This window comes from Balearica regulorum, chromosome 2, assembly GCF_011004875.1.
Source record: "Balearica regulorum gibbericeps isolate bBalReg1 chromosome 2, bBalReg1.pri, whole genome shotgun sequence".
Taxonomy (NCBI): Eukaryota; Metazoa; Chordata; class Aves; order Gruiformes; family Gruidae; genus Balearica; species Balearica regulorum.
Window position 1 is genome coordinate 9,308,894 of NC_046185.1, and position 241,786 is coordinate 9,550,679.

General features: G+C 41.9%; 1 protein-coding gene across 4 annotated transcripts; it reads left to right on the forward strand.

The window, feature by feature from the left end:
• The first annotated feature begins 16,951 nt into the window (after positions 1-16,951).
• KCNQ3 (potassium voltage-gated channel subfamily Q member 3) lies at positions 16,952-230,422 on the forward strand. 4 transcript variants are annotated; one of them, XM_075743292.1, is made up of 16 exons: positions 16,952-17,633; positions 190,448-190,538; positions 192,292-192,418; positions 194,206-194,378; positions 196,062-196,217; positions 197,597-197,707; positions 198,952-199,047; positions 201,602-201,696; positions 203,048-203,074; positions 206,795-206,851; positions 214,368-214,555; positions 215,659-215,761; positions 218,343-218,474; positions 221,064-221,162; positions 223,097-223,181; positions 224,143-230,422. In XM_075743292.1, exons 1-16 carry the CDS (start codon positions 17,284-17,286, stop codon positions 224,878-224,880), a joined length of 2,628 nt encoding a protein of 875 aa, XP_075599407.1. In that variant the 5' UTR covers positions 16,952-17,283; the 3' UTR covers positions 224,881-230,422. The 4 variants fall into 4 exon arrangements, with proteins under 4 accessions (XP_075599407.1, XP_075599408.1, XP_075599411.1 ...); XM_075743293.1 differs by lacking the exon at positions 206,795-206,851; XM_075743296.1 differs by lacking the exon at positions 197,597-197,707.
• Positions 230,423-241,786: the final 11,364 nt, after the last annotated feature.

A 241,786-nucleotide genomic window follows, 5' to 3' on the forward strand; every position in this document is an offset into this window, starting at 1 on the left:
ATCCACTGTAGCATTCCAGTTGTCTGAGCTATCCCACCACAGCTCTGTGATCCCAATGAGACTGACAGGTTTTCTACTAAAAATAGAGTATTTTTATTGCATTAAAGTTAAATGCTCAAGATTAGCAGCCCTGTTCATATCAAAGCTTAATGAAAAACCCTTAAAAAAAAATCACCTTAAAAGAGGAGCTATATTGATGAAACAGAGCAACACGGGAAAGATGAAGACAGCAGCTCAGAAAGCTAATATTCTTCAATAAAATATTAATAGAGTGGGAAAGACTGTGGTCTAGTGAAATTTAGACCTCATTCAAGCCAGAGGGATATCACATGCCTTTTCACAGCAGAATCAGGAGTGTAGTAGGAAACAAGGGCAGAGGAAGATTGTTGGCACCTGAGGAAACAGTCCCCATGTTAGGGCTCGGGAAACAAAAGTCTTTGTCCGTTGTGGTGTTCACCAGCAGATGCAGGGGTTTTGTCTTGCTAGGAGAGCTACTTCTGCACCAGGGACTGGCTTGTAAAAGCTATGCCAAATAGAGCTATGCGGCTATTGCTATTTTTTTCATGTTCTTGGTCAATGTAGCCAACTGGTGAAACTTCTGCCTAGATAAAGTTGTTTCTCTGGTATGATGCTTGTCTGCAGGCCTTGCAACAATAATTTAATTTCTTTTGCCAGTACTGAGGCACTGGAAAGTAGCTCACATGCCATGATGTTCTGCAGTTGTCTCATGTTGTCTTTCTGCTTTATGGACATGCATCTGTTCTTGTACAAATTGTAATGCACCTCCTTTTCCTTTCTCCTTCTCTCCATATTTTCTTTTTTTTTTTTTTTTTCTTTTTCAAAGCAGTGGTAATTATTTGAGGTCTGTTTTAATCATGTTTGTGTCAGTTTGCACCCAGAAACCATGTATGCAGGCAAAGCAGTTCCTTTGCTAAAAATCTTCAGCAGAAGAGATCTCCAAGGTAGAGAGAGTATATGACATATTAGACGATGAGGTGACCACACATGGTATATTGACCTTCCCTCTGCTTTCCATTTCTCTGCAAAATCATGTCCCAAGTCTAGGCATGCAGTTCAGAGAAGATTAGCTAATAAGAGAAGGTGAGACTTTGAAGAAAAGGAGTGAAGGATACAGAGAAAGTGCTAAAAATGCAAGAGCAGAAAGCAAAGAGTGAAGCTGAGGTGAAGGAAAGGGGAAGGTTGAAGTGAGTCATAGTGAGAAGAAAGCAGTGTCAGACCAGAGCTTTACAAGGAGACAGACATCTCCACTTTGGATGCTCTGGGAAGTTCTCCTATCATCAGGTGGGCCTCCCCAGGCCTGCATGACAAGGGTTTAAGATGTAGCTATTTTCTTCTCTGGGATGAAGAAGTATGTGGTGTTCCCCTGACTTGGAGATGAAGAAATATCCTGTTAATAAACCTGTAGTTTTCTTGTCCATCGGCCTGGAGATGAGAATCCAGTGTGCTGCCATGACCTCTGTTTTTATTAAAGGTCTCTGGATATTTGTCAGTTCTGGTTTTTGCATTTCTCCCCAACCTGGACACAACGCTCAGTGCTATTAGGAGGACAGAGAGTCAACATGATGCAATGTGCAGGCCTGCTTCCACTTTGTACATATAGTTTCCTCTCACATTAAGCACTTCTTGGAAGTATTTATCGTCTTTAGGAATCCTTCATAAAGGTTTGGTACATGATGAAGCATAATTAGATCATTTTTTTTTAAGGCAAGACCCAGAATCATGTCACTGATTCAACAGCTACAAGACAGAACAATCTAGTGTGGAGTTAAACACCACTTGCCTTTACATGCAAGCTGTTTCTCCTGGAGCATTTTTTTCATTATCTCTGATTATTTAAGGAATAAGGACAAAAATCCTGTCTTATTGATAAGCCTTTAAATTTGTACAGAGCTTGCAATGTCGATATTAATAAAGGGTTGCGACAGTTCAGCTATTAATACATTTTCTCTGGCAGAGCTTAGTAGAATATGATGAATTCTGAGTATGTTATGCTAATTAGCATAAATATAGGAAAGACCTTTTCCCTTCTGAATATAAGAATACTCAAAATGAATACTGTAGTTAACATATGCACACAGGAACACAAGATTATACGTATCACTGGCAACATCATCTTATTAGCTACGAATTTATGTTTTGTACAAGGAGAGGCTCTGTTAAAGGAAGGGCAGAATACTGGCAGACGAAGTGAAGAGAACCAGCAAGAGATGAAGCTCTTTGGATACAATTCGTAGAGACAACCTAGGAGACTTCTTAGACCAAAACCTGACTGTTTCTATACAGTATATAGAACAGTGTCTTCTCTTCAGGGTCTTTTGGGGAAGAAACCTGTAAATGACCTAGCCCCCCAACCCGATCACATTTAGATCAGTTAATTCATTTGGACTGGGTTTTTTTCCCCTCCTAATGAGAGCTATCCTGCAAAGAAAAAGGGGAAAAACCAAACCACCAAAAGATATCTTTCCCCCCAATATTCCAAGTATTCACTTCTGTGGAAGTGAACTGCATTGTCTGAAGTGTTTCCCTATATAATTCCCAAGAATACAATAACTCCGTAGGAATAAATGGTTGTGATGTTTGTTTGTGGTTTTTTTGGTTGGGTTTTTTTTTCTTCTTTTCCTTTAAATATTGTCTTGAAATAAGAAATGGAGAAACTTCCAAAGCTTTTGTAACCAATTGACAGAATTGGATACTGTGTATGAAATACTTCTTTTAGAAAGATAACAAGGACCATGTCACAGCGGGAGCTACAGTAGGATAATGAAGCAAAATCCTTCTAATTACAAGACCAAAACAAAATGCTAATACTTCTCAAATCACATGTAGTGCACAGACATAGTAGATGTTGTTAAAGTGGAGGCTTTTATATCTTTCTTCTTGCTTTTAGTGTCCCTTTAAGCCAACAAGAAGTTCTCAGCTATTGTGGTTGTTCACATAAACCAGAGTTTGGCTCATGTTTATTGATGGCACTGATATGAAGTGATTTAACCACCTGAACAAAAAGTAGGGATTTAATGATCAGTGGGAGGCATGTGGGGCATTAGGTTGGGGCAAGGGTATCTTACGGAAGTCCAAGAGTCTCCACCACGCACTGCTAAAATTTGCTCCTATTTGATACTGCACCAAGTTTACTGCTGGTTTCAGTGAAACTTTTGTCAGGCATCTGATGGAAAAGTCCATTAGGAATGGTGGAATTATTAGTTGGCCTTTGGGTGAGGCCTAATGAAGAGATCTTTCTAGTTACTTGAGGTTGAATTGTGGTTTCTCTGTGAATGCTTATGAGCAATTTTATGTAGGGAGCAGCAAGAGGAAGTAGAAACAAATGGGCGGCAGAAGTTCCTTTCATTTTTCATTCAGAAACTGTCAGAAAAGTCTGCTTTCTTCCTCTCAAGACTAGAAAATGACATCAGATGCCATATTTGAAGGACTCTGAACAAATAAGAATATGAGCAAGCTGAACTAACAAAGTTCCCCACTGACTTCCTAGAGATTTACATGGGTTTTTTGGAGACTGATTGTGTCTATTTGACCTGTATTGTGGTGCTGCATCATAAAAAATTAAGATGATACACAATATCTTCTATTATTCAGTATTACTCTGAAGATGCATCAAATGGAGTATGTTTTCCAAACACAGGACGGTCCGTCTGCCATTACTTATGTTGCAGTAAATTCTCTAAGGGATACATTATATGACTCAGAATCAGTTTGAAATAACACAGTCCCACTTGGTTCCTGGTAATCACATTGGAGATGCACTTTGCACCATGCTATGCACAGAACGTGTTGTCTTGTTCAGATCCATCTTTTAAGCCTCTGCTTTCTTTCAAGTACACAAAACACAGAGGTAGGTCAACAAAAGTTCAGGTTTTGGTGAGACAGCATTTGTGATTATGGTTCTAGCCTGTGTATTTGTTTATAGTAAAAGGAATGTATGTGTATATAGCTACACGGTAAGTCTAACTGCTCCCGATTTATCCTTTCTTTTCCAGGTTGAAGGAGGAAGAAAAGGGGAGGCAGAACTGAACCCAGCCATTCAGATACAAAATGCTAGAACTTCTATTTTTGCATTAAATCGTAGATATCTTTATTTACAAAATGCCTCTATCACTTATTCTTGATTCAATCACTACAGACATTTGCATCTCATACAATATAATGTGATAAAGGCACAAATAATCTTCAAATTGTTATGTGTATTAAATATCTGCTTATTAACAGAAGTGCAATACCAGTAATTTGCAAAAGCCTTGGGGTATTAAAACAGAAACCTCAGAGAACAAGTATTTCTCATTCTGTCGCAGCAATAATGTATTGAAAGTCTCTATTTAGAAACATAGATTGTGAATGTCTTGAAGAGGGACACAGAAGTACAGCTGTTCCAAACATATTCTGTATAATTGTGATTAACAGGATCCAACTGGTCCATAGGACCTGCAGTGCATGGATGCACTTCTTTGAGCTTCAAGGTGGATGCCTGTAGTCCTGAAATTAAGTGGTCTAAGCTGCCTGACAGTTCTTTTGAATTTAATTGCTCAGAAGCACGAGTTTGGTTTGGTTTTTTTTTTTTTTTTTTTTTAACATGTTATAGAGATGTTCTGAATATTGTGCTTATTCTTCCTTTACATTTGTTCTCTGTCAACCAGATAAAGTTAAGATTTCCTGTATCTCACTGGAGCACTGTAAACATTGCTTAAGTGAAGAGCTGGAAGTATTTAATTATTGTCATAATATGAGGCCATTACATCCCATTGATTGTAGGTAGCTGGCTCTAGGGAATGCACTGTGTAAGCATCTGAAGTGCTTTCCAGATACTAATTATTGCCACAAGAATCTTATTCCCATTTGAAGGTAGGGAAAGTAAGGCATGGATCAATAAGCATTGGGTCTTTCAAATACGGCAACTTCCAGTCTGGATAATGAAATCCATGCTGAAAATTTCCAACTAATAGCAGTGTTTTGCTCATTCCAAGCTTGCTGGAAATCTCTCGGGGAAATACAGAGGTATTCAAAAGATCTGAATGAGGCCTTTTGGTTTGGCTAAGTCATCCTTGCCCTTAGCTTTCGATCAATTCTGTTAGTACTGAATTTCTGGTGGTTAATGCAGCTTGTGCCTAGGTGATTTAAGGGTAAATGTTGGAAACTGTGGGCCAAGCGGCTTCCTCCCTGATGTACCATAAGCTGCTGGGGTGACATCTGGGAATTCCAGATTCAACGCCCCAGATTTTCCTCCCTTCCAGCTTTCAGTCTCCAGCAGCAGCAAGTCACGCTTCTGGTCCACCAGAGCTACGCTGCAGATGGAAATGCCAAAAGGCACCTGAGGTAGTGAGGAGGAACGTGGGCTTCTCTCCAATGTGCACAAATATGTAACGTCTTGCTACGTGTTCAAATTAATGGTCTTGTAGTTTCCTGGTAAGAACAAAAATATCTTGTGGTGCAGTTTCCCTTTTAGTGAACAGTGATGCCTCCAAAGAACGAGGTCTTGACAGTCTGAAAGAATTCTCTTTTCAAGCAGAAAGGTCAGCTACAGGCAAAGGAGCTGCAATGAGAATACTTTCAAACTGCTCTGTCATTTACCTCCATGATGAATTGCTGGGAGCTCTTTCTCCAAGGCTAGATATATTTAGACTTTCTTTGATAGATCATTCTTTTAAGGGCAGATTGATTGGGCCAAGGTATGAGTAGACCAGCTGTAATTTGGCCTGAAAGTACGTAATGATCTAGCAAACTGGATCCTCATCTGCACCTCTTCCCTTTAGCTCTTTTTCCTGTAGTAAATCAGTAATTGGCCTCTGTGCTGAACTCTGCTACATTCAAAAGTGCCACCAGGAACAAGGAACAAGAAAACGTCCAGAAAGACATTTAAACAAATTTAAATCTCTTAAAGTGGTAGGATTGAAACATAGACTGCATGAGTCTGCTGAACTGGAGAGTGCAGCATGCTCCTCTGCAAGCAACAGCAAAGTCTTGGGATGGGCTCTGGCCCTTGCACTGTCTGTCCCCTCTGTCCTGCAAGGGACTGTACTTTTCAAGACCTCATATTGTGACATTAAGAAAAAGTGGTCCTTTCCAAAGCAACCTGAAAGCATATTCCCCAAAATGGATCAAACCTAGTATTTTTCTAAATCTGCTTTTTTTCCCCATGAAATTGGAAAAGTGGCTTTGCAGTGCTCTTCTGAAACTACAGAGAGGTGCCTGACCCTTGCTCCAGGGAAGTGTCCCCACTGGGATCACAAATATGGAACGGTAAATCCCCATGGCAGAAAAGAGAAACCGTCAGATCTCCCAGGCTCTTAACTTGTCTTGCATGTTTTGCAACCAAAAAAAGAAGAACATCTTTTTACCTTAATAGAGCCATGAATGACCAGCTTCGTTATCCAAAAGCTATGGCTGTAGCAGAGTCAGAAGTTATTTCCCTGTAGGCAGAATTTAGCTTGCTTGTCCACTAGGGAGGAACCCTGAACTCCAGCTGCTCCAGCAATAACTCACAGTCATCAGCAGCCTGGGGTGGGCGGGATTTTGAGGATTGGAGGCTGTTAAGATGGTACAACCACACTGATGGATGTCATTGCAAACATGGGGAGAAAGAGATGCCACATTGGAAAGGAACAAACACTGGGTTCTTGCTACTGTCAAGTTGATGAATGCAGAGCAATGCCATAAAAAAAAGCCTCATGCAAATTCAACTCTCTAAAAAAAAAAAAAAAAAGAACTTCATGCAACTTCAACAGTACTGCAAGCAATCTGAAGGCTTGGAAAGGACAGTGGGAGCAATTTGTTTCTGTCTGTTCAAAATGCCGCATTTTGCCTTTGGCCAAATTTCTAATTTTATTACTACTGATTTGAACTTCTAAAAGAGAACTGTGAAATTATAAAACAAACACTTCAAACAAACCTTAAAATTAGAAATTTTGACTCTAAACTTCTGCAAAATAGGTAAAAAACCCTCCCTCCACACAATTTCACCCATATAATTGTTTTCCTGTTAACATGTTTGACCAAAAAAACCAGAAGTTCCCCTCACTTCAGCTTGAAGCCTCATCATAATTTCAAGACACACAAGCTTTTGTTCCTATAGCTTTGTAGAAACCTCTACTGAAGACTTAGTGTGAAGGTTCATAATGAACCTGAATATCACAAATGATCTTCTGCCTAACACAGAGGATCAAGGTGGAATTGTTTGAGTGCTCTTCAGTTTGGTTTCAGCCTCCTACAAACCACCGTCAAAGTCCAAGCATCTGCTGCTGTGACAATGAGATGGGATAGCTAGAGGAACAGACAAGCATGCAAGAAAGAAAAATTTTGATTTTCATCAAAACGCCAGAGAACAAAACTGATGTTTAGCTTGGGAGCCAGGAGGTTATGACATCCTCTTTAAAAGGTGAAACTTTACAACACTGTATGTTTTTTTCAGCCTGTCTGAAGATTCAGGCAGACGTGGGGATATGTGGCCTTGCTACTGAACCTCAGTTAAAAATGTATCAAATCCTTCCAGTTTTGAGTGTCCACAGATCAGCAAACAGACATTTGACTGACTGGGAACAGCCCGTTCGGTCCCTGCTGCTCAGAGATGCTGCCCTGGCCGGCCGTGCATGTCCTCAGTGTCCACCCCAAGGAGAAAGCAGTGCCCTGGTTTAAACCTCCCTGAAACTCTGAGCATGAGGAGCTGCTCAGACATTGAAACTTTGAATTATTGTTTGCTCAGCCTTTTAACAACTTCTTACCAAACTTTTCCATTTTGTTGTTTTTATTTTGTTAAACTGAAAAAGAATCAGTTTTCAAACTATTTTTAGTGAACAAAAAGTGATTTATCTTCTCTCCTAAAACTTGTTTCCAAGAAAGAATAATAATAAAAAGAGCTTAATTTATCACATATTGATAAAAAATTTGTTTTCTCATTTTTAATCAGTTCATACAATTCAAAAGAAAGCTGTGTCTTTAACTTATCGCTGAAGATTTTCCACAGATTTATGTTCCTAGCAAAGTTTTGAGGTGTCAGACCACTATTCTCATATCTGGGATGTGTCCACTCTTCAGCAATCCCTGAACTAAATTAGTGATGAAATAAATGACAGCACCTTCAGGCGCTGAAAGGAACCATCTGGTGGAGATGAGACTAACAGATGTGCTTTCACTGTTGGTACCTCAATCCACATACTTAAGACCTGCACTGCTCTATACCTCCTTGTTCACCTGCTTATTAATAACGTAGCATTTCTGTTCTTGCAGCGCTGAGGGATCTCATTCATCATGCCAGGTCCTGGATGGTGCCAGACGTTGTAGTCTCAAAGCACTAAAGCCCTAATGCTCCAGTGAACTTTTTGCACTGGCCTTAGGACAAAATGAAGTGCAAAAGTCCTAAGGAACAAGACAACAGCTGCTCACTGGTTGGGATACAGAGTGATATTGATCATAGTCACACCGGGAATAAGTAATAGTAGGAAGAGAAAGCAAGATCTTTTCAGTGCTTACACCTACGGATTAATTGCCAAATCAACTCTCCTCCTGAACAGATGAGAGCGAATCTTACTCCTTTCTGCTGTGTCCTCTAGACACACTGTCTCTGATCATGGTTTCTTTGGATATTCCACTCGGAAATCAAGCTAAGTAATAATGTGATTTAAGGAGCACACCCCTCTCGTCACCGGACGGGTACCCTGGACTCACCCAGACCCACATTTGCAACGTTCCAGCAAGTGCGACTTGCTGGGCAGGCAGAGAGCTGCTCCAAAGCAGAGCCCGGCGACCTTGTTCTTATGGCTACTTCCTGATCAGCTCTTTTTAAGAACAGCAAAGCTATTGGTAGTAGAAACAGGGTGCTCTGACGGTGAAGGGTCTCACATCATTCAAGATGAGAGGTATGCACATGTGCTGTCCAGGAAGTAAATATTCATCAGATTCCTGGTGCATCCCTTGCTCGTTAAGCTACCAGCATTATGCTATAGCTGGGAGCTGGAACAAGAGTATAGCCATGCCATACTTTCTTGCTTGAAGTTGACTTTGGTACTGTGCAGGTTGATCAATATTTATCTTTGTTCAATAAAGTATAGTTTTCTACAATCAATGATAATCCATTTCTGCTACTGAAAACTAGCCCACAGAAGGTGCAAATTATGAAATATGCAACATTTGAGAACAACAGGAGCCACAGATTTGGGAGCCTCACTCCAAGGGGATGTGTGTATTAGGGCAGGTCTGTTCAGCTGCAAACCAGGTAGAAAAAAAATTGTGAGCTCCTGGCATTGTGCAGCTCACTGTTGTTTTCAGCGTGAAGAGGCCACACGGGCCAGAGATCTGTGTGTGCCTGTGCAGAAGAATGTCTGCACTGAGAGAAGCCACATGAAAACTGAGGTATGTACGGGGTGTGGACCTGAACATTTTTGCTGGTCCTTCAGAGCTGCAGTGTTCAGAAAGCCCTTAAGGAGCTGCTTATCAGAGATTGCTTCTGATGAGAGGAGGGAGTTGGTGATCTTTTTTGTGTCATTTTAGAGACAACTGGGCAAGGAAACGGAGGCTGGAAATAGATTTTCATTTTTACATTTGTGAAGACAGAAACTATCCTAACACAGGGCAATTTCTTCCTGTGCTTGGGGAAGGTGATAAGTGACATCCTTGGAAAACTGGAGTGCAATCTTGCTGCTACCAAAGACAGTAGACAGAAACTTTGCCCATGGAATCATTGCCAGCCCACAGACTCTTACAAAGGATGTTCTCCTCTCAAGGACTGAATGTGAAATGGGGATAGCTTTGCAAACCAGAGTTGGGTTCCATATGTGAAGCTGATAGCTGTAAATGATAGTGCACTTCTGGGTTAAGTTCCTTGAAATTAAAATATATGTCAGGTACTTCAATCAATCCTTTGTGTAGCTGGGTGGTCAGAAGTCAGAAATGAGATAACAGATAATTGTGGAGTCTCCAGCCTTGGATATATTCAAAAGCCATTTGGACACGGTCCTGGGCAGCTGGCTCTAGGTGGTCCTGCTGGAGCAGGGGAGTTGTACCAGATGACCTCCAGAGGTCCTATCCAATGTCAACCAATCTCTGATTCTGTGATCCTGTGAATATCTGAAGACTACTTCCTATCCATCAGAGAGACCTCCAATTAAGGTTATTAGGACTCTACTGGAATAGGACTATTGACTATTGTAAAGCAGACTGTACCATGATGACTTGATAGCCAACATCACCATTTCAGTTTGTGTGATGCTTTGTACAACCAGTTATGGTTCTACTCAGAGCTGGTGGTGGTGTTGTATCTGTATTCAATCATCATATTTTAGCAACAGTGATGGAGCCCATGTCATGGAGAAACATGATTCTGGCACTCAAGACATCCAAAGCAATGGCCTCTCTCAGTCTATCTCCTCTAGAAGGGACTGGACTGAGGAATTTGCAATGGGTCAGTTTATAGCAAATATAAACTGATATTCAAAGTTTCTCCCATACGTGGTCACCCTTCCCCCCACTTCTACTTCAAATCTTGCCCTGCAACCATTCCTATTCAGCATAAATTTAGAAGCATTGGATAAGTATTTCCAGAAAACACTCAAGAGATATACTCGTTTGCTAAACCAGGCTGCTTCCTTGTTTAAAAGTAGACCGTAAATGAAACCAGTGGGTAGTTCCCTGAGACACATCCTTGCAAACATGACTTCTTCAGGTCTGAAGGTAAAGAAGGAATTTGGTGGGAGCCCTTTGTAAAAGCAGTTACAGGCTGCACCTCCTAGTAACTCTAGAGTGACTCAGTTGTTGAATCCATAGCACGATCAGATTTCCAGTACTGACATTTCAATTCATTATTCTGATGTTAAGGGGAAATATCCAATTGATAGACTCACCTTAACACAGAGACACTATATTATATTAGGCACAATCTGGAAACTTAAACATTATCCGAAAAGAAATGGAAAAATCATTTAAGTAATGATTCCACTACGTATTCCTCAGAGTTGCCAGCTGTAGTGATGAGAGTTCAAATGTCAAGATTTCAGGCTGATACTGTGATGTCCCAACACCTGAAAGTGAGACTCTCACCTTACTTTCACTCACTTACAGTCAGGAGGGGAAGTGAGAAATTCCAAGCAGCTCAGAAAAAGTTGTAATACATGAGATTAGATGAAGAAAAGTGAAAGACCCATGAAGACCCATCTTTATGTACTTGTTTTCCTTCCCTGAAGAACAGTGCTATTTTTTCAGGCAGCCCTTTGACTTCCAGTGTTACAGTGCTGCTGTGCCTCCTGTGCTATGGGGACATGCCTGGAAATGAGTCATAGTAAGGCAGATCCAAAAGCCTGAAAAGTTTAGGACAACTATTTTTATTTTATTTTTTTTTTAAGAATGTCAAGGACTAGGATGGTCCTTGAGGGAGGAAGGACCCAGGAATCCAAGGTTTGGAACTACTGCGGGACACGGACCATACAATGCATGAACCTTGCTGGCTGAAATCCCTGCTCCTTTCTTAAAGACAAGGACTGTGCAAAATGATGGGACAAGATTATGGATGCACACATGCTTTCTGCACTGTGCCATGGATTCAGTAAGGTGAGCATGAGTGAGTTATGGATGTTCTTTTGATTGGTTTGCAATGATCTTTTAATGGCATTGAGATGGTGTGAAGTTACAGTGTATTGATTTTCTTTTGTCCATGCAGTAATTTGTAGCGGTGGAGATTTATTTTCCTCTTTATGTTTTCCATGAAGCTAGTTGGCAGCGAGGCCAATGGCAACTGACAGTTGGTCTCCCGTTTCTGTGGATGGCACAGGCGGCCACTTCTTGTGCTCCGAGGATCATTGGGTGCCAGGGGACTAGCGTAGGGAGAGCGGAGCTGGCATGGGTGATTTCTGTGGACTCATTTCCACTGCTGACAGACATTGATACTCTCTGCTAGGTCGAAGCTCCTGCAGCAGCAATTCAGGGAACATTTGATCTGCCATCTTTCAGACCAGGGGACCTGCCCTGGTGAGTCTATCCTTCAAGTGAGCTCCATTTCTATGAAGGTGTTTTACAGTTGGTTTTTTAGGAGGTTGTTTTGTTGGTGGTGTTTTTTTTCTTTTAATGAGTTTTGCCCAGTTTGGGACCAGCAGCACCAGCTCCACCATTGTTCCAACCCTGAACAGGAGTTAATATAGTCTCTGGTTTCCAGCTGTACCTTGTCACTGCAGAGAAAAGGAAAACAGCTTGAGACAGCAGCTACTTTTCATCAGGCTCATCTGCAATCTAGGGAAGGAAGAACTGGCTGTCATAACTGTCTTTTGTATTTCTGCACAGCTTTGAGATTTCATGGACATCTCCACCCCTCTTCCACCAGCAGATTCGAGGAGCAGACACTGATTTCACTCTCCCCAACAAGACTTTTGTGTGCCTTTCTGCCTGGCCTGGTTTCATGGAGTTCACACAAAGATCTGGAAGCCAGAAGGTGACATTTTGATCACCTTGACCATCTGCAGATCACAGACCATAACTTCGAGTTAAACTAGGCCATAGCTTTTAAAAATAAAGATCAAACCTGCAACTCTGACTTAAGACCAAGTTTGAGAGTGTTTCATGCTTGACTAGGCTGTTCCACCGATTGACTGTTAGACTTCATCTTGTCAGTTTAGCAGGCAGGAGCAAAAGCCACAGCTTAGATTCCCTCAATGCTGGACCCTAGGAAACAAGCCCTAAAAAAGAGATCTTGATGTGTAAGTATAAGGAAGAAGGAGGACATAGATGCAAAAAGAGGAGAGAGCAAATCTATGCTGCTGAACGCTGAATTCACAGTACATGAGCTAGGCTGGGTGTTTGAACAGCGTAGCTGCAGCAGCACAGTGCTGTGTCTGTGACAGCAACCCCCTAAATCAGCCCCCACGGGGCTTTAGGTCTCTTTTATGGGTAGACTACTCATTCTGCCTGAGTTAGGTGGGGTATCAGTGCTGCACTCTGTACGTATACTGTCTCATTTGGCGTTCGCCAAGTAGGTGCTTCCAGACCATGCGCGGGTGCGTTGGTAGATTTTGTGGGCATCCCAGTAGTGAGTTTTAACAAAATGGTTGAAAGGCATCATGAGGTAGGTTTGTGTGTGGATGGAGTCCTCCTCAAAGCCTTTGGAGCTTCGGAGGAGAGAGCATGAGGGTGCTTGATGAAGCATCTAGCAAAGGTTGAGTGGAGGTTGGTGTTAGAGACCAGCTAAAAATGAGATTAGATCTTGTCACCCTAAATGAGAAACGAGAAGCCTTGAAGCACTGCAAAAATTCTGCTTGATAAGATAGAGGAACCAGCAGAAGGATAGAAAGAGGCAACAAAATTCAAGACCACTTGTGTGCTTACACTGAAACTGAGATCCCACTGATTTCTATGCTTATATAGCTTCACTCTCCATGTGGTGGGTCTTGTTATATCTAAGACTGCTAGGTCAAGAGGTACTCAAGCTTCAAATCTTTCATGTCAGGAAATGATCCCTGTGGTTCTGCTCTTCAGCACCTTTCTGAAAGCATGTCCTACTAAAATAGGACATGGCATTTTAATGACAGTTTCACTCACACTATAGACAGTGTTGCTTTCTGTTCCTGATTCCTAGATAGCCCCCTGCCCATTTTTTCAAGTACCAAATCTCTTTTCCTCTGTCACTGAAGCTCATGAGCAGCTGTTTGTCTGTTCTGCTCCTGAAATATTTTGCAGAGTAACTGGTTTTCTGTTTGCAGTTTTCCTTCTTGTAAACATCATCCAGACGTTCCACTTGAATGTGCGTGTGGCTCTACTAAAACACTCTATGTGTTCGTGTGTGGTTTACCAAGCAGTCCTGTGCTTTGTCATTCACAAGAATCCAACTGATCTATGAACAGGCCAAGATAAAGCCATATTATTTTGACCAATAGATATAATCCTTTCCTATTTTCCTCCAATTTTAGACTATAACCTCTCTGATTGAACCAGTTTTCTGTTTGACAAGGGCCAGCAAAACCTACTGGGAGATGCTTATCACAGGTCCCTCTGCAGACTCCCAAAACAGCCTGTTACATCCTCCTGGCTGCAAACTCCAGCTCGGCAGAAGCACTTGCTTTTGATTACAGACGTCTCCAGTGTCAGCCAAGGAGGTGGATATCAAACCTGTGCACGTTGGGTGCTGCCAGCAACACATCATAAATAATAGTAATGGAGCGTAATTGCTCATCAAGCCAAATCATAGCCCGGAGTGCTCCATCTGGCCAAACTCCCTTTGACGTCAGCGGGAGCTTTGCCAGCAGGTACGCAATAGGATTAGGGTCCCAAGCAGTGGTACCTCCAACAAGGTACTAGGGTCTGATTCAGATCCCCTTAAAACTGCTGGGTGTCTTTGCGCTGATTTAAAAGGTTTTAGCTGACTCCCTCTGCATTACACCGCTTCCCAGCTAGTACGGCTACATCTGCGCAATAGTTATCCCAGATGGAGCATGGAGGAGGAGAATTCTTGACACTGAGCGATGGGATATTAAATTTGAAGAGGAGATGGAAAGTCTTTCCTGTTGGGTCTTAAAGGTGGTTCGTATGGGGTGATTTGAAAATGTCTGAGAGCCCGTCTTTTGGAGGATGCAACTGAAAAAACCCAACATGTTGATGGTGAAAAGTGTTGTGTCCCTGGTGTAAGGACTATAAAAGCCAAACAAGCTGGTGTGCCTGCCTATCAATTACCTATCACCAGTTGACATTGGTACAATCCTTTGCAAGGGAAAATAATTTACTGACCCCCCCGCCCTCTGAAAATTATTTACCATCCCCATTTCGGTTTGAACATTTACTGTTGTGGTTCAAAACTGTGATGAATTGGTTAGCTATAAATTTTCTTCCCTTCCCCCCTTATCCTCCCACCTCCTCCTGCATAATGCTGGGATGAAGGTTAAGGCATAGGGTGTTATCTGGAGTAAGTACTCTATTCTCAGTGCCCCATACATCCTCGCTAATGCTTATAGCTCCCCTGTGGTATTGGGAAGTATCATCGCTATTGTACTGAGGTAGAACAGGAGCTGGAGAGAGATAAATGGCCTAGTTATCAAAACTTCCTAGCCTCCCACAGCCCTCCTTGGGAATACAGCTATAAATGACATTCAAATGATGCTGACAGATGTTAGCTGAGCGGAGAACAGAACCGGTGCTGCACTCGGGCCAGCCAGTTCTTGCTGATAGTGTCACGGAGATCTCAGCTAACCTGACACTGGCTGCTGACGCGATAGCCGTGTGGGTGAGATACGGCGCTGCCTGCTCGCATCTGCCTGTGGACAAATCCCTTGGGGTTGCAAAGGTTCAAAATCAGATGGTGACTGAGACAATATTAATGCTGAAACTTGCAGAGCTGAAGGCAGAGGTGTTAGCTACAAACTGGCAGGAGAACGGTAGCAGAGGGGAGCTCCAGGCTGAGCGCGCCATTTTTTCTTCTCTGGCACTGAATCTGCTCGGTTTGGACTTTCAGAAGGTGCAAATACCACAGGGGAAATGGCCCTTCTTCCACCCAGCAATGCAATGGCAGAAGCGTCATTTTTGAGTGACCTGGGACATCTCCAGTAGTGCCCTATAGTCTGGTCCAAAGTAGTATGGCCTCTGCAGCCCTGTGGTGGGTCCAAAAATCACCTCCAGGAGCTCCTTTTCCATCTCTTGTCCTTCTTGGTGTGTGAAACAGGAGAAGGACTGCTCAGATCATAAATCCCTTGGGGAATGGAGCAGGAGCAGCTAGAGTAGGTGGCAAATCTGCTTCTGAGTCTGGAAGGGCTCTTGGGTGTCTTGGCATCTTTTCAGGAGATACCAGGAAAACTCCCCCATCTGGAGGAGGAGGATCTCTCATGAAAACAACCAGCAATCTGTAAGGCTTTGTCTTTTTTTATTTTTTTTTATTATTTTCTGGCAAGAAAGAAAGGCTCGATTAGACCCTTTGTATCCTCCCAAGGTGTAGCTATGTGAACGCTCCGCCCTGCATGCAGGGTTTTACTCAAGAGAGCTCTAAGAGGACAGGGGATGTTGCTGGTGTGTTGTGGCAGAAATCTCAGGGCACCAAGGTTGCAAGGCACACAAAATCTGTCTCTTCCCATCTTTCCTGCAGCCAAAATCACATCCCTTTAGGATTTAGGTCCAGGACTGGACGGGATGCTGGCACACATGCTAAAGCGGGGGAGAAGCTCTCAGGTCCGGGGGGCTCAGGGCAGACACCCCCCCCCCCCCCGCCCGGGGCTGCAGCTGGGCTTGGGCCCCGGCGCTGCTCCTTCGAGGGAGCCACCGGGGCTGGGCACCGCAGTCCGGGCTTGGCCAGAAGCAGCATCTCCCGCAAGAGATCCGTGCAAAAAGCTGCTCCCGGCGGGGCTGGGGGCTGCCCGGGAGTGCTGCCCCCCCATCCCCCCCACCCCCCCCCCCAAACCCCCTTCCGCGGGCGGAGGCTCCGGCTGGGCTCGGCACAGATCGAGCCGCATCGGCAGGCAGCGCCTCCAGCCGCCCACCCGCCGCCTCTCCCGGCATCCTTCATCCCCATCCTCCGCTCCTTCCTGCTCCGGCGGTGAAAGCAACCCCCCCCGCCGGGGGGGCCGGGGATGCCCTCCCCCTCCCCTCCCTCCCCTCCAGCCGCAGCGGAGGAGGGGGGCTGTGATGCTGAAGGGGGATCCCCGGGTGTCGAGCGGGGTCTCCCCTTCCGCCGGCTGCCGGGATCTCCCCCGCTCGGCGCAGGCGGCCCCAGCGGCGGCTGCTGGGGGCTGGCAACCGGGGGGAGGGGGCGGGTGGGGGGCAGCCCCGTGGCGGAGGGCCGGCGCCTGTGCCCCACGCACCGTGGATGACTAGACACCCGGGGCTGGGGGAGCGGGGGGGCGGGCGCCCGGCTATTTGCTGGCTGCATACAATGGGCCACTCCCTAACGTGAGGGCTTGGGGGGGAGGCAGGAGCTGGGAGGAGGAGGAAGAGGAGGCGGGGGGGGTGGGGGGGGTGGGGGGAGGAAGGGGCTCGGGCATCGGGCTGGTAAATAAACTCCGCGATGATTTCCCTCCCTTCGTCGGCCCAGGTGCCCGCCGCGCTCCTGCCTCCCCGGTGCCCGCCGGCGAGGATGACCTGACGGGGATGTGACTGCCTCCCCCCACCCCAGCTTTTTTTTTTTTTTTTACCCCCTCCCTCCATATATATATATATATACACACACACATACACATGTATATATATATAAATATATAAAGAAATAATTTTTTGGGGGGGAGGGGCGGGGAGTTCGGATCATGGCCTTGGGGCTCCCGGGGCTGCCGCCGCCGATCTGCAGCTCGCCTCCGGGGCCCGGCGGCGACGATGGGGCTGAAGGCACGGCGCGGCGCGGCGGGCGGTAGCGCGGCCGGTGGGGCGGCGGCGGCGGCGGCGGCGGCGGCGGGGCGGCGGGCGGCGGCGGGCGGCGTTGGCGACCCCGAGCAGGGCTCGCTGGCCCTGGGCGCCGGTACCGACCGCGACGGGACGCTGCTGCTGGAGGGCGGCGGGAAGGAGGAGGGCGGCAAGCGGAGCCCTCCGGGGCTGGGGCTGCTGGCGAAGACCCCCCTGAGCCGCCCGGTGAAGCGGAACCACGCCAAGTACCGCCGCATCCAAACTTTGATCTACGACGCCCTGGAGCGACCCCGCGGCTGGGCGCTGCTCTATCACGCCTTCGTGTGAGTACGCGGGCGCGGTGTCCCCGCGGAGCGCGGAGCGGGAGCGCGGAGCGGGGCTCCCCCGGGGGCGCGTCCCGGGGCGGCGGGGGGCTGCCCCGAGGAGCTGCGCCCGGGGCCGCCGGTTTGCTTTATCATTCTCGGCGTAAAGGGCTCCGGGGGGCTCGCTCCAGCACCGGGGGTGTGTGTGTGGGGAGATGGCAAGGGTCTTCTTATGGGGTGTGCTGCTAAATGCTTTTATTTATTTTTTTTTTCCCCGTCGTCGGCTTTTCCCAAATGAGCAGCTTCTTTTCAGTCTGTGTCTCTCTCCTGTACGTACAACCCGCGTTGCCTTGGAGCGGCATGCCCGAGCCTGTGTGTCTTAGACCCTGGAAAAGGGATGCCAGAAAGACCAAGATCTGAGCAGCTTTAAGGCTCAAAGTGCTTAAGGGGACGCTGCCGGCTTCGGTTCAGCCTAGAGCGTTGCGTGTGGTTAAACTAGCTGTTATAAACCCCGAGTGAACCGACTCTTTCACTAGTTGAAAGTGTCGAATGAAAACCATCGGGTTATGGTCCAGTAAGCGTCACCCTGTGGTGCACGAAACCCGAGCATTGCAGCACTGTCAACCAGAAACTTAAACTGGCCACAAGAGAATTGAGACGAAACAAACTCGTTTTGTGGCCCAAAGGTGACGAATCAAGCTAACGACCACTGTTTTGCATTCCTAAAAATTCTGTTCCCTTAAGTTTTCATAAGTAATATAGAAAAAAATAAATCTCTTTGCAGCACAGAATGGCGTTGGCAGAGCCGTATTAAAATAAATGTGGGTTTTGGTGGTGTGAATGTGTTTGGAAACCCAAGGGATTATCAGTGATCATGGTGTTACTGTTTTCCTTTAATGCTATAACGTGTACAGAGCTCTACGTGATGGAGGATTTAAGCAGTGATTTCTGAAATTGATTTATTTGCAAAAGACAAACAAAGTGCTCTAGGCTGCATGGGCTGGGAGCCTGGAGCTGGATCTTGGGAAGTCCTGATCATCCGTGTCGTCCTTGCACTTGCAAATAAACACCCTGAGTGTAGGGCTGTGATTTTACCTTCAGGCGAATTTCTCGTGGATGTTTGCAGGGATTTAGCCCTGGGCGAGGAGTAAAAGGCAGCATTCGCTATTGAAGCGCTGCTGTGTGTACCGCTCACTGCTGTTCCCCTCTTTTCAGTGGTTTCATAAAGTGCATCTTGGGACACACGTTCCTGCTTTCCAGCTTAATGGCTACGAAAACGTGGACACTGGATGGTGTGACACTTTTTCAGTTCTTTCGCCCCTTTTTGCCGTAGGAAAACTTCTGCTAGCAGGCAGGGACCGACAGCATTTGGGGTCTGTTATGCTGGGAAGACTCTTTGGTCCAGAGCTGGCTGTTTGATCGTGCTCAGTATTGCATAACGCTGCTTCTCGTTGGGGAGAGCCACGTCTGGATGGAGGGGCACCCCGTTCATCTTGCCTCGGTCAGCCTCTACACACTGCATAAGTGAGGTTTTAGCACACGCCAGAACATTAGGAGCACTTGGCATCTCTCTGTGGACAGCTGTGGCAGCTGGGTGAAATCCATCCATGCTCGGGCTCGTGTCCTGATACAACCAATAGGCCAGTGGATGAGTCTAGAGAGGCTCATGTGAGCTGAGAGATTCACATTTTTTTTTGCAATTGTATAAGAATTTCCAAGTTATGAGATTAATTTTAGATCACTCTCTAGATGTGTGGTTAACATTAAGATCCTGGTGCAATATGGATCATAGAATAGGAAAAATATCAACATGTTTGTAAGGTTTGATCCTTCTCAGGAGTAGACCTGATGCTCTATTTGGCCCGTTTCTCTTTGGTGACTACTCAGTCCTGCAAAACCGAAATGTGAATCTGACTTGCTCTCACAGAATTCAATAGCAGTCTTCTTAAGACAATCAGTGCCAAATTCAACATTAATGAAAAAAAACCCCACTTTTAGGAGTCCTTATCCTTAAAGGAAGTAAAATACCCAAGTCCTGGTCTGTCAGCCCAGCACAGACATCCCGTCCCTTCCCAGGACACCCCCGGGGGCTCAGCAGTCCCAGGCTGCCGTTGGCCATGCTGTGTTTCTGTTCAGTCTCAGCTCCTTTTGAAGTCAGTAGAAGTTGTGGGCTCCTACCTCGCTGGAGGATCAAACCCTACAAAAGAAAACTGCCAAAAGTGATGGAAGAGTGTGCTGAGATCTTGCTGACAGGCTTCAGAGCTTGTTCCTGCCACTGGAGAATGATGACCTGCTCGAGAGCAGGAGCAGTGTGGTGGGGAAGAAGTACCTAGGTTAATATCCAGAGTCTTTGTTCTTGCTTTCAAATGAATTGTCTTTTAACCTTCCTCCTTCTGAAAAGGAGTCTTTCTCATGTTGGAGGTGCTGCTGTGACACTGCGTAGTGCCATCCCAGCAGTTCCCCAGTGCTTCTTTTCACACTAGAACAGTTTACACGTTCTCTTGGGTTGGTGAGAGATTGCCAGCCTTTCCATAAAATCTACAAATTTGATGCTGTTTTAATTTTGAAGAAAAGTCCCATTTATTCTAATGACATGTTACACTGTCTCGGTCTTCTAAGTAACTTTGCAATAGATACCATGCAACCAAGTTAAGAGTAAGAAGGTCGCTCTCATATACAAAAATCCCCAGAGAATAAACAGCTGAGGGCCAAAAGGGATTGCAGTATGGGTGGATGTGATGAATTCCTTACAGATCCAAGGATTCAGAGGTACTTAACAAAGAACTGATGCAAAAGACTCTGGAATTTCAGGATTTAGGAGGTGGGAAGCTGGTGATGGAAGAGGGTTGTCAACTTTCGGGACACGCCAAGGATGTGGGGGCAGGAAGGGGCTTTGCAAAGGTCTTTGCAAAATCTTTGGATGTCAGAACTGTTAAAAGGGTGGTACAGATGGGATGTCGTTAAACCATATAGTGAAGCCCATATGGCTGCAAAAGGGTCGTGATCCTTTGTGTATCTCACTGTTGTAATGTGCACATAAATAAGGTTTGGCGCAGTCCCTGTTGTAAACGCTCACTTTAGTTTAGATGGGGTTAGTTCTACGGAAATGATTCAATCTATTGAAATAATTCAATGAGAATGCGTAAAAGTGATCAGGCCCTGCCAAGCCCTAGGGACAAAGATGCAGGGGAGAAATTCCTCATGGCAATTTTAGTGTTCAGCTTTCACTGGCACTGATTTACGGAAAGTGACATGAGAGATTTTTCTTGTGATTCTTCCTCCTTCCTTGTTCTGCACAAGTGAGTTTGTCCAAGCCTGTCCTTATAGCAAAGAGAAAGATGATTTCATCCTAAAGAAGCTGACTCCGTTTCCTTCACCATCTGAAAACATTTATTCTCTGGCAGCTCTGCGAGAAAGAAGATTTACCTAACACCCGTGAAGTCCCCCTCTGCTAGGGCACCAGGGTTCACAGACTTCTTGGCAATATGGCAATATCTTAATGGCATAGTTGGTAAAAGAATTGATTTTCCCATGAAAAATTCTAGCTCTGTAAAGCTAAACTCCCACTGAACATTTTCAGTAAAAAAAAAAAAAATAAAAATGAAATTAAAATCTGGTTGAAGCTTTGAGGTTTTAATTTGGAAATGTCTCTTAGGGGTCGCAGGTCAGGCTACAATCTATCCCTGGTCTTTTCTGAGCTAGTCTCCCTGTAGGTGTAACTGCTGTTCCCGTGATGTACTGTATTTTCCTTTGTCTTGAGCAGCACAATATATTGCAGGAACCCCCTGCGGTTGTGCCTCGTGGGATGTGTACTTTGGCCAGGGAGACTGACTCGAGACCTGTTCACCTCCACGCACCATCCAAATGCTTTATTTATACACAGAAGCATAAATGAATCAAATAAAAAATTGAAAACAAGTAAGATTTTGATTTGCCAGTTTATTTTTAATTGTAAGCACAAAATATTTAATGGATAATGGACAGAGTCCAGAAAGGTAACAAAAGACGGAGCAAGTTTGCAATTGCAATTTATGGAAAATTTTCAACCTGACTTAAAGAAGAGAGAGGTTGAAGGAGAGGTAGCTAGGAGATATTCTTATTTTCACACCATCCTCCGAGACAACTGTAGCCTTTACTTTCATGGAAAAATAAGACTAGGAAAAGGCTTGGGATTAGATTTTCTTTTTTGGGAAAGTGTGCAGTATTGTCTGCACTCTGCTGATGTAGATCACCATGGCTTACCTGCTGATGAGAGAGGGAAACCATGGGGAACACTTACAAACCTTTCCTACTTGCCATGCAATCTTATTTCTATACCACTTAATACCTGGAATAAATAAAGCAGGCAGGGTCATGCCATCCATCAAATCATCAGTATTTCTGGGAAGCACCTGCAAGCACCTCATGCATGACTGATCGTGGGTGGATTGTTTGCAGAAAAAAGTGTTGAGAGACTCAGGGAACATGTCGAAGGTCTGGGGACTTTCCATTGTTTTCCTCTTTGCCCTTTGGGAGATGCTCCGTAAGATGCGCTGATGCACCAGCCTGTGTCAGCCATCTGAGGTGAGATGGGAACAGGCTCGGGGTAAAAAGGAGGATAAGTATGAATCCTTCCTTGGCCTGTTTGGCATGGACTTGTCTCTAAGTGAGTCCCCAGAGCAACAGAGCAAGCCTGGTCCATTAGCAAGTGCCCTTTGCTTGTATGTTCACCAATATGAGTTCTGTTTTAATTATTTATGCTAATTCATCGTAATGCATGGATAAATATTCTGCAGTATACTTTGTAAAAAATAATGAAGTCTTAGTCATTAGAGACCTCACCGCACACCTCTGCTATTGCATCTCCATTGAGGCTTGTGGAGTCCGCCCTGGGTTTGCGTGCGGTTTAGTGAGATGCGACCGTATCATCTCAGCTGCTGGGATCAGCCGGCATCGCAGGCCCTGGCCACTGGCTGCCGAAAGCTGGGGTGTGCTGGTGGGAAGAAGAAGGGGCAGCCGAGCCGGGGGAAGCCACAGGCTGTACAATGAGCACCTTGCGATCCCCAGCTGTAGCTTCGGAGTCATCTCAGCAGCTCGTAGGTGCCCAAACTACCTCTGAAATTACAGACCTGGCCCTTTGGTGGGAATAGATATGTTTTCACCTACAGCCTCATGTCTCCTTGCTAGGACATCGTGCTGACAGCGAGACCCACTCCCGGAGCAGGTACTCATGGGTCGGGTCGGTCAGCCCGTGAGCTCGGCGTTGCCATGGCTACGCTGCTAACTTGCCGAGATTTGGTGCAGCCTCATGCCTTCTCGATGGGCTTGCGGGAGCTGCAGGCGGACGGCTGCCTGTAGCACAGGCGTGCACCTCAGTGTCCCCAAACTCCCTGGGGACGCAGGTCCCTGAGTGCCCTTCTGCAAGTGCAAACCCCCGCTCACACCACGCGATGGGGCCGTGCGGCCTCATCCAGATGGGTGGTGAGATCCTCCGCAGCTGACAGTGCACGAGGGAGGGTGCGTTGTGCGGGAGACCGTCAGCGCCGCCAGCGACAGCAAACACTCAGCAGTCAGTTTTTTGATGCCATCAGCTCACCCCAGGAATAAGCCCCTAAGTAAGTAGTCAGAGCCCCTGGCATAATTTCTTGAAAACTGAACAGTCCCAAATGTCGTCGTTTTGGTGAGAGGTGATACAGCAAAGCCCTTCCAGCAGCTAGCAAGGTGGTTTTTTCTTCTGAGAAACTTGGTAGTGAAGAGTAGCACTGTCTCAGTGCTGACCTGACAGTCTTGGAGGCACCATCAGCATTTCTAAGGCATCAACGCTTATAAATATCTAAAGGGCAGATGTCTAGAGAAAGGGACCAGACTCTTCTCTATGGTGCCCAGTGACAGGACAAGGGACAATGGGCACAAACTGGAACACAGGAAGTTCCATCTGAACATGAGGAAAAACTTCTTCACTCTGAGGGTGACCGAGCACTGGGACAGGCTGCCCAGAGAGGTTGTGGAGTCTCCTTCTCCAGGGAAATTCAAAACCCGCCTGGATGTGATCCTGTGCAACCTGCTCTAGGTGATCCTGCTCTGGCAGAGGGGTTGGACTAGATGACCTCCAGAGGTCCCTTCCAACCCCTGCCAATCTGTGAATTTGTGTGAATCAGCGCTAAAACACAGGACTAGACTTATTACACTGTCTCCGGCGCAGCAGCTGGGGTTCTGGTTGGAGGTACCACTTGACTCATAAAAGCCATCTCAGTCTCTTCTTGTGCCTCTCTTGCTCCTCGCAGCAAACATCAGATCCTCATGGGGCACAGCAGGGTTTGGGGACCTCCGGGTCAGCTACCTGGCAGAGAGGCCACGTGGGTTTTACTCTTGTTTTGATCTGAGATGGAGATTAGGGAGACATTTCAAAACTTTAACAGGGAGAGACTTTCCATGCTCATTTTGCTCATTTTGGTGCATAATGTAGAAACATTCAAAGCAAATCTAATAGAAAAAAATAGTAACTAAAGACTATGCATATTAACAGCAGGACTGAAAAAATCTTCACATACATATAATGCCAGTTACATACCTTTGTGTGCTTGAGTGTAAGTGAACACGCAGGTGCCCCAGCAGTACTAAAAGCTACTCACCCAGCATCTTTCTGTTCTTTCTTTGGGGCTCCCTGTCTTCAAACATCACTTGATTAAATCCTCATTATTCATAGATTAGCCAATGTACAAACCTGTGCATGTATGTAGAGCACAATTCTGTACTTTTTGGTCAGTAAAAAGTGCTTTCCAGCATTGAGATGTATGTGCAAGGTCAGGTGATGGAATGCATATTCAAGAACAAGGTCTAGACTTAAGTAATTTGGATCTAATTTAACAGCAGTAAGAAGCTTTCCCAAGAAAATCAGTTGAGTGAGTGTTAAGATCATTTATATCTTGTTTAGAGACATAATAGATCAGTGACCTTAGTTATAGGTAGGCAGCTGGGTGGTTGGATACTACCATGATCAGCCTTGCATGGTATAAATAAATAATAATGTTTATTCTTGTATTTAATAATGCTATATTCCCTTCTTGTGCATGGAACTTTACAGAAGGAACGGAGCCACGGAGACATGGCATCTGCTATTGCTTCTGGCAGATACTGTATTAAATGGGATAACTTAAATATTAATAACTTTACAAGGAATATGGTCCACAAGAGCCGTTTAGTATATGCTGCCTTCTGTTTTAGGCTGATAGCTGGGAAGCACAGCATTTTCTGTGTAGAGAGGGACATGCCCAGGGATATTTAGGTTCATGCCTTTGGAAAAAGGCACTTTGGGAGAACTTTCAGGCTGGAAATCTGTAAATTGCCTTCCCCAACCTTAAGCGAGCAAACTACTTAAGAACATGTTTAACTTGGAGCAAGTGAAAGGTCTTGCTGATGTCAGGAGGAACCTATCCAAGGTGACATTGAGGTCGTCCAAAGCAGAAGCGTGTGACTGAGATTCGGTGGAAAGCATCTTCCTCTGCACAACCAATTTGCGGCTCTACTTGGGCTGTGTGAGATCCTCCTAAGCTACAGTTCTCCACAGGATCCGTCACAGACCTTCATTCCTCTCACATCTTAATAGCCACCTCTGGTCATAGTCACCAAGATAACACTTTACCTTCCTTGGAGGTGCTGCCTTTTGCTCATTTGTGTGGGTTTTAAAAGCCATGCTGAAGTGGAGTTGCGTATCTCCAACACAGCTAAATCTCAGTTTGGAGGGATGCTGAGGCCCTGGCATGAGAAGCAGCCGACATCTCTTGACGTGGCATGTGCTCTCACTCCGTTCTCCTACGTGCATTAATCTTACCAAAGTCTTTCCTACTTTACTTTTTCTAGGTTGCTGCTACATGGTGGTGGAGCATTACAGGTCCAATGTATAGCAGTGACAGTGGAGGAATACTAATCCTGTTTGGGCTGGCTGTTGTCATTTACTTCCTCTGACTTTACAGACTTTAGTTCATTTTATGGATACTTGAATCTTTCCTGTCCTCCCCATTTTCAGAGTTGTTGCTGAGAGCTGTATGGATGTCTTTTGCATTCCTTTGCCAAGCTGTATTGGCTTGTGATTGTCATGTTGACTCTCCAGTGGTGTTTTCTAATTCCAGATGCTTTTCATATATACTTTCTTCTGTCCTCACTGGTGTTTTAATCACCTTCCAGATTAGTACCTCATAATTTTGTTAACATTTAATTTAATCCTTTTTATAGATCATTAAGGAAGCAGTTAATAAGACCAGAACTAAGAAAATCCATTCAGCGTTTCACTAAACAGCAACTTCCCCCCTTCCTGGTTAATACAATATCATTTCTTATGGCTTTATTTATAGCTCTGAAGCCAGTTTTTAATTTCACGTAGTGTCTTCTGGTCATCTGAATTAATACTAGAACTAAGATTTTATGAGACATGGCACCTATGTCAAAACAGCAAATATTTCCTTATTTCTTTTTGTTCAAACCTGATTGGTGGGCTGTGTTTATTGGTTTAGTTCAGTGATATGCATTTAATTGTTATCTTCCCATCTCAGATTTTTCATGCTTTTGACATGGTAAGAGTGTAAGTTGTATAACAAAATAATTCAATGTTCTTAGTGCCTTCCACCACTAGAGTAGAGCTAAAGCAATGCTGAAAGCTTAAATGCCCCAATCTATCCAAGTCCTAGTTCTTATATATTTTATAGGAGCCGTTAGGTTTTGGTTATGCCTAACTTCAGGTGAAGGATGGAGGTGTTAATCCTAAACCAGAAGACTCTTTACAGGGCATTCCCCGCTGACTGTAAATACAGAGAGTCTAAAATTTTCTGTTTTCAGTGGGGATGGAGGAGAAGCAAGTACAGCTGTTGAGGGACTGATAGTGAAATCCCCAAAGCGCACGGTGGGGAGCTGCCCACCAGGCTCTCAGTGGTGCAGCATCAGCTCTGCTTATCTTTGTTCCCCTCATGCCTCTCCATGCACCATTCAGAGTGCTTATGAGGAGGGATTACACCCTGAGGAGGGAATGTCAAGAGCAGCTGATTGAAATTGCAGGGGAATTAATTTAGGAAGGTAATTACACAAACTGGAATTTGCTCTTCTACCTTTGCTAACACTGCTGCTCTTGTGAGACATGCTGGAAGAATTTCAATGCACACAACTGGCCGAGGGTCCCTGATCAGACCTCAGACACCATCTGTGCAGTGGCACCAGATGCACAGGACCACGGCTCAGGACCATCCTTGCACTGCAGATATGGCAGCGGCTTTTCTCATGCCTAGAGTAGTCATTAACTATGTCTAGACTAACTGGCAAAGCCATGCTGGGGATGTTCCCGAGCAGTGGCACACATTGGCCAATAACACAACATTGCTGAATGACCCATGCCATGGTTTTAGTGTGAGACAACTAAATGACTGGGCACAGATCAAGTGTTGCTGCAGACCTGGGACCACTCCCAGTAAGAGTCTGTGTGTGGCTCCTGCTTTGGAGGCAAGTGAGGGCAGTGATATGGACACTGGTCACACCAGCCGGCCTCATGGACAGAGAGCATGGGTTGATAGAATAGACATAATCATTATATGTGAGGTCTTATCACTCTGAGGATATCCTCCTGGGTCTATGCAAAAAAGCCACTTTGCTTTGGGATAAGACCCTTCACTTAGCTAAAGACCCAAAAAATCCTACCCCACTGAAAGAATATAGGTTTCACTGTATTTGTGTGTCCAATAACACATTTTATTTTCTATATCCTGTGCCTTTTCTGTTTCAACATTCCTTGTGCTGATCAAACTCCCATGGAGGTTCAAATACTTCACCCCCACATCTTGGCATACTAACAAAATAATTTTTTGTGGTACTAATCCAGGAGGAAGAGCCATGCATTACCAAACCTTTTACAATTTGTGTAAAACACAGAAGAAGATACTGCTAGTTGTGTTGCTGCTGATACTTGGACATTTCTCTTGATTTTGTCTCACTCATTATTGTAGATGTTGCTCCATTACCTTCCCAGGTCCTGGGTGCAATGACACTAAGCAGATGGGGTCTGACAGCTGCACGCTCATGGTAGGTTCTGCTCTCGGAATACGACATTATCACATAGTGCATTCTCAAATATGCTACTCTCTTCATTATTAAATTACTTAAAACAACAGAATTTCCCTGCTTTTCCTCAGGGCTTGAGAGGCTGTCTCTCAACATTCGCATTGGGACACATCCATCTAGTGCCTTATCTGAGGTAGCTGTCTGGACTCCTTTTATAGCTGCTGAAGAAAACCAGGAAACAGAAATTTCTAGAGTGCAATTAATCTCATCCTAAAGACGATTCTAAAATATGTGAGATTAATCACCTCTTGCAGTGCCTGAAACTTTTCACTGACTACAAAGGAGACCTTGGGTGACTAACTTGAATTTAGGTATCGACACTGAAAACACCTGAGGGATGGAAACTCTTTGCCTGACCTGAGAGGCAGGACTCAAGCCACGTTAAGATAACTAAAATTAGCGATGTTCATGTACGGTTCTGTGCGTGCAATAGGTATTTAAGTTCCCTTTATAGTCAGTGGAGATCTAGTCAATACAATCAATAGATTTTATGGTGCAATTCATCCAACCAGATGTAGGAGTCTGCTTTACATGGAGATAAATCACAGCTTCAACTCAATTGAACAACTGTCCATTGTCTATAGTAGGAGCTGAGGTGACTTGATCTCTGGGAAATGTCGGCAGTAAAAGCTACTTTCAGACAGACAAGTCCTACCTCTAAAGGTAAGAGGAATATGACTCTTATTATTACATAGGCTTTTATTAATATTAGGCTCAACATAAAATTCTAATTCCTTTTCCTCAAGAGCTGTGCATATGTGCCTGCTTGTTATCCCACGCCGTGACAGGCCTACAGCCATCCCTGACATTATGCCAAAGAAAAATATTATGATGTAGTTGATGTCCTCAGTTTCATCACCCTACTTATGCCACTGATTTCAGTAGCTTTAAGATATTTCCCTAGTTGGGAGCCTTGAGTTTGCCTTTCCACCTTCCCTTTGTTCTGTTGTTTGCTATGGGGTCTATCTCCCTGAGCCCTCCCATAAATTTGCTCTTGATTTATAATCGTAGTTGGAGTTGATCTTGAGGTCATACTCAAACCCAGACTTAACTACCTCTTGTATTGATCCAAGGACTGTGATTGACTCTGTTTTCCCTCCATCTTCTTGTGGCCATTCAGGATTTACCTGGGCACAGCAGTTGCCATGGTGGGAGTTTGCCAGTCCTGCTTCTTCCTGTTCCTGCATTTGTGTCCCTTTTTGCATTGCTCCTCTTGTCTCCACCACTCAAAATTAGCTTCCCAAATCAATGAACAGACAACACTGCTTTCTAGAAGGTGTCTTTTACGGACCAAACACCACTTTGTGAGTGGTTTGGACATTGTCCTTATGAAGCCTGTTACAAATGTAGAAGGTCAATTTGAATGGCCTGGCCTCAATGAGAATGATTGTGATGGTCATTCATAGGCTTAGACTGGTTTTTATGTGCTATATTTTTCTCTGTAAAGCTGGAGATGTTGTAGATAAGTAAGCACGATTCAGTATTTTAGAGGGAATACTCACTTCCATACACTAGCTGAATCAGTAAACTAGCATAATTGAATCTAATGCTGAAATCATCGGAGAACTATACAAAATTTGAATGCATGAAAATTCCCTGACATAAGGAAGCATTTCTGGGTGGTGGTGTATTTCTTTAACAGCTGCTAGTTTGTGTTTTGCTTATTTTTGCAGAAATACTGAGCCAGCAACCTCTTTTAGTCGTGTCAGTGCAAATGTAGAGTAAATCCATTAAAGTTAGAAGAACAATTGGATTTAGCTGCTGTACTGCAAGCTTGTTCTGGATCCACTACAAATTTTTTCTCTTTTTTTACTGATACTCTGCTAGTGCCAGAGGCTAAGGTCAAGGTCCTGCACCTCTGGTGAGGTACTTCCCTGCCACAACAAACTTGCCCTCCCAGTAAGGTAAGAGAGCTTGAGGAATGGGGTAAAAAGGAGAGATGGAGATCCTCTGGCAAGATAACAAGTGATCACCAACCTGTCCCAGAGCTGCCGGTACTCACGCCATGGTGTTCACAACTTGTTTCCTTCACGTTGGAAGATGGCTTATATAAGCATGGAGTCTTTCCTTCCCTCCCCATTCCCCAAAGTGGAGAGAGGATGCAATTATTTAGTTACAAATACAGTTATTTAATTAACAAATACAGTGCAGATAAGCTGGGGAAGTGAGCAAGGAAAGCACCATCTTTCTGCACATGGAAACACCATCTACACATTTCTTGGTGTAGGTCATGTCTGATGTTGGCGCTGCGAGAGGGAGTTGACAATTGCAACCATAAACCTATTTAGTTTGGAAGGGATTAGAGGTCTCCAGTCCAATCTGCAGAGCAGGGCGAACTTCAAAGTCAAATCAGGTTGCACAGGGCTGCGTCCAGTTAAGTTTTTTGCATCTCCAAGATTCAAACTACTTTATTTTGTAAGCAGTGATAGATTTGGTTGCACTTCACAGAATATGTTGTTCTATGCATTTCTCATAATGGGCAGGCTTCTAGGCCCTGGGTCATGGAGAGTCTTCTTTCCTCCCCCTCCATTCAATCCTGAATATGCATGGACAGAAGTGAGATGTAACATCTGGGCAGAGATGCTGGGCAGGTTAGCACACTGTGGAGGAAACAACTCTCCTATTAACCACAAAGAAAGCTGTTTGCCGTCAGGCTAACTAGCACCAATGTTGTCTATGTTTGACACTGGGAAATACTAGGGATAATCTTTAGTGTAATCAATACAGTTCATTGAAAATAGGAAACCTTTCCCAATGACCTCAATTTTTTTTACTGACATTGTTTTAATTTGACATTTCCACCAATTTTTAATCATTCAGAAGAATCGTTCAGTCTTCAGTCATTTGTCCCTACTCAAGGACTTTCCCATCTCTTTCTCCTTTCCCCTTCCTCACTCAGTCCCACCTTCTTTCCTTCCTTTTGTGGCATTCATCACCTCACTACTGAAGGCACCAATCACTGAATCATCCAGCTGTGCTTTTTGTGCGACCCCTCATCCTTTCGTACTTTATGTCACTACGGCAGTAGAGTTCATTCTGACTGGCCTAAGTACTGATAGCAGGTTGATGGAGATGATGTGACAATTTTTCTCTTACCCAGACATAGCTGCATTTACTTTTTGCGGTTTTTTGTACGTTTTGTAACTTACTGGACTTTGACATTGAGTTCACCTATATCAGTATTAAGGTTGTGCCTCTAATTCCCTCAGAGTAGAGACTCAGTAGCAATTACTTTGTCCATGTGGTGCAAGGTAGTTTAGGTGCAGGAATTATCTCTGAATCACCTTGTGTTTCATCATCATTAGTGTTTCTGTTTTGGTTGCACAGCTCCTTGATGTTGAATTCGGCATCCAGTGGTGAGTACTCCCGCTGGACCAGCCTGTGACTTTGGGCATAGCCCGAAGTTAGAGTCCCTATGCAAACAGCACCACTGTAGGAGAAGCTCTTAGAGTTGTTGTGATTCAGACCCACACACTTCTGAGTCACTGCTCCTGATCACTCTTTGCTTTAGGGGTTATGGTGGTGTTAGGGAAAGAGTGATTTATTGATGACCTGTGTCATCCTGTGATTTCTTGGCAGTGACTCAGCTGTTCTCTCTAGAAAGAGGGAACATGAAGTGGAGGTGGACACCCATCTCTTTTCCCAGAAAGGGTACAAACTGAGTTTTTTGAGTTTTTCCACGTTCCTGGTCTCAGTGGTAGGAGGAAGGGGTTTAGGACCACCACTTACAGGCTAACCCAAGATCTGCATCCTAATTCATACACAGCCTGAACCACACCTGCAGCTGTTGCTCCCAGAGTGAGATGATAATACAAGGTCCTGGTTTGCAGCTCCATTTGCTGCCAGTGTTGATAACTAAGAAAAATAAAGGATGGGAGCTCCTGATATAACAATAAATGGGCAGCAACTTTCTCTCGTGAGTGAGCATACAGGCAGGACTGAATGCTGTGTCTTACTGCCTGCATCACCACATTCCCCAGCAAGTGGGATGAGAACACAACATTGCTCCCGAAGACCAAAGCAGGAAATTATCACCTCCAAAGCAACATTTTGCTGGAAACCATAGAAAATCTCTTCTGATACAGAGTAATGTCTTAGAGTGTTCTGGAAACAGTAACTCCAAAGAAAACATTAGGATGAGTGAAGAAAAGAGATTTTGGGCAGATGGAAAAGTGGCAATGCTCACCTTCATTGGCGGTGCTTGTTTTCACTTATTCTATCATGAGCTAATTTCCAAGCAACTTGAAGAAGATAATGTGTTTACAAGCATTAATCTGAGTGCTCCATCAATGTTTGTTCCAGGCTATGAAGACTGGGAGTTTCTGTTATAGCAGAGGGATTTTTAATTGCATAAATGATGATATAGCAACAGTTAGAAGATGATGCAAGATAAATTCAGGCTATAGATAAGGTCTAATGGGGAGCAGAAATCTGCTGGAAGAATTCACGCAAGAAATTATCAATTTTCCACTTGTCATTTTTAAACAAACTTGGAGAATTTTCCAAAAGACAGCTGTAGGCTGTAGCTTAGCTGCAAAATATGGGCTTAAATAAATCTGCATACTCTTGACTAGTGATTAAGCAGGACTTTGAGTTATAGTGAGGAATTTGATGGGTTTGGTTTTTGTTTTAATTTAGCAACAGATAAGCAAACAATTGATGAAGTAACTCAGGAAAAAGAGATTCACTTGTTTCTTAACTGGATTGTTAACATCATAATGTGACATAGCATAAATAGTTGCAGTAAAAGTAATTGGGCTCAGATTCTTAGGAATAATATAGGTGTCATAGAATCATAGAATCATAGAATGGTTGGGGTTGGAAGGGTCCTCAAAGATCATCTAATTCCAACCCCCCTGCCATGGGCAGGGACACCCTCCACTAGACCAGGTTGCCCAAAGCCCCATCCAACCTGGTCTTAAACACTTCCAGGGAGGGGGTAGCCACAACCTCCCTGGGCAACCTGTTCCAGTGCCTCACCACTCTAACAGTAAAGAATTTCTTTCTAACATCTAATCTAAATCTACCCTCCTTCAGCTTAACCCATTACCCCTTGTCCTGTCACTACACTCCCTGATAAACAGTCCCTCACCATCTTTCCTGTAGGCCCCGTCAGGTACTGGTAAGCCACAATTAGATCTCCCTGGAGCCTTCTCTTCTCCAGGCTGAACAACCCCAACTCTCTCAGCCTGTCCTCATAGGAGAGGTGCTCCAGCCCTCTGATCAGCTTCGTGGCCTCCTCTGGACTCGCTCCAACAGCTCCATGTCTCTCCTGTACTGGGGCCCCCAGAGCTGGATGCAGTACTTCAGGTGGGGTCTCACAAGAGTGGAGTAGAGGGGCAGGATCACCTCCCTCGACCTGCTGGTCACACCTCTTTTGATGCAGCCCAGGACATGGTTGGCTTTCTGGGCTGCAAGCGCACACTGCCGGCTCATGTTGAGCTTCTCATCAATCAATACCCCCAAGTCCTTCTCCTCAGGGCTGCTTTCAATCCATTCTCCACCCAGCCTATAGTTGTGCTTGGGATTGCGCCGACCCATGTGCAGGACCTTGCACTTGGCCTTGTTGAAATTCATGCGGTTCGCACGGGCCCACGTCTCCAGCCTGTCAAGTTCCCTCTGGACGGCATCCCTGCCCTCCAGCGTGTCGACTGCACCACACAGCTTAGTGTCGTCGGCAAACTTGCTGAGGATGCACTCGATCCCATTGTCCATGTTGCCGACAAAGATGTTGAACAGTGCCGGTCCCAGTACCGACCCCTGAGGGACACCACTCATCACCGTTCTCCACTTGGACATTGAGCCGCTGACCACAACTCTTTGAGTGCGACCATCCAGCCAATTCCTTATCCACTGAGTCATCCATCCATTGAATCCATGTCTCTCCAATTTAGACACAAGGATGTCGTGAGGGACAGTGTCAAATGTCTTGCACAAGTCCAGGTAGATGACGTCAGTTGCCCTTCCCTTATCCACCAATGCTGTAACCCCATCACAGAAGGCCGCCAAGTTTGTCAGGCATGATTTGCCCTTAGTGAAGCCGTGTTGGCTGTCACCAACCACCTCCTTGTTTTCCATGTGCCTGAGCGTAGTCTCCAGGAGGGTCTGCTCCATGATCTTGCCAGGCACGGAGGTGAGACTGACCGGCCTGTAGTTCCCTGGGTCTTCCTTTTTACCCTTCTTAAAAATGGGGGTTATGTTCCCCCTCTTCCAGTCGGCGGGAACTTCGCCGGACTACCATGACTTCTCAAATATGATGGAGAGTGGCTCAGCAACTTCATCTGCCAGTTCCCTCAGGACCCGCAGATGCAACTCATTAGGTCCCATGGACTTGTGCACCTTCAGGTTCCTTAGATATTCTGGAACCTGATCTTCTCCTACAGTGGGAGGTTCTGCATTCTCCCAGTCCCTGCCTTCTGTGACCTGGGCAGTGTGGCTCAAGCATTTGCCAGTGAAGACTGAGGCAAAGAAGTCATTGAGTACCTCAGCCTTCTCCATATCCTGGGTAACCAGTTCACCTGTTTCATTCCGGAGGGGACCCACATTTTCCCTCATCCTCCTTTTATCACTGACATACCTATAGAAACTTTTCTTGTTGTCCTTGACAGCCCTGGCGAGACTAATTTCTATTAGGGCTTTGGCTTTCCTAACTTGCTCCCTGGCTGCTCAGACAGTTTCTCTGTATTCCTTCCAGGCTACCTGCCCTTGCTTCCACCCTCTGTAGGCTTCCTTTTTTTGTTTGACTTTGCCCAGGAGCTCCTTGTTCATCCACGGGGGCCTCTTGGTGTTTTTGCTTGACTTGCTCTTTGTTGGGATGCATCGCTCCTGAGCTTGGAGGAGGTGACCCTTGACTATTAGCCAGCTGTCTTCCCTATAAATGTCTAAATGTGGCTGAGTCATTTCAATCTCCTTGGTTGCCAGTATAGACCTCTGTTATAGGAGAATTGGTGATTGTTCAACTCATTCCGAAGTAAATGATGACACTGATAAATCACATCCTGATCACCAGAAATGACACTGAATAAATAGATCTCCATTGACTATAAGGGGAGCTTCAACACATGGCTCAGAGGTAGGCACCTACATTATAAAGGCTAACTTTAAGTGAGATGAATCTCATCCTAATCACATTGTTGAAGACCTTGCAGGGATAGTAACTTTACAAAGTACTCTGGACAAGAGGTTTAAACAGAGCCATCCTTTTTGGCCTTGAGATGACTGCCCCCAAAATTAAAATCTCATACAGTCTGGAACACCTTTCTCAGAGCAGGTAGATAAATGAGCAAAGATCACCAAATTTCTGCAGCATTGGATCCTGAATCAGTTTTGTAGGTAAATCTTGTTATTGTGTCTCTTAGGGTCACCTCATGTTCCTATGGGATTCTGCTGACATCCCCCAGGCTCCTCGTGCATGCAGAAATCAAAGCTCGTGTAGCATAGCTTTGCAGCACTGGGGTCAGAAATTGTTGCTTATCCCTCTGGGCAATGTAGTCCATACATTGATATCCAAATAACACTTGCCAAAATGGGGGGGATTTTTTTGTCTGGAAAGGGCCCCAGGTCAACGTTGTCCTGTCCAGAGCACAAATATCTATCTGTATCTCTGATTTATTAAAAAAGTAATTACAATATGGTCATTCCTTCAGAGCTGTCAGCTCTTTTGAAGAGTAAGATGTAATTTTTGGGCATCCAATTTTTGCCACTGATCCTGCAAGGAGAACAGATGGACCTGTCTGGTTTCTGCCTTGTCCAGAGGGAAAAAAAGAATGGTTTTCAGTCCACTTGTTAAAAAAAAAAACAACAAAAAAACAAAAAAAAAAAAAGAGGGGGGAGGGTAAGCAATAAAGTCAATGTTTTTTTAGAGTGAGGTAAGAGCAGCAATGGCACAGGGAAGGTGGCAGCTGTGAACGCAGTTCCAGTGATGATGACAAAACAACAGTAGAGCTGGAGAAGGAGGCAAAGGCAATGTTGGAAGTAAAGCTGCAAATGGAGAACAAAGAGGAGTAACCGCGCTGTGAGAGGTAAAACAGAAGGCGAGGGGGAATTAAGGCTACTCTGGTAGGTGAGCATGTTAGGAGCTACTTAATGAAGGTGCCGCTTGTATAGAGAAAACAACTGAATTGTCCTCCTGGTGCTTTGGTGCCTATTTCAGGCAAGTTGCCTGTTTTCCTCTAATTGCAAAGTGTCTTCAGTCTAAAACCTGTTGTTGCTGTTGGCCTACATGGGAGACCCCTTGTGCTCTGGGTGGACTGAAGACAAGCCCAAGACCTGGTCAGCAGTGAGGTGTCTTGGCCAGGTAGTGGTGGAAAGCAACTGTTTGCTTCCTTAGCTATTCCTGCTCTGCGGGCAGCCAGGAGATCTTGATTTCTGAAGTGCATCCACCTTCTTCGTACATGTCACTGTTGTCATCTTCACTTGGCAGCGCAGAGCTATGAGTTACACGCTGGCACCTGAGCAGCAGGAGGGGAGAGTTAAACTTCATTTGTTATTTTAGTGCAGAGCAAAGCCCTCAGAGCTGAAATCTAAGGACGGTGTGCTTTGTGGTGATTTGGGGCTGATCCTCCCTCTTGCCCCTACACGCTCATGGTTTAGCTGCACATCCTGAAGGTCTAAAGAATAAATAGGGAGACTAAAGGAGAAACATACTCAAGGCATATTAAATGTAACTTCATGGGGGAAAAAAGAGGAATATCTCTGTCTGCTCTTGAGCTATAAAAAGGGATGCCAATGAGACACAAGGCAGGTTACACTTCTGCTTAAACCCTCTTAGGAGCAGTATCCATGTTACCTTAAATAACAACCACGCAGGAATATTTATAAAGAGAAAGCAAGCTCAGAGCTTCTACCCCTTGATCCAGCAGTATGCCAATGATGCTATCGCAGCTAGTCCTCACTGTGCAGCAGTGCGATGGTTTCAAAAAAGGTTAACAAGCAAATGTTTTGCCTCCTTTCTCCCTGATGTTAGAGCCCTGGGCTTAAGTTGCGTAGCCCTAGAAAGACAGTGTCTGCCACCATTCCTGCATGGAAACCAGCCTCATGTCAAATCAGGCCTGAAAATGTGTCTGCTTAGACATTGCTGGTCGAAATTACTAGATTTGAGGGAGGTTTCTTTACCAATTGGGTTGTAGTTCTTCAGGCTGCTCCCTAGTCAGGTTTTCCAGATTTTTCTTTGTAACAATGAAACAAAAATTCCACTTTTCTCTTTCCTTTCCTTTCCTTTCCTTTCCTTTCCTTTCCTTTCCTTTCCTTTCCTTTCCTTTCCTTTCCTTTCCTTTCCTTTCCTTTCCTTTCCTTTCCTTTCCTTTCCTTTCCTTTCCTTTCCTTTCCTTTCCTTTCCTTTCCTTTCCTTTCCTTTCCTTTCCTTTCCTTTCCTTTCCTTTCCTTTCCTTTCCTTTCCTTTCCTTTCCTTTCCTTTCCTTTCCTTTCCTTTCCTTTCCTTTCCCTCTTTTCTTCTCTTTTCTTCTCTTTTCTTCTCTTTTCTTTTCCTTTTCCTCTTCTCTTCTCTTCTCTTCTCATGGAACCTGTGTCTGCCATGACCTATCCTGGCTCCACAAGCTGGGAATTAAGAGAAACAACAATAAACCTCAGAGTTTGCAGCACTGTTACAGGCACGTCGGTGGGGTGATGATTTTAGCCATTCTCTCTGTTCTCATGGTCTGACAGCGCCTCTCTTCAATGACTTTCTTTACTTCTGTCACTCATGTAATGCCTTACCCTGCAGCATGGTATCAAGGTGCAACACCTTTTGTAAGTCTTTCTTCATGGATTTATGTCATCTACAGGAAGTTCCCTGCAGGTTGGTGGTTTGTGGGATTTTTTTAAGATTAGGCAGAAAAGTCACTGGCCTTGTTCTGAGTCAGCAAACCTAGCATAAAATGAGGCTTTTAGCTGGATATTAATCTTCATGTCATGGCACGCTTTTTCAGCCCCCGACTCAGTTTTGGTGGAGATAAGGAAATTATTAGCAGTGTGCAGTCATGTGATAAGCTGAAATGAATGGGAGGTGAATGTGACGGCAAAGGTTATGGCTGACATACCTGTGAATGTGTGTCTGAAATAGCATAGGACCACACAGTCACTGCAGTTTGAATTCCTATTCGGATGCAGTAAGTGCCTTTTTGTTTACCCAGAAAATATTATTTGCAATGTATTTATACACACTATAGAAGGACCTTCAGGGACAAGCAGAAATGAAAGCTCTTTGTGCTATGCATCCTTGTACCTCACAGAGTACCCCAGGCTCCTTCCAGCACTTTTAATTCCCATCACATTGCTTTCGTAAACCCTCCAACCTTTTCCTGAGAAGCTGGTGAGACTCAGACACACCTGACCTCCTCAGCGAGATGCTGTCCACCCTGCCCAGCTGTGTCTCTTGTGTGCTGCCCATACATAGCAAAGAAGATCCTTGTCCCAAGATGTGTCCAAGTTTGTACATAACAAGACTTGAAAAATAACTACAATTACCAGCTGGGGCAGGTATAATTCAAGAAGAAAACAGTTATGATTACTGTAATAATCAGTAGTCTCAGTGCTCCAGTATTATTAGTGTTTTGCATGCGTGGCAGAGAGACAAGCCTCTTGCAAGGGAAGACTGGAAGGAGAATAGCGCTGGATTTGCTGATTCTCACAGACTGCTCCTTCATTGCCCAGGAGACAGACAGTGAAAAGGAGAGTGTGAAAAAAGTGGACCAGTAAGTAGGGGAAGTTGGTGTCACTGGTGGAAAAGAGTGGTGTCACTCCAGGGGTGGCAATGGTTCAATATTAGTAAATGTTCTCTGAGAACTGGGGTTTCAGCCCTTCACGGTCAGTTTTGGGAAGACAGTGGGAATTAAAGGTCAGGGACCACTGGAGATACTGGTCCCTCTAACTGGCCTTGAAATGATATGCAAAAGCTATCCCCAAAACTGACATCCTCACTGGCAGTGTCTTTGATTATGCCACATATGAAATGACTTTCTTGGGGTACTCTGTCACTGTTCCCGAGAGAGGGGACTCCAAGCCCAGGTGGGGCTCATTGGTAGCGAAAGGTGTGGACACACAAACTTGTTGCTCATGCTGTTTTCACTCCCAGGGGAAGAAGGCAAACTGACCAAAGGCTGTCATGTTTCAGGGCTGCTAATTCAGCTTCTTTTATCCCAATTCAACTCACCAGGGAGGATTTCTGGATTTGGGGGCTACACTGCTCATAGTGTTGGAGACAGTGGGGTAAAAAAGTGATGGCATTCATCCAAGAACATATATTACTTTATGGCTGGTGTCTCATACATGGTCATGCCACCGGCTTCACCTGTACAGCCGGCTGTTTATTCACAACGTGTTCTGTGGAGTATTTGCATCTAGTACAACTGCTTGCTGGGACCAGTTGGGTTTGTGTTTCTGACCAGTCTGGAGGTCCCATCCATCTGCATTCTCAAACCATGCTTTTCAGCCACATCTCACTCAGATTTGTATGCAAGCTCCAGGTGGATTAGGCAGATTTATTTAATTCACTTACCCGAACTCTGCTGCTCCCTCATGTTTCCCTGAGCTTATCGACACTGTGGGACTGACACTGAAATGCAGCCCATGTGCATCCTCTGCTCCTACCTGTGATCTGTCTCATCTCTGCCCTTTCTGGATTGCAGTGGCCCATCTTTGATGGAAATGCAGAGGATTTAGGGAAGCGATTGAGAATAGAGATTTGTGCAACACTGAAGTTTTCATCCTTTTCTGGGCCACCATGAGCTGGTGAGCAATAGCATTTCATGGGAGCTGCTGCTGCATTTTGGGAGACGTATGGGCTGAATCCTATGCACAAATCTCAAGGTGGGTTGTGATCCTTCTGATGGCAAGTGCTCAGCTCATGTATGTTGTTTATGCTGTTGATTTATGCAGATAGGCTGCGATTGGCTTTGTTTCTGGCAACTCTGGAAAGCAAAGCCTGTTTTCCGATGTCTGGATGCCATATGTGGTGCTGCTGTACGCGGGCAATGTGGGCGGTATTTACACAGGTGCTGGATTACACCTGCCTGTCTGGGTCTGGCAGGAAGCAGTCTGCATCTTCGCAACAAATGGATCTTGTTGTGAGGGGTCTGTTTGAGCTGGGGAGGAAAGCTACGGTGCAGAGAGATGGCCCAGAAGGGCTGGCAAGGGAAGGCAGTGGATTGATTTTGTAATTTCAATGGCCAAAACTTGTTACGGTGGGATGACACTGATAACTGGGATATGGAGGGTCAATGGCTGAACTTTGCTAATTTTTCAGTAATTAGGGCAGGGAGAGCAAGCAAGGAAAATGGAAGGCCAGTTCATCAGAAGTAGGACTTTAATTAAATGTTTGTGTTGCAGCAGCAACAAGAACCTAGTTACAGTCTGTGATCTCACTGGACTAAAAGCTGTTCAGAATAACAAACTGATCTTTGCCCCAAAGACCTTACAATTTCAGTGTAAGAGAGGAATTAACAAGTCAGTTCAGAGGAAGAGGGCTGAAACAAGAACCACTGGCAGTACTCCCAGTTTGATCTCAGTATAAACTGTTAATAGTGTTGTATGTGCCACAGGAAGGCACAATTTGAAGAAAGCCCATTAGAAAAGTCAGTGAGGTAGCCTCATGCATCTTTGCATCTTTCAGTTGATGCCAGTGCAACTAATGCATTTTGGGTGTGTGCAATAAAGATGTGACACGTGATCAATAAGGGCTGGCACAGATCTGGGAGAAACTGCTGTTCCCAGCAAGAGGCAAGAGAAAGCACAGGAGGAGACGTGACTCAGAGGTATGTTTCTCAGTCAGGATGGTCTCCTAGCATTTGGGCTGTGCTCTGGCATCAGCACTGAAGCCCAGCCCTTGATGGTAAAGCTTTCCTAAGGACAGCGTGCTGTGCTTTGCAAGACATAGTGGAGTACTTCTGGTGGGGCACCTTTGCTCAGTGTCTGCTCCTTAGTCTTAGCTGTGAAATATGAGGAGATTCTGGATGAACCTTGCAGGGCTCTAAAGAGCTAGCTTCAGTAGGGTACAAATTAGCACTTTCTGCTGTAAGATGTTTGTTGTGTCTCAGGAAGAAAACTATGAGCCCTACTACCTCTCTTGATACAGCTGCAGATGGTTTTTCCAGAAGGATCCTTGTCTAGTCTGTAAACGCATTGGAGGTTATCACTGACACCATGAATGGAAGGAGGAATGAGTTAGCAGCTCTGAATAGCACGTTGAAGGGCTCTCAGAAGAAGCAGTGGCATTTCCATGCATCTTAAGCTCAGCTGGAAGTTGGCTGGATCTTGTGGTGAAGATGAAGTGAGCTAAGAAGTAAAGTTGCTGTGGAGAGGCCTGTAGTCCATAAATGCCGAAGCCATGTTTTTGGCGAGGCCGTTGGATGCCTATCAGCATCTTTCAGTGTTGTGCCCTTTGGCTTTGTAGTCTGACTGCCACAGGGAGGAGCAGAGGTTGGAAACCAGAATTATCAGCGTGCAACTAATTTTAGAGACGCTGATATGGCACACCACTGCTCGCTGGTTTATTTAAATCTCTGGCTAGAAAATTGCTGGTTGTGGAGGAATGAATAAAGAGAGCTTATTCTGGAGACAACAGTTGAAAAACATTACAAATGAGCTGGATAAAATGTCTTTTGGATTTCTGTCATTTCTTGTAGTAGTCAGCTATTAAAAAAAACCAAACAACTCCCTCCAAAAAAACCAAACCCAAAAGACTTCCAAGGTACAGAAAGCTTTTATGCCACACTTCTGACTTGGCAAACTGGAGGTACCAGGAGAAGCTGCTCAGTGTATCTACATGCAGCTTTAACTTGGAAGTGTATCCATTTTAAATGTCACAAATTAATGATTTCACAAATGACTCTGTTGGTGTTGAGCAATGCGGCTGGATAACACACATATCATAGACAAGAAATATCTGGAGTTTTTTTCTCCATGTTGATGTGTGAAGGCAATGCCAATAAAACAGCCATTATCCTCCACTACTAAACAGGATGTAGGTAAAAGTTTGCAGGACTATAGTACAACGCTAATATCTCACCACGGATAGTATCTATCAAACATTTCCTGGTGTATAATGTACTTGCAGAGGCACCGACGGAAACAGAGAGACTCCTGCACAGACCTGCAAGGCACCAACTCAGCCCCTTACATGTCGGAAGGGAGAGGTGTTTCTAGGTTGTCATCTCCCCTTACGCACTTCTTTTAATCACCTCTAGCTATTCATGTGACTGTATTACGGTCACCTCTTGGGCCCCTTTCTGGCTGTGTTGGGTGCAGGAGATACGATGGCTGAGCCAAAGCAGGGCCATGGTCCCTCTGAGTAGTGCCATGTCCATGGAGCACCTCGCTGCGGCTCCTGTGCCTGCAACCCTACCTGCCCACCACAGGCCTCTGATGCAACCCAGGGTAATGCTTCCTTATAAGCTTCTTCTGTGTGACAGGATGGTTAATTTAATGACATCGTTGCCATGGCATGAAGAGCTGAATGGGTGGTTATGTGAATGGTGAGGATTTGTTAGCTGTTTCCACCGTAGGTGATGTAAACCTCCAATACAAAGAATATTTTACCCAGATTTTTATTTTCTGCTTAAACTTGTCATCGCTTTTTCAAGCATAATATTTTCTATAAATCGATTTTTTCTAGATATGATGTTTTCTTGGACATGAGGTATTTTGTTTGGGAGGGATCTTTCCTTCTTGTTTTAGACGCCATAAATCTTTTGATATATGAGCATCTAAATTCAATGTAAAGTAGAACATTGTTAGCAAAAGAGGTTGATAATCCAAATTTGCTAGGCTACCTGGGGAAAAGTATCGAGTAAAAAATGTGGTTACAGAGAGAGGGAGAGGAGAGCATGTAATGGAGCACATATCTTTCACTGTTGTGTACTGAGTGATTACTAGCCAGGTGGAGGCTGGAAACAATTGTCTATAATTGGTCTGTTGGGATTTTAATAAAACCTTTAAAGCAATTAAAATGCTTTTATTGAAAACAGATTTGGGCATCTTTTCTAAGGAGGTCTTAACTGTAACTGCTGTTTTAAATGCTAATTATGGTTTTGTGAAAGATCTCTTTGCAGCAAGCGAAATCGGTGTGGCGTGCTCTGCAGTCAGGACTGGATCCCACGGCAGTGAGGAGATGTGGTGTAGTCAGCCCTGTGAGATCACTGCCCTGTGGAGCACATGGTTCCTCCATGGTTTCTTCTTGTCCGTGTCCATATCCGCGCCCACACCCGTGTTCTTCTAGAAATTCAGACAGCTCAGGGACGATTTGTAAACCCCTCCTGCAGACTCGTTGGGGTACCTACCGTGTGTAGAGATGCAGGCGATCTGTGGGGATGCTGTGTCATGTGTGGCAGCGCTATTTATAGCCAGGAAAGCTGAAAAGGAAGGCATTGAAAATAAGCAGATTATATGACGATCAGTCAAATATTCCAGTTTTCCTCTAGGTTATAAAACAGCCTTTGTTAAAATAGAAAGGCGCAGTCTTTAACACATAGCTATGTTTTGCTAGCATTGCCTGTATCTTAGTGTTTGGAGAAAGCACAGGGATCCTTCTACAAAAATTAGTTTCATAGTTGTTTTTTGTAGCACCTATTTATGAGTTAAAAATTGCAAAGCCATTTCCAAACAAATGTTTCTTTTGTATGTGCTCCTAATTAGAAAAACAAACAAAAAACAAAAATCCCTTTAGATCTATAGTGCCTCTATTTTATCACTATTAGGCAAACACACTTTAAAATAAATCTCAACACATTTGTTTATTGAATTTTGAATAACAGATGACCTGGCTATCTTTTAAAAAAATGTCTCTTGGTGATGTTGGCTCCCAGGTTCAGTACAAGTCCCAAGAGACTTGCGGTGTTTTTTGCAGTCCTAACCATAAGAGCCCTTTTGTGATGATTATAGCAGTTTTTTACATATATGCTAATCTTCTTTATTTATTCTTTTTGTCTTTGGAAGGTTTACATTTCCAAGCAGTCGCAGAGACTTATGTATAGGCTTTCCAAGATACAAAAGTGGGAAATGAATATTTCCAGCTCTCTCAAATATGCCTTTAAAAAAAAAAAAAAAAAAGAAAGAAAAGAAAAAAAACAACTTTGATAAAAAAGAAATCATAATCCTCTCATTTCTCCTAGGGACTCAGCTCTGACTTTGCCTGTGAAGGTCTGCTGCTATTGTATCTTTCCAGAAGAGCAAAAACACAGAAGTATTTTGAAACATAACAGGTTCATAGCCTAAAAAAAATGGTGTGGGGGAGATGATGAGGGCAGAAGGAGAAATAGCTGATGTAGTTAGGTGGAAAAAGTGACGAGTCTGTTCAGTAGGTATTGTGTGAGACAATATCCCCTTTACTTCTGTGATATTAAAGGAGCACCTGGCAAGTGTCGTGAATGAGCACGGCATTGGGCTGCGTGTTGTACAGCCACGGGGTAAAATTGGATCCTTCGCTGATGTGCTCAGAAAGCTCTGCCTTCATTTGGACATCAGGAGAGACTTTATAGCTCTCAGACTCCCTTGGCAAGCTAATGACTGAAATATTGGGATGAAGGAGATTTTAATTTGTTTCTCTGAAAAGAAGCAGCCAGCAATGTAAGAATCCAGGACAGGAAGGAAATCTTTGCAGGGACTGAGTTCTGTCCTCTCCTATCCGAGGCAGGCACATAATGTGATCTTTTCCTTAAATGAATAAAGTCTTTGTGAAAGCTAATTAGAGGCTGTCCGTACCGGACTCAGAACAGGACTGCAGTGCAGTACTGGACTCGCACTAGTTTTGAATGATGAGCTCAGGTATCAGTAGCAGCTGAGAATGGAGCTCTACAGGGGCCATGAAGGAGGCTGAGAAGGAAGCAAAAAGGCTGAAATACTTAGCAAATTAACCTGAACTGAGGTCCGTGCTTCTGTAACCAGGCAGTTCCCAAGAGCGAACAGTGTACAGAGAGCCTGGGCACATCTGCACATCACTGCCGGGTACATGGATCCTGCTGGTTTGCTCCCACAGCTGCTATTTGAAGGCTGTTCAAGGCTTTTGCTATTTTAGTGGCTCAAAACCTTTCAATTCCATATCTATATTTATGCACAGCCTGTGTATATTCATTTCTGTCTTTTGCCAATGCTGGTTTTTAGTTCAAACAGATCTTCTGCTTCCCCCATTCCTCACTTTCCCAGCATAATTAAAGGGAACAGTCATCTTCTGTCTTAACAGCTTACTGAACAGATAACGTTTGTGGATCTAAGAGGATAAGACTGAAAAAACAACCTTGTGACTTTTTTTTTGGACCTCTTCATAATTTTTGCTGCCCTGTTCAATCACATATGAACCAAAAGTTAACTCAGACTCTTACTGTCTTGTGATTTATTGACATCAGTGTTTTTAAGTCCTCAATGAAGACCAGGCTTCTAATTTTCCTAGGCACTGCATAAGCACACCGCAGAAGGATTCTCCTTCCACCTGCCCAGTTTATGATTATAACAAATGAGAGAGACAGCAGAAATACGGTGCATGAGAAACCTTGTGAATGGATGTACTTGCTCCTCTTAAAGATTTCTTAATAGTTAGCTAAATTTAAACTTGGGTTCTTTTAGTTCCCTTATGATTTATTATAGGAAAAGTAATATAGGCACAAGAGTGCCTAAATATATAGAGATTGCTTTTTTTTTTTTACTTTGTACCTTAGAATATTGGAAACGTCAAAGCTAATCTTTGCTCCTCTGGTGGAGGGTCTGGTATACGTTGGAGCCCAGCTGCGGGAAACTCCTGAGATCTCCATCCAGCTCTGTCACTCGAGTGCTGGGAAGCAGAGCCAGGGGCACTGAAGAGTCCCCCAGGGACGGGTGTCTCACTGACACCTCACCTGCATCTCCAGTAAAGCCTACAGGTCTTGGTTCACCTGTTTTACAAAAGCAGGCTACAGCATCTGTTACCAACCAGTCCCTTGAGGTGGTGTCAGTGAGTTTGCCTCTCTGATTAGCAGTTCCCTACGAACTCCTTATGAATTCCCATAATTTCCCTTATGAATGCCTCCAAACTATTTCCAGGTATAATTCTGGTGATGTTTTGCTCTTTCCTTCATAAATTTCTTTTAACATCTCCTTTTTAGATACCTCTACCCTTGATTTCCAGTTTTCCATATTACTTAGAACAGACGAGTATTTCCTCTAAGCGATAGCCTTAGTGGGAGACACTCACTCTTTTTTTTTTTTTTTTTTAATTGAACTTCACATATGAAGGATTCAATGTATGGGGTTGTTCAGTGAAGCTAAGCCCCAGCTTTAGGAAGGGATCAATCAATCAGATTATCTTTGTACAGATGTCAGACTTTTAGTCTTCCTTTTCCATTAACTGCAGAATTAATCCCAGACATGGGCTAAGGTGTGACTGAGATTCACTGATGAGTCATGGTCAGAGCCATCCGTGTTTGTAACTGCTGCTCTGTCCGTAGAGACGAAGTTGCTGTATGTTTGTGACAAGGCTGGGCACTGATTTTACAGCATTAATTTCAGACAGTGGAAATGCATTAATTACAGCCTCCTCCTTGATTTCTTCTTGTTCTTGTCACAAGGTAGTTGCAGAGGTGGCGAAATGCATAAATTATTTTACAGGAGTGCTGAAGACTCCCATCAAAGATTTAACAAGAGAAGTGCGACAGGTGATGAGAGCAATGCACAAAGGGGAAGCATCTGACACTGCCACATACAGATTTTGTTTTTAAACCTGTGCAGATAAATGATGACAAAGAGATCAGATAAAAATGACTGTGATTGACTAGCCCCTTTGTGTTAAGTTTGGGGCAAATGATTTGATGGAGAAGGAGGAGGAAGAAACCCCAAGTAACTAATAGGCATCCAGGATATTTTAATCTTTTTTTTTAATAGCTCCTAAAATTTCATTAGAATCTAGTGGATGATTATCCTGTGTTATTAACACGCTTCGCTAGATGTCATATGGATTTTAGGAATATTAAAAAAACACTGTAGTGATGTAGGGCTGAGAAAACCGTATGAAAAGTAACCTTTTCTCTCCTCTGGAGTCTGGTTTTATTAAACCAGCTTGGAGGGTAATTTTTCCACTTTGCAAGGAAATGGACTTTGGGAGGAACACTTTGTGAACCCCCTCAGTATTTTACCTTTTTTATAGCACTTTCTTGAACTCCTTGTATTCTTTTCATGTTCTTCTGAACACCAGGAGTAGATATATTCTAGAGAATACAGACAGTATCTCCTATACTCAGTATAACCTCAAAATGTAAGATTGGGTGGCACCTTAACTGGTCATCTAGTCTGCCCTAAACCAGAAACCAAAGCCATCGATATATCTGTGTCATTTGTGAAAGCTATTGGTTCAGCCTCTTCTTAAAAATTTGAAATCATATTGAGTGAATAATGCCTTAGAAGATCTACCTCCATTTCACGTCCTGTTGGACAGTTTTCCTCCATGTCTATTTAAAACCCATTTCTTCTAACTTTTGTCTTTCTATACAATCACTTTTGTTTGACACCCCTCTTCTAAATCACACCGCCTCTGCTCCTTTTTATTATTGCAGCAAGAGTTCATATTGTGACCATAATCCATGAAGAATTTCCATCTGAATCACCTTATCTGGGCTCATGGTCAGTTTTGTAGCTGTGGCAGTTGATGTATTTTGTAGTAGTGACTCATTCTCGTTACTTTCTATCTACTGATCCTTGTACCACCGCAGACTCTACTGGTAAAGGCAGTCTATCAGTGACCATAGTCATACGAATAAAAACAGTGCTAGACCAAGAACCAGTTCTTGGGACCTTCTTCTAAAAATATCTCCCATTAACATCTACCTTTTGAGATCTGTCAGTAAGTCAGCTGTAACCCATTTATTGTATGTTACTGCAAGTTTTTAAAGTCAAAATGCTGTGTGGTACTAAGTCACATGCTTTTAAATATAAGCGCTATAATTAATTGATCAATTGTTCTTTAATCCAAAATAGGGATAATTTGAAAAACCCACTTGCCGTGACATCATACTCGAGGTTTTAATTACATCTTTGCTTCAAATTTTTTGTTTATATAGTCTAGAAATCGGCATTATATTATTTACTCAGGATCAGCATCAGCTCGGTTGGTCTGTAGTTCCCTAGTTCATTTCTTTTATACTTTTCAATATACAAATGATGTTGGTAATCTTGCAGTCAGTTGACATTTTCTTTATTTCCCAAGATTTGTTGAAATTAACTTTACTGAGAGTTCCTCATCCCTTAAAGGCTCTTGGTGCAAGATGTGTGTCTGTTGTTTTTAAAAAAGTGTTTAATTTTAGCAAATGCTACCTCACATCCCCTTTTCATCACAGATGGCAATCTTTCTGTTCCACCCTCGGTATAAAATTCCTGCTCAGTTTGATATACAGACAAAAATATCTATCCTTTGAAAATTTCTACTTTTTCTACTTGCCTAAGAACAGCTTTGCTGTGTGCCCCTAGCAATAACTCACATTGGAAAATATGCTATAATTACTTTGAGCTGTATTGGTCATTTCATCATTCCGTTCATTTCCCCATTATCAGTCATGTGTTTTGTAATTTATATTAATTGCCATTTCCTTTCCATTTTCAGCCTGACTCTACAAATATATAAAAATTAATGTATTACTGTCACTTCCCTATCCCAATTCAATATTTAAGAAGATTATTTTTTTGCCAGCAGAGCACTGCCATGACAGGGGATTCTGGCTTCTGGAGCCTCCAGTAGGAAATTTGAGAACAATTCCCACTACAATCTTCTATTAGGATGTCTTGCTTTAAAATTATGTCCCTGCCAGTGATGCTGACAATCTCACTAAGCTGGCAAAAATTAGCCTTTTCAAAAATTCTTATACTGCTGGTCACTGGCGTGTTCTGTTTGCACACAATAAATGTCATCAGCTCATCATCACAATCACCAGTATCTAAGCAACCACTCATTTTTAGGTCATCAATTGATTTTTCTTTGTCCATCAAAATGTGGTCTAGTATTAAGTTACACTATGCTAGGTGGAAGATTTCCTCTTTCAAGAAATTGCCTATTATTTTTAGAATATCTAGGGAAGTTTTATTACTGATTGCACTCGCCCAGAAAAGGGATCTCAAGTGAGATCATCTATAATGAATATGATGCCTGTGGATCAGGTCACTTAATTCTCCAGTGAGATTTAGAACTGATTACAGGTAGTACCCAGTTCTCCTTCTTCATATGGAAGTGGCTTGTTCTTTGTCACTCAGTAAGTTGATGGCAGATTTAGGAGAGTTTACTCCTACCTTGTTATCATGCTACAGCTGGGAAATATCAGAGCACTGAAGCCAGAGACTGTGAGTGCCTTCAGTGGGGCGACCTTCACCCATGTCTCCGAGCAGGGCTCAGCAGGCTGAAAAACTTTGCCCCAGGTTTCAAAAGATTTTAGGTGCCCATTTCTCATTGCAATACATAGTTCTTTTTAGCTCTTTCTCAGTGCCTGAAAGGCACAGGAAATCCTGAGAAGGTGAACCCCATAAGCTTCCTATCTGAAAGTCTTCTTTTCAGCCTCCTAAACATCAAATACCTCTTTCAGGCAGCACAGAAGCCTTGTTGAGATGCTTGTTTTCTTTGCGGACTGCTCCTGCAGCAGCAAATTAGAGCTACTGCAGGCTCTTGAGAGCCTGATGAGCTATTTCATTCTCAGTAGCCTGGGTGACTCTTCACATTTGATTCAATATTTCTCATGTGTTAGGTAAATATTCACCTAGGATGTGATTTAGAAGAAGACACTCTTACTTGTGAGGCAGCAGCAAACCACCAAAGTATTGTACACTGTGAGCTTTTGAGGCCTGAAGTCCAAAGGTAGGGGACAGTATATCCATAACAAAAACTGGCACATGACACGCGATAAAGCTCCACAGCTGTTTTCTGATATATCTTGAGATTGTGTTTGAGAAAAACAGGAAAGATGGAGCTCTAGACTTGGCTTCTTGTTGGTGGCATCAGGAGCACCTCCCAGGAGAGAGATTGGCACGTCAAAGGAGCAACTCATCACATGTGTGAGATGCTGGGCTGGATTATGCTATCGAACCATCAGCCTCCCTGTTGACAACCAAGGCAGCCTACCTGGTTTGCTCATGCAACCTCTTTGGTTTTGGGGCCTGTAACTTAGTGAGATGGCTGACGCATTCCAACCTGTAGGTCATGAGACATGTCCAAGGTCACACAGAAATTCACCACAGAGCTGCTAGTTACACCTGGGTCTCTTGATCCTAATCTGGACCAACACAACATAAGCCTGGAGTCTCTCTTCTCTGGAACGCCTTTTTCTCTGCCCTGTCTGTGGTACCTGGCTCATACAACTGTATTTGTACGTGTACTTGAATATGCCACTCTGTCTTATCCTTGGCACACTGGGGATTGAAAAACAGTTCTGCCCCTGAAACTCCAAATGAATATTTAAACACACATTTTTTTTTATTAGATGCTAATTAATATTATGGATAAGGGATTCTAGGGGATTTTGGGAGGAGAATGATTTTAAATCGGCAAATTATTTCATTTAGAAGTACATTTACTATACATAATAATGGATAGCTTTCTTATGGTGCTTTGCAACTTCAAAGAGCTTTGCAACTATTAATTAATTAACATGCATGCTCTTTTGGAGGTAGGAAACTAATTATTAACAGCCCTGTCTTGCACACAGGGAACTGAATGATAAACATTCATGTTATTTAAACAATTTAGCCATTGTATTGCATGCTTAATTTGTCTCTGTGAGTACCACTTCTTCATACATAATGTGGATTAATGCATATGCAAATAAATAAGTTAAATAGCTGCATTCATACAATACAGGATGATCAGCTTGCATAATTATGTGTCCAGTGCCATATATCTTAGAAGTCCTTAAAATGATAACCAGTCATCCTTCCCTGTGTTGCCTGAAAGTCAGTTGATATTGATATTTGTCCCCAAATGGGAGATGAAAGATGACGTGAGCCAAGAGGTGTCCAGGAGGGTGGTCCCCGATGCAGTAAGTTCTGGAGCGAACCCTGTGACACAGTGGGGAAACAAGCTTAGACTGTCTGAAGCTAGTGGTGCACACTTACATACGCTCTTGTGCCAAAAAACCCAACACAGTCCCAACTAAGACAGAGGGAGAGAGATCAGTAAAAAATTCAGTCTTGCTTTATTGGTGGCCGACCACCCTGAGCTCCTATCACATGCACCTTGTGCTCCTATTTGTAGCCTAACTAACGCTTGTGTTGTCCTGTGTCCAAATCCTAGCAACTGTGTGGCAGACAAATCTCAGGGTGATTTTAGGGAGCCCTTGTCTCTGCCAAACATCAGTCAGTGGATGATGCTATAAAGATGGATGGGACAGATGATTCTGCTGGAACAGGAGCTGAGCACCAGGCTTGTGCCCCAGCCAGGAAGTTCTGTTCCTATGGATCATTTGAGGAGGGTGCACTTATCCTCCAGGAATACCAGGTGATCACACAGGAGCACAGGCAGCAAATCTAGATACAGGTTGCCCCTGCAGAGCAGTACTGGCAAAGCTGGAGCAATGAAGTGACCTGCTCAGGGTCCAACACTTGTACACTTTCACATGTTATTTAAGGCAGGTTCCTAACTTTCCCTCCAGACTGTTGTCCATTTGTGGTTTGAGATGCTGGTGATGGGAGGCGATTTGCATCACAGACATGAGCAGATACACAGCTTATCCTACGGTTCAAGCACCCTCCCGCTGCCAGGAGCAGAAGGCAACGTGTTGAACTTGTGACGAACTTCCCACCTCTCCATGATGAGAAGAGAAGCTGCTGAACAGAACAGAAAGGACATAAGGAAAGCTGAGGAAAGCACCCTTGGGAGGGCACGAAAGGAGTGTGACAGCTGAGGGAGGAAAAGCAAGTGCTAAGTAAGCAGAAGCGTTAGCAGGCTCAGAGACTCGGAGAGCTTAAAAGAGGCAACGGGAACGAAGCACCTGGGAGCATGTGAGAGCCTGTGGGATCGTAACAGAAGTGAATCTGTGCAGACCTTCCCCCAGCTCCCAGGACATCCAGTCTGTGGGCTGGGGAGAAATCACCAACACGGTCTTCTGCTCTCTGCATGGCTGCATGTGCTCCCGTAAGGCTTTCTGTGCTGGAAGATGGACTGTCCTTATCTCAGCTCCTGACTGTTCCATTAACAGTTCGCTTCAATTTTTCTATTTGCCAGTAATCCCACTTCCTTCCTAACTCAGCATTTTCCCTCTACCCTTTGGGCTCCCCTTTGCCTTCCCAGCAATGTCCACACTCTTTGTGTTTAACCCACCCCATAGACAAACCCATGATTAGACAATTCATGACACTTGGGTGACACATGCATCTCTCCTTGCAGCTCTCCTGCTACCTGCTGTCCCCCCTCGTATTTTTCTGCGTCCTCTGATATTCTCAGCCCATTCTGGTGTACATTGCCTCTATTTATACAGCTCCTGGCATGCTTGTTTCTGATCTGAGCTCATGTCTCTAGGCATCGCCTTCATACTATTCACAATAACGACCACATAGCTTTTTAATTTCTTGAAGTGTTTTTAAGAAAATCTATGTTTAGCTCTTCATCCTGGTGTAGACGGTGTGTTCTTATCAATAATTGGCCTATTAAGTTATGGGTACAGCTGAGTAAATTTCATGCTTATAAAAATGTTTGAGCAGGCAATGCATTTAGCTGACTGCAGACTGGTATTTATGTAGTTCCAGGAGAGTAAATAAAGCCTACTCGGTGGGCATCATTATAGCATTATTTTCTCTCCCTCCTTCCTTCACTCTCAATTTGATGCAAAAGCCCAGCCTCGTGCACAGAGTTGTGCCTCCCAGAGGGTATTACATTTCTTCAGCTGCTACTGAAATGAATGGCACTGGGGACGTTCCCTGCCTTCCAAGACCAGGCTCCAGTTCCCAAAGTATAAGGGAATAAGGTTATGAGGCTGTTTCTAATGTTCATTCCAGTCGCGACTGATGACGTTCAGTGCAGGACTGATACGACCTTTGCCTGTCCAGCCCCTTTTGTGGACTGTACTGGTGACACTCATTATATGATTGATAAATTAATATATATACCATGTAGGGGAGCATTTTTGAATGCTGGGCAAAGTTGAGATTCCACATTTTTTTCTTCTAACATCTATGCTTGGAATAACTTCTCTGATTCTACTTTCCTTATCTTGTAACTCATTTACGAAACAGCCTTCTACAAGAAATAATTATTTTGAAGTCATTAGAAAGACAGCTACACCCCTTTGTAACCCCTGGGACAAGTCTATCTGTTTGTTGATATTAGTGTTTGAATGCCAGTTCTGTAAAGCACTCAACTTGTGCTTCGCTTTCTTTCAGTTTTACCAGCTTAAGGTGCATGAGTGGACCTCTTCAAAACTTATAGGTAGGTTTAAAATTAAGCACACCCCTGTAATCAATGTCTTCCAGGTCTGGGTCTCCAAAAAGTGGGCCCGGGCAAACAGTGAGCAAGAGTTGGTTCCCAAGAAAATGAAATCTTTCCTTCTGTTTAAAAAAACCTCAACTTTTATTATTTAGGACTTAATCTGTCTTGATTCTCAAAATAAGGTGATAATAGGCAGAGGTAATAAGCATTTGCATGTACTAAAATTCATTAAAACAAGATTAGTAATGGCACTCAATAGCATAATTGTAACTGACCCCAAGATGTGAAAGGTTTGTGGAGCTAGCGGGACCCTGGCAGTTGCTGGCACTTTGGAATGACCCTTTGCAATTTCCCAATGGACATCAATAATTTCCTAGCTTATACCAAAGCAGTTGCTTGGTTTAGAGTCGCCGAGTACCAAGCTGCAGACGTACCATTTGCTTGGACAAATAGACTGAAATTAGGTTGTTATGTCATGTAAGGTGTTTGTAAAAGAGTATCTGGAGCCTGAGGAAAAATGAGAGAGTCAATCAATCCCTCCGGAAAGAGGAAGACAGCGGGAAGGAGAGTGAGCCTACATAAATAGCCAACAAACCAGGTAAATACATGACAGCACGAACAGCATCTCTGCTGTAGATTCCAATCACTTGATTTTATGGCCCCAGCATTTCCCAGCATAGCACATCCTTTTATGAGGATTACCTCTGCCTTTTGCACCAAAAGTGCGGCACTGATACTGACTTAAAACTTTTTGGCTTCCATCAGTGCCCAAATGTTGTTTTCCTATGCTTTTTTTTTTTTTTTTTTTTAAAGTTTTTCTTCTTTCTTTTAATAGCTGGCATGTCATCTCCATCAGTAAGTGGAGACGTATCGTGCTGCAGTGAAACTAGAATAGATGTGGGGAGTGAGGACCTTGTACAGAGGGACAGACAAAGCCATGTCAGCAAAGTTTGAACTGAAGGAAAGGTCTATGTATTTAAAGTGTGAGTGATTAACTGCTAGGACAGATTAACCAAGGAGCTGCATCCAAATGCTGTCTGCCAGCAAGCCTTTTCGCTGAGAATAGCTCTCTTTCTGTTTCACTTAAGCAAAAATAAGTGAATGGATTCCAGAAAATTTGTGATTTAAATTCTGTGTTACACCATGATATCAGAGCAGATGATCCTAATGGTCCCTCAGAGATTTTCCTGCATTCCCCCATTATGATCAATTAGCCTGACCTCTCACGTCAGGTGGGTCAGGGATTTCACTGCAGAGATTTTCCAGCATCAGCCCTGTCCCTTCTGATCTCCAAATCGATGCCTCTGACTCTCCCGGGCTGACACACGGAGACAGTTGGTGCTTGGAACAGAGTAATCCAGATCTCCCCACTCCCACACCCCTGCTGTGGTGCCACGTTTGCTGTCCCTCAAATAAAGCAGAGCTATAGGCAGCAGAGCTATAGGCAGCAGAGCAAACGCACAGATCAGCTCTCCTGGCTCCAGGGAGCTGGTGGTTCCTCTTTGGCTGCACAGGCTTAGAAAAGCCAGGGCGAATTTTTCACGATGAATAATTTAAAGTGAGCCTTTTTGACCTCATTTTCTATATGCATCTCCTAGCAGAAAGTTGAAGCTAAAGTCATTTGTCACAGTTGAGTGTAAATCCAAGGGGAGCAGATGGGGGTTTCCCTGCCGTGGAGCTGTGCAGGCACTCTGTGCATGAAAATGGACTGCCTAGGATGAGGCAGGCAAAACCTCCACAAAGGAAAAGGTAGCTGCTGCTAAATTTTTCAAAATCAATCCCCTGAGTTTACTGGTTCTCCTGTAAACCTCATCTAGGCTTCCATTAGCTAGGAGGCAATGTTTTCTTCAATTAATTCAACTTGTTTATTTAGTTTTATTCCACTTTGAATGTTTATTGCCGTTCAATAAACTGGTTTTCTTTCTGGGATCTACTGGTAATGGCTTTGCAGCACACCATGGGAAGGACTGAAGACACTGCCCAGAATTTTATTAACCATCATTCCCTCCATAGTTGCCTCACTAAAGGATGCTGAAGAGATCTGGGCGGTTTTTAAGAGGTCAGAGACTGCAGTGCCACATGCAGAATTGCTGGCCATGTTCAAATGTTCCGTTAGAAACAGGACCGAGGAGGAGGACATCTTTCTTCTGCCATCATGTGCTCTTTGTGACCTCTGAAAGTCACTTCTTTGAGTCTGAACTTAGTCATTTTTGCGAAATGGGTGCAATGCAGCTGGTCTGGCTGGAAGCGTCTGGTGCTTAGTAAGAGTGCGGAAGATTCTCTGTCATTAGAAATCTTTACATCCAGCCTATTGTCTTCTCAAAAGAGACATTGTAGCTGCATTTACGGACTCGTTGAAGAAGTTATTATCATAGTGTTAACAATCCTTTACCAGTGGGGTCCTAATGGTGATAGAATAGCTTTCTGTTTTCCTGGGGAGCCCCAGTTATCTTCTTTTAGCTTTCATTACTGTGCATAACTGCGTAGCCTGCCAAAGAGCAATATCGATTCCAGCGTATCGAGCGGATCAGGGCTTTGTTTGTTGTGCAAATAGCAAAACAGCAGCAGTACTGCAGACGGTAGGAGCAAAATGAGGCAACGGTCTGTCTCAGGCATTTGAATTTACTCATTTTTCCTGGTGTTTGCAATGCAGTATGACGAGCTGCCTTAATCTCAACGCACGTTTTCCATAGGAGCTTGCGGCTGCTTTATGCGCTGTGGGGACTACTGGCTGTTAGCTGCAGGAGGCAGCTCTCGCTGGAGCGTGCCCTTGGAAAGGCTGACACGAGCTCTTAAAGATGAATTATTTAGACAACCTCACAAGCATCCTCTAGCCAAAGCTGAAGATACATCTGCTTGTCATGGGCAGCCATAAATCTGTGACGAGAGCAGAGGGGTTTCCCTGTGACACAGCCCAGCCTGTTGCTCGCTGCTGCAATGCTGCGCAGCGGGAGTTAGAGGAACGGTGAGAAAGAAAACGCTCTGCCCAGCAAAGCGATTTGCTTTGGATCACTCTGTTACAACAGGATATAGCACAATATGAGCTTCAGCTGAATCGAAATCTCACAGAATTAGACCAAGATTCTGCTGAGATTCTGGCTGATCAAGCAGAGGACTGAAGACTGGTGTGGGTCTGAGCAAAAGGTGCTGGTACTGGGAGCTGACACTCGTGCCACCCCGAAGGCAGTGTGCACATACGGACGGTGTCTTTTAATCTGAAAATAGACTCCAGTGGGGTTTGCAGCAGTTTAAGCCCTGCTCTGAGCCAGTGCAGACGACTGCATTATGGATTTTCCACCGATGTGGTCACATCGTGGGGAGTTTCCTCAATATAAACATGGCCTGAACGCCTTAGGCAAATCATTTAGCATCCCTGTCTCCTTTAGCTGTCAGATCTACAAGGTGCTGCCTGTCTGCCTTGGGTGAGGAACAATACCTCACCGTTTTAGCTTTAGCTTCCAAATAACATGAGGTTACAGAGAGAATTTCCTTGAGGTTATAGTCCTCTGTTCTGGGTAGCTGTGAGATTTCTTATACCTTCCTCTGAACCCTCCTGTGGGAGATGAGATGCTGTAACTACGGAGACCTAAAGACTGATCTGAACTGGCAGTTCCTCCCCTCCTGCTGGTGTGGGAATTAATTAATATTTTTTATGCGATACGCAATGGTAAAGCAGAATGTGATGGTTAGGTGTTTCATCACTGAGCTTGTTAAAAGACATTTCTTGGTTAAAACCTCTTTTTGACTGCTCAGTGCTGTATTGTGCAGTGCTATCAAGCCTGTCTGGAAGACTTCTAGTAGTAGTAATAATAATAATAACAATAATAATAATGACAATAATATTTTCTAGCTCTTATATAAACCTTCTTTGCCAGGTTTCTCAAAGTGCTTTTCAAAGGAGGTTAGTGTGTAACAAAAAGAGAGAATTATTTTCCCCAAGTGTCTCAAGCTTGTGTGATACAGGTAGGAGTGGAAATGAATTTTTCAAGCTCTGTATCCTGACAGACACCACCTCTCAGGACACCAGCTAATGTAGGTTAACTCTAGAAATTGAAATTAGGTACTTGCTTGTACAGTGGGTTTGGGCAGTTTGTGCAGGCTAGGGTTTTGAAAGGGACTATGGCTTTTGGGAAAAGAGCAGCAGTCTTTCTTATGTCTCTTTGCACATCTCAGTCTCTGTGCCCCAGTTTCCTTCCTTATAGCATGGGTACTTCCATAGCTGGAGTCATTAGCATCCTAGGTGGGAGGCATTAAGTAGAGCAATAATGACTCTGATGGCTGACTCAGTTTGATATTGTCAGGAAACGCTGTATTTCTATTGGAAAATAATGTATTCTTAGTCAAAGTTAGTCTTAAGTAGGATTAACTGTGAGACCACATCCCCACCAGTGCAAGGACGGTGCAGAGCAGGCAGAGGGCTCAGCCCTGCCAGTGCTCCTAGACTGAGCAGGCCAGTACATTTCAGGAATATTTGCAGACTAAACAAAAGATCAGAGGAAGGATCAGGGCTAATCCTCATCCCAGGGATAAAAGCTTTATCCCAGACACAAAGTACCTTCAAAGCAGAGACCATGAGTGACAGAGTTCCATTCCCTGAGGTCCAAAAAGGGACTTTGCACAAAACTGTCGGAACCCTTGAAACCACATCTATGTGTGAGGTGGCGAAGTTGCCTATATCATGTCTAGAGATGTCCCCTCCCAAGGGCTTGGATGCTCAACTTTGAGCTGCCAAAATGCACCTTTGTGGTGGGTTGACCCTGGCTGAGGGCCAGGTGCCCACCAGAGCCGCTCTATCACTCCCCTCTTTCATTAGACAGGGGAGAAAAAGTACAATGAAAAAAAACTTACGGGTCGAGATAAGGACAGGGAGAGATCATTCTCTAATTATCATCATGAGCAAAACAGACCGAACTTAGAGAGGGAATTCATCTTATTTATTACTAAGCAAAACAGAGTAGAGGAATGAGAAATAAAACCAAATCTTAAAAACACCTCCCCCCACCCCTCCCATCTTCCCGGGCTCAACTTCACTCCCGGCTTCAACCTCCGCCCCCCTCAGCGGCACAGGGGGACGGGGAGTGGGGGTTACGGTCAGTTCATCATGCGGTGTTTCTGCCGCTTCTTCATCCTCAGGGGGAGGACTCCTCTCATCGTTCCCCCGCTCCAGCATGGAGTCCCTCTCACGGGAGACAGTCCTTCACGGCCTTCTCCAACGTGAGTCTCCTCCACGGGGTGCAGACCTTCAGGAGCAAACTGCTCCAGCGTGGGTCCCCCACGGGGTCACAAGTCCTGTCAGCAAACCTGCTCTGGCGTGGGCTCCTCTCTCCACGGGTCCACAGGTCCTGCCAGGAGCTTGCTCCAGCGCGGGCTTCCCACGGGGTCACAGCCTCCTTCAGGTGCCTCCACCTGCTCTGGCGTGGGGTCCTCCACGGGCTGCAGGTGGAATCTCTACACCCCCTCATCCTCCCTCCATGGGCTGCAGGGGAACAGCCTGCTTCACCATGGTCTTCACCACGGGCTGCAGGGGGATCTTGCTCCGGCGCCTGGAGCACCTCCTCCCCCTCCTTCTTCACTGACCTTGGTGTCTGCAGATGTTCTTACATCTTCTCACTCCTCTCTCTGGCTGCAAAAGCGCTCTCTAACTGTTTTTCTCTTTCTTAAATATGTTATCACAGAGGCGCTGATTGGCTTGGCCTTGGCCAGCGGCGGGTCCGTCTAGGAGCCGGCTGGCATTGGCTCTGTCAGACACAGGGGAAGCTTCTAGCAGCTTCTCACAGAAGCCACCCCTGTAGCCCCCCCGCTACCAAAACCTTGCCACGCAAAACCAACACAACCTTACTTTGTTTTAATTTAAAAAGTAGAGACATCATGAGTCTTATTTGGGGAGATGATGATTTTTCATTCAACATGGCCCAACAGGCATAGATTGCTGGTGTGGGTTACGGGAAAAGAAGGATTCTTGTAAGTGAGAAGAGCAACAACAGGCAAGGGAAGAGGGGGCACATGTGGACAAGCCCAAGAGGAGCGCTTGGACCCAGACTGGTGGCCCATACCTCACTTGGACTCTTACAATACCCTAGTGTTTGGCCCAAAGGAGGGATACCTGAGCTGAGGACTTTGTAGAGGAGAATTGGGACTTTGTGGACATGATCAAAGTGAAGTAGGAGTTTAATCTCTTGGAGAAATGTATTGCTGAAAAGAAACAGGACTAAATTCCATGTGCTTGGACTGAGGCACTGAAATTCTTTTAGGGGATTTTACTCTGGGTACATTTTGACAAGAACATCTGAATTCAATTTTCAGTCAGATCTTCCATGTTTTCCTTTTATTCAGTATTGGTACTTTGAATGTTGCATATTGAAAGCCATGTACATGGCTTGTCAATCCATCATGAGTCAGCATTGCCAATAGATACATTGGAGAATTCATGTGGAGTGCTCTGGTTTTTTAAGAGCTGTTGCTTCTTCTTTGAGTAGCACATTCTGGTGAGATACATTTCCTGGCTGTTCACATAGGAAAGGAAGAAGAATATATTTGAGAATTCTAATTTTTTAGGAAGATAAACAGTTTATGGCTAGTGTCTTAGAGTTTCTTTTCCCATTCAAAAGCAAAATACATATGCCAGCTCTTGCTGCTTAGAACAAAAGATGAAATTGTTTCTGAAAAGATTGAATATATTATTTTAAAAACCATTTGGTTTTGATCTTTTGAGGAACAAGGAATGTACATTTGAGAAGGGTTTAATTTTGTTAAAGAATATTTTTGTTTGTTTGATCTTGCTTTTTGTAGTAGGATATTGCCAATCCCTTGTTATGCATTATTAAGACAGATAATGAGATACAATTCTTGCTCTAGGGAATTGTCAGTCCTCACATACAAAGATTTTACAGCCAGAGAAATTGCAATTAAGAAGATAGACAAATGGTGGAAGGAAGGAAACATTATTGTCTCCGGTCTTGAGGGGAGTAGTGAGTTACAAGGAGATTAAAGCTTTAGGTTAGCAAAACTCTTAAAAGCATGTAACATGTGCCTAGATCCAGCCCACAGAAGAAATGAGGATGTTTTAAAGTCCTGCTGACCTTGGGTGGCTTCTTAAAAGGGCCGCAGAGTCCAAATAACACAAATAGTCAGACATGCATTTGTTAGTGAAAGAGATGCTTTTAGAGACCTGAGCTTTAATGCTTTAATACTAAGCCTGTGTTTAAACACCCGCTTGAGCTGGGACTAGATTCTTTCAAAGACATTTGATCAGGGATTAGATGGAAATCAATGGGAGATTTCAAGTTCTGATGCTGTTTCAGATAGTGACCTTGTGAGTGCTTCTGCTGATACCTCTTATTTTTCAGGCTCATCTGCCAATAAAACTGAGAAGTGTCCATCTCAGTAATGTTTTCATCCTGCTCTAACACTTCCTGTTACTCCTTTGTCCATGGAAGGATGCAGTTTCATAATTTTGAGATTTAATTCACCATGACTTTAAAATGTCTACCGGTGCAGGTAGTCTGAGATCCCTTTCTCAGGCATGCAAGGAACATGGCTGTCCACATCAAAAGGTCCGCTTTTCAGAATACACTAATCACTTACAGTCTCTTCTCCAAGCACACAAAGTGCAGGTCCAACTTCCTGATCTTTTCACTTTGTCAGTCCTGGATCTGCATTCTGTCTACTTCCCTCTCCAAAGCCTTTAAGTCTCTTTGAAAATGTCTCTAAAAAGAGTGGATTACTGTTTTTTTGCATCCACCAAATGACAAAATTTCCTCTGGATCCTTTCTGCTCTTGCAGTCAGAATCTGCATCAGATTTTGCCTTTGTCATTGCGTCTGTAGGCTTTTTTCCTAAGCTTTTATCTTCTGTGTAAAGGATATATCAGCTTCACGGCCTCTGCCGTGGGACTGAGTCATTCCTGCATTCACAAATAGTCTCAGACCTGCTGTGCATTGATAATATCTGTGCTCATTGATGACCATAGCTGGAGCCCCCGTATCTATCTCCTACTAGTATTCTCCTTCTTCCCTTTCAGACACTGCACAATATGCCCAAATTTTCCTCTCCCTATCCACTTTGGGGTCTGACCTCTGAAGGATTTCTTCTTCCAGGGATGGGACTGCATGGGTCCCTGTGTGGGACCCATGTCTAGCTAGATGATGGGGGAGTGTCGACAGCACTAAGCTGTCACTGGGAGGTGACATTGAAGTGGGAGAAATGGTCCATCCACTTAGGAGGCATCTTCTGGACATGAGGTCTTGTTGCATGCCATGCTCCTCTCCTGCCACAAACACCACTTCTCCTGAGGTCTTTTCACTTACGTGCTCGGGACAGATGGCATGCAAACTGGCAAAGCAATTTTGCTTATTCTGTGGTATCGGGGGACAGAAGAGAGGTCATAACCGTGAATTGCAAGGTTGTAAGGTACAGGCATTGGTTGAGAGGAGGAAGCGATTGTGTGAGCCCTGTGCTCAGTCTCACCTGTGAGGGGTCTGGGGGTGCCATGGGACAAAAGTGTTTCATTTTCTGCTTGGCTCCTCAGACCTGAGGCATAAAATGAACAATGCAATGAGACCTGCTCCAGCATGGCAATGCTCTGCTGGTGCACGTACCCCTCACAGTCCCCTTTGGGGCTCAGTTTGAGCAATGCAGCTCTTGCTTGAGATCCATACTGATGCTCCCCTTGCTGTTGCTACCTCTGCTGCTCTGAGTTAAGATCCTACTGCCAGTGACGGCTTCCAAATTCCCTTGTTAGCCCAGAGAAATCTGCTCCTCAGCATATCCCCTAGGATGTTGCCTCAGGAGCAACGGTCCAGCAATCTTTCTAGCTTTGCCATTTGTACAGTTACCCTTCACCTTGTTTTTTTACCCTATCATGCAACTTGAGAGCTTCCATCATAGTATATGGCTTGGGCTTGGGGCCATTCTGTTAAGATCTTTGGTAGTTTTCACAGGCTTTTATCTCCTGCTTTCTAGAGTGGTAATTAATTCCTAAAGATGGAGTAAGTAAGCGAAGAAAGTTAATTTCAGTGTGTCCTTCCCAATAACCTCATTTGCAAGAAAATAGCTGAAATATTGTCATTAATCATTCTTTTACGCAATCAGTTAGCCAGCTGACTTTCTTCTGTTTTCCCGGTCAACAATTTTATAACAGGACTACTCAGTTCACCGAGAGCTGTTTTACTGCAGACTGCAGTCTGGGTGGTGGGTACAGGAGTAAGTTGTCCTGATGACTGACGAATGGGATGGTGATAAAGGACCAGAGTGAAGCTCCTTCCTGTAATATACTCCAGTGAATGTTGTTTGTTTGATAATGAGCATCTCCTACCTGCAGATCAGGCACCTGAGGAAATGTTTGGTAATCAGACACAGAGGATTTGCCTCTCCAGTTGGAGCGACACCATTGCAATTAGTGATATTAAGCTTGGGTAAACTGGGTGTAAAGTGTGAAGAGAGCTGCGCCAGCAGCAGTAGTCCTTGCACAGAGCATCTGGGGCCAGGGGAGCTGGCAGTAAATAGGCAGCTTTTTGTTATTTTCCCAAGTGCAAGCACAGGGGTTTGTTTTCTCTCATTATTTACATAATTCCAGCACATATTCTGAGAAAAGTCTTTCCCTCTTCCCCTCATTTTAATTAGCTTCTTGGTGGGAAATGCAGAAGATTTCCCAATCTGTTGTCATATGACGTATGAAAGGGCTAACCTCTGTATCTCAGTTCTTCTGTTTGTGTTTGAAGCTGCTTGCTGGTTTCCGTTGAGCCACAGATACAATTAATTCTTAGCATCTGGCTGTAAATAGTGTGGCAGGGAGACAGGGAGCCCAATTAACGCAGCCCTGAATATCTGCTAGTTTGCTTTCTGGACCCATTCCTATTTTGTGTTAGAAGGCTTAAAGCATAGAGGAAAAAGAGGAGCAAAAGAAATTTTAGATGTGGTCTTGTCTCATTTAATATTAATTTAGTGAATATGGTATGATAAATACTGTTGAATTCATGAAATGACTCTTTCCCTTCTCAGTAATATGATGATAGTAATTACATGTGCAGAATGTAGTAAAATACTTATAGGACTTCCTCCAGTGAATTACTTTCAAAGTAATTTGCTGGGGATTCTTAGTCAATCAATAGATAACAGGGAGAATGGGATACTGACTGTAGGAGTAGGAGAATATCAAGGAGGCAGCTTAATTTAGTGGACACTGTACTGTGTCCAACCTTAACAGAGGTTGTTGAAAAAAACAGAAAGGTTTTGGTAAAGTGTAACAAGACATATCTGAGGTTTTCAGAATGTCCTTTTGAGAAAAAGACTCAGAAGATGGAAATATTTAATTTATCCAGGGAAAGGTTCTCTTAAATTCATTTAAGAGAAGTTTGTGGAGAACTACATGGGGAAGACATTGCTGAGAATAGATTGCTGTAGCAGAAAAAGCAAAAAAAAAAGAAAAGAGCCAGTGGGTAAAAACTGAGGCAAATGCTATTAAAAAATACACAGAAAAACTATCTTGGCACTGAAACAACTTAGTGGATGTGAGATTGGCAGGTTTTCGACTTGATTTAAAGTTAGTTTAAAAGTATTTGTCTTCCACAGTGATGTGCAAAATGTCAAATAGAAGTTGTGTGCTTGAAGGAAGCTCTGTGGGGAGGAGCTATGGCCTGTGTGATACAGAAGGTCAGAATACCCTACGTGACCATGAGGGCTCCCTCAAGGCTTAAAAACTCCATGTATCTAAAATAAGATTTTATTTCTCCCAGCATGTGTGTTATAAAAGACCAAGGCAGCATTTTTGGTTGTGATGTTCCCAGGAGAACATCTGTGGAAAGAGAAATCCCTTCTTTTTCTCCTTGCTATGTTTTCATGAATGAATCACACAAGTTTTGGACTAGGGCATCTCCTTCAACCACTTAAACACCACCTCTCTCTGAGAAGAAGAACATCCTGCATAGCACACTTGGTTTGGACTATTTAAGTTGCATTTGCTCCCATTTTCCAAGGCTGATGCACAAACATAAAGCTCAAAAAATAAGGATAGGATTCAGTTTAAATTTAAGACACCTAAGTGGAGATGCCTCCTAGTCTCAGCTCCCATTTTAGTCAGCGCTTATCTGGGGCTAGATTCAGATGCCTGTGCGTGGGCATCTCAGTGTGTGAGACATCCCCATGGAGTGGGCAGGATTAGGCTTTGGGATCGATACAGGACCTGCAGAAAACCCAAAGCCTTCTGGACTGGCAACTGGAAGCCTGGTGGCAAGCCAAAGCAGCTCAAAGGGCATTGAATGATTAGGTGTGAACCCAGCATAGTCAATGAAATCCAGAGCGCAACTCAGCTCACCCCACACCAGAAGCCTACTGACCTCAAGAAAGGGCAGGGGATGGGTTTGCTCAGCCTGAGACTGTGCTTCTGCGTGCACTTATATGACTGATGGATTTGCATCATTCATACTGATCCAGATGGAGGGACTTTAAACCTGAGGTTGATGGGTCCAAGGAGGAGGGGATGATGGAGCCAGGAAACTTGTGGGATCCCTTTGAGCTGCAGGTCATCATAAAAAATCCTGCAGTTGGTGAAGGGCATTTCAATACTCTGACTTTTGCTTGCCAGCCCCAAAATTTTTTGGGCCCCATGACAGGAGGACACAGTCGAACGTTGTCCACCTTTCAGCCTTTCTCAAGTATTATGCAAATGTCCAAATACATTCAAATATCATAAACAAGACTGTTATTCTATTAGTCCCACTGACTCTTCTGAGGAGGCTTTTCAGGATCTGGATCCAAAGGGCTCCAAGAAGATTCCTGCCACTTGAAATGAAGTCCCAGCACAGTAAAATGTGTCAGGACCATCACAAGAGTTCAGAAGGAACCTTTCAGGCTTTGAGAAATCAGGTCCCAAGTGCACAAACATCACAAGACTTCCAAAAGTCAGGAGATAACAAAATGTGTGGTTATTTTCTACCAGTGTTTGAGCCATTCGGCTGCACTGGCTTCCTGATCTCCAGAAGCTGTCACATTAGTAGCACAGTGCAGATTAATCTCAGAACAAGGTTCATCCCTGTGTATTTTCCTTGCAATCAGAAATTATAAAATGTAATGGAAGGTGCTAATGTCACCTCTTTGGCATGGGTAACAAACTGCCTGTGCTGTAGGATCAGACTCTTCAACTGCAATTTTAAGTTGCAGAGACATTTTTCCATTTTGGACGTGTATTGCATTTACAGCATGACCCTGAATAATCTCTGTTAAGTTTTGTGACACCAAGAGACCTAGTAGGGATATTTCTGAAATGAGCAATTTTCACGCAAGAGAATGAATGTTTCATGGAGCATTTCATATTGAAGGTCATTCTAGGAATCAAATCTGGTTTGAACCTTTCCCAGCTGTAGGTGAAAACAGCAGCTTTCTGCAAGTTGGTTGCACATAAGTGGTCTGTGCAGGAATAAAATAGTCTTACTGTAACATCTGCCCCAATTCCCCTTCATTGTTTGAAAGCTTCTCATTAAAGACTGGGAGCTGAATCTTTTCTAAGTGACACTTGTTGGGAGAGGTGGGAAATGCATCCTTAATCACAGCTGTGTGTCAGCAGTAGTATTATGAGAAAAATGAAAGAATTTGAAAGTACAAATTGTTTTGTATGTTCTGAGATTGTTAAATTCTACATCATCTTCTTCTCTGCCAATTGCTAATTCTTTTTCTAGGCTCGTTAACTATTCCTCAGTCTATTAATAAAGTTCAATTACCTGAGGAAGAAAGTTGGTCTTATACCAGATGACATCATCAGCTGAGCTGAAAAAAAAAATCAACCCAAAATTTATTCAGTATGACAAGTTTCAATGTTTTTGTGTATTTGTCCATAACTGGAACTCAAAGTTAAAATTATGGGTTTTTTTCTTCTTTCCCCTTCCCGCTCACCCCCCCATTTTAGAAAGTGTTCAGGAACATTTTGAATGTGAAACATCAAAACAAGAAGTATCAAGTTCTTGGACCAAACTGGAAAAGATTGTTGACTCATCACTGAGCATTTCAGATACTGCTTTGAAAATGATTTTTAGTTGAAACTGACATTCCTGAATTAAAATTTCTTTGGAGAACTTGAGGGAAGAGTATTTGAGGGAAGTATGAACTGCTACCATATCAATCTTATTTTGCTTGTGTCAGTGTTCCCAAAGCAAAGGTTGTGTCTTAAATTTCCTCTTAAGACCTTAAAACCAGGTCATGCGGAGTCCCACCAGTACCCAGCTGAGATGTCCCAAAGTTAACCGAACCACAGCTGAAGTTAAAGATGCCAAATGATGACATCACCACTGTTACTGGGTTTCAAGCTGTGGTCAAGAGCTCTAAAATCTGATCTTTGGCTGAAAAAAGCAAACCACAGAAAATAACTAAAACACCTTGGCTGTGGATTTTTTTGCTGGCAGGAGGGAAACTTTCCCAGTGTGAATGAGTTCACTGATGTTGTATTATTTCCATGTGGCTTGAGGGATGTGTAGGGTGGAATGACAGTATTTATGTATGAGTTTTTGCTCACATACACTGTCATATCGATTGCCTATGTCAAGAAAAATAATACACAGCATTTATTATCTGATTTTGGCATCCCCAACTGACTGCAGCTGAGAGAGCAGTACTGAATATTTTTTCTTCTGAATGAAGAAGGACCCCACAGACAGGACATAGAAGTTCTGCCCTGGAGAAGCAAAGCCCAAAGAGCTCCTCAGAGACAAAGAGACAACCTTAAGGGCTACATCCACACTGATGTTCCAGGTAGTGGTCACCTGGGCACAAACTGCAATACTAAACTGTCTGACAATATAAATGTGCAGCAAGAGGCCATCAGAACAGGAACGTTGAATTTTCTGGAAGTACAAGCTGCTTTTTACATGTCAATTGGGTGACAGTAATACCCCCCCCCCCCGTACTCCCAGTGCCTACCTTCCTGCTCTGTTCAGCCATGAATAGGACATTGTGCAGATGCAAACAACTGCCTACACACACATTCTGTTCAAGATTTTCAGTATAAAGCATTGCCATATTTTAATAAATCAGCAGATTAGACTTTTCTTCCCACCTCTTCCTAATGACTGACTCTTAGATCTAACCGTTAGCTCTGAGGTGATGGAGATAAAAACCTTAGTTTACAAAATGGAGGACTAAGTCTGGGATGTTACACAGGCACCTTTTTTCCCTTTCTGTTTGGGCACCCTGCTCTCTTCACTGCCTGTGAAAATCCCCAAATCTTAATACAAATAGAGATGAGAAGAGTAAACAGAAGGTTCTTGCTGATATCAACCAGAGTACAGTGGAGGCACAGTGAAATCAAATAAAACCAAACCACTCTATTTTAAATGAGCCTCCTTCCACCATATTATTTATCCCTCAGTATCTAGGGAACGTTGTTTCCCTGAACATTTCTCCCGTCCTCTGCTAGAGCTGCCCCATGCCACCTGCTCCTCGTGTAAGAGATGGACGCACAAATGGAGAGGCAAAACTTTGGAACATTAACATGGGCAAGTTATATGCGAAGGGATGCACATAGGAATGGCTTTTAATTCATGAGAGGTGAAAAGGATGTGCTTTGAAGGTTGGGCACCAAAGAACACTGCACAAATTTGGCACAGGTTCATTCTTACTGAGATATCCTGCTCAACTGAACGTTGATGCTTAAGCACTCATGCAGAGTAGCCCTTAATGCAAGCCCAGAGGTCTTTGGCCACATCAACAAAAAAAAACAGAGTTAAAAAATATTGCCAGCCAAGCACTGTGGCTGTACAGCACAGTTCTGTGCTCTTGACTTCAGCCTGGAAGAACAGCTTCCAACGTTCAGCTTTGCTGCTGCCTGGTTGGCTCGCCCAGTGCATGTTTTTGCTTCCCCAGCGTAGGTGGGATATTGAGCCTTCCTTTCCTGAATGCTTTGGATGTGCTAATGAAAAGAGCAGTATGAGAGCCCACAGTGGAAGAGAGGAAGCCTTGGCCCACTGCAGGAAGGTGGGAGCTGTTTGCTCAGCCCAAGCTGACTGTGCCTCAGCCCTTGTTAACCCACTCACCTCAGCAGGCTTCTTAGCTCAGGTTTGGTGCCATGCTAGCTACTGCTAGTCAGCTTCTGCTTGCCTCAGGGTGAGCAGAACAATGTCGTACCTAGCTGGAAAAGCTATTGACAAACCCATACCTGCTTTGGTTCACAGTCATCTCCATGTTGCCTTTGCCTAGCATATTATGAACGCACAGCATCCTGCAAACCACCAAATCCAAGTTTTATTGAAACTCTTAGAGTAGGTAACTTCCATGCAGAGTAATTCAGACCCACAACCAGATAATATATTTCATCAGCTCTTTTGCAGTCCCATTTTCTACTGGTTTTAAGGTGGCTGAGGGCATGGCCTTCCTGACCTCAGCCCCGCTTCCTTGCAAAACTGAGGAGAAGATTGCCTTTGACTGAAGTGGTAGCTAGAAGCGATGCTGCAACTGTTAATTAATGAGCTGAGTCTTGACTGCCTGAAGAAAAAGTCACACATTGTATTTTGGGGCGATTGCATCAGCACGAGCGGTAGCAGCCGGCAGCGCCTGTGCGTGTGGAGCTGGGCTGCAGCGAGGCAGGAGCAGGCGGTGGGAACGCGGAGCTCTCACAGCCCTTTCAGTCTGGATGAAAAATCCCCCTTAAGCCTTGAAACTTCTAATCTCAGCTGTTCTCCTGCCTCTTGAAAGTTGGGTAGTAGGAGAAACAAGACAATGAATACAGGAACCTGATTTTTCTCCCGAAAAACTGCTGCACTTCTGTGTCCTCTAGTGACAGTAAGCAGGCAGGTCCTTTTGTGTCAGATATAGGCAGGACTGGTACTGGTGTCTGTCATTAATACTAATTAACCAGTACTGACAAAACTTTGACCCATGACCCCAGCTGAAAATCTGCCACTGGACCATTTAAAATTTTCAGCTAAAACAAAAAGCCATTTCAGAAAATGAAATGAGGAATTATTTATTCTACGTGTTAAAAAAGGATGCTACATCAGAATTTATAGCATCTTTATGAATATGAGTTTAGTACTGGTAAGAAATGCTGCCTTTATGCTTGGGATATTACATTTGCTGTTCCTGTAGAAGTGTCCATATACGGAGAAATTATGAGTTTTGGAAAATCCTGGTCTCTCACAAGAAACTCGTTGAAATTTGGCAGCTAGCTTCTTCCCGGATTCTGACAGCTCCGATTCTGCTCGAGCTGGAGGGTCTCGGCTGGACTTCCCTAGAGACAGTTTCTTCCCAGGGAGCAGCAGGAGGCTGGAAGAGGAGAGCAGGCTGCTGCCCCGCTTGCTGCCCTGGGGAGGAGGAGGGCCGGGTGCGCGCGTGGGAGGAAGCGGGACAGCACATCTGACTTACAGAAGTGCTCATCGCTTCTAGCTGCAGCCAAAGTCAGTGAGAGCTGTGCTGTGGACTGATAAAAACTCTGAGGATAGAAAAATGAAATGTGGTGTCCTTATTCTGAGACGTCAAAAATTAAATTGTTCTTTTAATCCAGCCTCAGCTCACCCCTCAATAAAAAAAATCTGGGACCATTCTGATGTCACAGCAGATTTATGAAAAGAAATTTGTGCGTGTCTGTGAAGCTTGCAGGGGTGTGAGGAAACTGATAGTCTTATTTTCCTAGCAGGGTTTTGAAGTGTGCAGCAAGGTTATACACAGCACAGATACAGGGTGCAGATATAAGGAAATACTGTTTAGAGGTTTGCCTGGTGTGCCCCATTCTCCCTGTGCATGGAGTGAGCTGTGAAACTTGTCAAAATAATCATATATGTTCATTTGTAATTAAAGGCTTCATCATAATGCATGAGCACAGGGGAGGCAAATGAAGGTTTGTGCCTGTGCAATTATTGAATAACTTTCTAAATTACAACATCTTGCTAGAGCAGCTAGAGGATCAGGCTAATTTAGTGTGATGGAAAAGGTCTGTAATACCATTCTGTGCAGAAGTCTTCCTACTCCCTACAGCAATGCCATTCTTTTCTTTATCAAGGCTCAGCGTATTTATTTTTTATTTTCTGGATTCAAGGAAGGGAATGTGGAAATAATTCTTAGTTTTTTCTTCAGGGCAGAGACTACTAGCTGCTTTGCATTTGTACATTACCTGACACCAAGGGCACCATTCTTGGTGTCCATTTGGTCCTACCCTATCAAACATAATAAATTAAGTTCTGAGCTTCAGATCGCAGTGTGATTGTGTGTTTGTGCATATATGTGAACATGTGTGTTTTAAAGAGCCCTATGCTACAATTTATTCTGTTAAGTTTGGGCACAGTTAAATGAAAAATATCCCTATTTTCTTCCATGGAAATTTCTAACAAACCTTTTCTCGGCATGTGTGTACAAAATTTAATAGTAAGGCCTTTCTAAAATCTCAGAAGCTGAAAATATTTCTTTACATCAAATAAGGACCCTTTGGATTTAATTTCTACTTCTACATGAAGATGTAGTATTAGAAAAAAGAAATAGAAGAGAAATCTTGACTCCACATAAATTGAATTTCTCCATAGCTTTCAGTGAAATTGGAATTTTGCCTGAAGTGTAGGAAAGAACATTTAGCTGTAAACATTATGTCTTTACCTGCTACATTTCATTCTCCTGAGAAGGTTCATATAGATATTTTTAGCCTCACCTGTATATTCTTATTTAGGGCTTCTGAAATTGGTGCTGTTATGCAAAAACAGTACCTGCCTTCCATTTTTCATGCACAGAAACCTTTATAAGGCTGAGATGTGCCTGAAAGGATAAATTAAGTAAGAAAGTGCATCCAAACACAGTGGAAGGAGCTGGGCACTTAATTCCCTATAACTCTTTATAATCCCCATCCACACAGAGCGTACCATAAAATCAGTTACTATAGTCCCGTATTCTCAGTGGACATCGGAGAAAACAGTCTGTACTCCCAATATGAGTATGAAACACTACTGTTTTTCTGGACCATTTATGAGCCCAGGGCAAGGTTATGTCAGCATAAAGAGTTTTTCTTTGTCTGCAGTGACCTTTCCTGGGCTCTAATTGGAAATCACTGTACTGAAGTCTCTGGTTCAGTGTGGGTGAATTGGGTGCAACTGCCCTAACGTCACAAAAATAACCTCTGTGTTGCTGCAGCAACCCAAATCCAATATGTGGACAACTTTCCACAGTTTGTCTCCAGCTTCTAGTCTCCAGCATCCACCTGTCAAGTTCTTTTCCAAAACAGCTGAGATGACAGAAACCTGAGAAAAACCTGCTGTGAAAGGGCAGTCATATGGGCAAGTTCTGGTGTGCCATGAAGGTAGCTTGCAATTCCCAATATGGCAACAAGGTCCACGTACAAAAATATGGAAACTTGGGGTCATCTTTCCTCAGTCCTTGTAAGACATGTAAGATGCTTCATACAGGCAATTATATTACTTTGCCCTCTCTGTTCCTATTTTCAGATTACAGACGGGAAGAGCAGCATATGGTGAAGAGGAAAATAACATTTAGATGCCTGGCAAAGCTGCTTAGATTCGTTGCAATAGTGCCTAGTAACCTTTCTCAAGGATAAAGACCGTATCTACTGGGCACTGTGCAAATAGTGCAAAATATATAACAGTCCAACATATAGAAATATATAGTCCAAAATATATAACGTGACCAAAAGGCAAAGCAGGTGCCTGGAAAGTGAAAAGAAAATGAGAAATTAGGCAGAACTTTTCTCTGACTCCTATCCTAGCTTACCGAGGTAGGTAGTTCAATAGAGGTAATTTTAACAGTCTTTATGTTGTATCGCTGTATGCTAGATTTTTCTTAGGTGCAGGATATGTCAAAACATTGACTTAAGTTTGTTCCAAAGTATTCCTTTTCTTGGCTTAATAAATCATTAGAAAGATAAATGTAATAATAACATAATTTTATTTTTTTGAGTTCCAGAGGCCCCAAATCTAATAAGAGAGGAACACTGCATTGCATGTTATTTATTTATGTTGGGCCTTTGATCCAAAATAATTCCAACAAATAAGATCAGTTCACAGCAAAGTAGATAGACCAGCATAAAAAAAGAAGAAACATCCTGCAGGAAAAAAAAAATAATGATCTGGGCATAAATCATATTTATTAGAATTATTAGGGTTATGGACTTTGAGAAAATACAATATCAACAGCAAGATTTCGGTCTGTGCAACTGTGAATGGTGGACTTACTAGAGAGAGCCTGTCATCATACAAATGGGCTTGCTACAGATCAGACTCATTTTTAAAAAGTTAATTAAAAGTATTCAGGTTCCAACCATGAGATTATATTATAATGACAATTTAGACAGCAGCATCTTCGAATGTCCCCACATTCATAGCACTGCTATGTTTATTAGGGGATCGACCAGCAGATCATTAGGACAGAAGTAATTACATATTCTCGCTTTATTAAAGTGGGCACTGAACTGGAATCAAGAAACCTGGTTTCCGTCACGGAGTCTTTCATTGATTTGTTGAGTATTATAAGTTATTCATTATCTCTTTGGGCCCCAGTGAGGATGTGGAGACTCATGAGAGTAGTTGTGGTCCAGACAAGATGGCACTGTCACCAAAAGCTCAGAGCACTCTGTATTGTATGGGTACCAGCAGGATAGTAACTGGTAACCAGCAGGATAACCAACCAAAAGAAGCATTTTTCTCCAAATCTGAAAATTATTCAGCCCTGAAGTGCTGGAAATGGAGAGGAAAGAGCTCCTTGGGAGACTTTAGTTTTTAGATGAAAAATTAGATTTTTCTCAAATCTCTTTTACTTGGTTGAAAACCCAGTTTGACATCAAAATGAGGTGTTGACAGAGAACTTTCTACCAGCTGTACCTCAGTCTTACTGGAAGAGACAGGTAGTTCCTGTGAACACGTGGAAAACAGTAGTGAGGAGACAATCATCTGTGGACTTCATGTGTTGATCTGCCTCAAGGAATTCCTGCCAGCTTTGTGCTCCTCTCCTTCTCCTGGCTAGCTGGAGTTTCCTGAGGTATGTGCATGTACACTGAAACCAGAAAGATAAATTACTTCTGAGGTATCAGACTTTTGCAAATTCCACTAAGCTCACTCTCTATAGTCTTTAAAAAAAGATCTGATTAAATTGAAGCATTATTTGTATTATGATATTATACTTACTTTATTTCCTTAATAAATTCAAGGAGTTCTTAGGTTGTGTGGATGGCTGAGAATGTTTTATTGGTTGTTTTATTGGTATGAATAAGATCCACTTTAATGGGAGCAGAATATTTATTTTCTCACAGAGGGATTAATATGGCATAATATAGTACAGGTTTTGTCACATAGCTATATTCAATGCCACTATAACCTGATTTGGGATAAAATATAAAAGTACATCAGGGAACATCTGATTTTATAGCTTTTAAATTCAGTATAATATAAACTCAGCTTTCTCACTGAGAATTAAAGTCGTTGCAGGACAGAAAATTTTAGAACAAAGAACAAGTCTGTTTTTCAATATATAGAGTTCCAGACATAGTGTTTTTCTTTAGACTCATTGCTTCAGTGTAATGCTGCCTTTGTTTAACAAAGTTTGGGTTTTTTCATAATATGAAAATAACTTCTCTGCAGTGGTGGATTGTGGGGTTTTTTTGTTTGATTGCTTGGGGGTTGTTTTTGGTTTTGTTGTTTGTTTGTTTTTTTTAACTCCGGGACCACCTGAATGTTTTAAAGAGATTTATTGACCCTGCAATGTGATACTGAGAATCCAGAAGGGTGATCAGTAGATCTGAGTTGCAAACTCTTTGCACGTTTGAGACAAATCGGGTGTTATGGATCGCACTGTAACATACGCAGTAAATACTAATAACCTGTGAATTATCTCATTCCTGAAAGAAGTGGATGCCAAACACATTTTAAGCGTGGTTAAAGAACAGTTTTTCAAAACACATCAGAAGAACTAAACATTTAGGAGTCACTACTAAATGCACTAAAACTACCACCACCACTCCGGTTTGTGGGACCAAGACTATGGAGCTCAATGAAAGAAGTGGACACAGTTTCTGGAAATTTCAGCATATATTAGGTACAAAATGCCTCTGCAAATCAAGGGCTTGGTTTCCTGTCTAAATCTGAATGAAAAAAAAAAAATTATAATTGTGGTCCCAACTTTGATTTTCTCTCTGAACCAAGGCCATGCTAGACCCCAAGGAGAAGCTATGGGCCTTGTTCTCCACTCCTTAGCCTAGCGGTAGCCCTCCTATCAGCCAACAGATGTTACTTTCTCCTCCACTTTGCCTAAGCTAAACATATATCCTAACCACTTGCTTTTAAATAGAACACAATGTTTTTCAGTCTGCCTCATGTTGCAAAGCGAAAAATGACGTCTCTGAGGAGAAATCTTTGTGATGAAATGTTGCATTAAAAGTTTTTCTGAACCAAAGCACGAAGCTTCCTTTGTGCCTTTATGTATTTCTTTCTGGGCTTGCACTACTTGCTAATGTGGATGTAGCCTCAGAGTTTGTTTTGCCATTTGCTTGTACTGCGACATTAATTTTATATGAGGGCCCTCATGCATATTGGACCTTTTATATTTCAGCATATGTTGTCATATTTTCCCCTTTTACGTGAATAATGTGCATAGTGGCCTCTGAACACAGAGGCTGAAAACAGAGACCAAGGTTCGAGACTCCAGGTTCTGTTATCAGAGGTCACAGGTTGCGTTACCCCTTCCTTAACCTCTGTCACACCCGTGTTCTTTAGATCATAGAGCAGACATTTTGCAATACGCAATGCAAGGTGCGTTTGCAATGTCAAGACATGGGGGTATGGAAGCTTACATGTAGCAAACTAGAAGAAAACAGTGTTTGTAATAAGGATATGAATGTACTGGTTTGGGATATCTGCATGGTGGGATTGTCACTATTTCAGGACTTGCCACTGCATGGAAATATTGATCAATGGTTTGAAAATATTTTTTTGCAATTATTATTAAGTACTTCTAGACAAGTGCAGCTTACTGCTATATCTGTGGAGTACCCAAGGGCACACTTTTCCCTGCAGAAAACAGAGCGAGGGAGAGAAATCATGGTACTAGACTGGAAAGAGCAGCTCATTGCACTGCAAAGTGGACCAGTGACAGACGGCTGATAAATGGCATCTGCGCTGCCATGAATATGAAGCTCATTATTTGGGAACTAGCTGTTTAATGGCCAATCCCTGTCTGGTTTGTTGTAATGTCCATAAATAGTGGTGGTGACGTAAAGGGCTTCTATGGCAAATGGTGGAGCTGCCTTTGACACTGGAAATCACATTTGGGTGGTGGGTGCAGATCCGCTTGTCTGAATGTTGTTTTAGTTAAGTCTGAAAGTAGCTGAAAATTTGTTAAAAAATTCTTTTCACAAACCAAGCAGACATCTGAAATCACTGCTGTTTGGTGGGGTCTGCAAAGAAACTTTTGTTGTTGTGATTGATCTGAAGAGTTTAGAAGAGCATTTGCTTCCCACAGTTTTCTCCCTCATTTTATTGGGGTCTCTATGTTTTCTCCTGTGATCCCAGCTTCTGTTACCTCTTCTTTTGCTTCCATTTCATCATTGAAAAAGAAAGAGTGAGACAAAGAGAAAAGACATGAAGAGGAAAAAGAGATGTTATTAATTTAACATTTTATTGGAAAGGTTTTCATTTCTAGTGAGGGGTTTTTTTGACACCCAAAGGAAATAATTCTTAAAAACCTGTAGTGCATAGACTATTGCTTTCAACTTTTCCTGAGGAAAATAAATGAAGCGAAGCTAAGGTACCTCCTTAGTATGCAAATGCACATAACTAAATTCACAGCCCTTAAGATTAAAAGATGAAGGGACTCAAACCTTCCAAACAGAAACCTTTTTGATAGCTCTGCAACTGGCATCAATGCTGACTCCGCTGACCAGAGATGCTAGGGGCATTATTCAGCTCTCTGAGCCATCAGAGCTGCCCTGGGGTATCCAGCCCAGCCTCCAGCTGCCTGTCCAGAAGGATGTGGCTCGCTCAAAGGTCCTCAGACACTTCAGAGCATCTAGATGGCACTAGCAGCCTATATTTAGGCACCTGAACTGACCCCCAGGGGCATGATTCAGCTTCAAATTCAGACATTTGGATGTCTGCAGTGTGCTTTAGGTGTCTACACTCTCATACCGAACAGAGACCCGGGTCTGAATTTGTCTACACACAAACATCTAATGTTACATGAAATGCCGTTGGATATCGGAAACATCTCTGTGGGGCTGGCAGATATTAGTGTGGGTGAGCAGAATCGCTTCATAAACTCCCTCAACTGCGCTGGGCTTCCTCACGTTGCTCCCAGACAGACACCTCCGCTGTAGATGTTTCCATCGAAGCGTCTCAATCTGGAGCTGGCAGCCCCCGGGTGGCATCCGCGCTCTCACGTCCTGCGTGCTCAGCCAGGAACAGATGGGGAAAGTACTCACGGTGCACTTGCTGCAAACCAGACCCTGACTGCCCAAGTGGCAACTCGATAAAATGACAGTCTTCTCCTCTCGTTTGACAGCCGTTCTCCAAAAATCATGAAGGAGGAGAGCCAGGATAGCACAGTGATGGTCTGGCTGTGCTGCAAGGAAGGAACATCACTATTCCCTTTAACTTGATGGCTAGTAACAACCGCGGCTACGTGACTCCCACTAGCTCTGACTACCTTTTAGCACCACTGCTGCTCTGATTTTGGCAGGCAAACAGTTCATAAAATTGATTTATAAGGGGAGATGTCACAGGAAATCCTCCTTATACAGCACAGTTCAGCTTGTAGGAGGCTAGGGCAAACTTTTGACACCTGCTCCCAGCCTACTTTTTGGAATGGTCAGTAGGGAAATCTGCATCGTTCTCTGAACTGCATGGAAGGAAGACTGCACTGAGCAATGATCTACTTGTAGAGATACTTATCTGAATCTCTGAACTGTATCAAGGGTAGCAGTTTTAGGATCACTTTTTCTAGATATAAGAAACCCTTTAAGTGAAAAGTAGAGAAAAGTTGATCTTTAAGTATCTCAGAAGCATTTGTCTTAGAAAACAAAGTTATTCTTATATTTGCAAGGACAAAAAAAAGAATCACCTGGACATCCAGGTCTGACAGCTTCTTGAGAAGATGTGTAATCCAGCCCTAGATCACAATTATTTTCTGTGTTTTCTCATGCAACAGGTAGGGAAACTGAGGCATGGTACGATAATAAGTTTTCCCTGGAGGCCCACAGCAAGAGATGCTGATGTGATCCTCACACATATATCTGAACCCCCACCTATTTTGTCCAGAAGTCAGGTAGAAGTAGGAATGTTACGACACTTTTCTCTAGTAAACCCTGAAATGCACCAGGAGAGTCTGTGCAGTTAACTACTGAATCTTAGTTTAAAGTTCTCCAACTAAATCTCCTTAGTGTGAATGCAGGAGCACTCCAAATGAGGAGCCCTAGTGAAAGGAAATGCATTCCTTTTCTCAGTGAGTGAAATAAAGTGGATACTATCTCTCTTCTCCACTAAAATCTTGATGAGGAAGAATAAAAAGCAACCTCAAGATTAATTTTCTAAGTTTCCAACTGTGAAATATTGTACACTTAATTTTTTTTGTAGCGTTGTAACCCTCCCACACAGGAGGAATAGATTACGACCCTCCTTCCCACACTATTGCTGATTTATACCCATCTGAGATTAGAGGCTGTAGAGGTTCATCATAAAAGTGCTGACCCAGCCACTTGTGGGGCTGTGATAAATATTTCATGAGATATCCATACATGCAGAAATATTTTATGGAACATTAATCACTGCTAACTTAATGCTGTGGGATGTTTTATTATTTTGTAAGTACTAAATGATTCATTAAAAAAGCTGATTTACTCTGAACTTTGACACAAACTTTTCGTAGGGTGAGAACACAGAGATGCAGGAGCAGCAGAACTTCACTTTGAACGTGAGCTCTTTCAGGAGAGGGAATGGGCAGAGGTCAGCTTTCCTCTCTTTTTTCGTGTCCCTTTTTCTTTCCCACAGACTTTCTCTGAGTTCCCAACCTAAAGAAGGGCTCATGTACCACTTAGAGCTACAGAGCGTGAACGCTCACCCCTTTTAATTTATAATGCTGGACCTCAGACACTCCAGCAGCATTTCTCATTTTCCCTCAGTTGTAGATCTTCACTGTTCTCAGTACTTTTTTCTTGCCCCAAGCTTAGACCAAGCCTTAGGCAATATTCATCTGAGTAAATGCAAATGCATGATTCATCTCAGCAAAGGCAAGCATCTACTTTGACATGCATGACACTCTAAACTTGTTGGCTATATGACAAGCCTTTCTGCAACCAGAAGGGGAACCTAGAGATGAGCCTTCACCTTTTGTAGCCATCTGTGGCAAACAATGCTTAGATGATGTTACGTGCTTCCAATTTAGATATTCCACTTTTAGTCAGGCCACCCCACATCTGAGTTTCCTATCTAATCAATGAAGAGAAGCAGGTCTTAGGGGGAAGATTTCTCTCACCCTAAAATAGGGCAGAGAAGCTGTGAAAGCTATGATCTACATGCACCTGCTTCTCTTCATGATCTGTAAAAAAGCCAAGGCAATTTGCTCAGATACAGACATTTATAGATAGATGAGGTGATCTCATCCATTAGCATCGGGTTCAGCCATGTGGACCATGCGAGATGCCCATGGGCGTTGTGGCTGCCCCCAGTTGCCCCCTCTGGAAGGGTTCGATCCTGTGCCGTAGCAGCCAGCCCTGCAAATGTCTCAAGGCCCTTGGACACCTCCAGTAGCACCAGACACCCACGTATGGTAAGTGAATTGAGTCCTCAGTGTCATTCATTTCTACTCCTCCCCACATCTTGCAGAGTTTCTATTTGAAATAGGAAAATAATCTGTCTTGTCAACATTTTAAGAGAGAAGGAACGTATTTTTGCAAGAGCCTGCTGCAAATACTGGAAATTAGAGTCAAACCTGAACTTCTGAACTTGTGGTCTCCAAAAATGAGGCTTCCTTTTCGTCTTACTAGTGCACAGATCAGCAGCTCATGCAATCCAGTTGCAGACCAGTGACATTTAGGCCAGAAGGGTTCTGGCTGTTTGTTGCTGACTGGGCTTGTGATTGTGCAGATCACAGACATTTCCAGCATCCTGTGGACCATGGCTGACCTTCATGTGCTTGTTTCCTTCCTTGCGTGACTCTGTTTATTTGCTTCCCACAGTTTGATTTCCTTGGGAAGTGTGGAAACTTTCTCCTTCCTTTTACTACTGCCCCAGCGAGCAACATCTGACGAGCTGTGTGCATCTGCCAGCTGGAGCTGCTGGCGCAGATCTCTGCTCTGCAGGTGTCTTCACTGCACTTTCATGTTACAGCTGAGCACCTGTGTGGCATAAGACATTCAAGGATTTATGGAAACCAGGACTGTATTTGTATGGAAAAAATGCCTCTGGTTTCAGACTTCTTCTCTAAAGCTAGTTTTACTTTTCGGTGGGAGATGTTGAAACAGAGAATTTGAGTATCTCATGTAAGAGTTTGTTTTTCAGCAGGGCTTTTCTTTTTTTTTTTTCCTTTTGTTCCAGAACACCCTAACTAGCAAACTGTTTTCATAACTAAAACAACAGAAGTTTGTGACTGAACCAGATTAGGAAACACACAGACCAGTAAGATGAACAGAGCGGGTAGAATTTCTTGTATCTTTTGGTAAAATGATCAGTATATATCACAATTCAGACTTGATTCTCCACACTGAGTGTAACTTGACCATAGGAAACCTATAATATAGGACAGAATGCACTAATGTCCTCTTATTTGATGCTGGAGAAACAAAATTAAAGATAGCAATCAATCCAGCTAATTGAGAGATAAAAATACAGAAAACCTATGCTGCATTTTAGCAATGCTGGAAACTCTTTCTATTCCTTTTGTTCTGTCTTCCATTTTCCTGTCAATATCTGTATTTTTGAATTCTCTTAATATATAACTGCATAGAAAAACTCATACATTAGGTTGGCTTAAAAGAAAAGTGAGCTTGTAAACATTATGCTGGAGGTTTTAAATGTTAATGAGCCAGAGTGAAGTTCTTGCTGTGGGCAACCCACGCATCTCTGAAAAGTGTAAACAGCAAGAAGGAAGGGCAATTATAGAGGATGGTACAAGGTGGTATAATTATCTGTAACGGGCTGGAATTACTGAAGGGAAGATGTAGGCAGGTTGTAGGGGAATGGCTGTGAGCACTGGTATGATGATGTGGAGCAGTCATCCACATTGGCTTACTTGGACTAGCGTTGTTGCAATGGACAACAGAGAACCTTGTTAAAGGACAAGAAATTGTCCGTTAAGAAAAAAGCCATGCAAAAGCTTGTGTTTATAGAGTGGATCTATATGTCTAGCCTTTTCTGTTTGGTCCTGTCCCTGCCATGTGATAGGTGTATGTCTGGCAACCTGGAAAAAGAGAAGGGAGGAGCTGGTTACCACCATTGGAACAGTTTGTTTCACCTACTGCTCTCTGCCTCACTCCAAAATACTCTGAAGAGCAAGATTAGCTGTTCATTTTTGCTCCTGAGGTCAAAACAGAACTACTGTTGCATATACAATGCAAACAATGTCCATTGGATGTCCAGTAAATTCAGCTCTTCTAGGAAAACTTAGATTTACTTAACAGATTCACTCTGTTGTCCATACACCAGAAATCTAAGCTATCCATTAGAGGAGGAGCTATAGCATAAAGCCCTTTCATGCCAATTAAACTTAATAAGCAACCCTTCTCAGAAGTGAAGCATCATCGGTCAACACTAGAGTTTTTTTAAAGAAAGTCCTTGTTCCTTTAGATGTGTTGCTGTCATGAGGAGAAAAGAAATCACAAGACCATATGAATTTCACATAAATTCATTAAATAAATAGAAATTTTGATGGCTAATACTAGAGTAAAACAAATGGTTGTGCTTATACAAAATTATAAAATATTAGAAAAGTTATAACAAATTTTAATCTTAAGCCGGACTACACTGGAATCTAATTGCTAATGTAACTCTAGAAGAAACTAAAGCTGTTACAGAAGTGATTTCCCACTTGAGAAAGTCTGTGGGAAGCTAGACGTCCCTGCCTCTCATCAGAACTAAAAAAGCCTTTCAGAGAGCAAGTCTTCGCAAGTGATGGGATAATGATAGGAGAGGGGACCTGAGATTCTGCTTCCTGCTCTGTCTGGTTCAAATCATGGACCTGACCTCCCAGGTTTAATTTCTTAGCTAAAACTAAAGAACCACAAAAGCAGGATGAAAATAACCCTCAGCTAAACGTGGGAACTGTGGAACCATGTTATGGGTGGTGGGCACGTGTGACAGCACGTGGTGTTGGTGGGGAATAAAAGAGGCCATGTTAGTAAAGCATGTCTCTCTCTCTCTGTCTCTCTCTTCTTTGGGTTAGCAGTGATTTCGTATGGAACGTGGAGCAGTTCCCAAAGGAAGCTGGACAGACCAAGGAGAGGCTGGCTGGTGGAAGGGCTTATAGACCAATCTCTTTGTGCTGCCTCTCTCTGCCTTTTTAATTTTAATCAAATGTTTTGTTTCTGTTGAAATTGGTACAGGCATGCCTTAAAAATGGCTCCATTGTGAATGATTCTCTTTTTCCTGCCAAAAGTCATTTTAGTGGGAAATGCTGGAAAATCCTTTTGTTTGCTGGCAATCTCTCCGTGTGGAAGACCAGCTGCTCATTTCTGTTAACAGAGCAGGTCTTGATTCCTCAAGGGAAATACACTGTACTGGCAAAGCATGCCCAGATGCAAGTGCTAAAGCATAGGAAGTCCACTGGGGAAGAAGACAAAGGTTCAAAGACGAAGATGATTTTTGGCTGCAAGAGTGTCTGGCTTTGCTTTGGGGATGATTCATGACCTTGTGACAGCGTGCACCGTGTGCTCTTGTTAAGAACATTTTTGGCCATGCTAGGCCCCATCATGTCACTCGTGCTGATTCTTTGGGCTTTTGATCTTTCTCCTCCAAGTCAGGAGCTTCTGACTGACACCCAGTTCACCCATTTCTCCAGAAGGGGCTGTGGGAAACACACCTGGACAGACTGGCTTCATGAGGAGAGACAAAGGTGGTTGATGCCATCTGTCAAGAAATCAGTCAATAATGTACAAAACTGTGAATATTGCAGGCTTATTGGCACAAATTTTAGATACAGGCGTCATACAGGCACCAATAAGCCTATGACATCTAATGAGGTGATTATCTCACCAGGGACTATTTCATTCCTTTCATCTAGTGTCTGTATTCCTGATGGCTCTTCACTTTCCTCTTCCTTCCCCTCTCTTCAGTCAAAATAACCAGAGTTAATTTCTTTGCTTTAATGTAGATGTTGCACGTCTTGGGGAAAACCTATTTCATCTGTCTAGGCGATGAACCCTCCACTAAAAGCTATGGTATTTTTAGGAGTTGCTTGCATATATAATCATGCTTTGTGTTGCCAAGTATTTTATACCACACCAGATTTTCCAACGTTGACAGACTCTCTTTATTTCTTTACTGACAAATAGGTACGTATCTCATTCCCAGCGATGATAAGCTTAGCTACAGGAGAAACAAGAGTGGAAATCAGAGACCAAACATGGCTTTTTCGGTACCAGCGATCCTATTCTCCATCCTCCTGCTAATGCTGGTAGAGATGCTCTAGACTTACATAGGGGAATTTGAATAAAATGGATTCCTGGGAATCTAAAACGTGTCACAGACAGTGGCAGCAGCAACCCTACACTTAATTCAGTGAATGCCGAACTGCATTGTTTTTAGAAGAATTATCTGAATGAATAAATAGCTGTCTGCCCCTATGAAAATAAAGTCTAATATGCAATTAAAATGAAAGATTTTCCTTCTGAGGGTGTGAGGAGCTGTTAGATAAAATTATAGGAGGACCAGATGCGAAAAGTACTGTTGTTTCACATATTTTAAAATGAGGATAATTAAAAGAAGTGAAACATATCGAGTCTGTCTTTAAGGGGAATGCATTTGTAAGCCCCCATGCTAGTATCTGTATCATTAAGGAGAAAGTAAGGACTAGTTATGGTATGTGGCAGATAGAAGACTAATTACAGAACACACACTTGGATTGCCTTAATATAATAATGAAAGTTCATTAAACAGTGGCAAGGAACAACAAGATCAGTGTTGCAATCTTATTATTATTTATTTCTATTACAGTGCTGCATGTAGGAATCAAATGAAATGGGAACCCCTGTTGCGCTAGGTGCTGCATAAGCACAAATTAGGTGATTGACTCCTGCAGTTTAAACACTGCTCTCTGTAGCTATTTCCTGTGGGGATTAGAGTCCAGTTCTGACGGCGTTGAAGCAGGTAGCTTTTTCAGTTGAATTTGTGGGGAATTAATTTTCTGTATGTCAAAGGTTTGACCAGTTGAGCGCTAGGAGAGGGATGATGCAGAGCTGAAGATGTACATGAAAGGGCAGAAGTGGAAGTTGTATTGGGTAAGCAGGATAGTAGCACAGGCGTATAAATCATAAATTCATAATCCCTGGGTGGAGAGGTTGGATTATTGAAAGAACTGCTTATTTCAGAACGAAAAAGGGAAATTGATAAATTCAAATTCCCCTGGAGCTATAGGGACTATGAAATACCAAGCAGAGTGTCTGTATGGTCTAACCAGTTCCTAATCCTCTCCCATTTGTAGGAATAGGATTTGTTTGGCTTCTTGGAAAATAAAGGGATTCAAATGAAAATGAACTATGGACCAGCTAAATCCCAGGTGCTGGGCAGGAGACTCACATAATTTTTCCCCAGCTCTGTCCTCAGCCTTGGGAGTACAATGCCACGTTCTCCATGGCCTGCTGAAAGCTCTGCAGCAGGCTGGCTCATCAACTCGTCAGAGGAGTGCCACTGGGTAATGCACGTTCTCAGCTGCAGCTCTGTGCTGTAATCCTTTATTGTCACCTATGAAATGAGACAACATGTAGCACCTCACCTGTGGGGTCAGAGAAATATCAAGACGTTTGTCTACAACTGAGATATTTGTCAAAGGGAAAAATTTTTATTTGAATGGTATTTCCTACTAAAATGCCTTTTGTCTTTTGTAATCCTACTGATTTGCATGCTGTGATGTAGGTAACGTAGAGTAATAAAGAAGAAAGGGAATCAAGACACATTTAGGTAATTTTTGTCACCAGTATTTCTTTCTTCCCAGTGAATATTTGCAGCATTTATTACCCAAGCACTTTGCTAATATAAGTCTTAAATAGCAGAAAAGATCTACCAGCTCACGATTCTCTTCACAATACTTATCTGAACTGAATGCAGAGAAAGGGATTAAGACTAAGATAACCATATCCTCACATTTTCCCAGGATACTTTTCCAGTTTCCTGACACTTCTGGCTCAGAAATTTCTGGAGATAAAGGTGCCTTCTGGATTCTTTTCTTTGTAATGCCCATCTGGTCTCTCTTCCATTAATGTCAGTTAAGTTTTGAAATCATATAATGGCTTCTATCTGAAGTCACCTATAAACATGGTATGTAATGAATTATCTCTTTTTTTCTTTGAGGTTTTATTTTGTTTTGCTTTGTTTTGTTTTGTTGGGGTTTTTTCCCGACTGGAACTTACTGGTTTTATGTTATTCCTTCTGTTTTGTTGGAAAAGACAACTGGCAGTTGTTCACCCTTGCACTGTCTCCAGACTACTTATGACATCAGAGACCTTTTTCATATCAGTTGTTTCATTTCCAAAGGCAAAGAAATGAAGTAGTTCTTCAAATGGAGACCATAAATGCACTTTGGGAGAGATAACCCTGTGCTGGAATGAACCATGTTTGTTGGGGATGTTATAGATTTCCTTTGGCAGCAATTGGAGTATATATATATAATTGTTTTTACTTTGAAAAGTTTGTCTGCAGTAATCAGTTCCTTTGGTCAGGAATCAATATGGGCTTTCCAAAAGTCTTGAGTTATCAGTGTTGCCTGAAGATGTAGTCCTGTTTGATGGAAATGATTCAGTTGCCTAAACGTAGGTGTCTCATGAGAAGTTCTGGGTTATCCGAGATAACTACATAGGGTAGCAGAAATGAGATGGGATTTGAAGGGGACCTAAACTTTCTGGAATCTGATCTGGACTTTCTCAAGTCCTGATCAGATAACCTAGGACATGTTAGGTGATATTTACTGCCTCCTTTTAGCCAGGTGATTCTTCTCTACAGTATTGAAAGTTACGCCTTCTTTATGAAGGTACCCACATTAGGTGCTGGCTTTTAGGTACTCATTTTAAGAAAGTTGTCACTGTGATTTCCCTTTACATACAATGATAATTTTTATTCTAATCTATATGAATAAAAAGGGAGCTCCAACTGTGCTGTAAGCAGCTGTTTAATGAATCCACATTTGGTTAGCATTACTGTCATTTCTCTGGATGTTCTGGTGTGGCTTTATTTATATGTTCTAATTAAAAGAACATAGAAGCTCTTGAATGTCTTCTTCATTTCTGCATTTTTAATTAGAAAATTCAGTAGTTAAGAATTGGGGCATGCAAAGATACGGCCATTTCATCTCCTGCTGTGATCTTGTTGTACGTCCCAAATTAATTGATATCAAGCCAATTTAGAAGTTGGATAAAAATGCCTTTAGGGATTAATCCTGGGTGTATTTGCAGGTCAGGTTGATGATTTAATATGTGTCAGCTGTACAAGACCGCTGAGTCTTGCATTTGTTCTTGTCATGTAGTGCCAGGCATCCTTGTCCTGGAGATATACAATCACTAAAGATCCCATGATGCATTTTCCAAAATAGGAGGTTTTGGTCTGGATGGTCCTATCTGTTTCCAAAGGCCTTGTAACAGAATCGCAGAATCACAGAATCGCAGAATCACAGAATCACAGAATCATAGAATGGTAGGGGTTGGAAGAGACTCTGGAGACCATCTAGTCCAACCCCCCTGATAAAGCAGGATCACTTAGAACAGGTTGCACAGGATCACATCCAGGTGAGTTTTGAACATCTCCAGAGAAAGAGACTCCACAACCTCTCTGGGCAGCCTGTCCCAGTGCTCGGTCACCCTCAAAGTAAAGTTTTTCCACATGTACAGATGGAATTTCCTGTGTTCCAGTTTGTGCCCATTGCTCCTTGTCCTGCTGCTGGGCATCATTGAGAAGAGTCTGGCCCCATTCTCTTGACATTCACCCTTCAGATATTTATAAGCATTAATAAGATCCCCTCGTCTTCTCTTCTCTTCTCCAGGCTAAACAGACCCAGCTCTCTCAGCCTTTCCTCATACGAGAGATGCTCCAGTCCCTGAATCATCTTTGTAGCCCTCCACTGGACGGTCTCCAGTAGTTCCTTGTCTTTCTTGAACTGAAGAGCCCAGAACTGGACAAAATATTGCAGATGTGGCATCACCAGGGCAGAGTAGAGGGAGAGGATAACCTCTCTTGACCTGCTGGCCACACTCTTCTGAATGCACCCCAGGATACCATTGGCCTTCTTGGCCACGAAGGCACACTGCTGGTTCATGCTTAATTTGTCCACGAGGACTCCCAGGTCCTTCTCTGCAACGCTTCTTCCCGGCAGATCAACCCCTAACCTGTACTGGTGCTTGGAGTTATTCTTCCCTAGGTGCAGGACCCTACACTTGCCCTTGTTGAATTTCATTTGGTTCCTCTCCGCCCAACTCTCCAGCCTGTCCAGATCTCGCTGAATGGCAACGCAGCCTTCCAGTGTGTCGGCCACTCCTCCTAGCTTGGTATCATCAGCAAACTTGCTGAGGGTACACTCTGTCCCCTCGTCCAGGTCATTGATGAATATGTTGAACAGGACCGGACCCTGTACTGACCCTTGGGGTACTCCACTAGCTACAGGCCTCCAGCTAGACTCTGTGCCACTTATCACAACCCTCTGAGCTCAGCCATTCAGCCAGTTCTCAATCCACCAAACCTCTGGAGGTGTAACTCCAGAGGTTACAATCATAGCTGTGTCAGTGGGGCATACTCACACTTCCAAGGTCCCTGTGGGGACAAGGGAACTCTTCCAGCTGAAATGGACACACAATCATCCAGTCTAGTTGGGTTCTATAGATCACTTCACAGGGTCCAAACACAACTCCCTACAAATAATCAAATAAACCAATTTCATCCTTGAGAAAGGTGCTTTTAGAAAGCACACATATGATGTCATTTTCTTACAGAACACCCTGTGCCCCAGTTTTGTGGTTGCAGGAATGAGAAGATGCTTACAGCAGTGATTTGGACACTTTTATTTTTCTGTTGCCATGGATGAGTAAACCTTATGAACAATTCTTTCAGCTGCCATTGTTTAGCTGGAAAGAACAAAGATGTGGACAAAAGACTTGGCTGGTTCAGTATCCGTTTACTTCTGGAAGAGTAAAGAGGGGCAAAGGGCTGGGGACTCCCACAGGTTCCCCGCCTTTCAGTTTTTCAATCTCTTCCTTCACTTACAGCCTGTGAAACGGAAACACACTGATAAATATCATGAAAGATGCTATAACTTCACAGCATTTTTCCTATGGAGAGATGAAATGAAATTTTTCACCTTTTCTCTTGTGCTACCTCTAAAAAAACAGGGACAAAAGACCTCTTGTTTTTGGTGAAGCCAAGATTTTCACCTGCATTCTCCTGACAGTGATTCTGTGTAGCACAAATAAGAAATTCTGCAAGAAGAATGCCTTGATACTATGCTATTTATATGTTAAATGAATAAGAAGCTATATGTAAATGATTATAACATGACAACGCTTAAGAATTGAGAGAAGTAAATGACACCCTTGCTTACAAAAACAATGCAGAGGCAAAGGCTTGAATATGCAAAAAAATATGGGGTTCTCATTTTCCTATAAGGAGAAGAGGCTCAGAGTAAAGTCCATGGAGGCAAATCTTGCATCATCATTGCTACTCCTGTACCTGTTTCACAGCAGTATAGTTATGCAGAGGAAGACTTGATTGCAAATATTATTTCCTGTCAGATTCTTTTCCCTGGTATAATTCTGCTCAGCATATTCTTCTGAGTTCTGCCTTGGGTCAGCTCTTCATGCCATTAAATAAACAGTAAATCCAAGTAATCTCCCTCCTACTCTCATGCAAATACATATAAAAATGACAACTGAAATTTATGAGAAATCCATGGTCAAGTTCTCATTTACATCACACCACCAGTTTGTACCAGCTGAGAATCTGACCCTAGCACTGTTGAGGGGTTTTTTGGTGCTTTTTTGTTTGGGTTTGTTTTGTCACCTGGATTTGATTAGAAATCCCTTTTCTTAAAGTCTCTGTAAACATGTGTTCTTTAATTCTATTGTAAATTCTCAGTGGAAGAAGAATGCAACTAATTTACTCCTGAAGAATGTGGCTAGAAGAATGCTCTTCAGTGCTTAAACACTATGTAGAGCATCTTTAAAACACTTTATGGAGACACTAATGGAATTTTCCTCTTTCCTATCCAGCATTCTAAAACTTAAAAAAATACCAGCCAGCATAATGCAGAACATAAATTGCTAAAAATGAGGCATCTTTCCTCTTTTTCCCTTTCCCCCTGTAAAGCAATTTTCTTTTTAAAATGTTTCAAAGTTTGCAGCTGTGCTACTGTAACAGGATGTTCTGAGCTATGGGAAACATATGAGCATCTGTATGCTTTCTGACTCAAATTGTTTTAATTCAATTTCAGCGTACACTTGATGTGATGAATTCAAGTCATGTAACTATTGAATAAGCATTGGGGAAGATGGATTGAGATGGGGAAAAGTAATGTGTCATCAGATGATACATTTTCTTCCACCCTATCTCAATGTCAAGGGCACAGAAGAAAGAGAATGAATTAGTTTGGACAAATATACTTAGAGGCTCGTATTCCAGTACCTAGTGCATTGCTCACAGTTTGAATTCAGACTGCCAAGGAAGCCTTTGGGTACTGACTTGAAGATTTACAGGGAAGAGGTAACAGCACTAGGGGAGAGGTATGAAAAATGGAGCTCTTGGTGAACCTCTCTGTAATGTTTTATATTCATTGGATTTGCCAGTGTTGCATCTGTCCAGGTTTCTTTTCAGGCGATTACAGACGAAGGAGGATCCAGTGATGAGAAAGCTTTCACCAGCCAGGGAAGTCCCACAACCCATTCGTTTTTCTGCCACAAAATTTCCATATGATCTTGGGCTAACCACACAGCAGGACTTGAGGCACGGCCACAGGAGAGTTGGGGAGTCAATAGCGCAGCTTCGCGAGTGCTGTGCTAGCTGGTCATGTTCGCACTTTTGGCTGCCCCCAGCACGAATATGTCAGCTCCAGCCCCCAGGAAGTGGTTGGTAGAAGCAAAGTGCATGTTTTCTGCACTGTCACCACCAAAGAATCATCTGTGATGCTCTGGTAAACAATAGCTGTGAATAATATGACAGTGCGGATTGTAATATATTGTCAAAATACTTATCCATTAGTTTTAAAATGAAACTGACAGAAATACAGTTAAATTTATCCTGATTTATTAATGACTCAACAGCACACTTCAGTTCCAGTAAGTGAGGACGTAGACAACCACATATTTCATCCTTTGAGGGACAGGGGTCTAATTTCTAGTTCAAAGAAGAGCCTAGTTATTTAATATTCGTCTTTAGTACCTAGTGCAGCTATAAATCCTTCCTATGATGGTCAGTTAAATGGTATTTTATATTCCTGATATATTGATTAAGAGACTAAATTAATTAGCTTTTGTTAGATTAGCATTTTCTTCAGGGAGCAGTTGAGCAGTGAAAGCTGCATGACCTCTTCTGGAGATGTTGGGGACACCTCACCAGTCTGCAAAGGCAGATTTGGGCTTGTGACGGATACACAGTGAATGCGAGAGCCCGCCCTGTGTGCCTGAAAGTCAAAGTTTGTACTGGAAAGCTTCGTAAGAAGGAAAATGTAGTAAAGACCGTGAATCTGTACGCAGTTTCTGCATTCAGAGGGTTCAGGAAATCAGTCATGATATAGTGGAGAACTACTGACTGATGGTAATTGTTGTGGTTTAGCCCCAGCCGGCAGCTGAGCACCACGCAGCCTATCACTCACTCCCCCCTCCTCCTTACCCCCCTATCCCCCCCCCTCCCCCCCAGTGGGATGGGGAGGAGAATGGGAAGGAAAAGGCAAGACCTGGTGGGTTGGTGTAAGGACAGTTTACTGGGATAGCAGAGGGAGAGGGGAAAAACAAAACATACCAAAACAGTATTTAACAGAGTATATGAAACTGGTGATACACAATGCAGTTTCTCACCCAAGGACTGTACAACTCAGACCACATGCTCAGACCCGTCCCGAAGCCGGACTGTCCCCATCCCACTGGCAAGGCGGTGCGAGAAGCAGAAAAAGCCTTGGCTCTGTGTAAGCACTGCTCAACAACAACAGGTCCACATAACAAAAACATCTCTATATTATCAATGCTGTTTCTAGCACAAATCCAAAACACAGCCCCATACTAGCTACTGTGAAGAAAATGAACCCTCCCAGCTGAAACCAGGACAGTAATGTATGACCACTGTCAAAAAACTTCATCTCTTAATAGCTTTTTCCTGTATGAATTGCACCAATCACTTTTCTGAATATGATGAGGCTTCATCTGTGTTTTGCAAAATGCTTTGCAGTCCTTCTCCGAGATGTATTAAACGCCTGATATTTGCAAGACATACTGTTGCTTAGTAAAGATTTGTCCTTTGGCTAGCAACAGCTTTCACTGATGGCCTCTATTCACCAACAGCAGAACTGGCCTGACTCGAATGCATGCTTGGCTCAGATCATGCTTTCACAGTGACTTTTTTCTGTACCAGGTCCAGCGATTGTTTGAGTGAGACTCTTCATGCCCTTCTGAATCTGTGGGGGTTTTGTTTTGTTCTGTTTTGGTTTATTAACAGTGACTGACAGAGTTTTGAACAAAGCTGTTCACAGCAAATATTTCTTTTCCTTTGATTGTTGCTGTTCCTCAACGTACATGCCAACAATATCCAAATAAAGAGGTGCCCCAAAGACAGCCTTTCAGTATAGCTTTCAAGAAACTTATTTTAATGCTTGTGAATTGGAATATTACCTGGACTGAACCTTTCACAAATTTCCCCTTTGTCTATAACTCAAGCCATATCTCATAAGCCAAATTTATCGCTCCACACAGTTATTCTAAAGATATTTCTATAGGTAAAGCCAAATTCTATTGGTCCCTGTCCAAAACTACTTGTTGTCCTTTTAAAAATAGATAAATATCTCAGTATATCTTGTGTACTAAGCAGAAGACCAGAGTTATAAGAAAATCTGACTTTTGTCCAGAAAAGATGCAGAAGAAAAATTCAGACTTGTAACAGTGGAAGATCACAGTCCTGAGGGGGTAAAAAAAATAAAATAAAAAAGTCTGAGGTCTTCAAAGAGGAAACAACATTTTAGATATATACGGTATTCAATAGACATGTATCTGAATCTTTGAGAGGACTTTGGAAATTTCATCCTCAAAATGTATGCTGCACCACTTACCTTTTTATGCAGCAGGCTCTCTTTCAGGGAGAGCCATGTATCAGGTACAGGATAGGAGAAAACAGATATAAATCACAGAATCACAGATTGGTAGAGGTTGGAAGGGACCTCTGGAGGTCATCTAGTCCAACGCCCCTGCCAGAGCAGGATCACCTAGAGCAGGTTGCACAGGATCACATCCAGGTGGGTTTGGATCTCTCCAGAGAAGGAGACTCCACAACCTCTCTGGGCATCCTGTCCCAGTGCTCGGTCACTCTCAGAGTGAAGAAGTTTTTCCTCATATTAAGATGGAACTTCCTGTGTTCCAGTTTGTGCCCATTGTCCCTTGTCCTGTCACTGGGCACCATAGAGAAGAGTCTGGCCCCTTCCTCTAGACATCCAGCCTTTAGATATTTATAAGCATTAATAAGATCCCCTCGTCTTCTCTTCTCTTCTCCAGGCTAAACAGACCCAGCTCTCTCAGCCTTTCCTCACATGAGAGATGCTCCATTTCCCTCATCATCTTTGCAGCCCTCCGCTGGGCTCTCTGCAGTAGTTCCTTGTCTTTCTATTTTGTCTTTACAAATCATTGTAAAGGAAGAGACCACACTAGAAGGACAATGCTTTTGTAGCCAATGCTGTGGTCACACACCTTATGACCTCTTTTGCTCTTAAACTACAACCCTTGTCCCTTGGCAACTCTCTCTGTGCCTTGGGTCTAAGGTGAGGATGCTGAATGACTCTCTGAGCACAAATTATTATACAGCACAGAGCTCTTACAGAAGTTCACTATTAAGATGCAAAGCCATAGGCAAGAGGGTTTTGTTAAGTCCTTAAAATTTTAGTTATCTGCTAAGTAAAAAAATAGGGACAAAAGACACTTGAGGAGAACTTGCATTAGTTGTAAGCCATGTTTTGTCAAGTCAAAATGATTAAACCTTTTATTATTTTTATTATTATTATTATTATTTTTTCTTTTCCCAATGTCTGGAAGGTAAAAACTGAAAAATGTCATGTACTCGTCCAAGAAAACCTTACACTCTGCAAAAGCTGTATTTAACAGCTTACGAAGTGATAACTTAGTTCTCTCTCTCTGGGCTTATTATGCCATCAGATACCTTTCTATACTTCCCATGATGGTGTCAGCATCTCTTACATATGGTAGCAGTTTTGTCAAGATAAAATATATGCTACTTTAGCAACAACATTGTGCTCTAAAGAAGTTCATAGCACTGTCTTGGATTCTGCCACCATGCACTGCTTCAGCAGCAGCTGTGAAATATAATGGATGTATTTGCTGCTGTGAGGAAAACTGCTCAAGCGTACAGCTGGGCTTGCCTCGCTGCTGAGGAAAGAGTGAGGTCCCGTTCCCCTACCCCAGCCGCCACCTGCCTTGCACACCCAGACGCCTGCTCTTGCTGCTTCCCATAGCACCCCTCAGACCTCTATCCGTCCCATTTAACTTATTGCATCTGCAAAAATTTATTTTCTTTTTTACTCGGGTTCACTTTTCATGCGATGGCTCAGTGTTTGCAAACTTTCATACACATCTGCTCCGGGGTCAGGTGTATGGAGGGATTTCCTCTGCTGCCCCACTACAATTTTCTGAGTTGGAAGACATAGTAATTCAAAGTCTGTATTTCAGTAAATTTTTTCTGTGTTGAGTTCTGTGTTATTCTAAGGACTGTCCTCAAGACATTTGAGAAAGCAATTTACGTCAGCGCAGTTTTTATCATGACCAACTGCCCCATGTGTTTCTTGTCAGCTATTATACCAGCTCAACTCTCCGAGGACCTTGCTATTCCTATTAGTGGCAAATGCTGAAAAGTTGCCTCAGTGACATAACTTGATTTCCTGAGGAAGCTGGTAAGAATTGGAGTCATGTCTATTACCAAGACCATCCATCCTCTTTAATTTTATGAGGCTGTAGCATTTTGTTGTTAGTTTTTTTTCACAGAAGTGTGCACGACAAGGATACTGGCTTGGTATAGGCTACAATATTTGATTTAAATACCTCTTGACTTTTGTGGAAGTAGAAAACAGACTTCTGGGAAGGCATATAGCTTCAAGTGAAAGCTGGGGACTTCAGAGGTTTCAGCCTTCCAGAGCTCTCTTCTGCTTGCAAGAAAGTTTTATTGCTTTTTTGCTAAATAGCAATGGAAGTTAGGCAAAGAATAGCAGGAAATGATGGGACAGCCTGTCTTCATGCCGCAGCACTAACAGGCATGAAGGTCTATGCCCACAATGAGATAAAACTCCCTCCAGGGTGAAGTTTTAATTCCTAAGAATAACAAAGCTCGAAACAAAATGGAAATGTGGACATCAGTGATGAGTGGTGCTCCTCAGGGGTCGGTACTGGGACCGGCACTGTTTAACATCTTTGTCAGTGACATGGACAGCGAGATTAAGTGCACCCTCAGCAAGTTTGCCAATGACACCAAGCTGTGTGGTGTGGTTGACATGCTGGAGGGAAGGGATGCCATCCAGAGGGACCTTGACAGGCTGGAGAGGTGGGCCCGTGCGAACCGCATGAAGTTCAACATAGCCAAGTGCAAGGTCCTGCACGTGGGTCGGTGCAATCCCAAGCACGACTATAGGCTGGGCAGAGAATGGATTGAAAGCAGCCCTGAGGAGAAGGACTTGGGGGTACTGATTGATGAGAAGCTCAGTATGAGCCAGCAATGTGTGCTAGCAGCCCAGAAAGCCAACCATGTCTTGGGCTGCATCAAAAGAAGTGTGACCAGCAGGTTGAGGGAGGTGATCCTGCCCCTCTACTCCGCTTTTGTGAGACCCCACCTGGAGTACTGCGTCCAGCTCTGGGGGTCCCAGTACAGGAAAGACATCAAGCCCTAAAGGGGCCTACAGGAAAGATGGTGAGGGACTGTTTATCAGGAGTGTAGTGACAGGACAAGGGGTAATGGGTTTAAGCTAAAAGGGGGTAGATGTAGATTAGACATAAGGAAAAAAGTCTTCACTGTGAGGGTGGTGAGGCACTGGAACAGGTTGCCCAGAGAAGCTGTGGATGCCCCCTCCCAGGAAGTGTTCAAGGCCAGGTTGGATGGGGCTTTGGGCAACGTGGTCTAGTGGAGGGTGTCCCTGCCCGCAGCAGGGGGGTTGGAACTAGGTGCTTAAAATTAAGGTCCCTTCCAACCCAAAACATTCTATGATTCTGTGAAAATGAAGTATTGCCTGAGATCGACCTGGTCAGTGGAGAGGACCTGAACATTTACAACAAAGTGCCTACCAGTTAAAATGCTTTCAAGATCTGGGGATTGTTCCTGCTGTGTCTGAAAGAAGCTTGATTTTCAGAGCTTTCACCTGTATCTTTTGGCATCTGCAATCAGCCCGATGGCTAGGCATTATCAGACTTGAGCATTTTGGCACTTTGATCTTAAAAATGTCACGGGGGTTTTGTGCTGGTGGCTAATATTGAATAATTATTTAACCAAATCAATCCAGTGAAACCAAACCCCCAAATTTCCCAAAAGAATGGGATTTTTTTTTTTTTCATATGAACCCTCTCTCTGATCCTGGCAATGCCCACATATACTAGGACTTCCGCCCTCGACACATCTTTTGACTCACCTCCCATGTTTCCTCATTGCTGGCTGGACACGTGGCAGCTGATGAGGCAGGCATGCCCTGCGTGGGGACATAGCGTGCGCTGGCTGGTTGGCTTGTAGCGTGCGCTGCATGGCCAGCTGGTGGATACATGCTCATGCAAGGTGATTTCAGTGGATAAATTCCCACTGCAACTTTTCCTCACTGGAGGCACTCATCCATTCAACTCTCCTTCTTCTTTCTGGACTCTGGCTCTAGGAAGCTTGTGGGAATTTCTCTTTAACGTTTTTGCTCTCATCTTTAAATCTGTTGCAAATTGGAAGAGGGTTGAAGTGCATTGAGAGAAAAGGGTGGAGGAGTATCTGGCAGACAGATAAAATAATCTTTAGTTTCACATGAAACCAGGCTAAGACATGGGGATGTGCTAATGACAACAAAAAGGCTGATTTCACTGTACAAATTCTAAATATGGTTAAAAAGTAAAATAAAATAAGAAAAAGAATTGTCTAAGCAATGGTATTTCTTTCTTTTCAGTCTTGTATATGCTTACTATTGTCACAGCAATTTTTTTTTTCTTTTTGCATAGTTCCTTGCCTCTAGTCTATTTTCTTTTTAAGCCAAACAGTTCATGGTGTCTTAGCTTTGCAGCAGTTTCATTGTTCCTTTATTTTAGTAGAAAACAAACACACAATTGCAGAAGATGCTTCAGATGGACAGCACTGGACTTTGCTATAGACACGAGTACTGCTGCCTCACCAGTCAGAAACAGCAAGTCTGACTTGCAAATACTGCAAAAGGAGGATGCTGGTGAAAAAAACCTGCAATGATGAAAAACATTAATGCAAAATTCTTCTCTAATGCCTTGAGAACCAAAGTTAACAGGATTAACATACTCTAGCCTATGGCTTTGCTGCAGGATCTGCTCAGGGCTGCACCAGGGAACTGTCTCTGCTCTCCTGGTGAAAGTAAAGCTGAATGTCACCTTCTGATTTCTCTTGCCTCTCCTTCTTGATAGCTCTCCTTTCAGTGCAGGCCTAACCCAATTCTGCTTAGTTTGTAAAGCTTGACAAGATCACCACTCAAGGTGCTAAGTTTTTAAGGTGCATTCATTTTTCATTTCAAATTCTGCCTCTCAAGCTGTCTATAGTTCAGCATTTAGGCTGCAAATAAAGCTGTAGCTGGTGAGCTGAGCAGAAAAAAGAGATGATGATAAATGAGTTAATACTGAGTTTGTCACAAGGCCATTTGCTGCATGAATTAAAACACAAATTGGCCTATGGGTTTAGGGTTTACCAGCCCTGCTACAAAATATGTTAGTGCAGAAATCTGGTGATAGTGTGTTTGAAGGTCTATTTTTCTTAAAGCAAGGCAACTTGGCTGTCCTCTCCCTCACTCTGGCACAAAGTCAAAAGAATAGAGAAGAACACTGTGCTCGCATGAGTGATGCTTTAAAAGGGGAGTGTCATACGTACATTAAATTAATCTCTTCAGGTCAGGGGAGCTGTCTGCTTAGCAGCATCTGTCCATAAAGTATTATGTACTTGTGGTCTCATTTCCTGAAATCTAATTTATGTTTATGTTAAATGGTGCTCTTAGCTGGCTTTCTTTTGGTAGTTGCAGCTACCATTGCTGTTAATTAAAGTAATACCTGACTCCATGCTAGAGAGCAGGACCACATGGCATGAGAACAGTACATTCCTACAACCTACAACAGCTTCTATCATGAAAAACTGAGGACAACTCAGACGTGTAGGAAAAAGGACTTGGAAAAAGAGGAGGTGATGTACTAAATGCCACATTAACGTGCATTTTTATTTTAATTTGATGTGGTGTGTGCATGTTACCCCTGGCTAAGAGGGCTACTTACCTTTCACTCCTTCACTTGCAACCTACAGACATCAGGTCTGAGTTCATGAGGTTTCTGCTCCATCACAGCGTCCCTGCCTCTTAGAGACTCTCTGTAGGGCTGCACTTCTCAGCCATGGTCCATCTGCACTTGGTGACTAAAAATCCTTTTCTTCCTTTGACAGCTTCTTCAGAGCAAATCACTATCTTTTCACCCATGGCAAACTGGATGAGGAAAGGAGCACAGGACTGTGTGTATATTTGGTTAATGCAAACCTAAGAGATTCTCATAAACCCCAGTCACCCAAGTAACCTCCATCTTAATGCATGAGACAGTATGTAGTGACACATTCTTACCTCTTCTGCAGTTTTCCTGGGCTCCATGTGCCTGCTCAGCATCCCCCAACGCTGAAGCCTTTTCAGGGCAGGGCAGCTGTGCTAAAGCATTCCCTCCGATCCCTGCTGTAAGCAGGGGAGAAGCAGACTGTGGAGGGCAGCACGTAGCTTTCCATGAATTACACCACCCCCTTCTTCACAGGGAATTCATGGAAGTTCATTTAACTTTGTCATGTTACATTTGTTTTATTTTGATTTAAATTTACCCAGCCATCTTGGGCAGTATGCATACAGGTAAATTAAAATGCTTGTAGTGCTGATAAAAATAATATGCAGAAAGTCCTCAGTCTCCAGGCTGCCTGTTGGGTTGTGGAGTGTGTTACCAGCCATAGTTCATCTGTCTTCCTTATCTTGCCATAAGGTCAGGGAATATCACCTTTGTCTTATAGATGGGAAACTAAAGCAGAGTGGGTAAAGCCTTGATCTTCAAAGGCGTGTACGTGAAATGGGATCCAGAGAAAAGTAGGCATTTAAATTGTAAGCAGATTCTTAAATAACTTTGAAGCTCTGGGCCTATAGGATTTCTCAAAGAAGTCATGCAAAGAAGGCTGCGGATGAGCAGGGAGCTGAGCCCAAATTTCTGTATGCTTAGGAAAACACTTTGTAATGATCGCAGCTTTCACTGCATCCAGTTATGCATAGGCAAAGTTAAGTGGCTATTCAAGTGCTAAATATTCTTTTCTCCTGAGTGAGTTTGTGAGGAGCTTTGCCCTTGGCAGCTGCAGATGTGAAGATTAAGCCCACAAAAAGAGATGGTACTTTTTTATATGTCACCCTGAGAAGTTTCCTGAGAAGTAGATCAGAGAAAGAGGGTCTGCTGCCTTGAAAGGCACATTTCAGCTGTGGTTTTTACCTCCTGTTTGGGTGTTTCATTTCTGTGAAAAATTGCCTGAATCTGTCAAAGATCTGAGATCTTATTTTCTGTGGTCCTCCAGGACACTGTGGAGATGAATTCTCCCACAGTTCTGACTATGTTAAACTTACTCCATCCTCTGCTTCTTCTACCACATTATAGTGATTTGTGTTCAGCATGTTCCCCATGCTACTGAACAAGTACCAAATCAGAGGTCCTGAAAGATTTGTCCCCTTGGTTCCTGATCCTTGGTACTAGGATTTGTCTGCAAGCACTCAAAAGCAGAAAGACAACTGCTAGTGTTCTCAGACCCTCTCATTTTGGTAACAAGACAGTGTAGAAGAAGAAGGGAAGGAGCTCTGTCTCACTCCTTGAAGGGCTGGGTATGAGGGCTGTGAATCCTAGTTGTATAATGAATAAGGCAGGGGACAACAAGATTACATGGTTAACCAGAGGACTGCCCATGCACACGCCTGATTCTGATTCAGCCTTAAACCATACCTTGATTTAAAACTGATAAGTTGTACCTCGTGGTACAATTGATAGGTGCTGGATATGGTTTCTTGATTCTCTAGTCGGAGCTCTGGTTAGAGCAGCCAGCAGACTGCACACCCGCTGAGAACAGCCAGAGAGCACAACAGCGTGCTGGGGCAGCTGCTCCCTTCCACGGCCTGACAGCAGAGCGACAAGAGCGCTTGCTAGCCTGGCACAACAGCTACCGGGGTGTTTGGCATGCTGCTCTGGTGAGCAGACTGTGCGGGAGCATCTGTCCCTGAACCATGAGAAGTGGTCTTCTTTCATGAGATGTGCAACATGTAAGGCTTGGGATTCATCTGAAGAGAGGTCAAGCACTGGTATGTTCAGCTGAAGTCTGTGGGAACTGGTGGCAAGATTAATGGAGATGAAGTTACTGATGTATGAAATGGAAGTTGTTCTTTAGTTATAGTTGTGGTGTGGCTGGACATTGCACACCCACTGTGTTTAAGCCAGACACTTCTCAAGCAGTCCAGGAACTTGTTGGCTAGTTGTCTGTGAAGATGAGATAATGAGCTGGTTTAAGACGATGGACTGACTTGAAACTAGGTGTTAACTGAGCCTTCACAATTAAGTATTCACTGATGGGTACGGGAGTCATCCAGGTGGGAATTTTGGGCAGTTATAAAGAGCTCTCCCAGCAGCTCCTGCTGTGCTTAAATCTGTTGCTTATCATCCTGGTTGGAATGACCAGAGAGGAGATTCCCAGCAGTGATCAAATTGTGCTTTGATAAGACACTTGTAAAAGTAAATAGATATTATTGCTGCAGGTGCAGTACTGGTTATATGGGACAGTCTTTTCAGTGTAGTTACTTAGGAGATGTTTTATATGCAGTTATGGATATATCAGTAGCTATAAATTATGTTTACAGGGGTGGTCACATAGGACCACAGGCCAGCTGGAATATAGGAACTGAGCAAAAGAGCCTTACCTAATCCAGCTGAAGATGTCACTGCAAGGATATTCACAACAGAGTCTCCCATCATCAGTGGACAACAAGCAACTGCCCCGTTTGAGAGGGATTGATTCCTCACATGAATGCCATCCTTTGCCAAGATCCTAATAAGCTAGTTCTCCTTTTTGACAAACACTCTGTCCATGAGTGTCTGTGCAACAAACCATGTACAAAAGTGCTACAAAAATGTCAAGTATTCAGAAAGATCAATTTATAGGCATAACAAACTGGGCTCTCAAAGTTAACAGTGTGTCTAACCCCAGTTCCTCATATTTAAAGTGGGGATATTAATATTCTTGAAGTCTTATGAAGGTAAGTCCCTCTTGAAGCACATAATGACAATCATGATGCACTCAGAAAAAAGTGAATAATGAATTCAAACTATGCAGTGTTTGAATGATTGACGACAAAAACAATACAGAATTACCATTAAATGGTGGCATTAAATTGGCATTTTGAGAAGCTACCTGATCAATGAACATCATGTATTATATGTAATGAACAAGGTAGGGTTGCAGTGGGTAAACTAGTCTGTGATCATGAAGTTAAAGACTGTCATAGTACCCATGATGAACAAATATAGAATAAAAAGGAATGGAAGGTTAAATGGTTGTTCCATTTTTGGTATTTTCTTGACTGTTGAACAGTTTGACCCTAAAACTTTCTATTGTGTCACATACATATCTGGACATGAGTGGTAATAAAAATCAATTCATTAGGGTTAAAAATCTCATTTACAATATCCCCTTAGAGCTTCTTGATGGAATAGTTTGTATCCCATGAGACTAGCTTTATAAGAAGTGGAACATTTTTCTTTTCATAAAGCTTTACCATGACACATGCAATAACAAACACTGTTCTACACCAGTATGTGTTTGTGTTTACTGTGCTTTAGATTCCCCATCACCCCTCACCAATGTTAATAATTCTGTCATCAAAGTTGAGATTGCCATGGGAAGCATATAGACAAAGTTAAACAAACAAAGTGAAGGACTAAGGAAAAATAAGCAACTTGCATCATGGAAATCTGTGTCCCTGCAGTGTGTTAACAGAATGCCAGTATATGGAAGAATTGCCAAGAAAGGAATTAGGGAACTTCAAAGTTCTTTAGGGAGGAACCCAGGCATACAGACCTCACTAAAATGGAGATTTTTTTTCTCTTGTGGATCCAGATTGTTCCTTTTTCTGAGCTCATTTCTAGCTTTCTTCATTCAGTGTGACTCTTCTCAGTCTTGATGTATTTATGTTTGGGCCGCTCCATGCTTCTAGAGTTACTTTGGCAGGATTTTATCTAAGCTGGTATCTCTATAATAGCTGAGGGGGAAGAAAAAAAAAAGCCAACAAAAACCCAACACAGAAAGTGGTGCTAATCAAGTGGAGATACCAATCGTGAGCAGGCAAGAATCAGGCCCATAGTCTGTAGGTTGCTGTTACTGTGAGAAAAGGAAGAAACATCCTAGATATATCAAAAAGCATCATGGCATTGCACAGTTCAGGATTAACAGTGAGATGTTTGTAGGTATCACTGGATTACTGATGAGTTACAGCTTGCCTGTGTTTTACAATTAATCCTGAAAGACAGGAAGGGATGTACTGTCATTGCTCTGTAATGCTATGGAGGTCCTTTCATTAAACTCTGTACAGTGGCAGCTGAGTACTCTTTTCATCATGCTATGTAAAAAACAGCAGTGAACCCTTACTTGAAAAAAAGTAAAGAGGGGACCAGCAGGAATGTGCATTCCTGCATGTGCAACACAGCGATAGCAGAAGTGAAGAACATCTCAGAGAAGAAACACTTCTTTCCTTCAGGCTGTCTCTGACTCTGGTTTGTTCTCCGCTTTTCCCCAGAGAAGGAGGCTACAGAGAAAGTAAAGAGGGTCAGACTTGTTACAAGTGATGCGTCCTTGCACAAGGTCTCTCTGAGACTGGTGGCGCTCTTTGCCCATCACCAATCACCAGTGAGAACTTGCTGGGCACCACCTTTGCCTCAACTGCTGTGTTTAGACCCAGCGGCTGGTGCGTTGCATGTGCAGTCATATCGGCTTCCAGAGATGCCTGGCAGACGTATATTCACCTTTTAAAGCATCATGTCATTGGCTCGATAGAGGCAGTTTTCTGAGTGATGTGTTCAAGATTTATGCTGAAATGCCAGCCAGCACATCTAAGTACCCGACCCTGAGGCAGGTGACCCTCAGTCTTTTCCACTGTCCCCTGAGAACACCAATGGATTTGGCATCATTGTATTGTGTTGATAAAGTCTCTCACGTCACCTCATTAAACTGATTTGCACTGATCCAAACTAGGCTTGCTTGTTAGGATGCATGCTGAGGAACGGGAGGGCTGTGCGCTAGAGGTGAAGAGAAAGACTGGGCAGCTACAGACTTCCGACCCTTCTTTGCAGGTTGGCTCCTGGTGAGCGCAAGAAAAGGAACAAAGCTGAAGAGAGCGAGCTCTCTGACGTTACATTTTCCCATCATCCTTTATCTAAGCAGGCTGAAGCCTGCCAGTTATAGCCAGAAGTCAGAACAAGCTTCCTAGCTGGAGCTGTGCATTTTAATTAGCTGCTGCGCACTTGGTGGCTGAGCTGCTATATGTCATAAACCAGCTTGCTTAGTTGGATTTTTAAAAACTGGTACTTTACAGGGAGGAATCTCCCATTTTAGTAATTTTCTTTGTCTGAGTGCAGGTGCAGACTGTCTCCAGGTAAATAATTCTTACAACAGAAACATTCAATTTTGTATGTGCCAGATCTTGAGATTCTGCATACCAATACTGCTCGGCCGAAGCCATGACTTGTTCTGATTTACCTCAGCAGCAGGTACATACTAGCTCAGGAAAAGAGGGGATAAAAAAGAATAATAATAAAAAAAGAGAGATTAGGGAAAGTGCAAATTAAAGGACAAACTCTGGCAGTTTCTTGCTTTAACTAACTTCAATTTTTAATCCACAGAACCTTATTTTGGCCCCATTTACACTGACATAGCTGGACTGTGCTGGCTTACAGGCGGTTATTAGAAAATCTTCAGCTAAGCTTGGTGAAGTTGGTGGAAAGGCTTGCCTTATTTTAAACGAGCCTGACAGTAGACTCAGCACCACTGGATGGTTTCTAAGAAATACAGACCCTTATGAATATTTTCCTCCTGCTGTGCAGGGGAGATGTCTCAGGGCTGTTGTTGCCTTTGTTCCATCACAACGCTCTTCTGCCAGCCTCAGCGCTGTCAGAGCCTTCTTGCAGGGGAGGATTCCAGCTCCGGCAAGTGATTCCCGTTTCTTTTATTTTTAGCATCAAGATGTCTTTTATTCTAGCTGAAGGACAAAATCCCTTTACACAGGGGCTGCTTGAACAGCAGAAATGAGTGGCTATTAAAAGCAGTCTTACTGTAAAATAGGATAATAACCTAGTTACTTTGCATTTCTAAGTCATTCTTGCATTGATATTTCCTTTCCTACGATGCACACCAATTAAAAGTCACTGAGCAATAAAAAAAGCAGTCTGTGCAATAATCTGACAAAGAATCATGAGCTGTGAAATGAAAGAATTATTTTGTAGCATTAATGTGAAGATACATAGCAAAGTCTTATAAAACAGACTTTGTCCTGGACTATTGCTAGAAATGTCCTTTAAGTCTCTCTAGTGCCTTGTATATTTTAATGCCTTTCATGTACAAATAAACATAGGTGACATATTAGGTTTCGAGGATGGCTACTCTTGTTGCCTGTCCACTGAATGCTCCTTCAGTGTCCCCCGTATTTCTACTTGTGCAGGGGTACGAGGGCTGTGCAAGGCTCTCTCATCCCTGATACGTTATATCACACTGTTGATGATACATGAATATTCCTCCAGAGAGGTAGGGCTGTTGTTTGGAGGGCAGAACATTGGCTAGCAATGAGGGTAGTAGGATATTATTTTTCAGTGCCTAATAGTTATGGAATGGTGCATTTCAGTGCCCCTGCGGTTAATGGGAAGGCTGGGACAACCCTCAGTCAAGCTGCTTAGCAAATATCGTCAGAAACGAGCCGTAGCTGCACTGCAGATTTGGACGCAAGAATGGAAGAGGACAGATGAAGCTTGTAAACAGAGAAGGCACTCATTATGCTAACTTGATTGTAGCTAATTAAAAAGGGATATTAGCTGATTGGATTACAGGGGATGGAGCAGAATGACCCTTTGTTCATGCCTGTGCTTGCATCAGTAGGATTCTCTGGTCTGTCCAAGAGCGCTTCTGCATTATCCTTATTCTGGTTTCTTCTCTTCTGCTTTCAGGGGCAGATGCTCCCACACAGTCTGCTCACCAGAGCAGCATGCCAAACGCCCCGGTAGCTGTTGTGCCAGGCTAGCAAGCGCTCTTGTCGCTCTGCTGTCAGGCCGTGGAAGGGAGCAGCTGCCCCAGCACGCTGTTGTGCTCTCTGGCTGTTCTCAGCGGGTGTGCAGTCTGCTGGCTGCTCTAACCAGAGCTCCGACTAGAGAATCAAGAAACCATATCCAGCACCTATCAACACCATGCCAAGCAGGGCCCTAGTTTCTTCCATGTTGTCTGACATCCTCAGTTTCCATAAACAGATTCTCTGCAAGTTTCTTGTGCAAACCTTAAAGAATATTTAGGTAGAAGTATTGTGTACCAACGAGATGTGAGACAACACGTACACTTATTGTCATTCAGGTAATAAAAGTAGCAATATCGGAATGTGCATTTGAGAACTAAAGCTGACAAAGGCTGAAACAAAGCCTCGTATTTCTTCATATAAAACAACAGGATGACATCACATAGTCTTTTTAGTGCTCGACCTGTGAAACCACAGCTCTTAGAAATAGAGTCTTACCGGTGTAATAATTCTTTTGCCTTTGGTGGGACTGAGGTTGTTACAATTTTTCATGGTTGCCCCGTGTTTTGAAGTCAGAGCAGAGTGGCAGAGAGACAAGACTTCCAGAGTAGGCAGCGATATTACGAAACCTGAAGAGATAGTTGCATATGTGCTGGGCAAGGAGAGAGGAGTGTGAAGTCTTTTTCTGTGAAGAAGTGAGCCAAGTACTCCCCACCTGGAGTACTACATCCAGCTCTGGGGGCCCCAGTACAGGAGAGACATGGAGCTGTTGGAGCGAGTCCAGAGGAGGCCACGAAGCTGACTGGAGGGCTGGAGCACCTCTCCTATGAGGACAGGCTGAGAGAGTTGGGATTGTTCAGCCTGGAGAAGAGAAGGCTCCGGGGAGATCTAATTGCGGCTTACCAGTACCTGAAGGGACCTACAGGAAAGCTGGTGAGGGACTATTTATCAGGGAGTGTAGTGACAGGACAAGGGGTAATGGGTTTAAGGTGAAGGAGGGTAGATATACATTAGCTGTTAGAAAGAAATTCTTGACTGTGAGGATGATGAGGCACTGGAACAGGTTGCCCAGAGAGGTTGTGGATGTCCCATCCCTGGAAGTGTTCAAGGCCAGGTTGGATGGGGCTTTGGGCAACGTGGTCTAGTGGAGGGTGTCCCTGCCCATGGCTGGGGGGTTGGAACTAGATGATCTTTGAGGTCCCTTCCAACCCAAACCATTCTATGATTCTATGATTCTAAGTCTATTTCCAGATTTTCTAGCTGACCATGCCCCTCTCATTTTGTTAAGCAGGCAGACATCAAATCACAGTGCTGACACTAGAAGCTGTTCAGTTCAATTATCATTTGAAAATAGGGCAACCACCAGACTTTCAAAGAAGGAAAGCAGACCGATATAAAGAAAACATATAGCATAGATTATTTATTAAGGAACCATCGCACAGCATTTCCTGAAGTGGAACCACACTATGGCTGATCCACTGTGCACAATCATTTGTTAAAAACTTTTTTTTTTACCTGATTTGTTGTCCCTGTCCATTAAAGTCACAGAACATAAGTGCAGATCTTACCTCACCCATTTTTAGCTCTTTGATAGGCAGGTCCCCGATGTGCACTACTTATCTAGGTTCATGGTATAACCATGGAGAGACACCAGTGCTTTCGGAGGGCTGTGATCTCAAGACAAGTGTCTAACACAGTTGAACATATTTTCTTATGGAGATGCCTTTCTCCATAAGATGCAATTAATGGTGTATAAGGAGACTTTTAGGTGAAATTTGCCTGAAAAAATCTTTAGGTATCTGTGATGTGGTTATCTGCTTCTAAGATTTAATCAAGGCTTTTGCTATAGTCAATGCAGGTGTGCCATTCATCTGATCTCTTCTTGAGGTCATCTCAGCATTTATGAAGAGTATTTATATAACTGATAGATTATATGAATAATAAGAATCATTTAAGATGAATCTCACCCTAAATTCCATTGAGAACCCTGGCTAGATGTCTGTTGACTACAAAGAAATCTTTGGTGACTTGCTCAGATACAGACATCTACAATTATAGGTCTGCCTGTGGAGTAAGATGAATGCTATGCCACCAATCAGTCTGAAGTTTCTTACCAAACAAACTGTTGACCACCCTGCAGAGATAAAGGTTGTATTACCATTTTCCCATTGAGAGGCAGAATGGTTGTCAGAGTACAAGTAAAAATCAACATGTGATTTTTCATTTTTAGATCACAAACAGAGTATGCATCACCTCTTGATTTTAAATCTACGGGTTATCTAAATCTGCCTAGGAAGGTTACTTTTATGCAGGGGTCTGCAAATGCAATATTAAAAAACAAAACCAAACCCAAAACCATTCCCTTTTTAATCACAAAGGATCAGGAGCTGCTACTGAAGGAAAACCTTTGATATAGTAAGAATCCAAGTGTGGTCCAAGACCTGTTAAGGGAATCTCAGTCTGTCTCCAGAGATTCTACTCTTATTGTGGTTAGGAATGCAAGATGTGTAATAACATTACTCCTTTGAATCACGGTAGATTAGATGATTGATAACAGCATAACCTGTTATCACAAAGGAGGGCAGACGCAGCAGGAACTAGGACTATTTAGCAGTAGATTTCTGGCTGCCCTACGACAAGTGAATAGCAGCAGGTTTTGTAGTCAGAAAATAGGGCACTCTTACTGTGGGGAGTCATATGGCTTACCGACAGCCATTTTGTTTGAAAGTGGATATGGTCATTGATGTTGATCCAAACAGCAATGAAGACAAGCGAGACTATGGAAATCTGGACTGAAAATAAGGAGATTTATTTTTAAAGTGTTTTTTTCCTTTCTTTCTTCTTTTTTATTTGTAGGGTTTTGAAGAAGATATCCTCAAGCTTTCTGTTTTGTGTGATTTGGTGCCTATTTCAGGTTAAAAATACCATTTAGTTGCCATCCCAAAGAATGAATACTCATTGCTTTGGTGCCTGGAGATTTTTTTTGGTCTTATCTGCAAGGTCATATTGAGAATTATTCCAGAAATATCCATCTCTCCCTTCAGTGGGAAAGTGAAGATAGTGATGAAAGGATTAATGTACAAAGCCTCGACGCACTGTTTTCTATTCTACTCAGTCTCTCATGGTCAGTAGTGCCAATAATGCTGCATGCTTTGGTTTCTGCTAGGTCTTCTCCAAGTTTGCTATAGTTTAGAGCTTTTACAGTCTGTCTAAAAGTACATCAAGTTAATGCTCTCTGTTCTGAAATAAGGAAAAATGAACATGTAAAAACATTTCAGTAAGAAGTTTTAAATTCAGTAAACGTGTTGATTTTATATTTTCAAGCTCAGATGAAGGCAAGGACCTTAGGAGGATTACATTAGAAAAATAAAATAGTCTAGCATGAGCAGAATATTAAGGGATTCAGTTGCAAACCCTAAGTCCATAGGAAAGATTACTATTCTTTCACTTGCTTGCATTTTGCAAAGAAGCTGACACATCTAAATAATATATTTTACTGTTGAATGCTGCAATTGGAAGAAGTTTAGGTAAGAGTGGATTTTGGTGCATGAGTGTACACTAGATGACCCCTCAAAGACCTTTCCAGTCCTATTTTTTTATCATTCTCCCTGTAGAATGAATTGGAAAGTGTGTAAGCAATTTGACTGAAGACTCTCATAAAAACCCCAGCCTTCTGAAGTTCAGTTTCCTGACTGTGTCCACAGACATATAAATTTGGACTAAATCTAGAACCAGATTCAACTGAAGCTGGAAGTGATCTAGAATGGATATAGAGCAGTTTAGCTACCTAAATTCCAATGACTATTTTCCACAACTATAAAAGTAATCCAGTGTGTGCCCTATGTTACCGCTATCAAACTTGAAAAAAGAATTTCCTACAATCCACTGAGGAGTGGGAAGCAATAATGGATGCCATTATTTAATAATATTCTACTTGAGATTCTTTGGTTTAGGTTATTTTTTTGTTGTTGGGTTTATCGGGTGGTTGTTTTTTGGTGAATTTTTCTTTCTTTCATTGAAATAGGTAAGATTACTTTGTGCCTTTTATTTTTATTTATTTTTTATTTTTATTTATTATCCTTCTGGCTACGCCAACCAACCTGTCTATCCTTACCTACCTCCCATCCAAACCTTGGGGTTTATTGCTTCTAAGAAATAGTCCATGGGTTTTCCTGGGAATGAAGTTATTGTCAAACCAAATTGTGAGGCCAGACATTTGACAGCTATCAGAATTCAGTCTTTAGGATGTTGTAGCCTATGAGTAAGTGCTCGAAACATCATTTTCGGTAGTGTGATTAACAATTGCAGGAAATACTACAGCTTTCCACCTTCCTTCCAGACATTGTCTCACAGAAGGGTCAGTCGCTGTATTTTCCTTTAACTTTTTGTGAGATATATGCCATGCTTCCAATGACAGAAGAATAATGCCCTCAAATGTCTGTAGCCATGAATCAAACATAGCTTCTCTACATTAATGGATTATTGACTAAAAGAGTCTAGAGTTGCTGTATGATTTATTTTGCCATTCTTGTGAATGCTGAGCTTCAGCGTGCCAGTTGACCTACATACTAACCTGGGAAATTGCTCTATGAAAGACGTTCAAAGTCAGATTTTGCCTAGTTTATGTTAACAGATTTCCCTATAGATTTTTATCATGCAGTTGATTAATTTATTATTAGAACACATTATAGGCAGCACTGAGATAATTTTTTTAATTTACTTCTTGTGACCCATTTTGCCCTCCTTTTATTTCAGTAAATTTTTTTCTCTGTCTCTGATTAGTAGTTTCATCTTAGATTCATAGAGTCTGCATTTGAAGAATACGTATTAGGTCATCTAGGACAACTTTTGTCATTACTAAAGCTGCTGTGTAGGTAATAGATGGAGGCATCACCGTAGGCATTTCTGTTGCAAGGATATTTTTGAGTGTTCAGCAGTGAATTCACATAACAGACCAAGGTTAATCAGACAGCTGTCCATCTTCTGCGCTTTGCTAGGTGCCTCTGTATTGAATCAGTCACAGGGTGAAAATTCATGGGTCTCTAATTTGACCAATAATACCATTCTGAGCTATCTTGTAGAGGATTTGAACACAAATCATACAAAAAGTGGCTGTAAAAATAAAATAAGAACCCAGGGATCTGGGTAAAAATAGTATGTTGTGAGTCATTAGATCTGGCTTTTCTGTGCGATTCAGGCACATTTCTTGTCTGCCACACACTGAATCTGACTTTCAGAGAGTGAACATGTCTCTAGATGAGGGAGGTGATGATATTCTGCCTCATGCATTACTACCCCCCCCCCCCCCAAATCAGCTAAATTCTCATCACAAATATCTTTATTCCCGGTGAAGGGGAAGGAGGCAGAAAGGTCACAATTTGACTTTCAGATCTCCAATTACATCTGCAAGGCTGGCACTTGGTGCATGTATGTGGGGATCATTTCACTTGCAAATTGAGCATATTTATTGACAGATTCTCCTTATGTCTGCCTCTTTCATACATCTTCTTGTCCATCTCATTCAGACATTCTCAGAATAAGGACTATGTTTATGGACTGGAGGGGCCTAAGAGAGTTCTTGAAGGCCAATTCTAGTGCTACTATTTCATACAACCCCTTACTTGAAGATATCAATCTCAGTCTGTAAAGATTTTAGTTATTTTACCCTCATAACTCCAAAATGAGTGTTAGGTTTGGAGCCTTATTATCTGATGCTTAGTAACTTTTTTCGATTACTCTTTTGTTCCCCCTAGCTTTTGCCAGTGTTGGTTTATGGTTTGAATGCTTCATCTCCTTCCCTACTATTTATTCTCCTGATGAATCCAAAAACGTTTATTTTGCTAAACTGACCAGATTACTACCTGGTACTCTCTTCTTAGACGGGCCTCCATTCTCTTCTACATGTCATTGACCTTTGACTCTCTTTAGCATGGACTCCTTTTTCCTGAACATCAGTGACCCTACTTAAGCATAGTATTTCAGGGGCAACCATACCAGTTACTTGTCAATTAGTTTGCAATCAGAACAAAAATTGGGAACTAGTGCCTAATATAATATATTGAAACAGCTTCCAGAGCAAGAGTCTATACTCCTGAAGGGTAAAGAATAAACAGAGGGAAATCAATTTTTTGAGAGTGAAATTTTAGTAATCTGGGATATGTAGTCTGTTACCAATGCATGAACAGAATTAAGTAGTAATACTGATGTGCCTTGGTGCTTCTATCTTCAATAACCTTTGCTATCATTATCTAATCATTCCTTTCTGCACACCTGAAAAGTAAATATAGTTGATTTCTTAACAAAGACACCCTAGCTATAACCTAAATGAGAATTTCTTCTAATTAGGCTATTTAAAATAGAGACATTTCGGAAAAATCTGTAGTGACAGAACATGAAAGAAAATGCTATGCTGAACAAATAGATCCCAAAATAAGAAGAATGATGAGCCCCTTTGTTGAATTTTTAATTCTTTTCTTAAAACATTATTAAAAGAAAAAAGAAAAACTAAAAAGTTATGAGAATTTTTTTTTTTCATGACATAACATAATTTTTCTTCTTAACATTGGTGAAATGGATCAATATTGAAGCAATATGGATGATGAGAGTATGACCCCACTGTATGGGGAACATGTACTTGATCCCTGTGCACCTTTTGACTCACCACCACTGTGTCTTTAGTAAGGCAGGAGTTTCAGCCATCCTGTGCCTGACTACGGCTCCCTCTATCCTTATCATACCGGTCATAGATTTTATTGATCAGCTGACAGCAGAGGCCAGGCATGCTGGGGATGAAGAACTTCATTCCTGAGGGCTGGGATCAGTTGGTGGCTAACATCTGTGGGGTGCTTTGGAGCAGCTGCCAGACCAAAAAGGTGCTGTATTTCACTTCCCATTTCAAAACACCCAGGTCATCTCACCAACCTTGGACTTGAGGATTCTCTGGAAGGGCAAGTTCCTGTTAGATAGGACAATTAAAGAGATTTAAAAGTCAAACCCTGGCCCCAGCTTGGGTTTGAGGTACAATCTGAATCTAAGTGTCCTCATTCATGATTATGGTTCGTTATGCAAACAGTTCCCAGCAATGATCATCTCAAAACAGCAAGGAACCAGGAGGAATGCTGAGTTCACTGGGTCAAACAGGTTTTGCTAGTGTGCTTTTTCAGGCATAGCACCATGGTGTCCTAAATTGGATACCAACTTGGTCTAACTCAAGATCCTGAAGACTGATGGCCGGGTTGTAAAACATCGGCTCCCTGATAAGAACAGATACTTCTGAAGAGATTTCAGTATGCTCTTAGTATCACTTCCCTGCTCACTATCATAATTCCTAGAGCAGATGGGACTTTTGTATATAACCCAGTTTTTCAGCTAGGAAATGAAACCACGGGGTTCAGATGGTTTCCCAGACCATAGAGGAAGTTAGAGCCAACAACAGAATGCTTTTGTAGAGGTCTAGACTCTACATCATCCAACGTAATTAAAGACCAATTCAGATTGATGCCAGGGATTGTTCATCTAAGTCAGCAAGAGCTAAAGACAGATTAGCTTTATCCAAATAAAGGGTCTATGGATGCAAATCAAGGGCAGTGCTGAGATTATATTTGGTAAACAAGAGAAGTGTAGAGCTGGAAATCAATTGTCTAAAATTGTGTGTTGGGAAGCAGAACTAACTGACAAAGAAGAAAATGAGCCAATGGCACATATAACCTTTTTGGGCTCATTTGAAATTATAGGAGTGATGACTGGACAAGGGGCATATAAAGCAGAAAGGAGCAGAGTAATTTTTCTTTCTATCATCTGCTGGACTCCAGTAACCATCCTGATATTGTTGGACTTACTTTCATATATTCACTTTAAGAGATGACTGGGCAAGTTGGATGTGAAGAAATGGGTTTAGTTGTTTGTTTTTTTTTCCTTTGTTGATTGACTTCTGCTAAATCTTGAACATCTCAAGGAGTAGGGGTTATACTATCTCTCTTTATCTTATGTTTCCTTTCCCTTTCTATGCTTACTTTTTCCCATCTCTTCTTGCCATGTGCTTAAAAAAGGGATCATGCTCAGAGAACATTTGGCTGTGAACTCATCATCAAAAAGGCAGCTAAATAGCAATGCTCTACACAGCACTACAATGGCATAAGTTTGCCAGGTCTCCAGGTGGCCTGAAAGTATGTTGTGTCTGTCTTTCTCCTACAGTGAGTATGTTTACAAGAGTTAGAACCAAAATCAAAAATGGCAGGTTTTGTCTTTGCTGTTCTTTTCTCTCCCCTATGTGTATCCTGTTGTTGCTCTGTCCAAGGAAACTGCTTAGGATCCAAGTAAGAGCAACAGAGTTCATTTTCATCTTCTCTTACTTTCTCTTCCCAAAAAGCAGCTCTATTCAATGTCAAAGACTCTTTGTAGGAGTTATTTGCAGGAGAAAAAAAAAAGAGGGATGCTGTTTTCCAAAGAAATTTCAAAATCTCGCAATACTTTACTATCAAATGTTTGCACTGCTTCCCCCCTTCCCTTCCTCACCACCTTCCTCTTCCTCCTGAGAGCCAACATAGCTCTGACCCAAACTATCAGTCCCATGAAAGGGCATGTCTGCACATCAAGCTGTGTGATGGGCACGTACCTTGTCGGGTGACAAGAGAGAGACCGAGGCTGTGGTGTGGGGCAGTGGGCATTTCTGTGAAGCTCCTTCCCCGTTGCAGCCCCCAGGCACTGTGGCTGCAGCTGATGTGAAATTTCTCTTCTGATTTTCATTCTTCCATGCTAGCACCAGGAAATCAGTTGGTCACAGTTCTGGCCCACCAGCTGCATGTGCCATAGGTATTTTGGGAGTCTGTAAGGTTAATGATTGCCTCTCCTGCTCTCTTTTCCTTCAACAAGAGAAGTAGTAACAAAGAAATCCAGAATGTCTCAAAAAAGGTTTAGTTTTGGAGCTAAGTGCATTGACTTCTCACTGTCTCAGCTCTTGTTTAATTCTTCATCTTGCTGATCTTGTCTCTCAGATCCATTGAAATGCACCTTCCCAAACTTGAGATTTTTCCAGTTTCAGCCACCAGATCTCAGCAGAAAACCAGGTATACACAGAAGCTAAACACATGAATAAACAAGAGAGATTCACAATGTGAAACTCTGCTGCAGCCTTAGAAGTAACAAGATTTCAGACCAACTGTGCTAGCCCCTGCTTTTTGTGCCAATGGAGATGTTAATGTTTGTGACTAATGCGTCACTGCCCAAGGCTTGCATGTCCTAGTTGGACTGTATACAAGAGTGACTCTGTCTCCCTCATTCTGGGGTGAAGACACAATTTCAGACTGAAAAAAAAAGTAATGTTCAACTACCTCTAAAAACAGAAAGGTAAAAGCAAGATAACCACCTGTGCAGGCTCTTATCTCCCATTGCAAGTTTGAGTTTCACTAACCTGATCCAGTGCTACAGGAAGGAAAGAAAAGCCTGTCACTGACTTCACTGTGCTTTGCATCAGGGTCTGTGTAGGTCAGACGTAAATGGTTTCTGACATTACATACATCCGCAGCCTCCATCTGGCTGCTATCTTCTGGGGAAGATCAAAATGAAGGACCAGCCATAAAACACAAACCCAGGAAGGGGCACAAAGATGTCTAAAAATAAGGGAATTTTATGGGGTTGTTTTTAACATGTAGCTTTACCTATTGCATAAATCTGAGAGGCACAACGTGCTGGTTGTTCCTGAGCGGTGAATCATGGTAGTTCTCAGGGAGCAGCGTGGGCCAGATGCACCTGTCTGCTTGCTCTCCTCTGACTCAAAGTGAGAATAAAAACCTGATCTAATATCAGAGCTGAGGCTGGAGCATTTCCCCTGGTTAAGCCAGAAGGAACCTCTCTTTTATTGCTTTCTCTCATCTTTTTATAACACGTTGTATATTTTGGTTGTATTGAGCATTTTTCACAAGTGTGTGCTGGGAACCTGATCCTCTGACATGAATAAGTCCTTAGTAAATTGACTTTAACCCATCATATTGACTCTGTCATTCTCACTCTATTGCTTTGAAGTGTTGAATGTAGTCCCTCATCTCATTAAGCTGCATATGGCCATGTGATGTTCCCTCTGCCCTTACCAAATGCAAGTACAACGTAAAACTCTTGTTCTCTGTTTACACACATGCTCTGAGCCAGTATGACTAGTCTCTTATTACATATTAAATGAAGAACTTGCTTGGCAACATCAGCCTGACAGAAGCTGTCTGCATTTGTGTGCTTGACAGTCGACCTTCATGAAAATTGCTGTTATTTTGGATGCACTCAGTGCATCAGCACCATTTACAGAAAGGGGATTTTTCAGGAAGAGGCTGTTTCCAGATGAGCCATTGTAGATCTGGGAAACACCCCTTCGGGGGCTGTGAGATATCTCCCTCTTGAACACAAACTTCTTGTCTCACTTCAAGTTCATCCTGGTAATGTTCATAATTTTACTAACAGTATTGCAAGCAGACAGCCAGTGAATCCTGAGTACACAGGAAAATATGGAATTGATGGAGTGAGTCCAGAGTTGGGCCACAATGACGATGAGAGCGCTGGAGCACCTCTCCTATGAGGACAGGCTGAGACAGTTGGGGTTGTTCAGCCTGGAGAAGAGAAGGCTCCGGGGAGATCTAATTGTGGCCTTCCAGTACCTGAAGGGGCCTACAGGAAAGACGGTGAGGGCCTGTTTATCAGGGAGTGTAGTGATAGGACAAGGGGTAATGGGTTTAAACTGAAGGAGGGTTGATTTAGATTAGATGTTAGAAAGAAATTCTTTACTGTGAGGGTGGTGAGGCACTGGAACAGGTTGCCCAGAGAAGCTGTGGATGTCCCATCCCTGGAAGTGTTTAAGGCCAGGTTGGATGGGGCTTTGGGCAACCTGGTCTAGTGGAGGGTGTCCCTGCCCATGGCTGGGGGGTTGGAACTAGATGATCTTTAAAGTTCCTTCCAACCCCAACCATTCTATGGTTCTACGATTCTATCCTACTGTTCTGATGAATTTTATTTGAGACCAATTGAGAAATAAATTTCTCAACTTTATTGACACACAGGATGAAGTTTTCAAATACTGATGTGTCAGTTCAGCCCCTTAAAAAGCCCTTGCAGAACGTTTCTTTTGAAATGGAAATACAAGGATGTATTTCATGGTTATCTGCTCTATTCATTTGCAAATCCCATAGTTACTTTTTGTGAGCATATACACATGCAGAATTATGTATTATGTAGGAAATATAGGAATATGTAGACATATTTAAAGCTCATGCTGTGCAACCATTTTTCCACTTTCAGTAGACTGTTTTTTAAGAAGTGTGTTTAAATCTTATCCTAGACATTAAGTCTGGAGAAACTTGCCCTTAATGGCTTAAGATGGAATGTCTGCACAAACAAACTAAACAGGGCTAAGGCATGAGTGTAAGAATTGTCCTAACTGTCCAGGCTGTGCAATTGTTAGCATGCTCCTTGGCATGGCTGTAACCAGGGCAAGTTCCTCAAAGGTCATGTTTTGGGGAACAGTACAGGCAAGGATGATTCCCAGTAAGGAGCAGGGATGAGGTCAGCCTGTGTCATGGGGGAAGAGAGCTGGCCACATGGGCATGAGCCTAACCATGCCATGCTATGCCAAGGGACAACTAATGAATCCTGGTCACTTTATTTACTAATATAGATGTAACCAGTGGATCCTCAGGAACTGTCTGGAGAAAGCAGCATGTCTGAACTTCTACTAATGAAAAACCTAAGAGAGCATCAAAAGGACAAAATGGAGAGGGCAGACAAAGCACAGAGCACAGAGATGAACTGCGTAAGTGGCTCCTGCAGAGCTGGAGACACTGATTGATGTCTCCTGGGTCTTAGAGGGGTTTGGCTCTGTGACTCGCAGACAGGACTTCCAGACACCACAACATTGCTGCTTTATTCCCTTGAGCAGCGAGAGATGATTGTTTTGTCATCTATTCTTATGGACCATGTCTTTTTTCAGAGCAGCTTTGCAACCCCCTGCTAGAGTTAAGAGGAGGTGAAGTGACATTGAGCTCAGTGCCCAAGAATGAGGAGCCAAGAGGCTCAGCCTTATGTCAATGCCACAGAAAAAGGACTGGCTGAGGGTGGGAGTTGGAAGTCATGGTACCCAGCACTAGCAACTTGGCGGAGTGCTTCAAAACTCTTGCTGCTACCAGTGGCAGCGTAGATGTGAGAGGTGTTTCAAATATCGCAGTGACTGGTGGTTGGCAGGCTGGACTAAGACTGATACCCCTTGAAGAGGTGCTGAGTAGCAGAAACAAGTGCTCAGATGAGTCTCAGGTGCTGGACATGTGGGGGAGTTCAGGTTGTCATTGCTTAGAAGCAAGAATCAAAGGAGTGTTTCTCTGCGGGGAAATTTCTGGCTACATCTGCACAGGAAATTGTTTCTGCTGGACCAGACACTTAATTCTGTGATGGCAGATATTTGTGGTGTGGATTTCTCAGGCTGTCTTCTGGTGTTCTTCACTTGCCAAAGTTTTACAAGTGCTGATTATGTTTCCAGTTGTAATCATTGAGCCAATATCTTATGCTCCCTGGAGTCGTGAAATGAGATGTTGGATACATTTCTGATCAAATATAGCTTATGGCTTCAGCAAGAGTGGACACCTACAACAAACTAACTAACTAAATAAATCTGGATCTGGAAGTCCTGGTGGCCAGTAGGCTAAGCAAGCATCAGCAGTGTGCCCTGGCAGAAAGGAAGGTTTGCAGCATACCTGCAAACTGTGTTAACAGAAGCATAGCAGGTAGATCAAGGGAAATGATTATTCCCCTTTATCTGGCACTCATTAGATCCTGTCTATTGTACTGTGTCAATTGTCCAGGTTTGGGACACAGTACAAGAAAGATGCTGGAAGAAGCCCCATGGAGAGTCACCAAGATGATAGAGGTTTGGAGCATGTGCCTAGTGAGGACAGCCTGAGAGAACAGGGCTTGTTCAGCCTGGAGAAGGGATGGCTTTGAAGAGAGCCCTCTAGTACATAAGAGGTTAGCAAGGAGATGACCACTGTCTGTCTTTCTCCCACTGTGTACCTCAAGGAAAGGCGCACAGTGAGAGAAAGACAGACAGTGGTCATAAATTGGAACATAGAATCATAGAATGGTTTGGGTTGGAAGGGACCTTAAAATCATCTAGTTGCAATGAGTGAAGTTCAGACTGACTGAATGATTTTTTAAAAAATTTTTATATTTTTTTCTATGAAGATTATTAAGCACTGGAACATGTTGTCCAGAAAGTTTGTGTGATCTCTATGCTTGGAGGTTTCCAAGACTCAATTGGACAATGTATCTGCTCCGATTTCAGTGATTTGAGTGGGAACTTGATCTAAAGACCTCCTGAGGTCCCCTCCAGCTGGAGTAGTTCCCTAATGCTGTAGTTCTGCTGAGGTCACCATTTTAAGTTGTGATTTAACCAGGTCAGGTGGGTGTTTCCTATGTTACAGCTCTAATGCCATCTACATTCCCCAGGTTTTCAGTTTTTATTTTTGCCTGTAACTGCAGGTGTAAGAGAAAGTAATTTTTTAAAAGTGACAATTGGTTAGAAGCATATGAAATACATCAGTTTCCCCCTCTGACATACCTCTGCACTCCCTTGTTCCCAGTTTGTCCAAGTTTTTCTGGCTATGTATGCAGTCACAGACACACCCCCACCCCCACTCCCCCTGCACCTTTTCGTATGTTGTCTCTTTGTTTTCCATCTTGATGTTAACAGCTCTGATATGCTCAAGGAACCCAAATGGGTATGCTTTAGGCTCTTTATTTTAGGGAAAGGTGCTATGTATGCATCCGCCGTGTACTCTGACCCAGTTCTCTTGATGGTCATCTTTGTGATTTCAGCAACGATGGGGACTGTTACCTAAAGGCCATCCTCCTTTCTATAGGACTCAGCAACCTCAGATTATTATTCTACCACCTATTAACGTAGACTTTCAAAAGACCTTAGTCTCTTCAGTCCCCAGTTCAGCTCCAACATGCTTAGCTCTTTTAAAAAAATAATCTAAAATGCGTATTTGCTTGAGGAAATGAGGAGGATTGTCACCATCACATTGTTTGTGCATATATATACAGATTGGTATCTTCAGTAATGGGATCAATAATTAAGGAGTCTTTTGCAGGTCACCTATCCTGCAACTCATGTCTGAAAAGCCAGAAAAAAAAAAATTCTGGGAGTGCTGGTACAGCTTGTCACTGCTACCAACACATTCTGACTGCTGTGGATGTGTGCATGCACATCAACATGTTTAATAGCCACGAGTAATCTGTTCTTGCCAATGGGACCAGTGATGCATACCTTCCTTATAAATATTTAAAATGAATGGTCCAATCAGGCCATTAGCAATCTGATCCAATGCCCCTTAAAATCAACTTGTCAGACTTCTGCTGATATTTGTGGGGTTTGGGTCTCACCAGTATGTTTTATGATGAGAAGCTGGTGTTTTAAAGACAGAAGTTCTTTAGCAGTCTTTCCAGTGGTGCGCTATAAGAGTGTTAGGGTAGCAGCAGCATTTTGACAGGAACAGCAGTTCTGTTAAAGTATCTCTTCTGTACTTTGATCACAGTGCTCAAAGGATATGTTGGCTTTGGTCTTATCTCTTACTCTCTTCCACATAGGCCTTAAGTGAAGGGTTTAAAGCAGCCAGAAATATTTTCTGAACTGGCTTTTACAGGATTTTAAAAATTATTATTAAACACTGGGAATATCTTATTTGACAGGTCAACAGATTATTGGGTTTTGGCTTAAATATCAAAAGCCACAATCCTTGGCACATTTCAGCACGCTGGGGAAATGCTTGAAATTCACAGCAAATAAAATATTTAAAAGTCGATTACCTAATGTTCTGCAGGGAAACCAATGGGGAGGCATGCTGTAACCCAGCACTGTGTTTTAGCTGGATTTGTAGCTTCTCACTTACTGATCCACTTTCACAGAGTGTCTGTGGGAATATTCCAACAATGTCTTGGAGACTTCAGCAAACATGAGGGTGTCTCAGACTCCTCCATCTCTCCGTCCTCCTGCTTTCATGGAAATGTCCTCTGATGGGGAAGGTGGGCAAAGACTGATCCACCAGGCTCTGCCTATCTCACCTTTCCCATAGTCCAACAGGTCACTACTGTGGCCTCTGCCAGCAGCCTCCTGTTAGAAAACATCTGAGTCAACTGACAAAGCAATGAAAGAAGTAGGGCAATTCCCTGCTAGTTTCAATTGTTTAAGGTCCACTGACTTCTGCAAACCTGGGACAATTTACTTCAGCTGAGGATCTGCCTTAACATTAGGTTTTAACAATAAATCATCTCCTGAAGCCTGTTCCACTGATCTTTATGGAAAGTTTGCCATTGCCTCTAGTCCTTGGCAGCTGGACTGGAGTTTAGGCACATTGGCCAAGATCCACAAAAGCACTTTTGCTCTTGACTCCCATTAATTTCATTGGGACTGAGGCAGTGAAATGCCTTTATGTAGCTGTGCCTTCATTCCAAAAGTCCTGAAAATTTGAGAAAGTTTATTTAGCACGCACTATCCTCAGAGACCATGGGTCATTCCATTTGTTTGTCAAAGTCAATCATTCTTTCACACTGCTAATATACAAATTAATGGAATTAATGGGCAGATAACTTCCTGCTGATATCAGTCAAAAGGGTCTTTAGCTACCATTGCTTACTCTTCTATTAAAAGCACAGAATTTGGCTTTTAGCGTAAAAGATAGATAAAACCTCAAAAACAGAAGGGCAAATCAAGGCAAGGTGACAGATGAAGAGCCATCTCTGCAGGAGACCTACTCAGAAACACATGTACTTTTGAAAGCTGTTTTTTAAAGATTTTCCTTTCTTTTTCAGCCTGTGGTAGGTCATTTAGGTGAACTGATCAACAGGGTGAGGCTGAAACCCAGGGCTCCTCACAGTTAATTCCCACACAGCATCATTAGTTACCCTTATGCTAATAAGACCAATGACTTTCAACGAGTGCAGCTTCCTATATAGTGGGAGAGAAGGGTCTCTATGTTTGATGTATTTCTCAGATGCACATTCCTAATAAATTTGATCATTTTTGCTGATTCATGACACATACAGAAGGTTCCTCTGTGCAGTTGTCCCCACTGTGTAGTAAAGCAAGACCAGTGCACAGCAGGGTGATACCCAAAGGTATGCATCAAAGAAGGAAAGCAGGTTTCTGGGTAAACTCTTTGGCTAGGAGTCTGGGACCTGGCTGTAACTCAGGGCTTTACTCCAGCCTTGCTACAGCCATTTTAACAGGGAGAGGTGCAAACAGAACAGAGACCTCTCTTCATCATGTTCATCACTGCATCAGAAACCTGGCTTTCTATCCCTGAGTCAGTGTAGAAATGTGACATATATCCTAGAGGAAGGCTACCAAAAATAGAGTTTTTCTGGTTCAGCTAGCCCAGCTTAGGTCCTTCAGACTAAAGGAAGATGGAGAGCTTTTAGTTTTATAGGACTGCATGCAGAGATGTGATGCATTCACTTACTGTTGTATGACGCACCCTGACAAGAAGCAAATGAAAGACATCCTGGATCATCTCAAATGACACTGGGTAAAGACCCACATGGACAACTGAAATGAGCGTATTGTGTCTAAGGATCCCATTGCTGTCGATGGATATGCAGTCAGTAAAGTTGATGCAGCCCAGAGAGTAATTCAACTTACCCTAGAGTGGGCAGCTGGTGTCTGGATAACTGAACCCCTCCTCAGGCCCCATTGACTGTATTGACTGAATGTCTTTGCTGCAAAAAGAGCTTAAGATACTCAGCATTCATGCAAACACCTATGTGGATCTATATGTTTCTTTACTCTTGAACTGATTTCCACCCAAGGCAACATTGGCTTTATCCCAGGGTAGCAAGTTGACTTCAAACCACAGGCAGAATTTCAGCTATAGGTCCAAGCTAAAACAAATCCATGCCAAGAACTTACGCTTCTTTGCAGGACAGGTATTTATACTGTGGTATCCTATGTATAATATAAAAAAGAACAAAAGCTCCCTCAATGAACACATTTTTGTACTGGGTTCTCATTTGATTTTAGTGCAAACCCTTTACTTAGGTGCACAATTTCTTTTTTGGAAGTGTTAAGTTAAGGAATAAAGACTTTCTGGTAGACTAGATGAGACAGTAACACCAACCAAAAGATGCACTCAAAGGACTTTACAGCCCACATCAGAGAAAAACAACAGAAGGAAAGGAGAGATGCTGTTGGGGAGAGAGTCTGGCAAAACACGAAACTAGAGGTAGTGTTTCAAAAAGGATCTAGGCAGGGTATGGAGAAACAAGAAAGCCTTAGATGAACCTGTCAAAGTTTTGATTTACAAGACAAGGCAAGGCACCTCTTTAAACCTACTGGTACTGGTATAATGCAACATCTAGAGTTACATGGTTTGAGTAAAACTGCTTTAACCTGTGTGCATAGTAGCTTAAAAAATCATGCAAAGAATTGTTTATTATGAATGAAGGTCTGTACTGAGTGAGATTAAAGAGCTGTCTGGCTTGTCTGGCCTATTATTATTTTCACTGATACCATAGATGATGGAATAGGAAACCTGCTTAGGTGCCACCAAGTAGGGACTGACCAAACACACTGCTGTGTGGGAGTCACATTCAAAAGAAGTTATATCTGAGAGCTTTTAAAGAAAATGGTCAAATTACAGTTCAGCAAAGGTTGCAGATATGGCCCTTAGGCAGAGAGACTCAACTGCACAAATAAAGGTGGGGGAAAAGAGATCTGCAGGAGTAGTTCTGGAAATTATAGTGGGTGAGAAGCTGACCTTGACTAAGTAAACAAACTCATGCTCTTACAGCAAAGGCAGACACAGGAGACAGTAATCATCCAAAGTCATTCAGCGTTAGTAAGTCCTCAGTCTGAAGTTTTGTGAGCACCACACGTCAACAAAATTTGGGCTAGCTGGAGAAAGCCCGGGGGAGAACAATAAGATTGATTAGAGACATTGCGCTAATGACATACGTCAGAAGATGAGCAGGACTGGGGTTGCTCAGTCTGGGGAAAACGACAGGTGTCAAGTAACAATGTTCAATATTTAACAGATAGATAGCTGCAAAGATAGTCCATTCTCCATGTTCGTTCCACATGGAACATGATGCAGTGCAGGAATATCTCAAAGAGAAATCTTCGTTTAGAAATTAGGAAAACATTTTTAGCAGTGAGTCTAGCTAAATAAGCAGAGAGAATGTTCGAGGCCAGGAAATGTCTTTTCCAGGAGGTGCTGAGTTTGACAGTCATCTGTCCAAAATATATGATTCCAGCCTGGGACTGCCAGATGCCTGCCCCCTCCAGGCCCATTTCACTCTGATTCTACAGGGCTTTGACAGAGGGATGGCAGAACAACTCAATGCATGTTCATCAATAGAACTTGACCGTCTGTTAACACAGCACAGTATCACATGCTGCCCAAGGATTTGCCTGTATACAGGAAATACAGCAGGTAATTCTGCAAAGAGCACGAAGCTTTAAGAGACTCGCATTTGTTTTCCTTTAAATTTCACTTCCTATTTTCTTTCGTTCTCTTTGTAAGCACAGTGCCCCACACAGACCAATTCTGTTGTGGCCCACAGGTTGGTTTCCCACTGGTGAATTGCTTCTTCATTGGTTATGACTGTCATTTCAATCCTTTCCAAGAGAGTTGAAGGTATAGGTATAGGTATTGCTTGCAATTTGCCTTGCCTGAGGAGGACCTTGTTATCTGCAGGGGCAGCACAGGGACTGAATGAGGCTGTATTAGGGAATCATTTTGTACTGGCCTTTTCTTTGTGTCATACAAAGTTAGCTCTGCTGGCGATCGTGGTGTGACGGCTAAAGGCTGTAGTCAGGCACTCACTCCCCAGCCACTATTTGCCAGTCTGCATACAGGAAAAAACAGTGAGTTTCTCTGAGGGCTTCCTCCACCATACTGTGACCCATCATATGAGGACGGGACACTGAAATGTATGTATTATATCTTCACCTTAGGGCACTATAGTCTTGGTTGTGGCTGTGTAGTGACAGCGACTCTTGGGATTGCTGCCTATTTCCTTCACAAAGCTAATACCTGCAACAAGCTGGATGTTCTAGGCAAGCCCTCTGGAGAGCAGAATTTGAGCTGATGAATGCTTGGCTTTGGTCTGGACTGTGTTTCTTTCCTCTTATGCAGTGAAGATCTGTTTTCTTAAAGGATGCAAGATGATATTTTGTCCTGCAGCCACCGTGATGTTCAGGGAAAACCAGTTGTATCTGTGCTGAACCCATTTTCACTTCCTACCTTTTATCTCTTGGCTTCTGGAGGTAGGTGTTTCCACCCCCCAGTAGCTGGGTGCCACCTGTTGCATGTGCTTGCCTTTTTTTCCCCTATAAAACAGTAAAAACAGTGACATAGATCACCTACTTTGGAGCATTTACAGTTCTCTGAGGTAAAGATTGCCTTTATGTTTGATGGCAGTTAGCAAATTTACAGCCAGTCCCAACAGAGACCAGAGCTGGCTTGGGCATGCTGAAGACATCCTCTTTCATTCAGAAAGTTGCCCTTGAAGGTCATGCAGGAGTAGAGCCAGGAGATAATGCAGGCAAATACAGAGTGGTGCCTGAGATGTTTCAGTTGTGTGGACAGACAGAGATTTCCTCCCAAATATCATTCCAGCATCTTTTGTATCCTTCATGTTCTCTATGTCATCAAAAATAACTATGGGTGCTCAATGCTGCATAAAAAAATAACAGTGATACTTACCTAAACTTCAGTGTCTAAATTCATATTTAGCAAATTGATATGTGTTTTAAGTATATACATATACCAAATGAGCAATTAAATCTACCTCATAAAGGCTGTGGTAATTTAGGCAGTAAATTACAAAGGGATTTTAGCATCCATTCAGCATGTAAGAGCATAAAGTATCTTATTTTGCTTAAATAAGCCTGAAAGACCGAGGTTTAGGTGTCCAGCTTTAAAATCTTGGAATGTGAAAAAGGAAGTATTTTAAAATTCTTTTTTGTCTTTTTAGTTGGTTGGCTTACATCTCTGTGTCTACATGTATGTGTGGGAACTGTAATGCTGAACGATGGAAGTAAGCTTTCCTGAGGAGCAACGATTCACCCGTTCCAGTGCAGCAATGAGTGATGGTGCTACTGTAATGCCAAACATGAGGAAGAGAAAGCCAGTACAAACAGAACTCCACATTTTGAGAAGTACTTGTTTACATTTTTTCAATGACAGGATAATGATTTTCTCTAGCTGGTACTTTATATCTCAGTCTCCCTCATATATGCCATTTTTAAGTCAGATACATTTTTAACTAATGTAACTCCAGGACAATCAAGTGTCAGCTTGAATGTTTAAAGACAGAGTTAAGGCTAAGTAACTACAAAAGGAGAGAGCTGAAGGATAGGAAAGAGAAAAAAATGGAGATATGGATGCTATGGACAACAGAGCACTTTGGTCTAAAAATTGATTATTCTTTAGAGGAAACCGCACTCTTGTTTGCTAGGTGTTTTCTGTTGTTCACATCTTGTTAATGGTTGAATTTTAAGAGATGCAGTTATTATTGAATCCAAAATTAGTGTAAAGAAATATAATCTGACAGATGAAGTATACAAGCCAACAGCATGATGGAAGAACAAAACAGAGGACTTAACAGAAAACAAGACCAGGCAATTAGGCAATTCCGAGTACAGCACTCATTAGCTCGGTAAGATGACTGCATGCAGTGGAGCTAATCCTAAAGGAATAGATGCTCTCTGAAATTCAAGATAGAGTGAGGACCATTGAGGAATACCTTGTGCATGATTTGAGGGGCCTTGATAATTTTCCTAAAACTAACTAACAAGTTTGAGCATTGGCCAATTTAACAACCTCAGAAGCAAAGGAAGTTTCTGTTTTAGCTCAAGTACAGTGTGGATTTCAATTGTTTTGCTATCTCTTGTCACTCCAACAGTTTCATTAGAAGCTGTGTACACGGATCTGCCTTTGATTCACTTTCTAATGAGATAAGACAGAAAGAGTGAAAAACCAAGTAAGTACCTGAATCTGAAATAACATGAATAATTTCCCCAGATCACCTGTATCCTCAGTGTTAACTGTGTTGAACAGACAGCTCCTGACTTGCAAGGGTAATACACCCATAATCTTGAGCTCAGGCCAGTAATAGAGACCAGTAATAGAGCTTTTTAATAAGAAAGCTTTGATGAGTTTGTTTCCAGCTAGTGTTTACATTACCACTCAGTGGTCCTTGCCTGGGCCACATTCAGCTCTCCCTGTTTAAAAAGCACTGGGTGGTCAAGATTGTCGCAGGTCAGGAACTGAATTTGGACAGGCTTCCGTGAGCTCCTGCCATGTGTCTTAAGCCTAAATTACCCCACTTAAAGCACTATGGAGATATCGGTGCGTCCATCTATGTTTTCTTTGTGGTCATCACCAGAGCATAAAGAGTGCTCTTGGTACTAAAACCAAACCAAATTGATGGTACAGGCATATAAGGGAGCCTAAAGTGATAATATGCTTAGTTCAGACCCTGCAAGTAAGTGCTTAAAGCCACCCAGGCTGAGCCTTGGCCCAGGTCTGTTCACTTCCTGACATACTGGCACCAGCTTTTCTTTCTCCAGAGGGACTGTGTCCTGCAGCGGCCACCTACGCTTGGGCGAGGAGTGCCACTGTTAGGAGGGCCACTCAGGTTTTTTTGGATCTCAAGACAGACCAAGTGGGACCCCAAGTAATTCCAAGTGGAGTCCTCAGGGAAATGGAGTCCTTGAGAGGGAATTGAGGACATCAGACAGCCCTGGGTACAGAGATTTCCCTACGGAAGGGAGATGGAGTCAGAGGCAGTGAATGTCTGCCCAGAGCTTCTCAACAATATCCCAGCAGAAAGGAAGCACTTCACCTCAAAGGGAGACTTTTCTTCTATGGGATAGAAAAGCTGCTTCCCACATCCATGCAGAGAAAAGGGTTATTGAAGTTTGGATTGCTGTAGGACTGATTCCTGTTCTCCTTCTGGGTGTGTGGAAAAAAAAAACCACTGTAGGTATGACTATATACATGTTTTTCTCTTAGTCTCAGTATTAACTTTTGGCTTTCCTGTACACAGCAGATAACACCAGAGTTTCTTGCAAGCAATACATTTCTTGTGCACCATATATGGGGAATCATACACTAGAACATGAATTGATTAAATTTCCTGACTTATGGTCAGTCATTTGTGCAATTTTCATCCCAACGCAATAGCACAGGGTCTTTAACAAAGCAAGATAGGTCAGTTGCCTCAATTTGTCAGAAAACAGTTTGGAAACTCTGTTGGGTCTTGTCTGTGACCTGCAAGAGTCAAAGAAACAGACTATGTTGTGTTTTAAAGTTGTCATAGCTGGTAATTCTGCCAGGAGCAAAATAAAATTCACTTCTGTCCCAGTCTTGCAGGACTGTCAGTGCATTTACCAAGGTAAATTTGGAGTCACTCCATAAAGCTTATGTAGCTGCATTAGTGACTAGAGGGGGAGAGAGTAACACACCCTTCTTATTAGGCATCTAAGGAAAAAGATTAGCAGCTTCATGATTGACTTTTGTCAATCAGTATGTTTCCTTCTGTGTAAAAAACTGAATCTTACTGACAATAGCTCGTCTTTTCTCAATTAGTTTTTGTTACAACAAGCAACCCAGCTGCAGAAAAAAAAATACTGTGAAAAATCTTTGCTTCAGTAGTTATAGGATTGTGCAGGTATACGACACTTAAGTAACCATTCCTCAGTGTGGGGCTCACAAAATGGCAGCATTTTCTACAGTAGAGGGAGATTAAACCCCAGAAATCAACACAACCTTTCTAAGCAGACTGAAATTGCAGTGGGAAATCTCTTTTCCCTTCCATTGACCGTTAATAAACAGTGGGAAATTCACTTGGGCAATGTGGTTATTTGCAACATAAACACCCATATCTAAGCACATGTCCCTGCCTCCGCATTATATTCAGGGAAAGAGCTGGTCACTAAAATCAGTGGTGTTTAGGGTGCAATTTCCCTTATCCGAAAGCCTCTTACATTTGGTCCCCGTTGACTCTATTGACTTGGGTTTTGATTCAATACTGGAGGTTTGGACAATAGCTCAGGTGTAACAAAGCTGGGGCATGTAAGTTACGTCAGCTGTGTCTGTATTTCCCAACAGCACGGCAATAGGTATTTTAAACATATTATGTAGAGAGTTGGCATCTCATCTATCTGTCCTCAGAAACAAACCTGGCATTGTCAGCCTGTTCTTGAACGGTCTGTAGCTTTCCCAGATTTGGGGGGATGCTTTTGCATGTGTCAGCTCCACTGTACAGTGACCCCCCCCAAGATGAGCTGTAAGTGCAAAAGCATTTCAGAGATAATTAGAAAGTCCTGCAATGGGCTAAGGCGGGGTTTATTTCCCTTCGCACTAAGAGTTTATTTGCTTCAGGGCCAGCTGTGGGTGTAATTCGGAAAAGGTCAGCAGCGTAGCAGGGAGAGTGAATCACTTTTATAGCCAAGACTGACAGTGCCCATGGAACGATGCTTTCCATCCATGAAGGAGGGTGGTGGCCCTAGATGTTTTGCTTTGGTAGGGATTGATTCTGAATCCATATTTCCAATAGTGGAGGGTAGCTGCGAATTTGCAGTGCAAGCAAGGAAAGTGTAAGATGCAGGGAGAGAAGGTGCACTATAGAGAGGACCATAATGCTGCAGAGGCAGGTAGACATGTTTCTTGGACTAACCTGGAGGCACCACAGATGTAAACAGGTAAACACAAACGGAAAAAGTAATCACAGAATAAATAACCAGTGTTTGCTTCAGCTGCCCTTCTATCTCACACACCAAACCAGGACGGTCGCTGAACTTGACTCTGGCTTCTAGACTTTGTGGCTAAAAGTCAATGGCAGGAGTTCAAAATTATTGTACCTTTACAGTAGATCCAACAGGATGAAATCCTTTTTTTTTTTTTTTTCTTTTAAAATAATATTCAGTCCATCTTTATAAATAGTTTTAAAAGGTTAAATAAAAATAAGAAGGCGTTAAAAGCATATAGCTAACAGGGGTGGCATGTACTTTATACACAGTACAATCCCATCACATTAGCAAATCTGTCAACCTCTGAGATTCTTAACTGTCATAACCACTGACCAACCATTTATTGATAGTCATTAATCATTTATTATCTCTGCCTGAATTGTTTCTAAATGTTCCAGTAATATAAATTGTTCTTTCTTTCAAAATTCAATAACACAGCTGAGCTTTACCTGCAGTGCTGCCTTTGCCCAGCATTTAATATGTTTAAAATCCCCTCTGAGTAAAAATTTCTGTAGAAAGTCATTAGAAGGAGAGTGTTCTTTACCACAGTAATCCCCCATGCATGTATCTCTGTTAATTGAGCTACTTTTCTAGACAATGCAGTAATTATAGTTCATTCAAGAGCATCAAAGAACTTTGCTGTTATTTCACCCTGACATTTTCTCAATCAGTGTGCAGTCTCATGAGTGTAATATGGGGCTTCTCCCTTGAATTACAGGGCACTGGTATGAACTGGGTCGTCACGTCAGTGCTGGGAATCCATGCCACAAGCATCGACATTTTTTGCACAGCATCATTTTGCACAATCCCTTCCCTCCATGCAGGCGCAGCCCAGACAGACCACACTGAGCAATGTGATTGTGTGGCATCTGCCCTGGCCAACACCTCTGTGTGTCAAAATAATAAAACAGGGGCAAAAAAAATGCTTGTACTATTTTTATTTTGTGCTTTTTAAGATCTGAGACATGTAACTATTTACAGGCTGGGACCTGTTATGTTGTGAGGCTGGCTGTATAGTTTGGGTTTGCTTTTCGTGTAAGACAAATTGAGTCAGCGTGGCTTTGTTTCTGCCGAAGGCAGCGTTTGGACCCCTGTTGTTTTGACCGGTGACTGGGAAGGGAATCAGATTTAGCAAGTGCAGCATGTATGGTTTCCTCAACATGGAGATGTTCTGTTTCATAGCTCAAAGATATCGCAGATGAACATTAGCAAAACATGAAAATCAGCTTAGTCAGAGTGGAGAAACAGGATATGGGAACAAGACTTTATGTTATGAGCTTTTTGAAACATTAAAAAAAGTGAGTGGGCTTTTGCAGTGATTAGTTTGCCAGGTCTAGTAATTTATTTGATCATTAAAGCAGCTTCTCTTCCTAAGTTATGTAATTCTGGATATAACTTCTGGAGAAAAGCCATCTGTTTACTTATTAATAGATAGTCACCTCTTAACCTATCAATATTGAATACTTGTTAAAACACTTATTTAAGCAATGTACATGCATGGAGGGAGGTTTATCAAGTGTATGTTGGGTGAGAGTTTTGAGGGAGAGAATAGATAAATTTAAGTAGTAATAAAATAATTTTCAAGGTGACTCAGGTAGGGGCCACAAAAGTCATTGCTATTTACCAGCATCACTTCAAAACACATCTTCAGTGTCTGATGCTTTTCCCATTAACACAAAAGAAAGACTCCAAAGAGGAATTCCAGCTGCGAGCTGAAGCCTGACCAAGGACAGTGATAGCTAAAGGTTATTTTTTTCTAATAGACTATGTGATACATGCTGAGCTGGATCCAAAATGCTAAAGATTAAGCACATATGTAGTTGGCAGTGTTGGTGAACCTTAACTCCAGATGCAAGTAAGGATGGATGTTTGAATCTGGATGTTGGCTTGGACCATTGTGAATGTCTGGAAAAGCTCTCTGCACCATGTCGATCCCCTCAGCAAACAAGTAAGGGACTGAGGAAGCTCTCCATTAGTGCTGATCTTTCTAACACCAGGATTATGCTTAGGATGAGGAAGCTGTGCTATGGCTTCTGTTGCTCCGTACATACCCTGCTAGCACTCATCCTGCCCCTTTCACTGATGTTTGCCTTGGTAGCATTACCTGCTGAGTCCTTGTCCTTGGAGAAATGCTGCAATTCCTCAGAGAAGAATAAGGTAGAGGCACAGCTGGGTCCCAGATCCTGTGGAGTTTCAATGAATTGTTTTGTGGTCAAATGGGTAAGCTATTTGCTTGCAAAGGAGGCTGGAGAAGATTGCAGAGCTATCATCCTGGCAGATGAGCCAGATCTCACACAGCTGCTATTGCTTTGTAAGCTAGCAGCTTTCAGCCCCATGGTAGTTGTAGATTGCTGGAAATTACTTTGAAGAGGCTCTCAAGATGTTGCCATCAAAGTCGTCATCTTAAGGGAGAAGCTCAGACACAAGAGAAAGAAGCTGAAGTGAATCAGGCAATGGTGGAGGATGAGCTCATTTCGTGGAGCTTTTAGAGTCATCCTGACCTCCATATAAGTTCTCCCTTTCAGCTTCTGTCTGCTGAGGGAAAAGCTATAGCCTCCCCCTTTGGAACTTGTTTAAGTGACGGGAAAGTTGGAGACACTCTTTTTTCTTTAGCCAGAAACAAGCCAACCCCATCAATGCTTTGACAATAAAACCATACTTAGCATTTGTTGTTGTTGCTACCTGCCAGGTCATGAATCAAATCTCTGCTTGCCACTCATTTCATCAAAGAGCTGACAACTTTTACCCACTCCACTGTTACTCGTGTGAAGGGCAGTGTAGAGATCTGAAATTTTTCAGGTGAAAGTAGGTATGATTTAATTAATTGCTTTGGCTAGTGCCCTTTTAAGCTGCATCTTGGACAGGATGCTGTTGAGATACCCTTCTGAATCCCACTTTGTAGCTCTTTACCCTTCACCTCTAAACAGTAATGTGCTTATAAGAGAGATCTCTCAGGAAAGTTGTAATGGTGCATAGCAATTCTAAGCAGTCTTTAAAAATGTATTTTCTAATCAGATACTAAGCAAAGGAACAAAAATAATGCTTTGAATCTCTGGTGGTCTTGTAATTGTACTGTTTTAGCTTAGAAATGAGAAAGAAACAACTCTAATGAAATCATTTTGCTTCATTATACTTGGTAATTTTGCCTTTGCAATTAAAAAAAAATGCGGAGTGGTGTGTTTTGCACCTTTCTGGTATGAAACATTAAAGGCTTCATGAACATGTCTATATCTAGCATTATAGTGAGTTTCTGCTGATGAGCATCTCCCTGTGTTCAATCTGACAACTGGAAATATAATGGGCTCTGAAGCTGCCATTATGTTCCATCATGTCAATGATCCGTAGATTAAGAACTGGCACAAACACGCTGAAGAGCCCTAAAGGAGCTGTAATAGCCTATCTTGTCAGCAGTCAGACACTGTGGGGGAGCGGTGAACCACATATGTTACCTTCCAGTCCTGTGCTCTTTTGCCTTTTTTAGGCTGAGAGGCTTGTCAACTTTTGGAAATATGGTCTCAGCAACTGTTGGTAAAAACTGGAGGTCTCTGTGTCATAACAACGTCTTCTGTGGGCCAACCAGGGAGAAAACTGTTGCTCAGTGTGGTGGTGGTTTCTCCATTGCAAATGTGTTTATCTGTGATCGCTAAATCATTCCGTTGCTGTAATATGGCCAATTCACCCTTCCTTGGTCAGATCACTGGGCTGTTGACTAACGGGGTTGCTGATGACCGTCTGCTTCCTAGGTCTATTAGTCAGCCTGCCCAAGTGCAGCTATGCTCCTTGCGGGGTCTGCTGGAGGCATCTGCGTATGTGATGAAGCACAATATGATCTCTAGTGCTTAATCCAAGCTCGATCTGTATAAAGCCAGTTCAAGTGTTTCTGTGTGGAGCCGCTTCGATGAAAGCCCTGGCAAGTGCTGAGCAGCAGTGGTACTCCTAAACGTGAGCTCTCTGCACTCTGCTTCCAGTATTTTCTCTGGGACAGTTAGCAGCACAACACGGCAAGGGAACGGGCTCTGTACATTCGTACGGCGGTGTGCATTCACCTTCACAGTCCTTTGGGACTGCGGGGACTGGAGTGGCCAGTGGCTTTGCAAGAACTAATCCAAATCTTGCAGGGCTGGAGCTGAAAGCTAATGAGTCCTGCTGGACCCAGCCTGACTCCATGCAGAGCCAGATGGGTGTCTTTGTAACTTGCATCCGTATCACCAATTTTTTCTGTTAACCCCGTTATCCGAACCCACCATTATACCGGATAACTGAGAATTGGTCTTTAAGCTAATAACCTCTATGTCATGACATTTGCAAGACATTTTGAGACTTAACATAAGAAATTAGGTGAAATAGCAATTGCTCATTTAAAGTTTTTAATGGGATCCACTTTAGACTTTTGTAACGAGATAACATTTACCTTTGGCCACTACTGACATGGAGCAGATCCAGCCCAATGACCTACGTGGGAAAGCATCTATATCTGTTGCTGAGCATCTGAGCCAGACATTCCCTAGTGAGACGGATTTACAGTCCTTAATCCTGCAAATAAATCCAGAAAAGGAGAGTTTTATGACCAGGCTGGTACTTGTTGAAGTCTATGAGGTTTCTATGAGAAGGAGCAGGGACCACAGTCAGGGCTTTCAGGAAGAATAGTTTATGCATTTCAGGTAAATTCAGAATACTGCAGAACACTGTATGATCCAGATCTCAGGGTTTTCAGGTACAGAAACTCAGGATTATGCACTGCAGTATTAAAGTTTGATCTTTGCCATTTATATCTTAGTAAAAGCTTAAATCTGTCCTGTCTGGCCTAGTTCACAAACTAATTTTGGTTTCTAGTCACATCTCCTACTTGCTCCATTTGCTCTTATGGATCAAGTAACTGAGTCATGATCTCCTCTCTCCTCTCCTCTCCTCTCCTCTCCTCTCCTCTGCTCTCCTCTTTTTCTTAAGTTCAGTGGGAAAATAATTTCATTCCAGATTCACAGCAGTTACATTTGTAATCTCGTCTCTTTTTTTTTATTTTCTAATTTATGAGGCACTATTCAATTAATGTTACCTTCATTAATCTAGCATCACTTAGACTCTGTATTCCTTGGAGAAGCAAGAGAAAACTTCTAACTAAAAGTCCTTCTGTCATTACTATATTTTCCCTTACATGCATAGGCATGAACTTCAAGATCTGAAAGGATCTTCCAAAGCCTAACACAGAGGGAGAGAGATCTTTTTGCAGTGGGAAATCCAGTCCACCTATCTTAGCGATCTGTGCCAGTCCTTCATGTTAAGATCTTCGCATTTAACTTCCAGTCAAAACTTTCTGACCAGCTTTAGATGTCCTTTTGCATTTTTCTGATAGATTACCATTTCCTATTTCTTTTTCTTTTTCTTCTTATGGCCCACAGTTAGTTCCAATTTGCCTTAGAAACCAATGCACATTTACTCCCCTTCACTTGTCTCAATCAAAATCATGTAGGAATTACATAAGAGAGGTAACTATGGTTATAAAAACAGTCCTTCAGTCTGAAAGAAGGAATCTTACACAGTTTTCCGTACAACAGGATTGAAAGACGCCTTTTTTAATATATCAAAGCATTTGCTGCTACACTTTAAAGACTCCAGGTCATAATCATGCGACAGGTTTTTGTCTCAATTGCCCCTTTTGTAAGACTGCCAGAGCTACTGCCATCTAATTGTTACCAATTTTGTAGCCTAAAATTTTCATGGCCAATATTTACTTTTTTTTTTTTTTTTTTTTTAAGCATTGGGACAGGATGCTCTCTTAACCTAAACAGCTTATTTTTCTTCTCGGTGTTTCTACTTGAATCATTATTTTCATCTTTCTTGTTCAGGGGAATTGATAGTTTCTTGTATCAAATAATGCAGGTTCTGTCATGTTGATGTTTGTAGCTTTCTGCAATAAAACAGGTATGTATGAAGTGCTAGGACTGCAATGTCAATGCAAGGAAATGATTCTGAAATACTGTAGACTTCTGTATTAGCTATACCTCCCTGTCTCTGTGCAGTCTAAAAATTCACTGTCTTAAACATCTTCATCCCCACACAACCCTCATATCCCCACAATAGGTAACAAAGCGCGTTGTCCACACTTTGCAGATGGGAAAGCAAGGCGATGTGTCAAGTCACAGAAGGAGTCCTCGATGGACCAGGCAGCCTCAGCACACAAAGCCCCTGGCTGCTGGAATATCCTTCTTCCCTTCTGAAGTTTTCATAGTTGCTTAAGGGATTTGATTCTCAGTCCTCATTAAATTAAATGGGATGAGGGCATCCAGACATCTGAAGTTGCTCTGAAAATCTCAGCTGTAAAAGACAGCTTATTAGGCCATTTCCCCCATATCTTACAAGCAGAAAAAGAAGATCCATTGTGAGTGAAGGAGAGAGACCAGTACATCATAATAAATAAGAGAAATGGCTACTACTTTGTAATTCAATTGTAACTTCGTATTAAATTTAATAATGCATACACTTTAACTTCATTTTGCTCTTATTAAGAGAAAAGAAATTGGCCCAGGCAAGCAAGCAAATAATTAAATAGAAATATTAAAAAATGCATGAACAGTATGGAGCTTAAATGTGTATCACTTTTGTAGCAGCAGACATGATTTAGAAGCTGAGTCCCTAAAAATGAAGCATTCTTCAAGCTTTTGAAAGCTCTCTAGGAATCCTAGCATCAGAAATGAGTTTTCACAGTGCCAGTATCTCTAGAGACATGAAGTTGCTTATTATTTCATGGTCCCCAGCCTGGGCTATATTAAACACAGGAACACCAAGGGAAAGTCCACACTAAGTGATAGAAAAGGGTACAGCATAGCACTGGAAATACCTGAGCTGCCTTTAAATTAGCTACCTGGGATGTTGGCACCCCACTTCTCAGCAGGCTGAGGGAGGACATGCTGTTTTCCAAGTACAGGTGGCTGAAGTAGCAACTTTAAAACACAACAAAAATCACTACAGTGCCCTGCAGTGATTACCCAACAGACCAGCCCTACCCAAGCAGATGAGGACCAACATTTAGGTTCTGAAAATAGAGATGTCACGAAAACCACTGAGCCAAATTCCAGGGCTCTCTGAGGGCCTCCACGCTACGAGAAAGTTGCCTGAAGAGCTTGAAGTGGAGCCAATGGAGCTGATTTCAGCCAGTTTTGTCTTTATAAATACATCCAAACCTGACCTTTTTGAGGTCTCCTCATATTCACTGCCCAAAGATTTTTCCAAACTCCACAGATCTCTTTTTTCCACAGAGATATTCCTTCTTCAGCCAGAAAGTTTTCTGTCCCCACACTGGGTGGAGAGAACAGACAAGAAAAGGATAGGGCATATTTAAGTACACAGAGAGAAATACCTACTTAATTTGACTGACCTCTCACTAATATACCTGTTTAAAGCTTCCTTATTCTTCCAACAAAATCCATTTGCAGTAGATAATCATTATCTGGATGTTCCAGATCAAATCACTGCAAAAAAATGTAAGTCTTGACATTGAAATGGCCAGAATTATCCTATTAAGGAGAACTGAACATTATTTCTTTAGTAGGACTAAGTCATCTTTTATATTTAGAGCACAAGAAGTGCTATTGCAAGGCCAGGCAGACAGGCAAGCTAGAGGAGAGGAAACCTTTGTGTCTTCAGTGTTATCTCTGGAAAAACTATTCACCTTGATGGCTGAAATAAGCTTTATATTATCAATATTCCTTTGGACTTCCTTTCCTCTGCTGGGGAACATTACATTACATTACATACTCATGCTACCTGCTGATTTAAAGTCCATGTGGGAAAGAACATCCTTTTGAAATTTCTCCAAAACTATGACCCCTTCTGCTTTAGAATAACTTCATTTCTGTTGCCAGTGACCCCGCATGGTACACAAGCATTTGGGCTTAGCTATGTAAGCTTGGCCTTTGAGTCTTGTTTTCCTAAGCATCATTATTTGTGGACACGTCCATGCTCATTTGTATCTGGAGGCATTTCTTTGCAACGTAGAAGGGCGAGGAGGTTTTGTTTTAAATGCCAGGAAACAGGAGCACCAGAAATTAGTAACTACTACTAGCTTTTAGTGTTGCTACTAACTTGGGTAAGATGAAGTGATTAAAGGCAGCCAATACAAATACCAAAAGCAGGTCAGGCAAAATAAACTTGCAAAAAAGTCAAACTTACTTGATGCTTTTAGGAAATCTCAAAAGCAGACAGGGAGGAGTGAAAGAATTGATGAAACTAAATGCTACACAAAGGAGAAGAAAAATGGCATGAGGTCAGAGCACTGACAGTGAAATACGTGGCTGCGTGAAAGACTTGCTTAGCAAGCGGAGCGAGAGGGCTAGCAAAGGTGCGGAGGTCATTCAGCGAGGAGGGACCTGAGAAGCTGCAGCGCTGCACAGGCTGATGCCGCAGCCAGGCTGTACTGTACATTGTACTCTACAGCTGGAAGATGGATTGGATTTCAAAAGAAAATATGTGTCATCTTTGGTAATGACAGTGACAAGGAGCAGGCTAAGCACTGCGAAAGGATCTAGTTTTGAAGTCTCAAGGCAGAAGTGACAGCACAGGCCAGACAAATGATCTGTGAGATTGTTGTTGTAACTATGGGTGAAGTTAAAAGACTTCTCACACCTTTGTTCTGCTGGGTAGGATGTTTTTTCCCTTAGCGACATCGTGCTTTATTGCTGTAGGATACCTAGTTTTGACTAGCGAGCACAGAGGTTCTGGGAATAAAACATAATCCTTGATTTAGTGCCAATCTCTACAGATTGCTTCAGATTTGCAAACAGGTGAACATTATCCATGGCAATGCATGGTCTGAGACTGAAATAAAGCATGACATGACTTCATTTCTGACTCAGTCTCGCAGTGGGGACAAACCATGTGAGGATGACACAACCGAAGGCAGAAGAACAAAACCATAAAGGCATGGCCTCTGCATTTCACAGTCCAGCAAGCAGAACACAGGGAAATCCTTTTTAACAATCACAGCAGGAACAATATTTTCCTGTACTTTATCACCCCAGTGAGAAAATCAGGACAATCGCTTTGCCTTGGCAACATGCCTTGCCACCACCTAGGCCTGTAGTTCACTCAAAACGTCAGGATGTTTGAAGTGTTCTGCAGAAAGCCAGTATTTAAATGGACATAGGGTCAGATTCAACCCACTGTGGAACAAATGGGACTCTTGCTGTTTATCTAAGTGGGTTTTGGATCAACGCAACGAGAACTAATTTATCCCAGTGCCTTTGGAAACCTCCATTCAGAGGTTTATGGAGGGTTATTGATAAAAAGGACCTGGAGAACTGAAACACTGCCTCTTAAGGGATGCTGCTTTGTCACTGACGAGAAAAGTCGAGTCTGCAGCTGTTGCTGACCTATGTTGTTATTTTTGTACTGGACCTAACTTCTGAAATTTATTAAAAATAGCTTTTTATGGCCAAAATGAATAGTATGTGCTTTTCCAAATGTCCATAACTGTTCAAACTGTTACAAACAGGGACCTCTATGAACAATTTCTGGCGCAAGCTGCCCAGAGAGGCTGTGGTCTCCTTCTCTGGAGATACTCAAAACCCACCTGGACGCGATCCTGTGCAACCTGCTCTAGGTGATCCTGCTCTGGCAGGGGGGTTGGACTAGATGATCTCCAGAGGTCCCTTCCAACCCCTACCAATCTGTGAATCTGTGAATTTTTAATTATTTTTTTTTTAATCTGGGTACTTCTGTTTTCAAAGTGAAGCAAATGGGAATTAAATAGTTATGAAAACACCTATAGTTAGCAGAAGTCAGCTAGGTGCATACAAACATAGGGAGCTAAAACTGTATGATTGGAATGTTTCTTTATAGTTTCACCGCTACAGATCCAAAGACATAGCAATTAAGTTATGCCTGCTCTGTTGATTGAATATATCTCTTTATATACTGTGAGGCTGCTAGTAGAACAAAGTGTCAGGTCTGGTCTTTTGAGCCTACATGCAGGTATTTATTATCTGAAGAAACTAGCAGTTTTTCTATTAAGGATGATTTTTATTTTTTTTTCTGTAAATTGTGTCATTATGAATCCAATCTTATCCCTGAATGTTGCAATATACATTTTTAAATAGGCCAATATTTGAAAAGATTATGGTTTATTAAAATTAAGGCATATATTATCAAGAGACACATACAGATGTCTTCATGGGAGAATTAATCAAATACCGTATTTTGCTGTGTATTCTGGAGTTAGAAAGAAGGACAGAAATATCGTGTTTTCATGTGTAAAACTCATATGTCCAGCATGTAAGTTACTGTGCCTTGAAAGATGTACTCATATTAAAAATTGCGTTGGAAACAAAAGTTCTGTTTTGACAGGGTGTGTGGGGGGGGAGCATTCGTTTTACTTTTGATAAGAACAGCTTACTGAAATGGAAAGTTTCTAAGAGAAATGCATCAATAATCAACTCAGATGGCTTAAAAAAAAAAGAGATTTCCTTTCCATGGTGCACAGAGAAGCCTGTGATGACGTTTGCTGCCTCTGCAGTTCTGGAAGTAGCAAGACCTAAATCAGTATGTCTGGTAGCTATACTAGTTTGCAGTGACATAAATCAAAAGCTTGCTGAAGTAAAAATGGTGTGTCATTTAGCCATTTCTATGCTCTTTGCAAATTTATTCCTTGCTGTATTTTATCTGGTCTAGACTAACTTTACCTGTTCTGAATGTACCGGTTCACAGCCCAGCAGATCACGTTTCAGGATGTTTTCCTGACTTTTATTCAGAAATTTTTATCTCTTAGATATTGGTTTCTGTGGCTTTTCATTCGCTGTTTGTTTGTTTTCACTGGTAACAAGAAGACAAATACACTTGTGTAAGGTGCAGCTTTATAGTTAAATCCTGTCCGGCTTTACAGCGGATTTTGCCAGCACAAGCCAGGAGTGGGATGGGGAGTCTGACCTACACAGAGATTTAACACTTTTTCCCACCGAGTCCTAGCCCCACTAGAGAAAGACAGTAAACAAGTGGTTTTTAGCAGTGAGCTCTCCTCCTCCTCTTCTCCTTCAGTTTGTGCTTATCCAACAACCACAGACTTTGATTTCCCAAGTGAAATGACGGGGGCAGCCCCCTTCATCCCCACAAACACGTGGGACTGTCCTAGTCCTGCTCCTGCTTCTCTGCAATGAATGCTGCACGTGATCATGTCAGTCAGTATTTTCTTTTCAGCTATTTTAGTAATTTCCTTGATTTAACGCCTATTTTATGCTGAGGCTAACAGAAGAGCCAGATCTGGAGGTCTTAGGTTCTGCTATAATTGGCCTCCTTCTTCCTATAAGCAGGGGTAAAAAAAGACAGCAGTGCAGATAGCAAAATCCTTAAATAGCGCAAAGAATTATTATAATTTCTGCTCTAGATGTTAAAGGGAGATAGCATCATGGAACTAACTGTGATTCTGAAATAACAACTTGCTTGAGCAGTTAATGAAAGACTGAGATTGCAGCATTTACACTTGTGATTTTCAGATAAACAGCGTATCTTCCTCCTCACACATAGCTGGATCCACAGCCCTTTTCATACCCATAATACTGGGTAAGCTTTGTTAATCTTCATCATTGCTTCCAAATAAGACTCCAGTAGAAGCTACCTGGCATTTTGGTATTCAGGAAAAGCAATCCAAGAATTGATCCTATAGCAAATATCTGTATTAATCATATTTTAAATGAGGGATTTGTAAGGAAAACTTGATGATCATAGAAATCCCAAATTTTGCTCCTGGGATTCATTAAATCTTCCATTGCTTTGCTCTATTCAAGGCACACTCAGTCAAGGAATTATATTATATATGAGCAGCTGGATACTGCCTCCTCCTTTCTAATGGCGTGGGTATACCTAGACAAAGCAATGCCGAGAGGGATCTGCAGTGATTGTTATTAGAATCTGTGCAGTTTTGGGGAGGTAAAAGGTACTTCAGGTCCAAACGTGAGAGAGGTGAGGGAGGAGAGGGCTGATCTAAAAATTGTAAATGTCAGTGTTATATTCTTTGTCTTCTGTAAAACAAGAAAAAACATTCAGAAACATTTTGCATTCAACTGTATTAAATAGGTTACAACATAGGTTTCAGCTGTTGACAGCTTAAATTCAAATGTAATCTAGTTGAGATTAAAAAGGAATTGTTTGACAAATTCATTCCAGTACTCGGAAGTACAGTGAAAGGTCGCTTGCGCCATACTCATTCCTTTGCATGTGGTGTGGTTTGGAGAAAATATTCTGTACAGAAAACAATTGAAACTGGAGATATCTGCATTAAACTGGGAAATGAAATAAGGTTTGGACCCTGTCATCCAAAAGTCAGCTGTTTGCAGGCTGTGGGAGTTCCATCCCGGAGGACATGGAGGGCAGCTTTCTTGTACTTCACTTGCGTTACGTGGTCGCATGTCGCTGTGGGCACTGGGCTAAGTGTCCCGGATGGATCTCACGCCTTACATTCAGACCAGGAGACATTCACATTCAGCATTTCTTGAGAAAAGGGTTGGAAATCCGAAATACCGGTGGATTGTATCAATCAGGGATGTAGGATCTGTTCAGAGAATTCTTCACTGCTTAAGCATGCAGCACTGAGCAATTGAAGCACAGTGTCGATTTAAATAAGCCACTTTACGGGGGCCTGGGCTAGATTTAGGCTGGAAATGAACACACAAACACACAGAAAAATCCACAGTGATAGCTGCAAAAATTAACCCCCGCACCAGCAGTGACCCAAATGGAAATCAAGGCACTTAGAGTCCTTTACGGTGATAAGATGTAAGATCCCAGCTGCTCACATAAAGACCTTTCTAAGGTAGATGTTACGGTTCTGATTTCTTAACAAGTGTTTCTGGAGTTTACTGGTTGAAAGAGAACTGATTTGTGCTTTAAAAAAATATTAGCTTGAGCTAACTGAATAAAAACCATTTTCTTTCAAAATATATTTATTATGAGAAAGAAAAAATAGAGAAAGAAGAGGTAGTGGAGATCCTATGCAATTGCATACATATATTTAAATGGGTAGTAAACTTAAGGTGCAATCTTACAGTCTTGTATCTATAATTTAAATGACCTCACTGTCAAATTGGCATCCTGCCAATTAAGTTCTGAAACTAAATCAGTCAAAGCTGATATTAGGTAAAAGAAGATGAATCATTAGTCATTACCTCACAGATTTATTTATAATTGTATTTGGTTTTCCAAAACTATCACAAATAATCGCTATTACCCCAAAGGACTAGACATCCAAAGTAAGCACTTTTCTTCCATTTCTCAGTTTGCTTCTGCTTTCAACTGCTTTTCATATAAATGACTTTCCACCTGGAAAGTGCTAACTTTAGGTTTGTAAGCTCAAAGTTCACCGCAAGGACATTATTTTAAGGTGGAGCAGCATTTGAATATAAATTGCTCTCAGTCCCTAGAGTTAATAGCCTTATTCATCCTGTAACCATTTTGGTTGTGGCATCAGAGACATTACAATATGATGCATAACATTCAGTCTGCAACACTAATGGGCACCGATATATTGCCCGAGTAATATTTCTCTTTTGCAGCAGTGTTAATAAAGCGACTGTAGAAGCTATAAACTGTAAGGGTGGAAGTTACAGCTGTGCAATGTTCCAGGGAGGAATCTGAGATGACCATTAGAGTTCCACAACCCATCAGTCATTTCTATAATCACGAAAAAAAAAAAAAAAATCAAAATCATGATGATAAAAACCCCTCTGTTAGTCTTGGGAGTGACTGTTAGCTGTTGGATTACTGGTAATATGTCTACCTGGTGAGTTTATCTATCTGGTGAGGCAGAAGACTGAGAAAAACGGATTTTTAGGGAAAGATATAACATATTTTGAATGTTCACTGTTTTATTGACAGAAACTTCCTGCTTTTCTAGGGCTGAGAGAGAGAGATGAGGCTGAGGTTCAGTTTGTGCGTTAGAGGCTGCTGAGCTCTGCCTGGTGCTGGCTCGTCGCTCCGAGTTAGCATCCGGATAACCGGCAGCTCCCGCCTTTCTCTGTGGTTGTGTTGCTAGGCAGTTGCTAAGGCTGTTTTAGCTACAAGCGAGATGATCTATCTATTTTCTGCTCTAAATTCTGTGGATGGGTTATTCTCCCCAGGTTGAGCAGTTAGACCTGGCTACTCCGTGCTGATGTGCAGGATACCTCGTTGCTGTGCCCCGGTAAAGGTCTGCAGAGCTCTAACATCTCAGATAGCAGCTTGGATTAGAGCCAGAGGGCAGCAGGAGACTCCCAAAGCCACAAGGAAGGGTCTTCCCTGAGGATTCAACTCCTCAGCATGAAGATTGGGACTTCTTCCTCTGAGAGCAGCTGTCACAAGTCACCATCAGAGTCCAAACACTGGTATCATGCAAGTAGGAAGGATTGCTCTGCCTGAGTTTTCCTGAGGGTTATGGCTGATTTTGTTGCTTTAATGATGTATCTAGTTTTTCTAGTTATACCCAAAGTAGTTTTCCCTTTAGTAAAGAGAAAAGTCTTTTATGCCACAGCTGGTAGCTAATATTTCTGTAGTGATTAACGGTGTTTTCTGCAAAGAATTTAGAGCAGGGCCAGGGTGGTCAGATCTCCTGTGTTCAACCATTGATGACACTACTCACTTTTTCTCTTGCCAAGGCACAGCCCTGAACTTGCACCTACCTTATACAGGGACAAAAGGAACTGTGCAGAACACATACACATCTCTTAGTCCTGGAGTCCCAGTAACAGTTTTGATAAAATTTAATCTGGTAAATTGGATTCAAGAGATCTGGGATTAATTCTCAGTTCAGCTGTTGCCAGTTCGTTTGCTGGATATCAAATGAGCCTATCATGCAACAGTTCTGTGCACTCTTGGGTATCTCACTTAATCCACTTTATGGTTTGGTTCCTCCTCAGCAAAATAAGGCTAATACCTTATTACCTACCTTAATAGAGGAGCCAAAAACCATTACTGAATATGAACTATTCAGATGTTTGGAGAGCTGTCATAAAGAGGAGTATATCTGTATTTTTTTTCTTATTGAGTACAGTGTTATTTTCTAAAGGAGTGTTCAGTTATCAAATTTTATTCCAGAAGAAATATTTCACATGGCCAAATCATTCTTTATCACATCAGTTCTTTATTGTCCCTTTCTAGGAAGTCTTATTTTATAGAGCTTTCTCTGTGCTATCTCTTAATGTAGCTGATGTTCTGCTGGGTGCTTCATTACTTCTCCCCACTCCAAGTTTTCAGAATGGCTTTCATTTCCCTAGTGAATTATCGTGATCTCTATTGATAGCTGAGAAGACAAACAACGCAGAGATGCTTCCTCTGTACCTCTAACCATGAGTTTGCAGTTTTTCCTTTCTCTGTGCTTGCTACAAAAGTTGATTCACTTCAAGTACAGAGAGTAAGATGAAGCACCTATGTGAAAGGAAGTGAAAAGAGGTACCACAAAATTAGTACGGGGGCTTTTGGCAGAAATATGTAAGCTCTTTGCACAGGACGTTGTCTATTTCAGTTTCAAAATGTTTCCTTTACTGAACTCATTGCAGTTACTTTACTGAGCTTCTTTAGGCTTGTGAAAAGAGCTGGTTGGCAGAGCTCCAGCTTGCAGCTTCCTATCTCCAAAACAGGTGTAAGAGTAGGCCAGAAGGGTCCTGGAGAGGTTGTCTTGACAGTCTTTTGTCTGAAGGAAAGCTTAGCATCGCCGAAACTATTTTAGACTGGTCCTCCCAAGCTTCCGGTGATGGAGATGGTCACTGTCTCTGAATCAGGCTGTATATTCCTGGTACTGGACATCCCTGGTGATGTGCAGATGTTGTTTGCTATCATTCTCTCTATCATAACACCATCCACATATCGCCACCAAAATAATTGTTCTTAGTGTTATGCAGGCAAGAAATGAGAAGAGAGATCTGGGTATCAGGTCAGTGGCTTACATGCTGTGACCACTACAAATAACATTTATTAGGTTCAGTGAGGACAGTGTCAGCCTTAACTTAGAGGACCATTAGCCAGTAACAGCTTTTTAGCACTTGCTATTGTGGGATGAATTTATAATCAAGTACTCAAAAAGGAAATGTCAAAAGGGCATGTGTTTGGGAGATACAAACCAGGAGGTCGAGGGAGGTGATCCTGCCCATCTACTCCACTCTTGTGAGACCCCACTTGGAGTACTGCGTCCAGCTCTGGGGGTCCCAGTACAGGAGAGACATGGAGCTGTTGGAGCGAGTCCAGAGGAGGCCACGAAGCTGATCAGAGGGCTGGAGCACCTCTCCTATGAGGACAGGCTGAGAGAGTTGGGGTTGTTCAGCCTGGAGAAGAGAAGGCTCTGGGGAGATCTAATTGTGGCCTTCCAGTACCTGAAGGGGCCTACAGGAAAGATGGTGAGGGACTGTTTATCAGGGAGTGTAGTGACAGGACAAGGGGTAATGGGTTTAAGCTGAAGGAGAGTCGATTTAGATTAGATGTTAGAAAGAAATTCTTTACTGTGAGGGTGGTGAGGTGCTGGCACAGGTTGCCTAGAGAGGTTGTGGATGTCCCATCCCTGGAAGTGTTCAAGGCCAGGCTGGATGGGGCTTTGGGCAATGTGGTCTAGTGGAGGGTGTCCCTGCCCATGGCAGGGGGGTTGGAACTAGATGATTTTTGAGGTCCCTTCCAACCCAAACCATTCTATGATTCTATGATTCTATGATACTGTATTGCTGGATACATAACAAGTAAAACTAATGTAGAACTGCTGCTTCTGTTGGACCCTGGATCACCAGATATGACAGAAGAATAAGTTCCATTGCTCATGGCTTACAAGTGAGAGTTGTTCCTTCTGCCAACTCCCTTTCTTCTCAAATATTCCCCATAGACCTTAGAAAGCTTTTTCTTAAGTTTCTGTTCCCACTTCTGTTTCGCCATCCAGGCACATCTCTGAAGATATACCACACATGTATCTGCATCAGATTTCATGGTCACCCTATAGATGCATTCTTTCCTAAGTTGTTTTAGGGGAACTGGGTCTTTGGAGTAAACTGCTTGCATTGGGATTACTTTGGAAACTATAGGCTTATCACAGAAATTGGTCTGAACAAGAGTTCCTATCTTACTCAGTTGTGAAATTATGGGTGAATGAGAAGAAAGCTATAAAAATATACATACGTATGTAAAGACTGAAGACAGGGAGTGATTTTGGGGGATGGTAGAGGGGAGAAAGTAGGGATTAATCAAGTGCCACTGAGAAATAAGGAATTTAAACTGACTGTTGATTATACCAGAGTAGTTCAACAAAACAAGCAATAGAAAGTCTGCTAATCACAAGCAGCTCATGTCTGACAAAATGTAAGATAGTGAATAACTTTGTTTATCCCCTTCCCTGTTCAGCCAGAATTTATTCTGTCTCAATGAAATCATATAAGGTGTGTATGGCAAGAAGTATTTCACTTTAAGCTCCTTATATTAGTCAGGGGAGAGATCCAGGCACCTCTAGAGTTTGTAAGAATGGACAAAAAGCGGATGGGTTTCTCAATAAATGGGCAGAATATTGCCCACAAAGTACTTCTCTCTCTTCATTCACTGTTAGAAGAGCCTAGGAAAACTAGTTATTTTAGAGGCAACCCCCAAAACCAGAGCCAGTTTACTAGTATGCCCCAGCGCTGTTGTACCTCAAAGCCTTACCCATCCAATGTGCCTTTTCCTCATGAGAGAGGAAAATTTTATTAGAGTTCTTTTTCAGCAAGGTGATTTGTGGATGTTAAGGATGATTCAGCAAAGCACTTAGTTACATGTCTCAGCCTGTCCCTAATTAGCAGAGATCTTAAATTCTTGTACAATACTAAGCATATCCTTGAAATTAACTCAGGCGCATACTTAAACTAATGAGTATGCCTGGTGGAAAGCAGGTAAATTAAGCAAGTGCTTCAATTGCAGGCCATGCAACGTACCAAAAGACACACACGGTATCTCTGGTAAAACCAACAGCTGAACCTACAGCAGCAGAATTTCTTCTTTATTCTATAATCACAAAACTACCTTTCCTAACTAAGTAAGCTTGACCCTCTTCCCTCTTCTACTGTATGGATCTCCATCTCCCTGATATTGAAGCATTGTTCTCTGCATATTACTGTGTGATTTGCAATAAAGGCTGTTTTGAAAGGTAGAAGCTTGAAACATCTTTGGGAATCTGTTTCTCTTCACTGAACTTTAGTGAACTTGACTGCCTTGTGTTTCACTCTGAGAACAGCTGACTCTCTTTTTCCCAGGCTTTTGGAGTTCGCTTTTCAAGTGTGGGGATGTCAGTGTCATTGGCTTTTTTCCACCTCGGAGTGCCTGAGTTTCTGCAGGAAAGAACACAAATTGTTAATAGTGAAAATTGCTTAATATCCTCTGGTGTTCTGATGGATGGCAGTATCCTTGTTCTGTGTCTCTTCGTACAGCAAAACACTCCAGCTGAAGAGGCTTTAAAAATCTATTTTGTGTACTTGAATACACAAGTTTTGTAATAATGAACAGCCTTCATACCAAGGTCAAATCAGAATAATTGTAACTAAGCAGATTTGTTAGTGAAAACAGGGCTGTATTATTTGATAAGGGAATAAGAATCAGGGTTATCCTGTGCTCTCACTAGTTTTGGTCTTAATGAAAACTTGCAGGAAACTTGGATGGATTTCCCAAGGGAGATTTACTCATCCTTCTTCTTTTGCTCTTTGCATTGCGCAGTGTAGGGGGCACAGTCTGGATCTTGTAATGGCAAAGATGCTGCCGTCACCATTATCCAGATATGCATACCATGTCGCTGGATCCAGCCCAGTGCTATGAATAGTCCTCAGTCAATGGAGTCCTGGTCAGCTTTTATTTTATTTCTGGCATTTATTTCGTTCCAAGTCTGTACACTGGCTGGTTTTCTGTGACAGGTAGTAAGGATATTCTCCACCCTTGGCCTTCCAAAGCTGACACATCACTTGGTTTCATAGAAAAGAATGATCGTCACCTTTTTGAGAAACAGAAGAGATTGGCTATGACAAGAGATGGGATGATGGCCAGAACACGCCAGGGTTCCTACAGGTGCTGGATATCTTTTTCCAGCGTTTTATTCGTGCAAGCTGGGTTACACTGACTATCAGGTTTGGAGGAAATTTTCTCCATTTTGAAAAAAAGCTGTTGGGGTTTTTTTTCTCTTTTTTTTACTTCTATAGTTTGGGGTATAATCCACTACACAGGAAGAACAGGGTATTTTCACCTGAATGCTTTTGCAATTGAAGGAACGAAGTCCTCAACCTCTCCTATTCTTTTCTGCTATATTGTGTACTTCTGGTGACTTTTGATCCTTTGTACTTTTACATTGTTACAGTCTGTAAAGATGACTTGTGGAGTGGAGGTTTTGTGGGTACTTCTAGATGAAATGTCTCCATAGTTACCTGCAATTGCAAAGACTGAGTAGAGGCCCAGCTGGTCTCATCCATCCTGTGTTCCCTGTATACCTCTATATATATATATATATATATATACCCCTACAAGCAAAGAAGCATAGAGTTATTTTCAGAAGTTCCTCTGAACATACTTGCTTAAACTCTGCCAATTCAGCCTCAACCTTCATTTCTGACTGGAGATGTCATTCTTGCATCCTGTTTTATGTAACTGTGTAGCATTGCTGTCATTGTCCTTCATGATGTGTTGTATAAGGGAATTCCTTATTAATTTTTAAACAGTACAGCCCTTTGACCTGGACAGAAGAATCAGTGAGTAAAATCTTAACGTTGTAATCCTTGGAGTATTTGTAGAAAGTCACTACATAGTGCTAGTTGTAACTTACAGCATTAATTTCCATCCAAGATGGGCTCTTTTAATAACAGGGTTTTGAGTCCAGAGATGTTTCCCAAATAATTTTATTATAATACTTAATGAAATGAGACAATCTGCTAGGAAAACAAATGGCACTGCTCCACTGCTCCTGAGCTCTCTATAGCAAGAGTGAATTTACATTTGAAATAGATCCTAATCACCTGTCATGACTAGAAACTGTTTATAACTCCAGTTTTCAGGGTAACAAGTGTGCTTGAGACTTCTTAGTAACTTCACAGTCTGCTCCCTCTTTTTGGCCCATACAGCTAGATCTTTTTCTGAGTCCTACGGGCTGTACTGGAGGAGATGCCAAAGAATGGTCAAAGGCTGTCCATTGGGATGTGGGTCCCCATGGGTCACACGGTGAGACCCCATGTGTTGGCACCTGTGTGCAAATCTAATGCAGTGTAACATATTGCTGATACACTCTGTTGGGTTTCTTTGCTCTAAATGTAGTGAGGCCCACCATAAGCAAACTTATCTCAATATACTTCTGTCTTTCCTCCCTTTCCTCTCAGTTCTGAAGGTGATTTCTATGTAAGGAAGGATGTCTACTTTGCAGAAACCTGTGCTGCGGGCCTGTTCTTCTCCCCTTTTGATTCTCTCCTTTTTGTTTGATTGTTTCCTAATTGATTCAAAGCAGACTCAAACTCGTAGGGGTAGGGTAGGGGGTTAGAAGGCACAATCAAAATTTATCCACAGTTAAAGACAGCAAATGAATTTCAGTGTCTACCTCAAATGAAGTAAATGAACCTCAGAAATACTATGAAATTAAATTACTATAAAATTCCTTCAGGCTTAATCATTAAAGGTCTAATTAAAGGACATTGTTTGGCAGATATATTGTTCCACTACCTTGTAAAATATATTAGACTGGGGCTTCTTCAGCCTCAATGCCTGCCTGCCTGCGTTCCTTCCTTCCTTCTTTCCTTCCTTCCTTCCCTCCTTCCCTCCTTCCCTTCTCCTCTTCTTCCCTTCTCCTCTTCCTCTCTTGCCTTTCTCCCTCCCTCTCTTGCTCTCTCTCAGCAACCTGGGCAGCAAACAGATTTGCTATGTTTTGAATACAGAACTGTAGTTTCCAGCCTGGGGTCTGCAAACCCTCAGGGCTGCTTGTAAAAAGTGAAAAGTGTGAAAAAGAACTGGGAAAAGCAAACTGAGGTATTGAATCCCTGCATGATGGCTGTGCTTCCGAAAATACAATTGAATCTTCATGAAGCAAAAACTTTGGAAGCTACTGGGAAAGAAGAAATTATAACAAGAAAAGACATCAGGAGGTTTTGAAGGTCATTATGGGCAAAAATGTAGGGGAGGTAAACTTCAGAGGAAATCTGTTCAGTGTTAATACGATTTTAGATCAAAGGAGTAACATAGTACCTTAGCTGTAGACAGTTAGTGGAATTAAACTTTTGAACCTTTAACATTTTTCTGTCACTTTCATTAAAAAAAAATAAAAATTGTCCCAGTGCCTTCCTGGAGTCAATTGACAGAAGTCCATTAATGAATTTGAACTTGGACATTAAGGCTCAGAAACACTGTATCTTTGCTTATGTAGGATGTTTCATTCTAGTGGATCTCAGAATGATTTATAGACATGCATTTCACAGGGCACAGGTGGCATCAGAAGACACATTTCATGCAGCTGTATCTGGCACAGCCATAAATAACTTAGCAAAAACATTTAGGTTTGATTTTTTAAGAGCTTTACAAACAAGTGAGAGAATTGTTTACAAAACACAGCAAAACTGCATGACGGTGCCAGGTCTGGGAGTGAAGAATTCTCCACCAGATAAAGGCACAAGGCTGCAGAATAAAATTATTTGTAATTCAGACACTTAAATGTTATGTAATTAAAGCACGCAGGTTTAAATCAGGGGAATCTTTATACGCTTTTGCATGCAAAACTGTCCAGCACTTCTTGGATCAGATTTTGTTTGTCTAAGGCACTGCGCTTTTAATAGCATCTGCTCTTGACAAAAGGTCTAAGGCTTCTTTAGACAGGTTGGAATGATCACTCTTCTCTTCCCAACAACAACAATAAAAAACCCTGAAATAAAACTCCAGATTGTTTCACGGCAATTTCTGGCTAAACAAGGTGATGGCAGAATCATTGCTTACTGCCTTTGTGCCCTTACTCTTAGCACTGGGTTGAATGCTGGCTAGCTTTAGGAATGCAGATTCTAAATCCTGTTGGATTTGAAGCATATCAAAAGCATACTCCTTACTGAGGTACATCAGGAGGAAATTGTAGCTGGCAACACTCTTGGGTGACATTGCATTGACTGAGTTGGTTTGCAGTAATACAGCCCTATCCATGCAGTCACTTTTGTTTAGAGCCATCACACATTTCATGTCAGTTAACCTTATTTCTACCCCAGTGAACAGTGCTGCTACTTCTTATGATGATCCAACCTGCCTTCTTAAAATGAAGGCACTGTAACCAAACTCATGCACAATTTTAACCATAGTTAAGCTAGAAAAGTCTCTAATAAGCTTTTAGTTCTAGAGATGAATTTAAAATGGATATATGTCTGGGAATCTTAGCAAGTGGAGTTAAATACTGGGAAGGGGTGGTAGGAAGATGAGGAGCTGAGCAGTGCTTTCCTAGTGCCCTGGAGCCACAGGAGAGGGCTGCTCTGCAAGGGAGGAGATGTTGGGAGCATGTGGGAATGGTGATCGCACAGACAAGGAGTACAATTGCATTCCTCCATTCTCTCATGTATGGTGGGCAGCTATTCCAATTTCTTCCCAATTTTCAGCCTGTTAGGGTCCTCAGTGCTCCCAGGACAAATGCTATGCCTTGTGCAGGTCATGAGTTACTTACACAAGACATGGCTTTTGGAATGCATCATTCTCATGAGCAAAATGCCACTCATGGAGCAGCTCCAGGCTTGCAGGCATGCCTCAGTGCTCTCTGTGACAGAGGTAATGATGCCTTTGGATTTGTTCTTTTGTTTAGGCTAGAACATTTTATAACGCAGAGACTCAACTTCAGTTTCTGGGATACAGCATGGAGATATGCATTTATTTATTTATTATTTTATTATTATTATTATTATTTTATTTAGTGTTTCTCCTGAACAATACTGATGATACATAAAATGGTTCTTCATGGACACTGCAGTGTGTGTACAATCTCATCTGGTTATATTCCTGACAGTACTTGTCTGCTACCCCAGAGGTGTTATTGAGGGGATGAGTATGGTCCCCAGAATAATAAAAAATTAAAAATTCTAAAATTTAAAACAAAAAAAAGTTGTCAGCTTTCTGAAGTTGGAGCTTCCGTGTCTGATACTCTCAGACTTTTTTGTATAGTTGTCACATCAACAGATATTTCTTTTCCTTTATTTTGCCCAAACCAGAGATTCTTGTGTAATCATACAACTCAAGGAGCTGAAGCTTAACAAAAATGCTGAATATTGTATTATATTGTTGCAATTTGTCAGAAGTCTTGCTTCTCCAAGCAATTTAGATCTACAAGGAGGTTCAGCTTAGATTATCCAGAATAAATCCTCCCTAGACTGAGCATCCAAAGGAATAACTCCGTTGTTATTATTATTTTGGGACAACCTCAAAGTAGGATTTTCCTCCCTTTGCCCTTGCTCCGCCATGCAGCAAGCACTCAGCTCTATGCAGTTCATTTCTTTACAGGGATCCCCCCCAGCCATGAAATGGGTTTCACAGCTCCCAGGGGCTGCATCTGCTCACTTGCCTGCAGCAATTGAAATGTGAGCAATAAAATAAGTATTGTGTTTTCTGGAGCAGATCCTCAGTAGGTGTACAGAGTGATCAACACCTTTGACTTTTTTCTATAGCCTAAATTTGGAATTGGGGAGCAGTTGCAGGGGGGTGTATTACAGCCACATGTCCGACACTACGGTGGCCCATGCCAGGGGAAGTTACGCTGGACCATTTCCACTCTCTGTTAATGATCTTGTATTCTGTCAGACCAGCTGAAAAGCCCTTCATGTAATGGAGAATCAGCCTCCTTTCACGCATTTCCAGCACTGTTTCCAGCTGCACAAATGAAGACTTTGCCCACCCTTCCCACCCAGATCCCCAGTGACCGCCCAGAGAGGTCCCAGTGGGTCTTTACTGCCAAAGTGGGGAACTCTGTCAATCTGCAGACACTCATTTAATTGCCTGCCAGCTCTGTATTTCCAAAGGGGCAGTATTTAGGATCCAAAGTGAGCCCATATCACTGCAGTGTGGAGCCAGGACTTGTCAAATGAGTTGCCAGCTGCTGCTGATTCACTAGATGCCCAAGACAAGCAGCTTAACTTTCTTTTTCCTCTGTTTCTATTTTCAAAGAAACCACTTCTCGGCTGCACACCAGGGGGCTGTTGTGAGTTGGAATTAATTTGAGACTTCCAAATTAAAATTGCTGCAATACAGCAATTCATTTCACCCTGTGAGGAATATCTAAGATCCGCTGACTCTTCCTGTGGAGGCACCTGTTTCTCTCCAAAGCCAAGCTCAGCTAACTAGCTTAGACTTTCCACAGAATTAGGCACTGACTCTGATGAGCCCTATCTGAGTGTTAACTCCTCTGTTTGCAGGTCTTGGGAGCCCATGGGCAGAAAACAGCACCCTAACTTGTGTCACAGAAGTTGTTAACTGAATATTGTGAACATATCCTATTTCTAGCAAGCACAGGCGTGCTGCTGTTATATTTATGGTCTGGCTTAAAAACATTCATTTGAGGATATCATTAGGGGGTTAATGGCAGTGTTGTACTTAGAAAGTCTCTCTGCAAGCTAGGCTAGCCTCTCTACCTTACCGTGTGATGAAATTCATTGTTTTCCAGCTCCTGCTGTGATTGCCAACAGTCAGATTTCAGCAAATGAGCTGAGGATGTATTTATATCAGGACAATAACATGAGGGGGTTTGTGGAATGGCATGCTATGACAAGCTCAAGAAATAATGTAATTAAATTATTGTTTACAGAAAGAAGACTGGCACTTCTGGGTAGATGATATTTTTAAGCTTTCTTGAAAAGAAACTAGAGTATGGAACATCCTTTACAAACAGAAATTAGAGGTCAAACAGTGGATGAGAAATTAATAATTGAGGCATTTCAACTCCAGAACTTCATTAACAGCACATACACATACACACGCACTCACAAACATATAAGCACAGTTCTTGCTGATGCAGATCTTAGGCAGAATGAGAGTACCTATAGTATCAAGGTATCACTCAGTTAGGGTTGTGCAAGCAACTACCAAAATCACATTTTCCCAGCTTTCAGGAGATTGAGTTTGCCTGAACTTGATATTAAAAATGGGTGAAAGATGTCAACATGCAGTCTTCATCCTATGAAAGAGGGAATATATTGGTCAAAACGTTTGTTTTGTTTTGTTTTTCTTTCATTTTGCAGGGGGAGGAGGGGAGAAAAAATGTTATCATATTGCACTCAGTTTGTTGTCTACATATAGGCGTCTAGTGCCATTTAAGATACCCCAAAGTATCAGTATAGGATGGTAAATAGGACACAGAGAAAATCCACTGCAGCAGCTCAAATAATAACCATGTCTGTGCAAGTAAAGTCCTAGATCTCAACTACTGATAATGGGAAAATGTGGACACCTAGCCAACCTGTGGTTTGAGCACATAGGTGTAGACAACTGTGTTTAGTCTCAGAATTAACCCTGCCCTGATGCTTTTATTGCTTTTGGGATTATTAGTTCAAAGAAAGAGTGACCATTTTCATACCTACCACTCTCATTACAGCTGTGACCAGGTAAATAATGCTGAGTGATTTTCATCGGCACCTCCTCACTGCCAGCTCTTCTGTTGTAGTGCTGTCATGACATTGGAGAGATGTGCTATGATCATACAGGAACATTGTGCAACAGTTCAATTTTGCTAATTTAGCTGGTGTACAACATCATAGACAATCTCCCAAACCTTGGCTGCCAACCCCCAATAGCTTGACAGCTTTATCTGATGGCATTTAGATTGACTTGAAACACGTGCAAAGCTTGGCCTGTCTCCAGAGCCAAAGGAGAGAGCCACCTCCACCACCATACCCTGTTTGCATCCTCTTCCTATTTCAGGAGAAACTTGGAGGCCATAAAAAATATGCTATCTGGCATGCAATCACTATGCTATATTTTGTACAGTCCAGACTCTTCAGTGCTGCTGTGCCTGTAGCAGCTGGGGTCTCAAGTCCTTGTTTCTTCTTCAGTCAGACTTCATCAGGACCATGGCCCAAAACATCAGTCTCTACTGTAGGTTAGCTCCTGTCTCCCTTGACATTATGACATCCCCCTTACTATTGACCTTTCTCTCTTCACAACAAACATTTGGATGTGCCACTTTTTTCTTCCCAATCTCAGTTTGATCACCCTTCCAGTTTTCATTCTCAGGTTGCATTTTACTTATATATAATAAAATCATCCTTGACTGAGCTAGAAGGTAAACTTTGTGGAAGGATTCCTTATTAGAGTTGGATTTTAGATGGATACTATCAGAATGGAAAGATCCAACATTGCTAATACAGCAGTTGTATATGTTGGAAAAGCGCAGGGAGTGGACTGGAAAGTGTGTTACGCTCTTTGTATTGCTGCCACATAGCATATCCTACTGCTGTTTCTGGAAACATAACACCTGGATGGACCACTGGTCTGAGCTAGCAGGACATTTCTTTGATACCTCTTTTCCAGACTACTGTGTATTCAGGTAGGCCACGCATCTCACTTGAAAAATGGTAAGGGAGAAAGTTTTTGGCTTCTCAAATTGCAGACAACATGCCTTGTAAGGAGATATATCAGAGAAAGAGGTTACTGCCTTTTCACCCGCCTCAACTGAATTCTCACCTCCCACCTTGACCTGGAAATTACCACCCTCTCAGGTCTGCTAGAAAAGATGTGGTATGAATCCTTCCTATCCTGTTTCTGTCAAAATGACCCACAATAGAAAAGACCTTCCAGTTACCCTGAGCAATCTAACACCTTTCACCTTTCCTTCCCAAAGGGAAGTAGATGCCATCAACTGGATAAAGACACCTGTGATCAAGAATATTGTGGGCAGGTTCAGAGCTGTGGTTTGACCCTTAGATGTGCACAAATGTCTGTTGCCATTAAGAAAAGAGGTGGGAAGAAGATTGTGATATGAAAATGGGATAACCTCCTGATGAACTGCTCCTACCTGTGGAAGGTTTACACATTGCATCTCAAAGAAATGATGAGTATAAAGCAGATTGGTTAAACAGGGAGCCATTTGATTCTTAAAACTAGAACAGAGCTGATGTCCTTTATGTACTAGGGAAGATGTGTAAAAATCAGCTCTCAGATTTAGCATATTTTGCTCTTTTTGGACACTATTAAGGAGGTTTCACATAATGCTACTGAATATGCCAAAACGGAGTAGTATATTTCATTTGTTGTTTGCCCTTCAAATGGAAACTCATAAATTATCATACTTGAATTCCTTCATTTTTAAGTCAAAAAAGGATCCTCCTGACCAACCAGTATAATCAACTCTTATAATGACAAGGAGACTCACAATGCGTAGAACTTACCCTCACTCAAGGGTAAGGTCTATCAGTGCGAGTAGATGAACATGTGAATTAGTCAAGAAACAGTAAAGAGAAGATGAGTAAAGGCTAAATTCTGACATGCTCTTGGAACTGACTGTTTAGCACTGGATTAGAGATACTTCCCTCATTTGCAACTCAGCAAAGAACGCTGGGCTAGAGAAAGGCTCTTACGTAATATCAGTCCTGCTTTTTCCATAACCCATGAGGTTTCCCATGGGCACAGCTCCTTTCATTTAGCAGCCTTTAGTTAGAATTCACATTTGAATCAGGAAGAGTTAAGTCAAATCCATCAGGTCCTTTAAAAAGTGACCATAGAACAACTCAGAGCTCTGCAAACTTGTTTGGTCTGAGTTAATCCTGAACATGAATTAGCACCTGGAGTGTAATGAAATAAGAGAACACTATGAAAGAAAGGGTGGAAACTCCATGGAAATACAGATTAAGAGAGGAGAAGTTTTTAAACAATTTCTGAAAGACACAGGAACTAGAAAAAAAGGGAGTCAAATGTAGTTCTGAAACTCTCAATACATTTAAGTAGTTTCCACTTAGTGCTCTGGTAGAATCGGCAGCATGTGAAATGGTGTTATAGAAACCTGCACTCTCAGTAGAAAGTAAACACGTGAGCAAGTATGTTCTAAACAGATCATACAAGGTGAACTTGCAGAGCAGTATGGTTTCTCTAAGCCTGAAGATCCTAGTTAGCACAGTAGGAAGAGAGTGGTGAGGGAGGCCTTTCAGAGACCCAATCAGACTGATAGAGGGATCTGCTGTGTACAGGTCAGCAAATCAAAGTCAATCCTTGAAAAAGTAAGCAGAATTTGCCCAGCAGGGGAAATCTTCCAGTCCATACTGAAGCTTAGTAAAGATGATCTAAGCTCTAAGAACATAGCTATGGGGAAAAAAAATAAAATTAATAATTAAAAAAAATCAAAATACAGAAAGAGACCTGAGGCAGAATGGCATTTGAAATTTGAGGTCAGAAGGCTTTGAAACATGTCAAATTATGGATTGTGGCAACAGAAATAGTACTCTTACTTGGACAGAGAAATCAGTGGTGAAGTTTATCAATAGGTTGTTCATTAAGTGAAACACAACAGAGGCTGAAGCACATAGGACAGCACAGAAGTCAAAGCTAATCCTACTAACCAGGTATTTATGTATGGGCCCTGTTGAAAAAGATCCAACAGCTCAGTTTTGATTATTTACCTGAAAGCAAATGGGCATTTCAAATTGGGCATAAATATTTTAGAGCAGTGTCATTGACAGGTTGATCCAGAAAGAGTGAGAAGCTACTGCGATGTTTGTTCATTAAATTAGGCAATAGAAGGAAGGCACCAGAGCTGCTGATGTGGAACAGCAAATCAACAATTACAGAAATTAAAATGTACTGGAGTTGCTGTAATAATTGACATATAAGCACTGAAGTCAATCACCTGTTCAAGGAATACAGAACTAAAAATAAAGGTAGTGAGTATTTCTATATAGTAATAAATCATTAAACCGAGGACTTACACTTCTGTTTAATATTTTTCATCTCTATTCCTTGATTAAAAGCCAGTTGGCTACATGTCCATTTCTAGTATATAATCCTCAAAGTAATCTTTCAACTAGTGCATCTATATGTCTATTCAACAGAATCCCTTGCCTGAGCTATTCTGTTCCCTACACTTCTCTTTGTACTTCTCACAGTTGTGAGCACAAAGAAATAACCATTCAACTCACTTTTGTCTAACATCATTCTGGGGATAACTGTATATAAGGTTGCACAGTGGTGGTGCTGGGAATGTGTCACGAGACACCTTGGGTAGGTAACACACAGAGCTCTGTGAAGTTACTAAAGAGGTGAAAACTCCTAAGGACAATCAGTAATGAAGATTTTAATATCTTCAGTGCAGTTCGGAGAAGACCTGCAGTTAAAACCTGCCAGTTCAGGCTAGTCCTGCATATGTAGTTGACATTTTTCTTCACTACATAGTCACTGAGACAGCAGAAGGTAATGACACTTTAGATTTTATTTTGTAAACAGTGAGGTCATTATTGAAGGTGAGGTTTTGGGGGTTTTGTTTTGTTTTGTTTTGTTTGTTTGTTTTTAAATACTATCAAATCAAGTCCAGTGACTTGCAATGATTAAATTTAGATGACATGAAAATAGACCTGTCCCTACAGATTTTCCTTGAGAAAAGAAGGGGTCTAGTTACTGAAGCCATTGGGACTGGAGACCTCAGGGAACTAAATGTGGTGTAAACTTCACATTTCTTTTGCCAAGGGTATAATTATCAAGAATTTTAAATAGAATAAAATAGATCACAATACAATACAATACAATACTACACAATATTTCAGTTGGAAGGGACCTACAAGGATCATCTAGTCCAACTGCCTGACCACTTCAGGGCTGACCAAAAGTTAAAGCATGTTGTTAAGGGCATTGTCCAAATGCCTCTTAAACACTGACAGGCTTGGGGCATCGACCTCCTCTCCAGGAAGCCTGTTCCAGTGTTTGACCACCCTCTTGGTAAAGAAATGGTTCCTCATGTCCAGTCTAAACATGCCCTGGTGCAGCTTTGAACCACTGCCATGCGTCCTATCACTGAATGCCAAGGAGAAGAGCTCAGCACCTCCCTCTCCCCTTCCCCTCCTGAGGAAGCTGTAGACCCTCATTGCCTCCTTTCCTCCAAACTAGACAAACCCAAAGTCTTCAGCCACTCTTCATAAGACATGTCTTCCAGTCCTTTCATCACCCTTTCATTTGAACTACAAAAAAGAAAAAAACTCAAAAAAAAGAGAAAAAAATCAAAATCATTTAAGCTATCCACATTGAAAATATGTATTAAGAGAAAGGGGAAAAAAGAAATTGAGCAGGAAAAGGAGTGTCTTTACAGGAAGTGCGGACACAGTATGTTCAACTGATTTAAACCTTGTGAAAGAAATTGAAAGCAAGGACAGATTTGCTATCAGTATAAATAAAAAGAGAATAAGAACAGAAATGCAGGGGAAGTGAGGCCAAGAGTAAAGTTTATTTAAATACAAGCCAAAAAATACAAAGTAAATATATAATAAAGGAAGTTATGACATTCAGTATGAAAACAAATCTCAAAGAAAATAAGGCTTTCACAGTGGGAGAACACCACACTCTTTGTCCCAGAATCCTGAAAAACTGGCATATTGATTGTCATGTGAGTGTTTTTAGTAAATCTGTCAAACTGAGTGACAGCATGTGCACGAGGAATAGTCAGCATGCTACCTGCAGTCAAATGCTGAGAAGGTGATCTGTGCAGATACCAGCTGGCAGTGTGGCCTCAGCAGCATACAGAGTTGTAAGAGTTTCTTTCTTTTAAAAAAAAGAGATAAACAGAAAATGTAAAGTGACGGTGAAAGGGCAAATGCATTTGTAGGATGCACCACAAGTTTTTGCCACCGGAGAGCTGAAAATACTGAAGCAAGCTATTGCTAAGATACTAAGACCTAAAATACTGCAAGTGTCTATTTTTTTTTTATTTGAGGACCATGGACTACTTGTAGGGACTGAACAGAAGGGAGATCAGAAAACTAGCTTTGTTTTCCAGAGGCCTTCAGCCATTTGGAAAGGATCCCCAACTTCACTCAAAAATTTCTGGAAGGCCAGAGACTGAGAAAGCTACAGTCCATGTCTATTTACAATTCTGGCTGTCCCTATTCAGAGCAGAGAAGTTCAGACTAGGTCAGTTGCAGAGGTGGACCACAGGATAATGAAGCAAAGAGAGGTTATTTTCTTATGAGGAGAGACAAACTGAGTCAGCCTGTTTAACTTCAGCATAGTGGGGGCTGCAAAAATATATGCTGTCTATCAATACATCAGTGTGTGATCACTGGGGAGGCAAAAACAATTATTAAGCAGACAGGACAGTGTTGGCAAAACCAAATGTGAATATATTGTTGATGAATATTTTAGGATGAAAACAAGAAGGGTTATGACTAGTTGAGTGAGATTCTGGGACACTCTTCCATTAGAAGTACCAAAGGAGAGGCAAACACAGCAGTGGAGATGGAGTCTGATACGCTTTTGCACAGAATTATGTGAAGTCACATGATGGCTGGGATGTAATGACCCAAGGGACTGATTTCCCTCCGATGTTTTACATTCCTGTAATGTGCCTCGCTGCACACTGGTCTTTTAATCTCATAACCTGTCAGATGGAAAAATCCTAGTACCATCAAGGTTAAGGCAGATGTTTTGCTACTACAGGATAAAAAGTGTTCCCTGTGTGTTTGACTTTAAGTTTCATGCGAAGATTCAAAGGCTACTTTTACATCTCCACAAAACACTGCACCTCCCTGAGGTCCAAGAAAGAATGAAGTTCAACCAGTGCAGTTGGTTGGGTGCTAGTAGTTATGATAATGGCTAACTGTAGCCAGAAGGATTTCATATGGATTTGAAAATCTATGGCCTGATTCATACTGAGTTGTGTTTCACTCCATGGCTAGACCTATAGAGTGGATGAGATCAGCTGAGAAGTAAATGTGTCCGAATTCAGTTCTCAACAAAAGGGTATGTGGTGTGGGCACCATCTGTACATGTGAATCCAGTCTGTAAGCACCAAAATGCAAGCACATGAGGAATGAAATGTGCCAAGACTAGACCATGGGAAAAGAGAAGTTTAAGGCAGGCCATCTATTGCAACGTTCATGATGAGACACCAGAGTGAGCAAACCACACTCTTCCTGGCTGTTGACTGATCACAGCTGATGAGGAGTTCTGCTTCTTAGCAAAACGCAACATGTACCTCCCAAAACTTTGCTGCAAAGTTGTTTCATAACCAGGTTAGAAACAGGAAGACAGAGCTAATCCATGCCACTCTAGAATGCTTTGGCCATTGCCAGATGTCACAGGCTGTACAACTGAGACTTCCCAAATCTATTAGACCTGTTGTACATTCATACCTCCAGAAATCCTGAAAAGATGTAGTTATTTAGCCAGATCCACCAGACCTGCCACCCAACCTAGAAAAGAAGATATCCCTGGTGCAGGGCAGAGAATAAATAGCAGACTAGATAGTGTGCAATTCACCAGCCTCCTTCCAAGCATTTCTTTGTATTTATGACAACATCGAGGCTCTACTGTCATGAGTACAGCACAATCATAATATAAAAGCTAATCCTTACACCAAGTTTTTATTATTGAGATGGGACAACAACCTAATGTTAGAAAAATAAAAGCAACAATAACAGAAAATATGATTTAGTTGCTTTTTAGAGCCTTTTTTAACATCCATTCACTTGAAAATTAATTAGACTTGTCAAATTTTGAAACATGAGTTTTGAAAATCAGCAGGAACTTCACAAGCTTGCAGAACACAAACAACAAGCTTTTCTGTGCCATGTTTTGACCTGGTCTGTTAATGAAACAGAAAGTGTTGCTGTGTGGTTCCTTATAATAAGTGAAGAACCATACTGCAGTCCCTCACATTCCTCCTTTGTGTGGGAAGTTTGTTTTTAGGGCTCTGATTTGCAGTACAGTTATATAGTGACATATCACTTTGTTCATAAGATACATTTCCTACTTATTACCATAAATCATACTTTTCTGGGATTAAATAAAAAAAAATAATAAAAAAAAAAAGATTTGTCTTGCTTTACTATTTCTCTAGTCTCATACTTACAGAAGCAGGTAACTATAGGTGAATACCCTGCAGCTTTCCCATTTCTTGAGGTCAGCAGTAGAATTTATAACTCAGTTTTAATTTGAAGCCATTCATTTTTTCATCTCTCCTTTTCAATTGCCTCCTTTCATATTTTGTTACCTTGCCCTTTCCTAATGCAGCCTAACATCATGCTTGTGGTTTTGCCCAGCACAGAGCACTGAACAGATGTTTTTTTGAGCTGTGCTCAGTCATATCTAGGCCCTTTTCCCTCAGTAATTACAGTTAATTTTAGGAATCCTCAGTGAATATTAATAGTGGAAATTGTTCCATCAAATATACATAACATTACACTGAATGCTCTTTGACAATGCACTACTCAATTATGCAGATGCATTACATCATCCTGAAGTTGCATGTAATTTTCTTTATGCTTAATTAGATTGAAAGCGGGTGTCAGGAGGAATGGGGGAATAGACTATGGATTCCTGTAAATCCCTAAAGCATGTTACACCCTACACTCAAAAATGTCTCTCTCCCTAATGTTCCCTTCTAATTTTGGGTAATTTCTGCATGTTTTATCATCTAGCATGATGAAAAGGAGCTAGTTACCTTAAAAATAATAAAGATTTTCCTTCCCCTACTCTGCTCAGTTTCTCCTGTTCGACGCTGCATTAAAAATGCAGATCTGCCATACAAAAACACTGCTTGTAACTATGTCATCGATTGTCATCATTACAAATTTAGCCTGTGACTTCATCCCTGGGCCAGACAGGGGAGGGGAATGGGCAGCAAAGGAGAATGGCCGTGATGAGTACAAATCACCAGAGCAATTAGAGAATGTGACCAGACTGTAAAAAGCACAGGGAAACATCTCTTAGCCCAATGAGTTCACAGGGTTTTTTCCTAGTTACAAAAGCCTGTTTTTGTTGTCTGCTATCTTTTTTGCTCCTACTCTACTTATGGAAGGTGGTCTAGGCATAAAGAAGAGCTACAGAGGCAAATAGCCTTGTCTCTGTAGACAGGCCATGTACCTAGCAGCTGTAGCTCTGCAACCCATGGTGGAGGGCAGAGAGACAATTCTCCAAGGAATATGCTGCTCCCTGAAACCAACAGGAGCACCTCTCTCTCTCTCTCTGCTCTCTGACTTGGGAAAGCAACTCTTAATTACAGCTCGCTCTCTTTGTTGGCTGATCTGTTGAAAGAAATTCCTGTCTTGTTTCGGTTGGTTTCGGTTACCAATTCAGGCTCTCGAGGAGACATGGTTCTCTTGCACTCACGCAGAAATTTACTCTGTGAAGTTCGGAATTATAAAGTACATCTATTAGTCCTCTGGGTCACCATGTCCAGACCATGCAGTCAGTCATTAAGCAGAACTGAACTCTGCACAAATTCTTATGAAAACAGGACTCCAGTTAACACAATTAAAATTAGAGTAACAGTGTTTCAAATCAAAGCAGGAAAGACTTACTGTAAAGGATGAGAGAGAAGCTAAGGAATTATATAGTGCAGGGGTGTCTTGTGAAACAGATCGAGACAGAACATTTGGCCATCACCTACTGTCACATTTTTCAAGGGTCTGTGTCCTAGGAGTGAGCCACAGACCATACAAATTTTCCTAGCAAGACACTCCCTGATGTTGTCATTCCCAAGAGCCATGCAGACTACGTGACTGGAAGCTGAGACATCAGTCAACCTCAGATCTGATGTGCCCTTTCACATAAGTGCAATCCAATGTGCTATCAAGTGATAGGAGTAACCTTATGTATTGGGAGACATGCTAGTTGCTTCAAAGTCACTTGTAACAACAAGTTCTCATAGTGTAACAGAGGATGCTCACATGGGGATCATGGACCAGACAAAAGCCCTGTCACATCAATGGACATACACCTATATGTAACCAAACATCAGGTACCTTATTAGGATGTTATCACATGACAGGATATATCAGCTTTCTAGACGTGTATGGACATATATGATCTGACAGTGGAGGGCTTGAGGTTCAAGGTCTCCAGGTACGTCTGCAAGATGTTGCATGCATCAGTTTGGGAAAATTTGGGGTACAATGTGTATCAAGGCCTTTATTTTTTTTGCAAAGCACACAAATAGTGCTAAGTACAGTCCTTGTTAAATGACATAACCTTTCATGGATGCTGTTGCAATCATACTCATCTCTAAAGACAAGAGAAACCAGCCTAGTGGCCCAATGCTGTAAAACTCTGCCCAGCAAAGGGCACATGGCTGTGTTCCACTTGCGTGTATTATGTTATAGATTTTGCTTTCTCATAAATATTAATAATGACCCTTTAGCACCTTTCATCTAAGGATCCCAAAGCAGTTGACAAGTATAAATTGCCAAAGCTTTACAACACCCAGAAGGGGAGGGTAAGTGCTGCATCCTTTTAACACTCAGGCATAAAATGGCAAACGGAGGTTAACTGACTTGTCCAGGGTCAGGCAGTGAGTCAGAATGGGACTATCGTTCTGCTGCTGCTGCTGCTGAATATACACAAGAACAGGCAACCGGGGAGTTGCTTGAACAATATTTGCTACAGCTGGTGCTCAGTCTCACAGCCCCTTACCTCTGTGCGTGGTGCCCTCAAGAGCTGAAGAACAAACACATTCTCAGTCCGTATGCTCAGGTGCTGGGAACATCCCAGAGAGCTTCTACAGGTGCTGTGGAGAGGATTTGTCTGGGATGATGAATGCAGAGAATGATTTTAAACAGTTTGTGAGTTCAGTATGAAAGGGGAATAGCACTGCTGGACTCCTTTTTCTGCATTTCCAGCAACTTCTTTAGGGGAGTTTCTCTGTTGCCATGGTCCTTCCAGGTAGGAGGAGATGTTAGGATTTTTTTAGAGATACTCTGCATCGATAACGACAACAAAAAGAACAACAATAATATTTTAATGGTTCTTGATTTCATCTTGCTGAAATTGCAAACATTTCATTGGTCTGAAATGTGGATAAATCATAGGGTTTCCATCTAACAGATGAGTAAACTGAGGCTAAGGAAGTGTATCTGTAGCAGAACTAAGAAAAGAAAATCCTTCACTGACACTGGACAGCCCGCCTTTATTTGCTATAGGGAAGTTTTATGTATTTGTATGACAAAAAATTTGAAATACTCTTCACTGATCTATCCAGATAATTCTTGTCATTGTGCTGCTTCCCTAGATTATGAGCATTTATAAATTAATCTGCTGAGACATTGCCCAGGAGACTGACACTAAAGTCACTGCCTACAAAGCAGCACAATAAAGATATTATTACCATAATTAGCAGCCTAGCCAAAACTATTGCCAAAGCCATAACTGAAATCATTGATGTTTCCATGGTTCAGAAGTTCCTGCTCTAACTAACGTGTTTTATTTCACAGCTGTAGAGGCCTATAGAAGTATGCATGGCCACTTACCACGCCCAGCTGATAGTCAGTAACCTGTTATACAATGATGCATTGATTGCTTTGGCTTAAGGGCTCACTTAGACTTCTGGCCTGAATTTTGGCTATTAAAATATCCTTCATCTACCATGTTTTTTCTCAATGTAAGTGGAGTTTGTTCATGTCCCATATATACACTAGGCAGTGGCTGCTTTCCTCCTGCAGTCAAATGGGCACTGGGAATGGGTCTTCCACTGTCATCCCAAAATAAATTCTGCCTGAGTCCGCCATAAATCAGTAGGTGATCTCTGTGGCACAGTGGCTCCATGATGCTCACCCTACACTGATACAGTGTAGGGCACAGTGCCACAATCCAGCTGTTAGGATATGAATAAACTACCAGGAATAATTTACAGACAAATTTAAATACTGCTGACTTAGGGGAAATAAAATCGCTGAAGCACTGAACAGTGCTGGCAGGCTTGAAGCCAAAATCACATTTGCGTTTGTTCTGCTCTGACATTAGGTGTAATTGGGTTACAGCTACAACTTAGAAATACTTTTCTTTTTTTTTTTTAAGGCAAAGAACACAACAACATTTCTGACAGTGTCCAGTAGAGTGTGAACAACACTAATTGTTCATCAAGAATCAGGTACCTTCTGGATATTCAGATAGTCAGACATCATTAATATCAACTCCAGAAAGATACTAACAATAAAAAAAAAATCTTCTAGAATAAATGTATTAATAATCTTTTTTCTTCTTTTTTTTTAAAAAAAATTGGATTAAGTAATAAAGATAACATTAAAACATTCAGAATGTATAAACTGATATTTGGTCCACTGAGGGTAATGGGATCCACCAGCAATCGTTGCCTCAAGTTTCCAGAGGGAAACATTGGAAAAGCACTTCCCCCACACCAAGGGGCGCAGGGGTGAGGATGGGGGTTGCGGTGGGTCCATCCCAGCCCCTCTCCCTCCTCACACGTCTCCCTGCTCCAGCGCGGGCCCTTCCCCGGGCTGCAGTCCTTCAGGGACAACCTGCTCCCACCTGGGCTCTCCACGGCCGCAGCTCCTGCAGGAAATACCCCCCTGCTGCGGCGTGGGGCCCTCCCCGGGCTGCAGGCTGGGTCTCTGCTCCAGCGGGGTCTCTCCAGGGCTGCAGGGGATCCCTGCTCCGGGCCTGCAGCACCTCCTGCCCTCCTCCTCCTCCGGCCTCGGGGTCCCTCTGCTGCTGCTCCCTCCTTGGCTTCCTCCTCCTCTGCCTGTGCCGCCTTTGGCCCTTGCTGAAACCTGTTTTCCCCCCGGCGCCCCCAGCTTGGCTGAGGGGCTCAGCTGTGTCCTGCGCTGGGGCCGTTGGAGCCGGCTGGGACCGGCTGGAACCAGCTGTGTGCGGCACGGGGCAGCCCCGGCCTCTCCCCACACAGGCTGCCCTGCAGCCCCCATCCTAACGACACCTTGATACATAAACTTGATACAACCAGCCACTCAGGAAAAAACCTGTTATGCAGGAAGGGGAGGAGAGGCTTTTACATTCCTATACTACAATTTATTTACTTTTTTCTGGAAGTCAAGTGAGCTTTGACCACAAATCCAAGCAATGTCACACTCAACCAGACAGAAATAGCAAGTGCCCACCATGATTTTAGGGAAATGGAAAGGACTTACAAGGTCCAGGTCACATACAAAAGTCTATCAATATTGCCAGTCGTCTTTGATATAAAGATCATGAGTTAGAGGCCTACGATTATTAGTTGGGTTTGAACCACCAGCATGTCCTCTCAGCCGTAGTGCCTCACACCAGAGCAGAGGTGTGGTGTGCGCGGCACAGACAGCTGGCGCGGCTCTGGAGAGCTGAACTCTCCCTGAGGTAAGCAGGAGAGCAACAGATGGCTGAAACAGAAATTAGAGGTGAGATGGGGAAATGAATTTTCTGCATTTAAAAGCCCTTGGCCTTTGCAGTTTTAGAGGATGGCTTAGAATGGAATTTGAGCACAGTCACAAATGTATTTTGGGTTCTCTGATTTGGGGACTCTTGGTCTTTCCAAGTATCACGTGTCACCGTGCACTGTCTGAAGGAGCCGCATCAGGTCCACCTGTATCACCTCTTGGAGCCTATCCATCACTGCAAGTGACAGCTTGAGAGGATTTCACTCTGACATTTACTTGGCTCCTGCTGTCTTACCATTAAAACACTTCTGGTGCTCTCCCTGAGAGAAACACAGGGCATCAAAAATGCCTTTAAATCACCTTTTTCAGCCATAAAAGTTTATTAGAAAAGAATGAATTTCCATTATCGGGGAACACTAGACCTTTCTTTGGAGCTACATTGTGCCCTTGGTCCTCCGGTCCAACAGACTGAGCGGCTCATCACGGGCTGCCTGCTGGCACTTGTGTTAACCTTGCAAGCACTTGCAAAAGGTGTTGAATTCCTACCTTCCCCTGCATAGCTATTATTTATTAATGTATTAGACCTTCACTTACTATATATTCTTGGATTTAGCTTGAAATGAGATATACAGACGTTCAGCCAGTTCATGTAGCTGCTGAAAGTCGATAAAATACCGTAACCTGAAGACTGAGAGAACTTGCAAATTCTAGGGTCTGAATCTTAGTCCACCTGAGTCTGTGGGCAGTGTGTCTTTCCCAGTAGGATCAGAACCTCTATTATCCCAAGAGAACTGGTAGGCAAAGGTAGACTTCATCCTTTTAAATGTTTAGTATCTCAGAGCCAGAAAACTGTATTTTAAAATGAAAAGTAAATGGATAAATCTTTAAAGCAGACCAGGAAGAATTCATTTTGATGCTTTGAAGGTGGTACTGATGTTTTGCTAAGGTGAGAAAGGAATTGCTAGAGAGATATCTTGGCTTTTTTTTTTTTTCTCCAGTAATTTTTTTTTTTCCCCCTAGGACAAACTTCGTATCTCTTTATATTTTGAAGTACAGTGTGTCCTCAGGGTGGGAAGTAGCAAGAAATGAGATGAATAAAAAAAAAAGCAGTGGGCAGTTACAAGATAAATTTCAAAATCTTTTGGCACTGGCAAGCCTTAGAGGCAAAAAACACTAAATTGCCTTTTCTGTATATCCCAGGAGAATATTTTCTCCTTTGGTGTGTTGAATCTGTGTGTTTGCTCATGTATTAAAATTGTTGCTCCGTCTGCAGTGTAAAGATAACATAAAATGAATCCTAAATACCAGATATAGGTTTACAGCCTGAGATGCTCTCTGGAGCTGTCATCACATATGGGTTGTGGTTGTGATGGGTTGTAATCTTTTATGCTCTGCAGCTTCTGGACAAAGTCATGGCTAAAGGGATTTAGCGAAGCTGACCAACAGATGTAGGCTAGGATACTGCTGGAGAAACACAAGCAAGTAATGAGGAATTGCCAAGGAAGAGGAAAACAGCGCAGAGGGACAAGATTAAAAATGTGGGTTATTACCTTGCAAAGTCTATCCTGCCTTGCTGTATCAAAAGCTCGGCTACCTGGGGACAAACACGAGCAGGTGCCAAAATGACTTGCTCACTTCAGTGGGATGGAGAACGGTAAGACTTACAAAAGGATGGCATCCAAGGATGGCTATCTTTGATGTGGTCCTGGGTAACCAAGAGGAACTTATCTTTCCTTGTGATGATATTATCTGTGAGTTTTTTGCCAGTATCCCTCTTTACATACCCACAGCTTTTGAGCTCACAGCATTGCTGAAATGAACTTTTGCCAAAGCAGAGCTCTCTGCCTGGTCTGACATACCATGTTGGATGTACCAGAGATGGTTTTTACCCCATAAGTAAGTGCTCCTGGAAGTGGAACAGGTGTGTTGACAGCAGCTCCGGTCATCAAAATGTGCTGTGCTGGCAGATGCCACATGGGCTGCGTGGCATTCTGGAAGGGAGCAGGGAGGGAGAGGGGGAGAGGGGTCCTTGTTCTCATCGTAGGTACATCTCCTCCTTGTGATGTGAGCCAGTGGCTGTTTTATTGCAGGATTTCATTTGTGATTAATGAGTTATTATCAGCACCATTAGAAAATCCACCATAGTTGGTTGTCACCGGGTAACATTCATCTCCTACTCAATTTCTGCTTTTGGCTGTCAGGTTTTGGCTGAAATCAGACACTGAGGTGATAAGCACTGGAAAGCAATGGACGGTTTCAATTTAGGCTGTATAAAAAGACCAGTTACTCTGTAAAAGCACCTGCATGTGTTTGGTATTGATAGGATTAGTACAAGGTAATTCATATTCCAAGACTGTAACCTGGTTTCAGATTAAATAGTATGTCCTGCAAAGGAAATTACCAAGCCATTGTGTGTTAATAACAATGAACACATTTTTTTTTTAATCTTTATTAATTTTGAGTACCAGCCTCACACTTCAGGACTGTCTCGACAAGCTATTACATCTCCCTTAATTAAAGTTTTGTTAGCACACTGGCTCCTTGAAATTTCCAGGAGATATTGGCCCTGTAGCCCATGTAAATTTGTACTTCCTGAAGTCTATCTTTCAGCTGAACTCTGGATTTGTGCTGCATGCTGGGGTTACCTGTGTAACTCGGGGAAAGCAGCATTAGGTATAGTCTGGCATCACCCAGGAGAATTATGAAGATATCAGAATTAATTTATTGGATTATTATCGACTCAGTTCCAATAGAAACCTTCTGTAAGAAACGTTTACCTTAAAGGAAGCACAAATGTTGCTCCCCTCTGCTGTTTTGGGTCCTACCTCTGTGCAGTGTTTCAAAATTATGGGAATTGCAAGAGCACTGCAAGACTCACTGAGAAGCTGTACATGAAGTTACATCTCAGCTCCTCATCTGTAAAAATAAATTACTGACACCTGGTGCTTAAGAATGCTTACAGACAGACATCAGACTGATACCAGAAAGTGAAAAAAACATGATTTTAAGAAATGTGATTAGAGTCAAGCAGATTCTTTGAATTATCTTATCTTGAATTGTGTGGACAATATCTTATAAGACAGGAAAGTGTAACTGTAAAGCTTCTGGCATGCATTTGTGTGGGATGACACTTGCCTACAATTCCAGTTCCTGCTTTGGGTTTTTCCCTTGTCAGCATCAGCAGGCAAACTTTGTAACGGTGGGCAGATTAGTTAACCTTCTGTCTCATATTTGTCAGACTTTGGAAAGTAGCAGGACATGCACCATACAGAGGTTTAGTAGGTCTTCATCAGCAGTAGGGTTTAAAATGGTTTGAAAATGGACATGTAGAATAAATGCAGTTGTTTCATTTTAGCACCAGGCTGTATAGAAACCAGTAGCTCATTCTGAATGCAGACGTGTCTGCCATCCATACATCACTCTTCTGTGTTGTTCTTCCTTTCTTCCATCACCACGTGCAAGATGATAGAGATCTTACTCAGCTTAGGTGATGCCTCTCACCTGAAATATTTGCATTAAAGTTAATAGGATTACAGAGACACCATAACACTGAGCATGCATACAGATGACTGCCACTTTCTAGCTTTAAATAGTTTTCAGGTCCCCTTAGCAACTGGGTTTTGCATGTGCAACAAAGTGTTTTTAATGAGTGATAATCATCAGACATTGATGCCCATGCTGAAGAGTTAACATTAATGCCCTCTTCATGCTGCAGATCTTATTCAGAGATTTGCTCACATTATATAATTAGATTGAACCATCCTCTTACATGTTTCTCTTTAATATCTCCTTGAGGGCGAATGGAAGGATTTACTTAGGAAATCATTTGTTATTTACTCTTTCTTCAGACTGGTTTAGCTTTGAAAACAGCCACAGCTTCAAATCAGTGCTGATAATGATGGAAAACTTTACTCCGTCAGTTTGCGGTGGTGTGTCATCCCACAAACCCATGAAATGATCCCCACTTTTCTTGTTTATTGAATCACTGCACTCTAAATTAAAATAAAGCTTTTTCCAGTAGCTTTTTTTCAGCAGCCAGTGGCCCCATTCCATCTTAAGTCATGTTAAAGACCTTCATTCTGTTGCCAGCCAATTTGATCCAGAGTTTGATTTAGCCAAAAATATCCACAAGCCTCCCATTTTCCTAACACTTTTCTTCTGCTAGTTTAAAGTAAAACATTCTTCCTAGTCTTTAACTATCAATTGCCCCCTAGAACAAGAACTGCAGATTTTTTTAAACAAATAGTTACTGATGGCAGGGAGGAAATAAAGGGATGCAATTTCATATTCTCCTACCGAGGGGCAATGAAGCATCTGAGGTTTCTAACCTTGACTTTGAAATGGCTTTATAAATATGCCTTCTCAAGACAGTATGTTTGAAAGTCTGCTCATCACTGGCTGAGTGGGAGAGGGAATCTTGTCATTCATGATGGCTGATAACTTGTTTGCCAGATCAAAATTAAGAATAACCTTTCACCACCAGCTGTAGCACAGCCATCATCCTTTCTGCCTTCTCAGTGGGTACCAATGAGATTACAGTCAGTTTGCACATGACAAACCAAAAATAACCCCAGCAGTCTGTTAAAATTTAACTCCCCCAAAGGATTACATCCTAACAAGCTCTGCAGCCTGGTGCAGTTCAGCTGATCAATGGGAGGTGAATCATATGCTTTATTTTTTTCAAAGTTTTCAAAAATCTCAATCAGAAAACAATTGTGTTGTGAACAGGGAATGATGTATGGTGTAATATCCAGCACAGATTGCACGGTAAAGTCTTTGCAGGATTAAAGCCCCAGGCCTTCAAAACTGCCACAGTAAAATTCAAAACTAATTCTTTCTCCTAATAAAACCTTAGCTAAATCCTGTCTGCTTCCAAGCCTTTCATTGCCCTAGCAGGTTTCTCCTATTCTGTACATATCTGTCTGTTGGAAAGCACATGAAACTACAGCATTAGCTAAAGGGCATCTCAATTTGCCATCCGTATTCCAAGCTATTACAATGTAAAGGTTTTCTTTACAGTTGTAGGATCTCTCTTTAAATTGCTCTTTAAGGCTTCTCTCATTCACCAGAGACATGGGTACTCTGAATTGGTGGGGTAAAAACTCTTGAGCTGACAGCAGATAGACTGGGGGAGGAAAAAAAAAAGAAAAGAGATATAGAAAAGAGAAAACATCAAAGAAATATAATCAGCAGCTTTGAACGTCTTGAGTTCAGTGCATAGTGACGGTATATTTGGGGCCATCTTCGAGGGAAATTACCAGACGTCAGAAGCGCGTAGGTCATTGAAGCGTAGAGCTTTTTACATGAAAGTGTTTGGCGATGGGCTTTGCTGTCTGACTGTCACCATTTCTCTGTGCCCACTGTCTTTCATTACAGACCTGTTTCTTTTCTTCCTCTCTTGGGCTCATGCTTTAAGCTCTGATCTTTTGCTATTAAAATCAGTGAGAGTTTTGCCAGTAATTTCTGTAAGCATAAGATCAAGCTCTTACTTTCCTTTCATACTCTTTCATAAGCTTCCCAAATGTTTCTTTCCAGGCTTCATTCCCCAAAGCACAGATGTTCTTTCTGTCTTTTTTTTTATTTTCTTTTTTTTTTTTTTTTTTTCCTAAAATGTAGAAACACTTCAGAAAAGCAGTGAATAATTTGATTTGTCAGATTTCTTCAAGCATTTTGGGAAATCCTCTTTAGGATAGGGGTGATGATCAAGCTAGTTAAGATTTTACAGGTCTCCTAGAAGTAGCAAACCAATGTCTGTAGGATGCTTAGTTACCAGAAAATAAATTCAGATACACATGCGCAAGCTCACTCCCATGTACAAACCTGCTTGTAAATAATTGGATATTCAAGTTAGAAATAATTATTTTCTAGTTGCTCACATCTAAGCCCTGTGAACAATTCATGCAGTTAAAGCTGTTAAATTAAACTTTCCTGACTCCATAATGCTCATATACCAAGCAGATGTATTCTGGAGTACTACCCACTGGCATGCTCTCTGCTGACTAGCTGCATGTAAAGAGAGAAGAACACTCATGTAACACTGTCTATATATATAGCAACTGACATACACTCTGGAGATGTTGTAAGGGCTCCAAAGTTAAGTTTACTTTGAGGCTTTGAGCTTAAATAAAACCTAAAACTGCCATAAAAGATGTTATAATGATTGAATATACTTTCTAATTTAACATCTTCACAGCCCTATTTAATTTCCTGTAATATTTTTAGTTGACATAAAAAGATGTTCTTCCTATTCATCAGAAGATATTTTAATCCTGACAGGGGGAGAATGAACCTACTGATGTCTGCTTCCTTTATTTAGTACTTTTCGTTTTACACCCTGTGCTCCCACATCAGCATCTTACCACTGTTCTGGGAACCAGGGAGAAGGGCTGGGTCAGTGAAAGTGTAGGAAGTGTAGGAAGATGGAGTAAGGAGACAGATGTGCATCTTTCTGGGTTCATTTCAATGGCCTGTCTGCTGCATGTGCTGCAATTACAACTTCTCCTGCATCTCCGTGCTGGAGGGATCAGGCTCCTGACTATGAAGATGGGGACCTCTGTTACATTGGAAAAGGCTAGAAGGACCAACAGCTTTAGTCACATGCAGGCAGAGAAAATTAGGTGTTTTCTTCAGGTGATATCAGAGACTATCTACTTATTCTACTTATGCACTGCATGCACCAGGACAATGACAAAGTCATCTCTACAATGAGCCTGAAGCATTTAAAAAAAAAAAAAAAAAAAGCCTATACTAAAACCCAAGCATCTCAACTGTAATGTACATGAAGAAGAGTGAGTCTGTAATCATTTCATGTTATAGCAAAATAATTCCCAGATAAGCCTAAGAAATGGGCAATGCCTTATCTTCCAGAGAAAAGAAAATATACTCAATGCCAGAGTGATGTGAAGATATATCCCTTCCTGATGCTAAATCTGGTGCTTGGCTTAACTCAGATTGTGGAATTAAGATACACAAAGTATGTCATCCTGTGCATCAAAGATTTTCTGGATTTTATGACACTTCTGTTAAAGCTGTCATTACTTTCCTTAAATGGTGGCCTTTGTATATGTACTGCATTTAAGAAATAAAAAATATGATTATGGGACAGGTTTCAGTGGGATGTAGAAATACCTGAGCTAGCTTTAACCAGGCTGTGATGATAATGGAAGTAGATTAACTGTGACAGCACAGGACTTTGTGCTGTCAGATTAATTCAGCACATTAATTAGTTGGTTCTCAGCATGGAAAATGAACCCATTCTACTTTAGCTACATTTGACTTAATACCGTAGCTAGCTTGATTAATTCTAACATTTTTGTACTAAAACATCCTACAGATAAGTTAGAAGTACTAACAAGTAACCATAATACCATAGCTTGCTATTTGACAAGATCTGGATCTCCAGTTTCAGGTTCAGGTTATAAGGCTGTGTGTACAGAAACATCTTCTCAGGGACCACAGACAGTCTTGGTTCTTACTAACCTGGATTGAAATCCCATTGCAGAGCAAAAAAAAAAGGTACAGTGATGTCAATAGAAATTTATGGTGCTTAGTGGAGACTAGGAAACAGATTCACATGGCCTGAACTCGGCCTAAACCTCATATTTTCGATTGCCAAGGTGCCAAGATCCAGCCTGTAGGGCTGAGAGCAGGGTAAAAATAAGGTGGATGAAAAACTGGACATAAGCCAGCAATATGCACTTGCAGGCCAGGAAGCCACCTGTATTCTGGGCTGCATCAAAAGAAGCGTGACCAGCAGGTTGAGGGAGGTGATTCTGCCCCTCTACTCTGCTCTCGTAAGACCCCACCTGGAGTACTGCATCCAGCTCTGGAGTCCCCAGTGTTAGGAAGACACAGAGCTGCTGGAGAAAGTCCAGAGGAGGACCACAAAAATGATCAGAGGGCTGGAGCACCTCTCCTATGAAGACAGGCTGAGAGAGTTGGGATTGTTCAGCTTGGAGAAGAGAAGGCTCCAGGGACACCTTACAGCAGCCTTCCAGTATCTGAAGGGGCTACAGGAAAATTGGAGAGGGACTGTTTACAAGGGCATGGAGTGATAGGACAAGGGGTAATGGGTTCAAGGTAAAAGAGGGTAGATTTAGATTAGACATAAGGAAGAAATTTTTTATGATGAGGGTGGTGAAACACTGGAACAGGTGGCCCAGGGAGGTGGTAAATGCCCCATTCCTGGAAACGTTCAAGGCCAGGTTGGATGGCGCTCTGAGCAACCTGATCTAACTGAAGATGTCCCTGCCCATGGCAAGGCGGTTGGAACTAGATGACCTTTAAAGGTCCCTTCCAACCCAAACCATTCTATGATTCTACGATTCTATGATTCTAAGATTCTATCAATCTGTTCAAGGATATCCAAGCTGATATTTTAAATTTTCTCAGTTGCCACTGGGCACCAAGGAATGAGAAACTCTCCTAAAGTCTTCAGTAACTCCTCTAGTTTAAATTCCCCCAAGACCAGCAGTGCTAACCTGGAGCAACAGTAGACAAACAGTTAACCATAGATAATTTTGTCATACTCTTTCATTTAATGCTAGGTCTCCTGAATGCTGGTAGCTGGAGTGCCACAAGCTGGAGTCTTGCCATCTCTCCTGGTCACTGAGGTGTTATCTATCCTGTCTTATGCAATGGTGCTTAAGTGGTCATTTAACTTCCTCAGCCAAGAAACTTCTGCATGAACCTCTTAGTTTTATCCTCTCTGTAGAGGCTGTGAGGCACTAAGTCAACCAAATAGCACATGGAATTTGAGAGATTACCTGCTCTTCCTCCATTTGCAGTTTCCTCACCAAGCAAGCAAGCTGGTGCATGGCATGGAGGAGGAAGACTCAATGCCATCTTCTAGGTGGAGTGGACTAATGGGAGAGGACGAGCTAAGTGGCAGGTGTGGTGGGTTGACCCTGGCTGGAGGACAAGTGCCCACCAAAGCCTCTCTATCAATCCCCTCCTCAGCTGGACAGGGGAGAGAAAATATGACGGAAGACTTGTGGGTTGAGGCAAGGACAGGGAGAGATCACTCACCAATTACCATCATGGGCAAAACAGACTCAACTTGGGGAAATTAGTTTAATTTATTACCAATCTAATCAGAGCAGGGTAATGAGAAATAAACCCAAATGTTAAAACACCTTCCCCCTCACTGCTCCCTTCTTCCCAAGCACAACTTTACTCCTGATTTTCCTACCTCATCCCCCTGAACAGCACAGGGGGACGGGGAATGGGGGTTGTGGTCAGTTCATCACACATTGTCTCTGCCGCTCCTTCCTCCTCAGGGGGAGGACTCCTCACACTCTGCCCCTGCTCCAGCGTGGGGTCCCTCCCACAGGAGACAGTCCTCCACGAATTTGTCCAACGTGGGTCCTTCCCACAAGCTGCAGTTCTTCACGAACTGCTCCAGCGTGGGTCCTCCATGGGGTCACAAGTTCTGCCAGCAAACCTGCTCCAGCGTGGGCTCCTCTGTCCACGGGGCCACAGGGCCTGCCAGGAGCCTGCTCCGAAGCAGGCTTCCCATGGGGTCACAGCCTCCTTTGAGTGCATCCACCTGCTCCAGCATGGAGTCCTCCACAGGCTGCAGGTGGATATCTGCTCCCCATCATCCTCCATGGGCTGCAGGGGGACAGCCTGCCTCACCATGGTCTTCTCCACAGGCTGCAGGGTAATCTCTGCTCTGGAGCCTGGAGCACCTTCTGCCCCTCCTTCTTCACTGACCTAGCATGTCTGCAGAGTTGTTCCTCTCACATATTCTCACTCCTCTCTCCACTGCTGTTTGCCCAGCAGTTTGTTCTCCCTTCTTAGATATGTTACCCCAGAGACGCTACCACCATCACTGATTGGCTCATCCTTGGCAGTCTTGGAGCCAGCTGGCATTGGCTCTATTGGACATGGGGAAGGTCTGGCATCTTCTCACAGAAGCCATACCAGTAGGCCCTCCCCCCACCACTAATACCTTGCGATACAGACCTAACACAGCAGGCACAAATATTCACACCGTGCTAATGCATGTTGACTCTAAAAGGTCATTAAGATATAAGAACTGATCACTCCTAAAAGGTTTTAGACTACATACTTATGAAATAAAATGTAGCCTGGATTTTATATGTACAAATCCTAGAAAATATATCCATAGTTATTTTGTTCCTAGCTGGAACTGGGGAATAAAGGAAACTCATGCATGCAAAAAATGTCTGACCTGTTACACTGATATCTTACCAATTAGGAGCATTAGCTGAAGTGATCGTTAGTGTGATTTCAATTTATCCAGCTTGCTGTACAATGAAAGCACGTCTAGAGGACCCAACATCCCCTGAATTCAATCTGATTTTAGCTGTTTCTTGTTTCTTCTTTTATCATCTATCTGATGAAGTTTGGGTCTGTGGGACATCAAGTCTGATCAGTCAAGACTGATAGGGGTTGCTACTAAATCAGCCTATGAAGTCATGGCTGGATCTGATGCCTGCAATATAAACTCTGCTTTTGATCTGATAATAGAAAGGTTAATGGTGTAATAGAGGATGAATATACAGACATGTGCAATTTACTCCCTATTCTGTAAATAAGGGAAGTAATAAAAGTTGTGCCATAAATAAAAAAGAACAACAACAACCAAAAAACCCAACCGACTTTAGGAACTAAAAAAAAATGTATATATGACAATATCCTCCAGCATAAAGAATTTTGACGTATTAACAAATGACAGAAAAAATAAAGCTGAGTTTAAGCACTAGAGAAAGGTAGAAAGATGCAACTGAATGTACAAGATGATCGCAGCATTATTAACTTCTGCTCTCCAGGTCCAAGGCAAAAGCTATTCCTGCTTTTGTGCACAGTATGGCATGTCTTGTATAAGGAGATTGATTGAAAATTCCTGGCAAAAAAATATTTAGACAACACAGTGATCCATGCTGGAGGAAGGAGCACAAGTTCCCTCAAGAGTCTAAAGCATGAAATATTTCTTAGCCTGTCCATAACTCCAGTAATTGTGTGTGCAGAACTTAATTACATGCTTTCTATTATGGGCGTGTTGAATCATTTGTGTTAGACAAACAACATCCATAGCCGCATTACAGCTGTTTAGCAAGCACTTCAAGTGGGCACCTTGAGATACATCTAATAACCTTACAAAAAACTGAGTGTAAACATATGCTTGTTTATAAAATGTCACAATGACTGAAATAGTGCTCATAATTTAATGTGAAAACCTTTCAAATTTTCTTTTTGTAAGTAATTAACTTTATCATCAGACTTACCACAGCACCCTCAGAATTCAAATAACTTGAAAACTAATATTTGCCAGGTCTGATAATTTTACTGGGTGAGGTGTGATTTCAATACTTAGTTTCTTCAACTTTTCTCTAACTATAACATTACCTTCACAGGAGAAACTAAGCTCTTGTTCTTTAGAAACTATTACTTTAATAGTTGTATTGGCTGTGGAAAACCACTAGAACTCATGCACCCTCAAGGGTAAAAATGGTGTGTGTGTGGGGCGGTATTTCTAAGAACATCTCATTACTTTTGGTTTCATGTCATGTTTTTTCAATATTCAGTTTGGCAAATATTTAAGCATCAAACATGTTATGTGTGGTTACATTGGTAAGACAGTAAGAAAATACGACCCTTTTTTTCCCCCATTGTTAACGGTTGTATTTAGACATTTGTGCCTGGGGCCCAGTGGAAAGCTTTCTACCGTTTTACTTCTTTTTTATCATTCCCAACATTGTGAGAGAATGTTAGGTTTGATTCATGGCTTGTTATCTGACATCGTAAGTGCAATTCATCTGACCTAGTCACCTGGGTCTCTTTTTTCCAGTTGGAGAAGTAGGCACTTCTAATACATAGTTCCACCTAAAGTAGGTACCTGAAATAGAGCAGATGAATCATGCTTTTAAGGTCCCCAGTTTTCCCCACTGCTTTAAAGCAAACCAGGCACGCTGAGATACAGACACTTGCACCGGCAGTGTCTGCAGTAAGTTGAGGTGAATCCCAGCCTGTATTTCACAGGCATCTGGCCTCATTTTTATTGAATCAAAATACAGGCAGAAACCTTAAGTGGCAAAAGGGTAAGGCTGAACCTCGATGCTCATTGAAGCCAATTAAAATGTTCTCATTGATTTAAAGGCACTTTGAATTAGTTCCTAAGAAAAAAATAAGGAGAGAGGGATGCTTGAGGAGCAATCTTGTCCCTTTTCTTAATTTCTTAATGTCCTTTCCTAAATTCCATTAAAAAATATGCACTACTCTGAGTACAGACCAGACTTCTGAGCCTTTATAGGACTAATACTGCTGGTAAGCAATGGAAAAATCAATTTACAATTGATTGTGAGTGCCTTGATCACGACTTACAGGTAATTGTAACATCATTGGAACAGTTAGAACCTATGACCCAAATAATTAATCAATATGGAGAATAACTTCAAGCCATGCTATACCAAATACAGATGTACAGGCAATGCTGTAGATAGTCCAGGTTAATGTCCATATATAATCAGAAGACTGAGATACTGGAGAGACCATCTAATTCATTCAGTATATCTTTCACCCAGGAAAGAGTTTCTGCCTAGTGCTCACTCACTAATATTTTCTCTAGTCACATAGCAAGTGTGCCACCCTGTCCCTGGAGATGTCCTGGTGGGATGTGGAGGGAGAAAAATCTGACTTCCCCCACACTTTAGGTGTCTGTGTCAACCATCACAGTTGCCTGGAAGGTCAATAAAAAAGCCCAGACCTGACACTCATCCCTGTGCAGCACTCTTAATTTTACAGGAAAAGGGAGAAGCTTTGCATATCTGATGCAAAGCTTCCCCATCATCCCAGTATTCAGGACTGGCAGAGGCACTGCAAGCTGTGAGCACAGCATCAGTGTCATTGCTTTCTGATTTTCTTCACCTACATGAGATGAGATTCAACTCGTGAATAAGAAATTCAGTTCAGGCATCCAAATATCTGTGTGCATACCTATGAGTTAAGTATCTACTATCACACTAATCTAGTTGGTACTGTCCGTGGAGCTCAGAAGGCGGTTCAGCTCACTGAATGAGCTTTATTGGCTGGCTGGCTGATCAGATCTGTCATGCTATACCTGAAAATAGATTTAACTCTCCACTCTTACAAATGCATTATAACATTGAGATTCCAGCCACTCTCTGCATGGATGCCACACCAGAAGAAGGTGGCAAAGCTTGAACTAGGAACAGAAGTTCCTGTTCCCATGGATGTTGAATGGGAAAGTTACGACCAGACTGTGTCCCGCTGTGCCTAATACTCCTTTAGAGTCCTCCTATAGAGGACCTTCCTTCCTTCACTAAAACCAGCTGCTTCATTTAGGAGAGAACCAAAGATTCATATTCTTTGAGGATACAAACATGTAAGTCCCAACAGAGCTGCCTAGTACAGACTTAACTGCTTTGCTAGACTGTGTTCTGCATGCAGAACTTCTCATTACTGCAAATTGGGTTTTATTTTTCTAAATGTACTTTTGTATGCTGAATTCTGTGCTGTTTCAAATTACTTACTCAACTAAATAGAGCTCTTTCTCCAAAGAAAACCAAATAGATATATTCCCTTCCATATTGCCATTTTTTTTCCTGAACATTTGATAGAATTATCTTTGTTTGAAACTGTCAGGTTAAACAGGGAGAATGTAATCTGAGATATTAACAAGCTGGTTGAGCAAAAGAGCCATCATACATTGTGTTGAGAAGTATTGTTGTAGATGCTGGTGAAACACTTCAGGAATAAAATTGGGCAGGTCTGGAAAAGGCTGATAACCTCCTCCAAAGACTTCAACTTCAGACTTCAAATGAAATATCACATGCTTACAGATGATCATTCTGAATTTTGAATGCTGATTAATTGCTTTTGATAATGCAAAGCGGCAGAAATACTTTAAAACAGCATCAAATTTACATAGGTACAAATACCATGTGCTATTGTTTATTTATGTAAATCAGAGTTCTGAGGATACAATGACCTCTACTGAGCTTATCTAAAGTTCACCTTCAAGGAAGATGTGATTAATTTGCTATGCTAACGCAACTCATAATTTACTAATGAATGTGAACTGGAGGTGAAAAAGGAGCACATATAACTTATCTGTACTACTTGCTTCATCTGTTCCTGTGCTGGCCTTAGCAGCTGTGTTAGCACCACGGGTCTGCAGCCCACTGGGAGTTGCAGATCCTTCAGTTCTCTTTCCTGTGGAGGTGCAGATCCTATAGAAATTCTACATGACACAGCCTCTGTAAGCACCTTTGCTGAATCACTTTCAAGTTATTGACATACTCTCATTAGTTTAAAGACGAGATGTTGAAAAAACACTATTATAAAGGGATTTGTCTCTGAGCATCCCCCTCACATTTCTATCCAGACCACGTATCTTGTCATGTGTTAAACCATAAAGGCAGCAGCTGACATTTTAGGGTTAAAATCCACTTTCTGTCCGTCTTCTCTCTTCCCAATAAATTGTTAAAAAAAATCTTCACAATGTTCATATAGAACTATGAGAGAAGAGAAACCCTCAAATATATTTTGAAATGCAGATATTAAAGGGCATAAGAACTGTGGCAGTGGTTTGACTGGTGCGCAGGTGAGTTACAGGGGAGTGGTTTCATTTCTGCACTGTGAGAACGGCATGGCAGTGCGCATCTGGCCAGCTGGGGAAGGTGCAGTTAGGAGACCATGCTGCTCAGGTTGACATCCAAAATGCATTTTCCTCCATCTGTTCAGCACCAGGACTCTAGTGATATGCTCAATGGGTATAATGGAATCATCTCCTCCAAAAAGGCAAAGGACTGGGGCTTGAATCATGTGCACCTGGTGTGCTGTGAGATGTCATGGGGAATCTTCAGTATCCATACAGGGCTGGAAAATATGCAGCAGAACCTATGGGGCATCTGTACTGCTATGGAACAGCAGCTAGAGAGTGAATTTGGACCAGGATGTCCATCATTACCTGATAAAAGCCCATCCTGTGGGTGGCATTCTGACAGAGGCAAGACCCCTACATTGATATGTTTAAAAATGGCTATTTTCATGTGATATCTGAGATAATGTAAAGCCTCTGAGACATCCACAGTTCTTTTGTATAAAGAGATATTCAAGAATATTCTGCTTTTGGCACCCCTGGCCTCCAGCTAATGCCATTTTATGGGGTACTGGCAATGGGCTGGAGCTGTGAAGCCTTGCTGCTTCACTGATCATGAATGCTAAACCACAGCCTGCTTATCTATGGAGCATGAAGTCAAAATTAAGTCTGATGTAAGAAAAAGTTTGTAGGAACAGTATCAAGTCAAACTGGACTCAAAACCTGGCTTAATTTGCAGAGAATTTTGGTCTGTTAACACAGTATCCCAAGATTTCTGTATCCCAAGACAAAACCATTACTCCACACCACCACTGTAACTGTGGTCACAGCTGCTGTAACATGAGTTTAGCCCTTGCATCTTTTGGCACAGATCCTTTCTCCTCCTTTTCTTCTCTCCCTGTGAATAGAGTGAGAGCAGCCCATCTGCTTTGTATTCTGCGTAGTAAGAAATCCTTTCTTGACTGATTGATGTGCGCTTGTTTTGCAGCACCACTGTATTTGTGAATGGGCCATAGGCTACAGAACAGTTTGTTAAGAAAAACTAGTGTGCAGTGTTGTCACACAGAGTGAGATGCAGTGATGACTCTGCACTCTTCACATATCTAAAAATTAGAAAAAGTTCAAAATCGTCCTGGATTAAAAAAAACCCCAACAACTAGATAGTTCAAAGCAAGGATCTGAGTTGTTTGTCTGATTTTCTCCAGTGTAGCCATTGATTAAACACGATGTGGAAAAGATCTCTCTTCCATTTTAGCTGTAATACTTCATACTTTTAGCTGGAAAATCCTGAGTCATGTGCCCTGTGTCACAGCCAAAACTGTGACTATCATCTCAGGTACAAAATGGTAGAGCTCTCTGTGGAGTTAATGCCAGAAAATTCAGGAAGGGGCTCTTACAGTGATAATATTTATCTCCTGTAATCCAGAGATCTCTCTCAGTCTGCCGGAATTGAGCCATATATCTGGCTCCACAGGAGCTGCCTTATCAGGACTCCCTTCATTGTCTGTAATGGAAAACTGTTACTTGGACCTGAAGTGTACTGGCAATGTTCTTGTGAGGTGCAGGTCGTGTGTAGCCGTGCATCTTTCCTTACACAGTTGCAAGTCTTTGACCATGAGCACCACGCAACTTTTCTTCCAAATGTCCCACTCCATGTGAAAACAGAGATCATTGCATAAAATGCTCATGTTCACACATAAAGGTGAGCATGTGATGGAGTTTGAGATGGCACAGGAGAAGAAGATACAGTCCAAATAATTGGAAATTGCTTTTTCACTTGGCAATCCTACCTGTCTGAAAGTGCAAGATTAGGCTGGAAGTATTTGGATTGTTTAAAAAAGTATGTTCTTTTGCAATGTAGGGTCAAAAATAGAAAAAAAAAAAACAAAAAACCACAACAACCTAGCTGTCAAAACTCCCAAATGGGTCAAAGTCTTGGATAATGAGTAAAGATTCTGAGTTCACTGTAAGAATCTACCCAGCCACCAAATTAATGTTATCACTTCCGTACCGAGAAACCCTGTATTAGAGAATACAGAGTTTATTTCTGGACAGGGTGTCTTCCTCATATTAGAAATTCACTTTCAGCTATATCACCTTTGGAGGACATAATATATTTGATGTGAATGCCTGTGAGAAAAGCGAATTTGGTCAAGTGGAAAAAAAGGTGGGCAGGTTATTTGACTGGGGTTTTTTTGCTTGTTTGTTTTTTTCTCTCCCCTACAGTCTTTTGATCTTCACTGATTTCAAATGGGAAGGTAGAAAATACCACAACAGTGTGTTCAGTCAAGGCAAAAGGCATGACAGTGGGTTTAGAAGTTTCTCCCATTTGCATTCTTTGGACCTCTCTAAAATTTCTTTCAGAGGATATAACACATTCCTCCTCTCAAAAGAAATGGGAAGGATTTGTGGGGAGCTCAGTGCGTGTCTGTGTGAGAGATTCTAATTCTTGGGTATCCCTGAGATTTTGTCATGTTTGGAAGTGTGGACTCATTGATCTTTCATTTCTCTGGACACAACAGTGTTGGTGATGCACAGAAATGTACTTTCCTGGAAATTCCTACACAGGATGTTTAATTCTGTGTAGGAAATTCCTACACATGTATTGACATGGATGATTAATTCTCTTACCTTAGGCTCATTACATACTCTAAATTCACTTTTCTTCTTTACAGGATTTGCCAAAGGCTGGGTACTTGACTGCTGAATTACAGGCTGACTTGCAAATGTCCTACACTTTTATTTCACAAAATTTAGCAGAAACCAATATATGAATCTTAAAGTTTACCTTTGAATGGCTTTACACAAATTTGTTAATGTCCTTTGGAGGAAGTCCTGTTAGAAGCATTTCTGAAACTCATTTGATTTGCAGTTATTGCAGCTGGGGCTGCTGGGTAATGCGGTTTGGTGCTCTGCTGTTCCTGCTTTGCTGTGCTGCATGGCCCACCGTGTTTCATAGTCTATGTGTCTCAACTCAATTAGCAGCATGCTGCCAGCCAGAGATAAGCCCATGGACAGGCATACTAGTCAAGGCAGATAAAAGCCCCAAACAATAGTTCAGTCCAATGTCATTCACTTAATACAAAAATAGAATTTAAAGCCACTAACAGAGCAACTCAGAATATTTAGTTCCAACAGTCAGATGCTTTCCCATCCTTATTCAAGCTGCAGGAAGATAGGAGACATCTGACTCCTCGGTAGCTAATGCTGTCATTGCCTCTCCTTTGCCTCTGCAATCTGTCCCCCAGTCACCCATATGATAAGATGTCTAGGCCTCTTGTAACATGTATGCTAGGCCTTCCAGAGCATCTTTAAAACTTGTCTCAGACACAAGATGGTAAGGGGGTCTTAGTGGATGGCTCAGTCTTCCAAACTGAGAAAAATCAGGCAGGGAAATTTAGTGCTCTGGGCTTTCTATTTTGTATTCTCAGGCCAGCAAACCTGGGAAATGTGTCAGGCCATTCTTCTGAAATGTCCCCTACAGCAGAAAATCCAGGATGATGGTGTTTATGCTGTCTGACATTGCTGACCCAAAACATTTTGTACCAGTGTGCCAGACTCCCTAAGGAAGCTGACAACCGTGGTACACAAGGCACTGAAGCAAAAAGGTTTTAGGAGTGGACCTGAAGAAAAAGCAACAAGAAGAGGAGGCCATAACCAAACTCGTGGCTTCTATGTGGAGGACAGGAGAGAGAGATCATTTGGTTTAAAAGCTGTTCTTTTGCACCTTAACTGTCCTGCTATGAAGTATAGCTTTCCTCTCCCAGACCTTGCTTTTTAAAAGCTTTCCAAACTTAGGGGAACAGCAGTGAAGCCCATTCAGAGGAAGTCCTGCCAATGAGAACCCATGGTCATCAAAAACCAAGCATGAGTAAGCATTTAGGCTTTTCTGGCTCACCTTCCTACAGTGAGAGGGACAAGGGGTCTCACTTCTGTCACCAATGGACTAGTGTCATTCCAGGCTACCACTTCATCACCTGCCAGCTCAGCTGCTATGCCAGTGAGACTAGGGATATTTTGGGTATCGTCACTTACTTCCGAGGGTTTCCTCTAGTATCTTATGAAGGATCTTGCTCTGTCTGTGCCATTGCAGCAGAGCAAGAGTGCGATTTAGCTTACCTAGTGTGGAATTTCTACCACGACCTTCCTGTATGATGGCATTGGGCCAGGGGCTCCTGCATGGAGCTGTGGATGTGCGTGTGTAATCAGTGGAATCTGCATACAGAGAAAGAGGAACCTTTGAACATGCCTACTTGAAGCACTTGCTGCTTTTCCCCTCCTCCTCCAGGACCACCACTGAGTTTCTCAGAGCACTTCCCCATACCTCTCTGCACAGTAGCCTCACAAAGTTTTTGATGTCTTCTGTCACCCCTGTCTCGGTACTGATCTCTCTAAGAGTAACTGGCCTATTACTTGGAATAGCAGAGATGCAAGAATCTAAATATTAAACAGTGAGTATTCCCAAGTCTGTGAAAATCAGGCATGCATTCCCTTCTCGCTGAAGAGCTGTTGTCAAATATTTGGTAATGTCATTTTTTTAGTGTTAAAAATCCCAACTCAAGCCTTTCATTAGCAACCCATAAAATGATCAGTGCAAGATACAGAAGATCACAGGATCATAGAATACCAAATTTGAAGGGACCTCAAGGATCATCTGGTCCAACGTTTATTTTGAAAAGCTCCATCTAGACAAAAGATGTTCTGTGAAAACTGAAGTTTGGATGCAGAGAAAAAGACGGTGGGTAGGAATATAGAGCAAGTGAAAGAACTGTGAAAAAAGATGCATTTTTTTAATCCTTATGGGTAAAAGCCAATAGTTGAAGAAAAGGTTGTTAGAATATGGTATTTGGGAGAGCATGTAGGAATTATAGTTTTAGGACCATATTGCATTGGGAACCATAAACCAAAAATTGAGGAAAACATTGCCAGGTTTTCCTAATATAATCTTAGAGAATTCCATTAGTATTTACCAGGTGGCAGAACGTAATGAAACTAGAGCACAAGTTTTAAGGAAAAACAAGAAAGGACCAAATGCAGCAAAGCAGGAAAATCTCAGATTAATATGAATATTTGGAGAGAGAGGAAATTCCAGTAGCTTGCAAGGACTGGCATTGAAGATGTGAGAACAAACAGAATTCTATGCACTGGAAGGCATTTCTTACTAGTAACTGTTCAAAAGGCTTTCCTGTCCAGAGCCTGCATTATTATTTTGTAAGGAAGATCCATGACCACGTGTAGATCTGAATTTACAGCAAGGGATTTCAGAGAAACCTGGTCATCTAAGAAGTGGGCTAGTATGGCTGGTAGGCTAATTCTTTCACTAGTAAAAATAAATAAACATTATTAAAAAGTGGTGTTTGTAACTGTATCCAAAACAAACCTGAACATAAGGGGTGGCATTCAGCAAATTTACACAGTAAACATCTCCATAAGAGCTAGTCAGTAGAGTCTTTCCTTACAGTTATAGAGAAGAAAAAATATCTCTGAAGGTGCTTCTAACCAGCTTGAGCTGTCTGCTTTAAAACAACGAGTTGTACACTAGAAGTACACGTTCCTCTCTATTAACTGTAAGACTACTTAAAATTTTGTCATACAAGACAAAAATTTGCCAAAATGATGCCAGATGCACATATGGCTTGGCCTGCTTATGACATATCTAGTCCTCATGAAAGCTTCAAAAGGACTGCTATATTTTGGAATAGATTATAGGCAAATTACTATGTGATCTTCTTAAATTTTGAAGCAAGAGGTGGTGAACAGGATACATGATGAGCATCTATATATGGAAAAAATATAAAAGTTCTCAGCTAGATCTGCATTATATTGGCCTTAAATGGAAACAGATATAGAAGAAAAATGCAAAGAACGTGAAATATTAAAATAAATCAAAATTTATCAAACAAAAGTCTGTGATGTTCATCCAAGAAACATTAGATTCATGGTCTAGCATAGTCATAAATTACTTCTTCTTTCCTGGAAAAAATATGTAGTGTTTTTGGAACACTGTCTTTAATACACCAAAATAGTATGATTAGAAAATAAGTGCTAAAAGTATGTGATTTCTAATAACAAGAACATGTATTTACTATAATAGCATATTAGTTGTAACAGTGAAAAAAGAGCACTGCCATTTGGTGGTCTGGAACTTATGCATACGACAAACTAATCAGGATTTTAGTCATAATACTGCAAATACGTGCAATGTAATAGGCTGTGAAAAATGATGTAAAATGATCAAGGATGATTCTAAAAACTGAAGAACCAAATTCAGATCCTCATTTGGCATATCTGATTTACATCTTGAAGTCTAGAGTGCCACTTGCTGAAACACTGTTCGATAGGCAGCTTAGGCTTAATAGGACTCAATTTTCATCACTAAACTTTGACTTTTACCTTATTTCTTTCCTCTGACCCTTGATGTTCTTTGTCCCATGGATAGTATTATCACTGTGAATAAATTTCAGAATTTCTCCCTTTCTGCCTCTCAGTTCCCCAGGTCAATATTAGCCTCCCCTCTACTTATCCCCTGTGATTTCAGCCGTATCTTTCCCTGCAATTTGCCTGTTATGATTTTACAGTGGTTCAACCACTGGACCCACACTGCTTCCTCTAAAAGATAAAATTAGACAATATAGGCTCAGCTCTTGTCCTATTGCCACAGGGCAATGTAGACTTTGCAACAGTCAGCTGAATTAGTGTTTATATTCACAAGGCTACAGTATGGGCATAGGTGGTACATCCCACAATATGGGCATAAGCAGCAGGGTGAAGATGTACCTTGTTTTCATCTTTTCTGAGCAAGGGGGATTGATGAAAAAAACATGTCACCTGTGTCACATCTTCTCTAGAAAGAGGACAGAAGAAGACTTACAGGTTTTGTGAACACCAAGATCCAAATCAGAAGAGGCTGCAAGCAAATCGGTGGTTTGCATAGTATCAATGGAGATTAAAATTCATGAAGTACTCTGAACGCAATCGTCATTTCAGATGCTAAGGGAGGATTGCTGAGATGTGATTTGATTAACTTGCTGTGGGTGTTTATCCTTTGGAAACAGTGCGGTAGGAGGAGAGTGGACCCTTCCAAGATGGGGTTGCAGTTATGTGTCCCAACACAGGCTCTTCATCCTTGCACACCCCAGAGTACCACAGGAAGGAGCAGGAGACTGGATCTGTGGGCTGTGTGTTTTCTGAGACTGCAGTTCCTGCTCGGCAGTTGCACCTCCGAGGCACTCTTGTGGGCTGCATTCATGTGGTTCAGACCACATTCCCTGCTTGGATTTGCCCTCAAAATTGTTCATCGTGACTTGTGATCTCCAGTCTCACCCTCTCACCCTATTTTTACTTTTTTTCTCATCCCGCATGGTCTGTTGTTTTTATGGGTGGGCTCTCTGAGCAGTGGGGCTCGCAGCATGGGCTATGGTGCACAGAGCGATCGAGCTAGCAGCACCCCTTGTCCGTTAATGCCAACATTTGGGGGTTTTAGCAGCCAAGGAAAATCCTTTTCGCCGCTGTGAGACTCCATGAAATACATGGGTGCGATCACTTGAACATCACCTGCACTGAGTTTGTTTCCTAGGGAAGGAAAACAGAAGCAAGAACCATATCCCCTTGCTCTATGGAGCATCGGTACCCTCTAGTGGTAAAACCGCAGGCATTTTTAAGCAAAAGATGACGATTTCACTACTGACTTATCTTCTGTCTTCCTCTTAGACAAAAAATCTGCATATCATCTTTAACTGACAGTGCTGTTCTGTTGAATGATATCGTAAATTCATGTCTTCAGTTTAAGTAGCTGGTGATGTAATTTCCTTGGACTGTTTTCAGTGTGTTTCGCCTTTCATTAAATAATTTAAATGACACTTGTGAGCTGATGGGTGATGGAATTTTCACATGGTATAGAGAAATGGCTGTAATGGAAAGCAACAAGTAGCAGTAGCTCAAGGCTATTTTCAGTGGAGAATTAGTGATGGTGCTATGGTAATGGCTGTAATGTGGCAGATCATAGGTGGTTTATCACTAATCAAAGGAATCATGTTGTCTTGGTTGAGTTCTCACCAGTTTGCTCATGGAGGCACAGGGCAGCTGTGTTGTGGGTCTTGGGAAGCCAGTGAGCCACTGCCTTCAGAATTGCAAGGTTGGGACAGCAAGGTATGGAGTGACAAAGCAAGTTTGAGGGCATGGCAGGAACATCGCAGAATTGCCAAGTTAACTGCCAAATGTTTTGAGCAACAGGAGTGTGGTTATAATAGGTAGATGGTAAAAGATACATTCTGGACCCAAAGGCTGTTTCCTATCAACCCCGTAAGGCTTTCTCTAGAGCATGGCTGGTGAGTGTGAGAAGGGGAAACTAGTCAAAGAAATCCAGAATTATTTAGTATGAGCAAACACATTTATATCTGTTCTAATCTTGCTCAAAATGGCGGATCTGAAATTTTCCTGGCATAGGAGACTTCAGTCTGAATATCTAATACTGGGAAAGTCACAGCAAAGTAACTCTTCAGGGCTTGCTGTGAAGTGTTTCGCTGCTTCCTGTTCCTTGCATGGAGGGTGCTACTTGATGGTGTTTGAAGGAAATTCCTTCCCAAAAGGTAGCAGGAGCTATCTGGAACTCACCTCTCTCCTTTTACTGCAGCTGCAAAAATGTTGCAAATTCTCAGAACACATTCCCTTAGTCCCAGGTTTCCCTATACATGAAGGAAACAAACCCCCAAGACAGGTTGGAGGACACGTGTCTCTGAGTTGAGCCTGCTTTCCCCATCGTCCTTGCTCACTGCCTCCACACTGCAGGCTGTGGACTCTGCTCATTTCACCCAGTGAAACAAAGTGGAATTTTATTCAGCAAGAAATTAAATCACACTTTAGGTATCAGATTGAAATTCAAAACAGGTAGTACACACTAAACACAGTTTGATTCTTAACAAGCTTTTTTCCCTGGATGTTTTCAGTACCTAATGCCTATCATTTCTTTGATGTACCCTAGCTATGAGAGCAAGGGATCCAGAGCTTTTATGGAGATGACCTTCCAATCTATTCACTAAGCTCTGAAATATTTCCATGGCCACCTGCCCCTCTCTTCCTGTGGATCAGGTTTTGGGAGCACATTAAAGTGCCCATGATCTGGGTACATGAAGTACTAGAATATGAGCTTCCCCCACTCTGCTTCACAGTAATCACTTACAAGACTCCCTTGATTTTTCTTACCTCTTTATGTATAAAAGATTTTGAATTGCTCTATCCTGGGAATAGTTTTACAAAGCAGATCAACGTGACTTTAGATTGGACTGAATTGGATTTACCAGCAGTGGGAGTTAAATTTTCTGTCAAATCTCTGTGTTCTGGAGCCTCAGAGACAGACAATAGCACAGGGGCAGTGATTTATCACACACTGCTTTTATTGGAAAGCAGAACTTTACCCTCTCTATTGTTTGTCTTTCAAACCTTTTTATCTTTTCATCTGCATAGAAATGAGTGCAAAAAAGGAAAAAAAAAAAATAAATGCAGTACAGTTTTCAAGGGAGGGTTTGTCCTGATGCTGCGTTGCAGTGAAGTGTTTACTGTTTTTCAGGTTTCAGGCTGCGCCAAGTAGATTCATTCCGTTGTGACTGCAGTGCAATTTTGTAAAGCACACGGCACGTCAGCTTGGAATAGACCTCCTGAGCATTACAGTCCTCTACCATGCCATACAATCCCTTACCAAAATGCAGTATCACCCATTTCCTTCCTGAAGAATGCAAATGAGTTAATGCATGTCTGTCCCAGGACCATTCTGATTTAGGATCTTGCCATGGTTTCTTGACAGCCAGCCCCCCTGTCCAGATTGAGAACCCTTGATCTTCATGAGAGCCCACCTCACTGTTCACGGATAGGAAGTAGCCATCCCCTGAAGGTCTCTACCCAGGATTTTATAGGCAGTACCTCAGATGCAAATACAGAGCAGGGTAATAATGCTACGGTTTTTCCTTTTATTTCGTTCCAGGTTTCTAATTGTCTTGGGGTGTTTGATCTTAGCTGTCCTGACAACTTTCAAGGAGTATGAAACCGTTTCAGGAGACTGGCTCCTCTTGCTGGTAAGTAGACTATGGCTGCTGCATCACTCTGGTATTGTCCTTGACTTGAAATCAGCCCCATCAGCAGTGATGGAAACTTACTCCCAGCTCTGCATGCAAGAACATTTCTTCTGTCGATCCTGGAGCACTGGCTGTACACTTACATATTGCAGAGTTCCTGGTCCATTGTCAGCACTGACTGAGTAAAAAAGGAAGCAAAGAGAGAGGAAAAATACTAGCCTGAGACTTTTAAAAAATGGCTTTTCAGCATTTGCCTAACAGTTCTCCCACTGAAATATCAATAAATTTCCTATGGACCATGCCAGACCTGAGCATATTTGAAAACTCATTTCTGGGGGATCTTTCAACAATTCTGATTCATTCTCTGCTATTCTACCAATCCCAGCATTACCTTCAAGGGCAGTCATCAGAATTGGTCTCATGCTTGTGTCCAATAGCAGCAAAGCTGAAATTGTTACAAGCAGTGCCTCCAACAACTATCCATGAGAGAAAACGTATTTGCAGCAAATATATTCCTTTCTCTGTGTTTCTAGCATGCTTGTTTTATAAATTATTGAGTTCATGCTCGAGACTGTATTTCTGTAGGCCTCCCATTTGGCAGAAGAAAAAAAAAATAGGAAAGAAACCCTCACTAAGTATATACATGACGTATTCATCATTTTATGAAAATGACCCTAACAAAGAACTTCCTCTGCTCCCATAGCTATCATGAAATAGAGAATGCAACCTCTCACTTAACCTGGCCTGGTAGAAAAGCCTCCCTAGGGAAACTGCACAGCAAGAATAGTTTTGGGATCTCAATTTCCATTTCCCCTTGTGCCCCCAGAGACATGTAGATCCAAGCAAGAACTAAATGCCAAAATGAATTAAAGGTGAATTCTCCTTGCATGATCCTTCTCAAAAAGTGCCTGTATGAAGACACCCTCATCCCCTAGGGAATGCGAAACTCACTTTTGGTCCCTGTTACCCTATGTAGACGCAACTTTTCATGTTTGAAAAAGCCTGATGTTATTTTTCCTTCTCCTGTGCTTGCTTTTATGTGGCTCTCAGTGGTTTTCAGAAGTGCCTAGCAGCTGTGGGTATGAGCATCAGGAAAGATCCTCCTTTCATACTTGCCAGCTCTTTACAGAGAGGAAAAGTAGCTGCGTGCCCCATGCTGCCCTTGGCCCATCTCTGTTGAGCACCTTGGAGAAGCTCTCTCCTATCCATACCCTCCTCAAGCTTAGATCTCTTCAGCGTGGCAGAAAATCTCATTCTTCTGTGCCCCAGATATTTAACGGGATAATATATGCCTTAAATTTGGCTTATATATGCCTTTATCATTGCCTTAAATATAACCATATCAATATACTGGATCCTGTCCATGTCTAGATATGGCTGCATGGACCCTGGGTGTGGGTATACAATGCACCGGGGACTTTGCAGTCACCACTCACATATGTCTTTTGATTCAGTGTAAAACAGGAGGTCTTTTTGTGAAGTAGTTATCCTTCCATCAGGTCAGGGCAAGCACTTCACATTTACCCACCAGCAGGGGCACCTCCTTTCTGCAGAGCAGTCTGTAAAGCTACGTCCCACTTTGCCTTGCTCTTTCCTCAAACTATATTCTCTTCCCCGCTTTTTTCCTCTCTCTCTCACACACACATACCCCAACACTTGCACCTCATCTGTTTCCTTCAGCTGTATGGTTGTGTCCAGAATTACTGCAAAACATGTTATGAGGCTAACAATGTAGTTTGTGTCTTTGATACAGGAAACTTTTGCCATTTTCATCTTTGGAGCAGAGTTTGCCTTAAGAATCTGGGCTGCGGGGTGTTGCTGTCGCTACAAAGGATGGAGAGGGAGACTCAAATTTGCCAGGAAGCCTTTGTGCATGCTGGGTAGGCACATGGTCTCTACTACTGTTTTCCTTGTTATGTTCTTTTCCTTCTGAACCCGTTTGGGGGGATGTCCAAGAACCAATGAGTGGCAGTGTAAAGAGCACTGAAATCAGATCTGCCTATATGCTAGGAGCTGTGTCCTGCTTGGAGTAGTTATTTGAAGTATCTGGCAATAACAATTCATTCGAAAGACACTTGGGTGGCTGGTCAGTTAGAAAAAAATGGATCCTTCTACCCTTCAAACACATTTTCCTTGGTCTAAGTCCCATTGCATATTTGCTTAAGCTCATCCTCAAATATACCCTGACTGCCTTCAGTTTCAGACCACCTCAGATCCCAACCTTATACCATCTTTGCCAGCCCTCTTTCATATTCAAATGTTGTTTTACCTTTGTAATGTTGGTCTGCATTTGCAAACAAGTATCTTTGTGATTTTGCCCATTTTATCTTTCAGGCTTGGAAGGCACTGCCTATAACTATCCATAAAACTACACATTATTCATGTTTGAATCCCCTCCTAAAACTCTCTGTTATGTCCACAAACCAACTAGCCAACATTTAGGAGCTCGCTCTGCCCTGAGCACCTGTCATGCACATCCTCATTCGTTGTTTCCAGGACTCCCTCATTTGTTTTGATGCTCTCCAGGCCAAGCACTAGCTTTTTGTTCTTTATTTGTACAGCACATAGCACTCCGGGGAGCCATGGTGTTGCAGTTATATGAATACATGCTACTCTCTTCCCTCTCCCTCCTTTTGTTCATCTTGTGGGTCTAAACAGCAGACAAAATTGGAACAAATTTTCTTTGTGCATCCATGCTATCTTTAATTTGGTAGTGCTCCTTTGGGTGCTACTGTTGTATAAATACTTCTAATACTTCTAATAGCATTGTGAAGGCAATAGAGCATGGTGTGAGCAAGTGGAATTGATACTGTCTGATGCGTTCTCGGTAAAAGTGTCATCTCACTTCTGAGAATGAATCTTCATTGATATCTGGGTAAAGAACAGAAAAGATCCCACTGGATTTATTAAAATCATCTCTTGGTTGTCACTGGCACAGGTTTTTTTGAGAATGATTGAAAGTGAATAGATCTGAAATCCATCCGGTGCCACTCTTTTTGGCTGGAAATACAATATGAAGACAATTTAAAGACTGAGTGCCCAGATAATGTATGAAGCCTTTTGGTACCACTTTTTTCCTGTATATGTATAGGATCAAAAAGCAGGGGGAAAATATTTTTTTAAAAAAAAAAAAGAAAAAAAAAAGAAAAAGAAATAAAACAAGAAGAAATTATGTGATTTGCATTTCAGACCTCTTCAGTTGATCAACCAATTGGCCCTGTGGGTGCTTACAAAAAATATTAGTACTGGCTTTGAGATTTTAATGGGAAAACTCAGCCAAAAGAACAAAATAATAGATGCACCATCAAAAACTGAATTTCTTATCTGCTGACTTGTTCACTATGGTGGTCCTGTGGGATAGATGAATTGATTTAATGTTGTTTTTCTGTCAGCATTAGGGCACCGTTTCTGTGCATCCCTAAGCTAGCTCAGAGAGTGTCTCAAGTCCAGTACATCGATCTGTAAATAGATTATGAGACTTTCTGGTGGGTTCTGTGCATGATGCCAACTGTGTGGCAGGTGCAGATATCTGTTTAATTGGCAAGAGAAGGTATTTTCAGGCAGCTTTAAAATTTACCTAGGGAAATTTGCAGCACAACCAGATGGGATTAAGGAGCAGGTGATGGGGCCACTTTTGTTGGCAAACGTTGTTCTTTTCGCCTTGCAGATATCTTTGTGCTGATTGCTTCAGTGCCAGTGGTTGCTGTTGGGAACCAGGGCAATGTTCTGGCCACGTCTCTCAGAAGCCTTCGCTTCCTTCAGATCCTACGGATGCTCCGAATGGACAGGCGGGGCGGCACGTGGAAACTTTTGGGATCAGCCATTTGTGCACATAGCAAAGTAAGTGAGGAGCCTTTACACTGAATGAGAGCAGGGACATCCCTTTAATGGTGGGGTATGTTGAAATCTTTGAGAGAACTGCCTCTGTAGCTGCAGCATGTTTGTAGTGGCTACTGAGACTTGTCTGATCGACAGATGGAGCAGGACTCTGGAGGGGTGGAAAGAGGCTGGTTAGCAGAAATGTGGTTTCAGAAGGAGCTACTGATATAATTTCTCTTTGGAAGCATGGGTCAGACAATACAAAGATGCACACAGTGTGAACCCAGACAGACAAAATTTCTAAAATCGTCTTTGCTCAGTCTAACTTGATGCTATAGTCAGACACATCCTGTCTCACACAAGACAGATACGTTGTGTTCTTGCATTTTCACCAAACATTATTACAAGTTAAAAACTATCTGCATAAAAATCTTCTAGATGAGATTTCTCATCTGCACAGGGTGTAGAAAAATTGCATATACTCTGCTACATTCTGCTTTTTCTTATCTATGAATGACATTCCTGACATTTTAAGGGTTTTTGAAAATTAAAATGCCAGCTGGCACAGCATAATTAGACTTTGCTTCTTTGTAGTGGTTGATAGGGATACCCTCCCTGCTTCATTTCATACCAACTTCTGTTTCTTCCCCATATAAACTTGTTACAAGGCAGGTGTCACATAAACACTTATGTCAAAAATGTTTCTCAGGAAACTGAGATCATGGAAGAGGTCTGCGTGCCAAAGACATTGTTTAAAGCTTCATTGTGTGGGATTTCATTCAAATGTTCCTTGTTTGATTCCCAACCACCACCCTTTGGACCTCAGCTGGCTGCAGGAGAGAAGAAGGGGTTGCAAGAACTTTGCTTCACTGGAGACACTAAAGAAACAATTTTGTTAACAAGGTTAGCCAACAAATTTCCTTCTGTGGTTGCACACAAGAAATCAGCCAAGAAAGTTCACTTATCTCAAGACTCAATTATGAAATTCTCAGCTCCAACCCTTTTTTTTTTTTTTTTTTTTTTTTTTGGCCAATGCAGTTCTCAGAAAACAAAAGGAGTATTGGTTTTTTACCCACTTGTGAAGATCTTCACCAAAAAGGTTTCTGCTTTGTTTCAGACATTGCTGGGATTTGAACTTGGGTTGCTGCATCTCCCACATCAGTGGGATTAGCCACACACTCCACTCTAAAACAAGGAAGCTCAGGTTTGTTTTCACACAGACGATTTTCAAGGTCTGTTCTTATTGATTCAATTCATACCTCAGAATCTGTTTTGATATGCCTAAAGAGAAGAAACTGCATCCTGAAGCCCTGCCTCTCTGGAGGCAAGGAGAGGGCAGAGCTGTTGATTTGCCTCCCAAGAATGGCCAAGCCTAGGGGCAGCAGAAATGGGAAGAGTCAAGGTCAGGGGCAGAGCCTGCAGCACCCTGTGTCATCTGTGCAGCTAAGCCCTTAACCCAGCTTTATGCAGCACTACAACTGCAGATTGCTCCAAGCAAGGAAGATGCCATGTAAGGGCTAATTCTTGTAAATCTCTGCATTATTTCCCAGTGCTGAGCTGGGCTAGTCATGGACTGTGACCGAGCCAGCAGCGACAGCTCTGCTGTTATCCTCGGTGCTTCTCTCTTCTCCTGACGTTTACTCTGCCACTGTGGGTATTGAGACTGTTTTCAGCCCCTCCATTGTCCATCTGTTTCTTTTTCAGGAACTCATCACTGCTTGGTACATCGGGTTCCTGACGCTCATCCTATCCTCGTTTCTTGTTTATCTGGTTGAAAAAGATGTTCCTGAAAAGGATGCTAATGGGGTGGAGATGAAGGAAGAGTTTGAAACCTATGCAGATGCACTGTGGTGGGGGCTGGTAAGTGACTCCAAAAATACCTTATCCCATTCTTAAAAACTTTATATCCAAGAAGAGATAAAGTATTGATGTCAGGGATTACAGTGTAAGTGCTGCTAAATTTGTGTGAAGGGGATGTTACTAGTATAATATTATCAAAGTAGGGATGCCTCTACAACCAATTAACAGAACTCATATCCCAGTTGATATTCAGTCAGACAAAGGCCCTCAGGTGCTTAAAGTCCTTTCAGAAATCAGTCTGTGCTCCTAGCTTCTGGAAAACCTCTCTTTTAGAGGAGTGTGTCTTTGGGTATGACTGCGCTGGCAGAGCCTATGCCTATGAAGACCTAGCTCTCGTGACAGCAGCTCTCTGTGAGAGCTATGTCCCTCAGAAAATGACAAAACCAGAGCTGGCCAAACTAGGAGGTGCTGTTGACTCTCTTGAGGCAGAGGCCTTGCAAAGGGATCTAGATAGATTGGTGCATTGGGCAATGATTAATGGGATGAAATTTAACAAGTCCAAAATGTCTTTGGAAAGGATAACTCAACACTTCTCTTGTGTCTTACATGCATTCCCCAAGAATCACTCAGGGAATGCCATTGGTGGTAGGATGCTGAGCAAGACAGACCTTTCATACACCTGTTCTTGTCTCTTCTGATGAAGAGAGAATTATTGGTTTGCTTCACTGATCATTTGATCACAAAATATTCCTGCCACCTGGTAGACAGAATTCATGTTGCTTTGCTACCAGTAGTTAGGGGAGTCTATACCACGCTGTGATTAAAATTCAGCAGCATAGTTTTTATTTAATGCAGTTCATTCAGAAAGGGCAAGATCCCTCCCCACCATTATTAATCAAAAAGTCATGAGTGTTGCATAGAACACCTGGATATTTTCATATCCTTACATATCCAGGACATTTAGGTAGAGTCTCACAGGTGAGAGAAGGTATGTAGCTGGAAATTAACAATTGTGCAGGAACGGAGTAAGTTTTCACAAGGTTATCTTTGTTTTACAGAGACTGAGGCTTCAGGGACAGGTAGCTCTGATATTGTTTGCTAAAGCTCTGCAAGCTGTTAACTGACAAGTCCCATTCCTAACTGCACACTGATGTTGAGCAGGAGGCTCACTCTACATGCAATCTCACATGGAGTTCCCTTTCAGCAAATGCGCCCTAGAGAGGCAGCTGCTTTAAGACTAAATTCGTTCTGGTACAATGGATAATGATACCATTAAAAAAAAAAAAAAATTGGTTGGCCCATCATCAAGATCCTATTTTAACAAGCTGTGCATGAGCACCCATAGAGCTAAATGAGCTGTGGAGGTTTCATGGTGACATTTAAAGCAGAGCTGTCGGCTTTGTTTTTCTTATGGGAAGTCCTGGTCATTCTGCCCACAGATCACCCTCGCTACGATTGGGTATGGCGACAAGACCCCCAAAACATGGGAGGGGCGGCTGATTGCAGCTACGTTCTCTCTCATTGGAGTGTCTTTCTTTGCTCTTCCTGCAGTAAGTACCTTCCCCCTCCTCTGTCAGGCACAGCCCAGCACTGTGTGCTTGCAGAAAGAAGGTAAAGTGATCAAAACTGCTAGTGGAATCAAAATCCCTTTTGAAGAAGTGATTCAGACACTTGAGCTGGTCTATATGAGTAAATCAAACTTCTTTCTTCCCAACTTTGCATAGAGTCTGTTGGGAATAAGATGTCACCCTGACAGTCCTTGAACTATGCGTGGGCATTTTCTGAGGCAGTGCTAGTTAACACAGGACAAAATTAATCCAGCAAGGAAACAAAACTAATCCAAGGAAATCACAAAACGGTTCATGAGCCTGTACCCTGGCCCACGTTAGTTTACTGTTGTTGACATAGCCACACAAGATGTATTTTTAAAGGATTTGGGCACTTTTTTTTAATTAATTAGGGTTGGGCCCATTTTGCCCAGCTCTAAACACCTCTAAGCTAGAGATCTACATCTGAGTGATCATCACAGGCCAGTGGTCATTGTTTATAACCAGTGCAGCTCTGCAGAGCATTTCATCTCACCTGTTTCCCTCCCTTCCTAGAGATCCCTGACACCACGGCAGAAGTGCTGTTTCTATCCACTAAGATTAAAGGGAATTTAGATAGCAGATGACAGTACAGGAATTTTTGATCTGTCTAGGTGAAGCCTACTCTGGCTGCTTAAGAAATGATCTCTAAATTGCTTTCAAAAATATATTTATTATTTTGTATTACATGGGCCAGGTAACTTTTGCTTTGTCTGCAAAGTTCTCAGGTAAGAATGAGACAAGATTGGGGTGAGATGGGCCAAACAGCAACAGAAACTATCCCAATTCCATATTTTAGAATATTTTTCCATTAGATCAAGACTTGGAAAGAATTTCACAGACGATGGGAAGGCCCACACCTCCAAATCCAGAGTATGGTTAGCATAGCTCTTATCACACAAGCGCAGTTTCACTCTACCTTGAGTGGAAAGTAATACACCACCTGGACATCTCCAGTTTGGAAAGGAAGTAGACATTCAAGAAGCCTGTTGAGGACCTTAGAATGATTTGGTGTGGCCTGTGGCCCTTGAGGTGATCATGACAACTTCGTGTCTCATTAGTGGAGCAGTGGGAAAGGCATGCTGTACTGCACAAAGCTCCCACGTAGCCATATCCAGCTCCACCTACAGACCTGTTTCCTCTCATTATTAATCCATTTTTTACTGAGTAAGAAATATCTATATTCTTGCATCATTCTATGCTTTCAGGGCATTTTGGGCTCAGGGTTGGCACTGAAGGTCCAGGAACAACATCGTCAAAAACATTTTGAGAAAAGAAGAAAGCCAGCAGCTGAACTCATTCAGGTTTGCAGCCACTTATCCCCTCCTTGAAAAAGCATTGTGTATGAAGACTGCAGCATCACGTTAATAAGGGTCACCATTCTCCCCCTGCCCAAATTCTCATTTCCCATTGCAAGAGGTGAGGAGCTGTGTTTGTAAAGGAGTCAGTTTTTTCATGTTGACCTAGATAATCCAGTGGTCCTTGCAGTTTTTGAGGAATCTTTCAACTCCCAGAATATCTTTCAGAAGAAAGGGTCTCATCTGCTAGCTTCTGGAAACTAACCAACTTCTGCATCAGTGCCACAAAATCACAGAAAACAAGCTGTCGAAAACATATTCTTTCCAAAATCCAGGTTTTGTCAGTTCCCTTGAGAGAGTGTTTTTATGTGAAAACAAAGTTATGTTATTATTGATGTGAAAACAGCAACAGAAGTAACACAATAGACAGTGACTGTTTCAATCAAGGCAAATGATGTAAATGGTATGTGTGTTTTTTAGTAAAAACTGAAACACACGCTGGATCTTCTGTTAAGTCAGAACGATCAGAGGATTCAATGGGAAGAGACTCCTTAGCATACTTGGACTTCATTTATGGTCTTTGTTATGAATTCAGAAAATTAAGCTTAAAATTATTAGTCTAGGGGCTGACAAATAAGACAGGAGTTAGTCTTACTATGTGTGGAGCTGTGGTGGGTTGACCCTGGCTGGAGGCCAGGTACCCACCAAAGCCGCTCTGTCACTGCCCTTCTCAGCTGGACAGGGGAGAGAAAATATAATGAAAGGCTTGTGGGTCTAGATAAGGACAGGGAGATCATTCAGCAGTTACTGTTAAGGGCAAAACAGAGTCAACTTGGGGAAATTAGTTTCATTTATTACAAATCAAATCAGAGTAGGATAATAACAAAATGAAATCAAATCTTAAAAACACCTTCCTCCCACCCCTCCCTTCTTCCCAGGCTTAACTTCACTCCCGATTTCCCCAGCAGCACAGGGGGATGGGGAATGGGGGTTGTGGTCAGTTCATCACACGTTGTCTCTGCTGCTCCTTCCTCCTCAGGGGGAGGACTCCTCACAGTCTTCCCCTGCTCCAACATACGGTCCCTCCTACAGCAGACAGTCCTCCACAAACTTCTCCAATGTGAGTCCTTCCCACGGAGTGCAGTTCTTCACGAACTGCTCCAGCCCGGGTCCTTCCCATGGGGTGCAGACCTTCAGGACCAAACTGCTCCAGCATGGGTCCCCCATGGGGTCACAAGTCCTGACAGCAAACCTGCTCCAGCATGGGCTCCTCTTTCCACGGGGCCACAGGTCCTGCCAGGAGCCTGCTCCAGCACGGGCTTCCCACAGGCCACAGCCTCCTTCAGGTGCATCCACCTGCTCCGGCGTGGGGTCCTCCACAGGCTGCAGGTGGAATCTCTGCTCCACCATGGACCTCCACGGGCTGCAGGTGGAATCTCTACACCCTGTCATCCTCCCTCCATGGGCTGCAGGGGGACAGCCTGCTTCATCATGGTCTTCTCCACGGGTTGCAGGGGAATCTCTGCTCTGGAGCCTGGAGCACCTCCTGCCCCTCCTTCTTCACTGACCTCAGTGTCTGCAGAGTTGTTTCTCTCTCATATTCTCACTTCTCTCCCAAGCTGCAATTGCTCTTGGTTTTTTTTTCCCACCTTCTTAACTACATTATCCCAGAGGCGCTACCACCATCACTGATGTGCTTGGCTTTGGCCAGTGGTGGGTCCGTCTTGGAGCCGGCTGGCATTGGCTCTGTCGGACATGGGGGAAGCTTCTGGCATCTTCTCACAGAAACCACACCAGCAGCCTCCCCCCCACCCCACCCCCTCCCCAAACTTTGCCATGCAAACCAAATACAGGAGCACGCCCTGATGGCAATGAAGTAAATGGCAGGCCTTCCACAGAGGGACAGAGAATGTTTCTGTGATAACAGTTGAAAGTGTTGGTGCTCAGGACTGCTCAGGATCCAACCAGTCCTCATGAGAAGCAGACTGAGTGGCATATTATGCTGTTCTCATTAAAAACACTCCTTAGCAAACAGAAGGGGCTGCAGGCACTAGTGTTGAATTGAATTCACCTTTTAAATTAAAGCTTCTCCACTCAGTAGGTAGCTAATTTAGCTACAGTATTTTTTAGGTATGTGCTTAGAGAATTTTATTTGGAGCTAAATGCTGAAATAGAAAATCGCTCAACAAAATTTTCTCTGATGGTACATTAGATAATAAACTAGCTTCGGCACTTTCAGAAATATTGGACGGGTCCAGCAGTGCTTGAAGCTCTTTTAGATGTACCACACAGGAGGATAAAACCAGTTTAGTCAAATGTAACATCTTGTTGATAGTGGTTCTCTCTCATGTCCTGTCTCCTTTAACAGCCCTCCCAGATTGCAATCCAGTGTTAATAATTTAGCCATATAGTGACATTTTTTTTTTGGTATGGCTGATTAGTAAGTAATTTCCAGATAGTCACTCAGGTGCATCATCATGTTCTCTGAAACAATCTGGCTGCTCTTAGCCTGGGGAACAGCTTTACTAACACTAATTATTTCCTCTCCCTTGTAATTTAGGCTGCCTGGAGATACTATGCTACTAACCCCAACAGGATTGATTTAGTTGCTACCTGGAGGTTTTATGAATCAATTGTATCATTTCCATTTTTCAGGTAAGTGCATTGTCCACCTCTCCATAATAATTTTCTGTGAAGTCAGGACACTATACATAGACTTTATATATATCAGTGAGGTTTTTGTAGGTAACAGAGAGTTGCCAGTTAACTGAGACTGAAAAACATGGGTTTTGGCTTCCAAATGCATTTCTTCTCCCTTCCCCTGGTGGGACATATTAGGGTCACATGGATAACTACATCAGTGGCTCTCATGTTGTCATTAAACAAAGGAGAAGGCTGCCTCACTGTCAGCTTCCCCTTGTAGGAGTTTATTGCCTGGAAATCTCAATTTCTCCTGCTGTAATTTTGATCCGGATAAAGTTTTAGCCCTGGATTTCACAGGCTCCTGTACTTCTCACACCCTCTATGATGCAGTTGTCTATTTTAAGATATTGGCTATGCTGAAAATTCTTATTTTTCTCTCTTTTATTCAACTGGCCTGAGAATTACGTTGTTCACAGGGGTGGCCATGTCATGTGAACATAATTAACGCTTGTTAAATGCTTGTCTTTTGGCAATGCCAATTGCTCAAGGATAATTCAGCAGAGGAGAGACAAAGCATATTTAAAACTGTCTCTCATTCAAACTGTTAACTGAAGGTTCACAAGAAAACTTTTCTAGGGAGTTGAGGTCATGATTTTAGTTTAATCACCACCACCAAGCATTCCATATATAATGACATTCAGATGTAATGGACACTTATATGTTTATGGATATGAGTCTGTCTGATCCTCATTTTTCTTGCCTGTCAAACAGGCACCTTCCTCACCTTAGGTCTTAACATTTTAAAATGTTGGCCCTATGAAAACCAAGACTTTTAGCTATAGACTGTCAGTGTTAATAACGGGCATTACTTATCCAAGTTTATGCTTTAAGCTTTCATTCTGGACTTGCTGTTATGCCTCATTCTGAAAAAAAAAAAAAAAAAGTACCTCGCGTTTTGTTCAGAGAATAATTCTCCGGTTCACCTGGAGTCTAGACTCATTACTGTGACTTCAAGCTTGTTCATTGTTAGTAGGTTCTTCTATGATTCAAATGGGACCTGAAAGTTAATAGGTGTTTTGCAAACAAGGTCCTTGGAGGGAGGGCACGGGAGTTCACTTCTCACCAAAGACTGGATTGCCAGTCCAAGCAGCACAGATTGGTTTCAAGAACCTATATCGCTTTCTTTGCTTTAAGGTTAGTTGAAAATGTGGCTTTTATTCTGCTGTCAGTTATGGTCACCGAACAAAAGAGGTATAAACCATTAGCAATAGATTAGCAATTTCTGTTTAAAAAAATCTGTTGATTTTATTATGTAATTATTCTCTCCTTGCTTTCTTGTAATGCTTCCTCTCTTCTGTAAAAGGAAAGAGCAATTGGATGGTACTGCCAGGTACGTAACTGCTAATCTTATAACATTGTTTTAAAACAGTTATTGAAGGATGCAGGTTAAATGGTTCTTTGTGGATTCATGAGCTAGTAACCAAAACATGCTACTAACACCACAGGCAGTCATTAAAAATGATTAACCAACCCATTTCCTAATTGCTTGCTTTTTTCCCAATTTAACAACACAACTAAAATGCTAATCATACAAATGTAATGTTGCTTGTTGTTGTCTGTAAACAGCTTTATTGTTCATTATGATTAATCATGGTCTAGATTTCTCCTGATTCATGCCATGAAGTCAGGGTTTAGCATCCAGGTTGTTGCAGGTTGAATTTAAAGTTTTGTTTCGTGTTATTGCTCAACAGTCTGGCACAGAGCAATGTTGACGTGTAAGAGATCAAGTCTGCAGCGATTCACCATGTGCAAAGATTTCTTGATGATAAATGCTAAGATGGATGGCTAAGATGGATCAGCAGGATAGTCAATCTCTCTGGCAGTACTAAAAAAGCTACATTAGGTTGGAGGTCTTGGTCACACCCCTGCTGAAACAGATGGGAAAGCTCGCAGTCGCTTTGGGGAATTTACAAACAAAGAGAATGCAGGAATCATTGATCCTAATACTGGTTAGTCACTGAAGACTACAGCAGAGCAGTCATTGTCAAACTGCAAGGTCTCAAATGGAAATGATATATTTATAACCCCCTCCAGCTAAGTTGCAGAATCAAAAACGCATAAAACAATTCAACCTCTTAGGTCGAAAATGTGAAATACTTAATGCTAAACTGCTGTCAGTAGATCACCCACCAGGAAAGTCAATAGTGATTAAAGGATAAGTAGTTCCACAGACTTGTGCTGAAGCTATTTCCATTTGCATTCCCATTTACAGCACAGAGAAAAAGACCAGGAATTGTAGCAAAAGTTGAAAACTGTTAGTCAGAGGACAGGCCTGGGTTCCAGTCCCTGGCCTGATGAAAAGTTATGGCTTTATTTTTGTTTTTTGAATATTTCATGCAACACATGACAGCTTCAATAAAGGAAGCTGACAAAAGCAGATTCACACTTCCTGTTCTCCTGTGAATTGTTTGGGTTCAAACCTCCTTTAACAGAGAAGAAAAACCTATCCCAAGTTTTCCTATGATACAGGCAAGTGCTGTGGTGCTGAATTATTGGGAAAAGATGACTTCCCCTCCTGCCACCATCATCATGAGCTAACAGCCTGGATGGGAGTTACCTAGTTTGTGAACCCTCATGAGCCTTAAGTACTATATATCCATGGCACTGCCCAGGCTAAGCAGTCATGAGCAAGCTCGGTTGTATTAATGTAGACCACTGGAGATTTTAGCCATCTCCAGGGTTGGCAACAGTTGAATTTTTGCCTTTAACATGTAAGAGAGAGCTTAGGAGCTGAAATCCTTTTGAATATGTAACTCCATACCTTGAGCCAAAATGTGTTCTGACTCAGATGCAGCAGCAGATTAAAATTATGCAAGTGAATGATTGCTGCAGTTTGCTGTCGGTCACGGGTCCCCTAGAGAAGCTCCTGCACCTGCAGTGACAGAACCATTCGTGGAGTAGCTACTGAGTTACTGTATCTTTCAGGCCAGTAGAAGAAGTCATTTTATGTTGACGCACTGGATTAAAAACTGAAAGGTATGACTCACAATGCAAAATCTTTAAAACTGTAATCCCAAGACCCCTCATTCTACCTGGATATATCTTGCTTTTATGTTGTTACATATGTAATAACCTTCAGCAAAATCATCAGTAAACCTGCATTGGAGCCTTCCTGTTAGCAGGAATGTGTTTATGGAAATAAGCATTCAATAAGAGGGATTGGAAACCCTCCAGGTAAATAGAAGAATTATGGTATTTGTGGGAGCATCCACTGACTTCGGTAGACATGGAACTGAGCCATAAAATCTGGTTGTTTTGACACTCCCACCTCCCATGTCTCATAAAACTCTTATTTACAGACCAGATTATTAAATATATATATATATTCCTCTTCCTCCTAGAGTGATTTACTACAGAGTCTTACTCATACACCACTGCAGTTTGCATTGAAGGCTGTATTGAAATAAATGAGCAATAAGGGAATGTGGTCCTAGTGGAGAGGACAGCCCATAAGTGCACTCAGTCTCTAGGTTCTTGCATTAGTTAAGTACTTAATGGGAAAACTGTAGTAATAAACTGCATTGTCTGAACAGTGGTTGATAAAGGAGAGAGAAATGGTCCAAAGCTTTCCCAGAAGACTCAGAAAATTCAACTAGTTAATAAACTAAAAATGAGGCCTGGCTGTGTATAAATTTGAGGATGGGTAGTGCTTTAAGTGGCAGGGTTTCTACTCTGCAGTGCAAAAGCTCTTTCGGAACTCCGCAGTAAAAGAGTTGAACTCTGTGACAGATCCGTCTAGGATCTCTCCTTGGAAGCAGGAGTTGGCATCACAACAAAGTCACAGCTAGGTGTGGCTCCTTCTTCTTAGACCATTTGAGAAAAACACAGGTGAGACAACAGAGTGGAAGAGTCCATTTCAGAAGTTGGATGCCATGGCAAGGCTGCAGGGAAGCACTTATGATACTAGAAAGCCGATCAAAGTTTGGCAGCAGCCCAAGGCTTTACTGAAGCTCCCTGTAAACTAAAACTGTGAAGATATGAGCTATGAGATGTGAGACCACATTGGGCTACCCTTGAGGTAAGCAGTAGGCTGAGCCCTGCAAGCAGTGAAGTCTGTTAGGAATAACATTTTCCCTCCATGCCCTGTATAGTTCCCCAAAGCAGGAGGAACTGGGGCTGTGCTATTCATTGCTCACTGGTGGGGAGGTTACTGACCTCGTGCCAGAAGTGCCACTAGCTTTTCCTTCCTTAGTCAATGCCTAAACCTACCAGCTCATGAAATCTCAGATGTCAGTTGCTCTTCTGTGTGTATTGCAAAGCCTTGTCATCTGTTTAGCTCCCAAGAAGGAAGATCTATGAGAAATATATATTAATGCTCATTTCTGCTGGAGTGCGGCAAGTCATTCAGCAAATTTTTGGGTGCATAACCTATGTTTAAGGTGGGCCTTTTCTTGATGGACATGCTGTTTATTTTGAACCAACTTTTTATGTCTATGTTTGAGGAAGGAGTTGTGGGCCTGATTTTTCAGCGCTGTTGTTAGCAGCTGTTCCACTGATTTTGACCAGTGTTGAAACTTCCGACACTTGTATGCACAGGCACTTTAGCAAAGGATTTTGAACTTTCTCCTAGGGTCTTGCTTCTACTCAGCATTGTCCAACTGTAGAACTAGACATCAGGAGAGCATGTTCATTCCTAGATCTATTATTATTTGATTGCAGAAAAGTAATTTATCCCTGTTTTCTTGTTTCTACAAGATAAATAATATTTCCCTGCCTTTGGAAATTTGGTTTGATTTTTTTTTTTTAAGTGGCAGAATCAGTACTAGTCCTTCCTAGTACGTGAGTATGAAAGAATGCATATAATGTGGTGCATTTTTGTATTGCCAGTAGTAACAGCATAATGAAAATAAAATCATACTTTGCAAGGTGGAAAACTGCATTGTCAGCATTTCTTCTTTATGCATCTGCCCAAAACAGGAATAGGAAGAAAGCCACTCTGATCTGCACACTACATTAACTACAAATGAAAGGCTGTTCCCATTCTTTTTCATAGAGCTTTTCATGGGTAATCATTAACGTGTCATCTTAATAACTTTTCTTCACTTTACAGTAATGTCATGTTTAGTAGGGAGTCATTCTTTGGATCAAGCCTCACAAGAAAACTTAGGTATATACATTCAAGTAACAATTGAGTCTTACTCTTCATATTTCTTGCATGCCATTCTCTGCCTGCAATTTCTGTTTTTAATACAGTAGTTCATCTAACCACCATAAAAAGGGGAGATAAGACTGAAAATTTATTTAAGTTTAAAAAGAAAGTTGCATGACCTTGCAGATAGTTCGTTGTTCTGTTGTTCAGAAAACACAGGATCTAATACTGTCTCTGCCAATGATCTGCTTAGAAACAAGTGCTTTCGTAGAATGAGAATGATACTAACCTACTCTGCAAATCATTTAGAAATTTACTGTAAGAAAAATATACTATAAGAGCTAAATACCTTTCCTTATGCAGTCCCAACCTTGCCAACACAAATTCATGCAAGTAACTTCACATTTGAGTTCAGTGGAACATCATATCCGCATGTGTGTTTGCAGGTTCTGGTTCAGCAAATGGAAAACAAGTGGATGCTTTTGATCATCTCAATAAAGTTAGTGACATGCTTAAATATCTTGCTGAACTGTGATCTAAGATGTGGAACAAGAACTTTATCTTCCTGCAAAGAAACATAGAAATAATTTGTAGCATTCCAGGAATCTGAAACAACATCACCAGAATTACTAATATTTTGATTAAATATTCAAGAATTTTATTCTGTCCCATGCAAACATCTTGCTATCATTCAACCTTAGCTCATTGTTCTCGTTCCCACTTCATTCCACGAACAGGAGATCATCAACACACAACTCAGCTTTCCTAGCCTAAGCTCTTCAACTTTTAGAGAGCTGCTAGTGAAGCACTCCATTTTTACATTGGATGATTGGCCCATGTAAAACAGTCAAGAGACATTGATTTTGCACTTTGGTTTGGTTTCTAGTGGTTGATACATGGAGACATGTTCACTGCAAAGTAAAGGGTGGGTCAACATCCATGTGGTTTCTACCTACATTGCTGGCTGCATCTGTTGGTGAAAATATCCATCCTGTTTTCACAAAGAATTGAACTCGGATTATTCTTCCCATGAATTTGCATAACATTACTTATTTTTACCCATTTCCAATCATTTTAGAAAGTGTGGATGAGAAGAGGGGCTGAGCAAAAGCTTTTAGTGTGTATAAGGGCTCTTTCTGAAGGGCATCAAAGTTGAGCCTAAGTTAGGACTTGTGTTCATGTTTCTGGGCAAATAATTTGGATGGTAGGTGAGTTTGGATTTAGCCATGCCTACAATTAAAAACCAGTGAGGACATACACCACCAAAGAGTGTGGAAATTGGTTGGCTAAAAGGGACTGTTGCCTCCTCAGACGTGAGAAACTTGCAAATTTAGACCTCAAGACTCAGAGTGCAAAGTGGCTTTTTGAATGAAGACATCAGCTGTTAAGAAGTTATGATCAAATATTTTGAGAATGAGCATTTTTGTGAGTTCCTCTCTATAGAAAAGAATGTTACCTGATTTCCTTAAAAGGGAAAGCTGATTGGCCAAAGTTCAAAAGTATCTTGGAAATGCAGAACACTCTTCCTTTTATATTAAGAAAACACATGAACTCTCTGAGATCAACTGAATTTATTCAATGCAGGATTCATGGCTGTCCTCATAAGATTAGTTTTTGTGCTAATTTCTACTGGGAGTAGTTCAAAGGAGAATACTTCTGGAAATCTCATTCAGAGTGTTTGATTTCCCAAAGCTAAGTTCACCCATATAAGTACAGCTGATAATGTAGTAAAATATTGGAGTAAATATGACTACCTTTTTCTTCCAGTTACTTCAGACCAACTAAATCTAATGATTAGCTAAACTGCAAAAATATGGAAAAATTTCCTGATTATTGCTGTTTGTTAGGTGAAAGTGGTAAATACATGCAAGAGGGCTGTGTTTGATTCACTGTTAGCATTAATTCATTATTTTTCTTCTCATACATGTACCATTTGTTTATGAAACTCCAATACTAGGTGAAGCACAGAGAGGAGAGTATCTGGCTTGCATGATGGGATGTAATTGCATTATTTCCTTGCATGACTGTTTCTGGAAAAGTATTTCTAGTTCAGTGGTTCCCACTCTATACTGCGCAATGGTAAAACAGCTGCTGCAGAAGCCAGCCATCTCCTGTATAACCAGCCACCAAATTCATCTCTCAGATGTTCCAAAACAATTCCCACTGCTCTTGAGGAGCAAGAATCTGAGAGCTGAATTTTTCTTTATGTAGGAAGCTTTCAAGCCAAACCATCAGCACTGCTTCTGCATTCCTCCCTTTATGGTGGTCTGTTTGTACCACAGACATAAGGAGTTCTCATCCTGGGACTCCACTTCAAAGACAAAGGTTTTGGGAAAATTTTTATTCCACCACAAGGGAGAGCATGCAATAGCATGCAAGACAAGCAATGGCAACATATGCAAGCTAGCCACTGATACCACTCTGCACTTTTGTCAGCGTATTTGGGATGAATTTGAATCCCCCCAGTTTCTCAAACTGCACTGGAAGTCAGGAATCACTTTGTATTGAATGAAAGGAAGCCAAATGAAGTGGGACTGCTGTCCCACAGAGAGGAAGAGTAGCTAATATCCATAGGAGGACTCTGAAAGACAAGCAGCAGTACATGAACCTGTGAGTGGGAACCACTGTCCTAGCCACTCTCATGAAGGATGATGTGATCTGCGCATGCTTCATACTCTGAGACTGAGCCATGCGCATGCTGTTTTCATGAAGGAGATTGTGTCATGAGAACAAATGTTTCCTAAGTCTTTTTAAAAAGCACAATGAAAACAAAAACCCCGGCAGACCCAGATTTCATCCCTTGGAAATGAGAATAAAGTCCTTTCTTTTTTTTTTTTTCCTTTTTTTTTTCTTATGACAGCTAGTCATTATCTGAAAAGAAGCTTGGGTTTTGTCTTGGGGTTTGATTGTATACAGCATACTGTTGTATTTTTTCATGTGAAGCTGATGAATTATTTTCTGATTATTCTACTGCTCTGGCTGCCTGGATATGAACACAATTGTCTATATTTATTGCGTAAACATACTGTTATGAATCTGAATGTTACTTTAAGGGTTAATCATCAGGATTCAATTACTGAGGAAGGCTTCAGCTCAGGTAACTTTAACTTAGACTAGAGACCTGGTTTTTTTAAATGACTCCTCATCTAGATCTTTCTGTAGTCAATAACAAGAGATAAGTTCCCCCAGCTGTAAAGTCATCCCAAAGTGAAATGGAGGTGAACTGCACTCTGTAGGTTGTTACCTTCCCAGTGGTTATAGAAAGGGCTCTAAAGATTAATCTTGGACAGGATATTTAACTTTTTAAACAGCTTAAGACAGATCGCATGAGTTCTAGCTCCTAAACCTAAGATGCTCAAGCAACAGTGTTGGGACAACAGTTTATTCATAAACTGACACTTATCAATAGGGAAAGTTGAGAAATTCCCTAGAAAGAGAATTTGGGAATGCTTTTGGTTCATATTATCTACCTTAAATCTCACCTCAACAAAAAAAAAAACCCAAAACCAAAAAAAACCCAAACAACCCACAAATGAGTATGTCTACATATGCAGTGGAAAATATCACTGCAAATATGTATTTTTTTCTGCTGAATACAGGGGAATATTTTGATCTGTTTTGATCTATGAGGAGGATATCAAATGTTGATCCCTCCTATTCTTGTATAGCTCTGTGACAGAGTTTTCTGCATATATTGCCTATATTTCTGTCCTATATTAAAAAAAAAAAAAAAAATCTGTAAGATTAATGTTTTGGATACTTTGCAGCATCCACTGATCCTTTTCCTGCTGGTCTGATCCCTGTAGATCCTTGCAATGCACTTTATGCCTCCTTGTTTTTCGGTAAGGAAGGTACTTATTACAGGGCAAGCTTTGAGAGATCTGGATATGTATTTTGAAGGACTAAGAAAGTTTCTAGAGAGTCAGAGGCCAGATGTAATGACAACTATATTAGACTGCTTTTTATAAACAGTAGCAATCTTCTGTCTCACCTATTTTTCTGCTTCTTCGTGTTTTCAGGTTCTCTGCCTTAAACAGGTCTTCTTTTGAGAATTTCTCTGTAATGTTGCCAAACAAAATCTTGTGATGTTTAGTACATTGCTCAAAATTAATGTGTAGTGTGTGACCACTTCTTGCCTTTGAGGAAATCATCTCATCATCTGAAATCATCTGAGTTTCACTGCTAGATTTCATCCTTCTAGGAGTTTCCTTCTCATCCTGGAAGGTCTCTCCAGAAGCTCTTGAACCAAGATATTCAATCTTGAAATCCTGAAGACTAGGTGGACTACAGTCTCCCCTTTCATTTGAGATTCATCTATAATTGGTGACCTGTTAATTCCCCCACCAGGAGAAGATGATGTTCACAACAAGCCTGTTGGACATGCAATTTTTTTCAGACCTAGGAAAAAATTGTCTTCATTTTATTATCACTGAATAGATCTACTCATCCTAAAACTGCTTCAGTTTCTTCCTTCTTTTAGATTATTTCACAGTCTTAGTCTACAAAGATCACCACCATGCCAAGTATGCTTAATTGCGCTGTCTGTTTTTCTTCACATTGAAGATCTCACAAACACACTCCCTCTAACATCTTCATGCCCATCAGTTTATATAGCCTGACTGACTCTCTGTTATTGCTCAACTAGATTTTTGGTGCATTTCTTTGCATTAAAATCTCTCTCAGTTATGTGCAATGATTCCAGACTCTTCTTGACCATCCTTGTCAAAATTAATTCCTTCTTCAAACTTTGGTTTTATTACTTTTAATACATAAGAATTTCTTTTCCCCAAAAAACCCCACACACAACTCGTTCAGTTGACTTTTACTTCCTTTCATGCCTTTTCAAAACTTGCTTATTAGCTGTCATCTTTTCCTGTATATATTTTTCCTATATATGACAGCTGAGTGCTTGAAGAATCCAAATTTCACAGAAATGCCATGGAGTCTTAAAGACATCTATCTTTTAAGGCACTACTGCTCTCAAACATGGCCTCTGAAAGAGTAGAGAAGTGATAGTGATGCAGAAAAGAGATCACAGGATTCTTCCTATCTCTGTAGAACACAAACCACTTGTTGGGAACCTACAGTCACCATCAGTTCAGCCTTTAGAGCACCTTGGTGGATCAAATCAGATCAAGATTCCAACCCAAAAGCTAGCACTATGGAAACTATTTTTTAAACAAGTGCTGAAGACTGAACGTGAGACTACATACTTTGGTGACTAATTTTCCACAGATGTCAACAAGTAACATCTCATATTTTTCTACAACGAAGGAAGTAATCCCTGATTTTTGCTCTGTACGTTTGCCTGCACTTTGTATATCTTCATGTATATATTCATGCCATGAATTCCTCAGGAAAGGGCATTAAGGCAAAGTCTGAGTAATATTAATACCATTCACTTAGACTGTTCTAATTCTTCACTCAAATCTGTACTTCTATCTCCTCACATCATTGACTTCAGTCCTGGCAATGCTGCTATTTCAGAGCTAGCTGTGTGTCTCCATACTCATACAAGTCCTTCTTAGTTGCTACTTTCGTGGTTGCCCACACATATGCACTTCATATACACAAACAAAGGGCAAATGTCTGAATTTATTAGGCTGCAGAAATTGCATTCACAATTATTGTCATGTTGTCAACAACAAAATTCAGAAGGCCTGGAAAAACATCCTACACAAAGGTTTAGTGCTTCCATCTTTTGTGATGGAGATGCTCGTATTTCATTACCTTCTGGGTCAAAGATATATGAATCAGAAACAGAGAGTAGAGATGAGGACCCTAATAACTGATATTAACCCCCACACACAACAAAACAACCCAAAACCCCTGCAACATCTGTGATCTTCAATGCTTCAGATCAGGTAGGAACTTTGTATGCTGTAAATTGCAAAATTCCTACTAGAGTCAGCACCCTTATGAAAGCTGCAAAGTCATCATACATGTCTTTAAATCCATCTTGCCTTTATCATTTTAATAGGAATATCCTAAGACCTTCCGTTGTGATACTGCCACAGACAGCTCTGAGATAGAAATAGATCCTTCTTTTAATGACACCAGAGATGTTAGAATGCAAAAATAATCCATCTGACTAAGATAACTCCTTAAATAGAGAATAAGTAGTTTTGTGAGTGCGACCCTTCACTTGCAACGTCTGCACACAAGTTTCCATCTTTGTACATTATGTCCTTGCACCATGGACCCTCCCCACACTTGCCTCTCCTGCCAGCAAGTTTAGTGGCTTCAGCTGGGCATACTGCACAGACATGTCTTTGCATACCTATGAAATCTCTTTCTTCTGGTCACCACTGCTGTTTGACCTTCAGCTCTGCTCCTGTCTGTCGCTCTCAGAAACCTGATACCTGCAGTGACTTCTTCTGTCCCCCCACTCAACCTGCTTGACTTTGTGTCCTGCACAAAAGTGCTTTTGACCATATGTTCATATCTCCCCAGAGCTATCCCACACTGCATCATCCAGGAATGGGTTAAAAGATAGGCTTTCTTCCCGTGGCTTAGCCCCACATTTTATAATCGAATATTTCAGTTGGAAGGCACCTGCAATGATCATCTAGTCCATTTTTTAACAAATGTGCAATTAACACATATTTAAGCAGCAAAGTGAACAAGCAAATCAAATATTTACACCATCTATCACCTATTAAGTGTTCAGAGCATATGTAATCTGATACAGTCACTCCCAAATTCTAGCAAATTCCTTTTGTGTTACTCTTTTCAGTGGTATGAGTAATTGCCTTCAAGACTGTTACAGTCATCAGGCTATCAGAAGGGTCGCTGATGCTGGTAAGATGGCAGGTAGATGCAATTCTAGCTATAGGTTGTCACTGAAGGAATAATGTCTTTGATCAGTAAATCCATAAGAGGACAGTGCAAGGAATCATCAGAGGAACAAAATATGCCACTTTACTACAATTCGTGTAGGTGACCTCAATTTCTAGTATAGAGAAGAATAACTGAAAGTGAATGGTGGAGAGAACTGGGTAACCTGCTCTACCATGTTGCTAGGAAATGCTTGGCAATGCCTGTCCAGTGTTTTTTCTGATAATTTATTTGGTTCACAGCACATCTGACTTTATTTTACTCCTGGCTATGTACCAATTATTCATTTAATAGCCTGCCACAGACCCAGTAGTTAAAGAAAACAGTGAACAGGAAAGGCCAAGCATCCTTATCATTAGAAAATATAACTACCTAAGCAGTGGTGTTTCTCTTCTTAATAATATATCTAATGCTTCAGGCATGCTACTGGAGCTGAAGCATTGTGATACATTACATCGAGAGGATAGCAAGACCCTCTGGTAACATTTTCAACATTGATACAAAAAATACTCATAAAAAGCAGTTAATTATCTGTGGAGCTTAGCTGTTGCTTACAAAGACATTGATGTATTATGGTAGCCCCAGCAGTGTCCTTGTGTACAAAACGTTTATTTTGCCCATTATATACTTAAAGCATCATGAAAACAAGTTAACAGTGTGCAAAGGAGGAAAATGATTACTTTTGCTTATTTTGTAGCCAAAAGCTGGGTCTCTTGGATCGGGTTCGTGGTACCAATACTAAAGGAAAGCTATTTACCCCTCTGAATGTAGATGCCATTGAAGAAAGTCCTTCAAAAGAGCCTAAGAATGTTGTCTTGAATAATAAGGAGCGTTTTCGCACTGCATTCCGAATGAAAGCATACGCTTTTTGGCAAAGCTCAGAAGGTAGCTTATCTGTGTTGATTTCTTTCTATCCATCCCCTGCTCTCCCCACTTTACCTTGTTCCTCTGCATCTTCTGTTGAAGGTTTGTGACTTTCTTGGCCAAGCATGGCTGGTCCCTGGTTTTACATGACACATTTGAGGAAGCTCCAGGGAATGAATGCTGGAGTGGAGTCCAGGCAACACAGTGACTGAAACAAGACAATGGTCTTCCATAAAAACAGTAATTGATATGGGATAAAGCCACTGGTGGAATCAACCTATTTGACCTGGAAAAAGAGGGCACACTGGGCAGTGAATCTATATCCAAAAAAAAAGCACATGTCATGATGGCTCGATTTATCAGCAGGGATGCTATGCTAAGGTAGTTCCCTCCTAGACTGCATCCAACCCTGCACTAGCCCATGCCCAGGCATCTCAAATATCTCTCACTGCAATCTCTTAAAACCTTGTTTTAGGGAGCCAACTGCTGCTTCCCTCCCACTCTCCCTAAAACTGCTGCCCCTCAGCAGATTTCCATTGGGTGTCCATGCAACATCATAGGGCGTTTTTCCTCTCAGCTTCCCTGGGCACACATTTTCTGCTTCTCACTTATAGTGTCTAAATGGTCTCTAAATAACAGCTTCTCCTTTACTGCACCAGCTGGCATCAGTGCATGCTGGGCATACTACCATGGATGTAGCCTGGGTGTCCACACTGGGAACTTGATTATTCTCTTCCACAAAGGTACATGAGCTCCAAGCAGTGCAAGTGGGAGGAGAACTTGGCCTGTAACTTCTATGCCTGCTTTAGCCTTATGTAAAATAATTTTGCAAAGATTTTTTTTGTTGTAAAAGCTCCTGAAAGTAGGAATTTCTAAATCCATTGGAAAAGAAGAAAAGTTCCCAATGTTTCAGAAACGCTGGAATCTGAGAGGATATCTCTCAAATAATGTGTCTTACAGCCGTCCCAGCAGAATTATGAAAGTCCTTTCAAGACCTGACCAGAGAAAGAGATGTTCCTTTACTAAATTACATTTACTTTATTTAATGCTTTAGTCAGCCAGACCTCCCTCTAAATACTGCGTGGTCAGGGGTTTACACAGCTATTTTTTGGCCTGCTTTGCAGATGCAGGAACAGGGGAACCCATGGCAGAAGAGAGAGGTGACAGTAGTGACTTCCTCATGGAAGATATGATCCCCACATTCAAGACAGCCATCCGAGCTGTCAGGTAAATGTCTCCGATGCTCCTCAATGCTTTGCTTTGAGTTTGAATGCTTATGCTTCAGGAAATCACATTGCCATGTGGCTACATGTTGATGCATTGTTGCTATTATTACTTTTTTAAAATGCAATAGATTAGGTCATACTAGATATATTGAAAAGCACAAGACAGAGCCTATTTAAAGTCCTCTTTGAAAATATGCAGAAACGAAAACGTTTTTCAGTAACATCAACCATTCCATTTTTGGAAGAGACTCCATAAATATATTTATTATAAAATAATATTGTATACAGTTCTTCATTAAAATATGTTATGAATATAGTATCTTTCTCAATTTAATGACTGTAGTATTTATGTAAAACTGGATTTTTTGCTTAACAATGAACTCAGAGCTGACTCTTTATTCACAAGTGTATGACTGTGCAATATACTTTTCAGCTGCCATATTTTAATAGATGTTGAGGTCTCCATTTCAGCAGTCTTCAGCTTGTGACATATGTCAATTCTATTTTCATATCACAAGAGATATTCTGTAGGGTTAGAAAACTCCTAGTAAGTCTTGATAATGTGTTTAGCACATCAAGCACATAGAATTCATTCACTGATGCTGTTACTCCTCCACTCAATATTTTTTACTCTCTTCCCTTGAAAAATGGGAGTAATTTTTTTCCCATAAGAAAATAGTCTGCTTTCATTGTAGTTGCTTTTTATTCCAGAAGTTTTTAAATCTTTGGCCAAGGAGTTACTACCTTCCAGGTAAAATACTGCAAGTCTGGAGTGCCCCAAAAGTTACCTTCTTAGAAAAGCTTCAAGGAAGACGGTTATAAGATATAACCATATACTTATATGTATATAACCTTAATATATATTCTCCTGGTTCTTTTCCAATCGGGTGCAGGAGAACCAGTCGTTAAAAATTCCAAGTTTTCTCATGCCTGGTGAAAGCCGTGTCCCACAGGCTTTGCTCATATTGCCCATGACTGCTTCCCTCCAGCTGGAAGCTTCTTCATCCTTACTTCCTCCACAGTTTTCCCTTTCTTTCCCTGATATCTGCTTGCTTTCAGACATGGACTGTACATCTGTCCTGTTTTACAGCCCCAGGTCGATGAGACACGCTATTATAACTTTTGCAAAACTTCCTTTCCCACATCCTGTGCAAATCTAATTGATTCATACAATTTCCTTTTAAACTTAATCATGAACCAAGATATTTTTTTTTCCCTTGTATAGTTTTTGCAGACCTTGAATGCTAATGGGAAGTAATTCTTTCAGACAAAACCACTTAATGGGTTTTCAGGGTCATGATCAAGGAGATTTTAAATTGAAATTGCTAACAGTGTGATACCTATTTTTCATTTATGCTCTTTTCTTAAGTATAATTTTGCTGTTAGCATATATAGTTTGGCTATAATAGGCATAGCTATAATTTTGAAATCTTGAAAGATTTATAAGCAACAGAGTTAAAGAGTCAAAAACCCCTTAAAAAGTCATAATAGAATTATCTTTGCTATATGAAAGTTTATGGAGATTTTAAAAGGGTTAAAAACCCCCAACCTTGAATAAAAAACAGGTCAGAATCGTAACAGACAAAAGCAATTCCACAATTCAGACCGATAAGAACATGGAGACTCTACTGAGAAAGTGAACCCTTGGATCCCAAGGCTAAAACAGTTTAAAAAAATAAGATGCTCTTCATTCTTTACATATGTTTCTTGTCTATTTGTTTAATTTACAAATATATAACAGTGTAAACTAATGTATAAACAGAAAAGAATGAAAAAAGTATGCCAAACTGTTTTCAAGTGCTCTGGCCAGAACTGGTCCTTATTATTAAAATTCTTATATTAATTATGAGGATATTTTGTAATAATAGTAATAATAACATCAATACTACTACAACAATGATGTTAGACTGCTGTTTTTTCCAAGGAGACTTCAGGCAGTTCTAACACTTTTTCTTTTCTCCACAACTTCAGCTGCTGCTGACTTCTTAACTTCCACATTTCCATCTAATTAACATCTCCTATTCAAAACTTTCCCAGGTGCAAAATTAAAACCAAACTGAAAATGATTCAGCATTATATATACTATAAATTAGCTTTATAATAGGCTGAAGCATGAAAAAAGCAGCTTCACAGTTTCAAAATCTCCTTTGACTTGTGGTGTTCAATGTCAAATGTTGAAAAATCGATGGTGTTCAAAAGCTCCTAGACGGAACTTTTGCCAAGAAATGTTGGACCAGATGATCCTTGAGGTCCCTTCCAATCTGGTATTCTATGATTCTATGAGTGAAATTCCACATGTGATTTTGTAGCTTTGAACCATTTCTAGTTATGATGATAGTGCTGAAGAAGACATTTTGTGTGTATAATTTGTTGTAAGCTATTAATTACAAAAAGCCAACTATTATATATTTACAAATGTAGTATGTTATTAGAGATTTTCTGCTTATGTTTTATTGCTTTGTTTTGAAATAACATGCTCAATTTCCAAACATCCAGAGTATTTATCAATTATTTGATAAAACTGCAAATTATCATTATGGAATCTATATAGGTTGTTAGTAATTTTTCTGTTTATTATGCAGAATACTACAGTTTCGTCTCTATAAAAAAAAATTCAAGGAGACTTTGAGGCCTTATGATGTAAAGGATGTGATAGAGCAATACTCAGCAGGGCATCTTGATATGCTTTCCAGAATAAAATATCTTCAAGCAAGGTAAGAATCGTCTGGTAAATGGGGAAAAGGTATAGCTGTGCTGGGAAAATAAAAGCATAGTTGGCCTGTTTGCATACAATGCCACCCAGAAGCTATGTCTTTGCATGGTGTAGCTAGTCAATAAGAAAGCCTTTTCCCCAAAGAATAAAGGCGAATTAGCAGCTAGGAGAGGTAACTGCAGAAGAAGAGACCACTGGCTCATATTTAGAACAAGGAAATCAGAGTAATAAATCCTGTGAATTTTCTTGACCTTTGCCTTATTTGATTAGGGTCAAGATTCTCCCCTTCTCCCTTTTTTACAGATGATAAATAGAAGCAATAGTTGCTCTACACAGAGCTTTTCTTTGGTCTGGATTCTCTGCTGACCTGTGCCTGGTGAAACATCTCATACAAGTGCAAAAATACATCAGCACAGAGGGTTTTATGTCCCCTTCACTCAAGTGTAAATTGACCTATATTAAAAAAAAAAACCTAAATGGAATTTCAGGCCTTTGTGACTGTTCGGGTGCAATCTGCCCCTGCAGTATGTTTCCTCACAGAAGCAGTTCATCGCAATGCACTTTTGAGGCATGTCTACCAAAATTTGCGCTGCTTGCATCCTGAGCCATGGGCACAGGTTAGAGCTTGAGCTAGTAAGCTTGTCTGGGTTTGAGCGCACATGTATATGCGTGTAGCTGTATTGGGTCAGTCTTGGCACAGGACTGTCCACATTCCCTCAGCACCCCACCAATGAACAGCAAAATGCCACGCAGACATACTCTCTGTTTCTCTCAAGAATGAGCTGAGTGAATGCAACTCCTGCTGCACATTTGGACCTTATTTAGACTTACCTTGACTTTGTAAGGCTGCTCTGGTCCTTCTGTTGAGCTTCATAATTTCTTATTTCAAAATGGGCTATCTCATTTTCAAGTATATAACATGTCTGGTTCCTACCTCACTATTACTGCTCTAGAAAAACTGCTGTCTTTAATTATATTCCAGAAAACACCACTGTTACTTTATAAAATGAGCTCTGCATCACATTAGCTTAGGTTTCAATGCAGTAATACTTTTTGATCTTAGGAAGATGAGGAGGGCTCCTGGTGTTAGCAATCTGCATCTATGGTGGGGTCTACACTACACGTCTTATATTGGAGATCCTTGCTTTACCTCAGACTGAGGTGTTGTGTGAGGTTGGACAGCAGAATACCTCTCAGATACTCATTGAGTCCTAGCAGCAGTAAAGGTGCCTGAAATGGTTAGGTCCATCTCACACAGTGTTTATGGCAGAGCTTTGTGGAATGAAGACACATCCCAGGTGAGTCAGGACAAGAATCACAGCATAGCCTCAGCCCTGCAACATTGAGCTCAGCCATGCCATGTTCCAGTATAAAGAATCACCAGTAGCAGAAGAACCACAAAACTTCAACAGCCATTTTGCACACATACAGGGAAGAACTTTTTAGAAGAAGCATGATCCTGGCAAGCCATGTGAGAGTCCTCTTACAGTTAACAGAGTGCTAGTCAACATAATTCATGGCCTTTACGGCACAATTAACTCCTGCTTAAACCAGATGCCTTCATTTGATCAGCTGAATCTCCTTACTCCGTCTTGAATTTTCTTCACTATGTTGACTAGATCTCCACTGATTGTAATCGGACAAAACCAGGGACGTGAGTCCTACTCATTGTGTCTATGAATAGCGAGATGCCATAGGAGTTTGATGAGACATTGACTGATGGCCCAGCAATGCTTGGGTGCCCAGCAAATATCTAGCTAGCTTTGTGAGGTTTGTCTTGAGCTTTTTTAAGTTCCATTTTCAAAACTCCATGAGGCACCATGAAGCCATGCAATATACTTGCATGGATTGTCTAACACTACAGGTAACTGGTGTGTGGACTAGTGCTGACTGATATCTGGTCAGTTTGGTGTGTGAGCTGAATGAACAGAGGCTTGCTTGCACCTGAGGGGTTGGATATGCCAAATGAAAACATATATTGATATAGTAAAAGTGTGTAATTACATATGCTGGAGCCTCCCAAACAATCCTTTTGGTTTTGTTCAAAATAAAGAGTCAAGCAGACTTCCTTGTGAAACTTCATTTATAGTTATAGTTTTCAACTCAAAAGAATAATTAGTAAAGAAAAAAATACTCATAATTAGGCACAATAACTGCTAGAAAGTCGTTGGTTTATTAAGAGTGTCAGGAATTGCCATCTTTCACCAAATTCTCATTTTCACTATCCGGTACAAAACCTGATGGGTCTCTCCTGATATTTTTAGGAGCAGCTGTTATTGGAGATTTTTGACTATTACACTGTTTAGTTCCTTTGAAGGACTTGAAATCATGTGTTTCAAATGTCAAAGTTTGGAAACAGTGAGCTAGATAATTACTTAGTTACCATGAAATTACCAGGTAATTACAATTCAATGTATTGATTGTGGACCTAGAACAGAACAAACATGTCATGACCAGCAATATAGTACCAAATCAAAACGTGCTTCCTTTTTAAATCTTTGCTACTGTTTGCTGCAGAGATGCATATAGTTTTCTATCATGTGTTAGCATTTAGAGATGGACTTATGCAGTTGCACTTTTCTTTTTTCAGAGTAGATATGATTTTTACACCTGGACCTCCATCTACTCCCAAGCATAAGAAATCCCAAAAGGGAGGAGCTTTTTCTTACCCTTCACAACAGTCTCCCAGGTGAATTTTCATTCATATCAATAAGCATGCCCTTCATTCATCCAGCCAGTACACTGTTAAAGTCATGATACAGAGAGGATGTTGTTACAAGATATATATATGTGTGTAAATGTTGAGTCAGAAAGACAAAAGCTTCCTTGAGAACAATGTGAGCTGGAAATATAGACTTAATGGCTTCTTAATTGTCTTGCTTAGCTTCTCCACAGTTTGGAAATGTGATTTTATATGAAATACATACATTTGATTGATGTGCTGAATTACTAAGATTCAAATCATAAACCCAGTTAAAAACTCAATAAAAATCACCAATAGTTTGAAGGTAAACTGGTGACATTCCTGAAGTGAAAAAAAGTTTTGTTATAGCCCCCACCAGATTACAAGCACAGAGTTTTAATGATACTGCTTTTAAACCAATGATTGGTGAGAATTACCAAAAATAAATTGCAATACCAGGTTTCTGGGTGTGAAAGTTACAGCATGTTATTTGATTGCTGCATTCCTGGTAGCAAGAATTCAATAATAAATGACATTGCTTCTGTTATTTACAACTATCAATCTGTCAATAAATACCCATGAAGAACCACACAAGACCATCAACAATCTGTCCCCAAAGCTGTTACAGTTGCTCAGAACAAAAGTAATCTTACAGAAAATAAAATAACTTGGCTCTATCTGGTTTATCCCACCCAGTGAAAAAGCTAAAAACATGTAAATGTGAAGACAGAGACCTACATATATGGAAGAGGCAATTATCATTTGGGAAGCAAAGCAGATTGCAAAATTTGAATGAGCCCATATCATCAGTAACCCAATGTGCAAAATCTGACATGGTTTAGTTACAGCTTCTGCTTTAGGAAGATATATTCACAGCTATATTTTGAATTTTGTCGGAAAGAGAAGAACTGGACCTGTTAAAACAGAAGTTTTAGGGCGTATTTGTTCTAAGTCATGTTAAAGAAAAAGTGTTTAGAAATTGTTTTTCTAGACTTGGACATAGGTTATGGAAAGACATTGATTCCGTTGAGGTTTGTTTGGAAACTTTTTGATAAATATTTAACTTGGTAATAACCATCCTGAGTCAGGATGGTCCCTCTCCTCTGGAGAGGGACTCTTTACAAGGGCAAGTAGTGACAGGGGTCAGGACAAGGGGTAATGGGTTTAAACTGAAACAGGGTAGATTTAGATTACACATAAGGAAGAAATTCTTGACTGTGAAGGTGGTGAGGCACTGGAACAGGTTGTCCAGAGAAGCTGTGGATGCCCCCTCCCTGGAAGTGTTCAAGGCCAGGTTGGATGGGGCTTTGGGCAACCTGTGCCCAAAAAGTCTAGTGGAGGGTGTCCCTGCTCATGGCAGGGAGTTGGAACTGGATGATCTTTGAAGTCCCTTCCAACCCAAACCATTCTATGATTCTATGATCCTAGGTGCCATGATGTTATCAATCAAAGTTCTTTAGTTAAGCAGAGATCATCTTCTCACCTCCTGAAGTTAGTCCATCTGATGGATAGGCAGTAGGAAAGAAAATTTATTTTGGAATCTACTTTAAATCTCCAGGCCAGACTGGCTCTTTTAACATTTTTCACAAACCTGAAATTATTCCACCAAGTCTGAGATTAATTTCACTTTCATTTTGAACTTTTTGTTTGCTTGTGGTTTTTTCTTAATCTTTATCTTAATTTTGAACAAAAAAAAATTTAAATTCTAAATCAGGAATACTTTTTTTTTTAATTTTATTTTAGAAATGCATTGGAATCAGATAGAATAGACTTTTGCTCCTGTTTGTATGATAAATAAATAAATTCAATCTTTTCTTAAATGGGGCTCCAAGGAGCTATATGAATATACCACCAAGATTGTAATCCTGTGTTTTGATATAAATTACTTACTGTGATGCAAGGAAAAACTGAACACTAATGGAGTTATTAATTCTTTATAGAAATGATCCATATGTAGCCAAAGCATCTACAGCAGATACTGAAGACCAAAGTATGATGGGCAAATTTGTTAAAGTTGAACGACAGGTATGTAATTTTATGACAATGATGAAGGCTGAGGTGCTTGTCCAGAAATGATAAAGCTGACATAAATTCTGTATGAGTCTTTAGCTGACCCAGGCAGATTTGTATTGTTGGTGATCAAGACTCACACAGATCTTGTACTAATGATCACAAAACTATGTTGTTAGTTTTTCATGAAAGAAATTAATTAACTGGGAAGTATGCATTTTGAAATCTGTTGAATGAATATCATTATATATGGCAGCAAGACCCTAACCATGATATTTAGATGGGACTTTTTCATTCCCTTAAACTCCCTACTCATCATGTCTGGTGTTTTTGCTGTAAGCACCATCTTCTTTTGCAGGGTCTGGCACTCAAAAGGATTGCCTCCACAGGTATTACTGGGCCCGCTTTGTGCATTTTAACCTATTGCTTAGCAAGTCAAGGCACTCTTATTTTTTTAAATACATAACTATGATGGAGGCAAGTGGCATTGATTCACATCAATTCCTTTCATGGAATGTAAATGTTCAGACACAAAGTACTATCAAAAGAGAAAGGAAATTAGTCCTGATATTTAACCCTGATGTTGTGGGACTGTTGAGGTTAGAGAATAGGTCTGTGTACAAAGGTAATTCCATCTGTTGTGTTTTGGTAATAGCTATTTACCATATGGTATCAAGACTTGGTCATAATGTTGTAGACTGCTGATGGATGCTGGACTGCCAATTATCCAGCAAGACTAAGAGGTTTTTTGGCACAGTTCAGAGGGACAGGTCTTCTTAATCTGAGGCAGTTAGAGCATAAGCTGTCATCCACTGCAGTTCAGCCTCCAATGGAAAGTCATGATTATCCCATAATTACCTTCATGATCAATAAAGATGGCAGCACGCCATTGTTGAGGGCAGTGCACCTATGCAAGCATTGACTCTTTCACTGAACAACTGACTTGAGACAATATCATAACATTGGTATTTTTCAGGTTAATGACATGGGGAAGAAACTGGATTTTCTTGTTGATATGCATATGCATCATATGGAACAGCTGCAAATACAAGTTGCTGAGATAAGTCCATTGAAAGAAACTGCTTCTCCTGCAAAGGAGAAGAGAGAAGAAAACAAGTATTCTGAATTAAAAACAATAATATATAAATACACTGAGCAATGTGCTCATGAAACTCCTTACAACTTCCAGCAGGTTCCAGTCAACAAAGTCAGTCCTTATAGTTTCTCAGCACATGGTCATATGACTCATTCACAACCTTTATCAATAGGTGGGCAAAACTCTGGCAAACTGCAAGCCACACCTTCCTCAACTTCATATGCAGAAAGGCCAACAGTTTTGCCTATATTTACATTAATGGACTCCCAGGTTAGCTACCACTCTCAAGGAGACCTACAAAGCCCCTACTCAGATAAGGTGTCTCCAAGGCAGAGAAGGAGCTTAACAAGAGACAGTGATACTCCATTATCCCTTCTGTCTGTCAACCATGAGGAACTTGAGCGGTCCCCAAGTGGCTTCAGTATTTCCCAAGACAGAGACGACTTCCCGTTTGGCCCCAATGGGGGATCAGCGTGGATGAGAGAGAAACGTTACCTGGCAGAGGGGGAAACGGACACAGACACCGACCCTTTTACACCAAGTGGCTCTATGCCTTTGTCTTCTACAGGAGATGGGATTTCAGATTCAATATGGACCCCTTCAAATAAGCCAGTTTAAAAGTGCGTGTGGGGGCAGTCACTGGTTGACTTCTCCATGTAATGTAAGCATACTTTGTATATCTCACTTACTCTACACCCAAAGCTTACTAGTTCAAAACACCAATGGCTGCATAAGATGCATGTGATATTAGTGGTAGTCATTCTGCACCATTTCATACAATTTACTAATGCAGTTTTTTTCATGCTACCAAAACTAAGGAGCTTAGTTTTGAGCATGGTTTGCATGACTTTACCCTATATAAATGGTACAGCTGATTTCTTCTATGATACATATCTATCTGATACTCTTCAATACAACAATGGTGAATTGATAACAGGCGATATGGTGGTCCTTGCTACATTTTGTAAACAGAGCAGCAAAGTAAAAATATTTTCAGGAGCAATATCCCTTTGTGGAAACATAACGTCTGAATCCATTTTCCAATATAAGTAAATCAATCTCTAACCAATCTAGCCAAGAATATCTAATATTCAAAGCAGGGAAAAAGCTGAGTCAAAGTAAATGACCTTACTGAAATGGTTTTGTGAGCTTAATGTTTCTCATATGATCTCTTATACAACTGCCCATGAAATACAATGTCAGAATGAAATGAGGGGTAGAATTTAAAATTATCAAAGCCACCTCCTGGGAGTGGTCATGGGTATTTATTTACTGTAAAATGTAAATATAAATCCCTCAAAGTACTTTGAAAATCTTCACTAGTGTTTATATAATTGTTCAAAGCGTGACTACAATGCTATTTTGTAAAAAATCTTTTGCTAAGCCCATTTGCTACTTATGGGGCCAAATTTTCTTTCTGTTCCAAAAATAAGCTTGTTCAGCATAGGGAACTCCATGCTTATACACTCAATTCTTTTATTGACTTATGTGCTGCTAATTAAGCTGCATAATGTAACCATGCCTCAGTTTTCCAATCTGTCAATTGGGAGTTATACTTCTGTACATATACACAGGTTGTAAGGCTCAATTCACTAATATTTGCCAAGCGCTTTGAGCTCCTCAGATGTGCAGAGTATCACTATTCTGTTCCCTGGGAGTCCCACAATGTGGGATGCTACCAGGATCTGTTTCTCTCTGTTTACTGTTTCTCTTGGAAATGGACAGCGCCAAATCCATGAATATGTGCCATATTTAAGATCAATGTACAAATAGATAAATGCCATTTTTGTCACCTATCCCTGAGCAACAGAGGGATAAGTATGCTCCCTAGGGCTCAGCCAAATCTTTTTTCATGGGAATTGGAAATATGTTGAGGGAGAGCAAGAAAACAATCCACCCCACTGGGAACAGGACAGAAATGAATCAAAGATCTCACCACTACAATGGGAATGTAGTATCCATCCAGTTAGAGAAACTAGCCTGTTCAAATATCCTATGCAGGATTCATCCAATGTCAGTCCAGGTGTCCATGAAACAGCACCCATTTGATGTTGAGTTCAATAGCTGTGCACTTTTTACAGCTGGTGGAAAACTAATCTGTACAGTCAGTGAGCACAGGGTACAAGAACCAAAGCACACATCAGCTTTAAGATGAGATTAATCTCATCTTTAACTCAGTTATCTACAATGACCAAATGTCTACCGACTTCAAATGGAGCAGCGGGTGACTTGCTTAGATGTCAGATGATCAGATACACCCACAGTCAGTGGGAAGGCTTTCACCCCTACCCCACTGATCCAAGGTGCAGCCTCTCTACCATGGCTCATGCCCACCTCCTGTTGAGAATGACCCCTGTCACTCCACACAATGACTGCACCACCATGGCTAGAACACTGACTAACAAAGACACAAAGATCTGGCCCATATGAGATGTTAGAAAGTGGACTTTTTGTGGTGACTGCTTGTAGTACACTGCAGCTGCACAACTGAGCATCATTGGCACATCCAATCCGAGCACAAGAAAGAGGTAGAATTTACTGGGCTTCCCGTGCATAACTGCGTATTGCACAGGCCTGGATAGTGTGCGCTTCAATGGAAGATACCTTGTTGGGTTTTGCCCACTGTAGTAAACTTCATGTTTGATTCCTCAGTATCGTTGACATCTCATAACAGTCATTTCATCTAGAGAGCTTCTATTCTCTTCCAGATGTGGGCATTGCCTTCATCTTCATTGTTTGTTCTCTATTTAAAGAGACATCTAAAGGATTAGGATCTTCTTACTTCATGTACTTCTTCAGCTAAATAATGATACATCCGACTGGGACAGATCTTCAGGGAAAACAAATTGCTGTAGTTACTTGAGTAAATAATGCAGACCAGCTTCAGCCTTTGAAGACCGGGCTGTGTCCGTGGAGCTGTTCTGAGGCCAGTAACTGTGATGATATGAGACATAATTTTGGTAATTACTTAATTGACAAAATAGCCTTTGACCTGAAAGATAATCTGTATTCGGTGCGGTTTCTTCACTAAATTTGAAGAGAATAAAACTAGTTGACAAAAGTGGAATTCATTATAATTTGGCATATTGAGAAGAATTCTTTGGCCATCAGTAATTCTTGGAAATACCTGTATTGCACCTGCTGCAGGCTTTCTGATGTAGTAATACATGTTTGTGGCAACTCATAAGGTTTAATCCACACATGACAAATGAATGAAAGAGGATGAAAACTGATTTTAACTTTGCTAGACTTCTGCTAAAATTGGTGTAAGTATATGCTAGACAAGCATGCTTCACTTTTCTTATATGTCAAGTGCCTGGCATTCCTACTGATTTCATTTGAGTTTGGTCCTTTTTAAAATGCTTTCTAGATCCAACCAATCAAAAATCACGGGAGCCAAAACCCAAGTGCAATCTGAGAAATTTATCTGTGAATGTCTTTGACAGTGGCTATGCATGCAGTTCCGTGCCCAATTTCCCCTCAAATTCTTCAGTTCGGGTTTCTAATCTCTCTCATGCCATGTCATATAAACCTTTTCTCAGTATTAAACCTGGCTGAAAATCCATAAATCACCTCGTTATAAAGGTATGCTCATTCCAAGATAAAATCCAAGCAAGGGCAGAGACTTGGATGAGTCTTCAGCCCCAGAGAAAGTGGGATTTGGGCTGCCCTGCACCATGTACACTTAGCAGCTGAATTGCCTTTAAGTTAGCATTTCCTATGGGCTGTAAGCACCAATTTACCATATACAGCTTAAAAACACCAGGTCGTGTATTTGTAGCCACATCATGAACTATTTAATGATGTGCTAACTGGCCAAATAAGGTCTGCCTCTCCTAAAAAGGCACCAGTGGTAAGGTCAGCAGGAGCCTCTGCAGGGTCTGAACATCTCTGGATCCTTTGGAAGAGACCCAAGAAAATGGTCAAAGAAGGTCTAATCAACTTATTTTAATATTTATTTTTTCTAACACACTTCACTGAAACCTATCACTGCTCTGTTCAGAAGGGTGATGTACTTAGCAGCTCTTTACCTCCTACATCATCTGGATTAAAAATAGGTTGTGCATCAGTTCTGCTGTCTGTGCTGACAACAGATACATATCAAGATGCCATCAGCGAGGTAAGATCTGGAGACCATCCCTGATCTGGGATGTACACACAAACTTCATCAGACTCCAGATGAGGTTGAGTCCAGGAGGTGTATCAACCTTGGAACTGCACATTATATTTCTGCCATAGATACTGGACAAAACAACATAAAATATCTGCAATTATTTGCCCTGGCAACATTTAAAAGGTCAGGACCTGTTTTGCAGAACAGATTCACCACATACAAGGAATCAATTATTCACAATTTCATTCAGGAGAGGTCAATAGTACTCTGCATACTAGGAATGGATTAGACTTATTCCTTCTTCCATTTGTGTGTGACATTTCAGCATTTGTGTGTGACAGTTTAACAGCTATCAATTTTGTTTGGGTCAGATCTTCCTTATATCTAGACTGACAGTGACACTTTGTTTACGTATAGTTAACATTAAAGAGAATTAACCATTGGAATCCACTCTTTGCTGACTCTTAACTGCTATGAGTGGCCAAGGATTTATTTCAGGCCTTGAGACATTTTTCAAAATCAGAAAGTGTGGGGCTTTCTGCTCTCTTTGAAGTCAGTAAGAAATGTCAAACTGATGCACTGAGAGCAGGTTTGGGTCCTTCATTTATGAATTTCCTTGTGAAGGACAGCTCTGATCTGGAAATGTTTTTCTTAGCTACATTTTTACACTGATTTTTCAGTCACTAACAAATGACATACATCTGGAAGGTTTTGAAAAGGTGAATCTGTGTTTACATCATGTCCCTTTCTTTGCAGCATTATTATCGATCAAGCTTCCTCACTTTAGATTCACACTGAGAATATTTCATTAAGGCAGAAGTGAATGTTTAGCTAAAGTATGCAGACATAGAAAATATGGTTTACACTCCATTTATGGAGTTGGTCCTTTAAAACAAAAAAAAAATCTGGTCAGGTAATGGCTGTTGTCCTTGCCTTGGCTTTTCCCTGCACTGAATTAATCAGTCTGGCTCCTGTCAAAATAAAAGGAAATTCAGCACATGGAGAGATTGATTGAAAAGTCCCTGAAGTGACTTTGGCTATATTTGCTCTGTTCTTACCTGTAACTTTGCTGCATTGTTACGGTTCAGAGTGGAAATAGTTTTAAATTTTTCTGCTTCAAATTGTGGCCCAGCAGCACCACAAACTAATTCCCACCTGAACCCATGCATAGTGGGGCTGCTGACTGGTGGCCTTCAGGTGAGGACCGTGGTCTGATCAGTTTGCAAGATCACAGCCTAAAACAATCAGAAAATGCAGATTAAGGAGCAAATTCAGCCCAGCTGTTGCAGCGGTGTCACATCTGCCTATGTAAGAACAGAATTTGTCCCGCTTAGTGCAGAGTGTGTGAGAAAGAGCTGGATCTTGGTTCCTTGCACCCCACAACCACCTCCACTAAGCTTTAGGTGCCTAAGAGCTGCAAACCTATATTTTCTACAGCACCTCATGAATTTGTCGGGATATCACTTTTTCAGGAGCCCAGCTGAATGTGGGTGTTCACTTTGGAAGACCACTTTCAGAGGTGCAGAGGAAAAAGGGGCCATCTTCAAGTGTTATTAGGTGGGCACTGTGGGAATGACGATCCTGGGTATCACTAATGCTTCTGATTTTTTAGGCTGTAAGATCTGATCCTTCCCAATTTGGCTTTTAGTAGCTTCCCTCTGAAGTTAAGTAAAGCAAAATACTGGAAGTGGGATCCTATTTCCATCCTCAAGAATATGCTGAGATTGAAGGTTACATGGCCAAACGCATTTTGTTTTCTAGTTATGGCATCTTATTATTACTAGTATTTGTGCCTTGCTCACTGAAATTTTCTCCATGCTACAAAGATGCTTTTCAGATTCTGGCTGACAAGGGAACACAACTTTTATACAAGTGGCCTTTAGTGCTCTTTATAATATTATTTATTGTAATTTTTAAACTGTATGTGTAATTTATATTCTGGCACTGTCCAATATTTGAACAACTTTAATATGTTTATTTCAATATATTATGCAAACGATACTTCTTAACTGATTTTTTATGTTCTGTCTTTAAAAACTGCACCACTTATTAATAAATAGAAATTTCAATTATGATGTGGAGGAACTTCTTTTCATTTCACTCGTGATATCTTCATACATATTTGAGGAACACAGTGTCAAGTGTCCCCCCAGCAAAGACATTGGCAAAGATCCTTTTGACTTCACCCATGCAGGATGGAGCTTATAACTACAAGTAGGCTTTATCCGGCTTCCACAGATAGTCCTGTTACAATATTACACACAGGAGATCCCATTATTTGACTTGTTTTGAGTTAGTGGCCATGTAACTTAAATGGCCTTGGTCGTATGTGTGTGGGAAATGACAACTAGGGGAAAATACATTCAAATTAGATATATTAATGTGCTAAAATTTGATGAAGTTGCATGCAAAATGTATAGAGAACATAGTAATGGCACAAGGCTGCTTGGAATATCCTCTGCAGGGAATTTAACAGCTGGCTTAGGTTGGGAGTTCAGTTTCCTGAAGTCTGCCCCTGCTTCTGCTGCTGCGTTTCTGTGTGGTCCTGGCCTCGCATCTTCAGCTGTCTGTCCATCTTCCTGATGGGTAAGACCACCAGAAGGCTGCTCACTTGCCTCCCAGCAACGCTGGGACAGTATGAGCTATTCAAAATGTCTTGCCTTCTTACACAAATAGGAGAGTGTTACTGAGAAAAATTAATCCTAAACATTTTTCCTATAAATGGTTCTGTTTGTAGTTTTGGCTGAGGATAGCATTTTAATGGTATTAAAAATATATGTATATAGGATATGTAGCTTTCTTTCTCCTAGCTGCTGGTTTGGAAGTTGCCATGTTTCCCTGGAAAAGGCACAGACTGTGCATGCACACGTGCACAACTAAATTTGCTTGGCCTACAGCATTGCAGGAGGATTGGTGTGTCTGGAAGGAGAGGGACATTGTACAGCCTGTCTGGCTGAGCAGGTTTGATTTGGGTAGTGGCCTTAAGCTAAAAGAGGGTAAATGTAGATTAGATATTAGGAAGAAATTCTTGACTGTGAGGGTGATGAGGCAGTGGAGCAGGTTGCCCAGAGAAGCTGTGGATGCCCCCTCCCTGGAAGTGTTCAAGGCCAGGCTGGATGGGGCTTTGGGCAACCTGGTCTAGTGGAGGGTGTCCCTGCCCATGGCAGGGGGCTTAGACCTGGATGATCTTTGAGGTCCCTTCCAACCCAAACCATTCGATGAGTCTGTGATTTCTCTCAGTGACAAGAGTTGCATAACAGTTCAATATCAAGTCAATAATACCAGTTTCTGTTCTTGTTAGACCCCCTTTGCAATGAGTGGAGGAAAACCAGCACTTTTCAGAGCATGGTCCAGTCCATCCTATATCAAATGACCTAGACTGCCTCTCTCACATGATGATCATGCCTGTCTCTAACTGGCATCTTTCTTAACTATAGAGTTGAAGATGACCAGCTTGGACAAAACCATCTTTCAGATAGCTAAACAAGATGAGATGAACCCCATCCTATCAGTTTGGATAGAAGGCTGATGAGTAATTGTCCAGCTAGAGAGAGGAAGAGAGCATGTGAAACATCACTTCTTCCCAAAAATATAGCTGGACCCAGTGAGGAAATTTTAAGGCATTCCCTGCAGCTTCGGTGTCATGAGTCACCAAGGAACCAGCTCTGTGCAACACTGGAATGCAACCTAAAAAAAGATTTCTTAAATTTTTGTGGTAGGTAAAAAATTACTCAGTAGTTATTCCAGTTTCTTACCCCACTTTTATATCCCTGTAAATTGGGAAGAATTAAAAAAATCCTGTAGTACTACAACATCCAGTTGTGGTGGATGTACACCACAGTGGGGAATTCTGAATCTCTTGGGTTCAGTTTTCTGTATTATGCACAACAATAACATTTTCTTTATTCCCTGCATTTCTTTCAAGGCAAACACAAAGGTACTTCAAGTTTATTCAAAACCTTTTATAGACGGTATTACCACACATTATCATTACTTTGTGGTGAATGTCCCAGTTTGAACTGAACAGCAACTACGCAGCAGAATTCTTTTGCAAAGAAAAGTTGACAGCCACAGCAATGACATTTAAATTAGTATTTCACAGACACAATAGGTGAACTACTCAGCTTTTGTTCACCTGAACTGAAATATATTGCACTAAAATTTCCCCTTGGCTGTCACCCACATACATAAGCAAACCAAATCAATGGATTTCACCCAGGCGCTGGGTCTTATAAGAAATGGATTCTAAAACAGGCACAAGATGTGATATCTATCTGCAGGCAGAGCCCTGCTTATATCGAGGGAATTTTCCCCTCCTGCAGGGTCTGCTTAGATCTATACGGGACTACGGAGGTCATATATAATTGCCCTCTGCCTGAGCAGAGTAAGACCAAGAGTTAACAGTTCAGAAAGGGTAAATATCGATGCTTCCAGTATGGCACAAGCACCAGTGTCAGGAGTGGAAGTTTCTAAGTGTATCCTTCCCTTTCTTTTCAGGATGCTTATAAGGGAGCCTTGATTTTCAAGACTTTCCAGAGTCTTGAAAACTAGCTCAGATGATAAAATTATTAACATGGAACATCCTTTTGGATCACAGCAAAGGGAAGGACTTAGGAAAGCCAAGTCCCAGGGCATAGAGCAGCAGGAGAGATAGACTGCCTTTAAACAAATTACCCTCTAATATGATTTTTTCAGGCATATAGTCCTCATGGCTGGTAGCTCAGTGGGCTTGGGACAGCAGCACAGCTTTTCTCCTGCTTCCTTGTGTCAGATGCAGATGGTCAGCAGAATGTACAACAGGGATCACAAAAAGAGAAGGAGATGCAAGATGTGCTGTGAATTTGGCAAGTCTGATGGGAGCAGTTGTGTGTCTGGCACATATTATATCAGAAATAACAATGCTGGGTAAAGCATTAAATATTTTCAAAGTAAGTTCTGGACTGCTGTGACTTCTCTGTGTCTAATAAAAGCTTTAGGAGTCTCTAGATTTACAAATGCAGAGTGCTTGATCACTAACTATCATCTTTGGAAGCCCCAAAGGAGCAGTGCAAGGTATTGCACAGGTCTGTAAAAATCTCATGGGATCTATATATACCATGCAAAGAAAGCAAAACCATCAGGAGTGCACCAGAGATTAAGTGGGTTTGAGATTCTGTATATTCCCTGCAGTTCCCATTTTGCTCTATAGACAGGAAAACAGAGCTATGCAGTCACTGTGCCAGCAGCTGCGCTCGCTGCTTGTCTGGAGAAACATTTACACTATGGTGAACGTTTGCTGCGCCAGCTCTGCAGAGAGATGCTTGCAATGGCTCTGTTCTCTTCAAGGCTGTCTGATGGCTGTATCTCAGTAAATATATTTTGCTCTACCAACCCAGGTGGCTCATCTGGCTCTGCTTTAATTTATCCTGTCACGACACGCCAACGACATTGTTGAGCAATGGAGCAGCACCCAGCTGCTCAGTTCTTATGCACTTAATGTATCTTCCCTGGGGCAAGCAGTGGCTGATGAAATTCTGGGGGTCTGTGGTGCAGAAACCTTCGCCCATAGAAACACGTAAATCAAGGTCTGGTGGCAGGAGAAAAGGTGTTTCTGAGAAGCATCATCTTTCTAATTTTCCAGCTGAGGTGAGTTTCTGACAAGGAATATGGCAAAACCAACTCATAGCCCTTTTCCACACCAGCTGTGATAGCTTCATGTCTATTCTCACTACTGTTTTCACAATTTTCATGCATCCTTTTTTCCTGTCTCTCTCCTTTTTCTCCCTTCCTTAAGAATGCACTTGTATTCACAAAAGTTTTACAGTGTCAGACACTTTAAAGAAAAATGTTAGTTACTTGAGAGAAATAAATATACAAAACATTCTTATTGGAAAGTCAAACTGAATGGCTGTAGAGTTTAGTGCTCGTTCTTTTCAGGAGATTTTGTGGCATTAGCACCAATCTTAGCAAAATATTAATGAGAAATAATAAAGGAAAAAAATGTTATAAAGGAAAAGATTCATTTGCAATTCGAAATAAATTTCCTGAAATGGGAAAGGAATTTTATTAATGGGAATAAGTAAATGTTTTTTTATATATATATAAAAAATTCCCTTTTTAAGAGATGAAATTTGGTTTATGCTTCTAAAAGAAGAATGACAATGAAACATTATTACATTTAGAGAATTTTCCTTAATTAATTTTGTCCAAAAATAAATAAAATATATTCAGAACACTACTAACATCTGAAGTGAAAATTTGGATAAAAAGAAACTTTACAGAGCTAGTACATTTCTTAATAAACTAAATATCTTGTAAAATTGTAATGGCAGAGGACTAAAGAAGTGTTGAATGACAATCAGGTTTTTTCAGGAAAAAAAAAAAGTAATTTACACAGTTGATACTTTTCTAAACAAAGTTTATTAAACAATTGCTCAAAGGTGCTTTCATGGAAACATTTACCATCATATAATAAAGTGTAACTGAAGATAAAACTTCAATCCTCTGGAGCAAGTTTGGATTAAATTTGCTTTTTTGTTCTTTTCTTAAAAGAAGTGCTTCATTCTCTATTGCACGTTAACATCTGATGAAAGAGAGGTACAGCTGGATGTGTGTTTTCCTACTAGGCACATAGGACAGGTAGGTTGGCAAGATGCTTTAGGTACTACAGTATTCCATGTGCCACCGCTCATCTTCTACGGCAGCGATGGTTTACAGCCCAGCCGGGGCGGTGGGTAGCCGTACCTGAGGACAGAGCGGGTGGGAGGGGATGCTGGTTGCAGACTCTGCTTCAGGTCACCAGAACACATGGCTGGAGCCCTTGCAGTCGCTCACAGAAATCGCAGCTGCTACGTAGAAGCAGGTGTTTAAAATGTCTGACAATAAAGCCACAAGGAAGAAGCAGTGCGTTGCTTCCGCGCTGTGCTCTCAACCCACAGAGAGACGAAGCACCAACGTTCAGACTTTGCTTTCTCCCTCCTTCCCAGAACTTCATGCCATGCTGTCCTCTCTTTACAGATAAACCACAGGCATTTGGCTTGAATGTGCGTTTATTTAAATTGCATTACTGGGGGACTTATCCTGTGTAGCCTTCAGCAAATGAATACATTTATTCAGTAATTTATATGAATTGTGTGCCTCTACTTTGTTACTAAAAAGATGCTAAAAAATGACTTCTTGTTCTGGATTTTGGGATGCTAGTTATGGACACAGCGCTGTCACACAAAGAGACGCTGGACAAAGGAGGCACGTAAAGACTATACTCCTGAGAAAGCGACTTGCTCAGCGTGATGCTCTGAGTGAGAACACGGCATTGTCCCCAAGAGTCAAAGTTGGGGCTGAACAATAACCCCCTCCCTGGTCACCTGAGCATCGCTCTGCAGCTGAGGAAAGTTAAAATTACAGAGTCTCAGGGTAAAACGCAGCATGAGGTAAAACCTGCTGAAAGTCAAATTATCCTCATAGCCAAACTTCAAACAGTTGGAACTGATCCCAGCGCACACATTTTCCTGGCTATACCTGTTTTTGTCAGCTCTTACAGAGAGGACTTTCATCCCAGCCTTCTTGACGAGATATTGAGCAACTGGTAATTAAATCAGTAAAAGTAAGTCTTGTCAAAGAAAAGGTGTTTCCATATTCCTCAAGCTGCAGCATTTAGTCACGAGTCATGAAAATTTTCCTTTTATCACACCAGTGACTTCCATGCAGCATTAGATAATTTTAGAAAAAATGACATCCCACTGGATAATGTTTTTTTCATGAAAAGCAGAGTGAAAGAAAACAAAGGTAAGATTGTGCATGTGTGTGCATGCACGTGTGCAAGCATCATATTTACCAGCTATAACTCTGTTAAATGTGGCTGCAGTTGCCTTCCAGCTCCCAAAGTTCTTGGTGGAAACAAGATTGTAGGACAGACAGAGTCACAGCCTTAGCACATGTGTAACATGGTGCCATATGCATCTTTTCTGTGGGAAACCAGGACCCCCCCAAAACATACGACTGACATCTTAAACAGAAAAATCACTTTCTCATGCCTGACACGCTGGCAGTTGCAATGTTTTAGCCCTTGCAGTAAGTTTCTTCCTTTTCTGGGTAACATCGCAGCTTTCTTTGCCTTAAGCAGTGGAAGTGTAAGACTGGGACAACACAATTAAACAAAGACAAGTGGCAACAAAACAAGCCTGATGACAAACCAGTTACCCAGGCAATATCTACAATAATGAATTAAGTAGTGCTAGGGAGTCCTGCAACCCAGATGTCTATAGTATTGGTAGGACCATGACATTGAAAGGACAATCCCAGAGTGCTCCTGACCAGAAGCTCCAAAGATACCCAAGCCAGGTTTGGAAACTGGGGAGAGGTTGGGGACCACTCCCAACAGACGGTTGGTACGGAGCCATCCCGTGTATCTCATCTTTATCCTGTCCCTTTCACACAAGGGTCAGAATATTTCTCTGTTGAGGTTTTGCACAGATCCTTCAAGTACTTCTTATTCCATGGACTGACTGTGAATCCTTTTGGGTTGCGTCTCTCTAATTGCTACAAGGTTTTGAATTAATTCACGTGTTGAGAAGTTCAGTGGCTTATGATAAAACTACTGAATGGATGATTATCTGCTTTTAACAGTGTTGCATCTAAACTCAATGACTTCAGAGGAATCACTTGCAGTCCAAGGGAGTAAACGTGAGCAGAATTTCAGCCACTGCTTCCAATAGTGATCTTCTCTTGGGTAATACTAAACATCACTCATCATCACCGAAATTACCCTACGCATTGTTGTGACCAGATCCCTCTTCCTTCCTCGCCACTTACCACAATGCCAGGCAATTTTCTGTTTTAACTGTCATTTTGTGCCTTTTGATTTTCTACATTTAAGATACACTTCAGATGTCTTCTCCATTCTCTCGACAACGCCCCTTGTTTAAATCGCTTCTCCAAGGATGGCTAAAACTTTACCAAAGGGGCTTCACCTGGCCTACCTCTCTCCATCAAAGGTGGCGTTGGCCTAATTGCAGTAAGATGAGCTGTCTCTTTAAAAGGGAAAAAAAAAAACCCTTTCTGCTCCGCAGTTCAAGTCCTTACTGCCAAAAGGAGCTTCCAGTCCTCACCTGATCGGCCACAGAGCCTCTCCACGTGGGATTCAACGGGCACTTTGTGTGCTTCTGACTGTCTTACCTCTAGTTAGTCCTTCTGGGATTAGGATAACAATTTTCACAGGATTTTAAAGCCAGGTTATCAAGCCTGTCTACTCAAAGTCTTTCACAAAGTGGTTATTAAGACCTGGCAATAACCTCCAGTTTTATGTAGGCTCTGAAGATAATCGTCTTTGTCAAGAGAAATCAGGTAAGTTGATATTAACTACTCCAGATCTCGGTGGTTTCACATGTACTTGGAGGAAACAATTTCAACTGTGCTATTAATACTCGGTGGAAATGTAGCAAATGAAATGTACTTTTATTAAATGCATATTTATTACATTTTATTAAATTCTCATATAAATAAATCTGAACTTAAAAAGTAGTTATAGCAGTTTAATGAAGCGTGTGATTGTAACACGGGCATATTTTCACATTAACATGCAATATTTCTTTAGACCTTGTGTATCATGGTGTTCTTAAAGTGAGAGATGACCTTTAGGTGTTGGAACTGAATGAAGGTAAGGAAATTAATACTCAAGGACATTCTTTTTTTTATTTCTTTGTTCTCTTGACTTCTATTCTGCTCTGTTTAGCATGAAGACATGGAAAAACTACTTGATATCTGGTTGCACTCTCTTTGTACAGGAAAAATGAAAACAATTCAAACTTCATGGTTACCTGACACATTAAGTTGAGTTCAAATGAAGCATAGCTAATAAACATGTTGGTTTAAGATTGCTGTTAATCTAGAATAACAAAGTGATATTTAATAAGAAGTCTTCATGAGTGTGTAAAGGTAATCTGAACTGGATTAATATCTTCTATTCAGCAGTTCAGGGAACTCTGGATGAACAGTTCTAAGTAAAATGAATTCTAGTAATGTCATTCAGCTTAAAATAAACACAAGAGGAGGATTATCATACCCAGCAGAGGTGAAGGAGAATTTGTAACTAAAGGCTTGACCTGCAGCCTGTATCAGATAAATGTTTGGAAGGAAAATATTCAATGAGAGTCAGTTCATGGGATGGTTATGTGGCACTTGTGCCTTTAGTGCCTGTGCATCTCGCTATGTTTTGTAATGGAAATGGTGAGTGATTCTGAGCTGGAATACAATGAAGGTTTCATATTTGCAATCTGGACATGTATTTTAGTCACCACAGTAGTGTCACTTATGCTGGCAAACAAAAGAGATATAGTTACAAAGCAATAAAGACTTGTCCCTGATATATAAAAATTAGATATCAGATAGCCAGAGTAACGCAAACATGACGTGTATCATAAGAGTTAGTATTACTAATATCCACGTTGCTGAGAGATAGGATATTTCAGGCAGCAGTTCTAGGAATATTTGTCACAGATTACTTTGAAATTTAATTGGACAGTGTAAATGTTCAGAGACTTAATGCTGGGAAAAGATTTTGGAAAGCAGCTAAACCTGATAGTTCAAATTTAAATCAGTGTCTACCTATGGAGGAGTAAGGGCAGTCCTTTCTAGAGTGACGCTCTTGGTATTAACATTTCTCTGCAATTTCTTTTTAATCATCTTGTACTGGTCAGAGGATACCATAGAGCTAAATCTGACATTCAGGCAAAGCAAGCCCTCCCATGAATAGAGGACTTTCCATTCATTTTATATCAAACTTATTTAATATTTCTTTGCTAGAAATAGAACAGGATTTGATTTATTATGATCTGTCCTTCCAGGTTATGTTTGCATGTTGTCCCAAACATTAGATGTTTTACTTGATTGAGCCTGTAGCATGTAATCACACCTCAGTTAAATGTGGGCGTTGTTGCCAGACTAATGCCTGCCCTGAATTCCTGCTGCAAATCAGCGTCGTATGCAGAGAAAATTGTGTGTGTTGGTTAGCGTGGAGGAGCAGCTCAGCGGGGAGGACGGCAGGGAGCTGCAAATTCAGGTGAGCAAGAGAGCATCTCTCAATGTGCACTGGATGCTTTGTTTCTCACTCTCTTTCAATTTTGTTTCTGCTTTTACAGCTGCTTTTTTCTTCTCCGTCTCTCTTAAGGTGCATTGGTAGAACAATTCCTTCATATGTCAATCTTCTCGCCTCTTCTCTGTCTCTTGAGAAAATGCTCTCTCTAGCCCCTGCCCCAGCCTCCTGCACCGAGTCCTCTGTCAGATGATTTTCCCCATCCTGCCACCATGAACAGCTCTGGGTCAGTTTAAATAAATGAGCAATGAATTAAAATCCCCTACAGGAAATTATCTACAGCCCATCAACCCTTTTTTTTGTGAACCTTTGCAGAACAGCTGTGTTTGCACATCAGTCTGTGAAATATTCTTGCCAAGGATTTCTGCATCAGTCCTAGCATGATTCACTGCTGACCCAGGAGAGCCCATATTCCTCAAAGCATGAGTCTCCCCACTCTGGCACAAGCACTGACCACCGATGTGTAGGGGCAGACTGAAAGCGGGGCAGAGGATGTCCTGTCCTCCCACCTCTTAGATCTGAGTCTCTCCGCTCACCATGCAGGCAAAATCCTCATGAAGGGCAGATGTTTGGGCTTTTTTGCAGCAGAGATTCTCCAACCAAGACCAGCCTTACGCTGCAGGGACATTATGTGGTAGCACTGCTTTTGGCCATGTTTCATATCGACGTCCCCTGGGTCAGCACGCACAGAGACAGCACTGGCCGTGCAGCCTGATCATACACTGTGTGCAGGGAACAAGTCATTAGGAACTTGCTCAGGGGGAGATCTGTGGCCCATAAACATTGAACAATCATCATGAAGCATGGCTCATCATAACATAGATCTTCCAGAGCTAACGAGACAGCCACTTCTCATAGCACGGGAATAAAAATTCATGAAGATCCATTAAAAAACCCCTGGCAAATCACCCATTGTTGACCTCAGTCAAACACACAACCCAACCATTACCCCTTAACAGGACACTTAATTGACTAGGTGCACCAGCCACTATATCCCTCCTGCTCCACAACATAAATAGCTACAAACCTGCCCTTGACATGATCACCCAACTTTCCATCTCAGCTGACCTCAGAGCCTGCTCTCCCAGACAGCCACATACCCACACCTTTGCAAAGCACCAGTTATTCAAACTCAGCATCACTGAGGAGTATCTCTCACTAACTCCTCTCCAGTAGGTAGTGGAAGCAGGGATAGCCTCGATGGGGTTTCAGGTCCTGTGATTCTCATGCCAGCAATACATTCATGGTCTGTAGTCTAGTGGTTGGTCAGATCCTAAATATTGTTGTGAGAACAGCCAAGCTTAGGATTTTTCATTCTAGACTGGTCCACAGGACACTGGACTCTATCCATGCATAATTAGTCCAGCTCACAGAAAGGTGATGGAGTATGATGTCTGGGGAATGAGATTTGGCCATGACTTTCTCTCTGCCTCAGCCCCACTCCTGTGCACGTGCTGTACAGAAACCATGGATGAGTATAGGCTTGGGGCTGAGCAAAAAGGATTAGGCAGATGGACTGAATATATAGGATGAACTACCTAAAAAGCTTCTCAGAGGTTTGTTTGAATTGGCAGAGCTGACACTTAAATGCTTTTGACTCATCAGATGAGCAAACACAGACATTTCGAACACAGAAATGCTTGGTACCATTTCACCATCCCAAGGAAGAGTTTCTTTAGACCTGCTAAGTACAAATTAGCTATTTTCAGTATGTCTTAATTCTCCAGTGAATTAAATATGAGAAAGATTTTGAACACGATGATAATAGTTTGTTAATCAAACAGTATTATCTTCAAGATAATAGTTTGCTGCATACTCTGGGAGGATATTAAAAAAAAATTGGACTTTTTTTTGCTGATTTTCATACACTCTCTTATTTTCTGACAACTACAGAGCTATTTGGCATGTTCTGATATTACAAAAATAGGGGGATACATGTAAAGAAGCAAGGACTTCCCTTTCTTTCTATCCACCTCTAATTAAATCTTTGAAACCTTGAAAGCAGCACATTGTCTGAAAGGCAGAGTACTGTTAATCCCTCCCAAGCAACTAGGCAAGGCAGCAGCAGACACTACTTAGTGACAATAATTAACTACAGAAATACAAGACGAGGGATGACCAGGCAAGCAACATTTCTGCAGAATAAGAGTTCAACTGATATATGGTCTGAAATGGAACATAATTTTTATCTTGTTTCATCAGACAGGGTTTACGCGTCTGATGTGTCAGTGTCTTTGGGCACAGGTAATCCTGCCCATGGACCCTACCAAGTCCCACCAAAACCACAGTTACATAGGTCTCAAAAATGAAAAGTTACATATTAAACTCATGATGCACACAAA

Coding starts and splice junctions, on each gene's coding strand:
- KCNQ3 (XM_075743292.1), top strand. CDS start 17,284: ATGGGGCTGAAGGCACGGCGCGGCGCGGCGGGCGGTAGCGCGGCCGGT. Junction 194,379..196,061: donor CCATTTGTGCACATAGCAAA/GTAAGTGAGGAG, acceptor TTTCTTTTTCAG/GAACTCATCACTGCTTGGTA. Junction 203,075..206,794: donor CAATTGGATGGTACTGCCAG/GTACGTAACTGC, acceptor TTCACTTTACAG/TAATGTCATGTTTAGTAGGG.